At 43.6% G+C, this 288,358-nt stretch overlaps 7 protein-coding genes across 15 annotated transcripts in view; 1 reads left to right on the top strand and 6 right to left on the bottom strand.

Moving 5' to 3' along the window:
- Positions 1–343: 343 nt before the first annotated feature.
- On the top strand, positions 344–89,377 carry obsl1b (obscurin like cytoskeletal adaptor 1b). 8 transcript variants are annotated; one of them, XM_083777056.1, is made up of 37 exons: positions 344–709; positions 4,095–5,426; positions 12,783–13,052; positions 16,920–17,180; positions 22,403–22,714; positions 23,352–23,618; positions 24,196–24,471; positions 24,668–24,943; positions 25,432–25,707; positions 25,996–26,271; positions 26,629–26,910; positions 27,122–27,421; positions 27,566–27,640; positions 28,430–29,641; positions 30,142–30,420; positions 31,531–31,806; positions 33,373–33,651; positions 33,977–34,255; positions 34,538–34,813; positions 36,333–36,608; positions 36,727–36,999; positions 37,840–38,115; positions 38,649–38,924; positions 44,768–45,043; positions 46,656–46,934; positions 48,517–48,789; positions 49,301–49,567; positions 51,594–51,866; positions 54,669–54,935; positions 58,742–59,008; positions 63,434–63,546; positions 65,410–65,563; positions 67,689–67,850; positions 69,186–69,290; positions 72,899–73,165; positions 75,665–75,940; positions 87,148–89,377. In XM_083777056.1, the coding sequence occupies exons 2-37, from the start codon at positions 4,406–4,408 to the stop codon at positions 87,156–87,158; spliced, it is 10,584 nt and encodes a 3,527-aa protein (XP_083633182.1). In that variant the 5' UTR covers positions 344–709; positions 4,095–4,405; the 3' UTR covers positions 87,159–89,377. The 8 variants fall into 8 exon arrangements, with proteins under 8 accessions (XP_083633182.1, XP_083633183.1, XP_083633184.1 ...); XM_083777057.1 differs by lacking the exon at positions 28,430–29,641; XM_083777058.1 differs by lacking the exons at positions 27,122–27,421; positions 27,566–27,640; positions 28,430–29,641.
- A 613-nt stretch (positions 89,378–89,990) lies between these two features.
- On the bottom strand, positions 89,991–109,439 carry LOC310867196 (uncharacterized protein). 2 transcript variants are annotated; one of them, XR_014569985.1, is made up of 7 exons: positions 106,041–109,439; positions 104,132–104,233; positions 99,742–99,798; positions 95,531–95,623; positions 93,239–93,424; positions 90,597–92,361; positions 89,991–90,548 (listed from the first exon to the last, which is right to left on the bottom strand). XR_014569985.1 is itself a non-coding variant. In XM_083777068.1 (6 exons), exons 1-6 carry the CDS (start codon positions 109,269–109,271, stop codon positions 92,230–92,232), a joined length of 3,801 nt encoding a protein of 1,266 aa, XP_083633194.1. In that variant the 5' UTR covers positions 109,272–109,439; the 3' UTR covers positions 89,991–92,229. The 2 variants fall into 2 exon arrangements, 1 of the variants encoding a protein (XP_083633194.1); XM_083777068.1 differs by having other exon boundaries at positions 89,991–92,361.
- Positions 109,440–134,411: 24,972 nt separating this feature from the next.
- LOC310867203 (SPEG neighbor protein-like) lies at positions 134,412–138,307 on the bottom strand (the record flags this gene model as incomplete). Its single annotated transcript, XM_083777080.1, has 5 exons — positions 138,284–138,307; positions 138,027–138,136; positions 136,877–137,130; positions 135,930–136,071; positions 134,412–134,550 (listed from the first exon to the last, which is right to left on the bottom strand). Exons 2-5 carry the CDS (start codon positions 138,134–138,136, stop codon positions 134,412–134,414), a joined length of 645 nt encoding a protein of 214 aa, XP_083633206.1. The 5' UTR covers positions 138,284–138,307.
- Positions 138,308–139,213: 906 nt separating this feature from the next.
- LOC310867192 (striated muscle preferentially expressed protein kinase-like) lies at positions 139,214–258,636 on the bottom strand. The gene is given in 42 exon segments (XM_083777055.1): positions 139,214–143,267; positions 144,537–144,686; positions 148,733–148,808; positions 149,785–150,008; positions 156,125–156,364; positions 158,048–158,270; positions 159,335–160,213; positions 161,287–161,451; positions 162,327–162,449; positions 166,944–167,111; positions 170,042–170,158; positions 171,072–171,227; positions 171,663–174,423; positions 175,840–175,908; positions 176,026–176,068; positions 177,110–177,262; positions 178,598–178,624; positions 178,724–178,896; positions 179,672–179,749; positions 180,154–180,211; positions 180,451–180,651; positions 181,167–181,263; positions 183,148–183,316; positions 184,454–184,566; positions 185,301–185,473; positions 186,682–186,805; positions 189,042–189,248; positions 190,784–190,888; positions 191,575–191,694; positions 212,380–212,428; positions 212,430–212,610; positions 213,167–213,356; positions 214,810–214,968; positions 215,960–216,220; positions 217,108–217,286; positions 219,153–219,241; positions 219,849–220,012; positions 223,280–223,462; positions 224,465–224,608; positions 225,252–226,712; positions 227,209–227,289; positions 257,373–258,636. Coding segments are annotated over 42 exon segments (11,022 nt in total). The 5' UTR covers positions 257,797–258,636; the 3' UTR covers positions 139,214–143,002.
- Positions 258,637–262,001: 3,365 nt separating this feature from the next.
- On the bottom strand, positions 262,002–262,628 carry LOC310867046 (mid1-interacting protein 1-B-like; the record flags this gene model as incomplete). Its single annotated transcript, XM_083776839.1, has 1 exon — positions 262,002–262,628. The coding sequence occupies one exon, from the start codon at positions 262,626–262,628 to the stop codon at positions 262,002–262,004; it is 627 nt and encodes a 208-aa protein (XP_083632965.1).
- Positions 262,629–274,736: 12,108 nt separating this feature from the next.
- On the bottom strand, positions 274,737–277,186 carry LOC310867045 (C-X-C chemokine receptor type 2-like; the record flags this gene model as incomplete). Its single annotated transcript, XM_083776838.1, has 3 exons — positions 274,737–274,781; positions 274,816–275,884; positions 277,180–277,186. The coding sequence occupies 3 exons, from the start codon at positions 277,184–277,186 to the stop codon at positions 274,751–274,753; spliced, it is 1,107 nt and encodes a 368-aa protein (XP_083632964.1). The 3' UTR covers positions 274,737–274,750.
- A 5,595-nt stretch (positions 277,187–282,781) lies between these two features.
- nabp1a (nucleic acid binding protein 1a) overlaps positions 282,782–288,358 on the bottom strand; it is a 6,571-nt gene continuing 994 nt past the window's right edge. The window contains exons 1-6 of the mRNA XM_083776047.1: positions 288,098–288,358; positions 287,665–287,803; positions 287,366–287,437; positions 285,053–285,137; positions 284,832–284,904; positions 282,782–284,090 (exon numbers count right to left, since the gene is read on the bottom strand). The exon at positions 288,098–288,358 is cut by the window's right edge and continues 994 nt beyond it. Coding sequence (XP_083632173.1) covers positions 283,864–284,090; positions 284,832–284,904; positions 285,053–285,137; positions 287,366–287,437; positions 287,665–287,803; positions 288,098–288,194 — 693 coding nt within the window. The 5' untranslated portion in view covers positions 288,195–288,358 and the 3' untranslated portion in view covers positions 282,782–283,863. The remainder of the gene's footprint in view (positions 284,091–284,831; positions 284,905–285,052; positions 285,138–287,365; positions 287,438–287,664; positions 287,804–288,097) is intronic.

Below are 288,358 nucleotides of genomic sequence, written 5' to 3'. Positions count from 1 at the left end.
AACCACTGACATAGAAACATGGGTTTTTCTGAAAACTGTCAGTATTTAGAAAACATTTTTTTTAGAATCGTCCTCAGGACAAAACGGGTTAAGCCATGGTACTTCTGAATAAGAGGGGATTAGTTAAGGAAGGTTTTTATAGATGTTTAGACCAGGCAGAAAGCCTGCTCTTCCTCCTTAGCTTTTTTTTATTGCAAGGTCTCAAGTAAGCTAAGCAGGCTAGCCTGCCCTAGGCCGGCCGTCATCTAAACCTATCTTTAGCCCATGCTAGCAAGTGAATGGAAGCTAGCGCCCGACTTATCTCCGCTGCTGTCATCGAGGCTGCCAGTATTTTTAGGGGACGGCAGCAGCTGCGAAAGCATTTAACGGTTCTTCCACGAACAATGACACTTGGGGTGTCTGAGGCACCGAGCGTTCACAGACTTTGGGGAACCACTGGAAAGTCGTTGAACGAGGAAGCTGGAAGCTGAAAGTGTTTTTTTTTATTTCTGTCTCCTTCCCGTTCCCAGTTGACCGACCCCCCGACTGTGTCAAGATGTCTGGACGAAGCACTCGGGACCTTTGAGGAGAGTGTTTTGGTTGATGTCTGAAAAGTGACTTGGGACATTACTCAGCTTTTCTGGAGATGGTGACTTTGCCTCCTTAGCCTCGAGGGGAGATTGCGAGTGCGGAATGTATGTTGACGATGGTTCCTGGGTACTGAAGCGAGGTAGGTCATGTGAGGGGTATGCCGCACAGCTTCACGGGGGTCAGAGGTCGTTCCAATTAAACCAGATGAGTAAACACAGGGGTTAATCTCCTCGCTTTAAACCTCCAGGGGGAATATTTCAACGCTTTGTCCAAAACAATTTAATACAATGTGTGGCCATGATATGTGAGAAATGGTTTTCACCACTGTGTCCAAATTAAATCTTAGACACTAAAATAGCCTATATGATATCACCGATATCTTATAACCAACTGGAGAGTGAGATGTAAATGCATGTTTGAGTTCATTTTATTGCAATATAAAGCCAACCCAATTTGTTTCAGAAACGATGAACATTGCTGATATTTACAGTAAAACCCATAACAAACTGTGAACATATACTCTTAGGTACAACCTAAAACCTAATGTTTCATTCGAAACACAATAGCTATCAAAGGGCTTACTGGAAAAACAAGAATGCTACGACTGTAAATACTTAGCACTATATTACTTTAAAGCTTTTTGAAAAGCTTTATGAATATATCAGCAGGATAGGAAGACAAACCAAGGGGGTGTTTGTGACACAAACAAGGATCCCAAAGCCATTGAAATAGATGGACAACACAGGTTGAACAACACATATTATATTCCTTGAGACCCACTTCTCATCCGAGGGGACAGGACTTTCTCACTGTATGTGAGCTGTCCCAAAATACATAAACCAGCCTGATGGATGACTTCTGGCGTGGTGGCAATACTTTAGCTGCTACAGCCAAATATGAGACGCAAAACCACAACACAATGTGGACCAATACATGTGGACCAATTAGCCAAATGCTAATATAATTTAAACCGACATGAAAAATAAAACATTAAATAAATAGAGCATATACAGTAGCGCTGGGAACTTTGAATTAAGGGACGACGGCTCGATCCAGCTGCTCTTTTATTTGGAAATCAAAACCCAACAGGAGGAGAAAACCAATTTTAACGTTGACATTTTAAGATGGAATGCTATACCAGGGCTGCCAACAAAGGGTGTGAGGGAGGCATGGCATATTTTGACTGCAAGGTCTCCTGGGTGGGCATGCTGTGGGTTCTGGTCTGTGTGTTTGTGTGTGTGTGAGCACGCGGGTTTCTGGGCGTGCTTTGTGATACCTGACACACACACACACACGCAGTGTTGGGGAGTATAAAGCTACATGTAGCTGAGCTACGTAGCTGAGCTACATTTTGCTGTAGCTTGTGGTATTTTAGCTACATTCATATTTGTGTACCTCGTCAAGTAGCTCAGCTACTTTTTGGGTCATTTTGCGTAGCTTAGCTACTCAAGTTACAAGCTACAATTTTGGGCAATAACATGAAATAAATATATTAATTTTGACCATTGGTTGCTGTGTTAATTATTGTACTAGAACCCCCTTTGAAAAATCAAGGACTGTTCATTTTTCTGATTGCTTTGAGGGCTGCATGTCACTGCAGCACTTGACAAGCCAACAGCTGCCTCTAATAATTGGCCTCTGATTGGCCCTGGTATCACAAATATAGGCCCAACTTTCTTTTACAGTTAAGTTACAGTTTAGGTAACTTGTGTTAAGTTAAGATTTATCATTTATGTATAGGTGTGGGCGTGTGGATATCAAGATACCATTATTATTTTTACAGTTAAGATGTGTTAACATTGACGATCAAATGCCATGTATAACAAACAGCTCCTCTTTTATTTGTGTAAGTCTCTGTAAGTCTTTTTTTTATTTTTTTAAATAAAACTCAGTTGAGAGGCATATTTCAGCTGGCATCGTGGCATGTGACTTTTTTGTAGGATATTATATGTTGTTTCATATACACGCATGTACATTCTCAATTTAACGCTGAAAAATAAAAAGTAGCTGAGCTACTTTGAGCTACGTTTTCCATGTAACTGTAGCTTTACAAGCTACATCTCTCCAGGGGTAGCTATGTAGCTTGATCAAGCTACTGCCATGCTGAGCTACTTGTAGCTTTACAAGCTACGCTTTCAAAGTAACTTGCCCAACACTGCACACACACACACACACACACACACACACACACACACACTCTCTCTCCCTCGCAAGTCTTTATTTAGGGCATACTATATTAAGCTCTTTCCCATTGAAATACAGCACCAGCTGTGTTGGCTGTGGGTCGTACGGCTGCTGTTGCAGGACCGTGTTGCCCCTCCACGGCTAGCCTGTGTGTGGCTCTCTCTCTCTCTCTCTCTCTCTCTCTCTCTCTCTCTCTCTCTCTCTCTCTCCCTCTCTCTCTCTCTCTCACACGCAGCTAGGCTACACGGCTAATTCAATTACAAGCAATGATCATACCGTGTCCATTTGCACCCAGAACATGTGTGGGGGCGTATAGTGGGTGGTAGGGGGAGGTGTACTTAGACATATAGCCTAATACAGTACAGTATATTAGGTGTTAGATAAGATTTACTTTTTGAAGTAATTTATTCAGCTTTCCCCCCCCCCCCCCCCCTCTAATTCCTCAGATAGGAGAGTTTAGAGAAATAGCAGGAAACCAAGGGCAGAGAGAAACTATGACAGGAGTTTGATTTGAAGTCGGGGTCCACTGCACGACTCACCAGGAGCGTGTTGTGGCCTGAGCCACCAGGCGTAGAGAGAAAAGAAAGCATTTTAATTTCTCTGTGGGGAAATTAGTTTGGCCACAGAGCCATGGAGCACACACTGCATCATGAGAAGGAATATTCATTAATCATCTGTGTTGTATGCAAGGGGGATAATCAGTGGGGACTCTGGGAGTGGGTCATTATTGAGAAATAAGCCGGGTGAATCTTATTTATTGATCCATTGATTATCCTACTTATTACACAGCTATTTAACGAATAAATACATTTACCCGAAAGTAAATAACACACGAAGGATTTCATTGCTTTTACGGTAATGAAACTATTCCATTAATTTATGCCAGGTGTGTCCATGTGTCACCTCGGAAAACAACGTATTGATAAAATGAAATGAATGTTGTACTTTTTTACTTGTTTACTGCACTTCCCATTTCTCACCTCAAATGTTTTCAAAAACATTCTTGAGCAATATGGTTACCTGTAAATGGCGTGTGTTTGTTTGTTTACATGGCTGCCATGTTGGAAGACAGCGGTGTGTTACTGAGTTCAGTGGCCATTGGAAGAAAAAAAAAATAACACACCGCTGAATGACCAATTAGAATCAATCATTCAACCAAGGCGTAATAAACATTATGTTATGTTACATGCAAGATAAAGCTTTCAATAAATGATGTCCAGTTTGTCCACATTTAATACATAACCTCTTTTGTGTACTTTCACATCAGATAAAAGATTGAAGCTGCTTGTATATGTTGTACTTTCAAACATATACATTCATCTATTATTTCCTTTGTCCAGGACGTTGCACGGTGCAGAAGTTTGACGGCCTTTTCCCCAGCGTGTGAGAGTGACTGCCTCTGCACCTCCTGGCCTGCCTGAGGGTGAGGTGACTGCCTCTGCTCCTCCTGGCCTGCCTAAAGGGTGAGGTGACTGCCTCTGCTCCTCCTGGCCTGCCTAAAGGGTGAGGTGACTGCCTCTGCTCCTCCTGGCCTGCCTAAAGGGTGAGGTGACTGCCTCTGCTCCTCCTGGCCTGCCTAAAGGGTGAGGTGACTGCCTCTGCTCCTCCTGGCCTGCCTAAAGGGTGAGGTGAGGCTGGCCAAGAAGCAGAGATGGACGTGTTTGGCGGGGCGCCACGTTTCCTGGCCTACCCGCGCACCGTGGTGGTGCAGAGCGGCACCGACGCCGTCCTCAAGTGTCAGATCGGCGGAGACCCGAGGCCCACCGTCATATGGGAGCGCAACAACGAGAAGATCGACCCCGAGGGACGCTACAGGGTCTTCGAGGACGGGAACGTCTACAACCTCATAATCTCGTCGGTGACGACGGAGGACAGCGGCCAGTACATATGCAAGGCCAAGAACAGCATCGGGGAGACCTACGCCGCCGCCACGCTGAAGGTGGAAGGCGAGGCGCAGGAGCTGGAGCTACGGGAGGAGAACAAGCCCCGCTTCCTCATCAAGCCCCTCTCCACCCGCGTGGGCCGCGGCGAAGACGCCGTCTTCTCCTGTAAGCTGTGGGGGAACCCGCGGCCCGAGGTCGTCTGGGAGAAGGACGGCAGGAAGCTCAACGAGATCTTCGAGAGCACGCACTTCAGCGTCAGCTACCAGGACGGCGGGTGGTTCCAGCTCAAGATCTTCAAGACGCGCGCGCCCGACGGCGGCGTGTACACGTGCAAGGCCAGGAATGAATTTGGGGAAGGGCTGGCGGGGGCCGTGTTGCTCGTGGACGCGGGCCCGGGACACGAGAACGACGAGGGGAACCGTAACGGCTACACGAACGGCCACTGGAAGGCCAACCAGGCCAAGCAGAGGAGCGGCAGGCAGATGCTGAACCGCCTCAAGGAAGGCGACACCGTGACCAAATCCACCAAGGTTAAGATGTTCGCGGTGACGGAGGGCAAGCACGCCAAGTTCCGCTGCTTTGTGACCGGGAAACCCAAACCGGAGATCATCTGGAGGAAAGACGGCAGGCTGATTCTGTCCGGGAGGCGTTATTTGTTGTACGAGGACAGGGAAGGCTACTTCACGCTGAAAGTACTGTACTGTAAACAGAAAGACAATGGAGTGTACGTGTGTGCTGCGTCCAACACTGCGGGACAGACCCTCAGTGCTGTACACCTCTCTGTCAAGGGTAAGCTTGCACACATTCTTCTCTGGCATTATTGATAAAAAAGAAATTGATAATTTTATTAGACAATAGAGCGTCGCAGTCCCTCCCCCTTTCAGAACAACGAGTGGCCCAGGAAATAAATCCCAATGCATTTTCCCCATAGGCATTTCTTAAAGTATTTATTTAAAGACGGTTACGCCGCGGACAAAGCCAACTCGGATCGTGAGAAATCATGACAATGAACACAATGTTTTGGGCCGATCAAATAATTTATAAGAAGAAAAACAAAACAAATAGTGTTGTCTCCTGCCTTTATTTTCTTCTTTCTAATGATTTGATCGGCCCAAAATATTGTGTTCATTGTCATGATTTGTCACGATCCGAGTTGGCTTTGTATGCGGCGTAACCGTCTTTAAATAAATACTTTAAGAAATGCCTATGAGGAAAATGAACGGCGATTTCTTTTCCGGGTCTCTCGAGAGGGCGGGACTGCGACGCTCTATAAGATGCAAAACAGTATACCGGATATACAGTCAAGCACAGCATTGGTCCAAAAGGACAGCACCGAAGAAAGACCTTGCTGTCTTGTTTCCATTCGGGTCCCATGCATTCATTCACAATGACAACAGTGACAACAAACACGTTTTCTCAAACACATTAAATCTACATGTACAGGTTGGAGTAGAAATACATAAATAAAACAAAAGGGGGGGGGGGGGGGGGGGTTGGTAAAGAGGTGGGGCAGCCAATCACCTTCTCTTCCTTTGACCTGATGACAGTGACAGGTGACTTTTCAGACCCTTTTTAAAGGAACCCAGTGAACCCTGCTTGTTTTGAGGGAAGGGGGGCTGAAAATGGGTGGCAAGATATACTAAGCCTCACTGAATGATCCATTGAAATTGGTGCTATCCACGGTTTATACATAATCCAGACTAGCTCTGTTCCATAGCCTTCCGCTTCGCAGAAGGCTATGCGACTTACCGGTTTGAATCTCAAATCGAAATCAGACCAGCCTCTCCTCTTTAGTGGAAATCTCACGAACGTTTGACCTACTCACCAATACAAACACGGGTTGTGTCAATAGAAAGACTACTTTCCTTAGTGGACGCACTCTGAGCCCCCCACCACACGTATAAACTGTACTTTTTGGATAAAAAGGGATTTTGTTTTTGTTTTCCACCGGAAAAAAAAAAAAAATTAGTTACTCCGCTGCGCCCTCTACTGATATTGCCCAGAGAACTGCCTCATAGAGAATATTTTTCCTCTGGTGGAAAAAAATCCCTTTCTGGCCAAAAAGTACCGTTTATACGTGTGGTGGGGGGCTCAGAGTGCGTCCACTAAGGAAAGTAGGCTTTCTATTGACACAACCCGTCTTTGTATTGGTGAGTAGGTCAAACGTTCGTGAGATTTCCACTAAAGAGGAGAGGCTGGTCTGATTTCGATTTGAGATTCAAACCGGTAAGTCGCATAGCCTTCTGCGAAGCGGAAGGCTATGGAACAGAGCTAAATCCAGACTATAGCCATTTAACTCTTAAAATGGCTGGGTGAATATAGGGTCAGTTCTTAGAGTATATATACTAATATATATACTCTAAGGGTCAGTTAGGACCTAATGGATTGAAAACAAGCAGTTGAATGTAAAAAGACAAAGACACAATAGTAAGGTCGCAGTGCACTACAGAATAGCAACACAAGACAATTGAAACTGACACACGTGGGAGGCACACGTGGGATATATCACCAATTTCAATGGATCTTTCAGTGAGGCTTAGTATAATATCTTGTGTTAGATTGATTGATTAGGATTTGTTATCACATGTTTTCTCATGGTTACAATGCAAAGTGAAGTTTGTCTGTCCTCGTGGGCCAGTCCTATATACGCACGGATGCCACTGCCTGCCTGACTGACTGACTGACTGACTGACTGACTGACTGACTGACTGACTGACTGACTGACTGACTGCCTGCCTGACTGACTGACTGACTGACTGCCTGACTGACTGACTGACTGACTGACTGACTGACTGACTGAGCAAAGAGATGAGCAATCATCTCTCCGGTATATGGGATGGGGGAAAAAAAGCTTGCCCTAAAAGAACAATGGTGCCTTGTCTGGGAACAATCACTTTTTAATTTTCTGATTACATTTTAACATCAAATAGCCTATAGCAAATAGGCTATATCTATACTGTAGGCATAATAGGTCATACACTGCAACAAATGAAGATGTTGGGGAATAATCATGTAATGGTATTTTATCAACTTTTGGGGATTATTATCACACAGTAAGCCCCATTTCCCCTACAGCAACGTTTCCACCAACCATACAATAATGGATGTCATTGCATATACAAATATTTTTTACAGACAAAACTCGTTTTACACCGTCAATAAGGATTAGTTAAAAATTGCCATGCTAACACGCTAATTAGATGCAAGTGTGTAAACAGCAACCATCTGCTAACTCAAGAGCAGTCTAAGAGAAATCCAATCCCCAGTCCCCACAGGACGATTCATTCTTCTTACATCTTAATTATCTGAAATCTGACCTCGGATATATCCATCCAACTATCTGGCCAACATCAGGCCAAGTTTTTCAGCTGGAGGTGCAACGCCGTGGCCGTACCAACGTCTGCGGAGTCACTCAGCGTGTGAAAGGTCTAGGGGCGCACATGTGATCGATGTCTCTGGGGGATGGGATCAGATTTCTCACATGGCCCATGGGGGAAAAGTCCAAATGCATTTCCCTGATAGCAAGTGTTGTCAGAAATTCAGGAAATCAACACAGTAATGGCTATACATCTCATTAAAACAATCGCTAGCATAATCATCATCATCATCATTTTTTGACCGCGGTCGAGATCATGCCACACCAGACTTCCCGGTCCATCATTGCCATCCCCAGTACCTGCTTACTGATGCATGTGTCCCTAGCGATGACATCAGGGAACGACAGTTTTCTACCTCTGGTCTGCTTTGAGGCAGGACTCCAGAGAAGAAGGGAAGATATAACCTCATTGTCAGCTCTGTAGCAGTGGCCGGCAAACTGTGTTCTTCTGGATCGGACTAGTGAAGAAACACGGAGAAGGTTGCCGTATATTAGATCAGTCGATGGGTGGCTCTTCCAAGAGAGATTTTGCACTCTCATTAGTAGGTGGGTGTAAGCTCCATCCTCTCATTAGAAGGCGGGTGTAAGTGCCATCCAGCCGTTTCACTAATTTCTTTGAAAGTGTCCATGTCTCAGAGCCATAGAGTAGCCATAGAGACGGTTGTCCTAAATATTTTTTACTTTGAACCTTACAGTACCTAAGCTGGGATGACCAGATCTTATGCATGTCATTGCAGGCTGACCAGGCCATATAGCCTACCCTTCCTAGTTTGAAAGTCCTTTTGGGAAGAAGATATTATATATATGAACTCAAACCCGAACCAAAATAGTAGTACGTAGTCATCGACAAAAGGAGTGTTGTTAAGTGTTAATAATAACATGGTTATTGTCTCCACCAGCCGAAGGCATGGGGGAGAGTATGTTTTGCACTCCGTCCGCGTGTCCGTCCGTGTGTCCGTCCGTGAGCAGCTAATCTCGGCCACCGTTAACCCGGTCGATGCCAAATTTTGCACACACACTCCCTGGATGCCAACCATGAACCTCTACCCCAAACTTTCCAGAACGGCCTGTTATAGCGCCACCAGGAGGCCGCTTTGTGAGGCCACTTTGTGCAAAACAAGTTTTTGCACAGTACACCTACAGATTTTGTCCAAACATCACGCAAATTGGTACACCGTCTCTCTAGAGCCATTCAACCAAACCGGTCTTTCAGATTTCTCAGACTCCATCCTGATTGGTTAAGATTGGCTTCCAAAATTCACAGGAGTGCTCAGTTTCAAACAAAATGCTGCAAATCATGAACACATCGCGTGATTTCCGTGAAATTGTGCACCCACATTCCCACTAGGCCCAGGACCAAATGCCACATGAACAATTTCAACTCAGCCTCAAGGTGGCGCTATAACTGGCCGAAAAGTGTTTTACCTCTAACTGCACGGATCTGTGGATAACTTTGTATGCCAACTCCCTAGAGGCCAAGGAAAAACCTTTGCCTGGAATTTTTCACATCTGCTCTTTATAGCGCCACCAGGAGGCCGACATATGTAAAACACATTTTCTATTATTACTCCTTCACATTTTATCCAAATTTCACGCAAATCGGTACACATGATCTCCATAGTCATGTGATCAAGACAGGTTTGTTTGATTTCTCATATTCCATCCTGATTGGCCACGATTGCCTCCTACAGTTTTCAGGAGTAGATTTTTACAAATCGCCACAACGCAGCGTCCGATTGCGATGAAACTGTGCACGCATATTCCCACTAGGCTGAGGAAGAATCCTGGTGGAGACCTGTGCCGATTGGCACTTTATCTAGTCTTATTTTTAATTGAGTTTTTGTCTCGTTGAGATAAAGGCCAGCACAGTTGAAGGCCTGCTCAAGAGACTGAGGGAGAGCCTGAGCATATTCCAATGATTGACTGATAAGCGCGATGTCATCAGCGAAGTCAGTGTCGGTTAGGTATTTAGTAGGATGACGAGAGCTTCTCCTATAGGGTTTATAGTTGATAGCCCTTATCATTGATATAGTATCAACTGACGTACGAAGAACAGAGAAACGAACAGAACAGAGAAACAGAGAAAGTGTGTCGCCTTGGAGTGTGCCAGCAAGGATGGGGAATGATGGTGTTTCTCCGTCAGGAGTGAGGATAGTCGCTGAGGTATTTGTGGCAACTTTTATGGCATCGAGACGATCATTTTGTCGGGGATACCATATAATTTAAGATTTTAGCATAGACAAGTGTTAATATAGTGGACAAAGTACTCAACCCCAGTACTGAGCAAGCACTGAGCAAGTTGCTCAGTCATATTTGTGCAGTATTAAAGTACTAGATCATTCAAAAGTACAAATTATTTATTACATTTATTGGTAACACTTGCTATGCATCCTATGTTTATAACGCATTATGAACACACTTATAAGACATAATATTCTCATAAGCATATATAATTATATTTAGCGCTCATAAATAATCATAATACTTTATAACCTCAATCATAACACATTATAACCTTAATCATAACACAACTTTATTATAATGATATTATATCAAGTATTATAATACTTCATAACTTGCTATGTATTCCATGTTTATAAGGCATTATAAAAAATATTATAAGACAATATAATTTTCTCAAAATACATTTTTATAAATGTTAAATGTTAAATTATTATAAAAAGTTTGTGATTATAAAAATAATCATGAACTTTATCATGACACATTAAAAAGCTTATTTGGGATGCATAGCAATTGTTACCATTATTATTATTTTTGACGGCAGTAACTGCCTTTCATAATTTCACCCCCCTCCGTATCGAAGTATTGGACAGTATTAAGATGGTGTTATTGTCTCCACCAGGCCGAAGGCATGGGGGGAGAGTATGTTTTGCACTCCGTCCGTCCGTCCGTGTGTCCGTCCGTGTGTGTGTCCGTGAGCAGCTAATCTCCGGCACCGTTAACCCGGTCGATGCCAAATTTTGCACACACACTCCCTAGATGCCAACGATGAACCTCTGCCCCAAAATTTCCAGAACGGCCTGTTATAGCGCCACCAGGAGGCCGCTTTGTGCAAAACAAGTTTTTGCACAGTACACCTACAGATTTTGTCCAAACATCGCGCAAATTGGTACACAGTCTCTCTAGTTCACATCTGGCTTTTAGAGCGCCACCAGGAGGCCGACTTTTGTAAAACACATTTTTGGATATTACTCCTCCGGATTGTCAAAAAATCCCGCAAATCGTTACACAGTATCTCCATAGTCATGTGCTCAAGACGGATGTGTCTGATATTTCATATTCCATCCTAATTGGCTAACATTGGCTTTCAAATTTTGCAGGATTGGCCTGTTTTGAACAAAAAGCCTCGAACGCAGCGTGCAATTTGACAGTATTAAGATGTTGATATTGATTTTGTATTCATCTTTTGGGCTCCAATTGCAAGTCATCGGCCCACACTAAAGTTCTGTGGCCGTTTCCAAGTTCTTCCTTCAAGACACACAAGTCATCTCCCCCCCCCCCCCCCCCCGACACTGATCTTCTCAGAACCCTTCAGAACATTTGAGTGCAGCCGGAGAAAGTCAGCTCGACCTGGCAGTCCTACAAGCCGGGACGATTTCATAAATCATATCGCACATGGATAGAACAACAAGCACACATAACTTCACCAGACCAGCTCTGGTCTGTGGTGTACTAGAAGAACACAGTGCAGTGGTCAGGGTTAATAGAATATACATCCATGTATATAGAATGATACGCCCCTATACTGTATGTATGATTCCTCAACAGGGTCCCTGGCATTATCTTTTTCAAATGGGGGTCCGTGGGCTCATTAGTGTCAATTTGGGGGTCCTTGACATGAAAAAGTTTGGGAACCACTGTCCTATAGGGTTTATAGTTGGTAGCCCTTATCATTGATATTGTATCAACTGACGTACGAAGAACAGAGAAACAGAAAAGTGTGTCGCCTTGGAGTGTGCCAGCAAGGATGGGGAATGATGGTGTTTCTCCGTCAGGAGTGAGGATAGTCGCTGAGGTATTTGTGGCAACCTTTATGGCATCGATAATTTCGTCGGGGATACCATATAATTTAAGAATTTAGCATAATCTAGCATAATAAGGACATAGCCAAGTGTTAATATAGTGGACAAAGTAATAAACCCCAGTATTTGTGCAGTATAAAGTACTGCAGTATCATTACCTGGGGGGTCATATTTTCACTCCCCTCCCCATCTAATTATTAATTGGACAGTATTAAGATGTTGATATTCATTTTGTATTCATCCTTATCCCATTCTGACCGGGCACCCATTTTGGTGTCAGCATCATGTCGTGCTTTAGCTATTTAAAAATAGCAGATCTACAAGCTCATATCGCGCCACCGAGTGGCGCGATACGAGCTTGTAGGTCTGCTATTTTTTGAAAAATCGAAGAACGACTGACATTTTTAGAATCTGATCTCGGGTCAGAATGGGTTCATCAGACCAGTGTGTGTCCGGCGGAAACCTCGTATGAATCTGATCTCAGGTCAGAATGGGTTAAAAGGCCCCAAATCACACCTTAGAAAGCATGAGTGTCTATTTCAAACACAAAGTGTTTTTTACTTGGGGGGGGGGTGGGGTCATATTTTGACAGCAGCAACTGCCTGTCATAATTTCACCCACTCCCTATCTAAGTATTGGACAGTATTAAGATGCACCCCAACTAAGAAAATACTAATCGTCAAACCTTATTGACCATACTCTGTACCCCCCCCCCCCTCCCCCCAGAGCCACCGGTGCGGTTCAAACAGCCGCTGATTGACCTGGAGGTCTGGGAACGGGACCTGGCGGTTCTGGAGTGCGAGGTCCCGGAGGACTCGGTCCCCATCACGTGGTATCTGGAGGACCGGCGTCTCCAGCCCGGGGCCAAATACGGAATGGAGGAGTGGGGAACAAAACGACGGCTGACCATCCGAGACATCGGCGTGGACGACGATGGGATTTACCTCTGTGAGATGCCCGACGGGGGGAGGAGCATCGCAGAGGTGGCTGTGAAAGGTACAACTAAGGTTTACTGAGGGGAAAGCAGGGAATCATAGCTTCAAATTGACATATTGGTTGTTCAGTTTGACCCTCCAGTTTTGGAGATATGGCTTATAGAGTAATGTCTTGCAGAGAAACAGCGAGTTCAGAAAACAGGCTTGAAAGGTTCACTTCTGTGGTCTCTAACATTACACCTAGCTAAATGTTTAAGAATTTATTTCATATTTACATGTCTTCTGTGGTCTCTAACGTTACACCTAGCTACATGTTTAAGCATTTATTTCATATTTACATGTCTTCTGTGGTCTCCAACATTACACCTAGCTACATGTTTAAGCATGTATTTAATATTTACATGTCTTCTGTGGTCCCTAACATTACACCTATAGCTACATGTTTAAGCATTTATTTCATATTTACATGTCTTCTGTGGTCTCTAACATTACACCTAGCTACATGTTTAAGCATGTATTTCATATTTACATGTCTTCTGTGGACTCTAACATTACACCTAGCTACATGTTTAAGCATTTATTTCATATTTAGGCCTACATGTCTTCTGTGGTCTCTAACATTACACCTAGCTACATGTTTAAGCATGTATTTAATATTTACATGTCTTCTGTGGTCGCTAACATTACACCTAGATACATGTTTAAGCATTTATTTCATATTTACATGTCTTCTGTGGTCTCTAACATTACACCTAGCTACATGTTTAAGCATTTATTTCATATTTACATGTCGATTTCATCTCTGACACTTATTTCAGACATGCTCTAGTCTAGTATGTGAAGAGCCTGTGCTATAAACTCATTTTGAAAACAAAATATATATAAGTTTTTATCCTCTGGTGAAAAGCTGGAGTTTGCGCGATGGCAGTCTCTCAGTCAAATCTGGTCACATTTAGTATTCGGAGATGGTGAAATTGTCTGGCTACGCGAGACTACCAACACACTCACGTGACGTCGACACCCTTCCCATTCGCACTAGTAGCACATAGCTAGGGCTATAGGCCATAATAGGTCACTGTAGCTAAAATAATAGATCAATAATAATGAGTTATGATATTAACTTAATTCTTGTCAAATTATATAGTAGCACAGCTAGTATACACTCTGACTACCGGGGTCTTGTTGAACAAGATGGGCCAAGAGTGGTGTTGGTGAAGGTGGTCTTGTTGGTGGTGTTGTGGGGGTCTTACAACTGACATCATCTGTACAGAATGTGGGCAGAGGGTTATTATGCAACATGGCCACAGGTGTTTGTTGCGACTGACATGGAGGAGTGGAGGAGGGCCAGCGCAGCGACAGGTGACAGGCAGCGCTGCACCATAACCCAGGCAACAGTCTGAAGGTCATTAACATTTATCCCATTCTGACCTGAGATCAGATTCTAAAAATGTCTATTACATCCTGACAGTTTCATTATTAACCCATTCTGACCTGAGATCAGATTCTAAAAATGTCAGTCGCTCTTCGATTTTTCAAAAATAGCAGACCTACAAGCTCGTATCGCGCCACTCGGTGGCGCGATATGAGCTTGTAGATCTGCTATTTTTAAATAGCTAAAGCACGACACGATGCCGACACCAAAATGGGTGCCCGGTCAGAATGGGATAAATGACCGCAATATGCAGACGACCGTATCACAGGTGTACACAATAACACACAGAGAGTTGCTATGGTGCTTTTCCACTCTGCATGGTCTCGGCTCCATTTGACTCAGTCTGCGCTCCACTCACTTTACTTAGCTTCCCACTGCAGATGGGACCCGAGTCCTGTATGCAGTGTACACATAGAAACCCACATTAGCCGCCGCTATTCATTGGTGCAATGTGTGGATCATGGCGGCTGCCACATTAGCACGGGCAAGCTGTACACGTGCCTCCTAAGTCCTAACGCACGTTTGGTATGCCCCATGTATGTCTATTGTCTATTGAAGCAGGACGTCTTTAACCAAAAAGAAAAAGTCTTCTGAAAGAATATGTATTCAAAGATTTGTGCCACATTTTCACGATTTTTCAAAGATAGCAGACCTACAAGCTCGTAGCGCGCCACTCGGAGGCACGCTATGAGCTTGTAGAGGATATTTTGTTTAATAAAAAACACTTTGAGTTTATATGATTCTTTTATATTTTTGCATTGGTCTCCTATATAAAGCCGTGGACACTGACTAGGCTGTGTCGAGGCTGCATGGGGTGAAGTATTCCTTTAAAGCAGCACCATATGTATGTAGTTTGGGGTATCAGTGGCCACTTTGGACACACACAACATGGCAGCAAACGTCTTTGACTCCATTACCCAGGAGTCTCTGTAAGCTTGTCCACCGAGGACGTGCTGTGTGATTGGCGAGTTGCCTTGGTGCCTTGTGGCAAATGCCAGGATGAAACTCATCGTCTCCCCTATACTGTACATAGTAATACTGTATGGTCAAACCCCTAGCAGGGACCCTCCCTGAGTCTACTCTATGCATTTATGGAAGGATGATTGTTATTGCTTAAACATGTATACCTTTATCATTTTGTGCGACATAATTAAGCAATATTACACGAGAGGGTGTGGTTTAACGTGATTATTGCCACGACAGTGATGCGGTCAGGAACGAGACGTAGTCGAGTTCCGCAAGCGTCACTGAAGTAATCACGTTAAAACCACACCCTCGACTGTAATATTAAGCAATAAGCCACGAGAGGTCTCAGGTTACCGGGTATTTTACACTGCCTGGGAGCGTAGGCAGACCCGACGCGCAGCCGAGGGTCTTCTACCTCCCAGCCAGTGTAAAATACCCGGTAAGCTGGGGCCTCGAGTGGCTTATTGCTTTTCTAAAACGGTTACAAACATATAGCAATATTAAAACTATTAAATTCACAAAAGTATCTACGCTTTGTGCCACCAGAGCAAGCGACCCAGAGCCAAAACACTTCCTTGTTTTGCTCTGCAAGCGCTTGATGTATTTACGGGGCTGCCTGGAGCCACACATTCACAGTCATATGAGCCGGGCGGTGCTTAGACGCCCGCACGGCATGTGTTTGTAAAGCAATCAAGCGCTCCCCTTCCCCAGTTCAGCTACAAGGCTGCAGTTTGATACAAAGTGATTGAAGGAGTGGGTTATCGGTGAAATTTACACCGGTCACGTGACGGTAACCAGCCAATCAGAATGAAGTATTGGGACTACCCGTTTTAGAATTGCAATTATACAACAGTTACCCTTAAAACTAAGAAAACAAAATGACAGATGTAGCCACTACGACCAGAAATGTCCCAAGAAACTATAGCTAGCCACAGAGTTTGCTAGCGCTCTGGGAGAACAGAGCAGCTGAATTCTGTTTTCATTAGGTGTGGAGTGGTGTGTTCGTTTGATCCACGGCTAGAAGGCTGCTTCAACCAATCAGATTGCTTCCTCGAAACGACCTGCGGTATAATATGCTATATATATATATATAGTTGCTTATAGTGCTGCTTTAACTTCTTTATCCCATTCTGACCGGGCACCCATTTTGGTGTCAGCATCATGTCATGCTTTAAGCTATTGAAAAATAGCAGATCTACAAGCTCATATCGCGCCAGCGAGTGGCGCGATACGAGCTTGTAGGTCTGCTATTTTTTGAAAAATCGAAGAACGACTGACATTTTTTTAGAATCTGATCTCAGTTTAAAAATAGCAGATCTACAAGCTCATATCGCGCCACCGAGTGGCGCAATACGAGCTTGTAGGTCTGCTATTTTTGAAAAATCGAAGAGCGACTGACATTTCTAGAATCTGATCTCAGGTCAGAATGGGTTCATCAGACCAATGTGTGTCCGGCGGAAACCTCGTATGAATCTGATCTCAGGTCAGAATGGGTGAATGTCTTTTTTTTCCCCATGGTTTGCTGAACAGGCACGATCATGCGGAAGCTCCCCCGGAAGGTGGACGTGCTGGAGGGGGAGAACGCCGCGTTCTGCGTGGAGGTGGAGGAGGAGGAGATGGACATCCACTGGTACAAGGACGGCGTGGAGCTGCGCGAGACCCACCAGACCATCCTCAAGTCCTTTGGCAGAACGCACATCCTGGTCTTCGTCAACACCATGCCGACGGACGCCGGCCTGGTCACGTTCTTCGTGGGCAGGTCCAAGACCTCGTCTCAGCTCAGGGTGAAAGGTATACAGTATATATGGTGTACTGAGTGTGGTTAAAAGCAGCGTGCCCCTCATGGTCAACGGAGATGCCTGATGGAGGGGGAACGGAACTGGTTGGAATGTCTCTTCCACGCGCTGCGTCCTATACCGGGGAACCTCCCCCCCCCCCCCGTCAGGTGATAAGAAGTGCCCGGCTCTCTCCTCAAGGAAGCATGAGCAATTCGGGGCTGGGGGGGCTCTCCCCAGATTGGCAGCAGGGACAAATTAGCCATTGGGCCAGTGGGGCCGTGGCCCAGGGGCCCTTGACTATCAGGGGCCCTTTGGGGAAATTGGACCGTGAGGTACTATAGGTTTGACGCCCTGAAAAGGGCTCCGGGGGCCCTTCATTGGCTGTTGATTTTGTTACATTTTGGTTAAAAAGATGATAAAAACACGGAAAAACAAGAAAATGTTGCGTGCGCTATGGGGGCCCTGGAAATATTACTGGCCCAGGGGCCCTCATGGGGGTTAATCCGTCCCTAATTGGCAGAAGGAGAGTAGTGCCCAGGATTACAGTTTAGGCATTGGCACCGGCGGAGAGAGAGAGAGAGAGAGAGAGAGAGAGAGAAAAGGCAGCTATGGTCTCTACTGTATGTCCACCTGAAAACTATTACCCAGGGGGCAAAGGGGGTTGACCTGCATTTGCCATGACCTCAAAGGTTGTCCACCAGAAATAGTATCTATGACCCCGTAGGATCACAACCTATATGGACAACCCGGTCAATTTTTTGCTGGAAGTCCAATATGGCCGCCGCAATATTGGCCCCTATTAGTTATAATGGGGGGTGAATAGGGAAAATTTTTAAACCGAAACCAAAATCCACAAAACTTCTCAGGTTGATCAATGATATAAATATGAAAAGAAATTGTATTGAAAGTTTCCATGAAATTCAATATGGCCGCCACAATATGGCCGCCACAATATTGGCACCCAGAAAATAGGTTTGGCTCTAACTTCTGAACCAGATGAGCTAGAAACGCAAACTCAGTGTCTATTTCATGTTTTCTGACCATGAGAGACTCAATGGAATACCTATTTTCATTATTGGGTGTGTCTGGACCCTTATTGTGCATATTTACAAGATGGTGGCTACCCGAAATAGTGCTTTACCATGATTTCTACAATGATTGTTGACTGTTTTAGCAAACACAAGCAATATTAATCCATTGGCTAAGATTTATGACACAGAAGGGACATATATCTTTGACCTTGCATATTGTCATTTCCCCTCAGATCCTATGTAGAGTTGTAGGAATGATTTCAGATAAAATCAGAGACCAAAACAATGTATCTTAGAGATTACTTTACTATGGGACTGATACTATGGGATTGAATGGGACTGAATGGGAGTGACAGTCCCATAGTAACAGTACCTCCCATTAAAGTTCTCAACGGGCCCAAAAAATATGGCCCGGCCCGACCCTACCCTAACTGGGTGGGCCCGAGGCTCGGCCCTACCCTAAAAATTGCCATAATGTTAAGCCCGAAGCCCGACAAAAGCCCAACAGGAAAAAAAGAGAGAGAAAAAAAAGCAGCACTAAATAGCAGCGCATGCAGCGGCGCCGTGTTTCAGTGTGAAAGTGAGAACGGAGATCAACGGATTTATCGAAATAAAGGATGTATGTAACTCACGTTAGAATAGGCTATTAATGTTCCATAACTTCCATTTCCAATCATTCTAATGGATTCCATACAGTGGTGGTGGTGACTGGTGAGTAAACACGAATAGCAGCTGCAGCTCCCTCCCTTAGTTTCCTCTGAAGTGAAGTTGCTTTACGTGGTGTAGCTAAGTTATATAATTATCACTGGATCGTTTGGTGACGTTGATTAATAATTAGGTTTTATTCATCGCAGCCAGCTGGGTTAACGAGACTCGGTGCAACATGACGAAAACCTGACGCTTCTTCAGCTGTGATAATCCGATTGATTTTATGAAATATTTAAGCATATGGCAACTTGGCAAGTTAACTGGTGGTTAGTAGCTCGTTTGGTGCGCAAACCAGAGGGAAACCAGCGGTAGCAAGCAAGTCTCTCACCGTCCACTGTTCTCTACTGCCTGCGTGCGGGGCAGGCTGCAATGCTGCTCTGGCCTCGTACACACATGCTGGACTGACATGATCTGTTCTGTCTGTTTCATGGCCGCCTCATTCTCAATGCTTTTCCAATGGAAGTCACATGGTTTGACATGTGTGTACGAGGCCTCCGAGTCTGAAATGCCAGTGCGATGCGACCCCCGTCTCCAGTCCTCCTGTCACAAGTGAATCCCCTAGCGCAGCCCTCTTCATAATAAATACATACTCATACACGTATACACAATCACATTACACAAATAACAGAATTGCTATTTTTATTATAATAACACTTAAAAAAAAAAAAAAAAAAAAGAATAAAATTGCGGAAAATCACAGAGCCCGAGGCTCGGCCCGGCCCGACTAATTAGCATATTTTTTGGGCCCGGCCCGGCCCTAAAACGTCGGGTCGGGTCGGGCTTGGTCGGGCCTGGTCGGGTTCGGGCAGAGTTTGAGAACTTTACCTCCCATTCACTCCCATTCACTCCCATTCAGTCCCATTCACTCTGAATGGGAGTGACAGTCCCATAGTAACAGTACCTACCATTCACTCCCTTTCACTCTGAATGGGAGTGAATGGGAGTGACAGTCCCATAGTAACAGTACCTCCCATTCACTCCGATTCAGTCCCATTCACTCCCATTCACTTTTATTCACTCCCATGCACTCCCATAGTATCAGTCCCATAGTAACAGTACCTCCCTTTCACTCCCATTCAGTCCCATTCAGTCCCATAGTATCAGTAACTCCCATTCACTCCCATAGTATCAGTCCCATAGTAACAGTACCTCCCTTTCACTCCCATTCAGTCCCATTCACTCCCATAGTATCAGTCCCATACAGTACCTCCCATTCACTCTCATTCAGTCCCATGCACTCCCATAGTATCAGTCCCATAACTTGCATGCATTTGTGGGAGGAGCAGTGCAGCTGCACAAGCAGAATAAGCACTGTTGCATTGGCCATCTTCCATGGCTGAAGAAAGCCACAGACTCAGCTGTGCTGTAACTTGCATGGATGCACCTGGGACATATCCTCAGTGATGTATCCTGAGGTCAACGGGGTTTCGGGTCTCTCAACATCATACCCCTCACTCAGGCGACCCATCCGGGGTTGATCAAGTCCCGACTTACGTCCCAGTAGCTATACCCTCAATCAGTCCCACTAGGGAAAAACCAGGGCCACACAATCCGTTGGAACTACTCCAGAACTACTCTGCCAGGGCTGGGAGGTACACTTCTGGCACATGGAGGGACTAGGCTCTGTGGGTTGTCTCCTGGTCGGGCCCCTCCTACGTCTCACCAGGTCCACTCCTGCTCTCACCAGGAGAGGAGCGAGGACCTGTACGTTGCACCAGAGTCCCAGCACCAGACAGTTCATTCAGGAGTGGTGGGCAATGGTTCCGCAGGGTCATGGTGCTGCGGTTCCGCTTGCTGCTTGCATGGCCCTCCCAAAGGCCTCACCGAGGGTTGTTGGACTTCATCCTCACAGAGGACACAGGCTGGGGCGCTAACCCATACTGCTCACCCGGGTGCCGTCTACATTCCGGCTGTCACCCGTCTCTCCGGTGTCACCAGACTATACCTGGTTGTCACATACTGTAGTCTATTCCTATGAGTCACTATATAAATAGAAGAACTATAACTAAAAAACATTGCATGGATGCACCTGGGACATCCTCAGTGATGTATCCTGAGGTCAACGGTGTTTCGGGTCTCTCAACATCATACCCATCACTTAGGCGACCCAGCCGGGAGTGATCAAGTCCCGACTTACGTCCGCTACCCTCAATCAGTCCCACTAGGGAAAAACCAGGGGCACACAATCTGTTGGAACTACTCCAGAACTACTCTGCCAAGGCTGGGAGGTACACTTCTGGCACATGGAGGGACTAGGCTCTGTGGTTCACTGGGTTGTCTCCTGGCCGGGTACTGTTACCCATAGTAACAGTACCTCCCTTTCACTCCCATAGTATCAGTCCCATAGTAACAGTACCTCCCTTTCACTCCCATTCAGTCCCATTCAGTCCCATTCTATCAGTCCCATAGTAACAGTACCTCCCATTCAGTCCCATTCACTCCCATTTTGAAAGGTGTGTTAAAATGGCCTAAGTCACATTTTATTATGACTTAGGCAAAATAATATGGCCTAAGTCTCCCTCTTGACATAGGCCATTGTTTTAATAGGGTGTAACAGGAAGGCCTTTTACATTAGGGCTCGGGCGATTTTACCAGAGGTGGCCAGCATCACCAGGTGGTGATTTAGGCCAAAAAAAAGATTTGGCAAAAAATGACTTAGGCAATTAGTTTAATAAGGTGACGATATTCAAAACAGTCAACAATCATGGTAGAAATCATGGTAAAGCACTATTTCGGGTAGCCACTAGCCACCATCTTGTAAATATGCACAATAAGGGTCCAGACACACCCAATAATAAAAATAGGTATTCCATTGAGTCTCTCATGGTCAGAAAACATGAAATAGACACTGATTTTGCGTTTCTAGCTCATCTGGTTCAGAAGTTAGAGCCAAACCTATTTTCTGGGTGCTAATATTGTGGCGGCCATATTGTGGCGGCCATATTGAATTTCATGGAAACCTTCAATACAAAAGATGTTCATATTTATATCATTGATCAACCTGAGAAGTTTCGTGGATTTTGGTTTCGGTTTAAAATTTTGCCCTATTCACCCCCCATTATAACTAATAGGGGCCAATATTGCGGCGGCCATATTGGACTTCCAGCTAAAAATTGACCGGGTTGTCCATATAGGTTGTGATCCTACGGGGTCATAGATACTATTTCTGGTGGACAACCTTTGAGGTCATGGCAAATGCAGGTTTCCTAAAAAAAGGGTGCAGGTTTGCCCCCTGGGTATATGGCTTTATAAGCACCATATACCTCGTCGACCGCATCTCCCAGCGTCTTTGCCCTGGCTTTGCCAAAAAATAGCCGATCTACAAGCTTATTACAATCACTATTTTTACTGAATGTTCTCATATTTTTGGCCAAATGTTCATCAAAAAAAGTGGTTAAGTGTTGCCCTATAGATCCATGCCCAAAGTCTTGTTTTAGTTTTCGCATGTGCAACAACATCTGACCATGAGGCATTTTGTCTCCTTCTGCTCCTCCAGCGGCCAGGCATTGTCCGCCCGCCTGCCCAGTGGGCGTCCAGATCAACACGGAGCGCGCCAACGCCGTCCTCTTCTCCTGGGTTCCTGCTCCGGAGTCACGGAAGAACCCCCCGTCCGGATACGTGGTGGAGAGGCAGGAGGTGGGCACCGGCTCACAGGAGTGGCTCCAGTGCCTGACCACGGACTCCGCCACGTCCGTGGAGATCCTGGGCGACAGCGTCCCGTGCGAGGCCGACTATCGCTTTCGCATCTGCAGCGTGAACAAATACGGCAGAAGCAACAACGTCGAGTTCCCGAGAACAGTTCACCTAGGTAAGATACTGTAGCAGGTCCAGTCTTTATTCCATTAACCCATTCTGACCCGAGATCAGATTCATACGAGGTTTCCACTGGACACACACTGGTCTGATGAACCCATTCTGACCTGAGATCAGATTTTTTTTTAATGTCAGTCGTTCTTCGATTTTTCAAAAATAGCAGACCTACAAGCTCATAGCGTGCCACTCGGTGGCGCGCTATGAGCTTGTAGATCTGCAATTTTCAAATAGCTAAAGCATAACATGATGCCGACACCAAAATGGGTTCCCGTTATGCTAGATCCATGCCAATGTTATGCTTTAGCTATTGAAAAATAGCAGATCTACAAGCTCGTAGCGTGGCGCGCTACGAGCTTGTAGGTCTGCTATTTTTTTTTAAATCGAAGAACGACTGACATTTTTTTGTAGAATCTGATCTCAGGTCAGAATGGGTTAATCAGACCAGTGTGTGTCCAGTGGAAACCTCGTTATGAATCTGATCTCAGGTCAGAATGGGTTAATGGATTAAATAGGCCCGGGCCCTCAAGGTGATATATTTCACTGAGATTTTGTTTACAAAACATATTCAAAGTCATCATATTCAACGAAGAGTAACATATGTATGCTCACGGCTTGTGTGACATCTGTTCCAGTCCCGGTTGCCAGAATCCAAGCCCCTCTACAAGACGCCCTGGTGCCAGAGGGACAAGACGCCAGCTTCTCCATCGAGCTGTCGGCGTCTGTGATCGGAACGTGGTTCCTAAACGGCACCCAGCTTCAGGAGGACGACCGCTACTCCATGCGGCGGTCACGAACGCACCAATCCCTTCGCATTCGAGGGGTGCGAGACACGGACAACGGAGCCGAGATTACGTTCATTGCCTACGGCATCCGGGATTCTGCAGCACTGTACATTCAAGGTACAGTGTACATTCCAACCTCTACAAGCTCATGATTATGAGCTTGTAGGTCCTGCTATTTTTGAAAAATCGTGAAAATGTGGCGCAAATCTTTGAATATATACCTGTATATTCTTTCCGAGCGAACGTTAATTTTAAATTGTTTGGGTCCGTGACATGAAATATTGAGAACCAGTGTGATTTTCAAGTTGTGTTCTGTAACAACTTGTGTTGTTACTTACCAGTTACCACTTCATTGCATAAAATGCACAATATGCAACAATGCAGGGGGCGGCGGTGGCTCAGGGGTAGATTGCCTGGATGGTAACCGTAAGGTTGCCAGTTCGAACCCGGGCTCCCCCAGAGTTACTGTCAAAGTGTCCTTGAGCAAGACACTGAACCCCTAATTGCTCCCGATGTGCTAGTTGGTGCCTTGCATGGTTTCCCCTGCCATCGGTGTATGAATGTGTGTGTGAATGGGTGAATGTAATGCACAATCTCGGTAAAGCGCCTTGGATAAAGGCGCTATATAAATGCACCATTTACCATTTACCAATGCAAACAACTCAAAATTAAAATGCACATTATCTTTCCGCAGCTCCTCTCGTGAAATTCTCCTCACTGTCGGAGATGGACCGTAATAAGTTCGTCGAAGTGGGGAACCCCATCGTCCTCTACTGCGAGCTATCGGACCCCGCGGCTCCGGTCCACTGGTACAAGAACGGGGTGGAGCTACAGACGGTGGAGGGTCTTCACATCCAATCGGAAGGCACCATGAGGAGGATCGTCATCCAATCGGCGGAGTTCTCGCACTCGGGGGTGTACTGCTGCGACGCCATCGACGACGTCATCCGATTCAACGTGGAGGTCGAGGGTGAGTGAGTGGGCGGGGCAAGCCCTTTACTTGTACATTTCCGTCACACGTTTTTTTTTTTTGACTCACGATTTGCTTTTCCTGAAACTGATTTCATGTTGTTCAATCTAGTGCTGTCGTAAGACAGTAATAAACCCAGTCACACAACGCAGGCATGAATAATGAGCAAAGTCGTCGTTATCCAAATTATCCATAGCCGCACCTGTAAGATTCTCGGCCCTTCCGGAGGCTGACAGGAACAAGTCGGTCCACACGGGCTGCCTCTTGGTGCTGATCTGTGGGATCTCAGAGGCCTCGGCCCAAGTGCACTGGTACAAGGACGGCTCAAAGCTCCTCCCCCAGAGTGGGCTAGACATGCACTCGGATGGCATGAGGAGGACGCTGGTAGTCCAATCGGCGGAGGCCTTCCACTCTGGGTCGTACAGCTGCAAGACAAAGGGGGACGCCGTCACGTTCACCGTGGACGTCAAAGGTGATTTAAAACGTTTTGGTTTTGAGCAGTTGAGCACATTAATTAACCCCGGCCTGCAGGGCACGCCCTATTTTGGGCATGTCGTCATCTCGGCAACAATTCTCAAACATTAGCCGCTGTAGTCCTATATAGTTATACATTATGGTACACCGGTGTTGCACAGTGAAGATAACCGATGTACAAGCTCACAAAGCGTCGCATTGTGAGCTTGTAGAGTGGTTATTTTCAGCGCGTGACAGTGTTTGGTTTAAGTGGTTATAACCATTCACTCTCAGCATTGCCACTAACGATGATGATATCGAGTGTTGACCTTTTGCCTGTCTTCATAACTGTTTTGTCAACATTGTCATGTTAGCAAAAATTTGCTAAAACAATTTGTGTTCTGCATCCCCAAAGGAATTTAGCTAAACTGTCTCATCAATCTTGACTTCTTGAGGTTTGGCATGTACATTATTGGCTGATCATTTAAGATTTAAACGTATCTATAGCTCCACCTGTGAAGTTCTCAGCAGTCCCAGAAGACATGCGAGCCCAGTCCATCGAGGTGGGACGCCCCGTTGTACTGCGGTGTGTGGTGTCGGAGCCCGAGGCTCAGGTTCGCTGGCACAAGGGAGGGGTACAGCTTCTTTCAGACTTGGGATTAGAAATTGACTCGGAGGGCGACACAAGGACCTTGGTGGTTCAGTCCGCAGAGATGTCCCAATCTGGCCTGTACACTTGCACCACAGAGGACGATACCGTGGAATTTCAAGTGACCATCAAAGGTGACTTTACCACTTTTACTTTGTGCCCTAGTGATGTAACCCCACTTCCTCTTTCTAAATGCCACTAATAAACCCTGCTTTATATGTGGTGTGATGGTTAATAGTGCTAGCGTACATGAGCATTATCTCACAGGACTGTGCAATCTTTACTGTTTGATAATCAATTAATTTGTGCTCATAGCTACCCTTTTAATTATGAGAGCTCTTTAGTGTCCATTGCATACCCCCCCCCCACCTTTCCACAGCTTTGGTTGTATTAAAATCTGTCCTACATTCCCCCACTGCCAGCTCCACCAGTGAAGTTCTCAGATATCTCTGAAGTTGAGAGAACCAAGTCACTGGAAGCGGGCAGACCGTTTGAACTGGAATGTGAGGTTACAGATCCCATTGCTCAGGTCTGCTGGTACAAAGACGGGGTTCGGCTCATTCCGCTACACGGGTGGGATATTCGTTCTGAAGGCACGTTAAGGAGACTCGTTATCGTGTCCGCGGAAGTCTTTCACTCAGGGCTGTATGGCTGTGAGACCTCTGATGACATTATCCAGTTCAGTGTGGATATCAAAGGTGACTGCTTTTTCTTTTCACTTATTTTTTTTGATTAGTTGAATCTTGAACAGTAATCCCCTTTGAAGAGTAGATGCAACTAACTTGTCTTTATATGTCTGTCTATGCTGTAATAACATCCGTGTGTGACGTTGCAAAATGTTTCTTAAATGATGGACATTTCTTGAATGTTGTTGTTTTTTTTTGTAACGTTTGAATTTGTGAAATTTACCTCTTTAAAAAGGATGGTCTGAGAAATGACAGATTAGTCCATTTGGGTACATTGTACTTTTTTACCCCTCCCCCCCCCATCCCCAATCAAAATGCAGTTATCCACTTTTAATAGTCCACAATTATAACATGGATGCTCATCTTTAGCTCCACCGTTGACATTGGCACCCTCACCGGAGGTTGTGAAGAGCCAATCGCTTGAAGCACCCAGCCCAGTTGAGCTGGCGCCCTGTGAGAGCTCAGAGCCTGCGGTCCAGGTGTCCTGGCAGAGGCACGAAGAACCAGAACCCCAATCTATGCGTGATCCCGACTTTGAAATGGGAGCCGCCGGGAGGACCCTTGTTATTGAACCGACTCACCCGTCCAACTCTGGGGCGTACTATTGTGCCACAGCGGACGATGTTGCACAGTTAATTGTACAAAACCAAGGTGATTTTTGTTTTAAAATGTCAAAAAATGCTTGTGGTTCTTTATATGTGTGTCAGTTGCAACTAACTCTCTTCATGTGGCTTTTCTGGATTGGTCTCTTACCTTGTTTTAGTGTACAGAGCTAATACTTATTTCATTTGAAAATGTTCTGAATAATCTATACTAAAAAGATATCCCCCTATATACCCCCCCCCCCCATGATCACCTGTAGCTCCACCTGATTCATATCTCGGCGCTGAAGTCGAGAGGCCCGTAGAAGCACACTGTCCCATTGTCCGGCAGTTTGAGATCTCAGATCCCATTGCCAAAGCATGCTGGTACAAAGACGGAAGGCAGATCTACCCACACAGCGGGCGGGTTGACAGTGAATCAGAGAGCAGCGAATCAGAGAGCAGCGCGCCGACTGCCTTGCCCCGCCCCCTCCAGCCAGACGGCTTATTATCCCATGGCGGGAGGCCGGGCCGCGAGAGAACGGGCGACGACGCACCGTTTAGTGGTCACGTCGTCAAAGGTGGTGTTTCCGCAAAACACGCCCCCCCATCGCATCATCAGCTCAATTCATGAGAATGAGTCATTTAGTTATACAGTACGTACAGTACACGCCTGTGAAGCTATCGCCCGGCTCATTGTTTTCTCTGTGGCTTTGTCCAAACAGCAGAGCAGTGTCACTCGGGTGGCGAGATTGGTGAGATAGCAGATGCAACCACCCACTGCACTTTGGATGTCAAAGGTGATGCAACGATTTCAACATTAGCGTCATCATCTTAACCCATATAGCACATACATACCACTAACTAACGGTGGTCGATGTCAATGTTAGAACCAGTACCTCCCCCTGAGGCATATATACTGTATACTTTGTATAGACTGTATATCCTGTATATATGTGTGTACAGTAGACATCATTCTTATTGTCCAGTATATGATTTGTCATGTTTTCACTCCTGATCTCATGATCTCATTTCCTGCTGGGTGTTGGCTTTTAATCAACCGTGTGGTGGGGTGTCTCTGTGAGCATCTTCTCTTCATACTAACATCCATCTTATGTCTGTCGTCTGTCATGTCATTCTTCATCTTTTAACTGCCATCTTTTGTGTGCTTGTAACAAGCAGCTTTCAACTCCGGAAGCCCATCTTCCATCTTATGTCTTGTTCATCACCAGATCCTCTCATTCACTTTGCTGCACCCCGGCTGTCTCCCCGTTGCAATGACAATGAACTCTTCTCAGAAACTATTTCGATAATGTTTAATTACAAAAACAAAATGGAAATGGAAAATTACTGCACCAGATTTGTCCTCGTTACAGTTTCGGGGGTCTATTTAGTGGTAAAACAAGGAATGATTGTTTTCAATATCAGACCAACCCTGGTCGACCCTCTTAAGTGTTTGTCTTTGCAATGGATTATCCCATAACTCCTTCATGCTAACCCGCAATGATGTGCAGTACTATTTTGAGAAGAACTATTGAGGCAAACAACAATTGAAAAACCTTTTTCTGTGTACATCACAATGCCCATAGCTACGTCGCCATGGCTATCGCCTGACCAAGAGACCGAGCTGCACAGCCCCAAAGAAGAGGTCTACCTCGTCGAAGACGACCATGTCTCGGAGGCAAATTCCCAGACCTTCCGCGGCAAGAGTGGAGATCCTCTTCGGATATTTGACGAACATTCCGGGCAAATGCCAACTCTTCGGACAACTCATGAGCGTGGGCCTGACCGCACGACTGTCTTCCATTCGGAACGTCTCTCCGACGATCAGGAAGGATCGGGCCTAAGTGCTCACACCGAGCAGCTCCGTTACTCTCCGCCAACGGCGGCGTCCCGGTCCGAGGAGCAACGTCACTCTACACGACGTACAGAAACACAGCCTGAGCAAAGCGCTCATTACACACAGCCTGCGTTAGATCAGTGCGAGGTCCTTGATAATTCCCTAAGGGCTGCGACTGACCAATCGGAGGAGCTGTGCAACTCCCTACAGACCGCGGCTGTCCAATCACAGGAGCTTTGTAATTCCCTAGGAAAAGCATTGCAGGAGCCATGCGACTCCCTCAAGCCGGTAACGTCGCATTCGGCAGAGCATTCCAACCCCCTGAGGAGAGTAACCGCACAGTCAGACCAGCTCAATAAATCCATACAGACCGCGACTGTCCAATCAAAAGAGCTTTGTAAGTCATTACAGACGGCGACTATCCAGTCAGAGGAGCTTTATTACTCCCTCAAAAAGACGGTTGTCCAATCGGAGGAGCTCTATAGCTCCTTACGGACCGCATCTGGCCAATCGGAGGAGCTTTGCGACTCTCTCAGGGCAGCGAACGTCCGGCCAGGAGAGCTGTGTGACCCCGGTCAGAAAGCGTCACTTCGCTCAATGGAGTTATGTCGTTCTCTGCAGACCGCGGCTGGTCAGTCGGGCAAGCTCTACCACCTGCTGCAGAGTGCAACCGTGGAATCGGACGGCACCTATTACAGCAGCAGGCCGACGGTACCCGTCCAGTTTGACGAGCTTCAGCGGTCAAGGGAGGCGGCTGGACCCGAAGAGGTGTCTATGATCACGGAGAAGGCGGAAGATACGTTAAACGGCGGCGTTAACTCTATGCAGAGATCGTCTACCCAGGCAGCAGAGGTCTATTATACCAAGCAGACGTCCACTCTGTCAGAAGATATCTATCTGTCAAGGGCATGCGACAGTCACTGGGATGGCGATGTCATTGCAATTAAGGTGGATGTTGAAGGTGATTTAAATGGTTAGCATTATCAAACAAGAAAATGGATGGGCACAATGTTGACATTGTGTAAAATCAAGAGATTGCTTATCGCAATTCTTGACATTTTGGCAATTTCTACATTCACTTAGAGTTTTGGTACTAAATATGTACTTAAGATACTCAATGTGCTAGACTTTGAGCTTGGGTGGTCTGCTACATTTGGAATTATAATGAATAGAGTTAATATTAGAAGCAAATCCTAACTTGAATGCATAATTATCTCAAACCTAACCAAGAAATCCTCTTGTCCAAACACTAATATTACAAGTCTGTGTATCAAGATACATTTGTTTAATGGACATTATTAGTGCTAATTAACTTAACTCTTGAGGGGCTTTGGCATGACTAATCTCCGTAGTGAGATTTTGTTCTTGTTGCCTACTGGAAAGCGTGATTTCTGCCACGTTAGCTAATAACAGTCATACAATTCTCTCTTGATGTCACTTCAAACACCCCCCCCTCCCCAGCTCTGCCCGTGAGAATTACAACACCTTGCGAGGCCGAGAGGAACAAGTCCGTCGAAGTCGGAGATCCCATAGTGCTGCGTTGCGAGATATCGAACCCCAAAGCTCAAGTGGCCTGGTACAAGGACGGTGTCGAGCTGCTCGAAGCGGTCGGCCAACCAGACATATGCTCAGAAGGTTCCATAAGAACGCTGGCCTTCCATTCGGCGATGGCGGCTCACGCCGGGGTTTACAGCTGCAAGACCACCGATGACGCAGCGCAGTTTCATGTGGACGTTAAAGGTGAAAAGCTGTGTTGCACTATTGCAGTAGTTTTCAACCAGTGGTCCAGCCAGGGACCACCAGCTGATCCCTGAGGGGATTCCAGGTGGTCCTCCAGCTAAATTATGGAAACCAAAATGGACCCTTCTAGATCTTTAACTCTTGAGCGTTAACATTTTACGCTCTCAAGAGCAAAATTATTGTTAAACATCTTGCATCTACACAATTAGATAATGTAAGATAATTGTTATTTTGATCGTTTGCCTGTCATCTCTCCTAATGGTACCAACGTACAGTATACAGCGTGGAATTGTGAAAGAAATCTTATCCGACGATAACAAAGTATTCTTTAGTTTTGGGTCTGAGAGGCTAAATCTCATCACATGGTGGTTCCGTGGCTCAAATGGGCCTTGATATGAAAAAGGTTGAAAACCACTGCACTATTGTTTACTTATTGCCAATACTTGTGGATCGGTGCAGTGTTGTACTGTATGCCTTGGTTAAGGTAGGTTCTCAACTCAGCAATGGGGGGGGGGGGGGGAGATTACTTGGGATAACAGAAAATGTAAATAAATAAACTGATTGCTGTCGGTTCTATACATTTCAAAATATATATTTTTTGATCATATCCAAGGAAAATCGATTAATAAAAACATTAATTGAAATTGAATTAAAATGACATCTACCTAGGTCTCAAGGTTCTAGATTAATTCAGGTATTTGCTTTCAGTATTTCCTTATATATTGGCCCTAGAAGAGTACTTTTTCCAAATGATTTAACGTAAATGTGATGTACCATCAGACCGCGTCTTCTAATCTACGGGAATTGCTTAACCCATTTTGGGCGGGAACCCCTTTTGGTGTTAGCATTATGCTATGCTTTAGCTATTGAAAAATAGCAGATATTTTTGAAAAATCAAAGAACGACTGACATAGAAACATAGCTTTTTCAGAAAACCGTCAGGATGTAGAAGACATTTAATAGAATCTGATCTCAGGTCAAAATTGCTTAAAGGCACGTACATAACATCAACCCAAATTGGAGTATAATCGCTTCATCGGGGAACATATAGACCAGCAGCCATCACATTTTAACTGAGTAACCAAATATTCTTTATTTAACCCCGTATAGCTCGACCTCTGAGGTTCTCAGCAGTGTCCGAGGCCGAGCGGAGACAGACCGTCATGGCCGGTTGTCCCGTCGCTCTGCAGTGCGAGCTCTCTGACCCCACTGGCCACGCCCACTGGTACAAGGACGGAGCGCGCCTCCTACCTCAGGGCGGGGTAGACGTCCAGTCAGACGGCGCCCTGAGGCGCGTAGTTGTCCAATCGGCGGGCCCGTCTCACTCTGGAGTGTATCGTTGTGAGACGCAGGATGACAGCGTCCAGTTCACTGTGGACGTAAAAGGTGACGCTCAGAAACGACACGCTACTAGACCAGATATGCTCACGCCGTGGCGGCCATCTTGTTGTCCAGATGGCCCCGCCGTGTGAATTATTGGTCTATAGACTGTGTGCTCTGCATTCATTGGCAACTAACTATACCACAGTTGTTTGGCTGATTATACCTAACTGAAGTTAACCCATTCTGACCTGAGATCAGATTCATACGAGGTTTCCACTGGACACACACTGGTCTGATTAACCCATTCTGACCTGAGATCAGATTCTAAAAATGTCAGTCGTTCTTCGAATTTTTCAAAAAATAGCAGACCTACAAGCTCGTAGCGCGCGCTATGAGCTTGTAAATCTGCTATTTTTCAATAGCTAAAGCATAACATGATGCGGACACCAAAATGGGTGCCCGTTCAGAATGGGTTAATCTCCGCTGCCCTTATTTGTACAATATAAAATCATTTTGTATTGTATACTGTACAAAACAGATTATTTTGGCTTATTAAACTCTTAAACATGGGGATATAAAAGTTAGATCTATACATGTTTAAAATGTGTCAAATCATCATTAACATGCTGCCATTGTCTGGCCCCCCAAGAAACATACTTCCCGTTTTTGAGAGGCGATGGGCCCTCCTGTGTGCAGCTTTTAGTGTGTGTGCAAACACAAACAATGCCGTTGACAATGAATGGACTGCTTGTGTAAACACAAACATTTAGGTAACACCACAAACATTGAAGACGAAGGTGAGGACGCAAATACAGATTAGCCCGGAATGAGATGATTCATTATGATGATGTACGATGATAAGAGCGCCCCTCACTTCACACGGGTGTGATTTAGTTTTTCTCCTAAGATTACGTTTTTTGGAAGAAATAAAATTCAGATCATTGTAGAGAGAGACAGGAAACCAAAGGGAAGAGAGACCGAGGAGAGTCATGTGAGAAATCTCTATCTATCTCTATCTTCTAATTAACCCTATAGGGTGAAGTAGAACCCAGGTCCGCACAGGAGCATACCGTATATAAATATGATTTGAGCACTTTCTGGCCACGTTGACATAAAAGGACATGAGTACTTTTGCATGCCAGAATGTGTTCAGTAGACATCAACACTTGATCTATCTTAATCTTTTTCCAAGAGCACACATTGTCTGTGTGTTAAACACACATTCTTTAGTGGCTAGCCCGTTGAAAACCATTCTTCTTAACGCCATTCTTGTGTCTTGTCCGCAGTGCTATTCATGTCAGCGTGTGGCCACTGTGTGTAAAACTACACCACTTGACTCTTGTTCTTATGCTGCTCTTAATTTTGTATGTTTGCCATGTTAATGTGTTGTGTCTGGTCTCTTGTGTATATGTTATATGTTCAATTCTTTGTCCATCTTCCTGCTTGCTTTAACTTGAGATTATTTGTAATTATATCCGTTGGTTTGATTAGTTAGTCAAATTGTTCATTAAAGTTAGCATTACTGATGCACGGCTAAATCCTGAGTGTAAAAACACTGTTGATGTTTTGGGACTTCCACTGTGTATGATCCTATAAAAACGTTCTTTTTGCACTCAATGAAACCTGTAGATCTCCCCGTGAGGTTCTCAGAGCTTCCGGAGGCAGAGCGACACAAGTCCATCCGGGAAGGCTCTCCCGTTGTCCTCCACTGTGAGCTCTCTCACGATCCTTCGGCTCACGTCCGATGGCACAAGGACGGGGTCGGTCTTCAACCGCAAAGCGGAATAGAGATGCGATCCGAAGGTCTGACAAGGGAGATATTCATCTCTTCTGCCGATCTTACACATGGTGGAACCTATGAGTGTTCGACGGAAGACGATACCGTCACGTTTAAAGTGGACATTGAAGGTGACTTGTGTGTGTCCTGTCCTGTCCCCCGTAGGCTATACTTATCTTCCCGTCCTGTCCTGTCCCTGTAGGCTACTTATCTGTCCCTGTCTTGCAACGTATCTTATTTCTGCATATGAAATAAGCTTGCGCACTACCGCTGTAGTGAATGTAAACGTATATGGCTTTAATACTAACCTTCATTGTTCCTGAATTGCTCTTTTGGTGAGAATGGAGAGTGACAACAATGTGCTTCAGTTTGGCTGGTAAACCTTTTGCTCAGCAGCACTTTTGACCAATTGTCTTTTTCTTCAAACTCTTCCCCTGCATAAAACACCGTTTGTAGGCAGATCGCCACAGAGGATCATGCCCGTTCCAGCGTCCGAAAGTTGTAAATCAATTGTCGTCGGTTCTCCGATTATCCTCCAGTGTGAGCTCTCGGATCCCATTGCCCAGGTCTCCTGGTTTAAGGACGAAGTGGAGCTTTTTTCCAAAACGGGCCTGGACATGAAACGGACTGGATGTTCCAGGAGTCTCGTGATTAACTCTGCCAAGTCGTCTGACGCTGGCCTCTACGGCTGTAGACTCGCTGACGATGTTGTGACATTCCAGGTGGATGTCCAAGGTGATTTCATTGCTTTGATTGCATCTATTAATGATGTTCAAAGGGGTTTTCATGAACGTGACGTTTAATTAACCAGTTGTCCATAAACCTAGTGCATCTTTTCCCCGTCACACTTTCTAGACAGAAACATCTGGAGCGTTAATTTATTGCATGTGTAAAACAAAATATCCGTAAGAGATTTGTAACAACTGATTTGATTTGTTTCAATACACGAACAACAACATAATCTGGCATTAAAACAAAAATGTTTTTAAACCAAAAAAAATAAAAAATAATCCGCAGCCACGCCCACAAGGTTCTCAGCACTTCCAGAAGTCGCCAGAAACAAATTTGTGGAAGCGGGCCGCCCGATTACGCTGCGATGTGAAGTCACAGAACCTACCGCCCACGTCCACTGGTCAAAGGACGGAGTCGATCTGCTCCCGCTGAGCGATATTGACATCCAATCAAAGGGGAGTTTGAGGGCGGTTGTCATCGAGGTGGCGGAAGTGAGACACTCCGGAGTTTACAGCTGTGAAGCTACGGACGACCGTATAGAATTCAAGGTGGATGTTGCAGGTGATCTTGAGTATTTTGAGTTTTGTCACAAATCACTAACTCCCTGTCATATTACGTGTTTGGGCTCCTCGTGCAAACTTTGAGCTGTACGAGTGTCTGCTGGTCAAGCCTCGTTCAAGCTTAGAGCTGTACGTGTGTCTGCTGGTCAAGCCTCGTGCAAGCTTATTCAACTTGCTGCCTTTGGCTGACTCATACTGGCTTACTGTGGTCACTGTGTAATGTTGATACAATAATGTGGCATGAACAAAATGCTGTGGTTATTTGTACTCAATAAGAACAATCGTGACATACTGTAAGTGTAATGTACACAAACTGAATCTGAGGTAGTGAACCACAGATTCACAACACGTGAGCTCTCCGGCGTCCCTATTCTGCATGTCATAATAGGCGAACGTTCAGAGAGAATAGGTTCATTCACAGATAATGTGAACATCGGGTGAAAATACTATATGAATAAACAATCTGCAAGCTCAAAACTCATTGTAACGTGAGCTTGTAGATCGTCCAGTTGTCACTATTTGACGTACAATGACGTGTATAGGGGGTTAAATTGTTGAAAACAATAGCGGCGTCCTACCGTGTGTATTTTACCTAGAGGCACAGCAATTCAGTTGTATATGAATTCCAGCATGTTGAAGGTCACATACTAGATTTGAATACCTTTTGTATTAACATGAAATTAACCCAAGCACCTCATAGCTCCAATTAGGCCACCAGCTGTTTCAGAGACTGCACGGCGGCCCGCGGCCGTTGAAGCTGCAGGCCACCCTGTCACACTCCAGCAGCGCGACCAATCAGAACCGTCGGAACCTACGAGCCACGTCCGTTGGCATACGGACGGAATGAAGCAGCTCCTGCCACAATTTGGAATCAGCACCCAACCAGACGGCAGTGAGAGAACACAGGTTGTCCAATCAGAATCCGGACTGCACGGTTGTAAACAAGACGGCGGTTCAGATCTCAAGGAGTTCTATGTGGAGGTGAAAGGTGACACACAAAGCTTCTCCATAGATGCAAACGTTGTTTGTGACGCCGGCCACTAATATGCCATTTTCAGACTCCATTGATGTGTGATCCTCAAAGCCATCGACATGTTTCATTTCACTTTGCTGCTCTGGGAGCCACAACACCATTCCTCTAATTCATCACGAGGCATTTGTCGTCCTCCACGGAGTTCACTCAGCAGTCATCTTCCCTCTCTTAATACAAATGTGTTTTTCACCTTAACATTTGAATGCCGTTCATTTATATTCTAAACATTTTTAGGCCATCAGCAGGAGAAAAGAAAAGGCATGAGATGACGCTTTATTTTTCCCCACCTCACAAATCTAATGACACTATACTTCCTTATTAACGGTTTCACTTTGCTTCAACAGTGAATGTTGCAGTCCTGTCTAAAGCCACCTATAGACAATGAAAAGGCCTTGAGCTCAGCATGGCTAACCTTTGGAGAAATGATGAGCGTGTGTAAATAAAAATAAGAAATCACTGATTTGTTTTAATGTACTGTTCTTCACAGCACCACCGGTAACGTTCACCGACGTCCCCGAGGAGGAGCTTTTCAAAAGCGTCGTGGAAAACGAACAGCTCGTTTTGTCGTGCAAAGTGTCGAGGACCGACGTCACGGTCCAGTGGTACAGAGACGGCGTTGAGATACAGCCCAGTGACAACATCACAATGCAGGCAGACGACACCGCAAGGATTCTGACTATGCGTTCGGCTCAGCTGTCGGACACGGCCACGTACACGTGTCGCGCCGGAGACAGCGCGTTAATGTTCAAGGTTAACATACGAGGTGAGAAGCGTTCATGGCTATTCGTAAAACAATTATGTACTGAGAATTGTACTGGAATTCAAGTACAGGTGACCTGACCTTTTAAAATGTGCCCCCCACCCCCCTCCACCCCCTAAAGAACCTCCGGTGAAAATAGTGTACCCCAAAGAAGATGTCCACCTGGACCGCCACGTCCCAGAGGAGATCATTCTCAGCTGTGAGCTCTCTCGTCAGAACGGGGTTGTCAACTGGTTCAAGGATGGCCAGAAGCTGCAGGACAGCGAAAACATTAAGCTCAAGGTGGAAGGCCCGTATCGCAGGCTAAAGATCCTCTGCAGCGGCGTGGAGGATTCTGGGGAATATGTCTGTGACACGGCGGACGATTCCATATTCTTTCATCTTGGTATTACAGGTAAATGTACCTGTACATATTGTGGGTGTTTGTTTAGTGTGTCCAAATTGTGGTCCTTTCTTTGAATCAATCAATCCAGACAGAGTTCACCCCCAACTATTGTGAGTCAATCAACAACTATAATTATCTGTTGTGTTCACAATCATAACCATGCATTGTTTATGGCAAGATAGCGATATTGACATCCGAAACAATGACTATGAAAACATTAATCAGGTTTATGTATTGTGTATATCGATTGCCAGGCCAGTGCTCGCCTACTAAATCTATTATGGGAATAGTAGAAACGTGATAGAATATTTGTCTCTGTTAATTGTTGTATTATGACTACAATGGTAGAACTACAGTATAGACAATGTTTCATCAACAATGAACTGAAAGGAAAATGAACAGCATGAGCGTTTCTCTTTAAGGTGCTTAGGGTTAGGGTTTTTGTCTTTTACATATTTCTTTTGCAAAACTATAACCAATATTTTCAATGTCTCACACAAAATGATATTGGCAGGGCGATGCGATATGTAATCAAATCAATGGCGTACATTTCTCCCTGTGTTGTTGACCGGGGGTCCCTCCCTCGGACCGGGGGTCCCTCCCTCAGACCGGGGGTCCCTCCCTCAGACCGGGGGTCCCTCCCTCAGGGGTCCATACTCGTGTTCCCTCTCCTTTTCCCCCTCCAAATCTCTTGGCTGAAAATAGCCGACCTACAAGCCATGTCCGCAGAATGTTCGTCTATATTCTGTCAGAAGGTTCGACCCATTATGACATGCCCAGAACAGGGACGCTGTAGCGTTCATGTGATTAACAACAAGAGGGCTAAACTTGCATTAATGTTTCCTCCAGAACCTCCGGTACGGATCGTGTCTCCCAGCCAGCCTCAGATGGAGCTGTGCCAGCAGACGTCTGAGAGGATGGTTCTGAGCTGTGAGATCTCAAGGCCCAACGCCGTGGTGCGCTGGTACCGAGACGGGCTGGAGGTGGAGGAGAACGCCAACCTCATCCTGGAGGTGGACGGCGTTTACAGGAGGCTCATCATACCCGAGACCACCGTCAAAGACTCGGCGGAATATGTGTGTGACACCGCCGACGACTCCATGACCTTCTTTGTAAACATAGCAGGTATGGACTCTAACGGACGCTATGTGAAATAATCTTACAGTAGGTCTCTACACCACATCTCTTTGCTGAAATAGCCATTTTTGCCAATTATTGCCCCAGAAAAGGGGCACTAATTAAGAGACAGAAACAATTAAGCTGTATCTACAAGGAAGTACTTCGTAAAAAAGCTGTCAAGATAGCAAACAACCCCTCTCATCCACTCTGCAGGGACTTCGAACTACTTCCCTGCATGGTACAAAGTACCAAAAGCTAACCGTAACATTTAAAATAATTCCTTCATCCCAAACGCCATTAACACTACATGACATGTCTTGCTAGATTTGTTGTTTTTCAATGTATTTGCCACTGTTGTCCTGCACTTTTTTGCCATGAGAAAAAAAAGTGTTGGTGTTGTTGTAACAGTTTTTGACCAAAGACAAATTTCCACACGTGGACAATAAATGAAAACTAACTAACTAACTAGGTTTTCATGTGACTAATTAGATCAAAGTAACCCCAGATATAATAATGTCACACTTTCCATTTTCCTTCAGAGCCTCCTGTGCGTTTCGTGCGTCCGAGGAAGATGGCGAGCGGAGTGGAGCAGCTTGTCGGGACGACGTTGGTTCTGGACTGTGAGGTGTCCAGATCTAACGCTGACGTGACCTGGAAGAAGAACGGCGAAGAAGTGGAAGATTCCAGAAAGGTCACCATCCTCGAGGACGGGGTGATGCGCCAACTGACCATTCACTCACTGACAGTAGCGGACGCTGGGAAGTATGTCTGTGATGCAAAGGACGACGTGATGGATTTCCAGGTCAACGTCAAAGGCAAGTCATTTCCATGTTGTTGTTGTTTTTTTGGCATAGCTCTGCAAGAGACTAGCCATCTGTGAGAGGGTCTCTGTGTGTCATATGTCTGTAACTAAAGAGACTAGCCATCTGTGAGAGGGTCTGTGTGTGTGTGTCGTATGTCTGTAACTACAGAGACTAGCCATCTGTGAGAGGGTCTCTGTGTGTGTGTCGTATGTCTGGAACTACAGAGACTAGCCATCTGTGAGAGGGTCTGTGTGTGTGTCGTATGTCTGTAACTACAGAGACTAGCCATCTGTGAGAGGGTCTCTGTGTGTGTGTCGTATGTCTGGAACTACAGAGACTAGCCATCTGTGAGAGGGTCTCTGTGTGTCATATGTCTGGAACTAAAATCACAAAGCCGCTGGACCATTTTTATACATTGAAATATTACATTTTAATATATATTTTTTCTCTCTTTATATAGAAGTCGTAGCACACAGTCATAGAGCGGTTGAGTCACACACCCATAAGACATATAATGGGCCTGAGAAAAGAGATTAGCCATTCGATGTAGAGTACAAGAATAGATTAGCTATTGCATTGGATGGGATGGATGTTGCTACAATATGCAAACTCGCAACCAATGAGAGGACACATGAAAAATCGCAATCAACTACAGGCGAAAGCTATGCTCCTAATTCAAACTCCTTTAAGTAGGGGTGTGCTGTGGATTTTTAAGTGGTGCAAACCACTTCTACATCCAGCTTACAATGTCCGTGTGCCTGTTTGTGTACCTGTGTCTGTGAGCATGAGAGGTGTGCGCATGCGTGAAATTGGAACGAGAGAAGTATGTGACATGGCTGCCACCTGCTGGACGCAAACGATACATGAAGAAATTGAAACGATACAGAGAAGAATTTGGAACGATACAAATTGGAACGATACAGAGAACCAATAGACGGGAGTTGCACCACTTGGTTCACACTGGTGTGATTTTTTTAACTAGTAAGGCAATGTCGTGTGCATGCGAGCGATCACTATTCGAAATAACCTCTTAATTAATGTACTGTAGGCCTAATCATTAACCCAGGGGTTCTCAACCTTTTTGGCCGGGGACCCCCGGACATGCTTTGGCAATGTCTGAAGACCCCCGCCCCGCCCCTTCCCGACCCCCAATATAAATTGACTGCTACAATAACCTTAACACATTGATTGCTAACTGTTGAAATTCTACTCAGGATTGCTTCTGCTAAGCGATTAACATTGGACTTTTGAACTTTTTAGGGGCCCACAGCGAGGGGCCTCTTATAGCACATCGCACATTGCATAAATCAAAAGGAAGCCAAACTAGTCCACTTCAATTAAAAAAAAAAAATATGATTCTACCATCTTCCATTCTGGAGATATTGACCTTTTTCTAAAACCTGCTTTTCACTGCACGCTGCTCTTTTGAAAAAACAGCAGAGATACGGAAGGTTGAAGTTGACAGACATTGACAGACAGATATAAAAATGAACACAAATAATATCATATACATACTACACACTGAATGAAAGCCCTGAATGTCTACTTTTAGGAGGAAAACAAATACACATGGTCCCATGTATAGTTTGTCAGTAATTGGCTGTTGAATGCAGCTTGCGCCCACCAGAGAGGATTTCAGAAAATGCATGGACCTGAAGAACCATTATTCACAAAATAAGGCCTATAGCGACATGTACATACTATATACCGTATGAAACAGAAGACTCTCTGCTTTCATAAGAAAAATACTTCTACTGTAATAATAATACAAATCACACCCCTGTGAAGTGAGCAGTGCAATGTTGCACAACATTGCACTGCTCACTTCACAGGGGTGTGATTTGTATTATGAAAGCAGAGAGCATGAAAGCAGAGAGTCTTCTGTTTCATACGGTATATAGTATGTACATGTCGCTATAGGCCTTATTTTGTGAATAATGGTTCTTCAGGTCCATGCATTTTCTGAAATCCTCAGAGTATTTTAGACAAGACAAGGAACTGACAACTAAATATTCACAAAATAAGGCCTATACATACTATATACCGTATGAAACAGAAGACTCTCTGCTTTCATAAGAAAAATACTTCTACTGTAATAATAATGAAAATCACACCCCTGTGAAGTGAGCAGTGCAATGTTGCACTGCTCACTTCACAACATTGCACTGCTCACTTCACATGGGTGTGATTTTTATTATTATTACAGTATTAGTTTTTTTCTTATGAAAGCAGAGAGTCTTCTGTTTCATACGGTATATAGTATGTACATGTCGCTATATGCCTTATTTTGTGAATAATAGTTCTATAGGTCCATGCTTTCTCTAATCAGACCAGTGTGTGTCCAGTGGAAACCTCGTATGAATCTGATCTCAGGTCAGAATGGGCTAAAGTTCTCTCTGAAAAAGAGAATTTTATAAATGAAATGGATTCAATAGTCTAGTATTGACAAACAGTATATGGGATATGTGTATTTTATTTGTTTTCCTCCTAAAATTAGACATTTAGGGCTTTCATTCAGTGTGTAGTATGTATATGATAATTTATTTATGTTTATATCTGCCTGTCATGATAACGTCATGATGATGATTCTATGCACATAATTATGTGATCATTGTCTCAGTAAACAAAATCAACAGATCGTTTCAGAACGATAGCATAACAGTGACTTGAGAGGTTGACATGTCTGGACATGAACCACAGGAGCGACTCAACTCGCAGTGGGGGGGGGGGGGGGGGGGGGGTTCCACGACATGTCTGGACATGAACCACAGGAGCGATAAGCGTAGCCCGGCTGGCTGTGATTTCGACAAAATGACAGACAACACGATGGCTTCCGCAGCTTAGGATTGTATTAGTTATCCATTACAAACGGGTCGATTACGTCCCAGACGCCTTATCACTGCAATTGGCTGGCGAAGGCGCTATGGCGATTATGGTGATCAACTGCCGAGAATCTTTTTTCCGAGAATGAGAGTAGCATTGCAAACTGCAAAACGATCGATCGCAACTCGCAGTGTGGGGGGGGTTCCACGGTGTGATATCTGCTAGCCTAGTATACTGCTTCTTTGTCCAAACATGGCTGACGCGACGGCGAAAAAAAGACAGTTGGTCAGATGTATACTGCTTCTCCTATGGCGGTCCTTCGAGAATACGTCATTCGTTTCGCGTATACCTGTCCGTGTGCGTGAAATGGCGATCGACCGTTGGAGATTATTCTTGGTTTATATACGGGTTTATATTTCCGAGAATGAGGCGGCAGACCGGTGAGTTGTCGTTGGAAAGAATTAGAGAGGGCTGTGTCGAGTGGATCTGTGTGAATGAGTGGGGGGGGGGGGGGAAGAAACTGTAATGCGATGGAGAGATGCCTCGGGAGAAACCATGTAGAAACAGGAGGGGAAGGGGAATCGAGTGTATTCACAAATTTCACACACACACTAGAAAATGGGTAGCTCCATTTTAGATCCCCTGATCTGCGTTGGTCTATGCCGTGTGCAGGACGGCGATGCCGCCTCCCCAGTACGTCGTAATGGATACGGCATGCCTGGAATGTGGTTAGACCAGGCCTCTTTTCAGGAGGTGGGGGGCTTTTAAACTCCCGGATCTCATAGCGGATCTTTCTGGAGATGATCGGTGTTACATTATGTGTTGTCCGGGCGTCAGAGAAGTTGATGTACAGTATACAGTAAAAACACCAATAAAACGCTTTAGAGCGTGATGCGCAGACGGCGCTCGAGATTAATAAAACGCTTTAGAGCGTTTTGCGCAATCGATGTGTTAACTAGAAAAAGTGCCCTTCTGGGCACAGGTCTCCACCAGGTTATCCACAGATCCGTGCAGTTAGAGGTAAAAACACTTTTCGGCCAGTTATAGCGCCACCTTGAGGCTGAGTTGAAATTGTTCATGTGGCATTTTGTCCTCAGCCTAGTGGGAATGTGGGTGCACAATTTCAGGGAAATCACGCGATGTGTTCATGATTTGCAGCATTTTGTTTGAAACTGAGCACTCCTATGAACTTTGGAAGCCAATCTTAACCAATCAGGATGGAGTGTGAGAAATCTGAAAGACCGGTTTGGTTGAATGGCTCTAGAGAGACTGTGTACCAATTTGCGTGATGTTTGGACAAAATCTGTAGGTGTGCTGTGCAAAAACCTGTTTTGCACAAAGCGGCCTCCTGGTGGCGCTATAACAGGCCGTTCTGGAAAGTTTGGGGCAGAGGTTCATGGTTGGCATCCAGGGAGTGTGTGTGCAAAATTTGGCATCGACCGGGTTAACGGTGGCTGAGATTAGCTGGTCACGGACGGACACACGGACACACGGACACACGGACGGACGGAGTGCAAAACATACTCTCCCCATGCCTTCGGCTGGTGGAGACAATAATACAGGCAGAGACAGAGACAATAGACCATAAATAAATACTGGAACCAGATATAATTAGGGAAGGTGCATGTACTATGTGTACTATATGTAGACTTCATTTCCAGTTTCCAGCCATTCAGTTGCAAAAAAGAAAAGAAAAAAAAGGGGGGGGTGGAGGGTTATAATTTGGGGACCCCCCCAAAATAATTTGGCGACCCCCTGAGGGGTCACGACCCACAGGTTGAGAACCCCTGCATTAACCCACAACATTCTGTACATCCAATCGTATTCCCTTCCTCTTACTTGTATAATGGGGAAACATTTGTGTTAATAATTATGTCACTTCTGTAATTTAATTAGTTCGTGAATCCATCAGCCACTGTTATCCAACTCTTTAGACTACTTCAGACACCTAGAGTAGGCTACTTAGTAGATCGACATAATTGTTGATATGCAAAGGTCGGTCATTCCTGTTATTTCAAGCTGTGACACTCAGCGTCGATCGGCAGGTGTTGTTAGCGAGGTTAGCGAGGGGCGAAAACTGTGACTGCGCTTGGAAACGACGTAGGGCGACGCCCTGGAGAGCACAGCCCTACTGACAACGACCAGGGTGACGCCCTGGAGAGCATAGCCCTACTGACAACGACCAGGGTGACGCCCTGGAGAGCACAGCCCTACTGACAACGACCGGGGTGACGCCCTGGAGAGCACAGCCCTACTGACAACGACCAGGGTGACGCCCTGGAGAGCACAGCCCTACTGACAACGACCAGGGTGACGCCCTGGAGAGCACAGCCCTACTGACAACGACCAGGGTGACGCCCTGGAGAGCACAGCCCTACTGACAACGACCAGGGTGACGCCCTGGAGAGCACAGCCCTACTGACAGTTTACCTTTAACCCTCTAACACCCGCATTAATTTCTACTTGCAAAAAATAGATTTCAACCTTACTACTACTTTGTACTACTAGGACTAAGACTAAAAAATATGTTAAAAAAAATAAAGTTTGATGAAAAATGTATAATAATTATATAATAATATAATAAATTAATAATTTACATTTTGGGGATATCTTTCACAATAATGAATAAAACATGTTATATACATTCTAATGGTCACAAAAAAACATATTACAATTATTTTACCTACTTTTATTAGGGTAGAGGTCAAAAGTCTTCAAAAATGTTCAAAATTGCACAGTCCAGAGTCCAGAAATTTTTTATTTGTGTGAATTTCAGCCTCTGTGGGGGGTATTTATATGCAAATATCATGACCAATGGCATTGAAATGGCATTGCAATGAACATCACTGATGACGTTTAGGTTAAAAAAAAAAAAAAAAAAATTGTAATTAAATAAAATAAAATTGTTGCTAAAAAGCAACGCTGGGTCTTAGAGGGTTAAAGAGTTCCCCCTCATTTAATAGTAGGATTATAAATCTGCCAAAATAAGAACATCACTTTTAACAGAAAAGTTTCCTCGTTTTTTTTCTCAGAGCTGCCTGTGACAATCCTGGGGAAAACGGAGGCCAACACAGAAAAGCAATTCTTGGTATCGGACGACATCATTCTGGTGTGCGAACTGTCGCGGTCGAACGCGTCCGTCTGCTGGTACAAAGACAAGCAGCCCGTCGGCGACAGCGAGCGCTGCTGCAGCGAGGAGCAAGGAGCCTTCCGCTCGCTGGTGGTCCTGAGCGCCGGCCTGGAGGACTCAGGGGAGTACAGCTGTGACGCCGGGGACGACAACATCCTGTTCTACATCACCGTCAAAGGTCATTAACATTACGTCACTCCGTCCATGCGTTGTGTTCAAAATGTCTCGAAGATATACATCCCCATTTTCATCTCTTGATCGATCTATGGAAGCCAAATGTGATGCAGATATCCTGTGTGTCAATCTAACGACTGATCCTAGAGAAGATGGCGGACACATTCTGCGCTGTGATTGGCTGAACATCATATAGCGGCAGAGGGAGAGAGAGAGGGGATAGACAGAGCAGCACGGCACAGCACAGCACAGCACAGCACAGCACAGCACAGCACAGCACAGCACAGCACAGCACAGTACAGTACAGTACAGCACAGCACATTACAGCACAAAACAGCACAGCACAGCACAGCACAGCACAGCACAGCACAGCACAGCACAGCACAGCACAGCACAGTACAGCACAGTACAGTACAGCACATTACAGCACAAAACAGCACAGCACAGCACAGCACAGCACAGCACAGCACAGCACAGCACAGTACAGTACAGTACAGCACAGTACAGTACAGCACATTACAGCACAAAACAGCACAGCACAGCACAGCACAGCACAGTACAGTACAGTACAGTACAGCACAGCACATTACAGCACAAAACAGCACAGCACAGCACAGCACAGCACAGTACAGTACAGCACAGCACAGCACAGCACAGCACAGCACAGCACAGTACAGCACAGCACAGCACAGCACAGCACAGCACAGCACAGCACAGCACAGTACAGTACAGCACAGTACCAGCACAGCACAGTTCAACTGAATGGCTGGAAAATGGCAATTATGAGTTTACATAGTATGCATAAACTTTCCTTAATGATTATATCTGCTTTCAGTATTCATTTATGATATATTTTCTCTATTATTAAAGGTATATTCAGTGATTTCACTTAATTCAAATATCACTTATTTTTTTGTTTTGTTGTGATAATCCTCTACTATAGAGTGTGCTGACCATATAAGGAGTTCCTCCCTGTCCCCAGTTAACCCCTGGGGGTCGTTTTTGACTCTCTATCCTGATTGGACGAAAGGCTGGGTCCCAGGCCAAAAACGAAACCTAAGGTTTTTTGAGTGAAATCACTGAATATACCTTTAAGGTTATGTCAAATTTGCAGTCAATTTGTATTGGTGGTGGGGAGGGGGGGGTGAGGCGGGGGTCGCGAGACATGGCCAAAGCATTTCCGAAAAACGTTGAGAACCACTGCAGTACAGTACAGTACAGCACAGCACAGCACAGTACACTGAGTATACTGTACAGAGTACTGTGAGGCATACAGCCGCCTCACATGCCTACGTGTGTGTGTGTGTGTTAGTTTGGCTGTACTTATGTTAAAATAATAAACCGTTAAAAATAATGACTTATCTCCTGTTTCTGTAGCCATGAGGCCCATAGGGCAGGAGACTAGGGACTAAACCCCCAATCCAACCCTTGATGCTGAGTGTCAAGCAGGGAGGCACTGGGTCCCATTTTTAGAGTCTTTGGTATGACCCGGCCGGGGATCGAACCCCCAACCTCCCAGTCTCAGGGCGGACACTCTAACCACAAGGCCACTTCCGTAAAATAATGACTTAGTATTGCAAAATGATGTAAAACGGTATTGTATCTCCTACCTCCAGAGCCTCCTGTACGCATAGTTGGAAACTCTGGCACCCCGGAGCGTCACATCCTGGTGGCCGGAGACAACCTCCTTCTGGAGGTCGAGGTGTCGCGGCCCGACGCCGCCGTGCGCTGGCTGTTCAACGACACGCTGCTGGAATCGGACGACGATCGCGTTCATATCGAGAGCCACGACGTCGTGCGAAAGCTCGTCCTTTCGGGACTCCAGGCCTCGGACTCGGGAGAGTACATCTGCGACGCCGTCGATGACAAGATGATAACGCTGGTCGAAGTTCAAGGTAGTGTTTTGCTTCTACATCGCTGTGATGCGATGTAGAGCTGAGATTGAAGATGTCACCTTCATTCACAAAATACTAGTGATGTCAGGTTGAAAGTGGTTAGTCTGCCTGTGGGTTTTATAGATATTTAATCAATAAAAGTGTTAAAAAGAGCATGTGAGTAAATACTGTAGGCAGTGTTGTTTTCGCCGACTAAAACTAAGACGAAAAATGTTTGTAGACTGCCTTTTTTCACTGATGAAAACTAAATGGAAACTAAATGAAAACTAAGCCATGATGACTAAATATCATAGACTAAATATACTGACAATTTCGTCAACAAATAAAAACTAGACTAAAATATTAGGAAGGGACTAGTGGACAAGAGATCCAGTGTAAGTCATGTTACACTTGGTTGCATTCTGAAAATAGCAGATCTACAATCTATCTACTGTAGATCATCTATTTTCAGCAAGTGAAAATCAGTCATTACGACGGCATCAAGGCCCGTCAAAATACATTTTGTTCGACTAAATCAACAGTAGATTTAGTCGACTAAAATCTTATGATATTTAGTCGGCTAAAACTAGACTAACACTAAAACATTCCAGGGGACTAAAATGGGACTAAAACTAAATGAAAACTATTCAAAAGACTATGACTAAAATCAAATTTTGCTGACAAAAATACTGACTGATAACTACAATGCCGTACGAAGCCAAAGTGCAGTAACAACGTATGTATGTATGTATGTATGTATGTATGTATGTATGTGGTTAAAATGGGTAGGGTTTAAAAAAAGGCAAAAGCATGCTCTGTTGCACTGGCCTAAAAGTGGGTCCTTAAAAACTGCTTCAACTTCTGAGATGTATGTATGTATGCATGTATGTATTTAAAAGGGGGGCTTTTTTGTAAAATTCCAACCCACAATACCTTCATATATTTAAAAAGAATACCAAAATAGGGTTACCAGTGAAGGGCAACATGCCTATTCACTGGGGACTATGCAAGGCAGAGGCGTCCAAGTTAGACTAGACCGCATATGTATGTATGTATGTATGTATGTATGTATGTATCCCAAAGGTCAAATTAGACCTTTTCATTTTGGGGGATAAACAATTACCTCAAAGAACAAAATTACAAGTAGTGTAATATCACTTATTTATTTGCCAATATCTCATTGGGCTGTCCAGTTGAAGCACTTTTAAACCCATTATCGGCCTTAAATGTCCATTCACGTAGTTTACTGCACTTTGGCTTTGTAGGGCAGTACGTTATACATCATATGCATATATCCATTGGAACTCAAGTTTTTACTTTATTTTATTTTTGGACGTACAAAGTTTAGTCAAAGGGCCTTTTCATACTCCTATTTTACAGCTGTTTCGGCGCTGTAGTGCCGAAATGGTTTCGGCTCGTCAGACATTTTCAGTAGCACCGAAGAGCCAACTTTAGGACGCGAAACCACTTTAGGACCCCCCCCCCCCCCCCAACCTCAAATTACGTCACATTGTAGGCTCTACAGAGACAGTGATGATATATATGTTTCTGCTTTTGCTATGATGCTGATGATTCTTTCTTTCTTTCTTTCCCTCGCCCACAGAGCTACCAGCCCAGTTTGTCAATAAACACACAGACACCGACATCTCTGCCTACGAAAGCGAGAGTGTCACACTGTGTGCGACAGTAAACCAAGAACGGGCCAATAACGTCCGCTGGCTAAAAGATGGCCAGTTGTTGGACGAAGACAACGTTCACATCTCAAGCGAGGGTAAAGACCATCATCTCACCATTAACCCGCTGCGTGTGTCAGACAGTGGAAAATACATCTGTGACGTGAATACAGACGAGATGCATTTCACTGTCTCCGTCAAAGGTAAGGAATCAACCGCCCACACATTTCCATAATCACTGTTCTAATTGCACTGATTTCATGCACTATAAGCAATAATATGTCAAAATGTGAATGACCTTTTAATTATTTTGGTGTTCAGACAACCAGTAATGGGTAAAACGCTCCCAAAAACGGTGTTGTCTCTGTGACACATCCAGGGGCCGCAATCTGCATTCAAAGATGTTCCTAGAAGCTTTGTCATTGGTCGATTTGCCCGTCTGCTTCCTGATTGGTTAGTCATTGCGACCGGATTTCTTTCGACCAAAGAAAAAGCTTCTAGGAACATCTTTTGAATGCAGATTGCGGCCCTATAGATGTGTCACAGAGGCACATTTTTTGGGGCTGTTTGAATACCAAAAAAATCTAAAGGTCATAACAATTTTAACATTTTATTGCTTATAGCAGCTTTAAATAATTAAAAAAATATGTTACAACAAATCCCTGAAACAGTCATATTTTCAATGATCTTCAACACGTTCTATTAAAAAAACAGAAATGCCAGTGAAGTTCACCCAACGCCTGGAGAACGTGGTGGCCATGAAGGGCGGCAGCCTCACGCTACGCTGCGAGGTCAGCAAGCCCAAAGGAGACGTCCAGTGGCTCAAAGGTGGTCGGGAGATCTGCCCCAGCCGGAGGCACACCATACGGGCACAGGGCCGCGAGCGGAGCTTCACCGTCCACACGCTGGAGGACGAGGACGCCGCGGAGTACGCCTGTGAATCCACGGACGACAAGACCTCCGCCACCGTCACGCTAGAAAGTAAAACGTCCATTTACATTTACATTTACTGTATGTACAGTATACTTGTCCCTACTCAGTTTTTTTAAAATATATTTTTTATCCCACGATTTTGTAACCCATTTTTCACCCCTGTGTCAATCATCTAATGTGATCCTGGGCTCTACACACCCTCCACCAACCTATTCCCCATATATGGGGGACAAGGGGAGAGCAACGGACTTGAACTCATGCTTCCTTCATGCCTGAGTGTCCAAGTTGCTCCTTTACACCTGACAGGGGGAGTTTCCCTGGTTGGACGTAGCGCGTGGAAGGAACACGTTATTCCAACCAGTTCCTTTCCCCTCCTTGTCCCTACTCTGGCCATGTTATATAATAGGCGGACTTGTAGATGAGGGGGGGCCAAGGATGGACCCCTGGGGGACCCCGGTCAACAAAGTAACCAAATACAATGAAGTACTGTACAGTACAGTGGTTCCCGAAGTGGGGTCCCAGGGGTCCTTGAGGGAGTTCCAGGGGGTCCCCAGCTAAATAATAGTTTGGAACCAAATGGATATGTAACTCTGAGTGTACAAATGGAACCGAATGGACCCGTTTCTCAAGAGTTAAATTAACATTGATTTTACATTGTAAATTGGGGGTCCCAGAGATAGAAATGCCATTAAATGGGGGGACCGTAGACTAATGCATGTCAAACTGGGGGGGTTCTTGAAATTAAACGGGTTGAGAATCACTGCTAGAGCTGTAACAATCTTCTCATGGGGGTCCCTGGCATCTTTTCAAATGGGGGTCTGCGGGGGAAAAAATAATGTCAATTTGGGGGTCCTTGATATGAAAACGTTTGGGAACCACTGCTGTACACTATACTGTAGGGTTTTAAGTGCTTTACCAGGTACAGTCAATACATACAGTATACAGTATGTAGGCCTACTGTACATTTGCCATAATTCTTCATACCCTGACAGCTACTTTGAAGCGGTTATGGAGGACTTAATTTTTTTAAATCATTTCCATATATTTAGTTTTAAGAAACGGATATTGTTGTATAGATATGGACTAGAATTTGTCTCTTAAATAATAAAAATAACAACATAAATTAAAATATTAGCTCCAGAGTCGGCCGTTTGCAAAAACAGCGAGCTCCCATTTCTAGCATCTTGCTGCGTAACTATTCCAAACATGGTTTAAAATAACTTTTCAATAGACATTTGTAGGCTCCAGAGTGGAGTACATCAATTAAACAAAGCCGTAAATTGATGTCATCGCGCACACATTCATTAAACAATGAATCAAAAAAATGCTTTGGTTGTTGTGCCGAAGCACTGGCGGTGGCAATCAGATCAGATTGCAAAACATTTTTAGGTTTATTATGTTTATACTTTTTGTGATCCATTTTGACAAACCTTTGTTGCTACCCCTGTCTGGAATGCTCATTAGCAGCAACACTCACAAAACGAGATCTCCCCATTTCTACCGACAGCTGACTCTGGAGCTAATGTCCACTGGCATCGCCGGCATGTAATGGGCCATTTATATATAGGCTTAACGCCGCAGAAATCAAAGTCATCAAGCCATGAATATTATTTGTCAGTGATGTGAACCTCTGTCAATCAAGGTGCGGGAACCCCTTTTGGTGTTTTAAGCATTATGTTATAATGCTTTAGCGATTGAAGAACAGCAGATCTACAAGCTCATAGCGTGGCACTCGAGCTTGTAGGTCTGCTATTTTTGAGAAATCGTGAAAATGTAGTGCAAATCTTTGAATATATATTCTTTCAGAGCAAACGTTTTTAACTAAAATCTTTGCTTCCGGGGGTTCATGTAATAACATATTTTCAGACGGGGGGTCGGTGGCCAATTAAATAATAATCTTGTGGGTCCTTGACATGAAAATGTTTGATAACGACTGACATGGAAACATGAGGTTTTTCAGAAAACCGTCAGGATTTAGAAGACATTTTGTAGAATCGTTCCCAGGTCTAAAATGGGTTATTTAAGGAAAAATAACTAACTCAAGGTGATCTAACTAACCCTCCATAACCCTCAGCTCCGCGCATCGTGGAGTTCATCGCCGAGCTGCACAACTTCACGGTGCGCGAGGGGGAGGACGTGACGTTCAAGTGCGTGGTTTCGCCGGAGGACACCCGCCTGGCGTGGCGCCTGAGGGGCGCGCCGCTGCCCCAGAACGACCGGCGCTTCGCCGTGTCCAGCAACGGCCTGTGCCACACGCTGAGGGTCACCGGCTGCCGGGTGGCGGACAGCGGCAGGGTGACGGCCGACGCCGAGGGACTGCTGTCCGAGGCAACCCTCCAGGTACAAGGTGAGTCGTTCACTAAACCTCTAGGTACAAGGTGAGTCGTTCACTAAACCTCCAGGTACAAGGTGAGTCGTTCACTAAACCTCCAGGTACAAGGTGAGTCGTTCACTAAACCTCCAGGTACAAGGTGAGTCGTTCACTATACCTCCAGGTACAAGGTGAGTCGTTCACTAAACCTCCAGGTACAAGGTGAGTCGTTCACTAAACCTCCAGGTACAAGGTGAGTCGTTTTGCTAAACCTCTAGGTACAAGGTGAGTCGTTCGCTAAACCTCCAGGTACAAGGTGAGTCGTTCGCTAAACCTCCAGGTACAAGGTGAGTCATTGGCTAAACCTCCAGGTACAAGGTGAGTCGTTGGCTAAACCTCCAGGTACAAGGTGAGTCGTTCACTAAACCTCCAGGTACAAGGTGAGTCGTTGGCTAAACCTCCAGGTACAAGGTGAGTCGTTCGCTAAACCTCCAGGTACAAGGTGAGTCGTTCACTAAACCTCTAGGTACAAGGTGAGTCGTTCGCTAAACCTCCAGGTACAAGGTGAGTCGTTCGCTAAACCTCCAGGTACAAGGTGAGTCGTTGGCTAAACCTCCAGGTACAAGGTGAGTCGTTGGCTAAACCTCCAGGTACAAGGTGAGTCGTTCACTAAACCTCCAGGTACAAGGTGAGTCGTTGGCTAAACCTCCAGGTACAAGGTGAGTCGTTCGCTAAACCTCCAGGTACAAGGTGAGTCGTTCACTAAACCTCTAGGTACAAGGTGAGTCGTTGGCTGTGCCCCTCCAGGTACAAGGTGAGTCGTTCGCTAAACTTCCAGGTACAAGGTGAGTCGTTCGCTAAACCTCCAGGTACAAGGTGAGTCGTTCGCTAAACCTCCAGGTACAAGGTGAGTCGTTCACTAAACCTCCAGGTACAAGGTGAGTCGTTCGCTAAACCTCCAGGTACAAGGTGAGTCGTTCGCTAAACCTCTAGGTACAAGGAGAGTCGTTCACTAAACCTCTAGGTACAAGGTGAGTCATTCACTAAACCTCTAGGTACAAGGTGAGTCGTTGGCTAAACCTCTAGGTACAAGGTGAGTCGTTGGCTAAACCTCTAGGTACAAGGTGAGTCGTTGGCTAAACCTCCAGGTACAAGGTGAGTCGTTGGCTAAACCTCTAGGTACAAGGTGAGTCGTTGGCTAAACCTCTAGGTACAAGGTGAGTCGTTCACTAAACCTCCAGGTACAAGGTGAGTCGTTGGCTAAACCTCTAGGTACAAGGTGAGTCGTTGGCTAAACCTCCAGGTACAAGGTGAGTCGTTCACTAAACCTCCAGGTACAAGGTGAGTTGTTTCGCTAAACCTCCAGGTACAAGGTGAGTCGTTGGCTAAACCTCCAGGTACAAGGTGAGTCGTTCACTAAACCTCCAGGTACAAGGTGAGTTGTTTCGCTAAACCTCCAGGTACAAGGTGAGTCGTTCGCTAAACCTCTAGGTACAAGGTGAGTCGTTCGCTAAACCTCCAGGTACAAGGTGAGTCGTTCGCTAAACCTCTAGGTACAAGGTGAGTCGTTCGCTAAACCTCTAGGTACAAGGTGAGTCGTTCGCTAAACCTCTAGGTACAAGGTGAGTCGTTCACTAAACCTCTAGGTACTTTAGAGGGACGGGGAATGTGACAGCCGTGTGACGACTGAGGAGAGTCAGCGAGAGGACCAGGAAGTAGGATTATAGCCTGCTTAACCACTCCCCCCTTCAAATCACATTCTATCTATGTGGGCGACTGACTGTGGCTCAGGAGGTAGAGCAGGTCGTCCAATGATCCGTGGGTTGGCGGTTCGAATCCCGGCACCCCCTCCTGTCGACATGTCGAAGTGTCCTTGGGCAAGACACTGAACCCCAAATTGCTCCCGATGTGCTGATGGGTACCTATATGACATATGTATCTATGTAAAGCGCCATGGATAAGGCGCTATATAAATGCACCATTTACCATTATGTGAAGGATAAAATTACCAACTCTCCATTTACCTGGGGACCACCAGGAAACCCCTCAACCCTCAAGGACCACTGGTATAGAGCACCAAAGTCCACAATGCTCATATATGAGACAATTTTAAGATGACCCAATGTTATTACTTCTGTGAACTATAGGCGGTGAACGAGAACTTTGGTGTTTGCAGAGGCCATGAAGGAATCAAATCTGAACAGCAAAGTCGTCCAATAGTATGTGATAAATAATGACCCGGGCCTTTAGACATGTTTAAATTGTTGAAGAGGCGCCTTTGACGGCCGGCGCTTAGCAGCTTCTCCTGTTAGGATTCCTCTGGTAACTGACAGAGACAAGTGGCACAGTGGCTCTTTGTTGGAGGGGAGGGGAGGGGGGTGGGGGGGGGGGGGGAGGTCACTGTCCTACATTACAGGATGCAGGGCTGGTGAGATGTTACTGTACAACTCTGTGGTTGAGTCTAAGTTGAAATGATTTGGTTCGATGACGGTAAAACATACTTTAAACCCATTTTGGACAGGAACCCCTTTTGGTGTTAGCATTATGTTATGATTTAGCCATTGAAAAATAGCAGATCTACAAGCTCATAGCTGTATATGAACCTTTCATTCATTTCCTTGCTGTTATTTCTCTTCTTTTTTTTTTTTTTTTTAACTGTTGTGTTTCTTGGACTGGCTATTTGTAAGGTTTGTAATGTTGGTGCTGCTTTGTACTGAACCTAGATCTTGTACGATTTTGAAAAACAAATACAAATTTCAATTATATATATAAAATAAAGTTCACCGTTGTATTGTCGGCCTGACTAATCTCCTAAATCATGACAATGTCACCGCTCAGAGCAACAGGTGCTGTTCACCCGCTGCATGGCGCCCGTGGTGGCCGAGGAGCTGAGCGACGCCACGCTGGAGGTGGCGGTCAGCCTGGACGGCGGCGAGGTGCGGTGGATGAGGCAGGGCGTGCTGATCCACCCCGGGGCCAAGTTCACCGTGGCGGAGGAGGGCCGCGCGCGCAGCCTCACCGTCCACCGGCTGGCCCTCGCCGACCGCGGCACCTACAGCTGCGAGAGCCTCCACGACCGCACGGCGGCCACGCTCACCGTGGAACGTGAGTCTGTCTCTCTGCTCCGCACGATGTTGTTGTCGTCACTATGCGCCGTTGTTGCCGAACAATCTGCATGTCGGCTTATTTTTATGGCCGTTGGCCACCTAAACACTGCGTCTGCCAGGGTCCTCCAGGGTGGTCCAGGGTGGTCCAGGGTGGTCCAGGGTGGTCCAGAGGGCCCAGGGTGGTCCAGGGTGGTCCATCTCGGCGATGAAAATAGTCGATCTACAAGCTCACAATGCGTCACACAACACATTGTGAGCTAGTACTGTAGGTCGCTGAATGTTCGCCTGTTATGACAATCCCACAGTTGGGGACGCTAGACTAGATGTGTGGATGCTATCCTGTAACGGTCACAAATCTGTTTACGCGTATGCAGAAACACAACCCTATAGCCTCCATGCCGTTCGCTGGTGCTACTGCTTTTGCACTCCATAAAGGACTTACGTTTGGGCATCTTCTGGGGATTAAGACGTACGTACTCTACGTGTTAAGTTTCTCTTTGTGCGTGCTTCGTAGGTGACTTGGTGGCTGGGGGGTGAGTTAGAGGCTGTTCTTTCAACACTGGCGTGGGTGGGGAAGGGAAACAGTCTGGACTTCAGGCTGCTGTTGGCACCTCCTCCCAATTTGGATCTCCTCTCTCATTGCATCTAAATTTACCCACTGGCCTTCAAAACTAAGGTTGTTGTCATCAGGTCTCCAAAATAAACACTCCTTTTTTTTTCCCCACAGGGAATGCCTATCCGTCTTGGTATATAAATGAAAAATGTTGGAAGTTTTGAAGCAGGATTTTGTGTAAAGCCTGGTATTGAAATGACAAAGATATCTGCTCATCCCGGTCTGCTGTTAAATATTTAGTCTGTGGTTATACTGAAGTCTACAGAACATGGGGAAAGCACACTTACAATGTATGCTTTTGGCAGACACACGTAAGCATAGCGAGTGTGAAATCAGAATAAATGGCATGAACTCTAGCCAACAAACAATAGGCTTAATACTACATAGTCTCATAAATAGAGCGAAAAGAAAACAAGTTAGCGCTTAGAAACCAGGATAGGCTACTAGGTAAACATCAAACGGGAACTGCCCATAGATCCGAAGTCCCGTTGGCGAACATGCACTTCTCCCGTGCTTGCGGTTATGTTTAGGTTAGGGTTAGAGATAGGGATAGTAATTTATGTTTAGGTTAGGGTTAGAGATAGGGATAGTAATTTATGTTTAGGTTAGGGTTAGAGATAGGGATAGTAATTTATGTTTAGGTTAGGGTTAGAGATAGGGATAGTAATTTATGTTTAGGTTAGGGTTAGAGATAGGGATAGTAATTTATGTTTAGGTTAGGGTTAGAGATAGGGATAGTAATTTATGTTTAGGTTAGGGTTAGAGATAGGGATAGTAATTTATGTTTAGGTTAGGGTTAGAGATAGGGATAGTAATTTATGTTTAGGTTAGGGTTAGAGATAGGGATAGTAATTTCGGAACAATGAACCTTCTGACTAATCAAACCCATCAAACCTCAGTATCTGTCTAAACGACATGTTTTTAAATCTAGCAAAACATGTAGACAAGTAACCAACATAGACCTGCATATAGTATACCTTCCATCTATCAAAAAAACAAGTGATACAAGAAGAGATCTAGGGGGTGCTAGGGGGTGAGGTGGAGTATGAAGAGGTGAGTGCTAGGGGGTGAGGTGGAGTATGAAGAGGTGAGTTCTTAGTGCTAGGGGGTGAGGTGGAGTATGAAGAGGTGAGTTCTTAGTGCTAGGGGGTGAGGTGGAGTATGAAGAGGTGAGTTCTTAGTGCTAGGGGGTGAGGTGGAGTATGAAGAGGTGAGTTCTTAGTGCTAGGGGGTGAGGTGGAGTATGAAGAGGTGAGTTCTTAGTGCTAGGGGGTGAGGTGGAGTATGAAGAGGTGAGTTCTTAGTGCTAGGGGGTGAGGTGGAGTATGAAGAGGTGTTCTTAGTGCTAGGGGGTGAGGTGGAGTATGAAGAGGTGAGTTCTTAGTGCTAGGGGGTGAGGTGGAGTATGAAGAGGTGAGTTCTTAGTGCTAGGGGGTGAGGTGGAGTATGAAGAGGTGTTCTTAGTGCTAGGGGGTGAGGTGGAGTATGAAGAGGTGAGTTCTTAGTGCTAGGGGGTGAGGTGGAGTATGAAGAGGTGAGTTCTTAGTGCTAGGGGGTGAGGTGGAGTATGAAGAGGTGTTCTTAGTGCTAGGGGGTGAGGTGGAGTATGAAGAGGTGAGTGCTAGGGGGTGAGGTGGAGTATGAAGAGGTGAGTTCTTAGTGCTAGGGGGTGAGGTGGAGTATGAAGAGGTGTTCTTAGTGCTAGGGGGTGAGGTGGAGTATGAAGAGGTGAGTGCTAGGGGGTGAGGTGGAGTATGAAGAGGTGAGTTCTTAGTGCTAGGGGGTGAGATGGAGTACGAAGAGGTGAGTTCTTAGTGCTAGGGGGTGAGGTGGAGTATGAAGAGGTGAGTTCTTAGTGCTAGGGGGTGAGGTGGAGTATGAAGAGGTGAGTTCTTAGTGCTAGGGGGTGAGGTGGAGTATGAAGAGGTGAGTTCTTAGTGCTAGGGGGTGAGGTGGAGTATGAAGAGGTGTTCTTAGTGCTAGGGGGTGAGGTGGAGTATGAAGAGGTGAGTGCTAGGGGGTGAGGTGGAGTATGAAGAGGTGAGTTCTTAGTGCTAGGGGGTGAGATGGAGTACGAAGAGGTGAGTTCTTAGTGCTAGGGGGTGAGGTGGAGTATGAAGAGGTGAGTTCTTAGTGCTAGGGGGTGAGGTGGAGTATGAAGAGGTGAGTTCTTAGTGCTAGGGGGTGAGGTGGAGTATGAAGAGGTGAGTTCTTAGTGCTAGGGGGTGAGGTGGAGTATGAAGAGGTGAGCAGTGAGACTGCAGGCCTGATTGTGAGGGGGGTTTTTCCACAGCTTGGGAGCCAGGAGGGGAAAGAGTCTAGGACATGTGGAGCGTTGCCCAGGGTGTTTTAGGGAAGGTTTACCCTTTTGGTGTTTTAGGCATTATGTTATACTTTAGCTATTGAAATTGAGACCTAGAAGCTCATAGAGCTACGTACGAGCTTGTAGGTCTGCTATTTTTGAAAGATCGTGAAAATGCGGCACAAATCTTTGAATATATTCTTTCAGAGCGAACGTTTTTAACTCAAATCTTTGCTTCGGAGGGGTTCCTTGAACAACATATTTTCAGATGGGGGTCGGTGGCCAATTACATATCATTTTTGGCGTCCTTGACATGAAATATTGAGCACCACTGATACAGAAAACTGTCAGAATTTAGAAGATCTTTTTTTTACATTTCGATGTCAGGCCTGAATGGGTTAAGTTGATGTGAAAGTAGAAGTAATAACGCTAAAAAAGAATATCTGTTATAATTGTTTGAAAGACAGAATCACTTGTTATGTTAAAATCACACCTGTGTGAGTGGTGCAACTCCGGGTGGGGGGGGGGGGCTCCAGAACCACAGGAACGCACCCAGGGTGCCGGCCCGATTCCGGCGAGCCGCCCCGCGACCGAAACGGTTGAGAAATGACAGTTACCATGTGGGGGTCCCTCTACTGTACTAGTGTACTGTACTGTCACTGTACTGTACTGGCACCCCCGAAATCACCATATACAGTTAATATGTGTGTGTTTGTGTGTGTGTTAGGTTGCGCACAGGTGGTGAAAAACAATAATGCTGTTTTCATGCTCAGACGCACCCACCCACCCAGCCAGCCAGCCACACACACACACCCGTGACACCCACACACACAGCTCCGTAAGGGAGTGGTTGCACCACTCAAAAATGTCCTTTCCGTTTCCTTCACAGCGAGGAAAATCACCATAAAGACCGGCCTGGTGGACATCCGAACCACAGAGAGAGAGACGGCGTCGTTCGAGGTGGAACTGTCTCACGCCAACGTCACCGGCTGCTGGATGAAGAACGGAGTCCAGCTGAAGCCCACCAACCACTGGCGGATCAGCGCCACGGGACCGGTCCACAGCCTCACCGTGCCCAACCTGGCCGTGGACGACACCGCCACCTTCATGTTCTGTGTGGAGAACCTGAAGACCACCGCCAGGCTCGTGGTGAAAGGTACGGTACATCAGAACACGTACAGTACGGAGCACATTCGGACAATAATACACACCGTGAAATGTGTTGAAGCAGTGTCGATTTCACTTTTTTTTTCACTGACAGAAACTAAATAGAAACAAAATGAAAACTAAGCTACGATGACTAAAACTAAGACTAAATATATCGACAGTTTCGTCAATAAATAAAAACTAGACTAAAATGTTAGAAAGGGACTAGCGGACAAGAGATCCAGAGTGGGGGGGGGGGGGGGGGGGGGAAGTCCTCGACATGAAATAGTTTGAGAACCACCGACATAGAAACATAGGTTTTTCGAGAAAACTGTCAGGATTTAGAAGACTACTGTATGTGATTTTTTAGAATCAGCGTCAGGTCTAAATGGGTTAAATCTGCAATACAGTATGCAAGCTTCATTTCCTGGGCCCGGGATGTGAACCCAGGTCTCCCCCCACGTGGGAGAAAAACTTCTACCGCTCTTCCATGACGGGATCCCGGCTTGATAATGTTTACAGTGACTATGAGCTTCAAGCTGTCTTACTGTACATGCCAACCAGTAGGTTGTCCTACATCAGTGGTTCCCAAACTTTTTAGCCCGTGACCCAAAAGAGAAATGTAATGCCTCCCCGGAACCCAAACTAGTGAAAATAGGCAACAAAGGAGTGGCTCAAGAAGAAGCACATTAAGGTCATGGAGTGGCCTAGCCAGTCTCCAGACCTTAATCCCATAGAAAATCTGTGGAGGGAGCTAAAGCTTCGAGTTGCCAAGCGACAGCCTCGAAACCTTCAGGATTTGGAGAGGATCTGTAAAAAGGAGTGGACCAAAATTCCTCCTGAGGTGTGTGCAAACCTGGTGACCAAATACAAGAAACGTCTGACTTCTGTGCTTGCCAACAAGGGTTTCTCCACCAAGTATTAAGTCATGATGTGCTGGGGATCAAATACTTATTTCACCTGATAAAATGGAGTTTAATTTATAACCTTTATATAATGTTTTTTTCTGGACTTTTTTGTTGATGTCCTGTCTCTATCTGTTAACATAAAAGTACCATAAAAATTATAGACCGCTCATTTCTTTGTATTAGGGCAAATTTACAAAATTTACAAAAAAAAGCAGGGGATCAAACACTTATTTCCTCCACTGTATATATAGGCTAATTCGGCCCCTGCTCCTTTCGCTATATATCCCCGATACGAGACATTTACATTTAAAATGTCCAACCAAGCAGTATCCATTTTTACTGTGGGGGCATTTGTTTTTGTTTTTCTGGTGGTGGGGCTCAGAGTAGACAGGTGGCCAGACGCTTCCAAACCGAGTAAAGCTGCCGTGCCAAAACAGCAGCATGATAATAGAACCCAGTGACAGCTCCTCTGCTACCGTTCGTTGCTCCAACAGTATATCCAGGCTCACGTTACAGTACGGTACATAATAAAATAGCCCAGCGCGACCCCGGGCCGCGCAGCGGCGTCGTCGTCTTCGCTCTCTCTCTCTCTCTCTCTCTCTCTCTCTCTCCCCCGTCTGTCAGACACCAGTTTATAACCTCGCCGTGCCGTAAGATAATCCGCGCCATGCGGCGGAGTCATTCGGTATGTCTCGTATACCCGTTGAGCCAGGAGTCCAAAAGGACTAGGGGTGAAAATGGCATCACTGTACATTGGGAGTTCCCATAGTGTACTGTATGTATATTTATACTGTAAGCTACGGTGTGTGTGTGTGTGTGTGTGTGTGTGTGTGTGTGTGTGTGTGTGTGTGTGTGTGTGTGTGTGTGTGTGTGTGTGTGTGTGCGAGCGCGCCACAAGTAAAGGTACAACAGTGGTGCAACTGGTGCAACAGTACAACGATTTAAAATGGCCTAGAGCAGTATACAGAATATTTTATACATATTTGTACGGTAGCTACAGGTTATACGGTTGCTACTGTGTAGTTCCTATACTATAGTTATTTTTGGAATTCAGATTACATACATTTTGTTTTTGATTACTTAATAAACCAGGACGCTGTTACAAGGAACACATAATGAACAGGTGCACCGACTCAAAGTTATCGAAGGTCACAGAACTCCAGCCAAACGAAGAGAGATCACAGTTCCTAAAACCACACCTCCCAGTTCCTAAACAACGACCTTATAATAACAACACCAAACCCACCTCCAACACTAAATACCACTTCTGGAAGAAGTACTCCGATTTTATACTACCAAGTAAAAGTAGCAATACCATAATGTACTGTAGAAATACTCTTGTTACAAATAAAAGTCCTGTATTCAAAATTGGCATCCAATATCCTATATTGCAATGAATCCCCGAGTCGTTGGATATAGGGATTTTATATTTGCTATTATGTTCTAATCTATTAATTGACACGTCATGTCCCAAAGATCAATCGTGCCTGTCGCCTGTGGACAGTGTACTTTTAAGCAGTACTTGGGAGTACATTTGTGCACCAACACTGAAACAGAACCGTGTCAGGCTGTGTGTTTGCGCTGTGCTTGATGGTGGCGGTCCTGAAACAGAACCGTGTCAGGCTGTGTGTTTGCGCTGTGCTTCATGATGGTGGCGGTCCTGAAACAGAACCGTGTCAGGCTGTGTGTTTGCGCTGTGCTTGATGGTGGTCGACCTGCAAATAGCTCCATTCTAAGTACTACCAATGCAATGTCAGCGGGCTCCAAACCACACACATTCTAGTAGCTGCCTTTGGCTATATTTACACAATAACAGCACACTGTCAAAACCTTAGCATGCATTTACATGCAACTACAATTAGGTAATACTGCATTTGAATGTAAAAAAAGAAAAACTTGAAAATAGTCAGCGACGTCCCTGCATGGTAAAAGCTAATTTATCGTTTTATTATTTTTTGAAATGCACTTAAAGAAGCAAATTAACATTTCAATGTTTTATTTAGTTCAAACGCTTCTTTTAAAGCCGAAACCCGTGAGTTCCCTAACTTTTGAACAATCTGCAAGATAGAGTATGTTATTACAATTTATTACATTGCATTACATTACATTGTTATTTCTTGATAACAGACCGCTCCGCCTAATCGCACTGCAGCTGTGCCCCGCTTGACTGCTGTTTCCAACATGACAGCCATGTAAACACATGTGTGTGCATTATCTCCCGACAACGACCACCTAGCCAGATATTATCCCTTAAAGGAGAATTCCATACTAAAAGGATTTCTTACCTTTCTTTGTAGTTGTTACGTCCCCACCAAAGAGGTCCAGGTGTTATTTTGTGCAAAAGCTCCTTATTGGCTATTTCCCCTACCATAAGCCCTAAATGAATTGCATTGAATGGGAATTGAATGGGGCTATGGGGTGTTGTGCTAATTCGCTTATTTCCATCGAAATAAGTAGTAAAGTGTGCCGGTTATTATTTACATTATGAAGAGAGGATATATACAAAAAATATATAATTTTGAGCGATGGAAATAAGCGAATTAGCACAACACCCCATAGCCCCATTCAATTCAATGCAATTAATTTAGGGCTTATGGTAGGGGAAATAGCCAATAAGGAGCTTTTGCACAAAATAACACCTGGACCTCTTTGATGGGGACGTAACAACTACAAAGAAAGGTAAGAAAGCCTTTTAGTATGGAATTCTCCTTTAAATAACTAGTATGCATATTAGAGCCATAAAGGACACCTGCTGGCTAACAAATAGAACTGCAAATGTAAAATGAAAATTGAAATGTCATGTAGAAAATGTGGTCTCTCACCTGGTGGGAGATTGGGTTTTCAAGTAATCATTTAAGTAATCTTTGAATGCATTTGCATTACAATTACAATTAAACAGCATTTGCCTCACCAGTGGTGGAAAGTAACCAAGTATACTTTTACTTAAGTAGGAGCCAAAATGTGTACTTTTACTTCAGTACAATCATTTGAAAACTTACTAGTTACTTTGGAGATTTTCATTTTGATTCAGAAAACCACTTCAACCCTATACATTTCGGCCATTTGAAAATAGCCGATCTACAAGATCACAACCCTGCAAGCTTCTCTAAATAAAGCACCGTGTTTGTTTTGCTGCGTCCACGCAGAGCCCCCGGTGACCATGTGTTTGTTTTGGTCCACCCAGAGCCCCCGGTGACCATGTGTTTGTTTTGGTCCACCCAGAGCCCCCGGTGACCATGTGTTTGTTTTGGTCCACCCAGAGCCCCCGGTAACCATGTGTTTGTTTTGGTCCACCCAGAGCCCCCGGTGACCATGTGTTTGTTTTGGTCCACCCAGAGCCCCCGGTGACCATGTGTTTGTTTTTGGTCCACCCAGAGCCCCCGGTGACCATGTGTTTGTTTTGGTCCACCCAGAGCCCCCGGTGACCATGTGTTTGTTTTGGTCCACCCAGAGCCCCCGGTGACCATGTGTTTGTTTTGGTCCACCCAGAGCCCCCGGTGACCATGTGTTTGTTTTGGTCCACCCAGAGCCCCCGGTGACCATCCTCAAGAAGCTGGAGGACCAACGATGTGCTGAAGGATCCGTCGTATCCATTGAATGTGAGCTGTCTCGACACAACGGGGACGTCAAATGGAGCAAGGCGAGTGTCTGCGTTTCTCTTCTCATCTCGTATCCTATCTGCAATTTATGTTTCTGTAAAACGAGAGCAAACTTATGATAATGCGTCGGACCCTGCCATGGGTCCATTTGTAATTGTGTAAAAGTGTACGTCTTAAGAGTAGATATGAATAGAGACGGCGCCCGGAGGCGAAATTTGGTATTGCAGTGCTGGCCCAAAACACATGAACGCGCTGGTCCGTTGACTATCATTGTGCACGTTCATGATGACACGTGAACGCTGTTTCATACGTGAACGCTGTTTCATACGTGAACGTGTGCAATGATAGTCAACGGACCAGCACGTTCATGTGTTTGGGCCCAATCCATCCCAGAATGCTCTCTGTTCCTGTACCCGGAAGGAGGAGTGAAATCGCCTCATGCGCTTTAGAGCAACTTAACTTGCAAAGTGGACGGGAAAGTGGACGGGAGGAGAAATCCGGTGCCGTCTCTATTAACCCATTCTGACCGGGCACCCATTTTGGTGTCAGCATCATGTTATGCTTTAGCTATTGAAAAATAGCAGATCTACAAGCTCATATCGCGCCACGAGTGGCGCGATACGAGCTTGTAGGTCTGCTATTTTTGAAAAAAATCGAAGAACGACTGACATTTTTAGAATCTGATCTCAGGTCAGAATGGGTTCATCAGACCAGTGTGTGTCCGGCGGAAACCTCGTATGAATCTGATCTCAGGTCAGAATGGGTTAATATACTGTATACTCTAAGGTGTACATGCTCAGAGTAAAATTATCGTGTACAGTACTACTGTAGGTCTATTGACTGTTTTGAGTGTCAGGGCATCTCAACACCAAACCACAAGCCATGTTAAGTGAAGAGTTAATTAAGGGAGCGACACTAGAGGCTACGCCCGCACTACGCCCGTGAATAGACGTGATTCTACACAAAAGTTCAGCACAATTCAACTCTTGACACGGGCGAGTATAGAGGGTATGGCGCGTGACATCATCATCATCATACCCGGAGGTTATGCGGTAACGCCTAGTTTTCTGGCCTTGACAGCCCATTCATCCAATCAGAAGAGTCCTATCTGATTGACAGCCCATTCGTCCACACAGAAAAGTCCTTTCCGATTGCATTAAACAACGTTAAACGACATTAAACTCACTTTGCCACGTCGATTTGCCACTCGATTTGCCATTGACTTTATGCATACCCTCTCTTAAAGGAGAATTCCATACTAAAAGGCTTTCTTACCTTTCTTTCTAGTTGTTACGTCCCCACCAAAGAGGTCCAGGTGTTATTTGTAGTTGTTACGTCCCCACCAAAGAGGTCCAGGTGTTATTTGTAGTTGTTACGTCCCCACCAAAGAGGTCCAGGTGTTATTTGTAGTTGTTACGTCCCCACCAAAGAGGTCCAGGTGTTATTTGTAGTTGTTACGTCCCCACCAAAGAGGTCCAGGTGTTTATTTTGTGCAAAAGCTCCTTATCGGCCATTTCCCCTACCATAAGCCCTCAATGAATTACATTGATTGAATGGGAATTGAATGGGGCTATGGGGTGTTCACTTATTTCGATTGCTCAAAATTATAATTATTTGCATCCTCTCTTCATAATGTAAATAATATCCCAAGCGGCACACTTTACTACTTATTTAGATGGAAATAAGTGAAGTAGCACAACACCCCATAGCCCCATTCAATTCCCATTCAATGGAATGCAATTCATTGAGGGCTTATGGTAGGGGAAATAGGCAATAAGGAGTTTTTGCACAAAAAAACACCTTTGGTGGGGACGTAACGACTACAAAGAAAGGTAAGAAAGCCTTCTAGTATGGAAATATCCTTTAACTGGATATAGGGTTAACGCTCCTCTCTTCATCCCCAGGACGGGGCTGAGGTGAAGCCGTGTAAGGACATGCGTATCTACGCTATGGGAAGGAAGCGCTTCCTCCAGATCATGAAATGCGACGTGGCCGACTCTGGCATCTACACCTGTGACTCTGGAGAGGTTTCTACCTACTGTACCGTGGAGGTCTATGGTAACGTTTTTATACAATACGCACGCACGCACGTCGCACGCACGCGCACACGCGCACACACACACACACACACACACACACGTCCTTAATCTAGCATAAAAAGCTGTTTAACCACTTTAAAACCTATATTATGCATTGGCTATTTGAAAATAGCCGATCTACAAGCTCACAACGCTTCATACCGTACGCTTCTGTATCGTAAACTATACAGAGAGTCAGAGACACCTTAGGAGCGATAACAGGCAAACTATATCAAAACAACAATTCCTCTACATCAGTGGTTCCCAAAGTGGGGTCCGGGGACCCCCAGGGGTCCTTGAGGGAGTTCCAGGGGGTCCCCAGCTAAATGATAGTTTGCAACCAAATGGACCATTATGGGTCTGTAACTCAGAGAGTGTACAAATGGGTCCATTTGGTTCCATTTGTACACTCTCAGAGTTAAAATAACATTGATTTTACAATATAAATTGGGGTCCCGGAAATAGAAATGCCATTAAATGGGGGTCCGTAGACTAATGCATGTCAAACTGGGGGTCCTTGAAATTAAACGGGTTGAGAATCACTGCTAGAGCCGTAAAAATCTTCTCTCATGGGCGTCCCTGGCATATCCTTTCAAATGGGGGTCCGCGGGACTAATTAGTGTCAATTTGGGGGTCCTTGCATTATTTAAGTTAATTCTACAATCTACACAATACAAATTGTGTAGATTGTAGAATTAACTTAAGTAATGCAGATGTTTAACAATAATTTAACTCTTGAGAGTGTAAAATGAAATCACCAACTCACTCTCCATCATTTAGCTGGGGAGTCTGGGGACCACTGAATCCCCCTCAGGGACCACTGAAACCCCCTCAGGGACCACTGAAACCCCCTCAGGGACCACTGAAACCCCCTCGGGGACCACTGAAACCCCCTCAGGGACCACTGAAACCCCCTCGGGGACCACTGTAACCCCCTCGGGGACCACTGAAACCCCCTCGGGGACCACTGAAACCCCCTCGGGGACCACTGAAACCCCCTCGGGGACCACTGAAACCCCCTCGGGGACCACTGAAACCCCCTCGGGGACCACTGTAACCCCCTCGGGGACCACTGAAACCCCCTCGGGGACCACTGAAACCCCCTCGGGGACCACTGAAACCCCCTCGGGGACCACTGAAACCCCCTCGGGGACCACTGAAACCCCCTCGGGGACCACTGAAACCCCCTCGGGGACCACTGAAACCCCCTCGGGGACCACTGAAACCCCCTCGGGGACCACTGAAACCCCCTCAGGGACCACTGAAACCCCCTCGGGGACCACTGAAACCCCCTCAGGGACCACTGAAACCCCCTCGGGGACCACTGAAACCCCCTCGGGGACCACTGAAACCCCCTCAGGGACCACTGAAACCCCCTCGGGGACCACTGAAACCCCCTCGGGGACCACTGAAACCCCCTCAGGGACCACTGAAACCCCCACAGGGACCACTGAAACCCCCTCAGGGACCACTGAAACCCCCTCAGGGACCACTGAAACCCCCTCAGGGACCACTGAAACCCCCTCAGGGACCACTGAAACCCCCTCAGGGACCACTGAAACCCCCACAGGGACCACTGAAACCCCCTCAGGGACCACTGAAACCCCCTCAGGGACCACTGAAACCCCCTCGGGGACCACTGAAACCCCCTCGGGGACCACTGAGACCCCCTCAGGGACCACTGAAACCCCCTCAGGGACCACTGAGACCCCCTCAGGGACCACTGAAACCCCCTCAGGGACCACTGAAACCCCCTCGGGGACCACTGAAACCCCCTCGGGGACCACTGAAACCCCCTCAGGGACCACTGAAACCCCCTCAGGGACCACTGAAACCCCCTCGGGGACCACTGAAACCCCCTCGGGGACCACTGAAACCCCCTCGGGGACCACTGAAACCCCCTCGGGGACCACTGAAACCCCCTCGGGGACCACTGAAACCCCCTCAGGGACCACTGTCTGTCTGGGGGTCCCTGCATGGACCACTGGTCTGTGGAATCTGATCTAAGTGTCTGTTGACAGAACCACTGGTCTGTGGAATCTGATCTAAGTGTCTGTTGACAGAACCACTGGTCTGTGGCATCTGATCTAAGTGTTTGTTGACAGAACGCGAGCTGCAGATCCTGCAGGGCTTAGAGGACCTGGACATCCAGGAGGAGCAGAACGCCGTGTTCGTTTGCGAGATCAACATCGAGGACGTCCCGGGGGAGTGGTATCGGAACGGAGAGAAGATCCGACCCACCACCACCGTGAAGATCCGCCAAGAAGGTACAGTACGGAGTACAGTAGCCTATGTACTCTTACTTTATGCAAATATGTGACCAGATTTGACTGACAGCCTTGCCATCGTGCAAAATCCAGCTTTTCACCGGAGAAAAACTTCATGTAAATATGAAATAAATGCCCAAACATGTAGCTAGGTGTAATGTTAGAGACCACAGAAGACATGTAAATATGAAATAAATGCCCAAACATGTAGCTATAGGTGTAATGTTAGAGACCACAGAAGACATGTAAATATGAAATAAATGCTTAAACATGTAGCTATAGGTGTAATGTTAGAGACCACAGAAGACATGTAAATATGAAATAAATGCCCAAACATGTAGCTATAGGTGTAATGTTAGAGACCACAGAAGACATGTAAATATGAAATAAATGCTTAAACATGTAGCTATAGGTGTAATGTTAGAGACCACAGAAGACATGTAAATATGAAATAAATGCCCAAACATGTAGCTAGGTGTAATGTTAGAGACCACAGAAGTGAACCTTTCAGTCCTGTTTTCTCAACTCACCCTATAAGCCATATCTCCAAAACTGGTGGGTCAAACTGAACAACCAATATGTCAATTTGAAGCTATGATTCCCTGCTTTCACATGACATGAAAATTAAAAAAAATAATCCAATGGCAGTCCCTCAGTCAAATGTAGTCACATATGTCCACCAGAGGGTGCTAGAAATGCCAAAAACAATCTTTTGCTAACACAGCAAAAATATATGCATGCATAATATAGCCTGCCCTACAGTATTAGTAGTAGTAGTAGTAGTAGTGTTGGGTCAGCTACATGTAGCTTAACTTGCCCAACACTGGTTTTAATTATTTATTAGATTTTTTTTTACAGTAAGAATTAAGGCTTGAATACCTGCACGTACTAGTGGAGTAAGCAATAGGTCTATTAAAGTTAATGAATAGGCCTATTAGCTATGATTCACTGTTTTTCAGCCACAGCTTAACTTGCTTAACAATGAATCATAGCTAATAGGTCTATTAATTAACTTTAATAGACCTATTGCTTTAAGTAAACTATAAATATTACTACTTATTTGAAAGTGATTTATTTTTTATATATATATATTTTTCCTGGCATGCCCAGAATTGGGATGCCTGCATTACCCCATTTTGGGCAGGAACCCCTTTTGGTGTTAGCATTATGTTATGCTTTAGCTATTGAAAAAAAACTCGAAGAACGACTGACATAGAAACATAGCTTTTTCAGAAAACTGTCAGGATGTAGAAGATATTTTTAGAATCTGATCTCAGGTCAAAATGGGTTTTAAAATGGCTAATAATTAATACATTGTCATTATTATTATTTCAGGGACCAAACATTTTCTTCTCATGTGCAACGTGAGGGGAGAGGATTCTGGAGAGATCAAATTTGTTGCCAGGCATGTTGAGTCTACCGCCTGCCTGGAGGTGGAAGGTATGTTTACCATGTTGAGTCTACCATGTTGAGTTTACCATGTTTACCATGTTGAGTCTACCATGTTGAGTTTACCATGTTTACCATGTTGAGTCTACCATGTTGAGTTTACCATGTTTACCATGTTGAGTTTACCATGTTGAGTCTACCGCCTGCCTGGAGGTGGAAGGTATGTTTACCATGTTGAGTCTACCGCCTGCCTGGAGGTGGAAGGTATGTTTACCATGTTGAGTCTACCGCCTGCCTGGAGGTGGAAGGTATGTTTACCATGTTGAGTCTACCATGTTCATAGTTTACCATGTTGAGTCTACCGCCTGCCTGGAGGTGGAAGGTATGTTTACCATGTTGAGTCTACCATGTTCATAGTTTACCATGTTGAGTCTACCGCCTGCCTGGAGGTGGAAGGTATGTTTACCATGTTGAGTCTACCATGTTCATAGTTTACCATGTTGAGTCTACCGCCTGCCTGGAGGTGGAAGGTATGTTTACCATGTTGAGTCTACCATGTTGAGTTTACCATGTTTACCATGTTGAGTTTACCATGTTTACCATGTTGAGTCTACCATGTTGAGTTTACCATGTTTACCATGTTGAGTTTACCATGTTTACCATGTTGAGTCTACCATGTTGAGTTTACCATGTTGAGTCTACCGCCTGCCTGGAGGTGGAAGGTATGTTTACCATGTTGAGTCTACCATGTTGAGTTTACCATGTTTACCATGTTGAGTTTACCATGTTCGTTAATTTAATCTAAATAATTTACCTACAATATGTTCGTATTCTAGTATTGTAGTAGCATGCAAATATTTGTCCAATCAAGTTCACCAATACCAGCAATAAATGTCAAGGCTTGTAAATAATAATAATTATTATTATTAATATTATTATAATTATTATTATAATGATAAAACATGAATATTATTCTGGCTTGCTGCTTTTGTCAATTATATATTTTTTTGCCACAGACAAAATGAGCAGAGAATAATTTTACAAGAAACACACAAAGAGCCAGCCATAATATGAAAAAAAAATTGTACACTTTCAGAGTTATGAAGGTCCTTGAAAATAAACATTTGGAGAACCATTGCTAATGAATCACACTGTAGTGTCGTAATAAATATTCTGAAGAAAACCTGGAGACCGACCTTCAGTAATAGTGTCACAGTCCCGCCCCCTTTCATGACCACGAGAGACCCGGAAAATAATTCCTCGTTAATTTTCCTCATAGACTTTTCAAAAAGTATTTATTTAAAAAGACGTTAAAGCCGCGGACAAAGACAACTCGAGTTGTTGAGACAAATCATGACAACAAACACAATGTTTTGGGCCAAACAAATAATTTCTAAGAAGAAAAACAAAACTAAAACCGTTTTTGTATTTGTATTTTTGTATTTTTCCAGTTTTTCATGTGTCTATGAGGTCCACATAAAAGCATGATTTTAACAAATACTGTACACTTTTTGGAAAAAGTTCTTCCCTTATATTCTAATAATACCTGATGATCATGTTTTAGGGCGGAAAAAAAAGGTGGCACTTTTTGAAAAGTCTACGAGGAAATAATTGTCTTTGTTTTGATCAGGGTCGTGCAGAAAGTGGGGCAGGCAGGGGCTGAGAAGAGGGCACTTTTGTACAAAAATAGCAGATCTACAAGCTCACAACGCGTCGCAGCGTTTTCGGGGCGCACACCCAGCACTCTTTAGCTAGTGGAGATGCAGGAGTAACGACATCGATTTATAAACACATTTGTTTCAACGCAAAAATGCTGCGTTAAAGTTCAGAGAAATAAACGCAATTCCCGTGAATGCCGCCTTCCAGCAGGGCATGGAAAGGAGTGGCTTTTGCATATTTCTTTTACCACAGTAAAGATCCCTGCACACAGAGCGCGTTTTCGGATTTTAACTGCGTTTTTCCATCAGTTTTCCAAAAAAAAAACGCATCCAGTGTGCAACCAGCTTAAATGCTGCATTCGTGGTCTGGAGAGGGCAACTTTGTTTTACCGACGGGTAAAAGGGCAGGGGCTGAAGCCCCCTTTGATGTCCATGTGGGGGTGCATACTTAGTTTAGACTAGTCATTGGTTAGACATGGGTTAAGGTTAGGTTTAGGTGTGCTGCCCCGTGGGAGGTTAGGGGTGCATACTTAGTTTAGACTAGTCATTGGTTAGACATGGGTTTAGGTGTGCTGCCCCGTGGGAGGTTAGGGGTGCATACTTAGTTTAGACTAGTCATTGGTTAGACATGGGTTAAGGTTAGGTTTAGGTGTGCTGGGGGTGCATACTTAGTTTAGACTAGTCATTGGTTAGACATGGGTTAAGGTTAGGTTTAGGTGTGCTGCCCCGTGGGAGGTTAGGTTTAGGGTGAGGATTTGAGATAGGTTGTAGTTGTAGGACTAATGACTGGTCTAACCAATGACTAGTCTAAACCAGGACTAATGACTGGTCTAACCAAATGACTAGTCTAAACCAGGACTAATGACTGGTCTAACCAATGACTAGTCTAAACCAGGACTAATGACTGGTCTAACCAATGACTAGTCTAAACCAGGACTAATGACTGGTCTAACCAATGACTAGTCTAAACCAGGACTAATGACTGGTCTAACCAATGACTAGTCTAAACCAGGACTAATGACTGGTCTAACCAATGACTAGTCTAAACCAGGACTAATGACTGGTCTAACCAATGACTAGTCTAAACCAGGACTAATGACTGGTCTAACCAATGACTAGTCTAAACCAGGACTAATGACTGGTCTAACCAAATGACTAGTCTAAACCAGGACTAATGACTGGTCTAACCAATGACTAGTCTAAACCAGGACTAATGACTGGTCTAACCAATGACTAGTCTAAACCAGGACTAATGACTGGTCTAACCAAATGACTAGTCTAAACCAGGACTAATGACTGGTCTAACCAATGACTAGTCTAAACCAGGACTAATGACTGGTCTAACCAAATGACTAGTCTAAACCAGGACTAATGACTGGTCTAACCAATGACTAGTCTAAACCAGGACTAATGACTGGTCTAACCAAATGACTAGTCTAAACCAGGACTAATGACTGGTCTAACCAAATGACTAGTCTAAACCAGGACTAATGACTGGTCTAACCAAATGACTAGTCTAAACCAGGACTAATGACTGGTCTAACCAAATGACTAGTCTAAACCAGGACTAATGACTGGTCTAACCAAATGACTAGTCTAAACCAAATACTGTCTAAACTAAGTACTGCACCCGTCTATGTGCACGTCCCTGGACATTTTGACGACCCCTCCCTGTTTGTTCCTTCTCTCTCAGAGCTTCCGGTGAACATTCTGACCCCTCCCTGTTTGTTCCTTCTCTCTCAGAGCTTCCGGTGGACATCCTGACGACGCCTCCCTGTTTGTTCCTTCTCTCTCAGAGCTTCCGTTGAATGTTGACGACCCCTCCCTGTTTGTTCCTTCTCTCTCAGAGCTTCCGGTGAATGTTGACGACCCCTCCCTGTCTGTTCCTTCTCTCTCAGAGCTTCCGGTGGACATCCTGACGACGCCTCCCTGTTTGTTCCTTCTCTCTCAGAGCTTCCGGTGAACATTCTGACCCCTCCCTGTCTGTTCCTTCTCTCTCAGAGCTTCCGGTGAACATCGTGAAGCCTCTGCAGGACCAGACGGTGGTGGAGAAGAGCCGCGTTCTCCTGGACTGCACCGTGTCCAACCCGCGCTGCAGCATCCGCTGGTACAAGGGCCACAACGTGGTGCTGCCCGGCGAGCGCTTCGAGATCTGCAGCGAGGGCGGCTACCGCAAGCTCATCATCCAGCAGGTGGCGCTGGACGACGAGGGCACGTACAGCGTGCAGGTCGGGGAGCACTCGTGCTCCGCCAATCTCACGGTCGAAGGTAGGAGATTTATATCATTTATAGATCGGTGGTAGGAGATTTATATCGTTTATAGATCAGTGGTATGAGATTTATATCATTTATAGATCAGTGGTTCAAATCTCACGGTCGAAGGTATGAGATTTATATCATTTATAGATCAGTGGTTCCCAAACCTTTTCATGTCAAGGACCCCCAAATTGACACTAATTAGCCCACGGACCCCCATTTGAAAAGATGGGGATGATTTTCAACCGTTTAATTTCAAGGACCCCCCAGTTTGACCTGCCATTCATCATGGCATTTCCATCTCTGGGACCCCCAATTTATATTGTAAAATCACTGCTAATGTAACTCTGAGAGTGTACAAATGGAACCAAATGGACCCGTTAGGGTCCAAATGGTTCCATTTGTACACTCTCAGAGTTACAGACCCATAAGAGTACATTTGGTTACAAACTATCATTTAGCTGGGGACCCCCTGGAACTCCCTCAAGGACCCCTGGGGGTCCCCGACCGGGAACCACTGATTTAGATCAGCTTGCAGAGCTGATCTATTGGTTGCCTCTAAGCCAATGGGAGACTTACCCATATAATAAAACCCATAGTCTGAACGGCATTAAAAAAAACACACTCTGAACACGCAACGTGATGGAGGCTGTGTTGGAGTATTGTGAATCAATACTGCCCCCATCTGGCGGAGTGTATTAATTGAGTACCATCCATCTATGCTACCGATAGATGGTATAGCTGATATTATGGGTGCGTTCGGAAATGCGAACGGGGAGCGCACTGGCCTATTAGTTTGCATTGCACAGTGCGCTCAGTGCGCTATTTCCGAACGAGCCCCAAATGTCTTCAGTCATTTGTTGTTTTTTATTTTACTGTACATTTTGATTTTGTTTTATATTCTTCATTCTTCATAGTCTTTTGAAGGAAATGTCATGTAGTTTTAGTCATATTTCAGTCATCTGTAATGGTTTAGTGTTAAGTCTAGTTTTGGTCAACTAAATATCCTAAGATTTTAGTCGACTAAATCTAAAGTTGATTTAGTCGACTAAAATGTATTTTGGCGGGCCTTGATGGTGTCGTAATGGCAGATTTTTTTACACTTGGTTGCATGCTGAAAATAGCCGATCTACAAGCCCACAATGCGCCACAGGCAGCGTGGTCGCGTTGTTCGCTTGTAGATCTGATATCTGCCAACAACACCCGGGTGCAACCAAGCATAAAATCTAATCAAAATCGAATCAAATCAAATCAAGTACAATACAAGACAATACAATACAATACAGTACAATTCAGTGCCGAAGGCGTCAATAATAGAACAGGCAAATAGGACAAAGTAATCTAAAAGGAAAGGTGCAGCAAGATCATGTCGGTGATGCAAAGGCTTGTGAATATAAACATGTTTTAAGTTGTGACTTAAAAGACTCAGCGGAGGGCGCAGACCTAACGGCGAGGGGAATGCTGTTCCACAGAGTGGGGGCTGAGACGACAAAGGCGCGGTCGCCCCTGAGCCTCTTTTTTGAGTGCGGAACCCCTAAGAGACCCCTGTCTGCTGACCTGAGGGTCCTGGTAGAGGGGGGGGGGATAGGATAGGAGGTCGGTGATGTAGGAGGGGGCCAGCCCATTAAAACAGTTTGACTGTTTTACACGCGTAACCCGCATTTTAATCAACCCCCAACTCAGCATACGCTGAATTATTTGGGCTTTTAATCCGCGAAAATCCAGCGAAAAAAGGTCCCTCGGTTTGTTGTGATCCGATCGTACCATCCACCATCTTGGTGCACACCCGGAAGACGCACACAAGACCCGTCTCCATGAGGCGTTGCACCCCATTCATTTGCATTGGCCTCAATTTCCCAGAAGCCCTAGCAGCCCACAGCATGTGACGATTTCCGGTTTCGTCATCAAAACGAAAGCATCTAGTCTCTATCTCCGCGACGAAGACGGAGTTTCTTTTTATTTATTACAATACGGCGGATTAAACACATAAAACAAAAGGCGGGTATGTCGTATATAGCAACGACAGTAACCTGGAGTAAACCATTCCTGGCAGTAAAACTGTACACAAACAGGAGGGTTTTGAACTGGATTCTGAACCGGACCGAACCGGCTTGTCTTTTAGTATGCGAATGCCATGCCAAAGTTCTGTCTTACAAAAACACAGCATTTAGATGAATGTAGGATGATCATAGGTACAAAATTAAGCTTCTATAAAATAAGTGTTTGCCCAAACCAAAAAAACAAGAGTACTCATATCGGTACTCGGTATTGGTGACTGAGTACTCAAGATTCAGAAAAAAATATAATATTTTAATTCTAATTATTTTAACCCATTCTGGACGGGAATGTTTCAAGCATTATGTTATGCTTTAGCTATTGAAAAATAGAAGATCGAGTGCCGCGCTACGAGCTTGTAGGTCTGCTATTTTTTTGTTTATCATGAAAATGCAGCACAAATCTTTGAATATATATATATATATTCTCTCATTTCTCTCACCCGAACAACAACAGCCCAGGCTGCGTTGACGTTGGTCCGGGGGCTGGAGGACGTGTCGGTGGTGGCCGGTGAAGAGGCCTGCTTTGAGTGCGAGGTGTCGGTGCCCATCCTCAAGGGGCCCCTGTGGAGCCTGAACGGGGCCCCGCTGGCGCCCAGCTCCAGGGTCCGCATGGAGAGGCTGGGGACCGTCCACAGACTCACCCTGAGGCACACCTCTCCGGACATGAGCGGCCCCGTGGACTTCAGCTTAGGGAAGGTCTCCAGCAGCTCACAGCTCCATGTCCTCCTGAGTGAGTTAAAAAAAACGCACAATTATTATTGCTTTCTTTTTTATGATCAGTACTTTATTTTAGATTTTTTACAAACACAGAAAACATAATATACAAACACAAGCAACAACAGCAGAATACGTATTCATGTTCATTCATTTTTGATGAATTGAACAATGTGGACCCTGTTGTAAACAAGTGTAATGCTTAATTGGGTCGTCCACTCACAGTTAACAGTCTTTGTATTGAGTTTGTGCTTGAAATGTACTGTAATTCTACAAACTGTTAATAAATATTTAAATCAATCAATCAATGTATGAACACAGAAACATAAGACATAGACAAGATAAACAAATAAAAATAAATCAAATTAGAAGTTTAAATTAGTTTACAGTATTTATACGACCAAACACACAGCATCATCAACCGTGTCATAGTGTGTAGTAATACAATAAACAATCAAGAGGGCATTGCCTGACCATGGATCACACCAAAGGACCTGCAACATGACTGAGGAACACGTCCCACTTCGAATCATATTTATCCAACTGATTATTCAGCTTAAAGGATAACTTCTCCAAAGCAGCCACAACACCAAGCTGAGTGAACCATACATGTGCTGGAGGTAAAACCTCAGACTTCCATTCCTTAACAATTATTATTATTATTGCTTATATTATATATTATATTATTGCTATATATGCTTTCTTGATTTTTTTTTTTTCATGGGTGTTAACCACCAGTGTTGTTTTCGTCGACTAAAACCAAGACGACAAAATGTTCGTCGACTACCTTTTTTCACCAACGAAAACTACACGGAAAATAAATGAAAACTAAGCTATGATGACTAAAACTAAGACTAAATATACTGACAATTTCGTCAGATAAAAAACTAGAGTAAAATGTTAGGAAGGGACTAGTGGACAAGAGATCCAGTATAAGTCATTTTACACTTGGTTACATGCTGAAAATAGCCAATCTACAAGCTCACAACACGTCGCAGCGCAACGTGTTGTGAGCTTGTAGTTCTGCTATTTTCAGCAAGTGTAAAAACAGTTATTACGACGGCATCAAGGCCCGCCAAAATACATTTTGTTTGACTAAATCAACTGTAGAATTAGTCGACTAAAATCTTATGATATTTAGTCGACTAAAACTAAAATGTGACTAAAACTAAATGAAAATCATTGAAGAGACTATGACTAAAACAACACTGTTAACCACTGGGGTCCCTGTTTTTGGTAGAGGTGATCCAGCCAATACGGACCGATCTGTGTATCGGCCAAATTGTGATCGGCAATTTACCCGATCTGGAGAAACCAGAGATACCATTTAAGTGGTATAAAAGTCAGTCAGATGTATAGTACAATATCGTTTTGCATCTAAACATCCTCCCCGCGAGCGCACACACGCACGCACGCGCACGCACGCACGCACAGTTAGTTTTGATATATCAAATTTCCGCACTATGAGCTTGTAGATCTGCTATTTTTCAATAGCTAAAGCTTAACATAATGCTTACAACACCAAAACGGGCCTGCAAATGGGGAGTTTATTCCACAGTTTGGGAGCCAGGAAAAACTGAATCCATTCTTTTTGGATCAAACAGTAATCTCAGCAAGGCTGATGGCTTCTTGGTTAGAGTGGGTGACAATATTATCACACGAAAAGATGCAATTACCTACCTAGGTTTCATTCCATCCTGGAGGCAAATCTTTCCGGTGATAAAATGGCCACCAACGTAATCAAAATAGTCAATATGTGCCTGCACATATGCACACATGGCATCAACGCATGGTGTTGTGTGCAGGCACACTACACTCTGTCTTTCTTTTATCATTCATTTTTTAAGAGCCTGCCCCCAGGGACTACAGATGAAATTTAGCTTTGGCTAACTCTGGCCCATTTACATTGAAGTGAAAACTGACATGTTGATTAATGAGCTTTGTCCCTGTCAAATAAATAAATAAACCAAAGAACAAGATTCCTGTACAGGATCTCCTCACTGGTCAACAAAAACACCTTGAAGACCCATTTGACTGACTAACAGGAGCCCTCGTACAAGGTTTCTTCGACTATGCATGCACCTCTTGGTACCACAGCAACTCAAAGGCCCTTAAAACAAGGCTCCAGACTTCCCAAAACAAACTAGTCAGGCTCCTACTGGGCTTCACCCCCCGAACCCACCTCACCCCTGCCCACTTTGACAGGCTGGAATGGCTTAGGGTTGAGGACAGAGTCTACTTTTTTTTTTTATGTCAGCGAAGTCCACACCCACAACACCAGAGGGAGTTCAACAAACATGTGCAACCCAGATTCGGCACAAACAAGGGACTAAATTAGTTTCGCTCCTATATGCCACCAAAATGTGGAACGCCCTACCAACAGTCATTAAGACATGTGAATCCCTTGACTCCTTCAAAACTGCTCTCAAAGGGCACCTACGGACGGCTGCAATTCAATACTGGCCCCTGTAAAATCTGACTTTTCCCCCTCACTGTATATGTTTTTTAACTCTATGATGATTTCCTGTTTTTGGCTATATAGGCCTATAGAGGTGTATATTTGTACGTCTCTAAATGTTATGATCAATTGAACTTGGTGGACCCTATTGTAAACAAGTGTAATGCTTTATGGTGTCGTCCACAGTTAACAGTTGTGTATTGAGTTGTGCTTGAAATGTACTGTAATTCTCCAATCTGTTAAATACTTCAATCAATCAATCAATACTGGTTGCCTTTTAGTCCAGTGCCAGGGTTCTGTAGGCCTACTGGGTTCTGTAGGCCTACTGGGTTCTGTAGGCCTACTGGGTTCTGTAGGCCTACTGGGCCAAAGGGCTTTGTTTGACAGCCACCATGGTCGCTATGAAGGCAATTGTTTGTGAAACAACAATGATAGAAGGTAACAAAGTGTAACTGGTGTTTTCAGTGTGCTGAAATCCAGCACATCATAATTATGATATACTGTACATATATAGCAGTAAAATCTTAACACGGATACAGACCCCAGATGTGTAGCTGATCCGATTCCCTCTACTCCATATGTCCTGTCACATAGGCCTACAGACTTCCTTCACAGCTGTTAGCAATGAAACACAGATTAATGCCAGGTGTGTGTGTGTGTGTGTGTGTTGGCTCACAGGAAGGGTTCTGCTACATTGGTAACACCAGCTGTCATGAGAGGAAACCCCTCTGAAATAACCATAAAATGCTACATTTAACAGATTGTCTAATAGCCACCGGGTATTTTGAATGTGTGTAAATACAGCCATTGAAAAAGACAAACACATTCTGTCATTATCTGGTTCTGTGCCTATTTTGTCACTCCATTCCTGTAATTCAAACACTCACCACTAGATGGGGGACAATATTAACTTTTACATTAGTCTTGCAGTGGCAAGTCACTATCTCTGCCAGACAGAGTTTAAAACATCACTCTTATCTTAACTTCTTAAGGTCCCTGCACTGTCGATTGATTGAAATATTTATTAACAGTTTGCAGAATTACAGTACATTTCGATCTGTCTGCCTGTCAGATAGTTAGATTGGATTCTAAGATTCCCTTTGTGTGTGTGTATATGGATATTGATATATATATATCGCCTTAGGACAGGTTACATTTAAGAATGTATGATGTCTACAGTGAAGTGATAGTTTCAATAGTTTGAACCTGCAGCGCTGAAAAAGCGTAAAAATGGGTTAAATGACTGTGAAAGTGCCAATTAATCTAAGTGACATTTTAGTACACTTACAAACCCATGGGGTCCATAACAGTTCTCTATATATACTGTGTAGGCCTCTATACAATGCACAGCAGAACATAGGTGAGATTCACCCATCCTATAACAACCAGGAGCAAAGAGAGCAGCCATTCTATAGGAGCTCGGGGAGCATTTCAGGGGTTAAGAGGTGAAGAGAGGCTCAGGGACACATCGCTGACCTGGCCTGGAATCGTACCGGGGACGGGGACGACTACCCCAGGCGGGCTCACTGACCTCTTAGTGAGCCCGCCTGGGACGACCAGTTAAGTTTAGTTTAGTTCATCAATACCTGAGATCAGATTCTAAAAATGTCTTCTACATCCTGACAGTCTTCTGAAAAAGCTATGTTTCTAGGTCAGTGGTTCTTCGATTTTTCAAAAATAGCAGACCTGCAAGCTCTTAGCGCGCCACTCGGTGGCGCGCTATGAGCTTGTAGATCTGCTATTTTTCAATGGCTAAAGTATAACATAGTGCTTAGTTAAAACACCAAAAGGGGTTCCCGTCCAGAATGAGTTAAGGATCCCCATTAGTCTACTCTACACCCTAGTGGAGACTATTCTTCCTGGGGGGTCCAGGCAAAAGAAAACATCACAATACAAATCATAAAATGCAGTACAGGCTTACAGCATGATCCATGTTTGTGAACAAACACACAAACCTAAACGAACAAACTTTATTGTTGTTGTTCAATTATTTGATTGTGTTTTGTTCAATTATTATTATCTACGTTTCATGTGTGCACTTTCAAATGACAGTATGCATTTTAATGTAAATTAAGTTCGATTGAATGATTGATCAGCCATTTGTGATTGATATAAGTCAAAGTCATGGTGGTTAGGGTTATATAACAGAATTCAGTATGGTTGAATTGTGCTATCTGGCACTGACTTATTATATTTGCCACACCACAAAAAACAATTGTCAGTATATTTAGTCTTAGTTTTAGTCATCATAGCTTAGTTTTCATTTTGTTTCCATGTAGTTTTCGTCAGTAGACTGACGAACATTTTTCATCTTAGTTTTAAAGTCGCCGAAATCAACAGTGCTGCACACAGTACACTATAGACCGAAACGGGTCTCATGGTCGCAGGCAACGTATTTCCTGTAGGCGGAGACGACATATCTGCGGTTTAAACCTGCACCTCTTCTACTACAGTGAATTGAAAAGTGACTGATGTTAGTCTGCCTCAAACGTTACTCTTTTACCGGCTTTTTAACACTAACATGCCCAGAACATCGGGATGAACCTGTGTAGTTTATGGCTGCTCCAACAGTAGTGGCAACATTCCAAAGGAAAAAAAAATGTCAAAATATCCACCGCGGTGTCTGAGACCAGAGCCATAGAGTAATGGTTGAGACGAAGCAGTGAAAGGTCCTGAAAGATGCATAACGTCAGTCTTACCCAATCTTTCTGTTTTATGAACACAAGGCTGATGTACTTTATACCTCATAAAATTACAGCAGCCTTGTGTTCATTTTTCATTAATTAATCATGTTTGCCTTCAATTTCCTAAAAAATATTAAGTCAGGTGTCTTAGAGATTGACAGGTGTAATGACAGGCTGCTACAAGACACTTCATCACATCACATTCCCAAATGTAGACTAAGGGCCGATTCATACTCCTATTTTACTGCTGTTTTGGTGCTGTAGTGCCAAAATGATTTTGGCTCGTCAGAAATTTTCAGTAGCACCGAAGAGCCGACTTTAGGACGGTTGTGTTTACACAATGTTTGTGTTTACACAATGTCTGTGTTTACACAATGTTTGTGTTTACTATTTACACAATGTCTGTGTTTACTATTTACACAATGTCTGTGTTTACACAATGTTAGTGTTTACACAATGTCTGTGTTTACACAATGTCTGTGTTTACACAATGTCTGTGTTTACACAATGTCTGTGTTTACACAATGTTTGTGTTTACTGTTTACACAATATCTGTGTTTACACAATGTCTGTGTTTACACAATGTCTGTGTTTACACAATGTTTGTGTTTACACAATGTCTGTGTTTACACAATGTTTGTGTTTACACAATGTCTGTGTTTACACAATGTTTGTGTTTACATAATGTTTGTGTTTACACAATGTTTGTGTTTACACAATGTTTGTGTTTACATAATGTTTGTGTTTACACAATGTTTGTGTTTACACAATGTTTGTGTTTACACAATGTCTGTGTTTACACAATGCCTGTGTTTACACAATGTCTGTGTTTACACAATGTTTGTGTTTACTGTTTACACAATGTTTGTGTTTACACAATGTCTGTGTTTAGACAATGTTTGTGTTTACTGTTTACACAATGTTTGTGTTTACATAAACCCTTAGCCCCTTTCGGGACCCTACATAAAGCTTTTCTGAAATTTTGATGAGTTTTATGTTGGGTCCCTGGTCAGAACTATATTTTCGTATGGGAATTCCAGAACGCGGAAGTAGAAATTCTCTCTAAGATTGAATCTGCGCCGTGTGACGGTCTTTTTTTGCTTGAGTTATTCTGAATTCGGGAACTTTAAGTACCTATACATCCCGCTGCGAATATCTCCTGTGGCGCGGAAGCCGTTAAGTATTTTTAATCTTTGTTTGACCGATTTGGTCGCTTTATTTCTTCTTGTTTGTTTACCGTTTATTGTACCGCCTCCCGGTGTGCGGTTGGCTTGTGCGGCTACGTCCCTGCCTCTGATCTGCTCTGTCATAGCTATAGCGCCACTAGCTAGCCAGATAGGCGGTACAATGAGGTGTCAATAAACAAGGAAGGAAGAGAAGAATCCAAGCTTCCAATTCGGGCAAACATATATTAAAAATACTTAACGGCTTCCGCGCCACAGGAGATATTCGCAGCGGCATGTATGGGTACTTATACTAAACATATTCAGAAACGCTCACAGGCGCTAAACATGTTGTTTATGTTTAAGAATGGCTGTGTACCAGGTGGCATGGTAGTGGTGCAACAGGACCCCATGGACTGGGTCGAACAAAATGTCAGAAACTTCAGTACCATTGGGTTCTGCTTGGAGGGCTAATAAACCCTCAGCTGGACATAAGAGCGCTCCTCAACAACCATAAAACAACAACAGTCAACATGTACTCTCTCCCACACAGCCTAGTATTGAAGTATAAGTAGTGGTGTTGTTGAGTATTGAAGACAGCAGAGTGTAACAAACAGCTAGTTTCTTTCTACTCACTTCCAAATGACAAATTAGCAAGATGGCACCCCATAGCATAGCAGCAGACAGCATGGTTAGCACCCCATAGCATAGCAGCAGACAACATGGGGCACAATCAATGGAAATCCATCAATGAAAATCCATTCAGCAAAAAATTACAATTAAATTAAATTCTGACCTTTGATGTCTTCAATGATGTAGTAATCCATAATCAAGGGCAGATGCTGTTGTGGAGTTGCCCAGTAAAGCTTAAGTCCTCAGGATACAACATGTTGTACAGTAGCCTATAGGCTAGCTCCTCTAGGGACTGCTGACTTCATTTCTTTCCAAAAACTTTGCAATAGACGTTTGACATTGTGAGGCTAACATCTAGGATACTCTCAGAGAGGCCTCTCATTAATATTTAATCATAAACAAAGACACAAGTTTCTGGTGTGAAGACAAACAAATCTGCTGCATTCTAGAAACAAGCACATGATGACAGCCAGGCCTCATGCAGGCAATCTATGCAGGTACAGATGAACAGGCATGACCAATCAATCTATGCAGGTACAGATGAACAGGCATGACCAATCAATCTATGCAGGTACAGATGGACAAACTAGAGGCAGTGCCAGTGGCTGCAGATCCAAATAGGAAAATTAATGAAAATACCTACACCTACTGCCATAAATTGAATGCAGTGATTGCATTCACATTATGTTATGCAATTACGCTACTGTCATCACAATGATATTTTTTTGGCTGAGCCGAGTTCAGAAATACCTGGGCCTAGGCCCAGGTATTTCTGTTTTAATTTAGTTTTAGTCACATTTTAGTCGCCTGGAATGTTTTAGTCTTATAGTTTTAGTCGACTAAATGTCATAAGATTTTAGACCACTAAATCTACAGTTGATTTAGTCGACTAAAATTTATTTTGGCGGGCCTTGATGCCGTCGTAATGACTGATTTTACACTAAAAAATCCCTTTCTGGTTAAAAAGTACCGTTTATACGTGTGGTGGGCCGTGGGGGGCTCAGAGTTATTAGGAGTCCAACTAGTACTAGTGCTTTTCAAATGTTTTATGGACCACCATTGATTGATTGATTGAAATATTTATTAACAGTTTGCAGAATTACAGTACATTTCAAGCACAAACTCAATACAAAGACTGTTAACTGTGAGTGGACGACCCAATTAAGCATTACACTTGTTTACAATAGGGTCATAAACTCTGAGAGTGTAGAAATGTGACAGTCTCAGAGTTACAGACCTGTTATGGTCATTCTTATTCAACACTATCTCTTTGTGCTTCTGGTAATACATTATTATCCCATTCTAGACGGGAACCCCTTTTGGTGTTTATAGCATTATGTTTGCGAACGCAGTGAGAAACTAACTATGAGACCCTGCAGATCATGTCTGTGTGTGTGTCTGTCCCGCTGTGACACCACCCGCCCTCAACCAGAGGGCGCAGCTGTAGCACACACACACACACACACACACACACACACACGCACGCACGCACGCACGCACACACACACACACAGTAGAAAATTTAAAAAAATTACTAACTAAAAAGACAAAAAAGTACGTAATTTATTCTAATTGTTGTTATTGCAATTTACGAGCTGCGTTCGCTTCCCGCGTTTGCGCGTCTTACTTGTATACTTTAGCTATATTGAAAAATAGCAGATCTACAAGCTTGTAGATCTGCTATTTTTCTTAAATCGTGAAGATGTGACGCAAATCTTTGAATATATATTCTTTCAGAGCGAACGTTTTTAACTCAAATCTTCTGGGGGGGGGGGGGGGGGGGGTCCCTGTAACAACATGTTTTCAGATGGGGGGGTCGGCGGCCAATTACATATATTTTTGGGGGTCCTTGACATGAAAATATTTGAGAACAACTGACAAAGAAACATGAGGGTTTTTCAGAAAACTGTCAGGATTTAGAAGACATTTGTAGAATCGTCCTCATGTCCAGGGACAAATTAGCCATTGGGCCAGTGAGGCCGTGGCCCAGGGGCCCTTAACTCTCAGGGGCCCTTCGGGGGAAATTGGACCGTGAGGTACTAGATTTGACGCCCTGAAAAGGGCTCCTGGGGCCCTTCATTGGCTGTTTTTTTGTTAAACTTAATTTTGTTAAACTTAGGTTAAAAAGATGATAAAAACACGGAAAAACACGAAAATGTCACGCGCACGCGCGCTACGGGGGCCCTGCAAATATGACCGCCCCAGGGGCCCTCGTATAGGGGTTAATCCGTCCCTGCTCGTGTCCATTCATTTTGTATGTCCGTGTGGCAAAAGAAATTGGCATTTTGACACAAATGTCATCCACAAACCGACGTGGTGACGATGACCCCTGCCGAGGCAACATATACATTTGCTGGCTCCTGTATGTGCTAAATTCTTCCTTTATGATCCAACCCTATTCATGGGCATAGAGGTCAAGTGATATGGAACCGATATCTGCAGGGATGCGACTAGGCCAGGATAGTAAACTATTTTTAGTTTTATTATGTTGCCAATAGGGGAGTATTAGGTTCATTCGTCTGACTTGGGGGGGGTGGGGTACAGTTGTTGTTGTTGTACAAAAGTAGGCCTGCTTGACTATAACGGAAATATAAACACAACGGAACTGATTAGTGACCAATAAGTGACCAATAAGTGAACCAATAGTGAACTGATTAGTGACCAATAAGTGAACGTTGCAGAGTCAAACGTCAGTGAGTTTAGTCAGGTTAGGGAGGTAGGTATGGTCCGTGGTGCAGAGTTTGTTCTGATTCCTTTCCAAGCGATGAAGTGAGTCTGGACCTTCCGGGCCTTGCAGATCGCTATGCGAGCCATTGGAAAAAAGTATCACAGTACTTGACCCTTCAAGTATTTCTAGAATGGCATTTGTAGAAGCTGAATTCCCACCTATTGACCAAAAATTCCGGTTGAAATCTCTGGAATACTCGACACTTTTTACTCTACACTTTTTCCATTCATCGTCTGTGATGAGTTTTCAAATAAGGCTGTGAAGATCGATTATTTTCCTAGAGATTGTATGAATAACTTTTTCGATTAAGCAAGTAATCGAGAAACCCATTTTTACTGTACATTATATATTATTAAACAATTTGACATGCAAAATGACTACTTCTGTGAAGCTATCATTTATTTTTTCCATCCATAAGTTAGATGTCACCAGACATATCAATAGTCTTATCATATCAGATGTCTGACACAACACTACTTAAGCCTCGTTTTACACTTTGTCAAATTGTCGTACAATACGGCGCTGCACAAAAACAGTGGAAGCAACCAGTTCATGTGGTTAAGCCATTAACCTATTCTATACATGAAACTAGCAAAAACAGTTCATGTGGTTAAGCCATTAACCTATTCTATACATGAAACTAGCAAAAACAGTTCATGTGGTTAAGCCATTAACCTATTCTATACATGAAACTAGCTAAAACAGTTCATGTGGTTAAGCCATTAACCTATTCTATACATGAAACTAGCAAAAACAGTTCATGTGGTTAAGCCATTAACCTATTCTATACATGAAACTAGCTAAAACAGTTCATGTGGTTAAGCCATTAACCTATTCTATACATGAAACTAGCTAAAACAGTTCATGTGGTTAAGCCATTAACCTATTCTATACATGAAACTAGCAAAAACAGTTCATGTGGTTAAGCCATTAATCTATTCTATACATGAAACTAGCTAAAACAGTTCATGTGGTTAAGCCATTAACCTATTCTATACATGAAACTAGCTAAAACAGTTCATGTGGTTAAGCCATTAACCTATTCTATACATGAAACTAGAAGAAACGGTTCATGTGATGCCATTTGTACATTTCTGAAAATGATTTAACATTTTGAAAATGTTTGCCTACACAAAAAGAATGATGTCAGTTTGAATTTGAAAAGGGTTCAGTGGACAACACTACTGTGTTTTTTTTACTATTGTGTAATGTAAACTGAAAACATATCAATAGAGGGTATGCGCGTGACATCATCATCAAACCAGGAAGTTATGCAGGAACGCCTACTGAGTGGCAAAAACGACTTTCTGGCCTCGACAGCCCCAGGCATCCAAACAGAAAAGTCCTATCTGATTGCATTAAACAACATTAAACAATGTTAAACTCACTTTGCCTGTTGCTTTGCCACTCGATGTGCCATTCACTTTAAGCATGCGCATACCCTCTATTGCAGCATAAACAAGTGTGCGTTTTGACAGAATAAGGCCAGGCATACTGTACTTACAGTATGGAAGCTCTCCGGTTCACATGCATGTTTTCTCTGCTCTCATTTCACAGGTGATCCCTAGAAGTGATGGTGTCATCTTCAAAGTGTCGTCACCCCATTAAAAAATGGATTCTTTGTTTTTTTTTACTTTTTCAAGATGTGAAACCGAAGAGGCACCCCCGCTGTGGCTAAAATTAAGATGTTTTCACTGTGGTTGCAGTAGTCGAGAGCAAGGGTGAGAGCAAATGAATCAATGGAAGTTTCTTTCTTTTCTTTTACAACAAGTGGAAATATTGTGCTTATTAAAAGTTCTTACATTCAATCTAAAAACAAATTGACAGTCAGCATACATCAGCTTATAATTTATATTTCACTGACACCTTTCCTGGTTAAAAATGCAAAGTCTAAAGGTATAAACTATATAAAGTATTGAATATAGCCTAGGTTGTGAACTTGAACGGCTTTTGACCTAAGAAGTTCAGAGGCACTTTGGCTATACATTATATACATGGTGGATTTATTCAAGAAGCGAGAATTATTCCTATTCTTTATCATTAATTCTACATCTTTTTTTTCTTCTGTGTGTGTGTGTAAAAGGAACCCATGCAGTCTATCAGTCTGTCATGTTGAAATTAATTCCTAATGCGGTTAAAAAAAAGCCAAGTGAATTCAGACACAGAGCGAAAAGGTTTGCATTAGATGTAGTTTTTAAGAATGATTACAGGGTTTCCGAGGGTACAGGAGCTAAACTTGAGATGTTCTCTCAACTAGAATAATGTGCATATTACTCATTACATATTTATTCACCAGGTTTCTGTCCAAGCAATGTACTTACAATTTTACAATGCATTTCTCCATTCTGTGCAATTTTACCCCATATATCACAGCATGGTTTGTGTGGCTGTTGTGGTGGCTCTCTGATTTATATTATTCATATAACAAGAGAGGATACATTTTTGTGGTTATATTTTACCATATTTAAATACCATGCTAATCTTCTCTAGACAGCAGCCATTACCATTAATAACTTTCAGCCGTTTCCTGCATCTCAAGATTAGATTCCGCTAGGTTTTAAATTGATAGGGGGCTCCAACCACTATGTTTTTTAGAGATTTAATGACCGTTAACCTTTAAAAGTGTCTGTGTATTTTTCATCATTTGTCCATTGTATAGTCATTGTTTTTTACATTTTATTTTTGATGAGTCAGGGTTCAAAGGTTGTGTGAAAGGAAGGTGTTCTGTCTCGTAATAAAAAAAAAGGCTTGAAATGTAAATACATTGGGCCAAAAAATAATTTGATTTACAAAAAGAGATGTGGTTGAATATGACTTCGCAGGAAAATCCTGAGTGTTAATGGGGTCCATTTGGTTCCATTTGTTGCGCTCGAGAGTTGAATTAACACTGGGAATTTTACTGTGTAGTTGTTATAGTTACTTTCGAAGGGTCTTGATATTTCAACTTAAGGGGAACGAAAGATGTTTTCATACGAAGTCTATTCTATATTCCATTTTTCCATTGTACCATGTATTCGTGTTGTCTTGAACATTAGGGTCGTATGGAAAATGTAGTGTACTGAAATTCTCTCCTCTTTCAATAAAACACGCTTTATTGATGCAAAGTACAAATTCGCCTTATAGCCGTCTTTTGTTTTCAAACTTGGAACATTCGCCTGGAGCCACTTAAAAACTCAAAACACATTATCTTAGACCACTTTCTTTACTTACGAGTGTCAAAGTTAATACTCTTTTTTGCATACAGTTAAAAAAAAAAAAAGTTAAATCATTATTTCATAAAAAGCTAGGTTACACTACAGATACGTGTTTTCAAAGTTATATTTCTTGAACCCTTAAGGGAAATACTCACATTGGATGCAGTCCCACAGAAACCTATAGACACTGTCTGGAATCCATCCATTCATACACATATCAACAGACTGGGTGTTCATTTATCCATTTAACTCCAAAAGGTGTATATGGTACAGTTAAATGTGGTGATTCTTTTTATTTTTTTTACATAAATTAAATAAAGTTAGATCTGTAACAGGTATAATCTGATGTTTGTTCAGTAACAGGAGTCTCTCCAGCTCTTCAATAAACAGAACATGTGGCGTGCATTTTTAGTTTAAGGTTAGGTTTAGTTGTGCTGCCCTGTGGGAGGTTAGGTTTAGGGTGAGGGTTTGAGATAGGTTGTAGTTGTAGGACTAATGACTGGTCTAACCAATGACTAGTCTAAACTAAGTATGCACCCCTCGATAGCAAAGCGAGTGAACGGGTGCAGTACTTAGTTTAGACAGTTTTTGGTTTAGACTAGTCATTGGTTAGACCTGTCATTAGTCCTACAACTACAACCTATCTCAAACCCTCACCCTAACCCTAACCTCCCACGGGGCAGCACACCTAAACTTAACCTTAACCCATGTCTAACTAATGACTCGTCTAAACTAAGTATGCACCCCGAGTGAACCCCACAAAGACAATCTGCCAGCCTTGTGCCTGTTGTTCCAGGCTTAGTTTCATCGCTTCCGATTGTTTATCATGTATCCTGTTTCGAGTTCTCTCTCCTGATTGGATAACATTGGTGTCCCGACCTGAATTACTTTACTTTTTTCCCCTGTTTACTAAAGAGCTGTTCCGCCGTTACTGAAGAAACAATATGATCAGAATAAAGAGCTTTTTAAGACTTATTTTAACAAAGAAATATCACTTCCACCAGGTTGAAATGAATCAGTCTGTGGTTCAAATTTTACCCATCAAACTGATGACGAGGCTGTGATTTGAGTAACACTCAGTCACACAGTAACTGTTTTGTTACACAATAGAAGCTCTCACACACACACACACACACACACACACACTTTGCCCGTTATAAACCATTTCTACCTCCCCATGCAGACACAATTGTCATCACTGCATCATCAATGGGTGAATTAACCGCTTTATTCCATTGCTGGCATCATCTGTTCATCTAAAGAACCAACACAAACAAAACAGGAAATATTACATCTTTCATGGCATTCATTTAAATGAAAAGAAGAAAAGAAAAAAAGATTACCTAAAATCCTGATATTATGTACAAAAATAATCTCACCACGTCCAAAAAAAATGGCACTTCGTTTTAGTCACTCAGATATGCTGAGAAGTCCAACAGGGTTCTGGAGAGAGCTGATTTGATTTGAATGTCCAGTCTTTAATTTAACCCATTCTGGACTGAGGTTGATTAAAAAAAAAGGCTTCTAAATCCTAACATCTTTCTGAAAAACCCATTCTTTCCATGTCAGTGGTGCTCAACCTTTTTCATGTCAAGGACCCCCAGAATTATCTCTATTGGGCCACGGACCCCCCCCCCATCTCAAAATATGTAGTTCCAGGGACCCCCCAGAAGCCAATATTTTAGTTAAAAATGTTCGCTCTGAAATATATATTCAATGATTCGCGCCACATTTTAACGATAAAAAAAATAGCAGACCTAAAAGCTCGTATGAGCTTGTAGATCTGCTATTTTTCAATAGCTAAAGCACAACATAATGCTAACACCGAAAGGGGTTCCCGCCCAGAATGGGTTTAATCAGACCAGTGTGTTGTCCAGTGGAACTGGAAACCTCGTATGAATCTGATCTCAGGTCAGAATGGGTTAACGCTGCTTCTCCAAGACGTGTGTCGATAAGTATGTAGTCAACAAGATTAAAAACAACAACAAAAAAGTCTAGTCTAGTATTAAAAAGCGATCAGTCAAGATGATGACCTAATCTGAGTCAAGTCAGACTGGGCATCATAATATAGTCGCTGAAATGGTCATAATACCGTAATATTGTTATTCCAGATTTTCAGGGCTGAGTGATTATGGTAAATAATCTGTATTGTGTAGTTTATAAGAACTACATTCAACCATGGTGTTTTTTTTTTACTGCCTGCTTGCCTTTTTCGTTCATGTCAAAATACCATGAAAGTATTTATTTAATCTTTAAATATGGCATTTCTGTTGATTGCTTGGCACAGCATTCTGCTAAAAGGTGCATATAGTGTTTTTGATGTACATCAACATGTCCATATTTGTAGTGAAGTATAAATCTATATAAAGTGTATCTTTCTAACTATTATTGAACTGTTGATTGTCTGTACAGTAAGTAAAGTACATACTTTTTAGGTATTTCAGGCAAAACATGTCTAAAAGTATGTGAGAAACAGAATTCAGTCCATCACAAGACATTAGTCTTCCAAAACAAAGAAGTGTTCAATAAACTGTTATTTGTCTATGGAAGGACTTGTTCAAATGTTAATTACAACAACAAAAACAACGCGATCACTAGAATGTTCCGTTACTGTACTGGGAGAGAATAAAAAGGATTGCGAGAGTTCAGTTGCACTTAAAGATCGGCACAACAATGCCTTTACACATTCCAGCTTTATATCACCATTTAAAAAGTCCATATTGCCACAAATTCCGCAGAGGGAACAGAATAGTGAATGTTGACCAAGATTCTGCCAGCTTGCATTGCACTGCAAACAGGCGTCATTCTTATAGGAAGTCATTTAACCTCCTCTTCTTCAGTCTTACAATGTTAATAATAATAAAAAAAAGAAAGCAGCCAGAGGGGGAAAAAAGTGAGTTATCTACACAGTATTATAACATTTTTCTAAATGCAGTTTCAGTCAATTGCAAAATTGACCCGAATCAATTAAGGCACATATGAAACCTTATCGTGTTCTTTTCTAGGCCACAAGTACTGTACATCTCACTCCAATTTGAGGAGTCGATTTGGTCAAAAATACAGACATTTTTGACAAAGATTAGAAGTTAGAGTGGAGGGGAAAAACCAGGAGCAGACCTAGTATAGAACACTGACGGGCACGGGTCAACTAAGTATGTGGGCTTTAAGTGGTTAAATGACATTGGTAAGATGCACTTTATTTTCTCCTCCATTGTGGTCCTTGTGGTGGGGAGGGAGCAACGTGGAGCTGCCACTCCTTGTGGTGGGGGGAGCTGCAACTCCTTGTGGTGGGGGGGGGGGGGGGGGGAGCAACGTGGAGCTGCCACTCCTTGTGGTGGGGGGAGCAACGTGGAGCCGCCACTCCCATGGCTGCAGTGGCCCCGTAACGGAGAAGAGTCGCTGGTTGAATATGTTTCGTTTCATTTCTTTTTGCCTCCGCTCTGTGTTAGCTGGAAGTCCTCTGCTGCTGCTTGAGAATATCGTAGATGTCGTCCACTTTGCTTAGTCTCTCAAAGAACGGGATGAGGTCCAGGAGCTCCGTGTCCGACATGTCGTCGAACCAGGAAGCTACGGGAACCTGGAGGGAGAAAGGGAAAACACGGCACGGAAGGGATTAGAAACTACTCCATGGCCCCCTTTTCCACCGGGTTGGTTTTTTGTCTATGAGCCATTTTTAATAATTAGAGTGGAACAAAACCATACCTATATTAGATTGTTATCACCATGAAACTTCCCCAATTTATTACTTACACGAAGACAATGATTTATTGTATTACTAATTTTACATTTTTAAATATGCAAATGAGGCATTATGTAGGAAAATATGCAAAATAATAGAAAATATGAAAAAGCTACTACTGTGGAAGGGTTTTCATGTATTCATTTGCTTATCCTATAAACAATTGAATGTAGGTATAGTTTTTCCCACCAATTTTGGAGCTCTGGCTCTTGGACTAAGAACCAAAAAGAACTGAACCGGTTCCCATTGGGAACCAACCGGTGGAAAGGGGGTTTACTGTACCGTAGCTGCTAAGGTACAGTACACTGTACTGTACCTTAGCACAGTGGTGTTGATTCTGACAGCAACGTTTTCATTTAGTTTTCAGCCAATAGTCTTTTGAATAACATTTTCTGGCTATTTTCCCAAATTATTTTGGGGGGGTCCCCAAATTATTAAAAAAAAATATATATATTTTTTGCAACTGAATGGCTGGAAAATGGAAATGAAGAGTTTACATATAGTACACATAGTACATGCATAAACCTTCCCTAATGATTACAGTACATCTGGTTTCAGTATTTATGGTGTATTGTCTCTATTATTAAGGTTATTGTAGCAGTCCATTTATATTGGGGGTCGGGAGAGGGGGGCGGGGCGGGGGTCCCGAGACATTGCCAAAACAAAACACTTCTGTGTCAAAGTACTGAGGGGGAAATTAAAGATGTGAGCGTACAGCGTTGTCCGGATGGAAGATGTAGGACGCCGGGGAGTTGTCGATGATGATGACCTTGTTGAGGTCTCGGCCCAGCCGGCTCAGGTCCTTCACGTAGTTCCCTCGGTGGAAAACGCACGACTCGCGGAAGAGGCGACTCCGAAACGCTCCCCATTTGTCCAGCAGGTCGGACACCGGATCTGCATACTGCCCCCCGGGGGAAAACAAACACACATGTGAAGCCGCCCCAAAATAGCACCCAGTTTGTATTGCGTCTGCATGTCGGTGTGCGTCTGTGCGTGTGCGTGTGCGTGTGTGTGTGTGTTACATTATATGGTTATATTTAAGTGTGTGTTCAAGCACGTGTGTGTCTGTGTTGTATGACTATATAGATTGCTGAAGCGTAAGAAATGAATCTAAAATGCTGATTGTGCGTGTGAAATGTTAAGAGGATAAAAAAATACAACAACATCATCCATGTAAGCTAAACTAATTTAAAAAAAATCAGAGACCGCAAAGGTCTAAAAAAAAAAGAGAAAGAAATGGGTTGTGAACTTATGAACATTGTTAATGATTGAAATTAGGATTCAGTACGAATGTACTGAAAGACGGATTCAAATAAAAAGCCTTTAAAATTTAGACTAAGCCAGAGTTTGGCATTACACGTGTTAAAGGTTAGGTGTGTGTATGTGTGTGTGTGTGTGTGTGTGTGTGTGTGTGTGTGCGTGTGCGTGTGTATGCAACACCTCTGTCTTGTATGGCTATAATTAGTTTGGTGTTTTAGGGACCGATTGTAAATCACTCCTATATAGAATACTACTAGTGTGTGTGTGTGTGTGTGTGTGTGTGTGTGTGTGTGTGTGTGTGTGTGTGTGTGTGTCTGCATGCGTGCGTGCAAGCCGTGCATGCCTGTGTGAATAGGTCAGTGCTCTTAGTAAATCAAAGCTGGAGGAAAATAGCCTGCCAGTAGACAACAAAAAATATATTTCTTTCCCATGCTCAGTCAGCAGCAGCCAGAGATTATCAACAGCCTGTTTTACAACCTGTCAGTCTGGCTGTGATAATATGCTGGTCACATTTAGATCGGCCAGTCTCACCTTGGACAGGCTAGATATTAGATAATATGCTGGTCACATTTAGACCAGTCTCACCTTGGACAGGCTAGATATTAGATAATATGATAGTCACATTTAGATCTCAGTCTCACCTTGGACAGGCTAGATATTAGATAATATGATAGTCACATTTAGACCAGTCTCACCTTGGACAGGCTAGATATTAGATAATATGATAGTCACATTTAGATCTCAGTCTCACCTTGGACAGGCTAGATATTAGATAATATGATAGTCACATTTAGACCAGTCTCACCTTGAACAGGCTAGATATTAGATAATATGCTGGTCACATTCAGTCTCACCTTGGACAGGCTAGATATTAGATAATATGCTGGTCACATTTAGACCAGTCTCACCTTGGACAGGCTAGATATTAGATAATATGATAGTCACATTTAGATCTCAGTCTCACCTTGGACAGGCTAGATATTAGATAATATGCAGGTCACATTTAGACCAGTCTCACCTTGGACAGGCTAGATATTAGATAATATGCTATAGTCACATTTAGATCTCAGTCTCACCTTGGACAGGCTAGATATTAGATAATATGCTATAGTCACATTTAGATCTCAGTCTCACCTTGGACAGGCTAGATATTAGATAATATGCTGGTCACATTCAGTCTCACCTTGGACAGGCTAGATATTAGATAATATGCTATAGTCACATTTAGATCTCAGTCTCACCTTGGACAGGCTAGATATTAGATAATATGCTGGTCACATTTAGATCGGCCAGTCTCACCTTGGACAGGCTAGATATTAGATAATATGATAGTCACATTTAGATCTCAGTCTCACCTTGGACAGGCTAGATATTAGATAATATGATGGTCACATTTAGACCAGTCTCACCTTGGACAGGCTAGATATTAGATAATATGATAGTCACATTTAGACCAGTCTCACCTTGGACAGGCTAGATATTAGATAATATGATAGTCACATTTAGATCTCAGTCTCACCTTGGACAGGCTAGATATTAGATAATATGCTATAGTCACATTTAGATCTCAGTCTCACCTTGGACAGGCTAGATATTAGATAATATGATAGTCACATTTAGATCTCAGTCTCACCTTGGACAGGCTAGATATTAGATAATATGATGGTCACAATTAGATCTCAGTCTCACCTTGGACAGGCTAGATATTAGATAATATGATAGTCACATTTAGATGGGCCAGTCTCACCTTGGACAGGCTCGCGGTGAATAAAACACACTCAAACAGCTCGCCCATCCGCTTGAGGAACTCATCGACATGGGGTCGCTTCAACACGTAGACCTGGGGGGCAGAACATGGAGGTTGTCAAACGTCAGTAAAATAAATGCCCATTAAAAACGCCCGCTCATCCTAAAGAAACATGCCTGATCATCTCCTTGATATCATCCAACGTCAGTTAGTATGAATCTAGCAATCTTTCAGTTCAAATAATTGACCAAAAACACTATTCATTTCATGGTGATGTTTTATGAATATATATCCACATCCTTTATCCTATTGCCTCTTTTTCCAAGTCATATACTTTTTTTTTTTTGTGGTTATTATTATTTTTGTTTGTTTTTCCTTTATGAAAAATAGCTATAAAACTTAAAACTTTCAATGAAAGGATATATTTCCTGTATTTATTAATCTTAGTCGATGCCGTTGGTCTTGGTTCTGAACCAAGTCATCCGGAATAGGCTTTAACCCCTTTTCAAAAAACAAGCCTATCCTGGATTACTTGAAACAGACCCAAACCCTCCACACAAGGCTCTTTTCTTCTGTCTTCCTGGGAGGTACCGACCGACCAGGACAGACCCCAAACCCTCCACGCAACAAGGCTCTTTCTTCTGTCTTCCTGGGAGGCACCGAGCTGAACGACCGGCCGGACCGGCACACACAACAGGGTCGCAGTTACCATTTAAAGCCAGCTGACCGGGCCGATAGTCACTGCCATCCCCCCCCATCCCCCCCCGGGCGGGGCCACCGAGCCGAGACGTATCATGCAACTACACGGCCTGAGATTGATGGTCGGTGATTTCTGAGAAGGCATCCAGGGTTTCGTCATGTCGTCAGGCCATGGAAATAGTTCTCCCTGCTGCTGGAAGCCGTCAACACTGTCAGGTAAACCGACTAGCATTACTAAGAGCTACCGCTGAGACCGCCGCCATCGTCCTACCGTACAGTCATAGAGATAACGTAACGTACGCAATATGTATTTTGGTTACCAGACATAAGGGGGGGGGGGGGGGTGAGGGATCCATGCCTCAGCTTTTCAGTTGCATTATTATCCCTGCTTCAGGTCAGACTGAGTCTGTCCAATTATGTTTGCACAGCCTTGTTTCAAATTTCAAAATGTGTAAAGATATTTTTATTTTAAATGCAATCTAGAAGCTCACAATGTGCCGCAGCGCGAATGCGTCCTGAGCTTGTAGAATGGGCTATTTCCGCTATAGACCTATTTGTTGTATGAAGTATTATTTTAAAGAACCACACTTCATCCATTTTCAACCTAACTTCAGATATAGAAGGACCATTCTAAGTTAGTTAGTTAGTTAGTGAGTGAGTTTATTTATCTCAGTCATTTTTAAACAATACAGTTGAACATTCAGAATGAGGGTTACAATAAAGTTACAGTTTGACTGAAAAGGTTTGGGCTGATGCCGAAGCTTATAGAGCGTCGCAGTCCCTCCCCCTTTCAGAACAACGAGTGGCCCAGGAAATGAATCCCAAAGCATTTTTCCCATAGGCCTTTCTTATTTAATTTATTTAAAGACCTTTTAAGCGTCATACGAAGCCAACTCTTGTCGTGACAAATCATGACAACACACACAATATTTTGGACCAAACAAATAATTACAAAGAAGAAAAACAACAAAAAAGGTGTTGTAACCTGCCGTTTTTTTCTACTTTCTAATTCTTTGTTTGGCCCGAAACTTTTTGTGTGTTGTCATGATTTGTCACGACAAGAGTTGGCCTCGTACGACGCTTAAAAGGTCTTTAAATAAATACTTTAAGAAATGCCTATGGGAAAAATGAATGAAATGATGAACTGACCACAGGCCTCCTCTAGGACAGGATGAACTGACCACAGGCCTGCTCTAGGACAGGATGAACTGACCACAGGCCTGCTCTAGGACAGGATGAACTGACCACAGGCCTGCTCTAGGACAGGATGAACTGACCACAGGCCTGCTCTAGGACAGGATGAACTGACCACAGGCCTCCTCTAGGACAGGATGAACTGACCACAGGCCTGCTCTAGGACAGGATGAACTGACCACAGGCCTGCTCTAGGACAGGATGAACTGACCACAGGCCTGCTCTAGGACAGGATGAACTGACCACAGGCCTGCTCTAGGACAGGATGAACTGACCACAGGCCTGCTCTAGGACAGGATGAACTGACCACAGGCCTGCTCTAGGACAGGATGAACTGACCACAGGCCTGCTCTAGGACAGGATGAACTGACCACAGGCCTGCTCTAGGACATGATGAACTGACCACAGGCCTCCTCTAGGACAGGATGAACTGACCACAGGCCTGCTCTAGGACATGATGAACTGACCACAGGCCTGCTCTAGGACGGGATGAACTGACCACAGGCCTGCTCTAGGACAGGATGAACTGACCACAGGCCTGCTCTAGGACAGGATGAACTGACCACAGGCCTGCTCTAGGACAGGATGAACTGACCACAGGCCTGCTCTGGGACAGGATGAACTGACCACAGGCCTGCTCTAGGACAGGATGAACTGACCACAGGCCTGCTCTAGGACAGGATGAACTGACCACAGGCCTGCTCTAGGACAGGAATTCTCAACGTCTTTGGCTGGGGACCCCCGGAAATGCTTTGGCCGCCCCTCCCCACCCCCAATACAAATCATAAATGAATACTGAAATCATATATAATCATTAAGGAAAGTTTATGCATGTACTATGTAAACTCTTCATTTCCATTTTCCAGCCATTCATTAAAAAAAATATATATAAAAAATATATATATAAAAATATATATATATATATATATATTTTTTTTTTGAAAATAATTTGGGGACCCCTCAAAATAATTTGGCGACCCCCCCCCCCGAGGGGTCGCGACCCATGGGATGAGAAACCCTGCTCTAGGACACAGAGCGAGTAGACAAAAATGGTGCCATCGTTTAATGAGCATTAGTGAGGCGTCGGACCAAATACTATATATGAATATAAGGTTCAAAATGGGTGAAGATTATGAAAGTGTCTGGAGTCTGGAGTTGTACTGTATGTCAAGTGTTTTTCTTAATACTGTTTTTCTTGTCGTCTTTGATGATTTGTTATTTTATGCTTTGTTATTGTCCGATGCTGTTGAATGATGTTTTGATGTCGTTTTATGATTGTCGTTTTTAAACCTGACCGTAAAGCACTTTGTAACTGTAAGTTTGGAAAGGTGCTCTATAAATAAAATGCATTCATTCCTTCATTCAAGCATAATAAGGTAAGTGTGACTATTTGGGTCGATATATTGCACCCTATTGTTTATCCTGAAGTTATAGGTCGATATATTGCACCATATTGTCTATCCTGAAGTTATAGGTCGATATATTGCACCATATTGTCTATCCTGAAGTTATAGGTCGATATATTGCACCATAATTATTGTTTATCCTGAAGTTATAGGTTGATATATTGCACCATAATTATTGTTTATCCTGAAGTTATAGTTCGATATATTGCACCATATGTGACTAAATTTGACTGAGGGACTGCCATTGGATTTTTTTGAATTTTCGTTTCTTCATGTCATATGATAGCTTCAAATTGACATATTATTTGTTCAGTTTGACCCACCAGGAGATATGGCTTATAGAGTAATGTCTTGCAGAAAACAGCAAGTTGAGAAAACAGGCTTGAAAGGTTCACTTCTGTGGTCTAGCTTACACCTAGCTACATGTTTAAGCATTTATTTCATATTTACATGTCTTCTGTGGTCTCTAACATTACACCTAGACCTAGCTACATGTTTGGGCATTTATTTCCTATTTACATGTCGATTTCAGCTCTGACATTTGTTTCAGACATGATCTAGTATGTGAAGAGTCTGCCTGTGCTATAAACCTTTTTTTTTAATTTGCGCGTTGGCAGTCTCTCAGTCAAATCTGGTCACATATTGTTTATCCTGAAGTTAGAGGTAGATATATTGCACCATATTGTCTATCCTGAAGTTATAGGTAGATATATTGCACCATATTGTCTATCCTGAAGTTATAGGTAGATATATTGCACCATATTGTCTATCCTGAAGTTAGAGGTAGATATATTGCACCATATTGTCTATCCTGAAGTTATAGGTAGATATATTGCACCATATTGTTTATCCTGTTATAGGTAGACAACATGAAGAGGAGCACGTTGATGTGGTGTGTCGTACATTACATACCTGGTGAACTGTTCCATCAATCTCCACCGGAATGATAAAATCTGCATTGTTCACCGGCTGTCAAAATGAGAATCAACCACAGAATTTAAAACATTTATTTTATCCAGTTTAAAATCTAAGATTTTCTTTCTACTGGAGACAGTGAAGCGTTGGCCAAAACAACATGTGGAGCAGTGGAGCCAAAGTAAAGACGCAGGCTCAGCGTCTTGCAAATAACACGACCCTTTGTAATTAATACGGCTCATAATTATAATATATGGTCTGCAGGGTAATGGGGGTATCTTACAACACTCATAAAATGTCACATTTATTTTTGTTAGTGGTAAAATAAGCCTCTTAAAATGTTGAGATCACGAATGAAGACATGCTGACAACACGGCGACATTGCACAGTGACCTACGTCGGCATTATACATTTTCACGATTAAAAAAAAGAAAAAATAGCAGACCTACAAGTTCATAGCGTGGCACTCGGTGCCGCGCTATGAGCTTGTAGATCTGCTATTTTTCAAACAGCTAAAGCATAACGTAATGCTTAAAACACCATAAGGGGTTCCGGCCCCAAAATGGGTTAAAACTGTGCAGTAGTGAAAAAGTGATGGAGCTCGTGCACAAAATGCAGTTGAATATATTGTAAACACTGACATGAATCCCCCCCCCCCCCTTCTACTGTTGCAGTGATCAAACCATTGTTTCCGGGAGAATAACTATACAAAAAGTAATAATGCAACATGTTACCGCACACGCAACCGCCTCAAATGTCTTAAACATTACTGTAATTATTGCCATTGGCTAATGGTCAATAGCCTCAGGAACGTGGAACACAAACTGCTTATGCTTTGTTGCCTTCTAACTGCAGGAGAAGTTCACTGAGCAGACATACTGTACTGTACAGTATGTTTTCCTTTTTTATGAATTAAGTGTCATTTTTTTTGTGCAAGTAAAACTCTGAAAACCACCACCAGAGGGCAACGTAATGACCTTAAAGTAACTTTTCCTGATGATAACTTCATCTCAAAGACACTCAAAATGTCACATTTTCCGACATGCTATTTCAGTTATGTGTGTCAACCTTAAAATTAGTTTTATGGAGGTTCCTTTGTACCAAACATGGAGCTCACAGGGCCTGACCCTGTATACACTTGCCCCGGGCGCGAGATCCAGTGACATCCTCCGAGGGCAGACGGTGACCCGAGCTGTAGGAACTAAAGGTATGGCATCCTTTACAGCCGTTAGCGTGCAGAGGCCCTTCTGGCATCCATGAGTTACTGTTCAACACATTTGCTACCTTAAAAGGTATCAAAGCGATAAACCACATGAAGTCTATATAGTGTCCACGATTCTTTGCATGACATAATAAAGGTGAACATTCAATGAAAATAACCCTTACAAGATCGCAATGGGACGTGTTTAAAAAAAAAAAAATAACGCACACGGATAGTCGCTGAATGTAAACAAACCAGAAATGCCACAGAAGATGGCGGCCGCTACCACGTGAACACATAATTATGTTAACCCATTCTGACCGGGAACCCATTTTGGTGTTAGCATCATGTTATGCTTTAGCTATTGAAAAATAGCAGATCTACAAGCTCATAGCGCGCCACCGAGTGGCGCGCTACGAGCTTGTAGGTCTGCTATTTTTTTTTTTATCGAAGAACGACTGTCATTTTTAGAATCTGATCTCAGGTCAGAATGGGTTAATCAGACCAGTGTGTGTCCAGTGGAAACCTCGTATGAATCTGATCTCAGGTCAGAATGGGTTCTCCGGGAGCTTTTGGTAGGCCCTATAGCAGCCAGGGGTGCCTATACACTTTTTCCACTTGAGATCTACTTTTAAAATGACCAGCTCAACAAGATCTGCCCACCTTTAAAAATGATTATTCTACTGCTGAAAATACTTAAAAGAAAGCCTTTGAAATACGTAGAAAAGTGTGTTCCCACATTTAATTTCTTTGGAATAGCGATGCTGACGCAAAACAAACTTGTAAGTCGCTCTGGATTAAGAGCGTCTGCTAAATGCCTAAATTGTAATTGTAAATTGAAAGTCTTCCTCCCATTCTGTATGGTAGTGGTAGGTTTTCATAGTGAAAGTCTTCCTCCCATTCTGTATGGTAGTGGTAGGTTTTCATAGTGAAAGTCTTCCTCCCATTCTGTGTGGTAGTGGCAGGTTTTCATAGTGAAAGTCTTCCTCCCATTCTGTGTGGTAGTGGCAGGTTTTCATAGTGAAAGTCTTCCTCCCATTCTGTACGGTAGTGGTAGGTTTTCATAGTGAAAGTCTTCCTCCCATTCTGTATGGTAGTGGTAGGTTTTCATAGTGAAAGTCTTCCTCCCATTCTGTGTGGAAGTGGTAGGTTTTCATAGTGAAAGTCTTCCTCCCATTCTGTGTGGAAGTGGTAGGTTCTTGGCTTCTTTGCCACTCACATTTTATGTAACGTTGGAAAATAAAGCATTGCATTGTGGGTTTGCCTACTACAGAAGCATGGTCTAGATCTAGATACTCTATGAGTTTTCAACCAGTGGTAAGAGACCCCTAGGCTGGGGGCCCTCAAGTTTGAATTATTATTATATCACTTGAACCTAATTTGCTGGAAATAGCCGATGTACAATTCACAACGCACCATGTGTAGATCGGCTATTTCCAGCAAAGACGTTTGGTGTAGAGGGGAAAAAAGGGTTCGATCCCCGGCCGAGTCAGAGTGATCGCCCTGGGACTGGGAGGTCGGGGTTCGATCCCCGGCCGAGTCATACCAAAGACTGAAAAATGGGACCCTGCGAGGCATTTGGCAGTAAATCAGCATGTCAAGCTGCCTCACGCTACAGAAACAGGAGATAGGCTCCTGCCCTATGAACCTCATGGCCTCAAGGCTTACTTAAGTACAAAGCCAAAGGTCAAGTTTACTAAGCATTTGAGGGTTTAAGTGGTTAAATGTCTGAAAATACACTAACATGAATCCAACACATAATAATTAGATAGATAATAGAAGATTGTGCTGTCAAACAAGTATATGAAGCTATAGTAAATCTATGAAAAGGTCTGCAACACTTATATGTACACAACAATATGTAGTCGGTCCCTGCTTCAACTACAATATGTAGTGGGTCCCTGCTTCAACTACAATATGTAGTGGGTCCCTGCTTCAACTATAATATGTAGTGGGTCCCTGCTTCAACTACAATATGTAGTGGGTCCCTGCTTCAACTACAATATGTAGTGGGTCCCTGCTTCAACTACAATATGTAGTGGGTCCCTGCTTCAACTACAATATGTAGTGGGTCCCTGCTTCAACTACAATATGTAGTGGGTCCCTGCTTCAGAGCCTATCCTATATAAACTGTACAAATGCCGCTAAAAAGTAACTTATTAGAACTAGCATTGAGTACGTACAGTAGCTCACATACTGTATGATTGCATTTGACTCGCTGGATTGCACAGAATAAATACAATTAGAGAAAATAATACTTTTACTGGAGCTTTGATATTTTTGTCTAATAATTATTTTTTAACCCATTTAGGCCTGACATCGAAATTTAAAACAATTCTTCTAAATCCTCCAAATTTCTGAAATAAATATTTTCACGATTTAAAAAAACATTTAACAACAAACATTGCAATATCCTCAAAGTCCATAGACTTGGCTAACAAACTGTTTATGTCCTAAGTGCTCTAAACAAACATTGTAATATCCTCAAAGTCCCATGGACTTGGCTGCCATATGACGTAATGTTCAAAAGCCATGCAAAGCAGACCAACAAGGAGCGAGTTTCATTGAGAGTCTGAAGGTTAGCTACAGTATGTTCTGCAACAACATTCGTACAACAAACTATAAATCAGGTTCTACATGTTTGTCCCCAAGAAATAATTACCAATTTAAATAAAATATAAGGCCTTACAAAAATAAAAGATGTTTGTGTAATGAATAATCTTGATCTTGTCATGATTCGTGAAAGGTTAAATCAAAGCGAAGAACCTTTACAAATAATATAAATGGTAAAAACAGCGGTACAGTTGAAGAATATGCATGAAGGAATATTAGGTGCATTTTGGAACATTTCAGTGAAACAAAAAGTGCAAATTATTAGACCAACGTAGACGCATACAGTACATTTTCACTCTGAAAAGGGGTGAACATAATGGCATCACACACACAACAGTGAATAGGATGTAAACGCCAAAGATAATTAGAAAGTAGCAGATATCCAAGCTCACAACATGAGGCGACGCGGTGGGGTTGTGAGTTTGTAGATTTGGTATTTTCGGAACATAGGCTTAAGTGGTTTTTATGAGTGGCCATTTGAACAGCAGTGCCAGGCAGTGTGAAATAACACAGGCCAGGGTCGGCTCTGGGTGGGGAGACAGAATATAGGTCATGGCTGCCGGGGGGGCTTACCTTGAATGAACTGTGCACCAGCGTCTCGTCCAGATCGATCACCACACAGATCTTCCCCGCATCCTTTGACTTCATCTGTGGGAGCAGCGGTTTGGCTGGAACCTGAGAGACACAGAACAACCAAAACACACTTTATTATATCAAAACCGGTTACACCGTTAGAACATTAAAAACATGAACTCTCGAAGAGATCATGGCCACAGTGACCCACTTAACCCATTCAGGCCTGAGAACAGATTCTTCAAAATCACGACAGTTTCCGAGAAACCCGTTACTATATCAGTGGTTTTCAAACTATTTCATGACAAGGACGCCCAAAAAATATATGTAATTGGCCGCCGACCCCCCATTTGAAAATATGTTGTTCCAGGGACCCCTCCCCCAGAAGCAAAGATTTGAGTTAAAAACATTCGCCCTGAAAGAATATATATATATATATATATATATATATATATATATATATTCAAAGATTTGAGCCACATTTGCACCATTTTTCAAAAATAGCAGATCTACTGGTTCCCGTCCAGAATGGGTTAAATAAAACACATTTGAACTCTGGGGAGAACAGCCGCCTCACAGTGGCCAAACATACAGCATGACCCGACTTACAAATTGTTTCAGGCCCGCAAGGAATTACCGTCTCAATTTGTAAGCGCCACCGCACGACATGCATTGGGGGCTGTGTTTGTTGTTGCTCGAAAAACAACACACTGGTTGCGATTGTGTGTGGGATCCATGAGGGGGCGCCGGCGCCGCACAGCAGCTGTTGCCCCGTTGATGGAGTGTGTACATGTCGCAGTAGTTGTCAAGGGCCTAACGTAGAGCCCCATCTCTTCCCTCAACAAGTGTTCCGGAGCTCAGTGTTGGTGAAACCCACTCCATTATCCCATTCTGGGCGGGAACCCCCTTTTTTTTTGTTGGTGTTTTGGCATTATGTCATGCTTTAGCTGTTGAAAAATAGCAGATCTACAAGCTCGTAGCGCGCCACTGAGTGGCGCGCTACGAGCTTGTAGGTCTGCTATTTTGGAAAAATCGAAGGACGACTGACATAGAAACATAGCTTTTTTCAGAGAACTGTCAGGATGTAGAAGAGATTTTTAGAATCTGATCTCGGGTCAACATGTGTTATTGAAAGGAGCTGGCATGAATGAACAGGCTAGTGTTACCCACTACACTGGCCTTTTCACGCGTGTGTGTGTGTGTGTGTGTGTGTGTGTGTGTGTGTGTGTGTGTGTGTGTGTGTGTGTGTGTGAGTGTGTGTGTGTGTGTGTGTGTGTGTGTGTGTGTACAACTTGCACTTGTATTACTACACTTGTGAGGCCACAAGTGTAGTAGAATTTAAATGGAGAGGACACTTTTTCCTGGTCTTCTCTTTCACAAGGGAAAGCTTGGAAATGGTTGTCATGGTTATGGTTTAAAAAAAAGAGAGTTTTAGAATGAGGTGCATGTGTGCGTCTGCTATTTTTGGGTGTGTGCAACTCCCGGCACACAGCTACGCATAACTCTTGGCGGCTTTAGAGTTAGGTCGAAAATGGCACGCGTGTAAGTATGTGTTTGTATCCCTGTAGAGCAAATTAGCAGGTCAAGAGAATAGCGGAGATATCTTTTTGAAAGGTTAACAAGAATAGCCGTCCGAGTGCCAGGCGATACATATTTAATGTCACAGTAAGTAGGACAAGATCATCGAGGATGTATTTCACTGAACCACCAGTCTATTGAAGTTTGCTGTTCAAAGTTAAATGCTCGTCTAATAGGCCTATATTTAAATTATAAGTTATTTAGGGGGGGGGGGGGGGGGGGGTAATTATTTTGCGGTGTGGGAAGTTCAAGTCACAGCTGTCCAAACGTGAATCAAAAGAGAGGCCACAAGTGCTTTGCAGCTACGGGGCGCAAAGTCTTTCTGTAATACCTGCTCCGAGGGTGGAACGCAGTACTCGCATTCACAGGCCTCAGTGGACTCGTCTTCACTGAGCTCCTCGTCTGAATCCCTGCCGTGCTCAGAGTCCTCCTGCTGTGAAACGCTGTGGATGATGCCGGCGGCAGGCACCGAGGTAATGGCGCCGACGGCAGGCCTCGCCGTGGGCTGGTCGTTGGGGGTCGTCGGAGTCTTGCTCCGCTCGCCGACTGTCATTTCCCCGTTAGACACCGGGGCTAAACTTTCACTCAGATCAATGACTTTGATAATTCCAAATTTTGACGTTTTGGATGTCTCTGGACACTTGCCTTCCCCATTGTCTTTTCTATGAGCCAATCGGTCGATGGATGACTGAACACTTATCATTTGATAAGCATAGTATTCTTCCACACCTGGCTCATAAGTCTCTCCATCGTCAATGAGTGACCAATAATACGGCTCCCTTTCTGACCACAGCGTGAACACAATGTCGTCGTCGTGTTTCTCCTCCTCCTCACTCGACTCACTCGACGTTTTGATGTCATCGTAGTCATCGTATTGATTTTCATACTCGTAGGCGTCGCCTCCGACAAAGATGGCGTTTGCGCGCGGCGCAGACATACTAGGGGTGTCGACTTCGCGAGCTTCGCCTTCGTCGTCGACTTCACGCTCGGCTTCCTCAACAAAAGTCTCTCTCGGTTCCGACTTGTGTGACGACACCTCTACACAGGTAGTGTCGTCAGAAACACCCGTTTCCACTGGAGGAGACTCCTCGGAGGGACGTCGGCGCGTCTTTCGGCCGCTGGCTTTGACGCGGGGTTTCTGCACCTCCGTTTTCATTCGTTCAACATGCAGGTGTTCGTCCACGTCTCCTCCGTCGAAAATGGAGGCGTAAGGCCGCCTTTGGACAAAATGCTTCCTGCAGTCGTCGGATCGGTCAAAGAAATCAAAGAAATGCTCCACGACGACGACGTCACTGGTGGCGGGTTCACTTCCGTGGCATTCTTCTTCTCCCTCTTCTTCTTCTTCGAAGGACTCCCACTGGGTCTGCTCGTCAGCCGAGTCCTCGTCTGCGGAGTCCTCGTCTGCAGAGTCCTCGTCTGCAGAGTCCTCGTGAGCGGAGTCCTCGTCAGCAGAGTCCTCGTGAGCGGAGTCCTCGTGAGCCCCTTTCTCTGACTCCACTGAGCCCTGGGAACCCCACGGCTCAGAAGGGAAGCTGCCTTCGGGACAGGTCTTGAAGGACTTTGATTCGCTGGAGGAGCATTCCGACGAGTAGACATCCTCCTCAGGGCCGTGGTCCGACGACGTCTCATCCGTCTGCTGGTAACGACCGACGGAGGTCCCATGAGAGTAGCACCGCTCCAAAGTCTCATGCTGTTCACTCGCGTCACGCTGGTGACTCGTCTCAACTTGTTCGGTTGCCTCAAACTGCCCATTTGTCTCAAATTGTTCATTTGGCTCGTATTCAGTCGTCTCAAATTGTTCATTTGGCTCGTATTCAGTCGTCTCAAATTGTTCATTTGGCTCGTATTCAGTCGTCTCAAATTGTTCATTTGGCTCATATTCAGTCGTCTCAAATTGTTCATCCATCTCAACTTGTTCATTTGTCTCAAATTGTTCATCGGTCTCAAATTCATCCCTCTCAACTTGTTCAGTTGTCTCAAATTGTTCATCCATCTCAACTTGTTCATTTGTCTCAAATTGTTCATTTGTCTCAAATTGTTCATTTGTCTCAAATTGTTCATTTGTCTCAAATTGTTCATCCATCTCAACTTCTTGTGCAGTTGTCTCAAATTGTTCATTTGTCTCAAATTGTTCAGTTGTCTCAAATTGTTCATTTGTCTCAAATTGTTCATTTGTCTCAACTTGTTCATCTGTCTCAAATTGTTCAATTGTCTCAAATTGTTCATCCGTCTCATATTGTCCAATTGTCTCCAATTGGTTATTTGTGTCAACTTGCTGATTTGTCTCACACTGCAGAGTAGAGTCAACTTGCTGATTTGTCTCACACTGCAGAGTAGAGTCAACTTGCTGATTTGTCTCACACTGCAGAGTAGAGTCAACTTGCTGATTTGTCTCACACTGCAGAGTAGAGTCAACTTGCTGATTTGTCTCACACTGTACAATTGTTTCACATTGTTGCCTCGTCCCATCAGCTTCATAGAGACCGAGCTCAGCCAGTTCACATAACTGTGCGGACGTGTGGCATTCAGTGACACAGTGAACGGGCTGGCTTTCCTCACACCGCTCAGCCACAGAGGGAGTGAGTGTTCTCTGCTCAGGGTCAACGTCAGTGTCACAATTGGAAGAATTGTTCTCTTCCGATAACATGTCATTATTGTTGTCCTCGGAGCATTCACACATTTCAAATTGCTCGTCCTCCTGTTCAGACGGACAGCTTTCACAGTCATTGATTATTCCCCCTTGGTTTCCATAGTACTCACATAGCCCAGTGTCATAGTCAAACGAATCCGCAATCGATTGGGTGTATTCGGAGATGTCGGGTATAAATTCAGACTTTCGGCGTGGGTCAAAAGCCTCGATGTCTCCCGGCGTCGAGGTCTCTGGCTCGCACTCAAAATATTCAGACTGCTCGTCGCAAGCCTCCCATTGCTTCAACAGCATGAGGGGGTCCGTGTAGCCGGGCTGGAAATCAGACATTTTGCATTGGCCAAAAGCCTCACAGTGCACCGCTAATTTGTCTGGCTCCGGCTCAAACAGCGACTCAAACTGTCGGTCGGAAGGCTCGCATTGCTGAGATAATTGGAGGTGTCCTGCACAGTGTTCACAGCAGGGGCCACGTCCCGCACAATGTTCACAGCAGGGGCCACATTCCGAGGCCAAGCCGCGATTAGCACAGCACCCGGGGGGGTCAAGGCGCTCATTGTGTCGAGCACATTCGCCGAATACTTCGCTCGACTCGGACGCCTCGCACCGATCTAGACTTTGGTCAAACTCGAACGACTCTTCGCTCGTGGAGCACAGCTCAAAGCTCTCCAGGTTCTTATTGTAGCGCGCCGCGCGGGACGCGGCGGTCTCGTGATCCACGCCGTCTCCTCCGCCGTGGCGATCGGCGACGTAGCGGTGCGCCGCCGAAGAAGGGCCCATGATGCCTCCCGTGAGACGCTGCTGCTCTGCGTACTCCACGAGGGCCGTGATCACGGGCTCAGCGTGTCCCTTGGACGGCTTGCTTAAATCCATCCCTTCCATCGGTTCCATTGGGACCTTGCAGTGCTCAGCAGGCATGATTTTTAACCAGATGGCTTCGACTTCAACATACGTTTTTTTTGCAAGAGACTTAAAAATCTTGCTCCGATGCTTTCCAGGCTTTCTTTTTTTTTAATCTTTCAGTTTCTGCGCTGATCCAAACATCCTGCCCAGAGGCCACTCACTGTCTGTCAGTGCTTCCTCCCTCCAGAGTCCAAGTGCATATGGCCAGCAGGTGTCTGTGAGGTCCACTGAGAACAGGGTTCTGACGGGTGCGGGGGGGGGGGGAGTCACAGAGACTCAGCTCGCCTGGGAGAGCAAAGCAGCAAGCAGGAGCGCGCACGTTGACATGACAGGATGAGGGGGGGACGGGAGGGGGGACGGGAGGGGGGGACGGGTTGTCACAACCAAGACTGAGACTAGCATTAACTACACCCCTACCAACCCCCCTCCTTCCCCCCACCCCCCCCCACGGCAGACCCAACCAATTTATTTTGGGAGGCGTGACAAATAACTCCTCCTGGAAGATCAAATCTCTATAAAAAGCTGAAGTAGGGGCATAAATCTGAGACCGACACCTGAGAGCGTCTTGACCACTTGATCTCCCCCCGGCCCGGTGGTGGGACTGTGGCTGCTTGGCCGAGCCAGGTCGTGTAGAATGCGCTCGGCAGAAGCCAACGGGGGGCATTGTCAATTGACCGAGTATGTGTTACCCGTTACGTAGACAAACGGGGTCGTTAATCTGCGACTGAGCAGGCGGCCGGTGTGAAACACCGAATATATCTGACGTTCCAACCGTTCAACTTTACACAGCCATGATATCACTCGCTACACTCAATATCACTGCACACAGTATATGCAGCTACACTCAATATCACTGCACTGATCTATGCAGTGATTTACAACTGGATATTTTTAACCTTCATTTAGCTATGGAAGGTCTCCTAAGCACACATGCTTATTATATTCAGTGCCTTCCCATGTGACACTAACCCCCCCCCGATACCCTGATCAACTCCCTGCTAAAATCTATTACCTTCCACTGTTATTGTGGGCAGAGTGCCCAGATGAAAAGCTACCTTTAAGGGCTGCCAGTCAATGACTGAACAATAATATTGCCAATAACATGCGCAACCACACCACAAAATCAGAATGAGTTTCATTGTCACACAACCGCAAGGTTTTTCCCCTGGAACCTATATCTATGACTCTGTGGCCTATAAAAGCCTGTTGTTCTGGTCATGGGGTAGGGTATAAAAAAAATCACACTCGGCTTGATATACGGCTGGACATTAACCCATTCTGACCGGGCACCCATTTTGGTGTTAGCATCATGTTATGCTTTAGCTATTTAAAAATAGCAGATCTACAAGCTCATATCGCGCCACCGAGTGGCGCGATACGAGCTTGTAGGTCTGCTATTTTTTGAAAAATCGAAGAACGACTGAAATTTTTTAGAATCTGATCTCAGGTCAGAATGGGTTCATCAGACCAGTGTGTGTGTCCGGCGGAAACCTCGTATGAATCTGATCTCAGGTCAGAATGGGTTAAGTTCTTTTCAACAGTGACACGCAATAGTCCCCTGACGACGCTCTTGTAAACATGAACGTGGCTTCATGTGCAGTGAGAGGCATGTGTTGCCCGATCACGTGGCTATCAATCATGCCGTGGCCCCCCCTGCTCCGTACGAAGGACCACGGAGACTCTACATGGCCCTAGAGGGGACGGCCAGAGACAGACGATACGGCCACAAAGGGCAAGAGTGAAGCCTATCATTTATATTTCATAGCGAAGACACTTCGCTTTGCCAAAAAGAAGTTCTTGGCTCAATTAGCTCTTTTTTGGCAAGCGGTCGGCCGGCCGGTCGGTCGGTCGGTCCGTTTGAGCTTTGGGGGACACGGCGGTCTGCCAGGTGGGCTGGGCTGGGCCGCTGGGCGCTCATTTTGGGCACTTACTTTTGAAACGCTCCCGTTTTCCTCCACCAGTAAGGGGGCGTTGTTGTTGACGGGAGGCGGTTCCGTCTCCTTGTTGTGACACAGACAGCACAGCAGGCTGTGGAAGATGCCTCGACCGCCTCGAGGCTTCTTGGACGACGGCGGCGGCGGCGGAGAGACTGCATCGTTGGCACCTGGAGGACAGACAGACAGACAGGAGAGAGCGGGATTAAAATAGGGTGCATTTTGCATTCAAAAACGCAGTTTATAGTTAAGGGACGCAATAAAACGACCTCTGCATCCACGGGATCAGTGTTGTTTTCGTCGACCTTTTTTAAATATACTGATGATCGTCAACAAATAAAAACTAGACTAAAATGCTTGGAAGGGACTAGTGGACAAGAGATCCAGTATAAGTCATTTTACACTTGGTCGCATGCTGAAAATAGCCGATCTACAAGCTCACGAGCTTGTAGAGCTCAAGAGCTTGTAGATCGGCTATTTTGTGAAAAATTACGACGGCATCAAGGCCCGCAAAATAAAATTTGTTCGACTAAATGATATTTAATCGACTAAAACTAGACTAACACTAAAACATTCGAGGTGACTAAAATGTGACTGAAACTAAATGAAAACTATTCAAGTACGACTAAAACTAAAATCTGAATTTGCTGCCAAAAACAACACTGCACAGGATACACTACTGTACTACTGTAGTTTTTTTATTCTAGTTTATTTTTGTTTTCTACATGAATAGAACCACATTATAACCAAATAAAATGAAATGGGAGTTAAATGCTGCAATTTGTAAAAATGGCAAAATATGACCCCTAACGTTGTTGAAGTGGGACTGGGACTCATTTCTAAAAGAGCATCCCTGCATCCTGGGACTCATTACATTGAAAACCTATTTACATCACTGCTCAATCTCACATTGACATTGTTTTGCATTGCAGCAGCAATGTGTAAAAGAAAATGTAAAAAACGTAAATTACGTAACAAAAAGGTGTACATTACGGTTGCAAATAACCTTACTGTACCAAGACGGGGGGGGGGGGGGAGATTTCAATTTCAATATTCATTGACTTTTTACTTAGAGTTGGACACGTAGCATCTGACCGATAATGTGTGCCATTCATTAAAAAGTAGAACCATTTTATTTATTCAAATGCATCTGGGTTTAGCTCTTCACTCTGACCTGTACCTATGAGCTGTGACCCATGACCTGTACCGATCCGCAGTTGCTGCACAGGATCAATATTTCCACAGGATCAATAAATGGTTTATCTTATATTATCTTAACCCAAAATGTCTTCTAAATCCTGAGCGTTTTCTCGAAAAACCCGTGTTTCTATGTCAGTCCTTCTCAATCTATTTCATGTCAAGAACCCAAAGAATTATCTGTAATTGGCCACCGACCCCCATCTGAAAATATGTTGTTCCAGGGACCCCCCAGAAGCAAAGATGAGTTAAAAACATTCGCTCTAAAATAATATATATATATATATAAATATATTCAAATATTTGCGCCACATTTTCAGCAGACCTACGTACGAGCTCATATGAGCTTGTAGATCTGCTATTTTTCAATAGCTAATAAAGTATAACATGATGCTTAAAACACCAAAAGGGGTTCCCGTACTCGAGACAGACTGTTGAAGAGGGTGCCGTTTTCCCTTTTGTTTTGCAAAACGGGTTCCCAGAAATCGATATGATCTTAATAAAATACAATGAGTACTAACGTATACCAACCAATATATGCCACCGTTTCTAATATTAGTTCTACTCTACGCTGCCATTGTGCAATAAACTCGCAAGTTGCGTTTCAATTTGCCTAGGAGACGCCCCATCTTGAAATTATATATTGAAAAACAAAACTCACACCGGTGTCCTTTACGAAAACAGTTATGTGTGAACAGGGAAGCCAGACAAACCACAACATGCTGGACACATGCTCAGTCCATCCAGGTCAGGAATGGACCCATTTAGGACGACCAGCACACCCAATTGACCCCACTGGCTCATCTTTCACTTGAATGTTTGCCAATAATATAATTATAACCCATTTTGACCTGAGATCACATTCTAAAAATGTCTTCTACATCCTGAGAGTTTTCTGAAAAAGCTATGTTTCTATGTCAGTATGTTTCTATGTCAGACCTACATAGCTTGTAGATCTGCTATTTTTCAATAGCAAAAGCATAACATTATGCTAACACCAAAAGGAGTTCCCGTCCAAAATGGTATAATGTATTATAAACTAGGGGGAAAGAAATCGCCCAGAATTGTATTTTTTACCACTTTCAACCCGGCATCCCTATTTTGGGCATGTCTTTATACTGTAAGCAAGCATATGTATTTAAAATTACTTTCAGAAATTGCAGATCTACAAGCTCACAACATGTTCACATCATGACACGTGTTGAGCTTGCAGATTAGCCATGTACACTATTCGTCACGTGGCGAGGTGTGTGGAGTTAAAGTGGCTTTAATATAGACCCCAAGATCAACTATCCAATTAAGGTAACATTTCCTTGGCAACATTCACCGAGGAGGTGAATGTTGTTACAAAATCAGGCGACAGAAGACGACCGAGAAGGTGACGTCGTTTAGCGAGAAAAAGCTTGACAGAAGAACAGAGCTTGACGGATGAGCTGAGGCCGGACGGCCGGTCAGAGCTGTCAGCATGGACGCTTTAGCATGCAGGCCACACAGCCCTGGACCTGTGTGGCAACAGCGGGACACTCATCACAGGCCGACCGGTCGCTGCTTTTGTGCTGCAAACGTGGCATAATGAATTGATGATATGCACACACGGCTGCCATCTTATCGCCAGCAAGGTGATACCTAGGTGACACTTCATCCACAGACAGCGCATTCATCCAGAAACAGAAATGTCATCTCTAATTATATTAAACGACGTCAAAGTCACCAACATTGCAGCTGTAGGGAAAGCTTGAATTATCCTCTTTCAATCTGTAAAGTGTTTGTTTCATAGAAATCCACCGTAGACATCCTATGAGCTACTGTACTTCCTGTCAAGAAATTCGTTGCAGATGATTATTATACTCCAAGTGACAGAGTTTGGAAGCGCTCGTTATCTGTAAAGCAACATCCAGCTGCCTCCTGCATTATGTGCACATTCAAAACAGGTGGTACGCATGGGCTGTTGAGTGATAGTCATCGAGCGCTTCCAAACAAGGAATTTCTGCAAGGAATTTGCAAGGAACTTCTTGACAGGAAGTACAGTAGCTCATAAAATGTCTACGGTGGATTTCTATGAAACAAACACTTTACAGATTGAAAGAGGATAATTCAAGCTTTCCCTACAGCTGCAATGATGGTGATTTTGACGTCGTTTAATATAATTAGAAAATAATGTATTATTGTATTGAGACTGTTCTGTTGTCTGAATAGTGTAGGCCTACAACTGTAGAGATTTTGTTGTTGATAAAAATATATATATTTTTACTCTACGACAATAAAGCGTACTATAGTAATGTCAAAAGATATGGCTTATAATGAAATGCTGACCCACAAATAATCAATACAACATAAATTAGAATAATTTCCTTTGCTACAGAAACCAATCTGATACAATAATTTCCCAGCCATGTTTGGACAACGTAAACTAGGAGTAAAACAAAAAAAAAAAAACTACAGTCCTACACTATATATAAAAAACTAATCTAAAAATAAGGTAGAATAAAACCTTCAGGGGGAAAAAAGAATGCAAAACTATTAAGCAAGCATGTTTAGGTCATAAGTCAATCTAAAAATGGCACACCAGGAAAATGAATTGCATGTTAAAGGAGAATTCCATGCTAGAAGGCTTTCTTACCTTTCTTAGTAGTTGTTACGTCCCCACCAAAGAGGTCCAGGTGTTTTTTTGTGCAAAAACTCCTTATTGCCTAGTTCCCCTATCATAAGCCCTCAATGAATTGCATTGAATTGAATGGGAATTGCATGGGGCTATGGGGTGTTGTGCTACTTCGCTTATTTCCATCTAAAGAAGTAGTAAAGTGTGCCGCTTAGGATATTATTTACATTATGAAGAGAGGATATATACAAAATAATTATAATTTTGAGCGATGGAAATAAGCGATTTAGCACAACACCCCATAGCCCAATTAAATTCCCATTCAATCCAATGCAATTCATTTAGGGCTTATGGTAGGGGAAATAGCCAATAAGGAGCTTTTGCACAAAATAACACCTAGACCTCTTTGGTGGGGACGTAACAACTACAAAGAAAGGTATGAAAGCCTTTTAGTATGGAATTCTCCTTTAAGACGACCAAAGACGACCTACAAGGTGGTGGTAGAATGGTAGAACAGAAGTTTCCTTCTTGTTTAATATCAATTATACATCCTGTAGAATGTTGCCCACAGATGTTTTTAGCCTCAAAGTTAAGCCTGTTAATCTTAAACGCAAATTAGGGTGACAATAAAAATAAACATTTAACTAAATGTTCTTTTTTTTTTACAGATTCGTGCAGCTTTTTACCCTCATCCATGAGGGCTAAACTGATGTTTGAAATTAAAAAAGCAAGAACTAACATTAAAAAAAGATGTCCATCTGTAATGGCAGCAGAGATATGGAAAAGTATAATATGGACAATGACCACAGAAATTGCAATACGATCTATAAATTCAAGAAAATGTTAATATAGTAATATAGTAATATAGTTAATATAGTAGAAAAATATAAAACATCATCATAAACCTCTTATATTGCACCATTTCCATCCATATGATTCCACCAAATGCATGGATGTAAAAAAAATACAAAATAAAAAGGTTTATTTTTATTTTTCCTTATATAAAAATATATGGAAAAATCAATTTTTTGGTGTTCGTCTTTGTTATTATTTTTCATTAAAGTAAGACAAGTAAGTCAAAAAGGATAGGCACTATATAAGCTACGGCGTCAGCCTACACCTTTTTCGGTCCAAACATGTCCTGTAAAATGCTTTTGCTGCTGTAATAATCATGTACATGTTGTTTTAAGACCAAAATAAAACTAAAACTATTCATTCATTCATTCATTCATCCACCAAACAAGTCTGACCCACTTTCAAGCATGTGTCCAATGTGTTGGGTTGGGGGTCAGAATCGGACTCTGACCCCCTGGAGTGGTCATATCACCCCCCGGGGCATGTATGCTTGTCCAGCATACTTGTCTTGGTCCCTACTTGAAAGGTCTGTGTGAAAACCCGTGTGAGGGAAGCGGGCAGGTGAGAAGTACTGGCAGTGTTCAAAAACATCACGCTGCCCCGCGCATCATCTCTTCTGATATTACACATCAAGAGTGCTTAAATTAGCTCGTCACGGCAGCTGCTGACAGCGGTTAAGGATTGGGACCCTGTGGTATTATTTATAGCCCCTGTGCTGCCGTGAACGTGAGCGCGCACAAACACTCGCGCGCACACACACACACACACACACACAGACACACACACACACACACACACACACACACACACACACACACACACACACACACACACACACACACACACACACACACAGACACACTCGTCCATAAACGGAGGCACAAACAAAACCTATTTTTCACCTCTCCAACCCACACAGGAAGGGGATTTGCTTCAGCCTATAAGCGTGTGTTGATCCGATGCACATGTGAACACTGGAGTGTTCAGTGTCAGCAAGTATATTAAAAAAAATGATGTTTTAAGTTGGTGTCTCCCTGCCGGGGAAGCTAGGGGAGGGGGGGGGGGGGATCAAGTGTACATCTGCTTAATGTAAACATAAACACAATCCAGGGTGACCAGACGACACTGGCTCCTGGTACTATGGTACAGGGTGCCCACTAGACGACACTGGCTCCTGGTATAGTACAGGGTGCCCAGACAACACTGGCTCCTGGTACTATGGTACAGGGTGCCCACTAGACGACACTGGCTCCTGGTATAGTACAGGGTGCCCAGACAACACTGGCTCCTGGTACTATGGTACAGGGTGCCCAGACAACACTGGCTCCTGGTACTATGACCGAATTAGAGAGGTCAAAAAGCACAACAGAACACACCGATGCCTGCTTTGTGCTTCGTCGTGCGCCGTGTCGCACACGGAAAACAGCTGATCTACAGGCTCACAAAGTGTCGCACCAGTGTTGATTTCGTCGACTAATACTATGACAAAAAATGTTGGTCGACTACCTTTTTCACTGATGAAAACGAAGCTATGGTGACTAAAACTAAGACTAAATATACGGGCGATTTCGTCAACAAATAAAAACTAGACTAGAAATGTTAGGAAGGGACTAGTGGACAAGAGATCCAGTATAAGTCATCAAGGCCCGCCAAAACACATTTTAGTCGACTAAATCACCTGTATATTTAGTCGACTAAATCACCTGTATATTTAGTCGACTAAATATCATAAGATTTTAGTCGACTAATACTAGACCAACACAAAAAATTTCCAGGTGACTAAAATGTGACTAAAAGTAAATAAACTATTCAAGAGACTAATGACTCAAACTAAAATCAAAATGTGCTGCCAAAAACGAGTCTTTAAGCTGTGTACTGAATACATGATTCCTCTTTCAGTTGGTGTTTTTACTGGAATGCCTACAACCTACAAGCTATGAGCTTGTAGATCTGCTATTTTTCAATAGCTAAAGCATAACATAATGCTAACACCAAAAGGGGTTCCCGACCAAAATGGGTTTTAAACCCTGACGTGTTGAGAGCTTAATTTTGTAGAGCTGCAATTTTTTGCCAAATGTTCACCCCAGATTAGGGATGGTGGTTAAACTGTACACCAAAATTCTGATTTACTCCTTACAGTTATTAAAAGTCTCATCCAATCAAGAATCAAACATTCTATCTTATCTATTACCCATTGGTTTTATACCTGTATATACTGTATGTTGTGTGTATTGCTTTGTACTCAAATTATTATTTTTTTTTTTTATACCTGTGTTTGTATGTTGTTTGTATGTCTGGCCTCGTGGGGAAAGATGGTGGGTGGGTGGGGAGGACTGGGAAAGGAGTTGTGGAAGAAAATGTAAAAGAAACTAAGAGTCGTATTCTCTCTCTGTGAAAACTGCACATGATCCAACTCTTTGAATAAAATTTACTTAAAAAAAAAAAAGAATCAAACATTCTGTCGTTGCAGTTGTCAACTACAATAGAGGGTTATATGCGCATGCTTAAAGTGAATGGCACATCGAGTGGCAAAGCAACATGCAAAGTGAGTTTAACATTGTTTAATGTTGTTTAATGCAATCAGATAGGACTTTTCTGTGTGGATGTATGAGGCTGTCAAGGCCAGGAAAGTAGTTTTTTGCCACTCAGTGGGCTTTCCTGCATAACTTCCTGGTTTGACGATGATGTCACACGCATACCCTCTATACAGAAACCATACAGGGTCCATTTCCCAGACAGCATTGATATGTGCTTGCAGCTGCGTGCGTGCGTGTGTGCATGTGCGTGTGTGTGTATGTGTGCATCTGTGTGTGTGTGTGTGTAAATAAAAGTATGCTGCCCAAACAAGATAAAAAAATGTCAAGGTCACAGTCATGGTGAAAATGCCAATTAGCCATACTGTAGGCCTATAGAGCGTCGCAGTCCCTCCCCCTTTCAGAACGACGAGCGGCCCAGGAAATGAAATGCAATGCATTTCTCCCATAGGATTTTCTTTAAGTATTTATTTTAAAACGGTTACGCCGCGGACAAAGCCAACTCGGATCGTGACAAATCATGACAATGAACACAATGTTTTGGGCCGATCAAATAATTTATAAGAAGAAAAACAAAACAAATAGTGTTGTCTCCTGCCTTTATTTTCTTCTTTCTAATGATTTGATCGGCCCAAAATATTGTGTTCATTGTCATGATTTGTCACGATCCGAGTTGGCTTTGTCCGCGGCGTAACCGTCTTTAAATAAATACTTAAAGAAAATCCTATGGGAGAAATGCATTGCATTTCATTTCCTGGGCCACTCGTCGTTCTGAAAGGGGGAGGGACTGCGACGCTCTATATCCCAGGAATGGAAAGACAGAAGAATTTAACCACGCCTGGCTATATACTATATATTATTATTTTTTCTTCATTTATTGTATTTTTCACATTCAGCCTGGTGAGTGTGATCCAGGCCAAACTGCAGGTTGTGTTTACATTTTATCTAGGCCAGCTCATTTTCCTTATACAGTTAAGACCAACTGCCCTCTTTATGTTTCGGGGCTTTGGTTAAAAATGTCTCACGCCACTTCTCCTAATTAAAGAGTAAGTAAAGATAGTGACAGTGAGGTGACACATTTTCCAGGTCAAAGTGACAATTAATTCTCACCAGATGCACACAGTGCGTTTCAGCCTGCCGCCCGTCTAAAAGCAGGCACATAGCTGGAGATCACTTTCAGGTGTGCGTGATTATGAATCATATACCAATGTTCTAGGGTAGACCCGCCTTACCATGTGTCCGATTGGCTCCCGCCGGGCAGGCATAGTTTTACTTTAGGTTAGGGTCAGGTAAGGTTTAAGCACAGCTTTGTTTTGTTTTTGTTTACCGAGGTTTAGGGTTAGGTTTAGGAGAAGAAGAAATAGTCCACACACCGTTGTGTAGCTCCCACAGGAAATGTATTTAAGGATGATGACAACGTTTCGACCCCTTATGGGTCTTCGTCAGGTATGAGGACAAGAAGAAGGGGTCCAATTTATTCTGTGCTGGTTCTGGACAAGAACATATAGGGATATAGCCTAATACCAGTAAGACGCCTGAGGGCGAGAAGCGTGCATGCATGCGCCTGGGTGACAGCAGACTGCTGGGCGAGCGCTGGCGCTTTGGCATGGGGGGTAAGATGTACATTTTCGGGCCTGTTAAGAACTCTAGTTCTCGCCGGCTGCCGGCCGCACTAATAACTCTGGGGCAGGCCCGTCTAGAGTTTAAATGGACAGGTATCAGTCAACAGGCCCGTCTAGAGTTTAAATGGACAGGTATCAGTCAACAGGCCCGTCTAGAGTTTAAATGGACAGGTATCAGTCAACAGGCCCGTCTAGAGTTTAAATGGACAGGTATCAGTCAACAGGCCCGTCTAGAGTTTAAATGGACAGGTATCAGTCAACAGGCCCGTCTAGAGTTTAAATGGACAGGTATCAGTCAACAGGCCCGTCTAGAGTTTAAATGGACAGGTATCAGTCAACAGGCCCGTCTAGAGTTTAAATGGACAGGTATCAGTCAACAGGCCCGTCTAGAGTTTAAATGGACAGGTATCAGTCAACAGGCCCGTCTAGAGTTTAAATGGACAGGTATCAGTCAACAGGCCCGTCTAGAGTTTAAATGGACAGGTATCAGTCAACAGGCCCGTCTAGAGTTTAAATGGACAGGTATCAGTCAACAGGCCCGTCTATAGAGTTTAAATGGACAGGTATCAGTCAACAGGCCTGTCTAGAGTTTAAATGGACAGGTATCAGTCAACAGGCCCGTCTAGAGTTTAAATGGACAGGTATCAGTCAACAGGCCCGTCTATAGAGTTTAAATGGACAGGTATCAGTCAACAGGCCCGTCTAGAGTTTAAATGGACAGGTATCAGTCAACAGGCCCGTCTAGAGTTTAAATGGACAGGTATCAGTCAACAGGCCCGTCTAGAGTTTAAATGGACAGGTATCAGTCAACAGGCCCGTCTAGAGTTTAAATGGACAGGTATCAGTCAACAGGCCCGTCTAGAGTTTAAATGGACAGGTATCAGTCAACAGGCCCGTCTATAGAGTTTAAATGGACAGGTATCAGTCAACAGGCCTGTCTAGAGTTTAAATGGACAGGTATCAGTCAACAGGCCCGTCTAGAGTTTAAATGGACAGGTATCAGTCAACAGGCCCGTCTATAGAGTTTAAATGGACAGGTATCAGTCAACAGGCCCGTCTAGAGTTTAAATGGACAGGTATCAGTCAACAGGCCCGTCTAGAGTTTAAATGGACAGGTATCAGTCAACAGGCCCGTCTAGAGTTTAAATGGACAGGTATCAGTCAACAGGCCCGTCTAGAGTTTAAATGGACAGGTATCAGTCAACAGGCCCGTCTAGAGTTTAAATGGACAGGTATCAGTCAACAGGCCCGTCTAGAGTTTAAATGGACAGGTATCAGTCAACAGGCCCGTCTAGAGTTTAAATGGACAGGTATCAGTCAACAGGCCCATCTAGAGTTTAAATGGACAGGTATCAGTCAACAGGCCCGTCTAGAGTTTAAATGGACAGGTATCAGTCAACAGGCCCATCTAGAGTTTAAATGGACAGGTATCAGTCAAAAGGCCCGTCTATAGAGTTTAAATGGACAGGTATCAGTCAACAGGCCCGTCTAGAGTTTAAATGGACAGGTATCAGTCAACAGGCCCGTCTAGAGTTTAAATGGACAGGTGTCAGTCAACAGGCCCGTCTAGAGTTTAAATGGACAGGTATCAGTCAAAAGGCAGACCTCAAAGAGGAAGGATGGATGGGGAAGGATCAACATATGGAGTGTCAGAAGAGGTCAGCTCCATATATGGAGATCTAAGGCTTTGAGGTCAGATGTAAAGTTGCTGGCTAATATTGATGACATCAGGGATCTCCATATATGGGCTTAATATTGATGACATCCCTGATGATGTCACGTGCTCTCTCTCTCACCCCGACCACCATATATGGTGGCCGACCACACACCAACCGACGGGAAATGCGCGGTTCCATAGTTAACTGCGGACCTTTCGGTCGCAACTAGCCTCGGAGACTGCAGGCGTTTAGCCTAACACTAACACCAACCATAAACCTAACCCCCTTAAAGCCTTACCCTAAACTGAGGGATTACTAACCTGGCCTCACCAGGCTTTCCACCACCTCGGAGGAAAGCCTGGTCTCTGTTTCAAAAGTCCGTATGATCCTGTCGGGAGCCGATGATATCGTTACGTCATGTTGTAGTATTGTTTTGTAGTCATCAGGATGATATCTTTACGTCATGTTGTAGTATTGTTTTGTAGTCATCAGGATGATATCGTTACGTCATGTTGTAGTCATTGTTTTGTAGTCATCAGGATGATATCGTTATGTCATGTTGTAGTCATTGTTTTGTAGTCATCAGGATGATATCGTTACGTCATGTTGTAGTATTGTTTTGTAGTCATCAGGATGATATCGATACGTCATGTTGTTGTATTGTTTTGTAGTCGACAGGCAGGAACAACAGGTCGGCGGCAACTTCCTTTTCCCTCAAAACCGATGTTTCTCAATAAAAGCTCTCGTAGCCTGTAGCTTTTATTGAGAAAAGTCGGTTTGAGGGAAAAGGAAGTTGCCGTTGCCTGTTGTTCCTGCCTGTCGACTACAAAACAATGCTACAACATGACGTAGCCATATCATCCGCTCCCGACAGGATCATATACCCTAAATGAAATAGGCCCCAGGCTGAGGGAATACAGGCCAAGGCTGACGGGACAGAGACATGACCTCTTTCCGGGGGTATATTTCCGGGGCGATATGCATGCATGGCTCTTTCCTTGCAGGCTGCGTCTATTCCTATCCAGACAGCAGAAAGAATGAGGCCTTCGTCCCACCGCCCACTTTCTGCCACGTTGACACTCGATACGCAGTTACAATCTAACAGAATGCTTCTCGCCCTCCAGGGCCACTTGAGTGACAGGTTCATAGTGTTGGAGATTGATACGGGGGTCTTCAACACCCCGATGCAAAACATTTTGATCATTACTGATAAGAATCCAAATGTTTTGTGCCTGTGTATGTGGGGGAGACATATTGAATATTGAATAATTAAAACTATTGCAATTACCAAATCGTAGAGCCTGAAATTAATTATAGTCAATGTATAACCTATTAAAAAAGGAATTTGTTTTTGCATGTTTCCCTGCCTATAATTGTCATAATCATCTTAACCCATTCTGACCGGGCACCCATTTTGGTGTCAGCATCATGTTATGCTTTAGCTATTGAAAAATAGCAGATCTACAAGCTCATATCGCGCCACCGAGTGGCGCGATACGAGCTTGTAGGTCTGCTATTTTTGAAAAATAGCAGATCTACAAGCTCATATCGCGCCACCGAGTGGCGCGATACGAGCTTGTAGGTCTGCTATTTTTGAAAAATCAAAGAGCGACTGACATTTTTAGAATCTGATCTCAGGTCAGAATGGGTTCATCAGACCAGTGTGTGTCCGGCGGAAACCTCGTATGAATCTGATCTCAGGTCAGAATGGGTTAATTATGATTGTTTTACTGAAAATAGTCCCCGGAGAAAAGCTTGTGCAAATCAGATGTCCATGACGTCATCATGGTGACATGAACATTAGCTGAGGAAGCAGATCAATTTAAGGCATCCTCTGGAAGCCTGAGCGACATCTGTTGCTCAAACTTCTTCCTGTGCTGAAGCTTTGAAACATTGTAGGGTAGTAAATGAAGTTTATGGTTCTGTCCAATGTCCTCCATTTTGCTTGGAGCCTTTCGGTGAAATAAAAGAAGATCCAAACACAGCCTCTCTCAGTCTCTCTGGCTCCTCCGGTCAGGAATGCAGGCATGTCATTGGGCCCGTGACCCTTGGCCAATAGGAATGCAGGCAAGTCATTGGGCCCTGCCGTGACCCTTGGCCAATAGGAAGTGATCCAAGGGCATGCTGGAATTGGCCTCTGTGCATGGTTAGGTTACCTTGACAGTAGTGCCACCTGCTGACCAAAACTATGTACTAGAAAGGAAGCTCTGGAGTTGAATTATACAGTAAGTGGTATAGGGCATTCACTTCTAGTCATTTTTACTAGTTACATTAGTTTACTAGTCGACTAGTTGTTTAACTACCTATTATGTAAAAATAAAAAGAGATTTGTTTTTTAAATACATTTTATTTTATTTTATAAATGTACATTTAATGTACATTGGTGACTATAACTATAATCTACCTGATCTTGAGGCCTACAAAATCGGGGGAAATAAATAAACTTTTGTTTTTTCTTATAAACTAGTCAACTAGTACCAACAAGGTGGACTAGTGGATTTACTAGTCGACTAGTTGCTTAATGCTCTAGTTAGTGGTAGTGTTGTAGTCGAGGCCGAATCAAGACTGAGATTAGATTTGTTATATTTTGTTGTATTATAGAACAACATGGGTTACTCTTTGCCATCTTGGCCCCAGTGAATGGGGGATTGTGTACTGTAATGTACAGTATGTTATAGATTATGCGTGTGTCTGTGCGGGTGGAGATCGAGTTGTTATAAACTCTAGGAAGATGAATGCACCTTAAAATCGTGCAAAACAATTACATATTTTCTAAATGAATTGCCATGTTAGCAGGGCTAGGGCCCGACCCATTCTTTTGTCCAATGAGTCTGAAAATAAAAGCGAACTGAAGTGAACTGCGAGCAGGTACACTCCGTACTGAACAAGATATCAGTCTATGAGCGCCACACAGCTCTCTTATGTTAACCCATTCTGACCTGAGATCAGATTCTAAAAATGTCTTCTACATCCTGACAGTTTTCTGAAAAAGCTATGTTTCTATGTCAGTCGTTCTTTGATTTTTCAAAAATAGCAGACCTACAAGCTCGTAGACTGAGCTATGAGCTCCCTTGAGCTCCCTTGTCCCTGGTAGGTGGGTTCAATTGACAGGTCAGGAAACCAAATGGACCCATGAGGTCTGTTAACTCTGGGGGTCAGCCTATTACAAAACTATAGGAAATAGCAGACACCAGTTGGAACAGTTTTCATGTGCCTTGCTCAAAGACACAATTGGGCCCCATGCAATTTTGGACTAGGACTGCAGTCAAATTCAGCTAAAACGGATTTATTTCTCAAATCCTTTTGATCTTTTGGCAGGACTGTTCTTCACACTGCATTTGCAAGTGACCAGATGGGATCTGTCACAGATCTGTGTTCAGACTGGTTTTTAACAACGTCAACCCATATCTGCCCTGTGTCCACATATCTGCCCTGTGTCCACATATAGTATCTGCCCTGTGTCCACATATCTGCCCTGTGTCCACATATAGTATCTGCCCTGTGTCCACATATCTGCCCTGTGTCCACATATAGTATCTGCCCTGTGTCCACATATCTGCCCTGTGTCCACATATCTGCCCTGTGTCCACATATCTGCCCTGTGTCCACATATCTGCCCTGCGTCCACATATCTGCCCTGCGTCCACATATCTGCCCTGTGTCCACATATCTGCCCTGTGTCCACATATCTGCCCTGCGTCCACATATCTGCCCTGTGTCCACATATCTGCCCTGTGTCCACATATCTTCCCTGCGTCCACATATCTGCCCTGCGTCCACATATCTGCCCTGCGTCCACATATCTGCCCTGTGTCCACATATCTGCCCTGTGTCTACATATCTGCCCTGTGTCCACATATCTGCCCTGTGTCCACATATCTGCCCTGCGTCCACATATCTGCCCTGTGTCCACATATCTGCCCTGTGTCCACATATCTGCCCTGTGTCCACATATCTGCCCTGTGTCCACATATCTGCCCTGTGTCCACATAATCTGCCCTGTGTCCACATATCTGCCCTGTGTCCACATACAGTATCTGCCCTGCGTCCACATATCTGCCCTGCGTCCACATATCTGCCCTGCGTCCACATATCTGCCCTGTGTCCACATATCTGCCCTGTGTCCACATATCTGCCCTGCGTCCACATATCTGCCCTGCGTCCACATATCTGCCCTGTGTCCACATATCTGCCCTGTGTCCACATATCTGCCCTGTGTCCACATATCTGCCCTGTGTCCACATATCTGCCCTGCGTCCACATATCTGCCCTGTGTCCACATATCTGCCCTGTGTCCACATATCTGCCCTGTGTCCACATATCTGCCCTGCGTCCACATATCTGCCCTGCGTCCACATATCTGCCCTGCGTCCACATATCTGCCCTGCGTCCACATATCTGCCCTGCGTCCACATATCTGCCCTGCGTCCACATATCTGCCCTGCGTCCACATATCTGCCCTGTGTCCACATATCTGCCCTGTGTCCACATATCTGCCCTGTGTCCACATATCTGCCCTGTGTCCACATATCTGCCCTGCGTCCACATATCTGCCCTGTGTCCACATATCTGCCCTGTGTCCACATATCTGCCCTGCGTCGACGTCATCTCTGCTTTGGTTACCGCAGATTAGATTAGACGACAGCTGCAAGTGACGTCTTGGAATGTTTGATGCGACTTGGGTGGTTTAGATTAGATTACTGCTGTTTAGATCAGGTTACTGCCGTTCAGACTGAGACGGATCTCCTGGAATCAGATTTGGGTGGTTTAGATCAGGTTACTGCCGTTCAGACTGAGACGGATCTCCTGGAATCGGATTTGAACCCATTTAGACCTGAGAAAAGATTCTACAAATGTCTTCTAAATCATGAGAGTTCTATTTCAGTGGTTCTCAAAACTATTTCACGTCAAAGAGCCCCAGAATTATCTGTTTTTGGCCGCCGACCCCCATCAGAAAATATGTTGCTCCATCTTGTATATTCAAGATTTGCACCACATTTTCATGATTTTTCAAAAATAGCAGACCTACAAGCTCATAGCGCGAGTGCCGTGCTAAAAATCGAATTCCATGTGACCCGTTTGTGTAGATGAGATTTCAATCTGGATATGGCGCAGATCTGATTTAGGCCGGATTTTGGCGGCCAGTCCGTCCTATAATAGGACCCTATAGTGAGTGACAAAAGGCAATTAGCGTATCAGTGTCAGGGATTCAGACCTGCAACTTTACTCACAAGCAGGCTTAACCCATTCAGGCCAGACGTCGAAATTTAAAAACATTGTCTTCTAAATCCTGACAGTTTTCTGAAATACTTCATGTTTCTGTATCAGTGGTGCTCAATATTTCATGTCAAGGACCCCAAAAATGATATGGAATTGGCCACCGACCCTCATCTGAAAATATGTTGTTCCAGGAACCCCTCAAAAGCAAAGATTTTAGCTTAAAATGTTTGCTCTGAAAGAATATATATATATATATATATATATATATATATATATATATTCAAAGATTTGTGACACATTTTCACTATTTTTCAAAAATAGCAGACCTACAAGTTCAGTGCCACACTATGAGCTTGTAGATCTGCTAATTTTCCAACAGCTAAAGCATAACAAAAAAACACCAAAAGGGGTTCCCGCCCAGAATAGGTTAATCCAAGTAAACGTGGCAACCACATATTGCGTCACGCATGCAGGGTTTGTGGATACTGTAGTTATAGATTTGCGCAGGCCGACCTCTCTGTCTGTTTGTCAACAATTTGTGGTCTGCTGACTCCGTTGCACGACTGTACCATTTCACCACAGTGACGATAAGCAATATTTACCCCGTTCAAATCAAACAGCGCCAGCATTCCAGTGGCTGTGAAGACAATACTGTTCAGGATCGTATCTCTAGCTGCTGTTGGGGAGAAACCACCCAACTACTTTTTCAAGGAAATTAAAAATATACATTATTCAGGAAATGAAGAAAACCTTTAACCCATTCGGGGCGGGGCTGGGAACCCCTTTTGATGTTTTAAGCATTATGTTATACTTTAGCTATTGAAAAATAGCAGTTCTACAAGCTCATAGCGCGGCACCGAGTGCCACGCTATGAGGTTGTCGTTCTGCTATTATTTGAAGAATCGCGAAAATGTGCCTAAAATCTTTCAGAGTTTCAGTTTTTAACTCAAATCTTTGCTTCCTGGAACAACATATTCTCAGATGGGGGTCGGCGGCCAATTACATATAATTTTTGGGGTCCTTGACATGAAATATTGAGAACCACTGATATAGAAACATGAGGAAAAAGACATTTTTTAATTTCGACGTCAGGTACAAGTAGTTAAATGAGCACTGAGGATATTTTACTGTGTGGAATAACTGCAAGCTCAGACAAGAAGCACATGACAGATGCTAGTATGCCTGGCTGCTGGTACTCTTTAAAAAAAGGGCATAGTATGTGACTATGTTTACAAAATAAATATTGTTTTCCCCACCATTTCTCACTATATTATCAGCCATTATCAGTCACCGCCGCAGTGTGGTGTGGTGGTGTTTACCTGCAGATCACAAGACCCAATTATTGTCAAGTCTACAGGTTTTACTCAGAATAAGTACGACACTGATTTAGCACACATGAGTGCACTAGTACTAGTGGGTTTTCAAATGATTTCTTTGCAGGGATCCCCCTTATATTCAGGCCCGACGTCGAAATAAATAAAAAGGTCTTCTGAAAGAATATATATTCAAAGATTTGCGCCGCATTTTCACGATTAAAAGAAAATAGCAGATCTACAAGCTCATAACTTGCCTTTCAAATAGCTAAAGTATAACTTAATGCTTAGTTAAAACACCAAAAGGGGTTCCCGTTCAGAATGGGTTAACTATGATGACAAACGAGAGTGTACAACTGGAACCAAATGGACCCGTAAGTAAGGGTCCACTTGGTTCGCGTTTTGGTCGTTCAGTGCTTCATGTGTTTCTGGTACTGAATCTCTCACACTCACACTCACACTCACACTAACACAGCAAAACATACTCTCTCCATATGCCTTCGGCCTGGTGGAGACAATAATCTGCGTTTTGGGATGCAAAATGTACCCCATTAGCATCACTGTTACACGCACTATGCTTTTAACGACTTTCAACATGGCAACTCTGTGTTGTTGCTGGGCATGTGTCACTATAGCAGGGCCGGTCCTGAGCAATCTGGCGCCCCAAGCAGGATTTTCCGCACCACCCCCCCCCCCCCCTGGACACTGGGGAGGTACTGTGGAGGCACTGTGGAGGCACTGTGGAGGCACTGTGGAGGCACTGGGGAGGCACTGGGGAGGCACTGGGGAGGCACTGGGGAGCACTGGGGAGTACTGGGGAGGCACTGGGGAGCACTGGGGAGGCACTGGGGAGTACTGGGGAGGCACTGGGGAGCACTGGGGAGGCACTGGGGAGGCACTGGGGAGTACTGGGGAGGCACTGGGGAGCACTGGGGAGGCACTGGGGAGTACTGGGGAGGCACTGGGGAGTACTGGGGAGGCACTGGGGAGAACTGGGGAGGCACTTGGGAGGCACTGGGGAGGCACTGGGGAGGCACTGGGGAGTACTGGGGAGGCACTGGGGAGGCACTGGGGAGTACTGGGGAGTACTGGGGAGGCACTGGGGAGTACTGGGGAGTACTGGGGAGGCACTGGGCATTGGGGAGACAGAGGCACTGGGGAGGCACTGGGGAGACAGAGGCATTGGGGAGACAGAGACACTGGGGAGGCACTGGGGGGACAGAGGCACTGGGGAGACAGAAACACTGGGGAGACAGAGACACTGGGGAGACAGACACTGGGGAGACAGAGGCACTGGGGAGACAGAGGCACTGGGGAGACAGAGGCACTGGGGAGACAGAGACACTGTTTTGTTTTTCTTGCTGAATTGATGACGCTTAGCCACGCCAGTGACACCACTTCAATTGGCTTAAGAGAGCTGTTTAATTACGACTCAAGATTGTCCCCCAGCCTTATAATTCTAACTTATTTTGCTGATTATACAATATAAAACTTCAATCTCAATTATAGTTACTTATATACTGTATAGGGCTATCTGAAATCTGGATGGATGTAGTTATATCCTAGGGACTGTGGATGGATGGATTTAGTTATATCCTAGGGACTGTACGTGACATCAAGGGCAAATTCCATAAACGGAATAAAGAAGAGTGACTGTTTTGCTGTTCACAGATAGTTGATTCAAAACAATGTCTAGACTGTGATGGTCTGTTTGTGTAGAAAACAACTCAAACAACAGTTCTATATAGGCAGGAAAGTACAGTCCAAAACAAGGTCTGCTAAAAGGATTTATAACCCAAGAAACACTATGGTTTGTTTACATTCCAATGTCCTTCATCTGTCAATATTAAAACAATAACAATAATAATAATAGGATTTGTATAAGATAATAGCTAAACGTCCAAAACATGACTATTAAACTGTCAAAACATAGGCTATAGGCCTCCTAGCTACATACTACATAGTAGCTTTTGACATACTATTACTGTCAAAACATATAGCCAACAACTCGGCCCCAGGTCACCCCTGCATTAGATAAGTTTAATAAGTTATAATAAGTTGAGTTGATGGCCTGTATGTATATATAGGCTACTGTATCATGCTTCATTCTAAGGTTCGTCAAGCTAGTGTTTACATAATCACGTCTGGGGGTCTACACAAAGTGCAGGGTTAGTTACTTCAGTAAAAAAGTTCAGTTTAAAATGTCTCTCTTGATTCTCTTCCTGGGTGTCTCTTGTCGAACAGGGGCTGATCCTATAGTCCTACTAAACCGATCTACAAACTCACTTTACAGATCTTTTCGGCAGGCGACATTAAGGATTAAAAATGACGCATTAAAAGGCGGCTCCCCGCCGTGGATAAAGGCCTCTACAGTCAGTGCTACAGTACAGTACAGTACACCGCCCGGCCGGGGGCTGCTGCAAGTTACAGTAAACTTCAGAAGTCGATTCCACTCAGCGGAAAAGTTGCTCCCGATGCATTGCGAATCAACATCAATGTCGTCAAACGCTTTGATGTCGATCTGACACAATGTTATACTTAGTTTAGTTGCAACCCAAGCAAGCGCTATCTTTGTTGCGACTTTTTTAACAACAGCGTGTCATGCGCAACACGGACAATTCTAAAAGAAGACCGACTTTATTTATTTTTTAAACAAACACACACTTTCTCTCCCAAAACTCACCGCTTTCCTCTCGACGAGCCGCGTTGCTGTTTTCCTCCTCATCATCCCGAGAAACTTGAGTGATTATTGACGACGAATGGTCCATGAAGAGATCCGCTATCCTTTTTATCACAGTTAGCCCCCCGTTGCTGAATGCTCTAAATACGGATAGATCTGGGAAGTTATGGCCCAAAAAGGAAGGGGGAAAAAAAATATTTATATTTTCGCCACTCCCTGTCTACATACGCGCATACTGCTGCGCGTAAAAGCCGAACATTATTCTAATAAAACCCGAGTCCAAAAGCTTTACCCAGAGCGGAACATCTCGGAGCGAGTTTAATAGCGTATATAAAAAAACAATTAAAAAAAACAAACAACGGCTAAAAAGAACCAATACCAAATCGATTACTTTTTTAGTTTCTATATGGGCTTAAGTTCAACAACTTCATCAATTTCACGATACAAACATGGACCTTGACGGTTTCAAGGACGCCCCATTCTTAAAGCCTCAATGCAGGATGTGGGTTTTCTTCATAGTAGCCTAGGCTACAACCATGTGTTTACGGCTGGGTTCATGTTTTAAACTGTACGACATGATGGAATTCAGTGTTTTTAGACATGACATTTTGTCTTGCCTGTTGTTTTATACGTTTAAGATAAACCCCCTGCATCAATATTATTGAGACTGTAAAAAAAAAAAACAGTTATTTCTAATTCATGATTCTGAAGCGAATTAAATTCAAATTTCCCCAGACGTGTCACTATACAGTCAACCGGGAGGTGTGTTAATTGTTTGTACTTTGTATTAAAAGTTTGTGTTCTAAAAGTTTGTGCTCCAACTTTTGAAGGGCAGCGGGGGGGGGGGCCTTGAAACCGACGGGCAGTTTAGGGACGGTCGTCAAAGTGCGCACCCTGAAGTTGAATAAAAAAGTCCAGTTCCTCTCACAGCCACCGGGGGTGCTCTGCAATAAGACACAACACTATAAAACGTAAAATAGTTGCATCTTAAAATGCATGCTGTTGTTAGAATGATGGTTCTGATAAATTGAAAATGGTGGAAAATATTGTAATGCTTTAATAATGTGGTGTTGGAGAACACAGTAACAGGTTTATGTATTGAGTTGTGCTTTCGTTTGTACCCATAATGTGTACCCAGTCCCATTCTGCATAAGTTACTGTGAATAAATACTTCAATCAATCAAGTCAAAATGAATGGAAATACTCAAGTATTTTTATTTATTTATTTTTAGTTTCAAAAGTTATAAGGAAAAAGTCCTTCTGCACAACTACAATGGACAGGTGGGTCCATAACGGATAAGTGGAACTGAGAAGTAGAGAAAAAAGAATCCCCACACACAATTATTTGATTGATTGATTGATTGATTGATTGATTGATTGATTGATTAACAGTTTGCAGAATTACAGTACATTTCAAGCTCAATTCAACTGTCAACTGTGAGTGGACGACACCTTAAAGCATTACACTTGTTTACAATAGGGCCCACCATTTTCAATTCATCAAAACAATTAGAGACGTACGAATAATAAACAACTGTCAAAACAGGAAATCATCATAAAGGAGGTAAAAAGGAAAAATAAACATATACAGTGAGGGGGAAAAGGGGTGGGGGGGGATTCAGATTTTACGGGGGCCAGTTTCTAATTGCAGCCGTCCGTAGGTGCCCTTTGAGGGCGGTTTTGAAGGAGTCAAGGGATTCGCATGTCTTAATGACTGTTGGAAGGGCGTTCCACATTTTGGTGGCGAAATGAATTTAGTCCCTTGTTTGTGTCTTCACTTGAGTTAGATTTATTGAGCAACGTTTCGTTGGTTCAGAGTTCAGAGTTCAAACCTTCATCAGGCATGGTTGTTTCAAAAGTTAACTCAAGTAGGCTACAGGCTACAGCCAGTGCTTCCCAAAGTGTGGTCCGGGGACCCCTAGGGGTCCTTGAGAGAGTTCCAGGGTGTCCCCAGCTAAATGATAGTAAGTAAGTAACCAAAATCTACCCTTATAGGTTTGTAAATCTTTAACAGGTCCATTTGGTTCCATTTGTACACAGTTAAATTAACATTGATTTTACAATATGAATTGGGGTCCCAGAGATAGAAATGCCATTAAGTGTGGGTACTCGGGGTCCGGGGACCCTCCTCAACAACATGCCAGCAAATAGTAATCCAGAAAAAAGTAGCAGTCACGTATACTCCCTGCATCATACAGTTGAACTTATTCTCATACAGTTGTCACACATTATTCTTTTCCATTCTTCTTTTAAAAACCTTGCAATAGGTGACCAATCTCTAACAAAGTCAGCAAGAGTGCCTAGTCTTAATACGAATGATAACCTCTCCATTGACAGCATCGACATGAGATTTTCGTACCATAACTTTATGTTTATTCCTCATCTAACCATTTTTGTAAAATTGTAAGCCGTGCGGCATATAGGGCTATTCGTAAAATGCTATCTAAGTTACATAAGTTGAGCCTTTGTTTGCATACGCCTGTAAGGTCGTCGACCTTATTGTGCTTGTGTTGCTAACTTGCTATGCATGCATGCATAGCATGTGCAAGTGTGTGTGCCTGTATGCATACACGTTGAGGGTCTGTGTGTGTGTGTGCGTGTGTGTGTGTGTGTGTGTGTGTGTGTGTGTGTGTGTGTGTGTGTGTGTGTGTGTGTGTGTGCGTGTGCTTAATCTTGCATGCCTGGAATAGTAGACAACACCCTGTATGAACAGTTAACAATGTTAACTTGATGACTATTTCTATGTATTTGATTTATAATGTGTTGTGTTGCGCTTACTGTAAATCGCTCTGGATTAAGAGCGTCTGTTAAATCTAAAATTGTAAATTGTGGACGGGGATGTTTTCATGGGCTACCAAAACAAACAGTGAAAAACACCTTAATTAAACATATGCTATAATTTAGCTATTGAAAAATGGCAGATCTACAAGCTCATAGCGCGCCACTCGGTGGCGCGCTATGAGCTTGTAGGTCCGCTATTTCTTTTTAAACGTGAACATTTTATGAATTTCGACGTCAGGCCTAATACTGTGAGAGGGCAGTGTGTTTCAGCAGGTATAAACACCACCACAGGCTTGGTAGAATAGAGATGATGGGTAAAACATATACTGTATGTATTGTTTTGTTATGTAAACGACACGTTATGTAAAAAGTTATACACTATTTTTGCCTTAGAATCTAAATTTGTGGTGGGCATGGTATCATGGCCGACTTGGTATAGTATTAAAAAAAGTGCATTTTCTGAATTTCTACTAGCACATTTCCAATCAGGAAGACATAGCAAAACTCACAAAATAGCAAAAAAGGTCTCTTTATTAGAATGTAATGGTTTATTATGTACATACTATTTGAACATATACTATTTGCCTTATATGTTATGTTCGTTAATGCAACAGTGATTTGTCGGTTGCATTCCAGTAAGAACAGAGACATACAGTACAGTAGAACACACTACTGTACTGAGGAGGATGTCGTCAGAGACATACAGTACAGTACAGTACAGAGACATACAGTAGAACACACACTGTACTGAGGAGGATGTCGTCACAGGATGTCCACACGGGCAAAGGACTGGTCAGTCCCGAGCTTGTTTTCCACGAAAACCTCATATTTTCCTGCGTCCGACAGACTGGCGTTTTTGATGGTGAGGATGGAGCTGCTGTCTCCGACGTCATAGAACACCCTGAAACAACACAAGGACTCAAGAATGTCACCCATTCCATATTATTGTCCCCTAGTGTCTCATCACAATGTCACATTATCTCATTAAGAATGTCACCCATTCCATATTATTGTCCCCTAGTGTCTCATCACAATGTCACATTATCTCATTAAGAATGTCACCCATTCCATATTATTGTCCCCTAGTGTCTCATCACAATGTCACATTATCTCATTAAGAATGTCACCCATTCCATATTATTGTCCCCTAGTGTCTCATCACAATGTCACATTATCTCATTAAGAATGTCACCCATTCCATATTATTGTCCCCTAGTGTCTCATCACAATGTCACATTATCTCATTAAGAATGTCACCCATTCCATATTATTGTCCCTAGTTTCTCATCTCAATGTCACATTGTTTTATTGAGCAAAAAAATAAACCATTCATTTATTTGAACATCAAGTTAGTTTTGACAATTAGTTTTCTAATTCAGTTTTTATTAGTTTTAGTGTTAGTTCTTTTCCATACTTTGAGTTGTTTAGAGGTTTGTCAGGTGTAATATTCCAAAAGGTCTGAGTAAAGAGACCTATTGTGTAATAAAAAAAAACTCAACATAACATATATATATAGCCTACCATTTAAAAATATATATATTCAGTTACTGTTGTTAACTAAGGGCATTTTGTCTAGAATCTCAGTTAGTTAGTTTTATAAACAATTAAAGTTTTTGTTATTTAGTTAAAGTTGAACCTCGCCACTTCTACTGCGTTCACACAGGCAGATGCAAAGATGCAGTCCGCCTTTCATTTTCAATGGAAGCCAGCAGCGACATGAACACTTCTACTGCGTTCACACGGGCAGATGCAAAGATGCAGTCCGCCTTTCATTTTCAATGGAAGCCAGCAGCGACATGAACACTTCTACTGCGTTCACACGGGCAGATGCAAAGATGCAGTCCACCTTTCATTTTCAATGGAAGCCAGCAGCGACATCAACATACAAAGATACATTCGTAGTTGCTGCAAAAGCTAGAAAAGCGACCCAGGCCGTAGCGTAACGGTCTGGGCACCGGACTGGTGATCCAGTCGCGGTGTGCCGCGGGTTCGACTCCCGGACCCGACACGGCCTTTACCGCATGTCATCCCCCCATCTCTCTCCCGTTTCCTGTCAGCCTACTTTCTATCCCTTAAAAAATCAATAAAGGCGTAAGCCGCAAAAAATATCTTAAAAAAAAAAAAAAAAAAAGGTAGAAAAGCTACAAAAAGATGCAAAGCTACAAAATACACTGTGTATAGCTTTGCATCTTTTGCATCTGCTGGTGTGAACGCAGCAGCATAACACCTGGCTGAGCGACAGCCTCCACGCCTAACGACTAAATGCAGCTGTTTAGAGACCTTTTATCCTCCTCGATGTCTTCTCCGTCTTTCAGCCAGCCGACGTCTGGAGGAGGCTCTCCGCTGATCTCAGCCCTGAGCGCCACCGTGGTTCCCCTCTTGACCTTCATGTTGGCCGGGCCTTTGGTGACCTTGGCAGGAACTGCAGGGAGAACAAACAACATGGGTTCAAAGGTTATTTTATTGACCTTCATGTTAACACCATCGGGGGCCCATGATGACGTAAATCAAGTTCAAGTGCACGGTCATGTGCCCCGAGACGGAGATTGATAATCTCCGTCAAATTAGTGCTATGAAAACTGATCGCATCGCTCTATACGGCCTAGAGGTCGCTTTGCTGACGATGGGCACATTTTATTAATGGATTAATCAGACCAGTGTGTGTCCAGTGGAAACCTCGTGTGAATCTGATCTCAGGTCAGAATGGGTATGGGCACGGGCCCTCAAGGTGTTCATTGGCGTGGCCTTTGGTGACCTTATAGCAGGAACTGGGGAGTGGGTTCAAGGTTGTTTTATTGTGACGTCTTGTACAGTATACATGTACATAAGAGTCAAAACTCTACTTTAGTTCTGCAGCTCTGCCTGATCATAACCATCCGACCGGCCTTCAGCTGGGTGGGCTGAAAACCCGAATCAATAAGGTATACAAAACTAAATATATTGGGTTGAAAATGGTTAACCCGTTTTGACCTGAGATCAGATTCTAAAAATCTCTTCTACATCCTGACGGTTTTCTGAAAAAGCTATGTTTCTATGTCAGTCGTTCTTCGATTTTTCAAAAATAGCAGACCTACAAGCTCGTAGCGCGCCACTCGGTGGTGCGCTATGAGCTTGTAGATCTGCTATTTTTCAATAGCTAAAACATAACTATAATGCTAACACCAAAAGGGGTTCCCGCCCCAAAATATAAACAAACAAAAACGACATAAGTGCATTACTGTACACACCCTCCACCAGAATACAAGCGGAGCCGGAGGTCTGTCCGAACGGGTTCTTGATGGTGACCGTGTACCTCCCCAGGTCCGCCAGCACCCCGTCCCGGACCACCAGCGCCACGAAGTCGGGGTCCTCGAAGACGTAGCGGTACTTGGGGCCGTCCTTCAGCTCCTTGGCGCCGCTGCCGTCCTTGGACCAGACGATGAACGGGTCGGGGAAGGCGCTGACCCGGGGCGGGCCTTTCTCCCTCAGCTCCTTACGAGACCTGTGGGAGACGGACCGACCGCAAGGATTCAATGATTCACCCATCAATGATTCAATGATTCACCCATCAATGATTCAATGATTCACCCATCAATGATTCAATGATTCACCCATTTAGACCTATAAGTTCAAACGATTTGTCACACACGTTACCGCAGTGAAATTTGTTCTCTGCGTTTGACCCATCTCTCTTGGAGCGGTGAGCCGCAGCCGTGCCTCGCTCGGGAATCATTTGATTAGTAGATTTGACCCCCCAATCCAACCCTTTGAAGCAGGGAGGCATTGGGTCCCATTTTTTACAGTCTTTGGTATGACCCGGCCGGGGATCGAACCCCCGACCTCCCAGTCTCAGGGTGGACACTCTAACCCACAAGGTCACTGTCTGGTAGATTCTACATACTGTATGTCTTCTAAATCCTGACAGTTTTCTGAAAAACCCTATGTTTCTATGTCAGTCGTATTCAACCTTTTTCAAGTCAAGGAGCCCCAAAATTATATGTATTTGGCCGGCGACCCCCAAAATATGTTGTTACAGGGACCCCCCCCCCCCCAGAAGCAAAGATATGAGTTAAAAACGTTGGCTCTGAAAGAATATATATATATATATATATATATATATATATATATATATATATAATATATATATATATATATATTCAAAGATTTGCACTACATTTTCACGATTTTTCAAAAATAGCAGATCTACAAGCTCATAGCGCGCGATTTAAAAAAATCGAAGAACCACTGACATAGAAACATAGCTTTTTCAGAAAACTGTGATTTTCAAACAGACATTTTTAGATTCTGATCTCAGGTATTTTCAAACAGACATTTTTAGATTCTGATCTCAGGTCAAAATGGGTTAAAATAATAAGAAAATAAGGGAATATACGGTACCTGTGACCTCGGAAAGATGCCTGGATGCGAATGGCGGCTTCCTGGATCTGGAGGTCAGTGATGTTCAGAGCGCACCCTGGAGGTGGGCCAGCCATCGTGGCTTTGGACATCTGGCGCGGGTCAGAACAATAATAATAAGTCACCGCTTAGAGAGGGAAACCTGGAAAGAAAGTTCTCCACATGATGAAGCTTCAAAGTTCATGCTCAACTTACACTAGAAATGGTCTTGTCAAAACTCGGTATATATAATGTCTTACCCTGTGGAGAGTGAGATCCTTCCTCTTCACTCCAGAACTGAAGGCACAATGAGGCTAGTCTAGGGCTGTCAGGGTTTATATCTGAGGGTCCAGAGGAGCGAGTCGGGCCCTTCAGGACCAAAGGCAGGAAGAAGAGACATCACAACATTCCTTCTCCTTCTACGGGGCTTCGTATTTTATGAGCCAGGGCCTGTAGGGCCGATTGAAGACACACACCACATGCTGGAGTCGATGTGGCTGCCCATCCTTATATAGTCCTCTACATGAAATACTCCAGAGAATGATTAGAGCAGTTTATAGTTTAGTTAATTGCCTGAAGAATGAGATTGCGATGTGGAGTGCTTCCCTGGTGAAGAAGATGGAGATACACCCTTTATGGGTGCGGTCCTAGCTACAGTTCTGCTTCGTGACAAGTAGTATGAAGTCTATTGACTTTTCAAGATACTTAGATTCACGTTATTCAATTTTGATTGGAAACACTGCCTGGCAACAATGTTTAAGATGTTATCAACAGATGAATATATAGGCTACTGTATGAATATATGATCAATTGAGAAATTAACTTCATAATAATGATAAGCTTAAGGAACACTGAATGAAACAAAGAACTAAAAATAAACCCAAATATCAAATAGGCCTGACGTCGAAATAAAAAAAAACGTTTGCTCTGAAAGAATATATATTCAAAGATACATTTTTAAGATTTTTCAAAAATAGCAGACCTCAAGCTCGTAGTGCGCCACTCGGTGGCGCGCTATGAGCTTGTAGATCTGCTATTTTTCAATAGCTAAAGTATAACATTAGTTAAAACACCAAAAGAGGTTCCCGTCCAGAATGGGTTAAGAATCTTTAGTATACAAGTCGAGGAAATTCGTTTCAGTGATTTCCTGGTTCCATGCTGAAAACAAAAAGTTTGCATCGTACTCATAATATTTATGTGATTTCCTTTATTGTTCACAGCCTTAATCAGCCATGCCAGACTCGTGAGACTTCACAGAACAGAAAAGGAAGAAAAAGAGCAGAAGCCGCACCAGCAAAATACAATCACACCATCAATAAATAAATAATGGCAAACACACAAAAGGCAATCCAGTTAATATAGTGTTAAAAATAAGGACCTGATAAAGTCGGTCATTTAATTAACGAGCTGTTTAGTTTTTTGGGGGTTCAATACCCGTCACATGAGGCACTGCAATACATTCAATTTCCACAAAATACTGTAGATTCATCACCCCCCCCCCCCCCCCCCCCCTCCGTTTTAGTTTGGTACAAAAATGTGGAGCTCTTGCGTTTAAACCCTGCTCTGAATTTACAAACGGTTGCAACTTCATTTCAGATGATTATACAGAGCCAAATTAATACATCGGAGAGGCAATTAAACATTGTCACGCAACGTATTTTCATGCTGAACATCCTTGCTCTTAATTCATCTGAAAATAAACCTTTCCCCCTGTTCCTATTATTAAAATACATTGACTGAACCAGTAAAGACAAATAAAATAATGGCAGTGATTAATGTGGCAATGGCAAAATACTCCACAGTCTATAATGAATGAACCATTTCACGATGTTTTCTGTTAAAACTCCTTCTCAGCCAATGCCAGAATGAAAACGTGTTTCAACTTTATACATAATAGTTTTAATGACATGTCACTGTCATATACTGCCATACTTGCTCTACGAAAGAAACCTACGTATATACCAAACTTTGTTAAAGACCTGAAATTGGTGCAAATGTATAAAGGTTAATTTACTCTGTGGTGGCTAGGTTATGCAAATACAACCATTCGACTTATCAACGATATCTAATCGCTTGAATTCATTTTGTATATGGCCCAAATGACCATTGTATAATATAAGCTAATATAATCTCTAACATGACCCCTTCCTGTGTTTCGGAAAACAAAAAGGTTGGACTCAACTACCTCTTATTCAAAAAACTGTCAGTGTCTACAAAATAAAACGAAAAAAACAAACAAATACAAAACATTTTCCCAAGCTGTTGCTATAAGAATGTAAGTTATAATAACAGAAATCAACGGGCTTGCTTTCAGCAATGTGTTTGAGAATACATCTCATAAATGGCCATCATGCTAGCTAATGCTAGAGCTAACTCTAAAACCACTTCACCCCCAATACTGTACGCAGGGGTCCCCCAGGGGTCACTGGTTCCCAAACCTTTTCATGTCAAGGACCCCCAAATTGACACCAATTAGCCCGCGGACCCCCCATTTGAAGAGACATGCCAGGGACCCCCATAAGAGAAGATTTCTACGGCTCTAGCAGTGATTCTCAACCAGTTTCATTTCAAGGACCCCCAGTTTGACATGCATTAGTCTACTCCATACGGACCCCCATTTAATGGCATTTCCATCTCTGGAACCCCCACATTTTTATTGTAAAATCAATGTTAATTTGAACTCTGAGAGGTTCCATTTGTACGCTCTCAGAGTTACAGACCCATAAGGGTCCATTTGGTTCCTAACTATCATTTAGCTGGGGACCCCCTGGAACTCCCTCAAGGACCCCTGGGGGTCCCCGGACCCCACTTTGGGAACCACTGGTCTAGGGCCCCTCTACACCAAATATATATATTCGGGGGAAAAAATTAACAATCTACAAACTCACAGCGGGTCGCGTTGCAACTTGTTGCGAGCTTCTCCGTTGATTATTCCCTCCGTTCATGTGAATAAGGGCACTTGGGAAGCACCCTTGTGTCTTTTCTTGTGTAACCCATTTTGTATCATTCCTTGTAAACGTTGGGTGAACCCGTGTAATGACGACGGCACGTTTAATCGTCTGCGCGGTGACCGACTGGTCGATTCGGCACGACCGTAAACCTCCTCGTAGTGAAATCACCAGTATGAATGACAAAGCATGCCTAAATCAAAATGACTGTAGTGGCTTTACAGTACATTGGGTTACTATAAAAATGTGTATTCAATAATCTCAGCGGAGTTGGAGCACTAATGTGATGGTTGCTTGTTGGGTTGGCTGCGATATGGTTTCATATCCACTTACATTGTGCTTTAGCAGCTATGTGACCACGGGCGTTTAAACTGGAAGTTAATGATTTCTTTTCCATTCTCTTCGGTTTTTGTCTTTGAAAATGAGAGAATATTAGTCTGGGATTTTTTTTTTTGCATAACTGCCCTGTTCTGATAGCCCTTACAGAGTATCCAATATAACCTCTTCTAGAACCCCATTATAAAAGTTCTTTTTCAAATGATTAAAATCCAAATCTGTTAAAGGTCACTGCTTGAGGTATAGGCCTACACTACGGTAATGGAGGGTAGCAGTGGCTCCTGAAATGGCAGCATCATTCATCATTCATTCATTCAGGTAATTCAGGTAATAATTTGAACGTGTTCCATTATAGATGGTTTAGACGTGGGCTTGGAGGTGGTTAAGGTTTTAAGGTTTTGCCAGTGAGATTGTATGGCCTCAAACTCCTGGGTTCAGAGCTTTGGGTGCCATGCATCACTACAGGTCAGATGCCACTATAATCTCCACAGCGAACAGTAGAGATATTTTATGATAATGATTGTGCGATTTGCACTGCTCTGTATGAGGACTTATAAACGGTTACAAGTCACAGCCCTTACAGCAAAAACACATCACTGCAATAAATACCTCTCTTTGTGTTCCTTATTTAGTTATGTTGCTGCATACGCTGTACATTAAGAAAGTTCTGTTATTTTGTTGTCTTGAACATTAAAGTTCAGTTATTTTGTTGACATTAAAGCTTTACCTAGCTAGACACTCTCTCTCTCTCTCTCTCTCTCTCCCTCTCTCCTCCCTCCCTCTCTCTCTCTCTCTCTGATGCACTTTCACAATAAAACAATGCTCACCAATCTAAACGATGACTAAGTTCTATGGCAGCCATTTTAGGTCTTATTCATTTATGTCTTTTAGGTCGTTATTACCACGGCGCGACAGCAACGGTTCCGCACGATCCATTCAGTAGACGCATTTTCTGTCACTTGATATAGAATGAAAGTCATTTATACAAAATGCAGATTATATATTTCCTTTTGATCATTCAAAAAAATCTCATCTGAAAATATTTTAGGTCAAATATATAAAAATGACAAAAAAGGTACAAACCTTGAGCTGTTTTAACCTAGACAAAAAAACCTAGACAATTTGACACAAAGCCATGCCATCAAGCCCAGGTACCGTTGCTTAATTTCCTCTGGGTCTTATTAGGGCCGGTTCATACTCCTATTTTACTGCTGTAGTGCCCAAATGATTTCGGAAATGTTCAGCAGTACTGGAGCCGACTTTTGGACGGTACCCCCCCCCCCCCCGAACCTCAAATGACGTCACATTGTAGGCTCTACAGAGCCGAACCCACTTTTATGGGGCTCTAAAATAGGAGTATGAATCGCGCCTTATACTCTTGACAGCATTCTTTCACATTTCTCTTCTTCCAGAACCAGAAAACACCTCATATCACCCAGAGCTCTTCAGCTAGATGAGAGAGCCAGTGCTGGTTTCTTTGTGTTTTGTCGTTACCTCTTGGTCAACCAACTCAGCTGTCCCAACAACAACAACAACGACGTATGACCCGGAGACTAGAGGCCTCCTCTAAAACCCTCTCGGCCCCGTGTCTCGTGTCTTGCCTTGTGTGAGGCCGAGCGCACACTCCCCCCTCCCCCCCCCCCCCTCGAGGTCCCGCCCAGCTTCGTCGCGTCGTCGCAGAGGACATCGTCCTCCTCACTGGGCGACGAACGGGACGGGCGAGGTGGGCGGCGGGAAGGGGACGGGCGAGGTGGGACTGGTGGGCGTGTGTGGCGAGCTCTGGTAGGAGCGCAGCAGGACCTTGTGCGAGGTGGCCTCCAGCTCTCGCCTCTGCTGCTGCTCGGCCAGGAACTCCTTGAGGCGCGTGGTGGTGAAGGTCAGCGTCTGCCTCCGGAGGCGCATCAGGTAGGCGTCCTGCAGCCAGGAGTTGTTGTAGCAGTCCTTGACGGTCGGACGGGCCCTGTGGGGTTGGAACGAGACCCGGAACAGTCATACACAGTATGCGTGGCATTGCCATTGTAGGCAAAACAGTTCGAAAACAGCAGATTTTCAAGCTCACAACACGTTGTGCATTGCGACATTGTTAGCTTGTAAATCAACTGTTTTAGCTATTGAGGCCTGCATTTGTGTGTGTCCTGTCTGTCTGTCTGTCTGTCTGTCTGTCTGTCTGTGTCTATGTATGCGGTAAGACTATAAAAGTACCGGTCTGTGACCACTGAGTAGCACTGTTGAGCAGCCATAACTCGCACGCATACTCACGCACAGCACAACTCAGTTCAGACATGATTTTCTTTTAAATTGGAGGTTCTGAAAATAACATGTATTCTAAAATGTACAATATTCCTACCTAGTCTTAATGGCAAAAATATGTTTAATAATTAAGCATCTGTATTAATAATAAGCCATTAACTTTGTTCAGTCCGTTGTTTACCAGGCTGTAGCAAAACCTCATGATAAGCTAATATTATTAAGCACAAACACACAGTAGAGATTTCATGTAAATAAGGGACGTAATAGCAGATCTACAAGCTCATAGCGTTGCCACCGAGTGGCGTGCTACGAGCTTGTAGATCTGCTATCTTTGAAAAATGTTAGGATGTAGAAGACATTTTTAGAATCTGAATGGGTGTTAAGTATTTTTTTATTATTATTATTATTTTTTATCCCACGATTTTGTAACCCATTTTTCACCCCTGTGTCAATCATCTAATGTGATCCTGGGCTCTACACACACCCTCCACCAACCTAGTCCCCATATATGGGGGACAAGGGGAGAGCAACGGACTTGAACTCATGCTTCCTTCATGCCTGAGTGTCCAAGTTGCTCCTTTACACCTGACAGGGGGGAGTTTCCCTGGTTGGACGTAGCGCGTGGAAGGAACACGTTATTCCGACCAGTTCCTTTCCCCTCCATCAGGCGCCCCGGCTGGCCAGGGGGAGGCAGTTTAGTGACCAGGATTACTGCATGTTTTTTGTGAGGGTACCTACCCTAGGGGACACGGGGAGAACATGTGAGGGTACCTACCCTAGGGGACACGGGGAGAACATGTGAGGGTACCTACCCTAGGGGACACGGGGAGAACATGTGAGGGTACCTACCCTAGGGGACACGGGGAGAACATGTGAGGGTACCTACCCTAGGGGACACGGGGAGAACATGCAAACTCCACACAGAAAGGCCCTTTGGGTGTTAAGCATTGAGTGTATATAAGGCTGCAGTGCAGCTTACCAAGGATAGCTACAGAGGATCTTCTTCAGGAACAGAGAGGCGCTTTGGGACACGTTCTGGTACATCTTGGAGAGGTCAAACTTGGCCGCCAGGATCCTGCTCTCGGTCTCCTGGGGGTCGTTGTCCGTAAACGGAGACCTGCCGCTCAGCCTGGAAACCAAACCACAAGAATTGTGAAAAGGAAAGGAAAGGTACTATGTTTACCCAGGGTAACTGGACTAAGGAAAGGAAAGGTACTATGTTTACCCAGGGTAACTGGACTAAGGAAAGGAAAGGTACCATGTTTACCCAGGGTAACTGGACTAAGGAAAGGAAAGGTACTATGTTTACCCAGGGTAACTGGACTAAGCTCAAGAACTTGTTTACAGCCAGGCCCTGCTCATAGAACATTTCATGGTAGGGGTTCAATGCCTTGTCCAATTAAGGGCACTTCAGCGGTGGTAATTTTAACGTGCCGGTCCGGGGATACGAACTAGCGACCTTCCGATATCAAGACCGCTCCGGAAAACCGTTCGGCCAGCGCTGCCTCTAAAAAACTGCCTCTGTGAAACTGCTTGGACCATATAAAATAAAGTCCTCCAGGGCTATATATTATGCCCCCTCTTGTTGCTCTAAACTATTTCTTTTTTGGGAAAACAGCCACTCATTGTGAGCTGATAGATTGACTATTTTTTTAAATGTTGGTATCAGAATATGGATATATATCGACTCGAGCACTGAAGTCTGACGTCACTTTCAGTAGAGGGCGCCAATACACAGGTTCATGTATTTTCTTTTTTTTTAAATTTGCAGTGAAATCTCCATTGGGCGATTTTAGGTCGCTTCATATAAGAACTGTGTTTGAAAAATAAACCGACCACCCCGGCCTTTCTGTCAGGGGAGTGGCTGTGCCTCGTTAATGATGTCCATTCATATTTGATACGGCCAGTTTCTGGAGAAAAATGGAATTCATGTGGCCGCAAAAGCCTTGAAACTATACATATGAAGGCAATGTCGCTGCTAATATACGTCACGCCCAGCTGTCAACACATTATAGCGTTCCTGAGATTCCTTGTTTACCAAGATAAGGAGCTGCCCCCCGGACCCCTGGGGTGCTTGACAGCATTCTAACAAAGGCTTCGTTTTTACAGGCCTAACAGTAAATAACTCAGGCATGTTTCTATTCTAAGCGAGTCACCACAGTATTGCACGTCTTTGTCTCAACTTACACCTCCTGTGTGTCAGTCAGTGTACATTAGCTGAAAATAGGTTGACTGATATGTACATGTGTCCGTCCAGATCTGATCCATCATCTGTCTAAATGGGCTGACAGTCTAACACGGATGTCAAATCTATATCTACATAGAATTCCGTTGTTCACATTTACATGTATTTATTTAAACAAACGCCATTCAGGAAGGTTGTTTTCAGCGCCAGAACTCAAAGGGTTTCATGGTAATATCACTGCCCATTATGAAAAAAAGAGTACCATATCGCTCTTCTATTTTAAGAGGCCTTTACTGGGTGTAAGAAACCCTTGTGTAAGGCCTTTTTAAGAGGCCTTTACTGGGTGGGAAAAACCCTTGTGTTAGGCCTTTTTAAGAGGCCTTTACTGGGGGGAGAAACCCTTGTGTAAGGCCTTTTTAAGAGGCCTTTACTGGGTGGGAGAAACCCTTGTGTAAGGCCTTTTTAAGAGGCCTTTACTGGGTGTAAGAAACCCTTGTGTAAGGCCCTTTTTAAGAGGCCTTTACTGGGTGTAAGAAACCCTTGTGTAAGGCCCTTTTAAGAGGCCTTTACTGGGTGTAAGAAACCCTTGTGTAAGGCCCTTTTAAGAGGCCTTTACTGGGGGGAGAAACCCTTGTGTTAGGCCTTTTTAAGAGGCCTTTACTGGGTGGGAGAAACCCTTGTGTAAGGCCTTTTTAAGAGGCCTTTACTGGGTGGGAGAAACCCTTGTGTAAGGCCTTTTTGAGAGGCCTTTACTGGGGGGAGAAACCCTTGTGTAAGGCCTTTTTAAGAGGCCTTTACTGGGGGGAGAAACCCTTGTGTTAGGCCTTTTTAAGAGGCCTTTACTGGGGGGAGAAACCCTTGTGTTAGGCCTTTTTAAGAGGCCTTTACTGGGTGGGAGAAACCCTTGTGTAAGGCCTTTTTAAGAGGCCTTTACTGGGTGGGAGAAACCCTTGTGTAAGGCCTTTTTGAGAGGCCTTTACTGGGGGGAGAAACCCTTGTGTAAGGCCTTTTTAAGAGGCCTTTACTGGGTGGGAGAAACCCTTGTGTAAGGCCTTTTTAAGAGGCCTTTACTGGGTGTGAGAAACCCTTGTGTAAGGCCTTTTTAAGAGGCCTTTACTGGTGGGAGAAACCCCTGTGTAAGGCCTTTTTAAGAGGCCTTTACTGGTGGGAGAAACCCTTGTGTTAGGCCTTTTTAAGAGGCCTTTACTGGGTGTAAGAAACCCTTGTGTTAGGCCCTTTTAAGAGGCCTTTACTGGGTGGGAGAAACCCTTGTGTAAGGCCTTTTTAAGAGGCCTTTACTGGGTGTGAGAAACCCTTGTGTAAGGCCCTTTTAAGAGGCCTTTACTGGGTGGGAGAAACCCTTGTGTAAGGCCCTTTTAAGAGGCCTTTACTGGGTGGGAGAAACCCTTGTGTAAGGCCTTTTTAAGAGGCCTTTACTGGGTGGGAGAAACCCTTGTGTAAGGCCCTTTTAAGAGGCCTTTACTGGGTGGGAGAAACCCTTGTGTAAGGCCTTTTTAAGAGGCCTTTACTGGGTGTAAGAAACCCTTGTGTAAGGCCTTTTTAAGAGGCCTTTACTGGGTGTAAGAAACCCTTGTGTAAGGCCTTTTTAAGAGGCCTTTACTGGGTGTAAGAAACCCTTGTGTAAGGCCTTTTTAAGAGGCCTTTACTGGGTGTAAGAAACCCTTGTGTTAGGCCTTTTTAAGAGGCCTTTACTGGGTGTAAGAAACCCTTGTGTTAGGCCTTTTTAAGAGGCCTTTACTGGGTGTAAGAAACCCTTGTGTTAGGCCTTTTTAAGAGGCCTTTACTGGGTGTAAGAAACCCTTGTGTAAGGCCTTTTTAAGAGGCCTTTACTGGGTGGGAGAAACCCTTGTGTAAGGCCTTTTTAAGAGGCCTTTACTGGGGGGAGAAACCCTTGTGTAAGGCCTTTTTAAGAGGCCTTTACTGGGGGGAGAAACCCTTGTGTAAGGCCTTTTTAAGAGGCCTTTACTGGGTGTAAGAAACCCTTGTGTAAGGCCTTTTTAAGAGGCCTTTACTGGGTGTAAGAAACCCTTGTGTTAGGCCTTTTTAAGAGGCCTTTACTGGGTGTAAGAAACCCTTGTGTTAGGCCTTTTTAAGAGGCCTTTACTGGGTGTAAGAAACCCTTGTGTAAGGCCTTTTTAAGAGGCCTTTACTGGGTGTAAGAAACCCTTGTGTAAGGCCTTTTTAAGAGGCCTTTACTGGGTGTAAGAAACCCTTGTGTAAGGCCTTTTTAAGAGGCCTTTACTGGGTGTAAGAAACCCTTGTGTTAGGCCTTTTTAAGAGGCCTTTACTGGGTGTGAGAAACCCTTGTGTAAGGCCTTTTTAAGAGGCCTTTACTGGGTGTAAGAAACCCTTGTGTTAGGCCTTTTTAAGAGGCCTTTACTGGGTGTAAGAAACCCTTGTGTAAGGCCTTTTTAAGAGGCCTTTACTGGGTGTAAGAAACCCTTGTGTAAGGCCTTTTTAAGAGGCCTTTACTGGGTGTAAGAAACCCTTGTGTAAGGCCTTTTTAAGAGGCCTTTACTGGGGGGAGAAACCCTTGTGTTAGGCCTTTTTAAGAGGCCTTTACTGGGTGTAAGAAACCCTTGTGTAAGGCCTTTTTAAGAGGCCTTTACTGGGGGGAGAAACCCTTGTGTAAGGCCCTTTTAAGAGGCCTTTACTGGGTGGGAGAAACCCTTGTGTAAGGCCTTTTTAAGAGGCCTTTACTGGTGGGAGAAACCCTTGTGTAAGGCCTTTTTGAGAGGCCTTTACTGGGTGTAAGAAACCCTTGTGTTAGGCCTTTTTAAGAGGCCTTTACTGGGTGTGAGAAACCCTTGTGTAAGGCCTTTTTAAGAGGCCTTTACTGGGTGGGAGAAACCCTTGTGTTAGGCCTTTTTAAGAGGCCTTTACTGGGTGTGAAAAACCCTTGTGTAAGGCCTTTTTAAGAGGCCTTTACTGGGTGTAAGAAACCCTTGTGTTAAAGCCACACTACTCACATGATGAAAGTCAGGACGCCCACGCTCCAGATGTCGGCCGGAGGTCCCACCACGTCCCCTTTCAACATCTCCGGAGCTGGAGAACAACAAGTCAACACACAGTCCTCATCATCATACAGTATGTCCTCCTCATCATACTGTTACTGTATGTCCTGCTTACAGAGCTATCATTATGTTCCCCTATTGTGCCAGCCTAAAGCCTATAGAATGATGGATTTAATACTACATCTGATGTGCATTACTGCACTTACAGCAGGGGTGGAGAAAGTACTCAATTGCTTTACTTAAGTAAAAGTACCAATACTGCAATTTAGAACCACTTCGTTACAAGTAAAAGTACGGAATTGAAAATGTACTTGAGTAAAAGTACAACAGTATCGGCATCGAAATGTACTTAAAGTACTAAAGGTAAAAGTACCCATTGTACACACTACAGCGGTAAAATAGGAGTATGAATCGGCCCCTAACACTACAGCGGTAAAATAGGAGTATGAATCGGCCCCTAACACTACAGCGGTAAAATAGGAGTATGAATCGGCCCCTAACACTACAGCGGTAAAATAGGAGCATGAATCGGCCCCTAACACTACAGCGGTAAAATAGGAGTATGAATCGACCCCCAACACTACAGCGGTAAAATAGGAGTATGAATCGGCCCTTATCACTACAGCGGTAAAATAGGAGTATGAATCGACCCCCAACACTACAGCGGTAAAATAGGAGTATGAATCGCCCCCTAACACTACAGCGGTAAAATAGGAGTATGAATCGGCCCCTAACTCTACAGCGGTAAAATAGGAGTATGAATCGGCCCTTATCACTACAGCGGTAAAATAGGAGTATGAATCGGCCCTTATCACTACAGCGGTAAAATAGGAGCATGAATCGGCCCCTAACACTACAGCGGTAAAATAGGAGTATGAATCGGCCCCTAACTCTACAGCGGTAAAATAGGAGTATGAATCGGCCCCTAACACTACAGCGGTAAAATAGGAGTATGAATCGGCCCCCAACACTACAGCGGTAAAATAGGAGTATGAATCGGCCCTTACACATGTAGTCCAGTGTTCCGATGGCGGGGCTGAACTGCTTGAGGAACAGAGGGTTGAAGGTCTGGGCGGTGCCAAAGTCGATGATCTTGACCACGTTCATGTAGGTGACGATGATGTTGTCGGGCTTGATGTCCAGATGCAGGATGCGCCGGTTGTGCAGGTAGTCCAGACCCTGGAGGACCTGGATGATGTAGGACACCACGTCGTCCTCCGAGTAGCGGAACCTGAGGGCCAAAAAGCACTCGCATGTTATAACCTGCCACGTAACTCCCCTAACCTCATAGTCTTAACCTGCCACGTAACTCCCCTAACCTCATAGTCTTAACCTGCCACGTAACTCCCCTAACCTCAGTCTTAACCTGCCACGTAACTCCCCTAACCTCATAGTCTTAACCTGCCACGTAACTCCCCTAACCTCATAGTCTTAACCTGCCACGTAACTCCCCTAACCTCATAGTCTTAACCTGCCACGTAACTCCCCTAACCTCATAGTCTTAACCTGCCACGTAACTCCCCTAACCTCATAGTCTTAAGTCCATGTAAGTCAGTTTCACGTGGTCTTCGATTCGGTGGCAGTAATTCCACGCCTGCGTTTCCTAACAGCAGCAGCCAGTAAGTATACATGCAGTCGGCTCCAGGCCAGCCTGCTGCCTCCATTGGATTTGAGTGATAAGTAACCTACTATCAGCCAAGGCAAAGTGTAGCCCACCACACACCGGCTGTGTCCCCCGCGCGTCGCCGCGCGGCAGACACAGCCGCCTCCATTATTTTCAACGAACCTATCGCACACCGGCTGCGTCCGACGCGCGCTGGCGCGCGGTCACGCCTCGCCTGCCGCGCCGATGCACCGCTGTTCTATTTTCCAGGCGTTGCCGCGCCGCCTCCACCCGGCTATCCGTGGGCGTGGCAATGGAATATAGTCAACAAAACTCCCCAGCCGCGTGGTAGCGCGCCGCGTCCTGTTGGTGTTGCCGTGCGGCTATGGCGCGCGGCAATACTGTGCCGCGGCGGTACACGCGGCGGTCGCAGACGGTGTGTGTCGGGCTTGACACAACTTTGCAATTCACCCTTTGCAATTTTGCATTTTTTTGCAATTTCTTTTTTGCAATTTTTTTGCAATTTCTTTGCAATTTCTTTGCAATTTTTTGCAATTTTGCAATTTTGCAACTTTGCAATTTTGCAATTCACCCTTTGTCAGCCTTCCCAGCTCAGCCAGGGCAAAGTGACACAACTTTGCAATTCACCCTTTGCAATTTTGCAATTTGACCTGTCTATGAGACTGTGTAGATGGAATGAGTGTTGGAATTCCATGTCAGCTTGGAATCGATCGTTGTACCCTAGTACTTGTATTGCTCCACAATCACTACCCCATCCCCACCAATGACTATTTCCTAGTGTGCATGAGCACCTATAAGGTCAAATATGACCTCCTTAGTTTTTTTGATATTCAGCTGGAGGAAGTTACTCCTGCACCAACCGGCAAACTCGTCCACTGTTCTTTGATAGCTAATCTCATCAGTAGTTAGTTAATAGTTATCTGCACGCTCAGTTAGTAGGACAGAGCCTTATGGATCAGGAGATAATGAAGCCAGTACCAGCCAGTAGACCAACGTGCCTTCTTGTCAATCTGAATAGGCCTACCCACAGTGGCACAAAGGACATTCACTCAAAAAGCAGTTATCAGCACCGCTAGTAGGACAGAGCATGATGAGTCAGGAGATAATTAATTAATCAGTGGAAAGAGTTGTTTTACTTAAGTAAAAGTACCAATAGGCCTACTGCAATTTAGTACGGAATTGAAAATGCACTTTAGTAAAAGTACAAAAGTATCGGCATCAAAATGTATTTAAAGTAGGCCTACTAAAAGTAAAAGTATACTCATATTGCAGAATGTCCCATTTCACAAGTTCAAAATGTGTAGTAAACCTGTTGAAAACAGCCGATCGACAAAGCTCGCAATGCGTAGATCGTAGAGACCTGCGGGTGGAGTTTTTTGTCACCCGCAACCGCAAATTCATTATCCGCCCAACCGCATTAATCATATCCTATTTATATTAATCAAAATTGTACTTAAGTACAGTACTTAAGTAAAAGTACTTAGTTACTTTCCACCACTGGATATAATACAGCACAGTACCAGTCAGGTTAAGCAGACTGTTACTGTAATCAGTAACATAACAGTACTAGCCACGTGTCGTAGTACCACTCTATCATGGCTGTATACTGTAGGTAGATATTATTCAGCTTATTCAGCTTAATATAATATTTACGCTTTTTTAGTTGCCGATGAGACAGGAATACATCGCAACAGTGTGTTTATTCATGTAATTGTGGCATGGCTATTCAAAAGGCATTTGATTGAAACCTTTATTTCAGGGGAATCCAATTGAGACCAAGGTCTCTTTTTCAAAAGGGTTAGGGGTTAACCCCTAACCCTGTATACAAAGAACAATTACAGCAATGATTTTACATACATGGCAAACACTAACACACAAAAGGATTATGGTACAAAAACACACACCAGAAAACAGAATCAGAATCTCAAAAACACATTATTACACGCACGCACGCACGCACACACACACACACACACACACACACACACACACACACACACACACACACACACACACACACACACACACACACACACACACACACACACCCACACACACACACACACACACACCCCCACACAGCTGTTTCACATGGGGTGGACTCTGTTTGGTCAGAGGTAGGAGTGGTTTGCAGGGTATATAAGAAGGAGCGAGCCTCCTATCCTTAGTATCCTCACGTCTCTTCTTGTGACACCACACCGACACCACACGGTAAGTCAAGGAATACTTATAGAATCCATAGATTGCCTATATAGATCTATGGATTTAAAATTTTAATGGATTGTGAATATATATATATATTTCTTTTAATGTTCACTATATTATTTTATTATTTCAGAAGATTTTCTAAAGATTTATTTTTCAGAAAATAAATATTTTCAGACATAACTTTTATGACAGATTGAACATATAGCATAGTTTTTTCATTAACTTTGCTAAAATATTGTCTTTTCTTTTTTTTTCAGCAAACTGAAGCAAATACTGACTATATACGGTAGGCCTATGATATGTCTTAATCATTTCACCATAAATGTATGACTATTGACAAATATTAATATCATTGTCTGACAGTTATGTAACAAGTAAAGGCCAATTCATGTTTTGACAATAGGTGTCACATTAAAGTCACATTAAATGTATAGGGTAGTGATTTTCTTTGTTTAAAATAAGTGCTATTCCTCCATACTTTAACCTATAGAAACTCAATAAACAATAAAAAGACCCGTCCTCTGTCCAACACTCCTAGAAGGAGAGCTCACCCAACCCCACCCCCAACTGCACTGTCTATATCTACACCCCCCTGTTATGGTCAGTGACAGGTCAATTTGCTATAGAAACTGAAATAGTTAATTTGATTTATTTTGAAAAGCCATAGAGCACCGAAGTCTGCCGTCAATATCGGTAGAGGGCACAAATCCACGTGTTCATGTACTTTTTATTGCGAACGCAGTGAGCCACTTACTATGAGACCCTGCTGCTCATGTCTGTGTGTGTGTCTGTGTGTGTGTCTGTGTGTCTGTCCCGCTGTGACACCACCCGCCCGCCACCAGAGGGCGCAGCTGTAGCACACACACACACACAGGGCGCAGCTGTAGCACACACACACACACACACACACACACACACACACACACACACAACCACACACACACACGAGCTGCGTTCGCTTCCCGCGTTTGCGCGTCTTACTTGTTTGCATTGTAATACCCATAGGGGGATTTTAAATCATAATAACTGAGAGAAAACGCTATTGTTACTGCTACTGAATTAGTTTTCACTAGAAACAGTCTGTTCATAGAAGACACAAATGTTGACAAAGGTTGAAATGGTGTCACTGATAATCTCACAGTTCATACAACTGAAATTAATGTGATTATTTAACTAATGATGTTAAAAAAATATAATATATATGTAATCTTGTTGATTGAAATTATTTGTTTGTTTATTTATTTGAACCAACAATTAAACAGCAGCAAGAGTTCCTGACATGTTGGTTGAATCCATCTTTTAGGTCACACTTGAAAATCACTCTCACCGTAGCTGCTGAAGAATTCTGCAAACATGGGGGCTGGACCATCAGAAAACACAGATGAGCTGAAATGCAACAGGTGTTCTAAATCTCTTCCTCGATGCTACTCGTTTGACGATTTTAAAGCAACAACAAAATATGGCCAAGACGTGTATGAGTTTAAAAATGGTGAATTCTACAGACCAATTGGTCTTCCACACTATACGTGTGGAAGTTGCATGGATGAAATAGAGTTGAGAGCAGCGGATCAACGGATTTGGAATCAACAGGGGCCTGGCAACCGCTTTTGACACCGCGTCGACAGCGGGGGATGTGAGAAGTGAAGAGATTTAAAACACAACAAGAGTTCTACCTAATAAGTAAAAAAACAAGCCCAAATTGATTAAATTAATTAATTAACAGGCTGCATTATTGTCATCTGCGGGGGTCCGCTATACTGTAACTGCCTCTGTGTCAGTTTCAGTGCAGTAGTTTAGGTAGGAACCACGATTATGTCTTGTCTAGATACTTCCTTAATGTAAACGAAGCCCACAACACCAGATGGAGTGCAACAAGAAACCATGTACAACCCAGATTCGACACAAACAAGGGACGCTCCTATGCCACCAAAATGTGGAACGCCCTGCCAACAGTCATTAAGACATGTGAATCCCTTGACTCCTTCAAAACCGCTCTCAAAGGGCACCTACGGATGGCTGCAATTCGAAACTGGCCCCTGTAAAATCTGAATCCCCCCCCATTTCCCCTCACTGTATAATGTATCTTTTCCCTTTTGCTTCCTTTATGATGAATTCCTGTTCTGTTCTTTAACTATATAGAAGTGTCTATTTGTATGTCTCTAAATGTTTTGATGAATTGAACAAGATGGACCCTGTTGCAAACAAGTGTAATGCTTAACTGGGTCGTCCACTCACAGTTAACCCATTCTGACCCGAGATCAGATTCATACGAGGTTTCCGCCGGACACGCACTGGTCTGATGAACCCATTCTGACCTGAGATCAGATTCTAAAAATGTCAGTCGCTCTTCGATTTTTCAAAAATAGCAGACCTACAAGCTCGTATCGCGCCACTCGGTGGCGCGATATGAGCTTGTAGATCTGCTATTTTTAAATAGCTAAAGCATAACATGATGCTGACACCAAAATGGGTGCCCGTTCAGAATGGATTAACAGTCTTTGTATTGAGTTTGTGCTTGAAATGTACTGTAATTCTGCAAACTGTTAATAAATATTTCAATCAATTAATCAATCAATTCTCTAAAGCGGAACTATTGTGTTTTCCGAGTCGTTCGTTTCCGCCCGGACATATTTAAGATTATATTTAAGATAATATATTATATTTAAGATTATATTTAAGATTATTTAATTTAAGAGGATGTATAAAATATGACATACTTAACTATTACAGAGTGGAGGATGAGGCACATTGATTGTCTCGGGCTATACTTGATTAACTTAATTATTGTTCTTATATATATGCATGTACGTGTGCATGTATGTATGTATGTATGGATGGATGCAGTAACACTTGGATTATATGTTTATTGTAATTACTTATTGGTGAATGTTTAAGGAAGTATTTAGACAGGTACATGGGTATCTTGGTGGTGTATCGAGTCTTGTGGACCAGACCCATTGCAAGATGCTGTACTCTGTCGTCGACCCTAAGCCATCCCAGCCTGTCAAAGTGGGCAGGGGTGAATTATCTTTGGCCCGCGGAATGATATTTAATTAGTATTAGAACTGGCCCTCTGGTATATTGCACGGACCACCAAAATACTACAAGTCCTGCTTTGTGAGGATCATAGAACAGGAAACTGAGCTTAATAATAATAATGCATTTTCAGTTTGAAATGCATTTACTTTTTTGCTATTTGCCAGGGAGGTCCTCCTGACCGCGGTGCCCGTGTGTTGAAACACAGTCCGGCCCTCGACTTCTACCAATTTCTTTATTTTGGCCCACTGTGTATTTGAGTTTGACATCCCTGCTGTAGAGGATCTACTGACCTGTCTATGAGACTGTAGAGGATCTACTGACCTGTCTATGAGACTGTAGAGGATCTATTGACCTGTCTATGAGACTGTAGAGGATCTATTGACCTGTCTATGAGACTGTAGAGGATCCACTGACCTGTCTATGAGACTGTAGAGGATCTACTGACCTGTCTATGAGACTGTAGAGGATCCACTGACCTGTCTATGAGACTGTAGAGGATCTCCTTGCCACTGCAGCACTCCGAGATGAGCACCAGGTAGCGCGGTGTGACGTAGGCCTCGTGCAGGGCCATGATCTTCTCGTGGTGGAGAGACTTGAGGATGTCGTACTCCTGCAGCACCGTGGGCTTGTTGTCGCCCTCGTACGGGACGATCTTGGCCATGAACAGGTTCCCCGTGGCGTTCTCCCGGCACTCGCGGATCACGCCGAAGCGACCCCTGTGTGTGACGACAAGAAACGAGTCAAGAAACTTCCACCTGCTAAACCGTAAAAACTATTAGACGCAGCAGGAAGAAAGAAAAAACTATGAGGATGTTTTCTATAATAGTGTTATTGTTTTGTCTTTTTAAAATGATTCCAGCTAGATTCCAGTTAGACCAGCTCAGTGGCCTTGTGGTTAGAGTGTCCGACCTGAAACTGGAGAGATCGGGGGTTTGATCCCCGGCCGAGTCATACCAAAGACAATGAGACCCGTCACCCAACGCCTCCCTGCTTGGCACTCGGCATCAATGTGTATAATGTGTAATCCCATAAGTATAGGACTCATGAACAAGCAGGCCCCGTCTCAGTTCCGTGCATAAAGTGTGATGTGATGCCTCTTGGAACTATGACTGGTGGCCTTCTGTTGGCACTGTTTCTTTATTGTCTATGTACCGTGTGATCTGTGTGTTTCCATATGTTTTATGTATATCCTGATGACTGCTGTGCACAATTTTTTTTCCGAAAGGACACAAAGTATCTATCTAATGGTTGGATTGGAGGGTTAGATCAACTACAGGTGATTCAAGGCTGTAGCTCGCCGCTCCAAGAGATGGGTAAAATGTGGAGAACACATTTTAATACAGCAATGTATGTGACAAATAGTAGTCCTACTAGACCCCAAGAAATTACATCTGGCCACAAAAGATCACGGGATCTACTGAATGTGTCAAACTGACATATTGAGCCTATTGTGTGTGTGGCTTCCCCCCAGTAGGCTACCTTCACATTCAGTAGATCCTGTGATATTTTGTGGCCAGATGTAATTTATTGGGGTCTTGTACTATAGTAAATAATGAAAAAATAAATTGCTAATAAAATGTTGTAAACAAATACATTACAGGCTATTTAGCGCCATGCTCAAAACCAGCTAAAACCCCTAAAATGAAAGAAAGCAGCAAATTATCTTTTATCTTTTACTTTCTCTAATAACAACCTAAAACATGAACCTTGGTTGGAAAAAAAAGGAAGTTGTCCTTTTGCCTTAACCATAAGGTCTGTTTCCCATATCCTATACACACACTGCCAAATGACATGATGATTGATGAATACAGTATACAGTAATATACAGTAAAAATATACAGTATACAGGAGCTACAATTTACAATTCAGGCATTTAGCAGACGCTCTTAATCCAGAGCGACTTACATTAAGTTTGTGCGTATGCCCCCATGCGCGCGTATCTATATATCCTCCCGGAAGGTCCCGCACAAATCTGCCGCGCGCCACAGATCTGGTGTAGCCGGGTCATTTCGCACGCATACTTTGTGCGCGCAGTGCGCTTACGTCAAACGCACACATGCCCGGTATAGCTTGGTCGTAAGGGGGTAGGGTAAGTGCTATCTAAGGGGGTAGGGTAAGTGCTATCTAAGGGGGTAGGGTAAGTGCTATCTAAGGGGGTAGGGTAAGTGCTATCTAAGGGGGTAGGGTAAGTGCTATCTAAGGGGGTAGGGTAAGTGCTATCTAAGGGTAAGTGCTATCTAAGGGGGTAGGGTAAGTGCTATCTAAGGGGGTAGGGTAAGTGCTATCTAAGGGGGTAGGGTAAGTGCTATCTAAGGGGGTAGGGTAAGTGCTATCTAAGGGCGTAGGGTAAGTGCTACGGGCCATGATGGAGTGTGAACAGTACTGAGCTAAACGCTGACCTGGCCTTCTCGTCCATGAAGGTGTAGGGCTTCTGGGGCACTCCCTGGCGGAGGGATCCCAGCGGCGTCCTCCGGCCTGTGGGCGTGGCCCGTCCCGACGGCGTGGCCCGTCCGGACGGCGTCGCCACCGGCGTCAGGCTGGACACCAGCACCACGGGAGGGGGGGCGGCGGGGGAGGGGGCCGCGGGGGCAGGGGGAGAGGCCGCTGTAGGTGGCGGGGTCGCTGTGGAGGTTGTTGTAGTTAACGAAAAGTAACGAATTATAATAATAAAATAAATACAAATGGGTGCAGTACTTAGTTTAGACAGTTTTTGGTTTAGACTAGTCATTGGTTAGACCGGTCATTAGTCCTACAACTACAACCTATCTCAAACCCTCACCCTAAACCTAACCTCCCACGGGGCAGCACACCTAAACCTAACCGTAACCCATGTCTAACCAATGACTAGTCTAAACCTAACCTCCCACGGGGCAGCACACCTAAACCTAACCTTAACCCATGTCTAACCAATGACTTGTCTAAACTAAGTATGCACCCTAAACCTAACCTTAACCCATGTCTAACCAATGACTAGTCTAAACCTAACCTCCCACGGGGCAGCACACCTAAACCTAACCTTAACCCGTGTCTAACCAATGACTAGTCTAAACCTAACCTCCCACGGGGCAGCACACCTAAACCTAACCTTAACCCATGTCTAACCAATGACTAGTCTAAACTAAGTATGCACCCTAACCTCCCACGGGGCAGCACACCTAAACCTAACCTTAACCCATGTCTAACCAATGACTAGTCTAAACCTAACCTCCCACGGGGCAGCACACCTAAACCTAACCTTAACCCATGTCTAACCAATGACTAGTCTAAACTAAGTATGCACCCCAATACAAACTACAATAAGAAAATTATTACAAAACTATAATTTACAAAACGAACTAACTAAGACGAACTGAAATTAAAGTCAAAATGGTTTGTGGTTTGATTTGTGGTTAATCTGTAACTGAATACATTTTTAAATGTTATCTTTTGTTAAGTTTTTATTACACACCTATACAAACCTTTTCAATCCTGCACCTGACAAATAACTATTCAAAGTACTCAAAGTGTTAAAACTAACACTAAAACTATTAGCATTTTCAAAAAACTAATAAAAACAAACAAATCCGCTCTCAAAAAAACTAATGAAAACTAACTGAACTAGTAAAGAAACATTCAAAACGAACTAAACACAAAAACAAAAATAAAAAAATCCAAATCTATTATACGGTAATAATAATAATAATAACCTTGTGTGGAGGGCGGGGTGACGCGTGAAGAGGCCGTCGGCGCGTACGTCGGAACGGACGAGATGGGTTTCCCGATGGTGGCGGGGGCGGGGCCGGGGGCGGGGCCGGGGGCGGGGCCCGGGGCGGGGCCCGGGGTGGGCGGAGCCTTGGTGGTCACGGGGCTCTTGGGCTTGGGCGGGACCACGGGGGGCACGGCCAGCTTGACCTGAGGCTTGCTCATGTTGATGCTCAGGGTGGTCTTGGCTTTGGCCGGCGTGGCTTGGGCCACCGCGGGAGGAGGAGGAGGAGGAGGAGGGGAGGAGGAGGAGGAGGAGGATGGGGGGCCGGTGGCAGCGGGTTTGGCGGGAGGCGGAGGAACGGACGCGGCCAACGCAGACGGGGCGGCGGCTGCGTTGGCAGGGTGGGTGGACGCCGCCGCCGCCGGGACCGCTGGGGAGGCCGTGGGCTTGCTAGGGCTGGCTTTAATGGAGGGAATGGTCATCGAAGACTTCATCACGGGCTGGGCAGGGGCAGGGGCAGTAGAGGATGCTGTCTTGGGCGCGGGCTGGACAGGGGCAGTAGAGGCTGCTGTCTTGGGCGCGGGCTGGGCAGGGGCAGTAGAGGCTGTTGTCTTGACCACAGGCTGGACAGGGGCAGTGCTGGGTGCTGTCTTCACCACGGGCTGGACAGGGGCAGTAGAGGGTGCTGTCTTGACCACAGGCTGGGCAGGGGCAGTAGAGGGTGCTGTCTTGACCACAGGCTGGGCAGGGGCAGTAGAGGGTGCTGTCTTGACCACAGGCTGGACAGGGGCAGTAGAGGGTGCTGTCTTGACCACAGGCTGGACAGGGGCAGTAGAGGGTGCTGTCTTCACCACTACGGTTGCACTGGACTTAGCTGGTTCTGTTGCAGGACAGGAGATGAACGAAACAATTAACAGAACATCGATTCTCAATCTTTGGTCTTTGGTCTCTGAGTTACAGAACTGTATGAGTCCATTTGACAAGCCGAGGAGCCTCATGGAGACCCCCTCAATCACCCTTAGGACTACCAGAATAAAAGCTATCTAATATACAGTAGATCTCTGTGTATACCGTATATACTACAAGCTATGTTGTGCGTTTGTCCAGCGGTGTCAAACAATGTTCTGCATGAATATAGACTATGCACAGGCATGGTTTTCCCATCAGGACACCCCCCCCTCATCTAGACTGAGTGGCAGAACATTGAGCAGCATGGAGGGTTGGAGTTTGGAAGCGCTCGTTGTAAATCACTCAACCGTCCTGCCGTACCACCTGTTTCTAAATGTCACATAATGCAGGAGGCAGCAAAATGTTGTGTTGTTGAAAACAAGCACTTCCAAACTCTGACACTTAGAAACATAATCAAATGCAGGGCATTTCTTGACAGAAAGTAGCTCATAACATTTCTATGGTGGGTTTTTATGAAACAAAAACGTTGCAGATAGAAAGAGGATAATTCAAGCTTTTTGTACAACTGCAATGTTGGTGAGTTTAACATTGTTTAATGCAATCAGACAAGACTTTTCTGTTTGGATGAATGGGCTGGCAAGGCCAGAAAGACGTTTTCTGCCACTCAGTGGGCGTTCCCGGTACGATGTTGTCATGTACGTTCCTCAGTACATAGTAGATAACTGTAGTCAGTGTAGTGTAATGCATTCACATTTGATAGAAGATCTACAAGCTCAGTGCCGCGCTACGAGCTTGTAGGTCTGCTATTTTTGAAAGATCGTGACAATGTGGTGCAAATCGAATTCTGGGGGTCCTTGACATGAAAAAGGTTGAGAACCACTGACATATCTACGAGCTTGTAGGTCTGCTATTTTTTAAAGATCGAAGAACGACTGACGTAGAAACATAGCTTTTTCAGAGAACTGTCAGGATATAAAAATATCAAAATGGGCTATTATCATCATTATTATTTATTATTATTATTATCATAATAATAATACACACCTGCAGTGTCCAGGCAGACCGCCTCCGACAGGTTACTGTACGGGCCTTGGCCAGCCTTGTTCACACACGCCACTCTGAACCTGAAGGCGCCCCCTGCTGGCAGGTCCACCACATTGAAATAGCAGTCTGCAACTCCTGTAGCTACAATCAGCCAGTTGGGCTCAGCTGGAGAAAAGAAACGCACAGAACCAGAACCAACGCACAGCCTCCGTTATTCTGGTGCTGCTGAGACAAACTGTGAAACTTAGAACATCTAGATCTAGAACATCGCCACTCACGTTTCAATGCTTTATTTGGCAAAAAATGCAATGTTTCGAGCGTATAAAGGTCTTTATCAAGCGTCAAAGTATATCAAGATAAAGGACCTTATGGTAGAAATGTTATATTCTATTAAAAACGTTATACATGTTATTTTCTATTAACTCATTTTTTGGGGCGGGAACCCCTTTTATTATGTGAATAATTTATGTTATAATTGTATGTTATAATTTAGCTATTGAAAAATAGCAGATATACAAGCTCATAGCGCGCCACTCGGTGGCGTGCTATGAGCTTGTAGGTCTGCTATTTTAGAAAAATCGTGAAAATATTTATTTCAGAAAACTGGAGGATTTAGAAGACATTTTTTAAACGTCGACGTCAGGCCAAAATGGGTTAACATAATCTACTATACAGATTGGTTAAAATAAATTACGGATATCAGCTTTGAAATGATAACTAATCTAATAACATTGAATGATTATTTGTGTTTCAACCCATTTTGGGGCGGGAACCCCTTTTGGTGTTAGCATTACGTTATGCTTTAGCTATTGAAAAATAGCAGATCTACAAGCTCATACGAGCTTGTAGGTCTGCTATTTTTGAAAAATCGACTGACATAGAAACATAGTATTTTAGAAGACATTTTTTTAGAATCTGATCTCAGGTCAAAATGGGTTAACATAAGCTACTATACAGATTGGTTCAAATAAGTTAGGGACAGCAGCTTTGAAATGATAACTAATTGTAATAACATTGAATGGTTGTTTGTGCTGACGGACCCTCAGCCTTCCTCTCCAGAGAGTAGGTGCACGGGGCCATGGTGTCCGAGGGTCTCCACAGAACCAGAGCCGTGTTCTGGTACCGCTGAGGAACCTCGGGGGTCCCGGGACGGTTGGGCAGACCTGCAAGACCCAAAGGGATACCGTATTAGAATCATAATGTAAACCTGATAATCTAAGACCCAAAGGGATACCGTATTAGAATCATAATGTAAACCTGATAATCTAAGACCCAAAGGGATACCGTATTAGAATCATAATGTAAACCTGATAATCTAAGACCCAAAGGGATACCGTATTAGAATCATAATGTAAACCTGATCATCTAAGACCCAAAGGGATACCGTATTAGAATCATAATGTAAACCTGATAATCTAAGACCCAAAGGGATACCGTATTAGACTCATAATGTAAACCTGATAATCTAAGACCCAAAGGGATACCGCATTAGAATCATAATGTAAACCTGATAATCTAAGACCCAAAGGGATACCGTATTAGAATCATAATGTAAAACTGATAATCTAAGACCCAAAGGGATACCGTATTAGACTCATAATGTAAACCTGATAATCTAAGACCCAAAGGGATACCGCATTAGAATCATAATGTAAACCTGATAATCTAAGACCCAAAGGGATACCGTATTAGAATCATAATGTAAACCTGATAATCTAAGACCCAAAGGGATACCGTATTAGAATCATAATGTAAACCTGATCATCTAAGACCCAAAGGGATACCGTATTAGAATCATAATGTAAACCTGATAATCTAAGACCCAAAGGGATACCGTATTAGACTCATAATGTAAACCTGATAATCTAAGACCCAAAGGGATACCGCATTAGAATCATAATGTAAACCTGATAATCTAAGACCCAAAGGGATACCGTATTAGAATCATAATGTAAACCTGATAATCTAAGACCCAAAGGGATACCGTATTAGAATCATAATGTAAACCTGATAATCTAAGACCCAAAGGGATACCGTATTAGAATCATAATGTATACCTGATAATCTAAGACCCAAAGGGATACCGTATTAGAATCATAATGTAAACCTGATAATCTAAGACCCAAAGGGATACCGTATTAGAATCATAATGTAAACCTGATAATCTAAGACCCAAAGGGATACCGTATTAGAATCATAATGTAAACCTGATAATCTCATGTGTACCAGTGTTGTTTTTGTCGACTAAAACTAAGACGAAAAATGAAACTAAATGAAAACTGAGCTATGATGACAAAAACTAAGACTAAATGTGTTGACAATTTTGTCAACAGATAAAAACTAGACTAAAATGTTAGGAAGGGACTAGTGGACAAGAGATCCAGTATAAGACATTTTATACACTTGGTTGCATGCTGAAACTAGCCGATCTACAAGCTCACAATGCGTCGCACTGAGCTTGTAGATCGGCTATTTTCAACAAGTGTAAAATGAGTCATTACAACGGCATCAAGGCCCGCAAAAACACATTTTAGTCGACTAAATCAACTGTAGATTTAGTCAACTAAAATCTTATGACACTTAGTTGACTCTGGGACACTAAAACATTCCAGGTGACTAAAATGTGACTAAAACTAAATGAAAACTATTCACGAGACTATGACTAAAACTAAAATAGAAATTTGCTGCCAAAAACAACACTGGTAGCACAATGTGTTCTCCATAGCAGTGGTTCTAAACCTTTTTCATGTCAAGGACCCCCAAATTGACACTGATGAGCCCGCGGACCCCCATAAGAGAACATTTGTACAGCTCTAGCAGTGATCCTCAACCCGTTTAATTTCAAGGACCCCCAGTTTGACATTCATATTAGTCTACAGACCCCCATTTAATGTCATTTCTATCTCTGGGACCCCCGATTTATATTGTAAAATCAATGTTAATTGATTTATAGACCCAAAAGGGTCCAAACTATCATTTAGCTGGGGACTCCCTGGAACTCCCTCAAGGACCCCACTTTGGGAACCACTGCTCTATAGTGCCATTTAGTCCCACCAACATGATAGAAAGTTGGTAACCAAATGGACCCTTATATACATCTTTAACTCCGAAAGATGTAACTAAAACTAAAATAGAAATTTGCTGCCGAAAGCAAAACAACACGTTTTGTGACCTTTTCGATCTTTGACAAACTATACAGGATTTAAGTGGTTATTATTGACAAACAGGCAGACAGACACAACCGACTGCAATATCCTGCCACACATTTCTACAGGCAGGGTCAAAGTTATGTCATCTGAAACGCTCCTTTAACCCATTCTGAACGGGCACCCATTTTGGTGTTAGCATCATGTTATGCTTTATCTATTGAAAAATAGCAGATCTACAAGCTCATATCGCGCCACCGAGTGGCGCGATACGAGCTTGTAGGTCTGCTATTTTTGAAAAAAATCGAAGAACGACTGACATTTTTTGAATCTGATCTCAGGTCAGAATGGGTTAAACTGTCTAAAACTATTCAGAGCTAATAGTTACAAAGCAAAACGGACAATTTGGTCGGAGACGGGACAGTGGCATATTTATTTCTCTGGTCAATGTGGTAAAAATGATGACTTCTGGGAGAGCCACTACCTACTGTACTGAAGAACCAATGGTGTTTTAGTGTGTACTATTATGTGTAGGCTGTGTTGACTTCATCGACTAGAACTAAGACGAAAGATGTTCGTCGACTACCTTTTTTCACTGATGAAAACTAAATGGAAACTAAATTAAAACTAAGCTATGGTGACTAAAACTAAGACTAAATATATTGACAATTTCGTCAACAAATAAAAACTAGACTAAAATGTTAGGAAGGGACAAAATATCCAGTAATTTTACACTTTTTGAATGCTGAAAATAGCCGATCTACAAGCTTGTAGATCTGCTATTGTGTGATCAGCATTGTGTAAAATCAGTCATTACGATGTCATCAAGGCCCGCCAAAACTCATTTTAGTCGACTAAATCAACTGTAGATTTAGTCGACTAAAATCGTATGGCATTCAGTCAAACAATTTGTCTAAACTAAATGAAAACTATTCAAGGGGACTAAAACTAAAATAGAAAACAACAGTGTGTGTTGTAGTGTAAGTAACTTACGGGCAGGGTTGGGAGGGTTACTTTTAAAAAGGAATCCCCTACAGTTACAAGTTACTTGCTAAAAATGTAGTCAGTAACGTAATCCCGATTACTCCATTTAAAAAGTAACTACAAGTTACTTTCAGTTACTTTTCGATTACTTTTAAGTAAAACTCAATTTAATTAGATAATACAAGTTTTACCATTGATAGACAAGAATGTTGAGCCTATGAAATTAAGATAAGGACAACTGAAATATGGTTACGGTCATTTCATTGTTAAGAATTTGACCTCTCTGAACAGTTACATTACTGTAGAGTCATTGTGTCAACTTATAACAGATCATAAGAAAAATGCATCTTGACCTACAGAACCATTTTGACAACAACCAACAACTTTGACAACCAACAACTTTGACAACCAACAACTTCATCCATGTGTGGTCAAAGTGGCAAATAAAAACTATTTTTGACATTCCTGGCTGACACTCATTTAGATAGACATGGCATGAGTTTAAAACATTGACTAGACAGTAAAGACTAATTTATATAGTCTACAAATAACTCAGCCCTATACAATTATATTTATACCCCGTAGGCTACTCTTTAAATAAAAAGCCTCATTGTATTTGACCTAAAAGAGAAGACTGCGCTACCCATTATTTATCCCTAATCCAATATATCATATGCTCTCCTATCTAGTATCTCTGCAGTGTTGCCTGGTCTGATTATTATAAGCCACATTGGGCTTATTCTTCTGAAGTTGCTTGTAAATAATGGTAGAACGGTTGTGAGCTTGTAGATCGTCTATTTTCAAATAGCCAACATATATAAATATGCACATTGTTTAATGGACGATATATATAGCTTTGAAGTGCTCGTGTGGCCTTTTATAGTCGCTTCTTTTGGGCTTGTTTTCATAGACCTGGTTGCTTATTTCTCTCGCAAATTGGCAACACCGCCAGCAGCAGCCTCCACTGTGAGGATTTTACACAGAGTCAGAGAGGTGCACGCTGCGCTCAACTCCAATCCATTCCGTTTAGTGTTATAATAATTTATAACTTGTTTGTAAGTTTAATGAGGGGAAGGGGAGAATGTAATCCTCATGTAACCCCCGTTACAACACCCCCGTTACTGTAATCCAGATTAAACATTTTAAAATGTACTCTAAGACGTTACAGTTACGTTTTTTTTTTACTCTGATTACAGTAACGGATTACATGTAATCCGTTACTTCCCAACCCTGCTTACGGGCCAGTAAGATGGTGCATTAGGAGGACAGCGCCACCAGGCGGTTGGTGGTGTGTAGTGTAAGTAACTTACGGGCCAGTGAGATGGTGCATTAGGAGGACAGCGCCACCAGGGGGTTGGTGGTGTATAGTGTAAGTTATAACTTACGGGCCAGTGAGATGGTGCATTAGGAGGACAACAGCGCCACCAGGGGGTTGGTGGTGTATAGTGTAAGTTATAACTTACGGGCCAGTGAGATGGTGCATTAGGAGGACAACAGCGCCACCAGGGGGTCGGTGGTGTAACTTACGGGCCAGTGAGATGGTGCAGGAGGAGGAGACCGCCGCCAGCGGGTTGGTGGCCACGCACTCGTAGAGGCCGGCGTCCTTCTTGGTCGTCTGCATGATCATCAGCAGCTGGCGACCGTCGGGGCAGGAGATCATGTTCATCCTGGCGTCGATCTCCATCGGCCTCTTGTCTGTGGAAACCAGAATGACAAACACATAAATAGACTGTAGGAAATGCACCTGGATGTCCAAATCCATCTTTTGTTTTGGATTTGGAAGAGCAACGGACTGACCTCATGCCTCCTTCTATGCATGAGGAGTCCAAGCCGCTCACAGTGGGGGGAGAGTTTCCCCGGTTGGACGTAGTGCGTGGAAGGAGCACGTTATTCCAAGCAGTTCCTTTCACCTCCATCAGGCGCCCCGGCTGGCCAGGGGGAGGCAGTCTAGAGACCAGTTCCTTTCCCCTCCAGCAGGCGCCCCGGCTGGCCAGGGGGAGGCAGTTTAGAGACCAGTTCCTTTCCCCTCCATCAGGCGCCCCGGCCGGCCAGGGGGAGGCAGTATAGAGACCAGTTCCTTTCCCCTCCATCAGGCGCCCCGGCTGGCCAGGGGGAGGCAGTTTAGAGACCAGTTCCTTTCCCCTCCATCAGGCGCCCCGGCTGGCCAGGGGGAGGCAGTATAGAGACCAGGATGTCTGCATGTTTTTTGTGAGGGTACCAACCCTAGGGGACACGGTGAGAACATGCAAACACCACACAGAAAGGCCCTTTTGCCAACCCCGCCTCGGGTATGGGCACTGATGACGCGGAGGAGAGAACACTCCCAGTGTCCCCAGCCGGAAACGAACCCAGGACCTTCTAGCTATGAGGAGACAGCACTACAGACTGTGGGAATGGAACCCAGGACCTTCTAGCTGTGAGGAGACAGCACTACAGACTGTGGGAATGGAACCCAGGACCTTCTAGCTGTGGGGAGACAGCACTACAGACTGTGGGAATGGAACCCAGGACCTTCTAGCTGTGAGGAGACAGCACTACAGACTGTGGGAATGGAACCCAGGACCTTCTAGCTGTGAGGAGACAGCACTACAGACTGTGGGAATGGAACCCAGGACCTTCTAGCTGTGAGGAGACAGCACTACAGACTGTGGGAATGGAACCCAGGACCTTCTAGCTGTGAGGAGACAGCACTACAGACTGTGGGAATGGAACCCAGGACCTTCTAGCTGTGAGGAGACAGCACTACAGACTGTGGGAATGGAACCCAGGACCTTCTAGCTGTGGGGAGACAGCACTACAGACTGTGGGAATGGAACCCAGGACCTTCTAGCTGTGAGGAGACAGCACTACAGACTGTGGGAATCGTGCCGTGCACCCTTCCCTTTTTTTGACCTTGACTCAAAAATGAAGCATTCCTATTTGTTCATGTCATAATAGGTGAACATTTGGCAAAAATAGCAGAACTACAAGCTCACAGCCATGTTGCAACACAACATGTTGTGACCTTTTAGATCTGCTATTTTCACTATTTGACAAACTATACAGGATTTAAGTGGTTCATTGACAAACAGGCAGACAGACAGAACCGCTTGCAATATCCTGCCACACATTTCTACAGGCAGGGTCAAAGTTATGTCATCTGAAACGCTCCTTTAAACTGTCTAAAAACTATTCAGAGCTAGTAGGTGCAAAGCTAAACGGAACAATTTGGTTCGGAGACGGGACAGTGGCATATTTATTTCTCTGGTCAATGTGGTAAAAATGATGAACGGCGATGTAGAAAAGAGGTGCACGGGGTTGGCTTTCACATAAACAGTATAACCCATTTCGACCTGAGGCCGACCTGAGAAAAATAAGTCTTCTAAGTTCTCCGTTTTCAGAAAACGTTAATGGTGCTCTCAACCTTTGCTCAACCTTTTTCATGTCAAGGACCCCCAGAATTATCTCCATTTGGCTGCAGACCCCCATCTGAAGATATGTTGTTCCAGGGACCTCCCAGAAGCTAATATTTGAGTTCAAATCGTTCGCTCCGAAAGCATATACAGTATATTCAAAGATTTGCACAACATTTTCACGATTTTTCTAAAATAGCAGACCTACAAGCTCGTAGCGCGGCACCGAGTGAGCTTGTAGATCTGCTATTTTTCAATAGCTAAAGTATTACATAATGCTTAAAACACCAAAAGGGTTCCCGCCCCCAAAATCGGTTAATATTCAGCAACACATAATACTGAACGTGATGACACAAGTACACTTCTAAGTAAGCTTCTCTACAGAATGTTACGACATGGCGTTCGTTGCAAAATGTTTCCCCTTTCATTGTAATGATGAAATCTGAAAGGATTCCATTTCCCAGTCATGCTATATAGTTTATAGCTTTATAGTTTAACCTCTGACCTGAGATCAGATTCATACGAGGTTTCCACTGGACACACACTGGTCTGATTGACCCATTCTGACCTGAGATCAGATTCTAAAAAATGTCAGTCGTTCTTCGATTTTTTAAAAATAGCAGACCTACAAGCTCGTATCGCACCACTCGGTGGCGCGATATTAGCTTGTAGATCTGCTATTTTTAAATAGCTAAAGCACGACATGAGGCTAACACCAAAATGGGTGCCCGGTCAGAATGGGTTATACTCTCAAAACAAGAGAATGTGAAGCAAAACCACTCCTGTCTCCTGCCATTCATATTATACACTGTATAACGGTGCTTGGCGCAAATCTTTGAATATATTCTTTCACAATGAACGTTTTAACTCATACCTTTGCTTCTGGGGGGGGGGGGGGGGTCCCTGAAACTACATATTTTCAGATGGGGGTCTGCGGCCAAATTCAGATAAATCTGGGGGTCTTCTTTGGCATGAAAAAGTTGACCACAACTGACATAGAAACTTTTGTTTCTATTTTCAGAAAACTGTCAGGATTTAGAAGACATTGAAATCAATCAATTTAACAAAGACGCAGACGATCAGAAATCAGCAGAGAGTGATCGACGTTTGCGCTACTACTCTATGCCGAATTGAAGTGGACTCGAAACCCAGACATTTATTTTCTCCCTGGAAATAACGTCTGGGTTTCCGAGGCTACTAATTCACCTCACTATTGTAAAAGGGCGGTCTTACCCTTTAGCCAGGAGATGTGTGGGTGGGGGCTGCCTGCTGGCAGACAGCTGAGAGTCACTGGGTCTCCTTCCAGAAGGACGTGGTCCCTCAACTTGATGTGGAAAACAGGAGGGAAGTCTAGGAGAAATGGGACACAATCCGGGTGCAGTACTTAGTTTAGACAGTTTTTGGTTTAGACTAGTCAATTCAATTCAATTCAATTCAAAGGGCTTTATTGTCATGAGAAAACCTACGACTAGTCATTGGTTAGACCAGTCATTAGTCCTACAACTACAACCTATCTCAAACCCTCACCCTAATCCTCCCACGGGGCAGCACACCTAAACCTAACCTTAACCCATGTCTAACCAATGACTAGTCTAAACTAAGTATGCACCCTAAACCTAACCTTAACCCATGTCTAACCAATGACTAGTCTAAACTAAGTATGCACCCTAAACCTAACCTTAACCCATGTCTAACCAATGACTAGTCTAAACTAGAGTATGCACCCCCACAATCCATCATCAGAACAAAATCTAAAAGGGTCAAATAAAAATGTACTCTATGATCTAGCTATTGAATTCAAGCATGGTTAAAATTTGTTATGCCTATGTTAGGATTTTATTTTTATTTTTATTGCTTATTGGAAAAATTTTGTTTACAAAAAGGACATGGGAAAGACCTATATTTGTTTTGATTTGATATCCCTTATAGAAAGCATCCATATTAGTCTTACTGGTTGACACAACATTATACTTTTAACCCATTTTGGGGCGGGAACCCCTTTTGGTGTTAGCATTATGTTATATGCTTTAGCAATTGAAAAATAGCAGATCTACAAGCTCATAGCGAGCCACCGAGTGGCGCTCTACGAGCTTGTAGGTCTGCTATTAAAAAAAAAATCAAAGATCGACTGACATAGAAACATAGCTTTTTCTGAAAACTGTCAGGATGTAGAAGACATTTTTTTAGAATCTGATCTCAGGTCAGAATGGGTTCATCTTCAAATGGAGGAACTTCAATTGTACATGCAGGACTAGGAACTGACCAGAAGCCAGCTTGGAGTAAATCCTGGAGCGTAGGGAGGGATCTCTGGCGATGGCCGAGGGGAGGTCGGGCTGCGATATGGTCTTGTCTCTGGTCTTCCCTCCTCTGGTCAGGCCCCAGCGGTCCCAGCGAGACCGTCGCTCCACCTCCGCACCACCTGGTTGTAAAGAGAACATTACACCTAACGCTGAAAGAAATCATAAGTGTTATATTTCTGGAAAAAAGAATATCATGAAAACAATTACTTTAAAAAGTTATTTTAATTTTAATCATATTAACCCATTCTGGGTGGGAACCCCTTTTGTTGTTTTAACTAAAACTAATTATGTTAACAGCACCTTGTTTTAACTAAGCATTATGTTATACTTTGGCTATTGAAAAATAGCAGATCTACAAGCTCATAGCGCGCCACCGAGTGGCGCGCTACGAGCTTGTAGGTCTGCTATTTTTGAAAAATCGTGAAAATGTGGCGCAAATCTTTGAATACATATTCTTTCAGAGCAAACGTCAGGCCTAAATAATAAATCGCCATTTATCTCCAAAGTAGATTTTGAACAAGGCCTAAAGTGAATCAAGGGAAATGGTTTCGTACCCTTGGATGTGTCCGACTTGAGGCTGGACATGGAGTCCAGAGACTCCGACGAGGCTCCTCCGTTGGTGGTGGTCTGCGCCGCCAGCTGGTTCTGGGGAACCTTCATGCCGCGGCTCTCCGACATGGACCGGCGAAGCATCGACAGGATGGGCGTCTTCTTCTGCTCCTTCTCCTCCGACGTCGTCGTCGTCCGCCTCTCCTCCGAGTAGCTGCGGATCCTGGAGGAGATCCCGGCGACCGTCGACTCGATCTTCCTGCGAATGGCCAACACGGGCGACTCGTCGGGTTTCTTGAGGTCCTTGTCGTCTTGTTGTTCGGGCTGGGCGGCGTCGGCTACGCCGGCGTCCACCGTCTGCGTCGCCTCCGTCGCGTCCTTCTTCTCTTGAGATCCTTTTCGGCCGCCGAGGGTCCACGAGAGCCTGCGAGTGGAAGCGGCCGGTTCCTCTTCTTTGGGCTTTTCTTCCTTGACGTCGGCGGTGGACGGCGCCCGCCTCAGGCGCATGGAGAGCCTCTTCATGAAGCCCTGGTCCTTCTGGGCCTCGCGCAGGTCCTGCACCGACTTGGACTTCTCCATCAGGTTCCGCTGCGCGATCTCCAACGGCGCGCCGATGGGCCCGGGCCGGTACATCTCCTCCGGGGACTCCGTGGTGGCGTCCGAGGAGGTCTTCTCCTCGTTCTTCGACCAGGGCAGACGTCTCAGGCTCCTCGTGAGGGACGACTCGCGCTTCTTGAAGCGAGCCTCGAAGACCTCCTCCGACGTGATGTCCTGGAAGTCGCCTCCCGCCGAGGCCTCTCTCTGAGGAGGAGGGGGAGGAGGCGGCGGGCTGGGTTCTTTGGTCATCATCTCGGGCGACGCCACCCGCGAGTAGACGGCCGCGTGCTCGGCGACGACCGGCTTGGACGGGCCGGGGAAGGCGGAGGGAGCGCCGGCAGGGACGTGTGCCGGTGTAGGAGGAGCATATGTTTGGGCCGCCGTGGGAACAGCGACCGGAGTAGAGGGGCCTAAAGGCTGCATGGTCTGCATGATGCTCGCATACGCCGACGTCCTGCCGTCCGGAAGCACCACGCGGGCAGGCTCCGGGAGCACCAACGGGGCTGGGGGGGGTGCGGCCGCAGCCACAGAGGGCTTCGGGTGTTCTTGGGTCGGTGTGACCCTGACCGAGCTCGTGCTGATGACCATCTCAGAGGTTCTAACCGGCATACTTCGTACTTCTTCCTCTTCCACCATTTCCTGGTCCTCGTCCTCTTTGGGCTTCGTCTCGTCCTCCACGTCCTCCATGGCCTCGTCTCTGTCGTCCTCCATCTTGTCCTCCTGCGTAGAGCTCTGGTCCCCGAGGAGGGTCTCCCCTCTCTGGGGAGGGGCCGCGTCCTCCGACTCCATCATGGGCTCCTCCGAGACGCTCATGTCCTTCTCCGAGAAGCCGCTGGTGCTCGACCTCTCGTCGAAGTTGCTGTCCGTGGTCACGCCTTCCATCTTCTCGTCGGCCTTGTTGACCTCTCTCTCGGCCGCCGACTCTTCTTCTTCGCACTCCATCTTGGTCGGACTCTCCTCCCGAACGGCCTCCGGGGTGGGGGGCTTCGGCGAGGGCTCCCTGGGCGTCACGGGGCGAGAGTCCAGCCGGACCTGCTCGGTGAGCGAGGACATGGATATGGCCTCCTTGAGCCTCCGCTGCTCTATCTGCGCCAGCGGGATCTCCAGCGGGGCTCCGCAGCGCCGATGCAGCGGCATGGGCTCCGAGTCGCCCTGGCTGAAGGAGGCGCTCTTGCGGAGGACTTTGGGCTTCGGGGAGGCGTCGTCCCTCTGGGAGGAGGAGGAGGAGTCACAGGTGGCGGCCCGGGTGAGCGGCGGGGGCGGGCCCAGGCGCTGCAGTCCGCGGGCGTGGCGCTCCAGCGACGACGCGCGCTGCTTCTCGTCTCCCATGCCGCCCAGCGTCTCCAGCAGGGGGCCTCGCAGGCCGCTCATCTTCTTGTCCACGGCGGTCCCGCGGAGCAGCCGCTGCCTCATCTGCTCCAGCTTCAGGGCGTAGTCCTCCTGGCTCATGGTGGCGCCGCCGCCGCCGCCGCCCGGACTGGCGCTCCGCCTGGGCAGCTCCATGGACACCGCCTTCTTCAGGACCTTCTTCTTGAAGTCCTCCTCCTCGCCCGCTCCTCCCTCCTCGGGCGTGATGCGCAGCGCCAAGGCGCTGTCGGCCGAGCCGCCCCGCCGTAGCTCCCCTCTGCGGCGAGCCGCCGCCGGCTCCGCCGTGTCCGACTCCACGCTGGAGCCGCGGCGCAGCAGCGGGCGTCTGGAGATCTCCGACCTCTGGGGCAGCGCGGGCGGCGGCTGGTCGTCGTCCGACGACCCCTTGTCGTTTTCCTGGGACGACTTCTTCCCCCGCAGGCGGGCGGCCGCGGCCCGGCCCGAGGGGTCCACCACGCCTTGGTCTTTATTATCGCCTCCTCCCGCCGGGTCGGACGTCGTCGTCGTCTCCTGGACGACGTGACCCGGACTCGAGGTTCCGTTCTGCTTCCCCGGTTCCTTCTCGTCGACGCTCTGGATGTCGGTCAGGGAGACCCGGGAGCCGGAGAACTCCATGCTCAGCGGCATGGGGATGAAGGGCAGCTCGTCGAGGTCCTCGTCGGAGTCGGAGGAGGACGACGGTAACGGCGAGCCCTCCTTCTGGTGTTTGGGGACGGCGATGGAGATGTGGCTGGAGGAGTCGTCCAGCAGCTCCGGGATGGACCTCAGGACCATCTTGGATTTGTAGCTGATTAAAGATCTCTACGAAGGGGCGAATTAACACAACAATACTGATTAAAGATCTCTACGAAGGGGCAAATTAACACAACGATACTGATTAAAGATCTCTACGAAGGGGCAAATTAACACAACAATACTGATTAAAGATCTCTACGAAGGGGCAAATTAACACAACAATACTGATTAAAGATCTCTACGAAGGGGCAAATTAACACAACGATACTGATTAAAGATCTCTACGAAGGGGCAAATTAACACAACAATACTGATTAAAGATCTCTACGAAGGGGCAAATTAACACAACGATACTGATTAAAGATCTCTACGAAAGGGCAAATTAACACAACAATACTGATTAAAGATCTCTACGAAGGGGCGAATTAACACAACAATACTGATTAAAGATCTCTACGAAGGGGGCAAATTAACACAACAATACTGATTAAAGATCTCTACGAAGGGGGCAAATTAACACAACAATACTGATTAAAGATCTCTACGAAGGGGGCAAATTAACACAACAATACTGATTAAAGATCTCTACGAAGGGGCAAATTAACACAACAATACTGATTAAAGATCTCTACGAAGGGGCAAATTAACACAACAATACTGATTAAAGATCTCTACGAAGGGGCAAATTAACACAACAATACTGATTAAAGACCTCTACGAAGGGGGCAAATTAACACTACAATACTGATTAAAGATCTCTACGAAGGGGCAAATTAACACAACAATACTGATTAAAGATCTCTACGAAGAGGCAAATTAACACAACAATACTGATTAAAGATCTCTACGAAGGGGCAAATTAACACAACAATACTGATTAAAGATCTCTACGAAGGGGGCAAATTAACACAACAATACTGATTAAAGATCTCTACGAAGGGGCAAATTAACACAACAATACTGATTAAAGATCTCTACGAAGGGGGCAAATTAACACAACAATACTGATTAAAGATCTCTACGAAGGGGCAAATTAACACAACAATACTGATTAAAGATCTCTACGAAGGGGCAAATTAACACAACAATACTGATTAAAGATCTCTACGAAGGGGGCAAATTAAAACTGTTTAGTAGCCATAAACGTGAAGACGTCTAATTGCCTATTAAGTAATGGATGCCATGGGCGTCAAGACGTCTTCCCTTGGGAATTCAAATTATTTTCATCCATATTTTTGAAAATTCCTCTAATCTGGTATACAGGTGATGACATGCACATTACATGCATAATAGAATTACAAATTCTTTCTTTCTTTATAATGGGAGAATTGGCACTCAAAGCCTAAACTGGTGACCACCAGGTGGCGCTGAAAGAGTTAACACAACAATACTGACGTTAAACTTACAGAAGGAAGTTTAATTTGAAGCAAATCGACACAATAGAATCTTTTAGCAATTTAGTAATTCAGTAAAATAACATACCTGCCATTTTCTGCGAGCTACAAATTTCTTGAGGGCGTCTGTACTTATGGCCTTCCCCTTGGTTAGCGTCTGTACAAAATGAGAACAATTAAGTGACTAATTAATAATCAGAATTGACAACAGCATTAATATTCTTTGCTCATTTCATTACTACCCTAATCATTACAGCAACTCGCCCCATCTCACCTTGAACCACGGATGTCGGAGACACTCCTGAGAATCGGGCCTCCTGCAAGAACATTAGTCAGTATTTAATTAATCCATGAAGTAGTAACGACGACTGTAAACACTGATACAAGTTAAGAAGAATTACACTGTAATGTGACAGTTATATACTTTTATATGATCTTTCTATTGACTTTTCTATCGTTTTAAGCGTGTTTTCTGCTCAGGTAATTCTCCTCTGATTGGTGGACTGACAGGTTCTAGCTCTGGGATTGGTTTAGCTTGCTGTGCTCCTTCCCACTCCCATTTGTTTGCATGATCAATCAATCAATGATTTTTGTATATCTTTTTTCTGGCATTGTAATATTTGCCTGATGAAGACTTGGGGCTCCATTTTCGTCACCGCTAAACACCTGATCACTAAACTTCTTTGCCTTTTTTTTTTTTTACTATTTTGCAAAACATATTTGAATAGTTAAAATGGCCAGTCTACAAGCTCACAAGGTGTCAATGTAGATTGGCTAGTTGAACTATTCAAAAATGTTCTTCAAAATAGTACAATCACACCCGTGTGAACTGAGTGGTGCAATCCCCCCCCCCCCCCCCCCACCTCTCTCTCTCTCTCTCTCTCTCTCTCTCTCTCATATTAGCAGGCAGCAGGCACAGCACTACCCCTCTCTCTGTTTCTGGCGCCCCCTACTGGTACTAATAAGTCACATACTCGTGCTCATGACCACTGATACATAGATACGCACGGACATTGCTGGTTTTAGGACCACTCAAAAAAGAAAAAGACGTTTAGGCATAAGAGGTTTAGCGGTGACGGAAATGGAGCCCTTAACCCATTCTGACCGGGCACCCATTTTGGTGTCGGCATCATGTTATGCTTCAGCTATTGAAAAATAGCAGATCTACAAGCTCATATCGCGCCACCGAGTGGCGCGATACGAGCTTGTAGGTCTGCTATTTTTGAAAAAAATCGAAGAACGACTGACATTTTTAGAATCTGATCTCAGGTCAGAATGGGTTAATCAGACCAGTGTGTGTCCGGCGGAAACCTCGTATGAATCTGATCTCAGGTCAGAATGGGATAATATCCACTTACAGTCTGTCCGCCACCAGAACCTTGATGATGAAGCCTTTGGCCTCTCGGCAGAGCTCAGAGAACATGTTCTCCTCGAAGGCGACGTTGTAGTTCCTGATGTTCAGGACGGAGCTGCGGTCGTTCTCTCCGGCGAACGGAGACACTCCTGTCAGGCTGAACGCACAAACACACACATTATTAACACACACACATTTATTAATACTCCATCTAACACACACACACACACACACACACACACACACATTTATTAATACTCCATCTAACACACACACACACACACACACACACACACACACACACACATTTATTAATACTCCATCTAACACACACACACATTTATTAATACTCCATCTAACACACACACATTTATTAATACTCCATCTAACACACACACACACATTTATTAATACTCCATCTAACACACACACACATTTATTAATACTCCATCTAACACACACACATTTATTAATACTCCATCTAACACACACACACATTTATTAATACTCCATCTAACACACACACACACACACACATTTATTAATACTCCATCTAACACACACACATTTATTAATACTCCATCTAACACACACACACACACACACACACACACATTTATTAATACTCCATCTAACACACACACACATTTATTAATACTCCATCTAACACACACACACATTTATTAATACTCCATCTAACACACACACACATTTATTAATACTCCATCTAACACACACACACACACATTTATTAATACTCCATCTAACACACACACATTTATTAATACTCCATCTAACACACACACATTTATTAATACTCCATCTAACGGAGAGACTCCTGTCACGCACACACGTGTGTGCACGCACGCACGCACGCACGCAAGTAAAATATCCGGAATTAAAAATGTACTTGAGTAGGCCTAAAGGTACAAATGTATTGACATCAAAATGTACTTAATCTACCAAAATGTGTGTCCGAGCACGAAAATAGCATTATAGCATCTGTTCACCACCAAGTGTTGCACAGCCTAACACAGACACACAGACACACACACACACACACACACACACACACACACACACACACACACACACACACACACACACACACACACACACACACACACAGGCCAGGGAGGAGGACATGTACAGTACAGTACAGTACAGTACAGTACAGTACAGTACAGTACAGTACAGTACAGTACAGTACAGTACAGTACAGTACAGTACAGTACAGTACCACTCACCTCAGCATAACATATTTCTGAAAACTTAGTTCAGGATTTAGAAGGCGTTTTTAGAATTGAGCAAGTCCTAAATGGGTAAATACGTTTTTGATTGTCTTGTTGCCTCTGAAGTTCAGAATCTGAACCAGTGCTGAGTTGACCAGGTCATAATCTAAAATTGTTGTTTAGTCTCCCTCCTTGGCCACTAAAATAAACATAACTTAATGCAAAGATAATGTTCACAAAAACAAAATGATTTTACTCACCAAAGATATGCAATTACACCCACTGGCCTATAGGAGAGAGAGAGAGAGAGAGAGATTGGGAGGATTAGATGGATAGTGGAGTGTGGGGAAAAGAAAAAAATAAATAATTGGTGGCTTTTTCTTTACCAGATGTCGGTTGCTTTGGACACAGGAGACTGGTTGACGATTTCTGGGGCGACAAATTCCGGTGTTCCATATTTGCAGTACTGATCGTCTCCAGGAATGATCTCCACAGCGTTGCCAAAGTCACAGATCCGTATCTGGTCCCCGTGGGGGTCGGCCATGAGGATGTTATCAGGCTGAGGATGAAGAAGAAGAGAAAAATATCAACTTGAATTATTCATAATTATTTCATTATTTAAAATTAGTTATCAAATTGAATTCTAATATTTGTTTAGAATATAGGCCCCGGCCCGGCCCAGCCCGGCCTAGCCGTCCGGCCACCGCCGACAGTGTGTCGCGCGTTCCGAGTCCCGATCCCGACTACCTTTTTCTGCCCCATCTCTCTCCCCGTTTCCTGTCAATCTACTATATATCTATCAATAAAGGCAAAAAGCCCCCCAAAAAATATATAGAGAAGGAGACAGAGAAGCAGAAGGTTGAATTGCGATCATGATAGAATGGTGTCTCAATGGTGTCGCACCTTCCTAGTTCCTACCTACAGGTACATGCCTGCCTAAATATGTCCCAAACCGTCCCCTAAGGTCTTCCACTGCTGGCCTGCTGTGCCTAAAAAAATGGCAACTAAAAAATACGGGGAAGCAGCTTTTTGCTTCTAGGGGCCGAAGGCATGGAACAAGCTCCCACTGTACCTTCGTCAGGCAGCCTCTGTAGACATTTTTAAAGCTCAGCTGCAAGACCCACTTCTACACTCTTTCTTTGAATTGATCTTTAAAAAATGTTGTTATTCATGTCCTCACTGTATTGCATTACTGCTATTATTTTTTAATGTTTTATGCCTTGCTTTTCTTTTCTTTCTTTCTCCATTGCTCTGTAAAGCACTTTGAGCTGCATTTCATGTCATGAAAGGTGCTATACAAATAAAGTATTATTGTTATTATTATTAGAAGTTACCTTGATGTCCAGGTGTAAGACGTTCTGATGGTGAAGGTAGTCCACCCCCTCCAGCAGCTGTCTCATACAGGACCGGACCTGGGAGGGAAACACATCATCCGCGTAGAATACATTAATAAAGACATGTTGAACATCGGTAGACCCTTTGGTCACAAAGCTACCTGCCTGGACACTGACAGCAGTGTTGATTTCGTCGACTAAAACTAAGACGAAAAACCTTTTTTGACTGACAAGAACTAAATGAAAACTAAGCTATATGATGACTAAAACTAGAGATAGACTAAATATACTGACAATTTCGTCAACAAATTTAAACTAGACTAAAATATTAGGAAGAGATCCAGTATAAGTCATTTTACACTTTGTTGCATGCTGAAAATAGCCGATCTACAAGCTCACAACGCGTCGCGCTGCGGGCGGCGCGTGGTGAGCTCTGACCTTGTAGATCCACTCATACAGAAGAGAGAGAACCTTCTACTCACGTCAGACTCCATCAGTGTAGATCTCTTGGTAAACCTGTCGAGCATCTCTTCGTTGCAGCTGGATGTCAATTAATTAAGAAACTGTTGTTTGTTTTTTGGCACCTGAGTGTGTGTGTGCGTGTGCACATGTGTGTGTGTGTGTGTGTGCGCGCGCACATGCGTGCGTGTTTTACTGTTTAAAATAAAACTGATTTCTCACAAGAAACGCATGCGTTAGAAAACTGCTCGTTTCTGGAAAACATCCCCCACTGAGTATGACCTATGACCTCTACAAAGATGACCTCTACAAAAGGATACATTTCGGTGACGACGATGACGGCGTTCTTCTTCTCGAAGGCGTCGTGGAAGTAGAGGATCCTCTCGTGGTCCAGTTTGGACAGCAGGTTCATCTCTCTCAGCGCCGACGCCTTCTTCTTGGAACGAGCAGAGATGAACTTGGCAGCGTAGTCCATTTTACCGACCTTCTGGCTGACCCGTTTCACGTAGCAGAACGCACCTCTGGGGAACACACGTTCCAAGTATGATGTTAGTGCAAGAAGCTCGCAACGCAACACATTGTGAGCTTGTAGATCTGCAATTTTCTAAAGATGTTGTACACAGTTTGAACTTGTGAAATGGGACATTCTGAAACGTGAGTACTTTTACTTTTAGTACATTTTAATGCCGATCATTTTGTACTTTTACTCAAGTACACTTTCAATTCCGTACTTTTACTCGTGACGAAGTAGTTCTAAATTGTAGTATTGGTACTTTTACTTAACCCATTCTGGGCAGGAATCCCTTTTGGTGTTAGCATTATGTTATGCTTTAGCTATTGAAAAATAGCAGATCTACAAGCTCTCGCTTGTAGGTCTGCTATTTTTGAAAAATCGAAGAACGACTGACACAGAAACATAGCTTTTTCAGAAAGCCGTCAGGATGTAGAAGACATTTTTTTAGAATCTGATCTCAGGTCAAAATGGGTTAAGTAAAACAATTGAGTACTTTTTCCACCCCTGGGCGGACTGACTCACCTTCCTATTTCCTTGTGGATGTCATAATAGTCGGTCAGCCGGCGACTCCTCCTCAGCTTGGACGCCTCGTCCTCCATGGGATCCTGTCTGCATTTAGCTAAAGGGAAACATGGGAGCTGTTTGACTCAGAACAACACAGTACGTCCTCCATGGGATCCTGTCTGCATTTAGCTAAAGGGAAACATGGGAGCTGTTTGACTCAGAGGAACACAGTACGTCCTCCATGGGATCCTGTTTACATTTAGCTAAAGGGAAACATGGGAGCCGTTTGACTCAGAAGAACACAGTACGTCCTCCATGGGATCCTGTCTGCATTTAGCTAAAGGGAAACATGGGAGCCGTTTGACTCAGAACAACACAGTACGTCCTCCATGGGATCCTGTCTGCATTTAGCTACAGGGAAACATGGGAGCCGTTTGACTCAGAACAACACAGTACGTCCTCCATGGGATCCTGTCTGCATTTAGCTAAAGGGAAACATGGGAGCTGTTTGACTCAGAAGAACACAGTACGTCCTCCATGGGATCCTGTTTACATTTAGCTAAAGGGAAACATGGGAGCTGTTTGACTCAGAACAACACAGTACGTCCTCCATGGGATCCTGTCTGCATTTAGCTAAAGGGAAACATGGGAGCTGTTTGACTCAGAAGAACACAGTACGTCCTCCATGGGATCCTGTCTACATTTAGCTAAAGGGAAACATGGGAGCCGTTTGACTCAGAACAACACAGTACGTCCTCCATGGGATCCTGTCTGCATTTAGCTAAAGGGAAACATGGGAGCTGTTTGACTCAGAAGAACACAGTACGTCCTCCATGGGATCCTGTCTGCATTTAGCTAAAGGGAAACATGGGAGCCGTTTGACTCAGAAGAACACAGTATGGGTACCGTCGCAAAACACCCAAACTTTCAGATGATTTCAGTTGGGAAACTTGACGATTGTTTGTCCACTAAAACTATGCCGAAAAATGTTTGTCGACGACCTTTTTTCCCACTGACGAAAACGAAATAAAAACGAAATAGAAAATTAGCTAAATGTATACTGGCCGTTTTGTTAACAAAATGAAGACTAGTCTAACTAAATGTTAGGGAGGGACTAGTAGAGAAGAGATAATTTGGTTTCGCTCTGGTGTTGCACTATAAAAATAGCAGATCTACAAGCTCACAACGTGTCGATTCGTTGTGAGCTTGTAGATGGGCTATTTTCAGCTTGCAGCCACGTGTAGAATCAGGCATTACGACGCCTTCGAGGCACCGCCAAAATACAATTTTGACGCCAAAATCAACTGTAGATTTCGTCGAATAAAATCTTACGATATAGTCAAATACAACTAGACTAAAATGTGACTTAAACTAACTTGCATTATTCAAGAGACTATGACTAAAACAAAAAAACGAATAGAATACAGCACAACACAGCAGTTCATGGGAACTTGGAAGGAAACAGTGTTGTTTTCGTCGACTAAAACTAAGGCGAAAAATGTTCGTCGACTACCTTTTTTCACTGATGAAAACTAAATTAAAACTAAGCATGGTGACTAAAACTAAGAATACTGACAATGTCGTCAACAAATAAACTAGACTAAAATGTTAGGAAGGGACTAGTGGACGAGAGATCCAGTATAAGTCATTTTACAATTAGTCACATGCTGAAAATAGCAGATCTACAAGCTCACGACGTGTCTCAGCGCGACGCGTTGTGGGCTTGTAGATCAGCTATTTTCGGCAAGTAAAGAAAACAGTCATTGTGACGGCATCAAGGCCCGCCGAAATACATTTTAGTCGACTAAATCAACTGTAGATTTAGTCGACTAAAGCCTTATGACATTTAGTCGACTAAAATTAGACTAACACTAAAACATTTCAGGTGACGAAAATGTGACTAACACTAAATGAAAACTATTCAAGAGACTATGACTAAAACTAAAATCGAAAAAATTAGCTGCCAAAAACAACAGTGGAAGGAAAACAACCCTTCTACCTTCGTGCACGGTGAGCTCAGCCTTGCAGGAGACGGACCCCGCCAGGTTCCGGGCGGTGCAGGTGTAGACCCCCGAGTCCTCCGGCCGGGTGTTCAGGATCACCAGAGAGCACTCGTTGTCGTCGTAGACGAAGGTGTAATGGCTGCTCTCCGAGAGCAAGCTGTCGTTCTGAAAGGTGGGGAGAAGGTGGTGAGAAGGTGTAATGGCTGCTCTCCGACAGCAGGCTGTCGTTCTGAAAGGTGGGGAGAAGGTGGTGAGAAGGTGTAATGGCTGCTCTCCGAGAGCAGGCTGTCGTTCTGAAAGGTGGGGAGAAGGTGGTGAGAAGGTGTAATGGCTGCTCTCCGACAGCAGGCTGTCGTTCTGAAAGGTGGGGAGAAGGTGGTGAGAAGGTGTAATGGCTGCTCTCCGAGAGCAAGCTGTCATTCTGAAAGGTGGGGAGAAGGTGGTGAGAAGGTGTAATGGCTGCTCTCCGAGAGCAAGCTGTCATTCTGAAAGGTGGGGAGAAGGTGGTGAGAAGGTGTAATGGCTGCTCTCCGACAGCAGGCTGTCGTTCTGAAAGGTGGCCAGAAGTTATTGTACGATGAGGAGCATCATGGTTTAATAAGGTTTTATCTTGAACCCAACGCATCTGTGTCACATCATAGCTTTTAACCACTTTAACCATTATTTAAAAAATAGCAGATATACCTGTGCCACGCTACGAGCTTGTAGATCTGCTATTTTTTGAAAAATCGTGAAAACGTGTGCAAATCTTTGAATAGATATTTTTTCATCGCTAATGTTTTTAACTCAACTCAACTCAACTCAAGTTTTTCAGAGAACTGTCATGATTTAGAAGACATTTTGTAGAATCTTGTCTGAGGTCCCATTTAGACCTGACTTAGAAATTTAGAAAATGTCTTCTAAATCCTGACGGGACTGAAATACCTCATGTTTCTATATCAGTGGTTCTCAATATGTCATGTCAAGGACCCCCAGAAACTATATGTAATTGTCCACCGACCACCATCGGAAAATATGTTGTTCCAGGAACCCCTCAGAAGCAAATATTTTAGTTTAAAAACGTTAGCTCTGACAGAATATATATTCAATGTTTTCACGATAAAAAAAATAAAAAAAAGCAGACCTACAAGCTCATAGCGCGGTGCCACGCTGTGAGCTTGTAGATCTGCTATTGTTCAATATCTAAGGTATAACATAATGCTTTAAAACACCAAAAGGGGTTCCCGTTCAGAATGGGTTCATGGGTTCAACCCCGTTATAAGGATCATAAGGATGATTGATTATTGATTGATTGATGATTACCTTGAACCAGAGGATGTCGGGGACCGGCTTGCCCTCCACCACCACGGCGAAGCGGGGCGTCTCCCCGGCGCCCACGTCCAGGTCCTCCATGATGATCTCAAACGTGGGCGGGGCTACGGAGGGAGGGACACGGAATAAAGTCATTTTGGAGTAGAAGTAGCCTTGCCAAGCCATGAAGGCTCATAGGGCAGTGTAATGGGAATTTTAGAATGCCAACTACAGTGCCAGATATATATGCATTATTGTGTATTTATCTTCCTTCCATTAAGTGTCTTTGTTCACCAATGTGTCTAATTCATGCAGCTGTCAATCTAACAGCTGACTTGACTCCTCCACACTGTCAGCAAAGGTATACTTATTTGTGTGTCGCCCTTATCTTTAGAAGAGATCCTTATATGACCAGTTAGTATAGCATCTCTGTTAGGACTGTCTGAGAATGGGGTTGAGGAGGCTTGCGCCCGGAGAGGCTGCTGGAATAGGAAAGGAGGCCTGTTCCTCACTCTCTGTATGTTGTTTCTCTGCTGAATCTTCTTAATAAAGTCTCAACACTTCACTTCGTCATTCCTTCATCTTTGCAAGATTATTTAATCTACAACAGCAGGAGTCTATATACAATCTATATACAATACATTTCAGATGACTAAATCTAAATGGCTGTCCAGAATCGATCCCCACCGGGCCTCACCAGAACCAGATCCCCCCCGGGCCTCACCAGAACCAGATCCCCACTGGGCCTCACCAGAACCAGATCCCCACTGGGCCTCACCAGAACCAGATCCCCCCCGGGCCTCACCAGAACCAGATCCCCCCCGGGCCTCACCAGAACCAGATCCCCCCCGGGCCTCACCTGCCAGCTCGATGCTGAAGGTGCAGGAGTCTTGTCCCTGCTTGTTGGACACCAGGCAGGCCATCTGACCCACGTCGGCGCTCCTCACTTTCAGCAGCGTCAGGGTGTGCTGGTCGTCGTCCGGCATGGTCATCTCATACAGGCCCGGCCGGTTGGACAGGACCACGCCCCTCCTGGGAGAAAGAACCACTATTCAGTATTTCAGCCGTGACGTGAGCGCCCCCTACAGAGATACGTCCGGGTCCTACTTTTGTGTCGCTTTTGTGTCCCCATAGAGTTATACTGTGACGCTCCGTCGGACTAAATCAGAGACGAAAACAACCATGAAAGTCTCATTTTCTCTCTCTCTCATTTTCCTCGCAACAACAAAGCTGTGCTGCTCTCCCAAATCTGGCTGTGACAGGCCGTCAGCCCCACACCGAATACTATCGGCATTTTATTTCACTGTGTCAACTAAATCCTCATTAATGCAAACTAGATTCAACATACTCAACCCTGCACAGATTCTAAATATGCCCCCGAAATATTGTACTGAGCAAATGGACTGTTACCACCTTCAATAATAATGATAATAATAGTCTTTATTGTCTCCACATCATATATTTTATTTGTCATGGACACTTAATAATTCTACTCGAGTTGGAAGCATTAAGACCCATTTTAACCCTCAATGGCTTCCTTTCTGAAAAATAACGTCACTGTAAAAAGATTCACGCGTTTAGATATTCTATTTACAATGAGATGCGGACGGGAGCTGGTGCCATTTGGACCAGGATGTAACGTAGCACTACAAAATGACGTCGGACTTGACAATGACAAAGACGTCGTCCTTTTTTGCCTGCCTGTAAATAAAGTTCGGAGCATCGTTATGTGAGTTGCGAGCCCCTGCTTTTCTTTTCATTGTTCACTCTTTCTACAGTTTGTGCTCAGCACCAAATGGAGGATGTGCGTTGCTTCTCAGAAGAACCCAAGCACAAAGGTTAAAATAGTTTGGGACTTTTCATTATAGTTCAGTTTTTAGTTCGTTTTAGTTTGTGTTTTAGTTGTAATACGTTTTTAGAGAGGATTTGTTAAAATCTTTGTGACGATGCTTAAGTTTTAGTGTTAGTTTCAGTTTTTTATACTTTGGGTTATTTATTTCAACCGACTTCCAAACATCCACAAACAAAAACTAAGGGCATTTTGTCTATGGTTTTATGTCATTTTAGTTTAGTAAACACACAGAGAATTAAAAATGTATAATAAATAGATAATAAATAGATCAACAACGCTGTTGGAGAAAAAACAGAAGAACTTCTTTCTCCTCCAAGCCTCCTGGGTTACAAGATAACTATTTGGTCTGTTCGTTAGGGGAAAAAATAAATGATAGAAAAAGACGCACCTCTTCCACATGATCGTAGCATTGACGTGGTTCAGCGTGACGGTGATGGTGACTGACTGGTTCTCCATCACGTACACCATGTCTGGCTTATCCACAATCACCGGCGCCTCTTGGAGGTAGGGACCTGGAGGGAGCTCACACTTAGACCCAAATACAGTATATGCCCCACAGCCAGACACCTGAGTGCTTAGAGGGAGCTCACACTTAGACCCAAATACAGTATATGCCCCACAGCCAGACACCTGAGTGCTTAGAGGGAGCTCACACTTAGGCCCAAATACAGTATATGCCCCACAGCCAGACACCTGAGTGCTTAGAGGGAGCTCACACTTAGACCCAAATACAGTATATGCCCCACAGCCAGACACCTGAGTGCTTAGAGGGAGCTCACACTTAGACCCAAATACAGTATATGCCCCACAGCCAGACACCTGAGTGCTTAGAGGGAGCTCACATTTAAACCCAAATACAGTATATGCCCATAGACTGTAAAAAATATGGACAAAGCGTTCCCCGGGTTTAACATGGATCTAAAATGAAGCCTGTAATTCCTTGCACTGTAAGTCACCATATTTCTAGATCCGTTTGGGCCCAGCTGGCCATTGGCTGGCTCCGTTTGGGCCCAGCTGGCCATTGGCAGGCCCAGACAACGAGGCGGGACTTCCCCCCTTACTCTTTGTTGGTTTTTATTTTGACTGAACGGGGGGTGGCTCCCGTTCATAGACTGTAACGGTAGCCACGCCCCTCAGAACATACGCGACTTTATGGTCATTTTTTTAATAAATGGGACCATAATTTTCCAAAAAGAATATTATGACATGAGAAATGAGACTTTAAACTAGTGACTGGAAGCAGAAAGTATTCATGACCATGTTTATTAAGGTAATACAGTCTAGGTGAAGTTGGGCCCAAATACATGGACCTCTATGGAGCTATGGGTTTTTTTGGGCCCAATGACAGCGCCACAACAGGCCATTATATGAACTTTCAGGAAGTCCCGATTTCCTTAGTGGCTTCACGAAATATCTGTCTGACTGCCCCCGTGTATATGCCACACAGCCAGACCCCTGAGTTCTTCACCAATTGCTCTATTAGCGGGGGTCGGACTTCAGAAATCAGCAAGATTTGGCTTTTGGTGACTAGTTTCTGAATTTTGGTGTGGTGTGGGTATAAGGATTTCAAAAAGCTGTGTAAACGCGTTGAGAGCGCCCCCTAGTGGACTGTTTGCACAGTCTCAAATATTGAATACATATGGTTGAAAACCAAAATAATTGATAAAAGAGATTTTGTTGGTGTTGGTGCCTTTTAAGTTGTTCGTTTTCTGTAAACTTTTAGTATGTTATTTAGCACACCCAATGGTAACAGAAAAATCTCTTCTATCAATTATTTGGGGTTCCAACCATAATATACTGACATATCTAATAGTGGTTTCATTGTAAACCGACCACTAGGGGGGCGAGCCAAATGAGTTTGCGATGGTTTTTGAAAACCTTATGCCTTATTGTACCTAACACCATCTGATTTATTTGTATATTTAAGTTATTTGTCATATCTGCGCTGTGCAATTTGTGATTACGAAGGCTAAAAGTCAAACACAAATAGTACATATAAAAAAAAACCCCACACAATTAAATAGCGAATCGCTTAAACCCATTTTGGGTTTAAGCGATTCGCTTGACATGTTTTAAACATTGTTATACTTTAGCTATTGACAAATAGCAGATCTACAAACTCATAGCGTGCCACCGAGTGGCGCGCTACGAGCTTGTAGGTCTGCTATTTTTGAAAAAATCGTTCAAATGTGGCGCAAATCATTGAATATATATTTCAGAGCGAACATTTTTAACTAAAATATTTGCTTCTGGGGGGGGTCCCTGGAACTATATATTTTGAGATGGGGGTCCGTGGCCCAATAGAGATAATTCTGGGGGTCCTTGACATGAAAAAGGTTGAGCACCACTGACAGAAAACATTTAGGATTTAGAAGCCTTTTTTTTTTAATCGACCTCAGTCCAAAATCGCTTAATTATTTGCGTGACAATGAATGAGTCAGCGTAAATGTTTGTAACGGTTGCTTTTGGTGTTAGCATTATGTTATGCTTTAGCTATTGAAAATAGCAGATCTACAAGCTCATAGCGCGCCACCGAGTGGCGCGCTATGAGCTTGTAGGTCTGCTATTTTTGAAAAATCGAAGAACCACTGACATAGAAACATAGCTTTTTCAGAAAACTGTCAGGATGTATAGAAGACATTTTTTAGAATCTGATCTCAGGTCAGAATGGGTTAATAATGAAACTGTCAGGATGTAATAGATTTTTTTTAGAATCTGATCTCAGGTCAGAATGGCTTCATTCTGTACCTCTGTCCAGCAGCTGCACGGGCTCCGTGGCGGGGGAGGGCTTGCTGAAGGCCTTGGAGGTGATGGTGAGGATCCTGAAGGCGAAGCGGACCCCCTTACTGAGGGTACTGATGGTGTAGGTGGTCTCCTTCAGGCTGGACGCGATGATGGTCCACTGGATGGAGCCCAGGGCCTGCTGCTGGATGGCGTACATCAGGGAGCTGGGATCTGAACACAAAACCAGTTCAGTTGTTTTTGGCAGCAACATTTCCATTTTAGTTTTAGTAAAACTTTGACAGGAAAAGACTCGCTCACCGTATAGAAAATAGAAGTAAAACCCCTTAGACTGAGACTTGAGAAAATACATTTTCTTTTCTTTTATCATGCTCATAAAGTGCTCTGTGCTCAAAGTGCACTAATGGCTGATAATTCACTTGCTGAAAATAGCCTACTCTCACCTATGGTCAGCGGCCAAAATTAGTTTTCTTCGACGGGCGGCTGGCATCTCCCTTAGGGCCGATTCATACTCCTATTTTAGAGCCGAATAAAAGTGGGTTCGGCTCTGTAGAGCCTACAATTTGGGGGGGGCGGGTACCGTCCTAAAGTCGGCTCTTCGGTGCTACTGAAAATTTCTGACGAGCCGAAATAATTTCGGCACTACAGCGCCGAAACAGCGGTGAAAGTATGAATCGGCCCTTAGAGATAGGGTGAGAAGTTCAGTCACACGAGAGAGACTCGGAGTAGAACCGCTGCTCCTTCGCCTGGAAAGGAGCCAGCTGAGGTGGTTCGGGCATCTGGTTAGGATGCCTCTCGGGCGCCTCCCTAGGGAAGTCCTCGACGCACGTCCCACTGGGAGGAGACCCCGGGGCAGACCAAGGATCACGTCCCACTGGGAGGAGACCCCGGGGAAGTCCAAGGCGCAGTTGGAGGAAACACATCGACTCACTGGCCTTGGAACGTCTCGGAATTCCCCAGGAGGAAGTGTTGTCTTGGAAGTCTGGAGCACTCTGGTGGAGCTGTTGCCCCCGCAACCCGACTACGGATAAGCGGTTGAAGATGGATGGATGAAAATAGCCGATCTACAAAGCTGCTATTTTCAGCATGCAACCGATTATTGTAAAATAACTTATACATGGATCTCTTGTCCACTAGTCCCTTCCTAGCATTTTAGTCTAGTTTTTATTTGTTAACGTACCGATGGAAGGTTCCAGTCTCCTGGGTTTATAAATGAGGTGGTTCTGTTATGGAAGGGTCCAGTCTCCTGGGTTTATAAATGAGGTGGTTCTGTTATGGAAGGGTCCAGTCTCCTGGGTTTATAAATGAGGTGGTTCTGTTATGGAAGGGTCCAGTCTCCTGGGTTTATAAATGAGGTGGTTCTGTTATACGTAGCGATGGATGGGTCCAGTCTCCTGGGTTTATAAATGAGGTGGTTCTGTTATGGAAGGGTCCAGTCTCCTGGGTTTATAAATGAGGTGGTTCTGTTATACGTAGCGATGGATGGGTCCAGTCTCCTGGGTTTATAAATGAGGTGTTTCTGTTATATACGTAGCGATGGAAGGGTCCAGTCTCCTGGGTTTATAAATGAGGTGGTTCTGGTATACGTACCGATGGAAGGGTCCAGTCTCCTGGGTTTATAAATGAGGTGGTTCTGTTATGGAAGGGTCCAGTCTCCTGGGTTTATAAATGAGGTGGTTCTGGTATACGTACCGATGGAAGGGTCCAGTCTCCTGGGTTTATAAATGAGGTGGTTCTGGTATACGTACCGATGGAAGGGTCCAGTCTCCTGGGTTTCTTCCAGCTCAAGGTGATGGTTTTCCCAGAGATGGAGTCCACCAGCGGGGCGCCGTCTGGAGGGTCGGGCAGGATGTCTGAAAATGCAACGACAACAATCAGAACATCGCTGCACACACACTGGCTTATCTCTACACCCTTTCATGTTGTTTTTACACAAGTTTATACATCAATAGAAGTCCAAATTATTTCCCTTTCCCCTTGGCCTGTAGCTCACAGCAGTGTTGTTTTTGGGCAGCAAATTTATATTTTTTGTTTTAGTCATCATAGTCCCTTAAATAGTTTTCACTTAGTTTTAGTCTCATTTTAGTCACCTGGAATGTGTCAGTGTTAGTCTAGTTTTAGTCGACTAAATGTCATATGATTTTAGTCGACAAAATCTACAGTTGATTTAGTCGACTAAAATGTGTTTTGACAGGCCTTGATGTCGTTGTAATGACATATTTTACACTTTGGTTGCATGCTGAAAATACCAGATCTACAATCTCGCAACGCGTCGCAGCGCGACGCGTTGCGAGATAAAACCCAGCATAAAACTGGATCTCTTGTCCACTAGTCCCTTCCTTATCATTTAGTCTAGTTTTTATTTGTTGACGAAATTGTCAGTATATTTAGTCTTAGTTTTAGTCATCATAGATTCGTTTTTAATTAGTTTTTATTTAGTTTAGTTAGTCAGTGAAAAAAGGTAGTCGACGAACATTTTTCGTCTTAGTCTTAGTCGATGAAAACAACACTGGTAGTGAGGTAATGATGTCAGTCATACCTGTGACGTAGAGGTGGGCGTAACAGGTGGCCTTGCCCACTTTGTTGGAGATGACGCTCTTGTAGACGCCGCCGTGGGCGTGGCACACGCTGCGGATGACCAGGCTGTGGACGTCCCGGTCTGCAGAGAGAGAAGAGAACACCCACATCACTTTGAGAACGGCAACAAATCGGCAAAACAAATGAAGGAAACGGTGGTTCCAGACCCACAGGAACCACTGACGACCAGAAGGCCACGGGCCCGCTCTGCACAGGAACCATGCAACACAAGATGACTAGCATTACTGTACACACACACACACACACACACACACACACACACACACACACACACACACACACACACACACACACACACACACACACACACACACACACACACACACACACACACACACACACACACACACACACACACACACACGCCACATAAACATGGTTGTCAATGTCTGATATCTGTTATCAAACTATTTTTATTTCAAGGAACCCCCCCCCACCCCCATAACAAATTTGTATATTCTCAGTTCCAGACGCAAAAAGGTCAATTTGGTTCCATGTGTACACTCTGAGTTACAGACCTGTAATGGTCCATTTGGGTCCATTTGGGTCCATTTGGTTCCATGTGTACACTCTGAGTTACAGACCTGTAATGATCCATTTGGGTCCATTTGGTTCCATGTGTACACTCTGAGTTACAGACCTGTAATGGACCATTTGGGTCCATTTGGTTCCATGTGTACACTCTGAGTTACAGACCTGTAATGGTCCATTTGGGTCCATTTGGTTCCATGTGTACACTCTGAGTTACAGACCTGTAATGGTCCATTTGGGTCCATTTGGTTCCATGTGTACACTCTGAGTTACAGACCTGTAATGGTCCATTTGGGTTCATTTGGTTCCATTTGTACACTCTGAGCTAGACCTGTAATGGACCCATTTGGGTCCATTTGGTTCCATTTGTACACTCTGAGTTACAGACCTGTAGGTTCCGTTTGTACACGTACACTCTCTCAGAGACTTTGTTGATATGAGCAACTTTGGGTCAACAAACCAGTCATGATGTTTAGGTATATTGCATATTATATAAATTAATAGAAGATCAGTCAGTCTATCATATGATTCTAAAGTAAAGGGCACGAAAAGCTACTATAGTGTAACCGCATACGGCCTGTTTTGAAACCGAATATACAAAAGATATTTCGACACAACTTTTGACAACAAACTGATGACAAAACGATACAAAAAGAGAGAACTATGACTCATTTCGACTTCATGTTGACATATCCGTGGTGCAGTAGATCATATCATGGAGATGCATGCGGTCCGGTAACACATTTAGACCTGAAGACATTTCTGCAAATGTCTTCTAAATCCTGACAGTTTTCTGAAAAGCCTATGTTTCTATTTTTCAAGTTTTTCATGTTCAAGGACCCCAAAAATATATGTAATTGGCCGCCGACCCCCCATCTGAAAATATGTTGTTCCAGGGACCCCCCATGAAGCAAAGATTGAGTTAAAAACGATCGCTCTGACAGAATATATATTCAAAGATTTGCACCACATTTTCACGATTTTTCAAAAAATAGCAGACCTACAAGCTCGTAGCGTGGCACTCGGTGCCGCGCTATGAGCTTGTAGATCTGCTATTTTTCAATAGCTAAAGTATAACATAATTCTTAAAATTCCCTCCCGTCACTACACCATTGGTTCTCAAAGTTGGGGTCTCAGCTGGTCCTTAGAAGGGTAGAAACTAAAATCAGCCAAAGAATGTATCATTCATATAATGTACAGTACTATGCTGCGTGAATAAACATACAATTTGATAGCATACAGTAGATCACCCAGGTTTTATGGTTTTTCAATCCCGCACACGTGTGCGTGCGTGTATATGTATATGTAAGTGTTGCAACAATTAAAATGTAGAATATGAAATTTTAGCGGTAATATCGTATATACGTAGTACATGCGTGTGGGTATATGGATAGGGTGGCCTGGCTGGGTGTGACTAACGCGGCCTGAATGATTCCGCCCTGCAGCCCTGGTGTGAGATAATGATCTGGACAACAGATGTCAATATGAAGGTGAGGATAACATTGACCACTTCCTCTAAGTCTCTCCTTTCTTTCGTAATCTTTTTTGTCATCAGACGGACAGCTTGGTCAGATACTTTGTTGACGTTTTGTTAACTCATCCTCCTGCTGTTAACCCAGTGGTGGAAAGTAACTAAGTACAGTACATTTACTCAAATACTGTACTTAAGTACAATTTTGAGGTATTTGCACTTTAATTGATTCCAATTTCCAATACATTTACATCTACTCCACTACATCTCAGAGCCAACATTTGTACTTTTACTCCACTACAATTATTTGAAAACTTTAGTTACTAGTTACTTTGGAGATTTACATTTTGATCAGAAAAACATACATTACTGTAACCACTTCAACCCTATATACATTTCGACCATTTGAAAATAGCTGATCTATAAGCTCACAATGCGTCACGATTAGAGCTGGGACTCGATTAAAAAAATTAATCTAATTAATCAGAGGCTTTGCGATTAATTAATCTAGATTAATCGCATTTTAATCGCATATCAATATTTGACCCGAGAACAGCGAGAAACCTTTTTTTTTATGTTTTTTGGTATCCCAGTGAATCAACGAATAGTGACTACAGGATACCACTCATTTTCAACATTTTACTGTAATATACCTGTTGTGGAAATAATAATAAAAAGTCACCCAATTCTGTGTTGCCTAGAACTGGAGGTCTGAAAAAAAATTAGTAACAGTAACAAGTACATCTCAGTGACATCACAAAGCTGTACTTACTTCATATTGTTACTGTTTTTTGTCAGACCTCCAGTTCTAGGCAACACAAAATGGGGTGACTTTTTATTATTTCCAGTTTTCAGTACTATAGAAAAGCGCCCAGTGAGAAACGTTCCGCGGTGAAAAAAAAGGTGCGATTAATTTATCTGTAGTTAATCGCGATTAATTTTTCTGTAGTTAATTAATCTAAATTAATCGCAATTAGTCCCGGCCCTAGTCACGATGCATTGTGTGCGACCTCTCTTTTCTATTCAAATATTAATATAAACTAGAAAGGTCGCAATTTTGAAGAAATGCAAAGTGTGGTTGCCGCAGTCGCTTACATAGGCCCCTCCCACTCATTTTGCCAGCAAATTACAATGTTACGTCACCCCTGTGATCATGAATATTTATCTCCCAAAAATCATGTTTTTTCGACAAACGGTTACATTTCTCGCATTTGCGGCGCCCCCTATGGATGAAAATGGAATTGCTTTTGGAACTTGGTTGATTGAACCACACGCGACATGCGATTCAAATTTGGAATGGACCGGACATTCCGTTCGTGATTTATGGCTTTTTTATGTAAAATAGGCCCCTCCTACCATCTTCGGACGACGATTACGGCCGCACGATACGCACTACCAAGATTCTGCAGTTGGTGTTTTAATCGGATAGGTCCGGAGATCATGTGTGCCGATTATTTGGACAAAATCTGTAGGAGGAGGAATGGGCGTGAGTAAGGCTATGGACCAGAGCTACATCCCTACCTGCTTTCTCTGCACCATTTAAGGCCGTTTCCAAATGTTAAAATGTAAATGACCAATATTATTATGAAGAAAACAAGACCTCTAAACCAAATAGAATAACGTTTATACGTTGTTTATGGCTTCTGAATGTAGGTCTTTTAACATGTAAAGTCTATGGAGTGACGTCACGTCAACACCACTATAGGTCTAGAAAGGGGGCGTGGAATGGGGGCGGGGAAGGGCTGTGAGATAGGCCTATTAAGGTTGGTGAGGGGTGCGTTAAGGGTTGGGAGAGGGTTAAGGTTGGGTTTAGGTGTGCTGCTGCCCCGTGGGAGGTTAGGGTGAGGGTGAGGGTTTGAGATATCGGACCAATGATATGTCTGGCTTCAAGCACGAGAGAGAGGTGGAAGCAAACGCAGGTGGATGTCGTCACAGCAGGAAGGAGTGAGGACACATATGCTCCCAAAACGATCTATTGCACAAAACATTACAAAATAAAAGTGTCTATAAAGTAATATGTGAGGGATCTTTGGTGGAATGCATTCATTCACTTGTATATCTTATATATACCTGCTATACATCATTTTGACTAAAACCTGTCAGCTCAATAAAATGTGTCCTTATTTGTCTTTGAACTTTTATTTAACATCGTTGGTGTTGGTGTTCTTAAAACTGGACAGTTGTGTGTTGTGTAACTTTAGAGAGATCATGACATGATAGCAGGGAAACTGCATAAGCGCGTGTGTGTGTGCGTGTGTGTGTGTGTGTGTGCGTGTGTGTGTGTGTGTGTGTGTGTGTGTGTGTGTGTGTGTGTGTGTGAGCGTGTGCGTGTGTGTGGGTGGGTGGGTGTGTGGGTGTGTGTGTGAGCGTGTGTGTGTGGGTGGGTGGGTGTGTGTGTGCATACAATGTGAGCTGTCAAAATAACAGCGCTGTCATCGTTTAGGGTAGTGCAGATAGTATATACACTCAGTGTGTTGTGAACAGATCAAAAACCTGCAGGAAGAATATGAACTCATAAAGGTACAGATCGATGGCTGTAGCGAGGCATTCTGAAAACATCGAGGTCCAAGATGGAGACGAAGATGATGCAGACTACGAGAATGACACCATCGTCACTGCAAGAAGAACTACCGAAGAAGGACATTATGAGAGTCTTGATCTGAAGAAGATAGGCGATGCCGTCTATGGTGATCTACGCACCAAGAAGAAGAAGCCGTCTGGTAAGAGATATTACTAAGACTAAAAATCACCAATACAAACACGTTTAAACCTTTTAAAACCATAGGGTCAACCATTTTAAATGATCTCCCTCCCTCCTTCTCCCACAGTATGTATGTGTGTGTGTGTGTGTGTGTGTGTGTGTGTGTGTGTGTGTGCATGTGTGTTGTGTGGGTGTGCAAGAGAGAGAGAGAGAGAGAGAGAGAGAGAGAGAAACTGTAGCAAAGCCCCGAATGCCAAGATAAAAGAGCATTCACGCTCGCTTTACATCTTATGTATATTTGTTAGTTCTCTGACTGAATTAACTAACTAGTACATAATTTACTAAAAATCATGATAAGTGCCATTTTCATTAAACCAATCGAGGACTCTAAGAGTAATAATCAAGATATTTACCATTTGTTAACTTAAAGGTATATTCAGTGATTTCACTCAAAAAACCTTAGGTTTCGTTTTTGGCTGTGGGACCCAGCCGTTCGTCCAATCAGGATAGAGAGTCAAAAACGAAACCTAAGGTTTTTTGACCCCCAGGGGTTAACTGGGGACAGGGAGGAACTCCTTATATGGCCAGCACACTCTATAGTAGGGAGGATTATCACAACAAAACAAAAAAATAAGTGATATTTGAATTAAGTGAAATCACTGAATATACCTTTAATAGTTCAAGCCTCTCATCCTTGAAAGCTGTCTACATATATTTATGCTTTTCCAGTCTTTTTTTCTTTTTACTTAAATTTTTATCCCACGATTTTGTAACCCAGTTTTTCTTTTCACCCAGTGCCAATTATCTAATGTAATCCTGGGCGCTACACTTCCTCTGCCAACCTGGGGGGGCAGCGGACTGACCTCATGCCTCCTTCTATGCATGAGGAGTCCAAGCTGCTTCTTTTCACCTGAGAGAGGGGAATTTCCCCGGCCGGACGTAGCGCGTGGAAGGGACACGTTATTCCGACCAGTTCCTTTCCCCTCCATCAGGCGCCCCGGCTGGCCAGGGGGAGGTAGTTTTAGAGACCAGGATTACGGCATGTTTTTGTGAGGGTATCTACCCTAGGGGACACGGGGAGAACATGCAAACTCCACACAGTCTTGACAAAGAATGTGAGACAGAGGAGAGGAGATTTGAGGCCGAGGACAGTTATAGAAGTGATTCACCTTATGTGAAGTATTTTAGAGGTAATTTCAAAGTACTTTGGTCCGGTTGAGTTTAGCTAACGGCATTTACTCTTATCTTGTTTTTGTCTTAACAGGGAGAAGGCCTTTCAGAGTTGCTGTGGGTGTTGCTGTGTGTCTGGGAACGCTGTGTTTTGTACTGACGGGTGTGACCACAGGCCTGGGCCTGAGCTGTGAGTATTGCATGGAGTTTGTTGCCTGACATTTTCTAGCTGTGACAAATATTAAGGCCTTGTTTAAAAAGCTGAAGTCTTGCGCACATCCAGTTCCTCCGCTGGTGCTGGACAAAGGTAGATGCATACAGGAAACAATTAAGGCCACCACAGCTTTAACCCAAAATGTTGACATTATTATTATTATTATTATTTATTTTTGTAATCAAATTCATCGTTTCTTTTTGTATTACTACATTGCATGATATGCATCTGAAAAGTATGATGAATAAAGTAGTGTTGACAAGTGACAATGCACATGAAAAAAGGATAATTAACTAGAGAAAGTGCCCTTCTGGGCACAGGTCTCCACCAGGATAGGAATGTAGGACATTGATCACATGACTATGGAGATCATGTGTACCGATTTGCGTGAAATTTTGATAAAATAATAATAGAAAATGTGTTTTACATATGTCGGCCTCCTGGTGGCGCTATAAAGAGCAGATGTGAAAAATTCCAGGCAAAGGTTTTTCCTTGGCCTCTAGGGAGTTGGCATACAAAGTTATCCACAGATCCGTGCAGTTAGAGGTAAAAACACTTTTCGGCCAGTTATAGCGCCACCTTGAGGCTGAGTTGAAATTGTTCATGTGGCATTTTGTCCTCGGCCTAGTGGGAATGTGGGTGCACAATTTCACGGAAATCACGCGATGTGTTCATGATTTGCAGCATTTTGTTTGAAACTGAGCACTCCTGTGAATTTTGGAAGCCAATCTTAACCAATCAGGATGGAGTGTGAGAAATCTGAAAGACCGGTTTTGTTGAATGGCTCTAGAGAGACTGTGTACCAATTTGCGTGATGTTTGGACAAAATCTGTAGGTGTACTGTGCAAAAACTTGTTTTGCACAAAGCGGCCTCCTGGTGGCGCTATAACAGGCCGTTCTGGAAAGTTTGGGGCAGAGGTTCATCGTTGGCATCCAGGGAGTGTGTGTGCAAAATTTGGCATCGATGGGGTTAACGGTGGCCGAGATTAGCTGCTCACGGACGGACGGACGGACGGACACACGGACACACGGACGGACGGAGTGCAAAACATACTCTCCCCACATGCCTTCGGCCTGGTGGAGACAACAACGTTGAGATTTTCTTCTCAAATAAAGTGTTCCACCACAGATGCTTGACCTCATCATGAACAGTAGCGATAACTGTCTTTATCATCCATTTCTGTCCTTCGCAGATCGTTCACCCTGGAGTAACATCATGGCCAACGACACCCTGGTACATGATCATAACACGCTGTCCAACAAGTCCAACTGCCATACTCTGATCTTGGAGAATACCAAACTGACGCAGGAGAAAAACCGGCTAAAGTCCGTCCTCACCGACCTGATGCAGGAGAAGAACCAGCTAATGTCCGTCAACACCGACCTGACGCAGGAGAAGAACCAGCTTCAAAGTGAAGTAAACCAGCTGAAGACACAGACAGCAGGTGAGAGAAGATACAAAATAACTTAAATAATATCATTGATATTTTAATTATTAGGTAGAGATTCTGCGATCAGATTCTAAAAATGTCTTCTACATCCTGACAGTTTTCGGAAAAAGCTATGTTTCTATGTCAGTCGCTCTTCGATTTAAATTTTCAATAGCTTAAGCATAACATAACACCAAAAGGGGTTCCCGCCCAAAATGGGTTAATTACAAGTACAAATAAGTACAAATACCAGAAAAGTTTACTTGCGTAAATGTGTGGAGTAGAAAACATTGATATAATAGATGAATAGTTTTGCCTCCACTCCACTACATCTCTGACTACTATTATTATTATGTGTTAGAATTCATTATCAGTACATTGAAAATCCATCAGTAAATACCCTGTTTGATGTTTTTAGACAAGTCGTGTCCCGGTGGATGGGAGAAGTTTGGACGCAGCTGTTACTACAGAACTACTGAATATAAATCATGGCAGGGAGCTAGAGATTACTGTCAGAGTCAAGGAGCTGATCTGGTGGTCATTAACAGTGGAGAAGAACAGGTTAGTTGTGTCCGTGTCCGTGTGTGTGTGTCCCTGTGTGTGTGTGTGTGTGTGTGTGTGTGTGTGTGTGTGTGTGTGTGTGTGTGTGTGTGTGTGTGTGTGTGTGTGTGTGTGTGTGTGTGTGTGTGTGTGTGTGTGTGTGTGTGTGTGTGTGTGTGTCTGTCCCCGTGTGTGAGGGTGTGTGTGTGTGTGTGTGTGTGTGTGTGTGTGTGTGTGTGTGTGTGTGTGTGTGTGTGTGCTGAGTGTGTCCAGGTGTCCATCATCCAGATAGGACTCAAGGAAATAGGGTGCTATTTTTCCATTTTTTTTGACGATGGGTTCTCAGATTGTCCACATAGTTGCATGTGATCTAATTCCATGATTATAGTGAATGTATTGGATACAATTAATGATGATTCAATCATGTACAAATAATCAGGTATTCATCAATGGATTGAGCAGTGGGGGTTTTTCATGGATTGGTCTGACCAGGACTGGGCGCAGCTGGACGTGGCTGGATGGAACACCACTGACAACACAGTGAGACATTTCACATGTTTTCATATTGTAATTCTATCAAAGTCACTGTATGTGAGTACATGTGGGTCAATACATTGTTGTTTATTGTGCAGGTACTGGGCCCGTGGATATCCCCGTGACGCTGAAGACAATGACTGTGCAGGGTACGCTCACAGGACTGACCCTGGAGCATGGTATGATGTGTTATGTTCAAATAAATGGCCCTCAATCTGTGAGAAGTGATGGTTTTCACTTCATTGATCAAACTGCAGCTCAGTGTTTCTGCTCCAGTAGTAATTAGTGAAGATCATATAAATCCAAACATTTAAGTACAAACAGTGTTGGAAAAAGTACTTTCTACTTAAGTAAAAGTATCAATAATGCAGAATTAAAAATACTCTGTTGCAAGTAAAAGACCGGAATTCAAAAGTAGGCCTACAAAAGTTCTGGCATTAAGATTTACTTAAAGTACCAAAAGTAAAAGTACTCATTATGTAGAATGTCTATCATTTCAAGTTTTCAAATGTCTAAAAATCGTTTTGAAAATAGCAGATCTACAAGCTCTCAATGAGTCATAATAATGTTAGCTAGTAAGATCAAATGATCGAAATGTATATTGGGCTGAAGTTACTTGTTACTGTAATAATAATAAAAATTTACAAAGTAACTAGTAACTAAAGTTTTCTAAAAAAAAATGTTGAGTAAAAGTACAATATTAGGATCTGAGATGTAGTGGAGTAGAAATAATTATAGTATTTGAATTGGAAATACTCAGTAAAGTACAAATACAGCAAAATTGTACTTAAGTGAAAGTCTCAATTACTTTAGACCACCGAGTACAAACTGTTGTAGCCATAACCACTTTAACGCATTAACACCAGGAAAGCAGGTGTCATTTTAGATTCAAGCGTTCAAAAATAGAAGATATTCAAGCTGTCACAGCTTGGTGCCATGCACGCTGACACTATGCGAGCTTGTACATCTGCTATACAAGTGAGCTTGTACATCAGTGATTTTCAGTGTTGCCTCTTTCTTATGTTATAGTATGGTTTGTTCAAAAGGAAGGGTTGACCGCACAACTGTACGGACAACCCTTCCTTTTCATTGTACGTATATTTCTTGTTCAGCACCTGTAGAATTTCTGGAGATGTGCGTGCTTCCTGTTGGCTCCTCCTATCTATAGTATAGTTTGTTGCATTAGTTTTGATGTAATAAGTGCTTTTTTGTAATTATTTTATTGGTATTTTATAATTTGCTGTCATCTGCGGCTCGGGCACCTTTGCTCTGGAACTCCCTGGCCTTGGCCCTTAGATTAGCAGAATCAGTGCATTCTTTTAAAAACGCTTTTAAAAACACATCTGTATGCCAAGTGTTTTTCCTAATATGTGACCAAATTTGACTGGGAGACTGCCATTGGATTCTTTTGAATTTTTGTTTTTTTCATATCATATCAAAGCAGGGAATCATAGCTTCAAATTGACATATTGGTTGTTCAGTTTGACCCACCAGTTTTGGAGATATGGCTTATAGAGTAATGTCTTGCAGAGAAACAGCGAGTTGAGAAAACAGGCTTGAAAGGTTCACTTCTGTGGTCTCTAACATTACACCTAGCTACATGTTTAAGCATTTATTTCATATTTACATGTCTTCTGTGGTCTCTAACATTACACCTAGCTACATGTTTAAGCATTTATTTCATATTTACATGTCTTCTGTGGTCTCTAACATTACACCTAGCTACATGTTTAAGCATTTATTTCATATTTACATGTCAATTTCAGCTTTGACACTTATTCCAGACATGCTCTAGTATGTGAAGAGTCTGCCTGTGCTATTAACTCATTTTGGAAAAAAAAGTTTTTCTCCTCTGGTGAAAAGCTGGAATGTGCGCGATGGCAGTCTCTCAGTCAAATCTGGTCACATATTGTTTTTAAATTGTCTTATTGATCTGTTATTTTCTTTTTATGTTTTATTGTCTCTGTTGTTTTGATGTTTGTCGCGTTTATTCCGGGTGGTGGGCTCATTATAATATTAAGTGCCGACCCAGCTTATATTTGTAACTTCATGTTGTGTTGTATATGTATAGATGTTAGTGCTATTAAAGGAGAATTCCATGCTAGAATGCTTTCTTAACTTTTTTACCTTTCTTTGTAGTTGTTACGTCCCCACCAAAGAGGTCCAGGTGTTTTTTTGTGCAAAAACTCCTTATTGGCTATTTCCATTACCATAAGCCCTCAATGAATTGCATTGAATGGGAATTGAATGGGGCTATGGGGTGTTGTGCTAATTCGCTTATTTCCATCTAAATAAGTAGTAAAGTGTGCCGCTTGGGATATTATTTAAATTATGAAGAGAGGATATATACAAAAGAATAATAATTTTGAGCAAAGGAAATAAGCAAATTAGCACAACACCCCATAGCCCCATTCAATTCCCATTCAATTCAATGCAATTCATTGAGGGCTTATGGTAGGGGAAATAGCCAATAAGGAGCTTTTGCACAAAATAACACCTGGACCTCTTTGGTGGGGACGTAACAACTACAAAGAAAGGTAAGAAAGCCTTTTAGTGTGGAATTCTCCTTTAAGGAAGTTCACTGCCTATACAGTAAATACTCTGTGTTATATAAGAACAGAAATCCTCTTATCAACCAATTACAGTATCTCAGGGATGTAGATATTAATACAGTCAGTTGGGGGGTAAAATGTGTTACACTACTACTATTAAGGGAGATGCTTGGTGCGTATACTATGGGATCACAGTGAAGTAGGCAATCTGCAGGAGGAAGTATCAGAGGTCAAGAGGCGTGCTTTCACAGGATATGAGGCAGGATGCGCGCCGGATTCTAGTTCATTCTAAAGCAATGTAGTGAACAGGAGACATGGCGTTTGCATAAGTCTTTATAATGTGTTAATAAGTACAGTTAAATGCTCTGTCATAATGATACGCTTGTGCAGTCGCTAGATCTGTGTGAATTAATAGTATGTGTTGTGTTTCCTTTGCGTTTCAGTTTATTACCTAATGCCACTAATGTCGCGACTAATGCCGCAATCTCTGAATATCTTGTGCTATAATGATTAAGAACAATCAGTTGTGGAAGCTATTGAACTATATCTGATCACGGGCCAGACAAGGCAAATAAGGCTTTTTACTGTATACACAAGTTTAGTAGAAGTGTGTTTGTACGTGTATGAGTGTGTTATGAGATTATAGTAATAAAATGGCCGAAAATAAGTGATTGTTTGCGAGCCTTATTGCAAGTTTGTACATAATGCAATTTTTGATCTTTTTGAACATTTTTATATTTCTGGAGTAATATGTGTTTAGTGTATGAATATTCATGAATATCTCTAGTCAGTCTCTATACTGCCTCCCCCTGGCCAGCCGGGGCGCCTGATGGAGGGGAAAGGAACTGGTCTCTATACTGCCTCCCCCTGGCCAGCCGGGGCGCCTGATGGAGGGGAAAGGAACTGGTCTCTATACTGCCTCCCCCTGGCCAGCCCGGGCGTCTGATGGAGGGGAAAGGAACTGGTCTCTATACTGCCTCCCCCTGGCCAGCCGGGGCGTCTGATGGAGGGGAAAGGAACTGGTCTCTATACTGCCTCCCCCTGGCCAGCCGGGGCGTCTGATGGAGGGGAAAGGAACTGGTCTCTATACTGCCTCCCACTGGCCAGCCGGGGCGTCTGATGGAGGGGAAAGGAACTGGTCTCTATACTGCCTCCCCCTGGCCAGCCGGGGCGTCTGATGGAGGGGAAAGGAACTGGTCTCTATACTGCCTCCCCCTGGCCAGCCGGGGCGCCTGATGGAGGGGAAAGGAACTGGTCTCTATACTGCCTCCCCCTGGCCAGCCAGGGCGCCTGATGGAGGGGAAAGGAACTGGTCTCTATACTGCCTCCCCCTGGCCAGCCGGGGCGCCTGACGGAAGGAACTGGTCTCTATACTGCCTCCCCGTGGCCCCCGTGGCCAGCCGGGGCGCCTGATGGAGGGGAAAGGAACTGGTTGGAAGGAGCAAAGGAGCAACTTGGACACTCATGCATGAAGGAAGCATGAGTTCAAGTCCGTTGATCTCCCCAGGTTGGTGGAGGGTGTGTAGAGCCCAGGATCACATTAGATCATTGACACGGGGGTGAAAAATGGGTTACAAAATCGTGGGATAAAAATAAATAAAAGTATGAATATGCATGAATAATGGTGTTCAGATGTTCATCTAGCAGAGCAGGTTGTAAGATCTTAAAGGGATAGTTCACCCCAAAAAACATCTCTTTAATTAGGGCAGTGATTTTTACTGATTCATTTAGAATTCATTAATTATAGAAAAGAATAACGCAAATGTACACATTATAATCGCGCAGTATTGTGCAGTTTGAAAGTATTGTTTTTTTAATACAGAAGGTCCTTTATCGGCTACATATCCTGAATATATTCCTATAATTGTTGCTACAAAATTGCACTGATCTGTTCAGTACCACCTTGATAAAACAATAAACTATATTTTGTTGCTTAAGCTTATGTATTTATTCACTATTTATTGATTGACTCGTACTCCAAGGACGCCATTTCCTTAACCCATTCAGGCCTGACGTAAAAAAAAAAAAAAAAAATCTAAATCATGACAATTTTCTGAAAGATGAGGCACATTTGAACGATTAAAAAAAAAATAGCAGACCTACAAGCCCATAGCACGCCACCGAGTCGCGCACTATAGCTTGTAGATCTGCTATTTTTCAATAGCAAAATTATAACAATGTTTAAAACACCAAAAGGGGTTCCCAAAATGGTTTAAATTGTGTACATTGCTTTAAAGAAGATGAGTTGTTTGAGAGGTTTCAAGGTTTCAATCTGATCTCAGGTCAGAATGGGTTAAAGAAGATGAGTCGTTTGAGAGGTTTCAAGCCAGCATTTACGTCTAAAAAAAAAATCACACCCGTGTGAAGTGAGGGGCGCTCTTATCAATCAGACATCCTCATGCCGGCCAATCACAATTTGCGTCCTCACTTTTCCGCCTTCGCTTTTCTGCCCTCACTTTTAGCTTCAATATGTACTTTGCTCAGCCAATCAAAGCATTGCTATATATGGGGTGATCAGCCAATCACAAGCCAATGTTTGTGTTCACCCAAACCCGGAAAGCTGGGCATAGGAGGGGCTAGCACCCCTCAAAGACTGTCTCAGAGTGTTCAGTAAGATGCTTTGTCTGCTGAATCTATCGATGTAGAATGATGCACAGAACCAGATGTAATTGTATATTAGTGAAGTATTGAGGTAGATGATGTATATAACCAGATTTACAGTAAGTAGTACAATACTGTACATGTACTTAGTTACTTTCCACAGCTGTATTTAATACCTTGAATATGATTCAGTGTTTCTATACAATTCAAGTAAACAAAAACGTTGAAAATATACAGTAGGCTATATTTTCTAGTGTTTCTGTTTTGGCAATCTGACCATCTGTAATATTCCTCACTGTCACACACTCACTACTGTACATTTGTTGATACTTTAAACTTCTACTCCACTTGTACCTCAGAGGCAAATACTTTTTACTCCACTACAATTATTTGACAACTTTAATTGCAGATTGATTGATTGAATACTTATAGGACCATTCATTTACTACTATGAAAGTGCAGTCTAAGTTGCAGCTGCGTTGCGAAGAACAGATGGCAGCAGTGGCGTGCACAGATAGACACCAGGGGGTGCTAGAGCACCCCCTGCCCTTTTGGCAATGTGCTCTTAAAAAAAACAAAAAAAACGAAAAAATGTTTTATATATTTTCCTAATTTGTAGTGTGTGGACCATGGTGACATTGATCAATTCTTCATAAAAACGCTTCTACTATATTATTTAGGCCCCCCACAATCTAAAGCTATGTTTCTATGTCAGTGGTTCTTCGATACAATAAACAATAGCAGACCTACAAGCTGGGCTCGATTAAAAGAAAACAAATGTTTCAAATGTTGTTGCAAGGTTTTGGGAAACCCTGTAAGGTGTAAGCCCACTGAAGTGCACTAGAACTAACATGACGTTACAATGTTAAAGCCTCAGAACCATGAGGAGATGTTTTGGGAGGTGTCCTGATGTACTTCCAACCCCCCTACCCCATCACACATGAATAAATGCACATGTGCCCGGGGCAGGTTATAATAGTTAACTAAAACTAACTAAAAAACGAAAACTAGAATTAAAAAAACATTTTAGTTAACTGTAACTAAATAAAAAATAAAAATAAATTAAAAACGATAACTAAACTGAAACTGTATTGTGTGTTCACAAAACTAACTAAAACTAACTGAAATTATAGGAAAAATACCCTTAGTTATAGTTTTTATCAATATTTATATGCATTTCGGAAATTAATAATATAAACCTTTTAAATTCATTCGATTAATTTCCTCATTTCTCCAACAAGTTTTAGGGCTGTTTTCAGCACCGTACGGCAGCATGTAGCCACACTTTACATTGCTTGTTTACATTCTGCACTGCCTGAAACTGACATGTTACTTGGAAAATCAAACCCGTCTTAAGTGAGTAGTACTGTACTGTACTGTACTGTACTGTACTGTACTGTACTGTACTGTACTGTACTGTACTGTACTGTACTGTACTGTACTGTACTGTACTGTACTGTACTGTACTGTACTGTACTGTAAGCCCTCCTCCCTGGCCTGTGTGTGTCTGTGTGTTAGGCTGTGCAACAGTGAACAGTGAACAAACGCTATTTTCGTGCTCGGACACTGCCAGGAAAAGTTGGAAGAAAGAGACAGTCCAATATGGGAGAGAGACGCAAGGAAGTGCCTTGTGGAAAAGGATGATAGTAAAATATGCGGAGCACTTCGGAAGGGTATAGGCCTATTATATAAGGATCAGGCATTTGTGGAATGAGCAACACAGCTAAATGTGTGGGTAGCACACATTTGCCAAAACATTTGCCAAAATGGCAAGTGGTTGGTATTTATTCACCCTTGCCACAACAGCTTGGTTTGGTATGGAACAGTATCTCTCTCACGGGCAAGACAGAACTTGTCATCATTAAAGGCAATCTCAATGCAGTGAGATTCTGAAGCCAGTGGTGATCCCATATCTTCAGAATCTTGGACCTAACGCCATCCTCCAGGATGCCAACGCTCGCCCCGTAGAGCCATGCAGGATCACAGAGTACCTCCAAAATGTAGGAGTGGAAATGCTGTGAGTCTAGACCTCAACCCAATTGAACACTTGTGGGATCAGCTTGGGCGTGCTGTACATGCAACCAACAGAACCAAGTGTTGTTTTTTCCTTATTACTGTGGGAGAGTGCAATCATCCAATCCACTAAGCAACTCAAAGCAAGGGTTGGTATACCAACCATTTGCAATTTTGGCACATTTTTGGGGGGCGCTACCCACACGTTTAGCTGTGTTGCTCATTCCACGAATGCCCGATTCTTACAATCTATACAGACTATACCTCGTTGTACAGGTGACAACGATCAACGATTAATATGATATAAAACACAATACCAAATGGTATCATCAAAGAGTTTATATTTTTAAATGGTATATCTTTTAGGTTTTATTACACAATACTTATTGATCTTTTTGAATCCTATACCTGACAAATAAACCAAAGTACGAAAGAAAAACTAAAACTAAACTATAACTAAACTAAAACTAAGCATTTCAACAAAATAAAAACAAAATAAAAACTAGCAAACCAACTAACTAAAACTAACTGAATTAGAAAAAAACAAGTCAAAACTAACTAAAACTAAACTATAATGAAAAAACCAAAACTATTATAACCTCACGCATGCATTCATTCACGCATCGTTTGATTAACCCATTTTGGGCGGGAACCCTTTTGGTGTTTTAAACATTCTGTTAGAATTTAGCTATTGAAAAATAGCAGACCTACAAGCTCATAGCCCGAGTGGCGCGCTACGAGCTTGTAGGCCTGCTATTTTTGAGAAATCGTGAAAATGTGCCTCAAATTTGGAACATTTCTTTTCATAACAAACGTTTTTAACTCAAATCTTTGCCTCTGCGGAGGTCCCTGGAACAACATATTTTCAGATGGCGGTCTCGGAGGCATTTTTGGGGGACCTTGACATGAAATATTGAGTGATATAGGCCTAGAAACATAAACATAGGTTACTTCAGAAAACTGTCAGGATTTAGAAGACATTTTTTTCAGGCCTAAATGGGTTTAAAACTCCTTATTGATTAGCATAATTTCACGTTCATTGTGTAACATTGTAACTTGGTGTTGGTTCTCCATAATGGACATTGGTGTGAGGGTTGTGTAACTTTGGACAGATGTTGAAGATACAGATAAACTGTGGTCACCTCTAGCTTCCCTTTGTACGGGGGGGGGGGGGGGGGGGGGTTGCACAATCTGTGTTTGAGAATTTAGGTTTAGTACATCCTTAATGCCATCTATGAAGGCATTGTGCCAAAACCAGCCACAGGCTGACATGGTGATATTTTTTGCTAAGCTAGTTATGGTTATATATATAGTTCATACAACGTAGTTACTATTTATTTGTACTCATGGCTCAAGGCTCTCATACTGTACTTCTATGGAATCAGATATTTATGCCAAGCCAGACATGGCAAAGAAGGTGAGAAAGAGAGATGGAGACACAGAATCAGATATTTATGCCGAGCCAGACATGGCAAAGAAGGTGAGAAAGAGAGATGGAGACACAGAATCAGATATTTATGCCAAGCCAGACATGGCAATGAAGGTGAGAAAGAGAGATGGAGACACAGAATCAGATATTTATGCCCAGCCAGACATGGCAATGAAGGTGAGAAAGAGAGATGGAGACACAGAATCAGATATTTATGCCAAGCCAGACATGGCAATGAAGGTGAGAAAGAGAGATGGAGACACAGAATCAGATATTTATGCCAAGCCAGACATGACAAAGAACACACCCGTGTGAAGTGACGGGCGCTCTTATCAATCAGACATCCTCATGCCGGCCAATCACAATTTGCGTCCTGCATGGCCAAGCTCGAGCGTTCCGTCCTCGGAGGCCGTGAGCAGCACAGGCTGCTCGGGGTGAAAGGTCACGGCGCGGTGGCTTTGTTATTCTATTAAAGGGACACTTCACCCTTTTTGCAAAAAAATATATGTTAATGAAGTTTAGAAGCTTTCCTGGGGGTCTTTATGTGTGTAATATGTGGTTTTAGATATTTTAGATTGTGAGCCCAGTGTATCTGATGTCATCGACACTGGGCTCACTTCCTTCCTGGACTACAATTCCCATAATACTTTGGTGCACTGCTCCTCCTTGTGGATAGGGCAGGTCTGTCTTACTGAGACCACATGTAGTCCAGGAAGTAAGTGATCCCAGTGTCCATGACATCAGAGACACTGGGCTCACTGATACAATCTAAAATATCTAAAACCACATATTACACACATAAAGACCCCCAGGAAAGTGTTCTAAAGCTCCTAAATGTCATTACCATATATTCTTTTGCAAAAAGGGTGAAGTGTCCCTTTAATCATGAAAAGTAATCAACAGAATAATCACAAAGAAGATCAAATGAACATCTGCAGCTTAACAAAATGTCCGCCCATGGAGAGGTCATTGTTAATGGTTTTAAAGATTTGTTTTGTCTGCCTTTATTGATAATAGTATCCAGTGAAGACAGACAGGAAAGAGGGAGAGAGAGAGAGAAGGAAAGGGAGAGACACGCAGCAAAGGTCGTCATGAACGGGACTCGAACACGCGACGCGCTGTCAGGCAAAGAGCCGATATGTGGCATGCCTGGACCGCAAGGCCAGCGGGCGCCCGGAGAGGTCATCGTCATTCACATCCATGGAGAGGTCATTGTCATCGTTGACGGTGAGGTATGTATGCCAAGTGTTTTTCCTAATATCGTTTTTAAATTGTCTTATTGACCTGTTGTTTTCTTCATGTTTTATTGTCTCTGATGTGTTGATGCTTCGTTGTTTTGATGTTTTTATGATTACTGTTTTATAACCTGTCTGTAAAGCACGTTGTAACTATGTGTTTGGAAAGGTGCTATACAAATAGAATTCATTCATTCATCTGTGGACGGTAGGACCCAGGGGATTCTGACCCACAGGTTGGGAACAACTTTAACTACTATAAAAAAAGAGACGCTCTAAGCTCAGAGAGCGTGTTCTGAGTTTGTACTAGGGCTGACCTCGATTAGTCGAATAGTCGACTAATCGATCGGAACGGGTCTCAGTCGACTGACCACCTCATAGTCGACTAAAAAAATTGTATATAAAAATACAATATTTACAAAAATATACAAAAATATTGTATTATTCCACTAGGTCTGTGGGGGACATAAACACATTTGAACATTCTGACTGTTCAAATCTCCAATGTGCATCTGGAGTGTGTCTGCCTGTGTGGCAATGTGCCACTGCCTGTGACTTGAATTGCACAGTGTGCTGGCCTGATAGACTCCAGAATCTCAATCTCACCTGCTGTGCTCAATCTGGCTAATGACAAGCCTCTCAGTTGTTAAAAAGAAAGATTTGAACAGTCAGAATGTTCAAATGTGTTTATGTCCCCCACAGACCTAGTGGAATAATACAATATTTTTGTATATTTTTGTAAATATTGTATTTTTATATACAATTTTTTTGGGGCAAAAAAAAAAAAAATTATTCATCTATCAGTCGACTATACAAATCCTTAGTCGGGGACAGCCCTAGTTTGTACATAATATGATATTTTTGATCTTTTTGAATTTCTTTATATTTCTGGAGTAATATGTGTTTAGTGTATGAATATTCATGAATATGTTTAAAATGTATGAATATTCATGAGTAATGTTGTTCAGATGTGTTGTTCCAGACCCACAGGAACGCACCCAGGGTGCCGGCCCGGTTCCGAAACGGTTGAGAAATGACAGTTACCGTGTGGGGGTTCCTCTACTGTACCCTCTGTACTGTACTGTACTGTAACTGTACTGTACTGGCACACCCAAAATCACCATATATACAGTTAAAATGTGAGTGTGCGTTTGTGTGTGTGTTTGTTTGCGCGCAAATGGTGAAAAACAACCATGCTGTTTTCGTGCTCAGACCCACCCAGCCACCCAATCACCCACACACACATAGCTCCGTAAGGGAGTGGTTGCACCACTCAAAACAGCACCCTCTTTTCCTTTGTCAACAGTCTACAGTGTAGAGACTACACCCACATAGAGACACACACACACACACACACACACACGGTTCGTGGCTGTGTGTCGAAGAGTTCTTGAGTAAAACACTTTACCCCTTCACCTGCTCCCGAGGAGCGGATTGGTGTCTTGTATTGTTTCTTGCAACGCCACATCGGACCATGGCTGACAACGTCGTCAGTACAGTATGTGTAAATGTCCATACTGTATTACATGCTGTCGATAAGGGCTGATGACGACGGACATTAAAATCATCAGACAACATTGTTGGAGGCTAGATGTAAACAAAGGGTAAGTGTCATGGCCGCCCCAATGCATTTCCAATGGAAGTCACATGGTTTGACATGCACAACATTTTTGTTGTACGGCTTTTTTCGGCTGTGTTTCGACTGCCCCCCCCCCCCCCCCCCCCCCATACAACAACAATGTATGTGTCAAACCATGTGACTCCCATTGGAAATGCATTGCGAGCTTGCATCAGTCAACAAGTCTCATGCATCACAGCTATACAACAGTCTGTTGTGAGCGTGTGAGTGAAGATAGATAGATAGATAAACTATCTATCTATAAGCTATACAACAGTCTGTTGTGAGCGTGTGAGTGAGGCCTTACACTGCGTCATCAGCTATACATCAGCTCTACAACAGTCTGTTGTGACCGTGTGAGTGAAGATAGATAGATAGATAAACTATCTATCTATAAGCTATACAACAGTCTGTTGTTCAGGTGTGAGTGAAGCCTTATACAACAGTCTGTTGTTCAGGTGTGAGTGAAGCCATATACAACAGTCTGTTGTTCAGGTGTGAGTGAAGCCATATACAACAGTCTGTTGTTCAGGTGTGAGTGAAGCCTTATACAACAGTCTGTTGTTCAGGTGTGAGTGAAGCCTTACACTAACCCTAACCCTAACCCTATACAACAGTCTGTTGTTCAGGTGTGAGTGAAGCCTTACACTAACCCTAACCCTAACCCTATACAACAGTCTGCTGTGAGCGTGTGAGTGAGGCCTTACACTGCGTCATCCTCCGGTCCTCCGTGCTCTCGATCCTCTTCCCGTTGTGGGAACCAGACGATGGTGGGGTACGGCAGGCCCGCCACTTTGCACTTCAGCACGGCCTCCTTCCCCTCGATCACGTCCAGGTCGTAGAGCGGCTTCACGAAGTCGGGCATGGTGAAACGCTCCACCTCGTTCTCTGGGACCTCCGGCTCCTCGGGGATGGACGGCATCTTCTCCAGTTTGGCCCTGGAACGGGGGAGAGAGGGGCTAAAATGAGTGACCAGAGAGTGGGGGTATCAAAAGCAAAGTACCCTCCCCGTTGGAATCCCTAACAAACAACCCCCCCCCCCCCCCCTTTTCCACCTGATGGACTGTATAGTGAACGCATAGGTTGCATACAGTAAACATTTAGATTTGAATCATTAGTACTTATAGAACAGATTTTTAATATATTATGCTTTTAAGTAGTTCCTCTTAAAAAGTCGTTTTTATGATCTTTTATATAGTAACTGTGTCTGTGTGTACTGTGATCTCTGTTGTCTTTACCACTGCGCAAAAGAAGTTTCCGAAAGGAAAAATAAAGTTCTTTGAAGTTGAACCTGGGATGGCCCATTATTGGTCTGTAAAGCCCCAAAAATATCTCAAATAAATAAGTTAAATAAAATAGTCGTGGTGAAGCTAAGTGAAGTCTACAGTGGCGTATGTGTACATTTGAGAGGAGATGGCGGGTCGTGCCCCCCCCCCCCCCCCCCCCCCCCTAGCTAAGTGAAGTCTACAGTGGCGTACTGTACAGTATGTGTACATTTGAGAGGAGATGGCGGGTCGAGGCTCCTGAACGTAGAGCTCGGCGGAGCTCTCCGCCTCCCCGTTGTTGTTGCAGGCGGTGACGGTGTAGAAGCCCTCGTCCTCGTTGGTGACGTGGGAGATGATCAGGGAGTGGCGGCCTCCTTCCTTCAGGATGTGGACGTCCTCGCTGCCCACCAGAGGATGGTCTGACCACAGAGAGAGAACAACGTTACACTAAGGATGGTCTGACCACACAGAGAGAGAACAACGTTACACTAAGGATGGTCTGACCACACAGAGAACAACGTTACACTAAGGATGGTCTGACCACAGAGAGAGAACAACGTTACACTAAGGATGGTCTGACCACAGAGAGAGAACAACGTTACACTAAGGATGGTCTGACCACAGAGAGAGAACAACGTTACACTAAGGATGGTCTGACCACAGAGAGAGAACAACGTTACACTAAGGATGGTCTGACCACAGAGAGAGAACAACGTTACACTAAGGATGGTCTGACCACACAGAGAGAGAACAACGTTACACTAAGGATGGTCTGACCACAGAGAGAGAACAACGTTACACTAAGGATGGTCTGACCACAGAGAGAACAACGTTACACTAAGGATGGTCTGACCACAGAGAGAACAACGTTACACTAAGGATGGTCTGACCACAGAGAGAGAACAACGTTACACTAAGGATGGTCTGACCACAGAGAGAACAACGTTACACTAAGGATGGTCTGACCACACAGAGAGAACAACGTTACACTAAGGATGGTCTGACCACAGAGATAACAACGTTACACTAAGGATGGTCTGACCACACAGAGAGAACAACGTTACACTAAGGATGGTCTGACCACAGAGATAACAACGTTACACTAAGGATGGTCTGACCACACAGAGAGAACAACGCTACACTAAGGATGGTCTGACCACAGAGAGAACAACGTTACACTAAGGATGGTCTGACCACAGAGAGAGAACAACGTTACACTAAGGATGGTCTGACCACAGAGAGAACAACGTTACACTAAGGATGGTCTGACCACAGAGAGAGAACAACGTTACACTAAGGATGGTCTGACCACAGAGAGAACAACGTTACACTAAGGATGGTCTGACCACAGAGAGAGAACAACGTTACACTAAGGATGGTCTGACCATACAGAGAGAGAACAACGTTACACTAAGGATGGTCTGACCACAGAGAGAACAACGTTACACTAAGGATGGTCTGACCACACAGAGAGAACAACGTTACACTAAGGATGGTCTGACCACACAGAGAGAGAGAACAACGTTACACTAAGAAGTATACTAAGAATAAATATTATTTCAGAGCGAACGTATATAACTCAAATCTTTGCTTCTGGGTGGAGGGGGTCCCTGTAACAACATGTTTTCAGATGGCGGCCGGTGGCCAAATACATATATTTTTGGGGGGCCTTGACACGAAAATGTTTGAGAACGACTGACATAGAAACATGAGGGGGTTTTTTTCAGAAAACTGTCAGGATTTAGAAGACATTTGTAGAATCGTCCTCAGGTCTAAAATGGGTTAAGCATACAGTACTTAAGTAAATGTACTTAGTTACTTTCCATCACTGGCGGCTGATCTCAGGTCAGCTCTAATAAACTGTGAGCCTACCGAAGTGACTCCAGGTGACTTTGGGAGGCGGCGTGCCGCTGACTTTGCAGTCGAAGCGAGCGTTGCGCCCTTCGATGACCTCCAGCACGTCCAGCATCCGCGTGAAGAGAGGCTCGATGGAGGGCACGACCCGGAGCTTACCACAGGACGTTATCTCCTCTGAAACACGCAGACAGACAGACAGACAGACAGACAGACAGACAGACAAAATATGTGTTATATATAATCCTTTAACCAACACACACATTGATTGCAAATGGTTTTCATGTACAGTACAATGCATCATACGATGCTTTGAAGCACCGTTTGTAATATACGGTCATTGTTGATTCCGTCGACTGCTATCTATGACGAAGAATGTCCGTCGACTACCTTTTTTCCACTGACAAAAACTATTAGCCATCATGATGATTAAAACTAAGACTAAAATACACTTACAATTTCGTTAGCAAATAAAAACTAGACTAAGGCGCGATTCATACTCCTATTTTAGAGCCGAATAAAGGTGGGTTCGGCTCTGTAGAGCCTACAATGTGACGTCATTTGAAAAAGATTCTGACGAGCCGAAATCATTTGGGCACTACAGCAGTAAAATAGGAGTATGAATCGGTTTTTACTCTAAAACATTTCAGACAACATTATGACTAAAACTTAAATCACTCTACATGTGACCACCACCACCGCGCTCTGACAGTAGGTGGCGCTACCCCGTTCAAAACATATCAAAATAACGGTATAGTGGGTCGCACACACCAACAAGACTTCATTTCAAAACATTTATTTCATTTTTTGAACCGGGACAAACGTTTCGGCTGTCATCAGTGAGCTGTTTTTAACAAAGCATTATGTTATACTTTAGCTATTGAAAAATAGCAGATCTACAAGCTCATAGCGCGCCACCGAGTGGCGCGCTACGAGCTTGTAGGTCTGCTATTTTTGAAAAAATCGTGAAAATGAGGCACAAATCTTTGAATATAATATTCTTCCAGAAGACATTTTAGTTATTTCGACGTCGGGCATAACTGGGTTAAAACTTAAATAAAACATGTGCAGTCAAAATTCAACAACACCACACCTGACCTGACCTTTGACCTTATCCTTGGCCGTGCTCAGCTTGCAGGTGTACGTGACCTATGAACTATGACCTTACCCTTGGCGGTGCTCAGTTTGCAGGTGTACGTGCCGCTGTCGTCCTCGTGCACCGAGTTGAGCAGCAGACGGCACTTCTTGCCGTCGAAGTGCATCTTGCAGTTGAGCAGCGCGGGCTGGATCAGCCGGCCGTCCGAGAGCCAGTCCACGTCCGTGTCGGCCGGGCCCAGGACGTGGCACTCCAGCAGGACCGTCTCGCCGGCCCGCGCCGTGATGTCCTTGACGGGCCGGACCACGGCCAGGCCCGGCTCCACCGGAGGCACTGGAGAGGAGGAGGAGGAGACCATCAATGAAGGTGTTGTGCGTCTACACTCTGTCTTTCTTTCATCATTTATTTTTAACCCATTCTGACCTGAGATCAGATTCATACGAGGTTTCCGCCGGACACACACTGGTCTGATGAACCCATTCTGACCTGAGATCAGATTCTAAAAATGTCAGTCGCTCTTCGATTTTTCAAAAATAGCAGACCTACAAGCTCGTATCGCGCCACTCGGTGGCGCGATATGAGCTTGTAGATCTGCTATTTTTAAATAGCTAAAGCATAACGTGATGCCGACACCAAAATGGGTGCCCGGTCAGAATGGGTTAAGGTGAGCGTCTACACTCTGTCTTTCTTTTATCATTCATTTTTTAAGAGCCTGCCCAGGGACTACAGATGACATTTAGCTTTGGCTAACTCTGGCCCATTTACATTGAAGTGAAAACTGACATTAATTAATGAGCTTTGTCCCTGTCAAATAAATAAAATAAAAATCAAGGCCCGCCAAAATACATTTTAGTGTATATTGTAACGATCCCAGGAACCGGAGACAGAGACGTAGATCCAATGATAAAGATCTCTCTTTATTAGTTCAATAATCACCCATATAACGGCAGCATTTGTATGTGTGCCTCCTAGTCAGGTTTGCTCTCTCACACAAACTATACACACAGAGCGTACACATAGGCCCCCCCGTCAATCACTCCCTGCAGTAAGTCCCACCCCCAAGACAGTCCTATTGGCTGCAGCCATAGCTGGCCGCTGCAATATTTAGATTTAGTGGACTAAAATCGTATGATGTTTAGTCGACATTGATAGACTCTCAGAGTCAAATGAACACGTGTACGGTACGGTACGGTACGGTACGGTACGGTACGATGACTCACCTTTGACGTCCAGTCGTCCTTGGCATTGTTTGGTTCCGTACTCGTTGATGATCTTACAGGTGTACACGCCGCTGTCCGCCCGCACCGCGGCCCTGATGGTCATGTCGAACGCTCCCTCCTCCTCCGCCTCGCGCACCACGTGACGCGGCCCCGTTTTCACCGTGACGCGGTCCCTCAGCCTGGGAAAACACACCACGCAGACCAGAGGAAGCATCGCTGATGAGTGAGTGACAGATGTCACAAAGCACAACTTCATTTCCCAGCATAGGCTATACGCACGCACGCACGCACGCACACGAGAAATATGAATTTATGTCCACATAAACAAAAGTACAAGAATGAATATACAAAGGACATAAACACTAGTGCCAGTGCAGTCAGATAATAGGAAAGCATCCAGTTACAAAGTGCCTTAACTTAAGGCATTATTGTTACATACAATAATCAATAATAATGTGTTGGCGTACCGTGTCAGACAGAACAATCATGGTAAAGGAAAATTGAGCGGCTTCCAATAGTAGCTGATACTGAGCAGTACCTTGCTAACTGCTAACACACACGTACACACGCACACACGCACACACAAACAGATAGCTGGGAACTGCTCAGTACAGCAGCTCATTAGAAGTAGTAGTGGGGCTGGGGAATTGGGAATTGGCTTTACTAAATTGGGACTTGAAGGGGGGGAAATGTTTTTCTTTTTGTCTTGAAGGGGCATGTTTTGCACAATAACAGTCTTTTCATTATGTCTGCCCATGATCTCTGTGATTTATACGTTTGTTTACCTCAGTCACTGATACTAAATCATGCGTAAAGCTTTCATGGAACCTCTAATATCTCTATAGTACAGTATGTGTGTTTGTTTGTAAATAGTAAATGGTGCATTTATATAGTGCTTTTATGCAAAGCACTTTACATGTAGATTGTGCATCACATTCACCCATGCATCCATACACCGATGGCGGAGGAAACCATGCAAGGCACCAACCTGCACATCGGGAGCAGTTAGGGGTTCAGCGTCTTGCTCAAGGACAGTGTTCATTTTGTCGTCAAAAACTAAGACGAAACATGTTCGTCGAATACCCTTTTCCACTGACAAAAACGAAATGGAAACTAAATGAAAACTAAGCTATGGTGACTAAAACTAAGACTAAATATACTGACAATTTCGTCAGCAAATTAAAATGTTAGGAAGGGACTAGTGGAAAAGAGAAGTCATTTTACACTTGGTCGCATGCTGAAGATCTACAAGCTCACAACGCGTCGCAGCGGCTATTTCAGCAAGTGTACAATCAGCCATTACGCCGGCATCAAGGCCCACCAAAATACATTTTTAGTCGACTAAATCATCTGTAGATTTAGTCGACTAAAACTAGGCTAACACTAAAACATTCCAGGTGACTAAAATGTGACTGAAACTAAATGAAAACTATTGAAGAGACAATAGGCTGTATTTTGCGTGTTGTATTACTTAACTTAAGACCTGGAGGCGTGGTCAATCAGAATAGCCAAATGGCATTGATCACGCCTCCAGGTCTTAAGTTAAGTAATAAGACCTGGTACTTAAGACACGCAAAATACAGCCCTATATGACTAAAACTAAAATCAAAATTCGCTGCCAAAAACAACACTAACTAACTCGGCAGGGATCGAACTGGGATCCCATCCGGACCACTCTACCCCTGATCCACTGAGCCGCCCCTTGCTGCCGTCTGTTTCATTTATTTGTTTTCAATACATCGACTCTGTATTGAATCTATGCATTTATAATGTGCATACAATGATAATAACGAAACACACACAGCAATGAGATGAGAAAACATACCAATACAGCATTGGTTTGGGTTGTCCACTTATTACAATGAGATGAGAAAACCTACCAATACAGCATTGGTTTGGGTTGTCCACTTATTACAATGAGATGAGAAGACCTACCAATACAGCATTGGTTTGGGTTGTCCACTTATTACAATGAGATGAGAAAACCTACCAATACAGCATTGGTTTGGGTTGTCCACTTATTACAATGAGATGAGAAAACCTACCAATACAGCATTGGTTTGGGTTGTCCACTTATTCGGACAGACAAGGTGACCTCCTGACCCTCGGCGACCGCTTGATCACTCATAGGCACCTGTTAGACATGGAGAGAGACAGTTAGACATGGAGAGACATGGAGAGAGACAGTTAGACATGGAGAGAGACAGTTAGACATGGACAGAGAGACAGTTAGACATGGAGAGAGAGACAGTTAGACATGGAGAGAGAGACAGTTAGACATGGAGAGAGACAGTTAGACATGGAGAGACATGGAGAGAGAGACAGTTAGACATGGAGAGAGAGACAGTTAGACATGGAGAGAGAGACAGTTAGACATGGAGAGAGAGACAGTTAGACATGGAGAGAGAGACAGTTAGACATGGAGAGAGACAGTTAGACATGGAGAGACATGGAGAGAGACAGTTAGACATGGAGAGACATGGAGAGAGACAGTTAGACATGGACAGAGAGACAGTTAGACATGGAGAGAGAGACAGTTAGACATGGAGAGAGAGACAGTTAGACATGGAGAGAGAGACAGTTAGCGCTCTGCTCGCGCAAGTAATGAAAGATCCCAAACTAGTATTGCCTTCAGTCTGAGGAGTACTAATGGTGTACTAATGGTGTATTAATGGTGTTCTAATGGTGGACTAATGGTGTCCTGCTAGTGGAATAAGTCTCAGTTTAGCACCATGTCTCACCAGAAAGGCCGGCGGCTCCTTGAAGCGGGTGTCGATTAGCCTCCTTGGCTCCGGCCCGCCAAAGTCCATGCCTTCCTCCAGGGGACTGAGGTACTCCTCGTCCGATGTGATTGGACTGCTGATGTCCCTGGGCACCAGGTGGCCCCTGGGTTCCTGGGCATACTCTAGCAAGCCAACGTTGTTCAAAGAATTAGTTTGGTATCACACAATATATATAGAGCGTCGCAGTCCCGCTCCCTTTCATGACGACGCCAGGCCCAGTCCCGCCCCCTTTCATGACGACGCCAGGCCCAGTCCCGCCCCCTTTCATGACGACGCCAGGCCCAGCAAATAATTCCCTTTTAAGCGTCGTACAAAGCCAACTCGAGTCGTGACAAATCATGACAACAAACGCAATATTTTCAAAGAAGAAAAACAACAAAAAAAAGTGTTGTAACCAGCCGTTTTTTTCTTCTTTTCTACTTATTTATTCGGCCCAAAATGTTTTGTTTGTTGTCATGATTTGTCACGACTCCAGTTGGCTTCGTACGACACATTGGGAATTATTTCCTGGGCCTGGCATCGTCATGACGACGCTCTATTGACATTGAGAATAATAATAATGTGAAGGGAGGTGATTCCAATGGCATGCAAATGTTTTAACGTTTGATTTGTTTAGTTTATTTTATAGGTATGTCTACCAAAAAAAGAAATAAAACAAATCCCTCTCCTTTTCCTTCTGGCAAAAAGAAACTAGTGTGCCAAGATTGATAATATCAGTAAAATGAAAGAGAAAACAACACTCCTAAAAAATAAGAAAGTAGGTTAACTTTCAAATGCAAAACACAAAGCCAGAGGGAAAGGAAAGGAGAACATAATTTCACAGATCAGTCCACCAGGAGATGAAAAATGGACTTGCCGATGATGTTAGACTGCAAAATCATTAGGCTAATAGCTAGCTTACATTACTGTATAAGCCTATTGAGTGATAACATGGGGTAATCATACAGGCTAACATTTAGCCAGCTGCAATAACAATACAGCTCCATTTGGAGGGGAGTATAATCTAACCACTTAAATTAAAAACAAAATATAGTCATATAATATACTCATTACTTCAGCTGGTCTATTTCTCAAATGGAATGGAATAATGTGACATTAACGATGCCTTTTTGAATGCAGTGTTCCAAGTATTATTATGCAGAATGTTGCACGCATAACTGCACCATATAATACAGTACAGTAGTACTAATGTGTTTCCATGAATTACTGTCAGTAAGATTGAATATCAGTGGACTTCAAGAGAGCTGCAAAACGAAGACATTTTTATTTTATTATTTCTTAATATGAATCCATTTTAGAGGGGACGTGGAGGGGAGAAGTAACTGAAAGTAAGAGGATTATGGACTATTTCTGAATACAAAATAATGTCCTTCATTGACTACAATTGTACAAGATACAGTAGAATATAATAATAATAATAGATTATGCACAACAAACAGAGCAGATCTACAAGCTCGTACGAGCTTGTAGGTCTGCTATTTTTGAAAAAATATTGTCAGAGCGAACGTTTTGAACTCAAATCTTTTTTTGGGGGGGGGGGGGGGGAACTAACCAAATACAGATAATTCTGGGGGTCCTTGACGTGAAATAATTTGAGAACCACTGACATAGAAAGCTGTCAGGATTTAGAAGGCATTTGTAGGTAGTCTTTTCTCAGGTCTAAATGGTTTAAGTGTACATATATCCGCAAACCTATACAAACTCAACTGTGGAATGCACAAACCACACATTAGCGATGGCTTCATTGTGGGGTGCATTGCCGTGCCTCAGCGATTTATAGGTTGGATTTAGCCTCTGCGTTGCTATGGTAACTATATAACGTGAGGTTGTTGAGCTGGGAATATATGGCACAGGGGCTTTCGCCTGAGAGGAGGTTATGAAAGGAATGGAGGAGGAATGCACACGCCACTATAGAACGCCGTTTTAGGATGTTGTGAGACACTGTAGAAAGTGTAGATCCCCAAATTACTCCCACCGCGTTATATTTAATGTGATATTTCAGGAAATTACTTTAGCGTGGCTGTCGGTATGCAGCTAAAATTAGATGTCTCTCTCAGAACGCACCCATGTGGCGCACGCACGTGAGTGGATGTTGCAACACGTCAAATATTAATAATGATAATGACTGACTTTGTTTCACAATTGGATCACAGACAGTCGTGATGTAATTCATGGCAACATACAGTAACTACTGCATCATCATATTGTGCATTCATTATTGCCTCATCGTTTTTGGGGGTCGGAGTTATTTAATGGAGAAAGAATCAATATTTGTATTTATTGGTTACATAATTTGCCTGAAGGAAAAAAAGGCAATGTGTCCGGATTGTCCACACACGATACAGTATGCTCGCTGCCTACTCTCTTTATTTTAACGTTTTATGTTAATTTAGCTATTGAAAAATAGCAGATCTACAAGCTCATAGCGCGGCACTCGGTGCCGCGCTATGAGCTTGTAGGTCTTGTAGGTCTGCTATTTTTGAAAAATCGTGAAAATGCAGCACAAATCTTTCAATATATATATTCTTTCACAGCGAACGTTTTTAACTCAAATCTTTGCTTCTGAGGGGTTCCTGGAACTACATATTTTGAGATGGGGGTCCGTGGCCCAATAGAGATAATTCTGGGGGTCCTTGACATGAAAATGGTTGGGCACCACTGACATAGAAACATAGGTTTTTCAACTTAGAACAATGGGTTAAAATTCCACATACAGCCTATTGGATTATTAACTGATTGAGTGATGACACCTGCACTGTCTCTGACCTGTTTAAGGGTTCCAAAGCCATAATGGGAGAAACGTTGTTGTTTGGTAAAAAAATAAAGAGAGGACTTTTTTTGATCATTTTCTGGTCCAGCACTGTGTCTAAAAACTGTGGGGACGTTCATATCTTTCTCCTTTTTTTTTCTTTCTTTCATTTTTTTACATGCCTTGTTTTCAGAGTTTTGACTACCGGTACTTGAATCTGAATTATATGCTGTTTGGCCAAAAAGCACTTTTAATTATTGATCCGAATATACAATAATGATCCCCTACGTGACATGACGTAAACATACGGCAGCGGTGGCCTAAGGGTTAGAGGAGCGCCCTTGTTGCCGAAAGGTAGCCGGTTCGATTCCCCGGACGGGCAGGAAAAATCTGTGTGGGGAAGTGATTGTCATCACTCACCCAACACCGCTGAAGTGCCCTTGAGCAAGGCACTGAACCCCCAAACTGCTCCCCCTGGAGCTGCTTAGTGGCCAACAGTATCAGACTGTGGTTGTACTGGTCAGCTCCCAGGGTTTAATGCGCGTGTGTGTGTGTGTGTTTCTATGTGCAGGGCGTTGCTGAAAATGAGCACCATGTGCTCAGCTACTTCCCTGGGTAAATACATAATTAAAAAGAATACCTGCTTTAACGATGAGAGTAGCACTGCTGGCCTCTTTGCCCACTTCGTTGACGGCAGTAGCAGAGTATCTCCCTCCGTCGCCTGGCGCGGCTGCCCTGATGAGCAGCGTGTGGCGTTCACCCGCCACTTTGACCACATGGTTCCCTCCGGTAGTCACCTCCACGCTGTCCTTCCTCCAGGTGACTGGATGGAAAAGAGAGTTTATTTTCACCACATAAATGCTGTAAAATGTACAAAAAGGCTCTCTGTGTGCACACACAGAATAAGGCGCGATTCATACTCCTATTTTAGAGGCGAATAAAAGTGGGTTCGGCGCTGTAGAGCCTACAATGTGACGTCATTTGAGGTTTCAAAAGGTTCCAAACCAAACCAAATGTTTTGGTTTGGTTTTGTCAGTTATTTGGAAGTCAGTTAAGAGCTAATGGCACTATATTGAATTAAATGTTTTGGTTTAGAGTCTAAACCAAAACATTTAATTCAATATAGTGCCATTAGCCGCAACAGGCGGCTCTAGAGCCGCATGCGGCTCTAGAGCACACCCCTAGTGGCTCCCTGTAGCATTAAAAGTAGCAATAAATTATTTTTCATTTATGGTTTCTGTAGGAGGCCAAACGTGACAAGCATTCTTAATATTTATTCTACACATTTTTACAAAATTGGAAAACTTAACTAAACTAAAATTTGCGTCATATAGTATGCGACACACTCAGTGCCGTGCCAGCCAGGTGTCTATTATAAACAAACCGGTGGGTGTGTGAGGCTGCTGCCTGCTACGCTATGGCTTCTACAGGGAGAGAAATAAAGATAGCCGACGAAAAACAGAGGATTTAACAGTTCGTGGACAGAGGCTTTTGCCTTCACAGCCAATGCAGATTGACTGCCTGTATGTTTAATCTGCAGTGAGAAGCTATCAAACAACAAAAAAAGTAATGTTGAACGACATTTCCAGGGAAAGCATGCTAAATTCATGCTAAGTTTCGTTGCAACCCGGGAGATAATAAAGCTTGGCAAGCTGCATTATAATGCGTAATTTTCTTTGCGGCTCCAGATAGATTTTGAATTTATTTTTGGTTGAAAATGGCTCTTTCAACATCTTGGGTTGCTGACCCCTGGCTTAGACAGTTAATACTGGCACAAACACATTGTTTCACTGGTGAACAGGCACGGTGCCTACCTAGTACTCACCTTCAGGGATAGGGGTGCCAGCTATGATGCACTTCAGAAGTACGTCTGTACCAGCTACAGCCACAGTGTCCTGAAGCTGAAACTCAAACACAGGCGCCTCCATCGGGTCTTCTCCAGCAGACACATAAGAATCGTCTGAAGAATCTGTTTCCCCAAAGAGACAAGACTGATCGGTTCAATTGGTTCATGATTAACGTGAAGAGAAGAACTGTGATGATCAGGAATACGTCCCTTTAATCAGCGATGAGGAGGGAACATGCTAGGGTTGAGTACCAGTGTCGTTTTCGTCGACTAAAACTAAACGAAAAATGTTCGTCGACTGCCTTTTTTCACTGACAAAAACTAAATAGAAACAAAATGAAAACTAAGCTACGACGACTAAAACTAAGACTAAATATATCGAGAATTTCGTCAATAAAAGAAAAACTAGTCTAAAATGTTAGGAAGGGACTAGTGGACAAGAGATCCAGTAGGAGTAATTTTACTTGGTTGCATGCTGAAAATAGCTGATCTACAAGCTCACATGTGACGCGTTGTGAGCTTGTAGATCAGCTATTTTCAGCAAGTGTAAAATACATTTTAGTCGACTAAATCAACAGTATATTTAATCTCATGACATTTAGTCGACTAAAACTAGACCAAACACTAAAACATTCCGGGTGACTAAAATGTGACTAAAACTAAAGGAAAACTATTCAAGAGACTATGACCAAAACTAAAATAGAAATTTGCTGCCAAAAACAACACTGTTGAGTATGTGTGTGAGAAACATAAATCGACGTCTAACCTTGCTCTGGAGACATGGGTCTAGTGCGACGGTTCTTTCCTTTGGTCTTGGGTTTTTGTGCCTCTATGGCACCGGCGGCGGTCTGCTGTGGCTGGCTGGTCTTCACCGAAACGTCCTCTACCACCGACTCGTCTTCAACGATAATGGTCGGGATGATTAGCTTGGAGGCTGGCTTAGGAGGCCCCACGTCTGTCTTCTCCTCCGATGAAGCGGGCGGCGGGGCTTTCGCTGCAGGCTGACCGGGAAGCTCTTGTAAAATAGCAGCCTTTCGTTGCGCCAGGGGGCTTTCGGGCCTGCTCTCTAGTTTCCGTAATGCTACCTCTATCGGCGTTTTCCTTCCCGAGGACTCGTCCCTCGGTAACGGTCGCGGAGCAGGAGACTCGTGGGCATGCGGTGACTCTTGAATCCGAGATACCCTTTGCACGAGCGGACTCGGCGGCCTTCGTTCGACTTTGCGTAACGTCATGTCCACGATGTTCCTGCTGGGCGACTCTGCTCGTTGCTGGAGGGTTTTTGCTGGTGACGGTGATCTCTGGATGACTTCTCTAACGGGACTGGCTCTGCTTTTCTCTCTCACGGACCGCTGTCCGGGTAGGTCGGACAGTTGCATTGACTCTGGCGTTGTGTTCGTGTGCTGCTGCTGCTGCGTCGGCTGCTGACTTGTGAAACTGGGTGACTTCGGCGGGGAGCCCTCTTTCTGTTGCCCCTTTTCTTTCTGTTCTTTGCCCCACTGGGTACGTTCCCTTTCCTGTAGCTTCTGGAGGACTTGCGCGGGAATGGGCTCCACCTTCCTCAGAGGCTGATGCTGGAGACTCTTCTTGCCTCTCAGAGTGAGCTGCTCCGTCGAGAACGACTTCTTCAGGTGAGGTTTCCCCACGAGCTTTTTAATGCGCTCCAGCTCCTCCGTGAACTTGTTCTCGATGTCCTGGACCTTCTGGGAGTAGTGGGGCTTGTCTTCGAGCGACGCGGCCCGCTGCCTGAACATGGACCTCCTCTCGGCAGCGTCCTCCGTCAGAGCCTCCCTCAGGTCTTCCCTGGAGCTCTCTCTGGAGATGCCCAATCGGCTTCCTCCGTCGTCCGAGTCCACGGACGCGGCCCTGTTGAAACCCGCCCAAGACCGTCCGGAGACGGAGCCTTCCGGCATGTCGAGGCTCCGCCTCCGTTCCTCTAAACCACGGACCTTCTCGAAGACCTTGGAGCTGGCCTTGGTGAGTTTCGGGGAGGGCCTGGTCGTCGTTAAATCTTTGCGTGAGTATTCGCTCACTGGAGTCTGGGGCCGTGAGTCCTGGGCGCTGCTCTGGGACATGGCGGCGGATTTCGGCTGCCTGACCTTTTCCTCGAACTCTCCGGGCACCGTGTCTTGGTAGTCGGTTGGGACGACGCCAGGCTTCTTGCGGGAGCGGTCGAGCATCGGAGAGGTGGAGGGTCGCTTGATGAGTCTCGGGGACGGGGGTGGCAGGACTTAAGGAAGAGTTAGAAGAACATATAAACAGGTGTTTGAATTTCAGCATACTGTATAACTGACATTATGTGACAATATAACAATAAAATTAATTACCAATGACAAAAATACTTCAGGGGCTCCATTTTCGTCACCGCTAAACACCTTATCACTAAACTTCTTTGCCTTTTTTTTTTTTTTTTTACTATTTTGCAAAACATTTTTGAATAGTTAAAATGTCCAGTCTACAAGCTCACAACGTGTCAATGTAGATTGGCTAGTTGAACTATTCAAAAATGTTTTTCAAAATATAAATGAAAAAAGGGGGCCCCAGATGTACTAAACTTTTATTGAAAATATTCCACTGTTCCCACTATTCTTTCATTTACTGGCATAATTTTTAATTTTAATTATGTTTTCAGAATGCTATTTTTTGCCCAGCATTTTCTAAATGTTCCCTGGCTTCAAAGATATACAGTACATGTTTTAATAATAATAAGGACATATGGAGGATACCTGGACCAGGCTGGAACTCAAACTCCCCACAGTCTTCTTTGGTCTCATACTCTTCTGCTTCATCCTCTGAGGTCTCAGAATCTGGAAAGAGACGTTAAAAATGATATTAAACAAGATGCAATGAATGAATGAAACGTTCGTTGAAAAACACATAGAAACTTGAGCTGAGCTGGAGTAGGAGCACGTTTTGTTCTGAAGTTTAGAGGGCAAGTTAAAACCCATTTTGGGGCGGGAACCCCTTTTGGTGTTTACGTTGTGCTTTAGCTATTGAAAAATAGCAGATCTACAAGCTCATAGCGCACCACCGAGTGGCGCGCTATGAGCTTGTGGGTGTGCCATTCTTGAGAAAATCGAAGAACGGCTGACACAGAAACATAGCTTTTTCCTTTTCAAACAGACATTTTTTTAGAATCTGATCTCAGGTCAGAATGAAAACTGTCAGGATGTAGAAGACATTTTTTTTTATCTGATCTCAGGTCAGAGGGTAAGTTAATACAGACAGAATAACATGTAATTACCGTTTGTGATCGTCCTGCACTAGTGGAAAGGAGAGTTTCCATAGTGGCAGCAGGAAAAACAGAGAGAAAACACTATTAATAATAATATTATTATTAATAAATCAAACTTATAGAGCGATGTTTTTTGGGGGTGTATACACTGTCTGTAAGACAGAAACCAATCATCAATCAATCACCAGTCAATGTGTGGCACCCACCAGTCAGTGTGTGGCACCCACCACCCACCAGTCAGTGTGTGGCACCCACCACCCACCAGTCAATGTGTGGCACCCACCACCCACCACCCAATGTGTGGCACCCACCAGTCAATCAAAGCGGGACAGGCAGAAAGGATGATGACACCACTCAGGATATTGCACACAAGTACACAAAGCGTTCAGAGTGTAAAGCAGCAGGGCCAGAAGGCATTCTAGGAAAATATAGGTTTCCAATAATCTCAGCCGAAAACACACACACAAAAAGAAAACAAGATACGCCTCAAAAAGCATGTCAAAGAGCTGATCGACTGCAGGTTGCCACCCTCCAATTTGCATACCGATAAAGCAGATCCACAGACAACACAACAGCAACAACAACACTAGACACTGCCTCTCACCTGGAGAAAGGGAGGATGCTTATAGCTTAGGCTTCACTCACACTGTCACAACAGATTGTTGTATACCTGATGCATGAGACTTGTTGACTGTTGCAAGCTCGCAATTCATTTCCAATGGGAGTCTCAGATTCAGATTCAGATTCAAACAAAAATGTTGTGTCAAACCATGTGACTTCCATTGGAAATGCATTGGGGCGGCCATGACACTTACAACTTGTTTACATCTACCATGCAACATTGTTGTATGCTAGATGTATAGGTGTGAGTGAGGCCTTAGACTCCAGACTTTACACCAAACTTAGACTAACCCGAGCCCGTATGTGCACCCTCCTAGATCCTGCACTTTCTGTCAGAACCAAATGCTAAGAAGGATGGGCTCAAACACCTTGATCTGCCCCCTTATTGGTAATCAATACAGGAACCCCCCCAAGGGATGCGTCTCTACTCTACAAGTCACTGTACTGTAGTAGTCTCAATATGCTTGTCCAGAAAGAGCTGGGGGATGGGGGAGAGGATGAGCAAGCTAACTGTATCCGTACATGTCTGTATTGTCTATTGTGCACTGTCTATTTGTGTAACTGCACCGTACTGTATGTGATGTTTTTCCCCGTGTACGGGACCCCCTCTAAAATGAGATGCTGCATCTCAAGGGGCTATCCTTTCAACAGATTCTGACCAAATTCTGACATAGCTACAACTTTGTAGTCAAGTTCACTGACGAGTGAGTGAGTGAGAGTGACGGGCCTGATCATTGATGATGATGATGATGAGCCTACAGAGAGAGGTAGAGAACATGTTGCCATGAGAACAACCTTGTCCTCGGGTCGATGTCCACACAGAATGTGAAGTGTATCTTGTCATTGGCCGGACCCCCTTGAAAACGAGATGAGATGGAGCATCTCAAGGGGCTTAAACTCCTAATGAAGACTTTCAGACAGAGCCAATGGCAGTAGGTTGCATCAGCTGTGTGAGAGAGGCTGGACGCCTCAAGTTAAATTGACGAGGACGATGGAAGAAAATGTGTGCGCGCGTTTTTTTTTCCCTGTTTTTTTTTTTCCCCACACTTTCTTTTTTGCATAACGCGGGACCGTTCTTCACCAGCAGCACCAATTTATTTATTTTTTTAATTTTTGAGGTTTTTGATTTTATTCCATAAATCAGTGCTATTGAACACCCTTTATGTGTTGTTTCGAAAATATTGAACGAATGGAAAGTAGTAAAAAAAAAAACGCATTGGTCAAAACCTCTTAACCTCTAACTCCACCACCTTCTCATGCAAGTAATTGACAATATCTAAAGTCACAACACCGACTTTGATGAGGCAGTATTGCATCGTTTAAAAAAATAATATATAAGGTTTTATTCATTTCCTTAAAAACTTATATTTTTCATTTCCTGAATTTTGGAGTCATGAGGGTTTCCCCCGGACAGCAGAGATATATATTTTATACTTTTTTTCAAACATCCGAGAGGACGCTTGGATCGGTCTGAATAGTCTGATAGACTTCATGATTGTGGGAGGTCCTTTAGCCCCCCCCCCCCCCCCCCAAACCAACATTATGTGCTATATCATGCCATTTTTTGAGGGGCGCTAGCCCCCCCCCCACCCCAGTGCTTGTATATTTTCCCTTTTTTGCTTCCCATATGATGAATTCCTGTTCTGTTCTTTAGCTACATAGAAATGTCTATTTGTATGTCTCTAAATGGTTGTATGTCCTTAAATGTTTTGATGAATTGAACAATGTGGACCCTGTTGTAAACAAGTGTAATGCTTAATTGGGTCGTCCACTCACAGTTGACAGTCTTTGTATTGAGTTTGTGCTTAAAATGTACTGTAAATTCTACAAACTCTTAATAAATATTTCAATCAATCAAAAAAACTCCTATATTCAGTTACAGTGTAGATTTTCATCATAACACAAACTCCCGTTGACAATGAATGGAGAATTTACGTCATATGTGGACGAGCAAATCGGCAATTGTTGTCCTGCACACAAAGATTCAACTCCATTTCACAATGAATTGATGATGTTACGATGATAAGAGCGACCCCTCACTTCACACGACCCCTCGGAAGCAAAGATTTGAGTTAAAAACGTTCGCTCTGAAAGAATATTATATTCAAAGATCTGTGCCGCATTTTCACAATTATGAGCTTGTAGATCTGATATTTTCCAATAGCTAAAGTATAACATAATGATTAAAACACCAAAAGAGGTTCCCGGCCCAGAATGGGTTTTTATTGCAGCCTGGGAAAGGGAAGCCTTCTCCCAGGGTTGTGGATGGAGTTGTACTATACTGTACTAGAATAGACATATTATATATGAACAGCTATTTCCATAAGAATAGAGCACTCCCCCTCCCAATAACACCGGTTGCTCCGAACTTCCAAAGGTGTTCAAACTGCACAGTCAAAAGTCAAAAGTCGTACGATTTGTCACACACGTAACCGCAGTGAAATTTGTTCTCCGCATTTGACCCATCTCTTGGAGCAGTGAGCTGCAGCCAAGGAGCGGTGAGCCGCAGCCGTGCCGCGCTCGGGAATCATTTGATTAGTAGATTTGACCCCCAATCCAACCCTTTGATGCTGAGTGCCAAGCAGGGAGGCATTGGGTCCCATTTTTACAGTCTTTGGTATGACCCGGCCGGGGATCGAACCCCCGACCTCCCAGTTCCAGGGCGGACACTCTAACCACAGGGCCAAGCTATTGCTCAAAATGAAGGAGAAATAAAGTTTGTGATCGACCCATCCCGCCAATTCATTGGTGGAGCTCTGAATCTTAGCATTGCTGAGTCATCATATTATCCCAGCAGAGCTCTCATGGGATATTATTAGTCACACTGTAGGAGAGCTAACATTTACAGCTTGGAATTAAAGTAAAAGAAAAATGAGGCCACCTTTTCAAATAATAAAGGGACATGAATAGTCACTGAATTGATTTCATGCAGATCAGAGGATCTGTGGCGGGGAAGAAGAGGAAGATGGATGGAGAATTGAATGTGTGTTGATAGGATGAGAAAAAAGGATGAGAAAAAGAAAAATTATATATACATAGATATTAGAGATGTCCCGATACTGTATCGGTATCGGGAAAAGTATCAGATCGGCCCTTTTTTGTCATATCGGGTCATATCGGTATCGGTGAATATGCCACCGATCCGACACAGGGGTAAGGGGTTGACACTATGGCAGGTAAATAAAATGTTGCTTTGGAGTTGCTCAAACTGCAAACTGCACATTTGAGTGAGGAGTCTGCTATAAACACAACACCAGTTATATAGCTAGATAACTATAAACAACATGAGATCACAACACTGGTATCTGTATTGGCTAACACAGAAATTGAGGTATCGGGATCGGATCGGAAGCGAAAAAAGTGACACCCCATCGGGACACCCCTAATAAATATTAGATAAGACAAAATTAATCAAAGTAAACGTAATTCATGAGTCATAAGTAATTCATACATGTTCTGCCATATGATCATGGTCTTCCTTGCATGTTTGTAAAAGGCCCATGGAATGGTTCATGAGACATTACATAATGCATTCAGTATTTATGAAGCATGTTTTAATTTTTATCCTACGAACGCCATGAAAACTGCATAAAAATGGGATAAAAACGGCATAAAAACGGGATAAAAACGGCATGAAACAGGGAAAAAACTGCATAAAAATTGCATAAAACGGCATGAAAACGGCATGAAAACGGCATAAAAACGGCATAAAACGGCATAAAAATGACATAAAACGGCATGAAAACGGCATAAAAATTACATAAAACGGCATGAAAACGGCATAAAAATGACATAAAACGGCATGAAAACGGTATAAAACGCCATGAAAATGGCATAAAGACTGCATAAAACACCATGAAAATGGTATAAAACGCCATGAAAATGGCATAAAGACTGCATAAAACGCCATGAAAATGGTATAAAACGCCATGAAAATGGCATAAAGACTGCATAAAACACCATGAAAACGGTATAAAACGCCATGAAAAAAGCATAAAGACGGCATAAAACGCCATGAAAATGGCATAAAACGCCATGAAAATGGCATAAAACGCCATGAAAATGGCATAAAACGCCATGAAAAATGGCATAAAACGCCATGAAAATGGCATAAAACACCATGAAAATGGCATAAAACGCCATGAAAATGGCATAAAACGCCATGAAAATGGCATAAAACGCCATGAAAAATGGCATAAAACGCCATGAAAATGGCATAAAACGCCATGAAAATGGCATAAAGACGGCATAAAAATGGCATAACACGGCATAAAAGTATTTATCAAGCATGTGTATGTAGCAAAATACATTTTTCATTAAACCACCAATGGAATGCAATGCAGCCATGCTCAAAGAACGTTTTGGGAATAATATTTCAAGTAATCCACATAAAAAGGGAATTTCTACATTTGCGCATTGATGCACAGGTGCGGAAAAAAGCATTCATAAATGCCTGCATTTCATAAACATCCATAAGACGCAGCGATTATTGCACATAATTATTTTATTTAAGAGATATCAATCTGCTTACAAAGACACAAATCACATGACGACACAGAAAAAGCAGAAAATCAATCATTTGACCTGCTGTTCTTACGTCCAGAGGCATGGCCTGGGGAGGATTGTCCACATGGTTTATGGGACACTCCAATTTTCTGCCAGGAGACAAAAGGGTAAAAATAATATATATTAAAAGACCATAAATGTACGATTAAAAACCAAGACTACTACACGTTTGGGCATGTTATGAAACAGGTACTGTTATGTAGTTAGTTACTGAGAAAGTTGAACAAAGTTCTCAGTAACTACGTTTTTCCGACCCGTGGGGCTCCATTTTCGTCACCGCTAAAGCCCTTATCCCTAAACTAATTTGCCTTTATTTTTTTTACTATTTTGAAAAACATTTTTGAATAGTTCAACTAGCCAATCTACATTGACACGTTGTGAGCTTGTAGACTGGACATTTCAACTATTCAAAGATGTTTAGCTACCCCCTGCCTGGTTGCTAGGGTTTTTTTTAGCAACTCTCAGAGTTAAAATAACATTGATTTTACAATATAAATTGGGGGTCCCAGAGACATTAAATGGGGGTCCATTGCCTAATGCATGTCAAACTGGGGGTCCTGAAACGGCTTGAGAATCACTGCTAGAGCCGCGGGGCTAAAGCCAAAGAAGTTTAGAGATTATAATAGGGCTGTATTTTGCGTGTCTTAAGTACCAGGTCTTATTACCTATAACTTGAGTAAACTAAAGACCTGGAGGTGTGATCAATGCCATTTGGCTATTCTGAGTGGCCAAAGAGCATTGATCACGCCTCCAGGTCTTTAGTTTACTCAAGTTAGGGAATAAGACCTGGTACTTAAGACACGCAAAATACAGCCCAAGGGGTTTAGCGGTGACGAAAATGGAGCCCCTCCAGATACATTCACACACAGCTCGGTCGGTGAGGCTGCACGGACCCTGCAGAGTTGTGACGACAGTAGCAGCATGCGTGTGATCTGATGGCATGGGGAGGGGAGGGTGGCATGTCATGTCCCGTCCCGGGACACTGTGAACCACTCCGGTTACAGTTTCCAAAATGAGATTCATACATCGTTACCTACTGTACTAGCTGTCATTTGAAACGTTGCCCCCCCCCCCCCCCCCCGTGCATGTTGTCTCGTGACAAGAAAGACGTCGCTGTAGAGAAGTGGTTTTCAACCCGTTTCACATCAACGTCCAACATTATTTATTTACTCTGCATTTGAGCCATGGATGGATCACCATTTGAGCCATGGATGGATCACCATTTGAGCCATGGGTGGATCACCATTTGAGCCATGGATGGATCACCATTTGAGCCATGGGTGGATCACCATTTGAGCCATGGATGGATCACCATTTGAGCCATGGATGGATCACCATTTGATGCCATTTAGCCTCTCAGAACCCAAAACGTATTGTTATTGACGTTGGATAAGATTTTGTTCACAATTCCATGCTGTGTCGATGTGGCACCATAGGAGAGACAACAGGCAAACCTTATTCAAAATAACAAATGTTTACAACATTCTCTCTTTTTGTGAATTAAGTAATGTTGATGTTAAACAATAATAAATGTAACTCTTGAGAACGTAAAATTAACAAATGGACCCGCTATACTTACAGGTAAACCCATTTTAGACCCGAGTTAATAACATTCACTTTGAAAGAATTTGTATATATATTCAAAGATTTGTGCCACATTTTTACGATTTTTCAAAAATAGCAGACCTACAAGCTCGTAGCGCGCCACTCGGTGGCGCGCTATGAGCTTGCAGATCTGTTATTTTTCAATAGCTACATTTTATAACATAATGTTTAAAACACCAAAAAGGGTTAACCAAAGGGTTAACCAGTGGTGGACAGAGTACCCGACCCCCAGTTACTCCAAATATTATTACTCAACTGCAAGTGAAGGTCACTCAGTCAGATTTGTACTTGAGGTGATATAGTCCACTTGCCAGAATGTGAACCCAGGCATCTTGAGCACAGCAAGGTTTTATGTTAGAAATGTTGAGTGTGGATCCCCAGGCATGTAGAAACGGCCAGATGCTAACTCGCATACAGTATGTCGAGCAGTTTTTCCTAATTGGCATATTATGTGACCATACCTTTAGAAGGCAAAATATTCAAAATGTCATCATGCTTTATGTAGCATGTGACATGTCAAACTAGGGGGTTTTCATGATGCTGAATCCATTCCAAGCATTAGTTAAAAAAAACAAAACACACACAACAGCCCAATGAGTGTTTGTTTTTTTTGCAAATCTATATACATTTCGGCCATTTAGAAATAGCGCCTATCTGCTATTTTCTAAATATTCTTTTCTTTTGGTTCTTTAATTTAGGCCCGACGTAGAAATAAAAAATAACGTTCGCTCTGAAAGAATATATATTGAAAGATTCGTGCCGCATTTTTACGATTTTTCAAAAAATAGCAGATCTACAAGCTCATAGCGCGCTCTACGAGCTTGTAGATCTGCTCATTTTTCAATATAGCTAAAGTATAACGTAATGCTTAAAACACCAAAAGGGGTTCCCCGCCCCAAAATGGGTTAACTACATCTTGATGCCAATACTTTTGTACTTTTACTCAAGTGCATTTTGAATTCCGGGACTTTTACTTGCAGTATTGATACATTTACTAAAAGTAAAAAAACAACAAATGTGAGTACTTTTTTCCACCACCGCTGGGGGGGGGGGGGGGGGACGACGACGACGACAGATGTACGTACGTTCCGGTTCATGCACATACCTGTAGGTTGTCTGAACCTGGCAGCTGTCAAAATAAAACATAACATAGTACGTACGTACGCATGCACACAGTATACTGTACATCATCTGCCCACCCGACTGCCATGCATGCTTGAAATATTATATCGTACGACTGTAATTGCAGTCTTAAATGCAGCATTGCTTAAAAAGAATGATTCACAATTGACTATAAATGGTAGCACTTACTTGCTTTTTTCTCTTTGGTCTGGTTTTCTTCATGGTTCCTGCGGTGGGTATTTCCTCCACCATTCTCTTTGGCAGCGTTTGCCTCGCCGGGTGCCTCCGTGGAGGAGCGGGGGGGGGGGGGGGGGGGGGGTTTCCTGGTTACGCTGGATGGGAGTCCCAGCGCATAATTAGTAGCCTTTTGCAATAAAGTATAATTTGCTGTCGCGAAAAATCTGCAAAATGTCTCACTCGGATGTACAACTTGTAACTTGCTGCACAACGTAGCTGGCTGCTCCATAATGGCATATCTTTTTCATATGTAGGTGAATCCCACACTCCCACACACACGCAGATGCACGCACGCACACACACAACACGCGCGTGCGTGCGTGCTCGCGCACACACACACACACACACACACACACACACACACACACACAAAGTGCACTGCTTAAAAATGGCAGAGAGGAGAGGCACTATACTTGAGGTCTGTTGTTACATAACAAGTTCAGATTTCCACGCTCAGATTCTCAGCGAGCAGACACACTGAACCGTGTGGTGGAATCCGGCTTTGAGACGCATCCATCCATCGCTGCAAAAGGTGCAGATCGTGGTTGAATTGGAACGAAAGCAACAAAACATGGTCAGCTGCTTGAGAGAGAGAGAGAGAGAGAGGAGACCCCCGTTCGAAACCACACTGGGCAGGAGAAAAAAAAGCAAGCGCGAGTGTCTTCCCCCACTATGATGGAATGGAAACCATGGGTAGCACACATGCAGCGCACACAGCGGCACTCAGCGAGCAAAACGCTTGGAGTGAAACAACCCTCTTGAGATGTGAAGGCTGACATTTCTTTCCTACACACACCCCTCTCTCTCTCTCTCTCTCTCACCATCTCTGTCTCTCTGCCTTTGTCTCTCTCCCCATCTCTGTCTCTATCTATCTATCCATCCATCCCTTTCTATCGGTCTCTCTCTCTCTCTGCCCCCTCTCTCTGTCTTTGTCTCTCTCTGTCTGTCCATCCGTCTGTCCCTATCTCTCCTATCACTCCTCATTTTTATTATCTTCAGGTGGTGTAAAGAGCTGGTGTTGTTTAGTGGCGAGCGGAGAGGGAGGGGGTTGACTGGCTGACTGCAACAGCATAACCCATTCTGGGCTGGAACCCCTTTTGGTGTTTTAACTAAGCATTATGTTATACTTTAGAGCGCTATTGAAAAATAGCAGATCTACAAGCTCATATAGCGCACCACCGAGTGGCGCGCTACGAGCTTGTAGGTCTGCTATTTTTGAAAAATCGTGAAAATGTGCACATTTTCACGGTTTTTCAGAAGACTTTTTATTTATTTCGACGTCAGGCCTAGGAACCTCCTCTCTCTCTCCTCCGCAACTCCGGTACAAATTTCCCTCTGTTGAATACATGGAACTGTGACATTGATTTGCACGGCCAGTCGGCCACCATAACATCACAACAACACTCACACCGCGTCAAGTGCACCTCAGCGTTAACTCTGCTCTGCAGTGCACCCAATGGAACCAAATGGACCCACAAAGGTCAATTTGGTTCCGTTTTGTACACTCTCAGAACTACACATGGATGAGGGTCCATTTGGGTCCATTTTGTACAGAGTAAAACGAACACAGGATTTTACTCTGTAGAATTCAGAAACAGTAGAATAGGAATTATTTTTGTTGACAGTTATACGTTTGCATGGGGTGCATACTTAGTTTAGACTAGTCATTGGTTAGACATAAGGTTGGTGAGGGGTGCGTTAAGACGACCGGATTAAGGTTGGTGAGGGGTGCGTTAAAACGACCGGATTAAGGTTGGTGAGGGGTGCGTTACAACGACCGGATTAAGGTTGGTGAGGGGTGCGTTAAAACGACCGGATTAAGGTTGGTGAGGGGTGCGTTAAAACGACCGGATTAAGGTTGGGAGGGGTGCGTTAAAAGACCGGATTAAGGTTGGTGAGGGGTGCGTTAAAACGACCAGATTAACATTGGTGAGGGGTGCGTTAAAACGACCAGATTAACATTGGTGAGGGGTGCGTTAAGGGTTGGAATCGCTATTCATCACTATATCACCGCACACAATAAACAACCTATTTCTAGGCTATTGTAGGCTTTTAATTACAGAAGTTGTTATCCTAATCTAGAATGATCATTTGTGGATCTTGATTTTTCCATTTACCCGGTGGCTCATTCAACAACGCTCGAACATGTTAATTTCATTGCGATGTAAATCCCTTCACATCACCGTATATTACATGTGAATTATTCAGGTCGAATGAAGTGACTTGCTTCCCACAGGGTGATAGAAAACCGCTGCCAAAGCCTGCTCATTTCACCTCTAAGCTAGCTTGTTCTTTCTGCCGGCCACGTGAATCAATACATCGAGCCGCCTATAGCTTACAAAGAACATGTCAATTAAAACAGTGGTGTGGTGTCCCCAGGTCTCAGTGCATGGTAACAGTGGTGTGGTGTCCCCAGGTCTCAGTGCATGGCGACAGTGGTGTGGTGTCCCCAGGTCTCAGTGCATGGTGACAGTGGTTTGGTGTCCCCAGGTCTCAGTGCATGGTGACAGTGGTGTGGTGTCCCCAGGTCTCAGTGCATGGTGACAGTGGTGTGGTGTCCCCAGGTCTCAGTGCATGGTGACAGTGGTGTGGTGTCCCCAGGTCTCAGTGCATGGTGCTCCAGAGGTGATGGAGAGCTCTGTTCACACACACGATGATGACGACAGCTAGGTATGTGAGGAGGCTTATTTACAGCCTTCGGCACACTGGACATATTGATTGAATTTGACTGCACATTTTTGCCCCGTGGGAGGTTAGGTTTAGGGTGAGGGTTTGAGATAGGTTGTAGTTGTAGGACTAATGACTGGTCTAACCCAATGACTAGTCTAAACCAAAAACTGTCTAAACTAAGTACTGCACCCACATTTTCAGAAACTTTACAAAATAGAGAAAATAGCAGCCTAGCTTGTAGATCGGGCCATTTTCAATATATTTGAAATGGGGCTTCAGCGGTTAATTCATCATAATATTGTTTGTTTGGGTCAAAAGAGTTCCTTCCTATAGACACAGGTCAGGTATTGTAATTTTTCTGTAAATATTATTAGAATGTATCATTTTTTTGTTTTTTTAAACTATAGTGTCACTGTATTTTTTAGAAAAGTCTCCAAGTGGTGAAAACTAGCACATGTGCTAACACACTGTAAACGATGCATCTACAATCTGTACAACTGTGCAATGAGCAATGTAACGGTTATGTCCATATCAAATAAATAAACATAGACAGTGATGGAAATAGGGTTTCAATGTAATGGGTCCCGGGAGGACCCAGGGGTGATCTTTTAGACGGGTCCAATGCAGGGACATTTTATGACTGAGTCCTACTTCAATGACGTTTATAGAGTACAGTATTACCGAGTACAGTATTGCATCCCAGGACCTCCGGAGGGAGGGTGACACGATTAGGGTCCTTTCTCAATTTAGTGAGAAGCAGGGAGGAGGTGCAGGGCTATTTGCATCACGGTGGACATACAGTAGTGGTGTCAAATTACAATCTGAAATGTTACGGAGTGAGAGTCATGATCTTGCAACAACTCAAAACTTAAATAGGACTACATTACACACAAGTAAATGTACCTAGTAGTTATACTGTGCTGTCCACCACTGGTTACAGCTGCAATTTCAGGGTTTTCACTTTCATATTAGGAACGCCCACAGTTTTAGTTTAGTTTAGTTTATTTTTATATGCAACAGGAGCGACGTGCGCATCACCTCACACTAAGTTATCATAAGATTATTATTATTATCATTATTAAACATTAACGTGAGATTGTTAGCATAAGTTCTAAGGTTCTAGGTCTGCTATTTATTTATTTTTTAATCGAAGAGCGACTGGCATAGAAGACATTTTTAGAATCCGATCTCAGGTCAGAATGAAAACTGTCAGGATGTAGAAGACATTTTTAGAATCTGATCTCAGGTCAGAATGGGTGGAGGTGTCTCTTTCCCTCCCCCATGACATGTCGTTTGGTAAACGCAGTCACACCTTCACGGGGACATTCAAATGCTAATATGGTGGCATTTGTTTGAAACCATTCTGGTCGGGAACCCCTTTTGGTGTTTTAGAGCATTATGTTAAACTTTAGCTATTGAAAAATAGCAGATCTACAAGCTCATCTACAAGACCTATACGAGCTTGTAGGTCTGCTAATTTTTTTTTTTACAGCAAACGTTTTTAACTCAAATCTTTACTTCTGGGGGGGGGGGGCGGGGGGGGGGGGATCCCCCTGGAACAACATATTTCCAGATGGGGGGTCGGCGGCCAATTAAAATACATTTTTGGGGGTCCTTGACATGACAATGTTTGAGAACCACCGATATAGAAACATGGGTTTTTCAGAAAACTGTAGAATCGACGTCAGGTCAAAATGTTTTAACCTAGGAGGAAAACTTGACAGAAAAAGACTCACTCACTGTATAAAGAATGAAGGAAAACTCCCTCAGACCGAGACTCATAAAGTGCTCTGTCCTCAAAGTGCAATAAAAAAGAAAACATTTCGCTCCAAAGACCTTCGTCAGTGCTATATTTATGTATTTTTCTGTCAAGTTTTCCTCTATGTTTTTGAGACCACCACTCCTGTAGTCAAGTTTGGAAAAAAGGACGAGTGCTTTTGTTTTAACCTGCCAGGTAGTCAACGAAAAAAATATATATGTTGTTCCATGGGACCAGCAGAAGCAAACGTTTGAGTTAAAACGTTCGCTGTGAAAGAATATATATTCAAAGATTTGCGCCACATTTTCACGATTTTTCAAAAATAGCAGACCTACAAGTGAGCTTGTAGATCTGAGCTTGTAGATCTGCTATTTTTCAATAGCTAAATTATAACATAATGTTTAAAACACCAAAAGGGGTTCGCGCCCAAAATAGGTTAATGCCAGGCTAATGCAGTGCAGTGACTCTAAACAGGACAATCCCACCAGCCTCTTTCCTGGCAGCACCACCACCGGTCCTCCTCCTCATGAATTGTTCCTCATCTCATATTATGTTCAAAGCGCTGTTAGCAGTGGGCTGGAAATCCCCTCCATGTACCCACTGCACTGCCTGCCACTAGCTGCTGGAATGGAGCCACTATGTGTGTGGCACAGAGGCAATGGTTTTATTAAAGCATCATGTTGTTTATTACAACACACTGATGTTTCAACGGAAGATTACGCAATGTTCGTGTTTGCACAAACACTCAAAACTGGCCATTCGTTGTCAATGGCATTCAATGTTTGTATTAGGACAAACACTCAAAAAACTGGCCATTAATGGCATTTAATGTTTGTATTAGGACAAACACTCAAAACTGGCCATAAATGGCATTTAATGTTTGTATTAGGACAAACACTCAAAACTGGCCATTCATTGTCAATGGCATTTAATGTTTGTGTTAGGACAATGTTTGGGTTTACACAAACCTTCAAAGCTGGACATAGGAGAGGCTAGCGCCCCCTAAAAAAATATATATATATATATATATATATCACACTCGTGTGAAGTGAGGGGCGCCCACTGTATTTATATCGGCCACATAATGTCGCTACGTCATCATTTATTTCCCTGGCATTCAATACGCCATGTGTACCGTGAACATGTTTTTGAGTGCCAGGGGAAATAAATAGTTCTTATACCTTTCTCAGAAGAGAGAGAGGCCCTTCTATACAAACCCTGCACTCACTTTGATAAGACTCGGTAAGCATGCATTAAGGCGCCACGTGCAAAACAGCGATGGACCCCCTGACGCGTGAGCTTTATTTAACAGTGATATGATGGCGTAATGCGTGTGGCCGCAGCTCTTCTGAACGACAAGCCTTGCTCGGCTTCCACAATCTTTGTAGAGGCATTAAAATGCCTGAAGCAAGTTGGCTTCATCGACAGATTTATATCTCTGACATATTGAGGTTAGGAGATTTAAAGCTGTGTAACTCTCATCTGCTTACCCTGAATTTGAACCCGGTTTATTTTTTTCATGGTTTTCTTTTTTTTTTAAACAAGACAAGTATTGTACACAACACCACTTGACACACGTCAACTCGGATAAATAAATACAAATAACAATATAAATAAAACTAAAGCTAAATCAACCCAGAGGAGATATTGAAGGTAGAACCTCAAAGAACCTATATACCCCATATCTTTTCAAAAGTAGCAGGCTCTCTCCTTACATTGTACAGTATCTTTTCAGGGGTACAGTATGATGAAAGCTCATTCAGCCAGAAGTGCTGTCTTTTTTTTTTACCACTGAGGTAATAGAGCCGCTGCCTGTTTGCTTCAGGTCAAAATGTGTGTTATATCCTGTGTCTACGGGTGAGACGGGACCTTAGGCATCATCTAAATGTCACCATAGAAGAGCAGGGAGACAAAATACAACTAAACCAATATTGTATTAACGTACTTCACCATACAGATTGGACAAAATTATATGTTGTTCTTACAATTTTCACAGATAAGCTGCGACTGTGACTATTGAACAAGTGTATTAATCGAACAGCATTTTGTACTTATTCAGGAAATACTGAGTAGAAGATAGAGAACTGTTCATCAACATCAACAATAAGAAACCAGGCACAAACTACCAATAATACTGACAAAGACCAGTTCACAAATTCTCAAATATGTGACAAGACAACCATCCACAAACATCCGTAGTAAGGGATTGCATCAAAAGGATCACGTGCTAATAACAAATCACGCTCTCAAACATTTGTACGGTAGCACTTATTGGTTGCATGTGAAAGAACATGTTGGGCTTAGTGAAAATAAATGTACTAGGTGTAACCTTTCCAAAATAAGACAAGATAAGATAAATAGATTTCGTCAACCCACTGAATGCATATCATCATGTGATGAAATGAACATGGCGACACACGGGGGGGGTTTCCACAGAGTTATTTTGGTTCGACACGTTCCCTGAGACCCCGTGGTCACAGAGGAGGACAACATGGACCCCGTGGTCACAGAGGAGGACAACATGGACCCCGTGGGTCACAGAGGAGGACAACATGGACCCCGTGGGTCACAGAGGAGGACAACATGGACCCCGTGAGTCACAGAGGAGGACAACATGGACCCCGTGGGTCACAGAGGAGGACAACATGGACCCCGTGAGTCACAGAGGAGGACAACATGGACCCCGTGGGTCACAGAGGAGGACAACATGGACCCCGTGGGTCACAGAGGAGGACAACATGGACCCCGTGAGTCACAGAGGAGGACAACATGGACCCCGTGGGTCACAGAGGAGGACAACATGGACCCCGTGAGTCACAGAGGAGGACAACATGGACCCCGTGGGTCACAGAGGAGGACAACATGGACCCCGTGGGTCACAGAGGAGGACAACATGGACCCCGTGGGTCACAGAGGAGGACAACATGGACCCCGTGGGTCACAGAGGAGGACAACATGGACCCCGTGGGTCACAGAGGAGGACAACATGGCGCTCGCTTGGGAAAATATCTGAGCCGTCTTGTTGGTATGAAGTGTCGTTCAGCGGCAAACATCTAACATCCAACACTCCGAGTGTTAGATGCCTCTGAGGAGCACAGATACTCCGTGCTACCATTTAAATGGGTGATGTGGCTTAGTTGACAGCATTTCAAAACAAGAGCACAGTTCCCAGCTCGTGGATGGAGAGACCCAAAAGTGAAAAAAATCTTTTTTCTTTTTTTCTTTTCATTGGTCATTTTGTCGTACAACGGCGTAGCAAAGTAGCCAATCTATAAGGTCACAACGTGTCGCCACAAAATTGACAAATTGTGAGCGTGTATTTATCGGTTCAGTCAGACGACTCTTAGAATGAATTTAGCATATATTTATTGAGCAAAGTTGAGCATGGATATATGAAGCATAGATTGGCATCCTCAGGCTCTGTCCCCATCATTCATTCCCTGAATATGAATATACATTTTGATGAGATATTAAGACAAATAGAATTACGCTACAGGGAACGAATTAACCCATTCTGAACGGGAACCCATTTTGGTGTTAGCATCATGTTATGCTTTAGCTATTGAAAAATAGCAGATCTACAAGCTCATAGCGCGCCACCGAGTGGCGCGCTATGAGCTTGTAGGTCTGCTATTTTTAGAAAAATCGAAGAACGACTGACATTTTCAGAATCTGATCTCAGGTCAGAATGGGTTAATCAGACCAGTGTGTGTCCAGTGGAAACCTCGTATGAATCTGATCTCAGGTCTGAATGGGTTAAGAGCCCCCCCCCCCATGCAGGGGGACCTATAGAAACAGAGCCTACAGGTGGATGCTGGGGAGGCGGTCACCTGACCAGATAGAGTGCACGAGACTAGTCACCTGACCAGGTAAGAGAGTGCACGAGACTAGTCACCTGACCAGGTAAGAGAGTGCACGAGACTAGTCACCTGACCAGGTAAGAGAGTGCACGAGACTAGTCACCTGACCAGGTAGGCGCATTCACAAGTCGTCTGCCTGAACTAGCTACGCAGGCTTTCGCATAATTTATTTATTTTGGCTATTTTTCATGAATTGCTTCTGACAAAATAAGGACGCTATAGGTTGAAAGTGGTCAGTCTGTCTCGTGTGATTTATAAATACTACAGCGCTGCCCGTGGAACGATGCAAGTTGTAAATGCATGCCCCCACCCAGATATTATGCGTTGGAGCCTCTACATCGGTGCCCGTGGGGCACTGGCCTACTTGGAACGATGCAAGTTGAAAATTAATGCCCCCCCCACCCAGGTATTATGTCTCTGTCCTTTTTATGCCCATATATGGAGGTCTTTGTCAGGCATGCCCAAATATGGAGTCTACTGTATGCAGACGTCGAGTTACGTGGATTACACACAGACAGACAGCGACTTGGTGCATTTATAGATAGATGGATTGAATCAATGAAAAGTATTGACAAGAGCCTCTGACTAATAATTAACTACAGTGTTGGGCAAGTTACTTTGAAAGCGTAGCTTGTAAAGCTACAAGTAGCTCGGCATGGCAGTAGCTTGATCAAGCTACATAGCTACCCCTGGAGAGATGTAGCTTGTAAAGCTACAGTTACATGGAAAAAGTAGCTCAAAGTAGCTCAGCTACTTTTTATTTTTCAGCGTTAAATTGAGAATGTACATGCGTGTATATGAAACAAAATATAATATCCTACAAAAAAGTCACATGCCACGATGCCAGCTGAAATATGCCTCTCAACTGAGTTTTATTAAAAAAAAAAAAAAAAAAAGACTTACAGAGACTTACACAAATAAAAGAGGAGCTGTTTGTTATACATGGCATTTGATCGTCAATGTTAACACATCTTAACTGTAAAAATAATAATAGTCTCTTGATAGCCACACGCCCACACCTATACATAAATGATAAATCTTAACTTAACACAAGTTACCTAAACTGTAACTTAACTGTAAAAGAAAGTTGGGCCTATATTTTTTAGGCTTATACAAATAAAAGAGGAGCTGTTTGTTATACATGGCATTTGATCGTCAATGTTAACACATCTTAACTGTAAAAATAATAATGGTCTCTTGATAGCCACACGCCCACACCTATACATAAATGATAAATCTTAACTTAACACAAGTAACCTTGCAGAGCTCACATGTAAAAACTAAAGTTTTTTCTGTGGAGGCACCCACGTCCAACTTCATGAATTTACTCATGTGTGGCCATGGTTGGGCTGGTTCTTCCGGGGTGGCACTGGCAGGATCATCCATGATGTTACTAGTTCTTTACTTATAGTGTGTTGTGTGTCACACTGCTTTCTGTGCACTGCAGCATTGGAGTGAATCATGTGATACCAGGGCCAATCAGAGGCCAATTATTAGAGGCAGCTGTTGGCTTGTCAAGTGCTGCAGTGACATGCAGCCCTCAAAGCAATCAGAAAAAGGAACAGTCCTTGATTTTTCAAAGGGGGTTCTAGTACAATAATTAACACAGCAACCAATGGTCAAAATTAATATATTTATTTCATGTTATTGCCCAAAATTGTAGCTTGTAACTTGAGTAGCTAAGCTACACAAAATGACCCAAAAAGTAGCTGAGCTACTTGACGAGGTACACAAATATGAATGTAGCTAAAATACCACAAGCTACAGCAAAATGTAGCTCAGCTACGTAGCTCAGCTACATGTAGCTTTATACTCCCCAACACTGATTAACTATACACTGAATCCATTTCAATGGTTTTGGACATACAAGGTTTCCACCCGTCGGTGACTATGATGACGAGATGCGGTGGTTCCACACAGTTCGTTTGGTGATCTCACTGTAATGTCTCATTGTATTAGGAGTATTAGTACAGTGGAACCTACTGTTTGGGCACCGTCCATGTAGTGTGTGTGCTGGTTGCAGTGTTGTTTTTGGCAGCAATTTTCTATTTTAGTTTTAGTCATAGTCTCCGGAATAGTTTTCACTTAGTCTTAGTCACATTTTAGTCACCTGGAATGTATTAGTGTTAGTCTAGTTTTAGTCGACTAAATGTTATAAGATTTTAGTCGACTAAATCTACAGGTGATTTAGTCGACTAAAATGTATTTTTGCGGGCCTTGTTGCCGTCATAATGACTTTTTTTTACACTTGCTGAAAATAGCCGATCTACAAGCTCACAACGTGTCGCAGCGCGACGCGTTGTGAGCTTGTAGATCTGATATTTTCAGCATGCAACCAAGTGTAAAATGACTTATACTGGATCTGTTGTCCACTAGTCCCTTCCTAACATTTTAGTCTATTTTTTATTTGTTGACAAAATTGTCAGTATATTTAGTCTTAGTTTTAGTCACCATAGCATAGTTTTAATTTAGTTTCCATTTAGTTTTCCTCAGTGGAAAAAGGTAGTCGACGAACATTTTTCGTCTTAGTTTTAGTCGACGAAAACAACACTGGCTGGTTGGTGCTTATTTTTAACCAATAGGGCCTAGGCCAGGGGTATTCAACTAGATTAGGTCGGGGGGCCACGACTGTAGAATGATTGTGTGTGTGGAGGGCCGCACATAAGCGTGCGTGCGAAGCGTGACATTTTCGGGTTCTACAAAATGCATTTTGTGTTCAAACACAAAGGTTTATGTAGGCTATAATACATTTGTGCACAGTATGAGCACAGGGTGATATATGTCTATACAAGTATACGCTATACCTTAGAATAGACCTATTTGACAGAATGAGCGTTAACGAGCACTATAGCTGAAAACACACACACACACAGTCACACACACACACACACACACACACACACACTGCAGGAAGTCTGTCTAATTTCTCTCCAAAAGCCCTTGAATATGATAGAATATAATTTAGGATTACTGTCATTATGATAATCTAGCACTTTATATCGCACACATAATATACCTGTAACTTTCATAAACTCTCTTAAAAAGAGAGGGCCACTAGGGGGCGCTCCGCCAGTTGAATACTCCTGGCCTATAGGCCTTGTAGTGATAATGATCTGTCTCTTGTTGCATATGATGATAATAACGCTCCATCCAACCTTTCTTCAATCCGCGCTGCAGTCTGAACTGTTTCAATATGCTGAACAGACAGAGAAATGATTCATTATAAAACCACGCGAAGGAACAGACTGATTCTGTGGCCTCTAGATGTGAGAGAGGAGATTCTAGTTCATCGTCCCAGAAAGATTGCTATATCTTTAGCCGTGCTATAGTGGTGAAGCTCTAAGGATGACTATGTTGGTTGGTTAGTCAGTAGTCATGTAGTCCCAAGCTAGAACTATACTAGAAATATATTGATTTAGTGATCCCTAGGCCTTTCCTTTCATGTCATGACCTTCAGGTCATCATGTTCTACTGCAAGCAACCGAGATATCCATCCATCCATCTTATGTCAACACGTCAACTTTGCACACTAAATAGCTATGAATCACTACTATACCTGCTGACGAGGCTTTTAGACTACTGTTGTTGCTTAGTGTTCAAGTTGTCAGATTACAAGCATTCTACTCCCGAATGACTGCAACTCAAACCAACTTCTAGTGACTTTTCAGTATCTCTGCCAGGGCCGGAAATTATCTTATCGACCCTGTGTGTGTGCATGTGTGTGCATGTGCATGCGCGTGCGCGTGCGTGTGTGGGTGCGTGTGTGCGTGTCTGTTTGTTTGTGTGTGAACAGCTCTGGCACCACATGGCCGATCAGTGTGAAACTTTGCACACTTCCAGCAGGCCAAGGAAGAAACTCGACCCTCTACCGAAATGTTACCCGGCCTCATGGTGGCATATAACTGAACTGTAGGTCATATACTGTCAAAATATATTTCTCCCTTGATTTCTTGGCTCCTAGCTGCCGCAATAACTCCCAATATACAGTAGGCCCTGCCCATTTCCACCTGACAAGATTTTCAGTCAATTTGTGTTTTCTCCAAAACACAGTATTTGTTACTACTCCTACATATTGTGTCAATAAATTCACACATACAGTACACCTCATCTCTGTAGTCATGACTCATGGGATCAAGTCTTGGATCATGCCCGCACTCTTTTGCACCTGACGACATTTTCCGCCATTCAGCATTTTCTTCAAAAAACACTTTTTGCTATACTATACTTGTCCAAAAAAGATCACACAAATCATTCAGTACACATTATCTCTGGAGCCATCATGTCATATTCCATCATCCATTTCGATTGCCTATGATTGATTCCCAAACATTGTGGGCATGCAGCCAACCCAGCCTGGCGGAGCTCTGCATAATGATGATTATGATACCATAATCATACTGGAAGAAAACTGTGTTTCCAATGATGCTACCAACACACAACACATGAGCATTTGTGCCTGTAGTAGACATGCGCAGAGCAAGTTCAGTCAGGACACCTCAGTGCAGTCGCTGCCGGCCGTTAATTGGGCCGCCTCAGCATCACGCTCTCAGTCACATGATTCACTCAGCCAATCACACACTCACTCCATCTTCATACCGGCTACTTTAACCGGAGGTTTTCATTTCTCCTCCTGCTTCCTTGCTCGCTGCTGCTGTATCAGCACGCCACTGTATACAAACCTGCTGCTCACCCTCCTCCACCCCAGCTACCACCTGTCGTTTTGGATCTACTGTTTAGGTACGGGGGGATTCGGAGTCCCTATGGCCGGGACTGATGCACTTGATCTGAGTACCTAAAAAGCAGATTCAATACCAGATTCAAATCGCCAAACCATAATAAATATACTGCGTTGCTCTATACAGTATATTCAATAAATATGCATATTACATCCTTCTTGAGTTGTCTGACTGAACCTAGCTTGATGGGGTGCAGTACTTTAGTTAGACTAGTCATTGGTCCGAAAAACGACAACCCACCTCAAACCCTAACCTAACCATAACCAACCCACCTCAAACCCTAACCTAACCATAACCAACCCACCTCAAACCCTAACCTAACCATAACCAACCCACCTCAAACCCTAACCTAACCATAAACGCAAGCACGGGAGCAGGCGCTAGTCCGACATGCGCCCCATGTCGAACTAATGCTCCGTCGGATTATAGTACGCCTCCCAGCTTGATGCTACCAACACACAACACCCTAGCTTGCCTAGTATACACCTCCCTTCAGTCAATAATATTGAACTGATGTTATTATTATTTATAAACCAGAACACAATCGATTGATTGTTCATCAAAATAAACATGCCAAGTGGTCAGATGGGTGGGCTGCAAATGCTTTTGTCATTTTGGGCTTCAGAAAGGCTGAGATGACCACTGCTCAGTGTGTTGCCATGCCATTTTGTCAAAAAATAAATAAAGAATGTATCAAGATTTGTTTTGAAATGAACAGATCTACACGCTCACAGTATAGCCACAATAGCCAATGTAGTCGCTTCTTTTGGGCTTGTTTTCATAGACCTAGTTGCTTATTTAAGTTACTTCTCTCGCAACATCTGGCAACACTGCCACTAGCTGCTCCACATACATGTACATGCACTGTATATAATTTTAGTTTATTGTAATTTTTAAGAATTTGAAAACATTTCAAAACTTTTCTTCTTTTAAATAGCAGATCTACAAGCTCATATAGCTTGTAGATTTGCACAATTTGCACAAGAATTGGTAATGCTGGATCGTTAAGTGGAAAAGGTATTATGTTTCACTGCATGTTGACTGCTAGGGGGCCACCGTTTTAATAGGACACACAGAATGTGGATTCAAGTGAAAGTAGAAATTGCTTTAGTGTTTCAGGGTATACATTATACAGCCCCTTGCTCAACGAGCCAAAAAACCAAAGGCGACCTAAGGGGCCTTCTCAGTAATTGCCCCCAAACCCTGGACTATAGTCTCACACTACAGTTCAAATCCAGCCCAACCATCGACAGTTTTAAATCCTCCCTAAAAACTCACCTTTTCTCCATTGCCTTCAGCTCCTATAGTCCTGTGAATGTTTTAAACCTTTTTTGTAATTAGTAGGCTATTTTGTAATGTTTCATGTTGTTATATTGCATTTTTCTTATATGAAGTATTGCTAAACGTTTATTTTAATTTTGTATTTTATGATGTAATCTTTATAATTATGGAAAGCACTTTGGGTCAACTTCTGTTGTTTTTAAATGTGCTATATAAATAAAGGTGACTTGACTTGACATATAAAGCCCACTAGTGTAGAATAAGCTATAGCTATAGCGAGCTAGCTGTGCTATTATAAACTGTCAGCATTCTAAACGCTGTTACTGACAATGCATTTAAATAGCAGGAAAGTACATTCACGTAAGAAAGAAATTAACCCCAATTAGAAACCTTTTGCCCAAATGCCTGAGCTTAGAAACCTTCTAGGCCTAAACGAGGATGAATAATCGTCTGGGTGAGTCGGGGGTGACTGTAGCAAGCTTCTACTGCTGCCAGAGAAGATGTCTGACCACATGTGACCAGATTTGACTGAGAGACTGACATCGCGCAAACTCCAGCTCACCAGAGGAGAAAAACTTATTTTTTTAATGAGTCAATATAGCACAGGCAGACTATTCAGACTAGAGCATGTCTGAAATAAGTGTCAGAGCTGAAATTGACATGTAAATATGAAATAAATGCATAAACATGTAGCTAGGTGTAATGTTAGAGACCACAGGAGACATGTAAATATGAAATAAATGCTTAAACATGTAGCTAGGTGTAATGTTAGAGACCACAGAAGACATGTAAATATGAAATAAATGCTTAAACATGTAGCTAGGTGTAATGTTAGAGATATGAAATAAATGCTTAAACATGTAGCTATAGGTTTAATGTTAGAGACCACAGAAGACATGTAAATATGAAATAAATGCATAAACATGTACAGTAGCCAGGTGTAATGTTAGAGTCCACAGAAGACATGTAAATATGAAATAAATGCATAAACATGTAGCTAGGTCTAATGTTAGAGACCACAGAAGTGAACCTTTCAAGCCTGTTTTCTCAACTCACTGTTTCTCTGCAAGACAAACTGCAAGACATTACTCTATAAAACTGGTGGGTCAAACTGAACAACCAATATGTCAATTTGAAGCTATGATTCCCTGCTTTCACATGACATGAAAGAAATCATGGCAATGGCAGTCCCTCAGTCAAATTTAGTCACATATTTCAAGAGGGAGAAATGTTTAATGCCCACCAGTGTTGTTTTTTACTTTTGTCGACTAAATCTACAGTTGATTTAGTCGACTAAAATGTATATTCTGGCGGGCCTCGATGCCGTCGTAATGGCTGATTTTACACTTGCTTAAAATATCTGATCTACAAGCTGAAAACGCGTCGCAGCGCGACACGTTGTGAGCTTGTAGATCTGCTATTTTCAGCATGCAACCAAGTGTAAAATGACTTATACTGGATCTCTTGTCCACTAGTCCCTTCCTAGCATTTTAGTCTAGTTTTTATTTGTTGACAAAATCGACATTTTTAGTCATAATTTTTGTCACCATAGCTTATCTAGTTTCCATGTCGTTTTCGTCGACGGAAACAACACAGCCCACACTATACAGTCGATGAAGAACTGTAAAATAAATCTGTCTCTTTTTACCCTGACTTTTGACTCCTCCTGATAACATAGCTTCTACCACACACAGAATAAACTCATAGGTTCAGTCTAAAATCTGTCTCTCTCTACCCATATGTTGAGTCCTCCTGATAACATAGCTTCTACCACACACAAACTCATAGGTTCAGTCTAAAATTAGACGGTGATGTCTTCCTATGTAACAGGAGAAACTTGTGGTCTATTAAAACATCACAAAAATCTAAGGCCCTGCACATTCCACTTTATAAATAACTGGGATGAGGGGGGGTCTGGAGGGGGGTCTGGAGGGGATGAGGGGGGTCTGGAGAGGAGTGAAACAGACAGAAAGAGGAGGGGGGGGGGGGGTGATAGAGGGAGAGAGAGAGAGCTCTTGGCTGCATTGAGTGAATCGGACAGCTGTTAGTCTGTTGTGAGTCTGCAGGAACTGCAATGGCAAACAGAAGCTAACTGAACGAAACCGGAGGTGAAAATGGACGAGAAATGATCTCTTTATAATCCAATCCAACACGTCGTCACCGCGGCTTTGAACGTGACACGTCTAGTGTGACTGACGTGGACGTTGTCACCGGTTTCCCACATGGTTGGCAATTATTTTACATAAACCACAGGAGAGCTCTACCATTTAAGCCTACCATTTAGGCATTCATTTATCAGATAATCTTATAATATAAGATCACAAGATCACAAAAGATCACAAGCATGAGCTCACGTTGTCAAGAAACAGTCACGTACAGTATAAATAACAATGTACAGTAGGCTACTACTGTAGCTGGCTCAAAGAAACTGTAAGGGACCAGGATAAACAATGAACAGATCGACTGGCATCTGTCTACTCTAAACAACTACATAATCTACATAACAGCTGTCTAAATAAATAGCCATGTGTTGTCAAGAAAAACAGGTCTGAGTAACAAAAACAGTATACTATTGCTTTGTGTATCTACTATCTAACAACACCACAAAATAAATGGAACTTAGCATCGGTGACCTAATAATTGAACTCTGCATGCATCCACCCCACATTGTGGTCAGTCAGTGTATCATGGAAAAATGGATAGTGGAAGTTAAATCCATTCTGGGCGGAAACCCCTTTTGGTGTTTTAAGCATTATGTTATACTTTAGCTGTTGAAATATAGCAGATCTACAAGCTCATATCGCGCCACCGCGTGGGGCGTGCTACGAGCATGTAGGTCTGCAATTTTTGAGAAATCGTGAAAATGTGGCACAAATCTTTGAATATATATTCTTTCCAAGTGAACGTTTTTAACTAAAATCTTTGCTTCTGAGGGGTTCCTGGAATAACATTTTCAGATGGGGGTCGACGGCCAATTAGCAATTACATATCATATTTGGGGTCCTTGACATAAAATATGGAGCACCACTGATACAGAAACACGAGATATTTCAGAAAACTGTCAGAATTTAGAAGACATTTTTTAAATTTCGACGTCAGGCCAAATTGTTGTTCATCCCCATGCACATGTAGGCTTTACAGCTTGAATGTAATTAAGTGATAAAAGCAAACAGTTCTCTTTATATGGAAAAAGAAAGCCTCGCCATAGTAATGTCTATGGTTATCAGAGGGAATACATGCTAATGCTACCATAGAGCTAACCGGTCCTGCTGGTCAACCTGCCTGACCGGTTCTCAAATGGAGCTCCAAAGATCACTTCAGTCTAATTCAGTATTTTGGCCTGTATGGTCATCGATTATTGATTCATTTAGTACCACAGTATGTAGCTGCTCTAGCCTCTAGTCTAACTCATCAATGAGAAGAAAAACTAAACAAAAACATTCACTTAAACAAGGATGTTTTCTTTTAAAGACGTTATCATGTTAACATTTCGATCCATTCTATCTGTTTATCCCATTTTGGAACGAGTTTTCTGAAAAACCCATGTTTCTATGTCAGTGGTGCTCAACCTTTTTCATGTCAAGGACCCCAAGATTTATCTCTATTGGGCCACGGACCCCCATCTCAAAATGTTAGCTCTGAAATATATATTCAAAGATTTGCGCCACATTTCAACGATTTTTCAACCTACTTTCAAGCACTATGAGCTTGTAGATCTGCTATTTTTCAATAGCTAAAGTATAACATAATGCTTAAAACACCAACAGGGGTTCCCGCCCAAAATAGGTTATAGGGCTGTGGACAGTTCTGGAAGCCCAACAGTGACAACATACTGTAGGTAGGCAAGTTTGGTCAATTCAAACTAAATTATGTATTCATTATAATGAGCATTATAGTGAGCAACAAATCGTATGACATTAAGGTTTAAAACAGGTGATGTGCTACTTAAACACTGAGGAAGGGAGGAAGGGAGAGCTTATATAATGCAGACAATAAGCAATATAGTTCATATTAATCATTAATCTATTCTAAACTATACGCCAAATAACCTGAATGATATGGTTCCATAAAAAACTGAAATGGAGACAAAAATGCATCAATGAAGTATAGTTTATGGATTTGTTTTAACAAAAGTAATGTAAATGTAAAAGTAAAACAAACATGTTCTGGTAAACATGCAGGGTCCTCTAAACCTGGGGTCCTCAACCAGGGGGCCACCAAATTAGTTTGGGGGGGGTCCCTCTGTCACAGATTAGTTTGGGGGGGTCCCTCTGTCACAGATTAGTTTGGGGGGGTCCCTCTGTCACAGATTAGTTTGGGGGGGTCCCTCTGTCACAGATTAGTTTGGGGGGGTCCCTCTGTCACAGATTAGTTTGGGGGGGTCCCTCTGTCACAGATTAGTTTGGGGGGGTCCCTCTGTCACAGATTAGTTTGGGGGGGTCCCTCTGTCACAGATTAGTTTGGGGGGGTCCCTCTGTCACAGATTAGTTTGGGGGGGGTCCCTCTGTCACAGATTAGTTTGGGGGGGTCCCTCTGTCACAGATTAGTTTGGGGGGGTCCCTCTGTCACAGATTAGTTTGGGGGGGGTCCCTCTGTCACAGATTAGTTTGGGGGGGTCCCTCTGTCACAGATTAGTTTGGGGGGGTCCCTCTGTCACAGATTAGTTTGGGGGGGTCCCTCTGTCACAGATTAGTTTGGGGGGGTCCCTCTGTCACAGATTAGTTTGGGGGGGTCCATCTGTCACAGATGTTGTGCCAGGGGGGGGTCCCTCTGTCACAGATGTTGTGCCAGGGGGGGTCCCTCTGTCACAGATGTTGTGCCAGGGGGGGGTCCCTCTGTCACAGATGTTGTGCCAGGGGGGGTCCCTCTGTCACAGATGTTGTGCCAGGGGGACCTACAGTACATGACAGAAGAGTTGTCCAAGATTCGTCTACAATATTATTCGGAAAAATAGCAGCTCTACAAGTGCGTTGCGTCGCGACACATTGTGAGCTTGAAGGGCTGCTATTTTTGAATAGCTGAAAAATCAACTTTCAAAGTGTTGACACTGTTCCTCATTTTGCTGCGGGACCCCTCGGACCCCCCTTCGTATACTTCCTTAAAGTAAACGAAGTCCACGCCCACAACACCAGAGGGAGTGCAACGAACCATGTACAACCCAGATTCGGCACAAACAAGGGACTCAATTCTTTTCGCTCCTATGCCACCAAAATGTGGAACGCCCTACCAGTCATTAAGACATGTGAATCCCTTGACTCCTTCAAAACCGCTCTCAAAGGGCACCTACGGACGGCTGCAATTCGAAACTGGCCCCCATAAAATCTGAATCCCCCCCCACCGCCCCCCCCCCCCCCTTTTCCCCTCACTGTATATGAATCTTTTCCCTCTTTGCTTCCTTTATGATGAATTCCTGTTCTGTAACTATATAGAAGTGTCTATTTGTACGTCTCTAAATGTTTTGATGAATTGAACATGGTGGACCCTGTTGTAAACAAGTGTAATGCTTAATTGGGTCGTCCACTCACAGTTAACAGTGTTTGTATTGAGTTTGTGCTTGAAATGTACTGTAATTCTGCAAACTGTTAATACATATTTAAATCAATCAATCAAACCCTTTGACAACCAGTGCTTTAAGCCACCCAAGTCTAGGCCCCCCCGTTACAACTTAAAGACGTTGATATCACTTTGTACCCTCTTTCTGCATATGGGCCTTCAAAAGCAACACAAAGCAATCCATTATTGAAACCAATAAACCCATCATCCTTCACCATCAATAACATGTTGTTGCAACCAAAAGCCTCCGTCTCTAAACCAGCATGAATGAAAACATGTAGTACTTCCAGTTCAGATATACTGTCATTGTCAGCAGGAAATGGTAGAGCTATTCCTTTTTCTTATTTCAAGACTGTAGATACCAGAGGCGTATCTACAATAAGGCGAGGACAGGCGTCTGCGTGTCCAGATCCATTTCTGCCTGTTGGCCAAAACCCATACATTACACTGAGGACAAAAACAAGACCTGAGAACTATTAGTGCACAGCAGCAGAGTGGCCGTTGCACGTATAGAGCGACCCTCAATCACCCATTCGAATGGAAATGCAGCCTTTCAGCCTTTGAATTGCATCCTGCTCGTTTGGCAGGTATATCTCTTTATATCCTACTTTCTGGCAGGTAATAATAATAATCTTTATTGTCCCGAAGGATATTCATCTTCACAGGTCTGTTCAACACCAACAACAAAAGCAGCACATAGTACAGAAACAACATAACACCAAGACAATACAAAAAAAACATGAGTTCCCCTGCACTGTGTACAGAAACCCTCCCATCGGCGGGGCAGTTTGTTTAATGCCGCGATGGCTGAGGGGACAAAACTCCTACTGAAACGAACCTTTTTCCAGGGTAAGGTTCTGTATCTTTGTCCAGATGGCATGAGGTTGAAGAAGCGATACAGGTGTCACATGATATTGAGAGTGCTAGCCATGTGATGGCATTATTGTTCATATCAGAAAGTGTTGGTGTGGGAAGTCCGATAATCTTGGAAGCAATACGGGTAATACTATCGGGTATATCTCTTTATATCCTACTGTCTGGCAGGTATATATCTTTGTATCCTACTGTCTGGCAGGTATATCTCTTTGTATCCTACTGTCTGGCAGGTATATCTCTTTGTATCCTACTGTCTGGCAGGTATATCTCTGTGTATCCTACTGTCTGGCAGGTATATCTCTTTGTATCCTACTGTCTGGCAGGTATATCTCTTTGTATCCTACTGTCTGGCAGGTATATCTCTTTGTATCCTACTGTCTGGCAGGTATATCTCTGTGTATCCTACTGTCTGGCAGGTATATCTCTTTGTATCCTACTGTCTGGCAGGTATATCTCTTTGTATCCTACTGTCTGGCAGGTATATCTCTTTGTATCCTACTGTCTGGCAGGTATATCTCTGTATCCTACTGTCTGGCAGGTATATCTCTTGTAATTCCTGGAAACGCCACTGCGGTAAACTCATTAGCATTCATTTAACTCTTGAGATTGTGCAGCACAAATTAAACCACATGGATCCTCCAGGGGGTCCCCAGGATGTCCTCAGGGGTCAAGTGGAACCAAACTAAACTAAATGAAGCCATAGTGGGGGGTCCATTAGATTTAATTTGCTGCAACTCTCCCAAGTTAAATTAGAAAAAAAAAACCTTACCTTCCCCGAGGTCCAGGACGGCCAGCACGGCGCTGCTCCGCGCGTCCCCCTGGTGGTTGTTGGCGATGCAGGTGTAGAGTCCGGCGTCGCTGGGCTTACAGTCCCTAATCCACAGGCCGCCGTACTCCTGGTTGTCCATGTTGAGGAGGTCCTCGTTGTGGTACCAGTACAGCGAGGGCTGGGGCTCCCCCGTCACGCTCACCTTCAGGCGGATGTCGCAGCCCGTCCCCACGGCCGCGTTCCTCATCTTGCGCGCGAACACGGGCGGGGCGGTGGCCTGGGCGCCGGGCGCCGCCGCCGCCGGGACCACCTGGTCGGGACCGCTGGCCTTGGACCGCTTCGGCGGGATGATGGGACTCGGCGGAGCGGCCCCGCCCTCGTCGGCGCCTTTCTTGAGGGTCATTTGCACCTCGGCCTTCCTCATGGTCGCAGCGGGTTCGAGTTCTTCTGGCTTACGGACCGGTACCCGAGGGAACAGTGACTGTGGAGCGGGTCAGTACGGTACCCGAGGGACAGTGACTGGACCGGGTCAGCGCTCTGCGTTCCGAGCAGGTGTTCAACAGCATGCAACAAGGCTCTGGACCGTTCTATTCGTAAAGCGTACAAAAGTATCCCATCTAGACATGACTATTATAGTTAACATGATTAGAATTGTTGTTTAATTTATTTATTTTTTCAATGTAACATCTTTGCCAGGAATTATTCCAGAAATGTATTTTTTTTACAAGCAGCAGTTTTTCTTTTTAAATTAAACAATACTTTTTTTCACTAGGCCCACATTCAAATCAAACTGCTGTTTTCTGGCATCGACCTCCCTGTGGTAATAGGGGGAATAAACAGTCTATTAGCTATAGTAATTAAGGAGATAGAGATGGCGTTCCCGTCTCCTGCTCAGGGGGGGTATTTTTAGGCCAAGACCTGCAGGATCATGTTGCGTTCACGCCACGGCTCCCCAAACCTCTCTCTCTCTCTCTCTCTCCTGACGGTGGCCTCCTCTTTAAACGCTTCCCAGGGTTCCAGCGGCCGAAGAAGGCCCGAGTTTAACTCCCAGTTGATCCTGGAAAAGTCTCCTTAATACTGGGTTTTCTGGTTGAACGAGTGCATCAGGTCACACACACGGTAGCCCTCCTCCTCCTCCTCCTCCGCTGGCCCTGAGAGCTGAGCTTAAGCCTTCCCCGTCATGATCTGATCTCCCCCTTCCCGTCCGTCCGTCCCCTCGTACCTTTCCAGAGAAGACCCTGAGGGGGAAATGACCGACACAGAGCCCAGCAAGCCACCCGGTTAGAATGACAGCTGCATGTTGATCCATCAGCCCAGTCATCCCCGACAACGCTCCCGCCCCCCGGTGTCATTTTTAGCCAACCCCCATGTGGTCAGTTGAGCACGTGTGACGTAGCCTCACTGGGGGGTGGGGGGGGGGGTCTGTGGGGGGGGGGGGTTCTGAGGCAGGCAGGAGATATGATTTGTAGGTCAAATGTTTTAGAGGCTGCAGTTTGGGGTCACTGAAAGCACTGGGGTGGGCCGGACACTTTACTGACTTATAGCCTTACAGGTCATAAGGGCCAGTTAAGAAGTTCCTTTTGTACACTTAGTAGTAGTAACACTAATTAATTGATTTTACCTTTTACCTTGTTTAAAAACTGATGTATATTTTGTGGAACTACTGTGTGTGGTATAACAAAAAATGACACCAATTTATCTGAAAAACCTTTGGGCGGGCCGCGGGAACCCCTTTTGATGTTAGCATTATGTTATGCTTTAGCTATTGAAAAATAGCAGATCTACAAGCTCATGAGCTTGTAGATCTGCTATTTTTGAAAAATCGAAGAACGACTGACATAGAAACATAGCTTTTTCAGAAAACCGTCAGGACGTAGAAGACATTTTTAGAATCTGATCTCAGGTCTAAATGGGTTAAGTTCAGTTGAAAGATTATCTTTCATGTACAGCACAGTCGCTGAAGTATGAATTAGCCTTTAGCCTTTGATACCTCAGAGTGGGCTACTGTATATATATGCAGACATTTACAGAACAAGTAGTGAAACAATGTGGTTGAAACACCAACACACTGTATTATATGAATGGATACTGTAGATAGCATCGTTGCAGCTCTCCGAGCCGATCAAAACAAAGCTCTGGAGAAACAGAAACCTTCTGGAATCCCGGGACATTCATGCACAGGGCCAATTAGTGTCTTCGACTTAACACCTGGCTAATATATATGGTTTTCAGGGTTGCTTCAGAGAAATTCGTCAATATTGCTATGCTGCATGCGTGCGTGCGTGCGTGTGTGCGTGCGTGCGTGCGTGTGCATCTGTGCATGCACACTGTTTTTAGTTTTTCATTCAAGGCATGACTATTTGAAAAAATAACTGCCTGAAAACAGTGAGTTATCAGAGGAAAATATAAAACGGACATACACATTTAAACCATTTGTGGTATGAAACAATAAGAAATGCATAGAACAAAGATGAAGTTTGTATAAAAAAAATTATTTGAATATATTTACAACGTTTCAGTACAAAATCACAAACCACACATATACAGTATAAAATTGCTTTTGCTCATATTAATAATTGAATTTGGAGGACATCACAATATAATATCTTGAAAACAAAACACCATAGAAACATGCATCTCTAGACTGCGCTTCAATGTACATTATTGAACGGTAGTGAATAACAAAGACTCTGGTAATGTACTGTAATGTACAATCATGTCAAGACTGTGGTGTACTCGTTTTGTCTTTTTTGTCTGTGAATTGTAATGTCCGTATTGTGGTACTAGTTATTTTCCTATGTTGTGTTGGAAAAAGAGAAATGTGTGGTTCTATATACATTGAATTGCGATTGAACAGTTGATGAAAAGTTCAGAGCCTCAATAAAAATACATTAAAAAAAAGAAAACATGCATCTCGTACAAAAAGAATCATTCTCCTTGATGAAATATCAGTTGATAACAGTTAATTCGACATAAAGGATATGAAATATCAGTTGATAACAGTTCATTCGACATAAAGGATATGAAATATGAGTTGATAACAGTTCATTCGACATAAAGGATATGAAATATGAGTTGATAACAGTTCATTCGACATAAAGGATATGAAATATGAGTTGATAACAGTTCATTCGACATAAAGGATATGAAATATGAGTTGATAACAGTTCATTCGACATAAAGGATATGAAATATCAGTTGATAACAGTTCATTCGACATAAAGGATATGAAATATGAGTTGATAACAGTTCATTCGACATAAAGGATATGAAGCTAATAAGCTTTGAGGAATCATCTGTCTCCCTCCAGCCAGTGTTGTTTTCGTCTACTAAAACTAAGACGAAAAACGTTCGTCGACTACCTTTTTCCACTGAGGAAAACTAAATAGAAACGTAATAAAAACTAAGCTATGATGACTAAAACTAAGACTAAATATATTGTCAATTTCGTCAACAAATAAAAACTAGAGTAAAATGTTAGGAAGGGACCAGTGGACAAGAGATCCATGTATAAGTCAGTTAGCAGTCTTAGCACTTGGTTGCATGCTGAAAATAGCCGATCTACAAGCTCACAGCGCATCGCGCTGCGACGCGTTGTGAGCTTGTAGATCGGCTATTTACAGCAAGTGTAAAAACAGTCATTACGACGGCATCAAGGCCCCCACAAAATACATTTTAGTCGACTAAATCAACTGTAGATTTAGTCGACTAAAATAGTATGATATTTAGTCGACTGAAACTAGACTAACACTAAAACATTCCCCGTGACTAAAATGTGACTAAAACTAAATGAAAACTAGTCAAGAGACTGTGACTAAAACATGTCATGTTAGAAGAACATTGACATCATTAGCATCACCTGTCCTGCAGGTGTGTCAATATGCCCCTACTGCGGCGTTCGAAATGTCTTGTCAGGTTCATGAAAACTACTTTAAAATAAAATAAAACACATTTTGTGAGGTAAGAATAAGTTATGCATCTTTAAATAAATGTATAAATAAGTTATGCATCTTTACATAAATGTATAAATAAGTTATGCTTGAAATAAATAGGTTTTATATGTGTATCACACAAGCTTAACCCATTTAGGGTCTGACCGATAAAAAACAACGCCTTCTAAAAGCCAACCTATGGTTTCTGAAAACCTTCAAATTGGTATTAAAATAAATAAATAAATAATAATGAATTAGTTGATACGTGTATAGGAAGGTAGCTATAATCCTGGAGATATAGCTCACGGATTCAAAGGTATACACGTACGGGTCTGAATGGATTCACCCATTCTGACCTGAGATCAGATTCATACAAGGTTTCCACTGGACACACACTGGTCTGATTAACCCATTCTGACCTGAGATCAGATTAAAAAAATGTCAGTCGCTCTTCGATTTTTCAAAAATAGCAGACCTAGCTCGTATCAGACCAAGCTCGTATCGCGCCACTCAGTGGCGCGATATGAGCTTGTAGATCTGCTATTTTTAAATAGCTGAAGCATAACATGATGCTGACACCAAAATGGGTGCCCGTTCAGAATGGGTTAAAGCATAGCGTTTGACAGGGTCGCGTATATAAAATACATTAAGAGTACAAAAACATTGCAAAAAGAAAATGGAACCAAACTAAAAATCATCACCACAAACAGCTGGACGAGGGCGTCCTGCCCCACTCTCCGATACCGAGCTCCTGCTTGTAGCGGTCGGTCAGAACCACGGCCTGTCGGGTCAGCTTGGAGAGGACCCCCTGGAGGCCCGTCAGGTGGTACTGGAACCGCTTCTCCAGGTCCTCGTCCTCCTCGTCCTCCTCGTCCGACTCCTCGGACGCCAGCGACGACGCCGACGACAAGGACGACAAGGACGCCGACGAATCCTTACGAGTGAGCCTGCCCCTCACACGGCGACGCTCGCACGACGTGGCGGGTGTCCCCCCCGGGGCGGTGGCGGTGGTGGTGGTGGTGGTGCGCCACCCGCCACCGACACCCCATTCCATGTCCCGCCGCATGGACTTCAGCAGCTGGTAGGAGCTGTACATGTCGCCGTCGCCGCCGTTGCCGTCCACGACGTCCACGTTGGGTTTGGGAGCATGGTGTCCCGTGGCGTCCGACGCGTCACTGCAGTCCTCGTCCATGGGCAGGAGGTCCCGCAGCATGCTGGGCAGCATGACCGTCTGGTCCATGTCGTTGACGGCGCCCATGAAGCGCTCCATGGCGCTGGAGAGGTTGTTCTTCTGGATGCGGCTTTCTGCCATTTGCATCATCATCACGAGGGCGTGTTGGTGGTGGTGGTGGTGACAACGGGCTGCTGGCTCCTTCACGCAGAAACAGGATCCTTTATAGAAGTGAATGAAGGAGATCGCGCCTTCCTTGCTTGTCAAAATGTTCTCTTCACAGTGTTTTCGGACGCTCTAAATCAGCTAATAGTTAGAGATTCCTTGCTTGGCTATTTGTAAGCTTAGAAGGTGAACTGAGTCGATAGTGCTGTGCAGAAGATATGTTGTTGTCCCTTGGTTAGTGCAGTCCCTACTTGCCTTCTGACCGGTTGCGTTCTGAATGAGGTTCTTATACAGGAGGTGGTTTTTCGACTCAAGGGGCGGACCCGCCTGGACCACTGAGCTCAGAACGGGTTATGGGCATAGAGCTAGAGTGTATATAAGGATTGAAAAGAGGCAGAAAATCCCCACCCACTCATTTCAATGGAACTTGGCTGCTCACTTTAATGCGCACTCCCAAAGAAGTATCTCTCTCCTTCCAGGTGTGGTCAGTGTTGCCAGTTTTTTTGCAAGAAAAACAAGCAACCAGGTCTATGAAAAACATGCCCAAAAGAAGCGACTATACTTGGCTACACAGAAATAGCCGATCTTCAAGCTCACAAGGTGTTTCAAAGAAAATCTTGAAGAAAAAGATTTTAACAACGGAAATCTTGTATGGGGTCCATGGCATGGATGACATATTTTCAGATGCGTGTACGCAGACAAATATCATAATTCTGAGGGTTCTTGGCATGAAAATGTTTGGGAACCACATCTTTAAACCATGTTTAAACCATGTTTAAAACCCATTTAGGCCTGAAAGAATATATATTCAAAGATTTGTGCCGCATTTTCACGATTTTTCAAAAAGAACAGACCTACAAGCTCGTAGCACGCCACCATTGTAGGTCTGCTATTTGTCAATAGCTAAAGTATAACATAATGCTTAGTTAAAACACCAAAAGGGGTTCCCGTACACTAGAATGGGTTAAACAATATTAGGAAGTCAGCCCAAATAAACAACTCCACTTTAGAAACAAGCCCAAATAATTGCTGCAGGTGGCATCCAAAAAAGCCTTAACTAAAAAGTGGCTTGTACCAACTACAAATTAATGGATTGATTTAATTTATAGTATATTTATTATGGAGAGAATTACATTCAGCTTTAGAGGTAAAATTGAAGTGTTCACGGACAATTCTTCATGTCTCTACCATAAGACCTAATTTAGTGTAAATTCAGTTAAATCTGTTATACATTAATGGACTTTGTTTGGATGCCCCAGGCCTGTTCGAGGGGGTATCGGGGGGTAGAGGGACCGGATGGCAACCGCAAGGTTCCCAGTTCGAACCCTGTGGGCTCCCCCAGAGATAGTGCCTAAGTGTCCTTGAGCAAGACTCTGAACCCCTAATTGCTCCCAATGTGCCTTGCATGGTTTTCTCCGGGCATCAGTGTGTGTGAATGGGTGAATGTAATGCACAATCTCTGTAAAACGCCTTGGATAAAGGCGCTATATAAATGCACCATTTACCATTTATGTAGTCAATAGAGTAGAGAGGCAGAAATCTCCCCTGTTTATTAATGTTTGTTTGTGTGTATTATCTTTTCATTTCCATTGTATGTTTGATTAAAATAAAAGAAAAAGTAAATGAGAAAAGAAAAAGAAAACAAGGCCAAATAAGCAACTCCACTTTAGAAACAAGCCCCCAAAAAATGCACCCTGCAACTAACAATATATATAAAGCAACTTTGGAGAGAAAGTCGCTTATAACAAGCAGACATGGCAACACTGGGTGTGGCGGATGTGGCCCCATGCGCATTAGTGTCCTTTTTTGTGTCCTACAAGTACTTTTACTTAAGTACTGTACTTAAGTACAATTTTGAGGTATTTGTACTTGAGCATTTCCAATTTCCAGTACTTTTACTTCTACTCCACTACATCTCAGAGCTAAAATTTTTACTTTTACTTCACTACAATTATTTGGAAAAATGTAGTTACTAGTTACTTTGGCGATTTTAATTTTGATTAGAAAACATACATTAACCACTTCAACCCTATACATTTCGGCCATTTGAAAATAGCCGATCTACAAGCTCACAATGCGTCGCATTGTGAGCTTGTAGATCGGCTATTTTCAATAGATTTTCTACACATTTTGAACTTGTGAAATGTGACATTCTGCAATATGAATACTTTTACTTTTAGTACTTTAAGTACATTTTGATGCCGATACTTTTGTACTTTTACAGTAGATTTTCAATTCCATACTTTTACACACCTTTTAATGTCCTATTATGTCCTCTGATGTCAGTCCAAGGTAGAAACTACGGTTCTGGTGAATACAGTCCCAAAATGCCTGCTTCTACCTTCTTCTCACACAGCCCAAATACAACCCATTCTGACCTGAGATCAGATTCATACGAGGTTTCCGCCGGACACACACTGGTCTGATGAACCCATTCTGACCTGAGATCAGATTCTAAAAAATGTCAGTCGTTCTTCGATTTTTCAAAAAATAGCAGACCTACAAGCTCGTATCGCGCCACTCGGTGGCGCGATATGAGCTTGTAGATCTGCTATTTTTAAATAGCTAAAGCATAACATGATGCTGACACCAAAATGGGTGCCCGGTCAGAATGGGATATGGGAGTGATTGGCACTCCAACACCCACACTGTCTCCAGCAATATTGCTGCTCTCCCATTTGTTTGCTTTTTATTATTGGTGTAATAAAGAAACGTATCAAATTCTTCCACCCAAAATTCCCTCCAACTCTTATGGCCGATTCATACTCCTATTTTAGAGCCGAATAAAAGTGGGTTCGGCTCTGTAGAGCCTACAATGTGACGTCATTTGAGGTTCGGGGGGGGGGGGGTGGGTACCGTCCTAAAGTCGGCTCTTCGGTGCTACTGAACATTTCTGACGAGCCGAAATCATTTCGGCACTACAGCGCCGAAACAGCGGTAAAACAGGAGTATGAATCGGCCCTTAGAGCTTGTTGAATAATGTTGTGTTTTACAGAATATGGAATGCCAATCACTCTCAGACAATTCAATGTTAAGTTCAGATTCCCACTTCAATTTGACATAGAGCGTATTCCTTCCATGTTGCATACCTCGATATACAGTCTGGAGACAACCCGTGAAGGTGTTCGTTTGTATGCACCCGTCAATACACCAATTACTTCATTACCTTCCACTGAAATTCCTTCTTTGATTTCAGTATCATAGAAATGTCTTAATTGTAAATATCTGAAGAAAAAAAATCACTGTTTTCCAAATCAAATTCCCTCTTAAAGGACAACTTTAGTTTTTTTCAACCACGGTTCATGTTTTAGAGGTTGTTATTAGAGAAAGTAAAAGATGAGTGTTACTTTGCTGCTTCCTTTCGTTTTAGGGATTTTAGCTCTTTTTGACAGGGGGGCGGGGGCATTTGAGCATGGGGCTAAATATGCATTTCTTTTACAGCATTTTATGGCGATTTACTTTTTGTATTATTTACTATAGTCCTACTAGACCCCAATAAATTACATCTGACCACAGAAGATCACAGGATCTACTGAATGTGAAGGTAGCCTACTGGGGGAAGGCTTATACTGTGTGTATAGGCTCAATATGTCAGTTTGTCACATTCAGTAGATCCTGTGATCTTTTGTGGTCAGATGTAATTTCTTGGGGTCTAGTAGGACTATAGTAAATAATAAAATAATAAATTGCCATAATATTTTGTAAAGAAATACATATTCATCCCCATGCTCGAATGCCCCCGTCCCCCTGTTAAAAACATAGCTAAAATCCCTAAAACGAAAGAAAGCAGCAAAGAAATAACACTCATCTTTTACTTTCTCTAATAACAACCTAAAACATGAACCTTGGTTGAAAAAGACACACCTGGGACCCCAAGGGGTCCACAGACAGACCCCACACACACCTGGGACCCCCAGGGGTCCACAGACAGACCCCACTTTGAGAACCATATGGACCTTAGTTCACCTCCTTCTACACCAAAGTTCTTTGGTGTGTGTGTGTGTGTGTGTGTGTGTGTGTGTGTGTGTGTGTGTGTGTGTGTGTGTGTGTGTGTGTGTGTGTGTGTGTGTGTGTGTGTGCGTGCGTGCGTGTGTGAGGGTGTGTGTGTGTGTGTGTGTGTGTGTGTGTGTGTGTGTGTGTGTGTGTGTGTGTGTGTGTGTTAGATACTGCACAAACACAAACAGTGGGTGTGTGTAACATTAACATAACAGCTGCACCCATTGCTTTCAAGCAACGAGTTAAACAATAAACATTGTCATGTTGTCACTGAGTGAGTGCGTGACAGACAGTCACTCTCACTTCCTTGGAGTAGGGAGTCGGGACCACGCATGGCACGCAATGAAACAAGTTCAAAACACACACACACACACACACACACACACACACACACACACACACACACACACACACACACTTCAGGGGTCCATGTCCATGCTTAATACAGTGCATGTCCTATAGTGCAAAACTAATCTGGTGCAGGCAGGGAGCCGCAACATGGAACAACGTACGCGGGACAGCCACAATATTCGTTTTTCATGCTATCCTTGATTCCTTCACATAATAGGCTGTGATTACTAACACCTTTCAGCCCCGTGCCTTAGGCTACTGACTGACGACCTAATCGGTCTTTGGACAAACATCAAGTGTTCCATGTGCCATATTATGGACTAATGGACCCCATAAAGAGACTAGTAGTGTTGTTTTGATTTCATAATTAAAACAGCACCTACCTACATTTCATTCGCCATAACCATGCAGTGACGTGGTGGAGGTGGCGCTTTTCTTCTTGAGAAGAGTGGGGGACAAGTCCAGGGCCAGCTGACAAGATGCAAAGTTGATTGATCCATCAGTGATTCATTGACACGTCATGGGAGGGGGGAGGGGAATGGGGACCTAGGACTACTTGCCCAGGGGTTCTCAAAGTGGGGTCCTGGGACCCCCAGTGGTCGTTGAAGGGTTTACACTTTCCAGGGGTCTAAAGCAAAAATATTTATCTACAAGTTCACAACCCATTGCAAGCTTCTGAAAGACTGAATAATAATGTTGAAATTATATTTTTTATTATTTTGAATAATAATAAGATAGATAGATAGATAGATAGATAGATAGATAGATAGATAGATAGATAGATAGATAGATAGATAGATAGATAGATAGATAGATAGATAGATAGATAGATAGATAGATAGATGCTTTAATGATCCCGAAGGATATTTGTTTTGTCAAACAGCTCCAGTGCAAAACATACATACAGGATAAAAAGAGCATGATGAACATATACAAATACATTACATCAGTAAATGCAGAAGAAAATGGCAATAGCTATAAGTTGCTTTAGAGCGGTTGGAAAGGCAGCCTGCAGGTGCCTGTCGAGATAATAATAATTTTAACACAATCTTCTCTTCAGAGGTTCCCTGGCACCAAATATTAGGTTGAAGCCTGACTGCTTCAATGCAGAAGATACACCACACATAAACCTATCCTATTCTGGGAGGACATCTTGGTGAAAATAGGGACGTGTTGTGAGCTTGTCTTTAGGCGAAGACATTTGAAAACAGGATCAAGGGGCTGGGAAATGGATCCCCGGGTCAACTAGAAGTGTGTGTTTTCTTTGACAGTATACAGTCAAGAGAAACAGAGATGTAGACAGGCGATATAGCATAACCATATCTCACTCAAGATGGATCATCTGAACACCATAATAATATTCAGATCAGGTTTCTCTGCTCTATGTGATAACCATACAAATTGCTCTTTTTAGACCACTAGACCAGTACCGGCCTATATACTCAAGCAAAGTTGGGATGCAAATTGGGATTAAAGCATGCCCCACCCACCCGCCTCTGCTTTGCAATACTTGTTTTACCCGTCCCAAACCCAGTGGCTCTGCCCGGACCCAATGGCACCGGTCTGTCTGCCTGTGTCTGCCTGTCTGCCCATATAATATGATCATGAGCTGTATCTGTCAGTCCAGAAATGGAGATCCTGATGTCATCAGTATAGGCATATTATCGGTCGGATTTGGTGATTAACAACCCATTCTGGCCGGGAACCCCTTTTGGTGTTTTAACTATATAAGCATTATGTTATACTTCAAAGCTATTGAAAAATAGCAGATCCTACAAGCTCGTAGCGCGCCAGCGAGTGGCGCGCTACGAGCTTGTAGGTCTGCTATTTTTGAAAAATCTTAAAAACGCGGCACAAATCTTTGAATATATATTCTTTCAGAGCGAACGTTTTTTTCTATTTCGATGTCAGGCCTAAATGGGATAAATTAAGTGGTTAAATGGAAATTCCACTTTCACTGCATGCCACATTCCAACATGTGAAAGATTACCAAGATTACCAAAGACACTTCAATGATTTGAGTCTGGACTGATAATAAGTTTAATACAAAAATCAATCCGTTTTTTATTGGCCGTTTGCCTTATCCACTTTAGAGCAGAAATTATAAAGCAGTCTTGGAAATAAACAACTGTTGTTTATAAAGACATATTTTTTTTAATCTATAAATATAACACAGTTATTCTAGAATTTCATTTTATATTCGGTAATGAACATGCAGTTGCTTGGATACCACTGTTCTATATTTCTGCCCACAGGGACATACTCTGGTGTGGGCTGAGAACGAACAGGTCTGAACGATAGAAACATATTTTCAACCAAATCTCCCAGGTGAATACAACGTATGATTTTATAACAAAATGTCTTTATATTCTATAATAAACATATGATGCTATGATGAGTCACAATTGTATGAATGTTAGGCTACTGTTTGCATTTCTTGAAATTTGCTCACCATATAAACACAAGAAAATATTAGATTAATGTAAAAGTTATAAAGATTACTGAAATGTATATTCAGTGATTTCACTTAATTCAAATATCACTTATTTTTTTGTTTTGTTGTGATAATCCTCCCTACTATAGAGTGTGCTGGCCATATAAGGAGTTCCTCCCTGTCCCCAGTTAACCCCTGGGGGTCAAAAATCCTTAGGTTTCGTTTTTGACTCTCTATCCTGATTGGACGAAAGGCTGGGTCCCACAGCCAAAAACGAAACCTAAGGTTTTTTGAGTGAAATCACTGAATATACCTTTAAATGAACAAAAGGTGTATATATAAAAAAATAAACATTAGCAACAATATTTTAAGTGAATCGTTCTAGGAGCTGCTGCGGTCATATTAAGCCATTCTGGGCGGGAACCCCTGATGGTGTTTCAAGCATTATGTTATACTTTAGCTATTGAAAAATAGCAGATCTACAAGCTCATAGCGCGCCACAGAGTGGCGCGCTATGATCTTGTAGGTCTGCTATTTATTTTTATCGTTAAAATGTGACGCAAATCATTGAATATATATTTCAGAGCGAACATTTTTAACTAAACTATTTGCTTCTGGGGGGTCCCTGGAACTACATATTTTGAGATGGGGGTCCGTGGCCCAATAGAGATAATTCTGGGGGTCCTTGACATGAAAAAGGTTGAGCACCACTGACATAGAAACATGGGTTTTTCAGAAAGATGTTAGGATTTAGAAGCCTTTTTTAAATCAAACTCAGTCCAAAATGGGTTAATTGCGTACCGTAGTTCTTAATCATGCTTTGGGGTTCACTGCATGTCAGATCAAGATTATTGGATTATTGTACAGTTTAGTTAATTGGATCCAGGCAATTAAGGGGCAAAAATAGCCCCTTAACTGTACTTGTACAGATTTACTGTTAATGCACATTTTCAATTGCTACCTATAACTCACAGGAATACGAGACTGCTCGCCACTTTATCAACTCGCCCCCGCGATTTTTTTAATGTAGTTAACAGTTAATTTAGTATTTCCCTCCCTCTCTGAAACAGATTTATTTGATTGCATAGTAGTCGATCTCTATATAATAATTAAGTTAATTTAGGATTTAGCAGTTAATTTCGTTTTATTAAACACATTTCTTCCATATGTAGCCCATGTTTTGGAATGGCATCATCATGCTATTATGCCCGTGGATATACAGAGTGAACTTAACAATGATAAATTAATATGATAATACCTTTTAAATAATCACAAACATGAATTATGTTTGTTATTTACAGCTGGGTAGAGTAGTGGGGCGAGATGGAAAAGGGGCGAGCGTACCTGTTATTTACAGCTGGGTAGAGTAGTGGGGCGAGATGGAAAAGGGGCGACCGTACCCGGTTACCACTCACAGTACAGACTAGAGAGAGTTAACCCATTCTGGGCGGGAACCCCTTTTGGTGTTTTAAGCATTATGTTATGGTTTAGCTATTGAAAAATAGCAGATCTACAAGCTCATAGCGCGCCACCGAGTGCACGCTACGAGCTTGTAGGTCTACTATTTTTGAAAAATCGAAGAATACCTGACATAGAAACATAGCTTTTTCAGAAAACTGTCAGGATGTAGAAGACATTTTTAGAATCTGATCTCAGGTCAAATTAAAGCGTCATTCAGTAATGAAGCTGCATCCTAAACATACTCTAGGTCAGTTGTTGGATGAAGTGCTTGAGAGTCTGAGAAAGAGCCTTTATATCGCTTGAAAGAAACACAAATACATCTTTGCCAATATGGGACACATGATGTGTGTAGAGACTTTCTGTTTTTTATGAATCGTGTTATGTGGCTTCAGATTCAGCTATTGTCATCTTTCGTTCATCATTCATAATTATACAGTATTTACATCTCTCTCTCTCCACAGCGCAAGTAAGTGAGCCTTGCCGAGCCATGAGGCCCATAGGGGCAGGAGCCTATCTCCTGTTTCTGTAGCCATGAGGCCCATAGGGCAGGAGCCTATCTCCTGTTTCTGTAGCCATGAGGCCCATAGGGGCAGGAGCCTATCTCCTGTTTCTGTAGCCATGATGCCCATAGGGCAGGAGCCTATCTCCTGTTTCTGTAGCCATGAGGCACATAGGGCAGGAGCCTATCTCCTGTTTCTGTAGCCATGAGGCCCATAGGGCAGGAGCCTATCTCCTGTTTCTGTAGCCATGAGGCCCATAGGGGCAGGAGCCTATCTCCTGTTTCTGTAGCCATGAGGCCCATAGGGGCAGGAGCCTATCTCCTGTTTCTGTAGCCATGAGGCCCATAGGGCAGGAGCCTATCTCCTGTTTCTGTAGCCATGAGGCCCATAGGGGCAGGAGCCTATCTCCTGTTTCTGTAGCCATGAGGCCCATAGGGGCAGGAGCCTATCTCCTGTTTCTGTAGCGTGAGGCCCATAGGGGCAGGATCCTATCTCCTGTTTCTGTAGCGTGAGGCAGCTTGATGTACAAGTACACCCCCTGGACATGACGCTAGTCTGTCGCAGGGACTTATACCCCCAATCCAACCCTTGATGCTGAGTGTCAAGCAGGGAGGCACTGGGTCCCATTTTTACAGTCTTTGGTATGATCGGACCCCGACCTCCCAGTCTCAGGGCGGACACTCGAACCACAAGGCCACTGAGCTGGTCTCTCCACAGCATAGTGATCAACTATACGGTATGTGGTGAACTTGCTGACGAGCTCCCCTTTCACCATGCTCCATTGATAACTGTGTCTTCTCTCTCTAACAGAGAGCTCAAAGTGGACATGCAGTTCCCCTGTGATATTGTGCATGAGAGGTACAGCATTAGTAATATGATGATGATCACATCTTCTGTCTGTCTGCCCCGAATGTTCACCTATTTTCCCTGCAGGTGTTTTCCTATTACTGCATGACATTCACAGAATAAGGACGCTATAGGTTAGAATTCACAAACTGCCTTTTATACAAGATGGTGACACTCACACATAAACAACATCAACAACAACAAAGAATCTACATGATGCGGAACGTCTTCAACAAAGTGATACCGAACACAAAAAACTGCCGACTCCTATTAGGTCTATTAGGTGTTATTTTTGTCGACTATACTATAGCGGTGAGTCTTATGACTACACATACGTCATGTCACGTCAAGTCACAACTGCTGCAACAACTGAACATTTGTTCAAAGATCGTCGGACAACAACTTCAGATACTTTATACATCCACCGTATGATAACAGCATCCTAAGGTTAGCAAGGAATATCACCTCTAATACTAAGCATGATGTGTTGTATGGAGAATATAGGTTGCTGCCTTCAGGAAGGAGATATGGTGTACCAGCATACAATAAGGTCAGACTAAAGAGGTCCTTTGTCCACCAGTCGGCCTTGAGGCTTAATCAGGAGTTGTAGTAGCCACGGGGTAATCTTTTGTCTTCATGTCTTTATGTATGTAAATTGTCTTGTTCTTTGTGTTATGTCAAATGTGTGTATGTGTGTTCTGCATACTTGGCTGCTGTGTCGCAAGACACATTTCAGTGTGAACTGACAATAAAGTACTATTATATCATATCATGTCCTAGTATGTATGCGAATAGGGGAATGGGATCAAAAGGTCACATAATTCTTTGTTTTGACACACGCACAAAACTCGGATGTGTGTCTCAAAGAATATGATTATTGGCAAAGTTTAGAATATTTTGGCGGTCCCATTTTCACTCTTCTCAGCGTCGGTGGTTTGTTGCAATGACGACACCTCGCCATATGCTGCGCTTATGATGACATAAACCCATAACATGTAACAACACGTTGGTTCCCCAATGCAATTCCATTATGGTTACGCTGTGTTGTTTTCACCCTATGAAGGAATGTTTGGATTCGGCCACGCTTCCCAAATACCTGTAGGTGTATTTGTTTGTTTGTTTATTTGGATCCCCATTAGCTACTACCTTAACCCATTCTGACCCGAGATCAGATTCATACGAGGTTTCCACTGGACACACACTGGGTCTGATCAACCCATTCTGACCTGAGATCAGATTCTAAAAATGTCAGTCGTTCTTCGATTTTTCAAAAAAATAGCAGACCTACAAGCTCGTATTGCGCCACTCGGTGGCGCGATATGAGCTTGTAGATCTGCTATTTTTCAATAGCTAAAGCATAACATGGTGCCAACACCAAAATGGGTGCCTGGTCAGAATGGGTTAAGTAGCAGCTAATACATTTTACAAGACTGTAAGAAAAACAGTTAAAAAATAAAAATACAACTAAATATAAAAAAAAGTGATTAATGAATCACAACCATGAATACAATTTCAGTTTGAGTAGCCTACCGTTACAGTATGAAAGTGTGTGGAGTTTGCATGGTCTCCCCGTGTCCCCTAGGGTAGGTACCCTCACAAAAAAATGCAGTAATCCTGGTCTCTAAACTGCCTCCCCCTGGCCAGCCGGGGTGCCTGATGGAGGGGAAAGGAACTGGTTGGAATAACGTGTTCCTTCCACACGCTACGTCCAACCAGGGAAACTCCCCCCTGTCAGGTGTAAAGGAGCAACTTGGACACTCAGGCATGAAAGGAAGCATGAGTTCAAGTCCGTTGCTCTCCCCAGGTTGGCGGAGGGTGTGTAGAGCCCAGGATCACATTAGATAAGACACAGGGGTGAAAATGGGTTACAAAATAAAAATAAATAATTATATAAAAAAAAACAGTGTTCAATGACAGGTGTGTCTCAAAGTGTGGCCGATAGTGATCTCAGTTGCATTTGACCGAATCAGCAGAGGCAGGGCATGACACTTTAAAAGTATAGCAACTCTAAAAGACAAAGAAATGCCAAAATAAAAACTGAGATAAAAAAAAAAAAAGAAGAAGCGCTACGTGGGTCCTTTATGTAGAGAGAACTGTAGACAGGTGCTCTTTATTAATTTTATAAAGCAAAGCACAATGGGCTGTATTTTGCGTGTCTTAAGTACCAGGTCTCATTCCTTAACTTGAGTAAACTAAAGACCTGGAGGCGTGATCAATGCCATTTGGCCACTCAGAATAGCCCAAATGGCATTGATCACACCTCCAGGTCTTTAGTTTACTCAAGTTAGGGAATAAGACCTGGTACTTAAGACACGCAAAATACAGCCCAGTGTGGAATAGTTCTTAAAAGGTTCTATACCTTGAGTCAATGTCACTGTGGACTGAGATATAAGGTGGCGAACTTTAAAAGAGGGTCCAAAGGCAGCTCTGTCCTGTACGTTGAAGTAGAAAAAACCCTTTATTTCATATTAAAAGGGTTAAAAACACGACCATAAAAACTGAGACACTCCTGTGTGTGCCTCTCACATAACTGTGAGTGTGATTTCTGTGTGCCTCTCACATAACTGTGAGTGTGATCTCTGAGGACATGATGGAGGACCGGTTGGCCCTGCTGAAGGAGGAGGCCGAAGCCCTCTTCATCACCCCGGTCTTCCTCAGCGTCTGCACCAACCTCCTCCGGAACTTCTTCCCCACGAAGGCGTACAGCACGGGGTTGACGCAGCTGTGCAGCAGGCCCAGGCTCTGCGTGGCCAACATGGCCCTGTCCACCGCGCCCCGCGCCGCGCAGTCGAACGCCACCACCCTGGCCCGGAGGAAGGTGTCCGCCATCACCGCCAGGTGGTACGGCGTCCAGCAGAGGAGGAAGGCCGCCACCACCGCCACCACCACCCGCATGGCGCGCTGCCGCTGGAAGCCGTCGCGCGTGCGGAGGAGGCGCCTGACGGTCACGCCGTAGCAGGCCGCCATGACGGCCAGCGGCAGGACGAAGCCCAGCGTGTGGCGCAGGCCCCTGGTGGCCAGCCGCCACGCGTCGGCGCTGCCGGGGTCGAAGAGGTCGGCGCAGACGGCGTGCCGGGCGCCGCCGGGGACGAAGGAGGAGTTGAAGAGCCCCGCCGGCAGGGACAGCAGCCCCCCCGTGAGCCACACCGAGACGCACACCGCCGTGCTGGCGTGGCGGCGGCTCGTCTTGCGCGCCTCCATGCCCCGCACGATCACCAGGTAGCGGTCCACGCTGATGCACGCCAGGAAGAGGATGCTGGCGTAGAAGCTGAGCTCCTGCAGGACGCTGGCCACCTTGCACACGGCGTCTCCGAACACCCAGCCCAGCGCGGTGACGGACGTGGCCCAGAAGGGCAGCGTGACGGCCAGCAGGAGGTCCGCCACGGCCAGGTGGAGGAGGTAGAGGTCGGAGGAGGAGAGGGCGTACTCGGTGAAGCCGATCACCAGCGCCACCACCAGGTTCCCGGGGATGGCGAGCAGGAAGACGAGCACGTAGAAGGCGCAGAGGGCGGCCATGACGGCGTCGGAGACGGGCGCGGCCTCGCAGGGCGCGGTGAAGAGGTCGGGCAGGAAGGTGTCGTTGCTGTTGTAGGTGATGTTGAGGTCGTAGTAGACGCTGCCGAAGTCCTCGATGATGAAGTCTGATGTGTTGGGGTCTGAAAAGGAGAGAAAAAACAGTACATTTTTAGTGAAAAGTATTATTCAACTCTCGCAAAATGTCTTTAATAAACAGACCCGATTTTACATTTGGGCCTGACCTTGAAAAAAAAAAAAAAGTTTGCTCTGAAAGAATATATATTCAAAGATTTGTGCCGCATTTTTACGATTTAATTTTTTTTAGCAGATCTACAAGCTCATAGCGCGCCACCGAGTGGCGCGCTATGAGCTTGTAGGTCTGCTATTTTTCAATAGCTAAAGTATAACATAGTGCTTAGTTAAAACTCCAAAAGGGGTTCCCGCCCAAAATGGGTTAAAATGTTACAATTATTACACAGCTTTTGGTTGAATTCTCGTTTGATTCTGATTGGTCAATCGCCAAATTCAGCGGTCTGTTATTTCTGGATAATGACCGCGCTCCGCTCTATAACAGACCGATGCCTAATCAATAACCTCCGCTCTATAACAGACCGATGCCTAATCAATAACCTCCGCTCTATAACAGACCGATGCCTAATCAATAACCTCGGAGTCTCGGACCTGCTGTGCCCCGCTGATTTACTGCTGTTTTCAACATGACACAATAATTATGTAAAAACACACAATGTCATTTACAGCTAAACATTGCTCTCAAAAATGTTTTTGAAAACATTTGAGAGAGGAATGGATGATGCAGTTACCCGAAAATGGATTCTATTTGATCAACTCACTTGTTTTCCGACTGTGCTGCAGCTATAACGTTATGAAGTACATCTCAGTGACATCACAAAGATATACTTCATAATGTTACAGATTTTTTTTACTTTAGCTATTGAAAAATAGCAGATCTACAAGCTCATTTATTTCCACACAACTCTTAAGGTATATTAATTAATGTCACAGTAAAATGTTGAAAATGAGCGGTATTCTTTTAAATATTATTTAAATGAAAAACCTATTCCATGAGAAGATAGTTATTAGTTATTTTCTTTAAATATTTAGATTTCTGATATAATTCCTAAGGACCTTAATGTTTTTTTTTGTTTTTTTAGAAACTTATCATAACAAATTATCATAATCATAAAACATATTTTGAGATAAATAAATAGATAGAACAATAAATAAATGTACTAATAAATAATAAAACAGCACAGTTGAAGAAATTACATTATTGTGCAAAAATACTGTGTATATTTACAGTACATGATCGAGGTATAAAGACATACACTCTCATGAAAATAACAATAGTAATAATAATAAAATAAAATCATAGTCTCTAATAAAACCTTAAAACTGATGAATTAAAAATTCTCACCCGTCATTGTGGAGTCCTCTTTACAAACAGCAGCATGTGTGTGTCTGTCACAAGCAGACAGATATTCACAGGGAACAACCACACGTACAGTACAGTATAGTACAGTATACACCCCTCCTGACACCAGCCAGATTTCCACATTTGCATAATATGTACACACACTTTAACCAGATGGACCATAAGGTCCCTATTCCGGGGGCAAACATTTGGCGAAAACTTTAACCCATTCTGACCTGAGATCAGATTCTAAAAATGTCTTCTACTGTACATCCTGACAGTTTTCTGAAAAAGCTATGTTTGTATGTCAGTCGTTCTTCTAAAATAGCAGACCTACAAGCTCGTAGCGCGCCACCTCGGTGGCGCGCTACGAGCTTGTAGATCTGCTATTTTTCAATAGCTAAAGCATAGCATAATGCTAACACCAAAAGGGGTTCACGTAAATGACCAAAATAATGCAGATTGGTTATTTTTGGTGACGAGATTTGTTGTAGAAGGAAGCTGGCCTAGTATAGAGACCTGGGGTACCCCCCCCCCCCTCCCGGTCAACTATACGTTTAAATAGAGCTTAAACTTTAAGTATATTTGTACTGTCAATAACCAAAGCATTATTAGAATTACGCATCACAACACACTGCAAACACATTTTAGGCGGAAACCCCTTTTGGTGTTAGCATTACGTTATGCTTTAGCTATTGAAAAATAGCAGATCTACAAGCTCATAGCGCGCCACCGAGTGGCGCGCTACGAGCTTGCAGGTCTGCTATTTTTGAAAAGTCGAAGAGCGACTGACATAGAAGACATTTTTTTAATCTGATCTCAGGTCAGAATGAAAACTGTCAGGATGCAGAAGACATTTTTAGAATCTGATCTCAGGTCAGAATGGGTTAAATATATTAACAAGTCTTTGATCCTCGTTTATTTAGGGCTCTACCACTATCTTTCATTTGGTTAGCCCCGATTCAATATTTTAGAACATTTTATGTTTAGGTTTTTAACTTTTTTTTCCTTCTTCTCTTAAACAATTCCATGCAGATCGAACACCTAATAATTATGTTTAACGGATATCTTAAGTGAGTTGGAAAACGGTCACTGACAAGTATGAACATTTTGAGAGTACGCAAAAATAGCATTTCTGGTTCAGTTGATTGTTATTATGGTCAGGATTGGAAGAAAAAAAAAAAACAATCCAACCACTATGTTTCCGTATGAAGAAAACAAAGCACTATATATTTCCAAGTGAAAGTACCCTCATATTGCCTCTGTCATGGCAGAGGCATGGAAGAGAAACTGATAAAACTATAATAAAAAATACACTCAGCCACATCAAAAGATCCTGTTTCTGGTATGCTGCCCATTTTCTAGGATATGTCTTCCGATCACATAAGACTTTTTAATCATTGTTTCATTGTGATCAAATCAGAATTCAACAAACGTCAGCAGTGGGCCTATACAGCCTAATCAATGTGGATGCACTTCTCTTTATGCTATGCTGATCTCGTGAATATGAAGTCAAAATAGTAAAAAGAGAAAATAAATTGTTTTAGGGGAAGTTCTTTGGTCACGATGACTTGCATCTCTGTTGCCACCACGAGTCTCCACCATCACACTTCCTTCCAATGTCACAAGCATGGTACGCACATGAGAAGGTTACAGGGTTTATAAGAGGTTTACTGGGAAGGGACTCATAAACAATTAGCTGTTGTGATTGAGAATCATGTGATTTGAGGGGAATTGTAGTTTTGACTCAGTTCAGTGATTCAGTTTGTGAATGAACTGTTGCAGTGCTATTACTGTATGTGTTGTTTAGTAAAATGGTAAATGGTTCATTTATATAGCGCCTTTATCCAAGGCGCTTTACATAGATTGTGCATTACATTCACACACACATTCACACACCGATGCCGGAGGAAACCATGCAAGGCACCAACCAGCACATCAGGAGCAATTAGGAGGTTCAGTGTCTTGCTCAAGGACACTTCGACACCAACTCTGGGGGAGCCCACAGGGGTCGAACTGGCAACCTTGCAGTTCCCATCCAGCCACTCTACCCCTGAGCCACCCCCCCCCCCCCCCCCCCGACCGGCTGGCATTATAAACAGCAGTAAATTCAGTTTATTGAGGGAATTGTGGTTTTGTAATAAGAAGAGTTGTCGACAGCAGGCAAAACTAGATAAAATAAATACAGTAAGGTGTAACATGCAAATGATCCGCCTCTCACACACACACACACACACACACACACACACACACACACACACACACACACACAAGTAAGGAGGGGCCATTACGTTACACACGTTGTGTCATTCTGTGCAGCCATATAAATACAGGTGTACAGTACGGTAAGGTGTTTCTTCTAGTTCAGTCTACTGTATGTATTCAACAATAATACACTAGTGACTGAGGCAGCATATACAGTAGCCAATAAGCTTACAGACATCTACAGTGCAAATGGTTATATGCCCCCCCGTTGCAGGACAGATATAGACTGAACACACACCCACACACCTGTGTGTTGCCTGAAGTATTGTTGTACATGTACATGTACATGTACATGTACATGTACATGTACACAGGACTTGAAACACAGGACTCGAAAGCTGAAAAGGAAAACTCCTTATCGTTCATCTGTATTTAACCCATTTTGACCTGAGATCAGATTCTAAAAGTTTCTTCTACATCCTGACAGTTTTCTGAAAAAGCTATGTTTCTATGTGAGTCGTTCGATTTTTCAAAAGTAGCAGACCTTCAAGCTGCTATGTAGCTTGTAGATCTGCTATTTTTCAATAGCTAAAGCATAACATAATGCCAACACCAAAAAGGGGTTCCCGCCCAAAATGGGTTGAATGGCTGAATAACAATAAAACTATAACTATTCTTGCCATAGTACAAAGCATTGCTTAATTAATATAATCAACATGCTAATTTCATCATGGGACACAATATTATACAGAAGATACAGTGAATAAGACAGTCTCTGACATGTCTTACTATAACCACCCACACACGCACAGGAAAATCGTCATGTCATAACATGGAAGACCACTAATACAATATACTGAGAAGCAAAGTCGAAGACGATGGGAACTGGTCAACACATTTTGGGCAGGCACCCCTTTTGGTGTTTTAAGCATTCTGTTGTACTTTAGCTATTGAAAAATAGCAGATCTACAAGCTCATAGCTACGAGCTTGTAGGTCTGCTATTTTTGAAAAGTCGTGAAAATGTGGCACAAATCTTTGAATACCGGTATATATTTCAGAGCGAACATTTTAAACTAAAGTATTGGCTTCTGGGGGGTACCTGGAACTACATATTTTGAGATGGGGGTTCCGTGGCCCAATAGAGATAATTCTGGGGGTCATAGAAACATGGGAATTTCTGAAAAACGTTAGGATTAAGAAGACTTTTTTTTAATCGAACTCAGTCCAAAAGGGTTAAATCAAAATGTTGCTGTTTGGGCTTTTCACTAGTGTAGGCTTGCTTTGGACATTATTTCCTTCCTTGTTCATGTTCCCGTGCCATTATAGGCTAAATGTTTCAGTGTTATTTCAATCATTTGATTCTGTACATAAGTTGTTGGGGGGGGCAGGAGGGGGGGTACTCCTTTTATTAACCCATTCTGGATGGGAACACCTTTTGGCGTTTTAAACATTGTTATAATTTAGCTATTGAAAAATAGCAGATCTACAAGCTACGAGCTTGTAGGTCTGCCATTTTTGAAAAACACGAAAATGTGGAATATATATATTTTTTCAGAACGAACGTTTTTAACTCAAATCTTTGCTTCTGGGGGGTCCCTGGAACAACATATTTTTAGATGGGGTTCAGCAGCCTCTTACATAAAAAAATGTGGGTTCCTTACATGAAATATTGAGCACCACTGATACAGAAACATGGGTTTTATTTTCAGAAAATCTGAATTTTGAATACATTTGTAGAATCGTTCCCAGGCCTAAATGGGTTAATTCATTTATTTTGGGGTCTGTTTTTCAAGTTTAGGTGCTTGGTGATAATCCACTATTTCCAGAGAAGACATTTGGGCAAGTATATAGGGCTTAAGTCATTAATATGTATAAACTATGAATTTCATACTACATGCCATTTTGATGTATGCATTGGTACATTACTTGGTCCAATTCCATGTTGTGTTATGTATGGGAACATCAGACTGTACTGGGTACAGTAGAACTGCATCTGCCCATATCATGGATACACTACAGTGAGGTAACAGCTTGGTCAGAAATAAGGCAACATGTTCATATACACCATAATGTCTTGGTGCAACAAGGAAGGGATATGGGCCAATGTGGGTTCTATGGGACGTCTGCAAGAGTTTCAAAATGGGGACTGTTATAATCATGAGTTGCCCACGTCTGTGTACTTGATATGTATTGTGTACTGCCTGTACTGTAGCATACTTTATAGATAGGCTACGAGAGACATCTCGGTGACAGCAAGGTCAGCCTTGCTGCAGTAGGCACGTTATTTTGTCTCATATCTTGTCACGTCATTATGATCCAGCACTATATATGTTCCTGTTTGTGTAATAAACTTGGTGAACCTTTAGCGTGATACTGTCTCGTGTCCCGTTATTAGTTCTCCCGGGCCCGCCAGCCGCAGTAGTCGTACCGAAGGAATACTTTAACTGGATTACCACACACCACCCAGAACCACACACCACCCAGCCTGCACACAGTACCCGTCTGTCAGAACCACACACCACCCAGCCTGCAGACACTACCCGTCTGTCAGAACCACACACCACCCAGCCTGCAGACACTACCTGTCTGTCAGAACCACACACCACCCAGCCTGCAGACACTACCTGTCTGTCAGAACCAGACGAGGGTCCAATTTGAGTTTACAACAGGCACCACAAATCTAACAAATAATCCAGTCACTCGATGGATGCTTTCAAATAGGCTAGCTACACTAATATGCACTGTAGTTCTTCCATATTCAGTATATATGCTGTTGTGGGAAGGTTAGCACTCAGTCAGGATCTTTGTAACCATGTTCTACATCTGATAATACTGTATATTTGCAAAATAATGTACATTCAACATCGGCAGTAACACATGCAATAAAACATCATCTGTGGGTGTTGTTGTAGCTCATCAAAAGGTCTACAACGTATGCTAGTGTAGTTCACTTTTATTAAACTAGATGGCAGTGTGCAATGAAATATCACAGGACTTATTGTTCCCTCCTGGGACAAACTGAACCAGTGTCTGTACGTACGGTATCTGTGTGTGGGTGCTTGTGCTTCAAAACATTACAAAGCAGTTGCACCTAAAAGGCCCAACCACTTGAAGGACTCTATTCTGGGACAACACTGTGTCGCCTCCACAAGTATGCCCTTGCTCTGTGCAGAATACGGCAGAAAACACCTTCCCATATTATGAACCAATATGTTTACGTCACCACAAAGGTTTTAACTGTGGACAACAGTGTGCTCGCATCCCTTTGTTTTGGCGCGCCATCAAAAAGGTATGCCATTTTGGCTCCAGTCTGTTACGAAGTCAGCTGCTAAGACTCCGGTTCAGTCGAGGTAAAATACAATGTGACCACCATGTCAAACAAACTACAGAAAACCCACGTTGGCAGAATTATTGTAAAATTTATTTGGTGAACCCCTTTTTGCCAGTAGATAGAGTAAGTGGTCCCAGCTTCATGAAGGCTATCATTCACAACTGAAGGCAAATGGGGGGGGGGGGGGGAAACGAAATGGAGAACAAACAAAAAAAGAAAAAACTATGAAAACCGTTGAACCTAATTCTAAAGCTACATATCAGTTAAAAATTCAAAACTATCACCTTTCCTTTCACAGAGTCACTTTCTGATACGATTTGGTTCAAAGAGGAAAGACCCTTTACAAGAGTTCTGCTTGTGCATTCAGTCCAAGAGCTTATCTTCACCTCTACTTAAGGCCTTGTTTTCCACGACAACAAAAAAGCAGAACTGTATTTCCTGAATCAAATGACAGCGAAGGTTTGTGTCGTTTCTCCGCTATAAATTAAGAGAAGAAAAGTGCATCAAGTGTTCAAGTAGGGTGTATAGTTTCAGAGAATAAAAACGGGGATGGGGTGATACTGTAACGACGTTTCATTTGGTTGCACGCCACCGGAAACAGCTGCATCTACACACCTACAACACCATGCAAGGTGTTGTGAGCTTTTAGAGCAGCCATTTTCTGTGTGCGACACGCTGTGCAACCAAGTATAAACTGGGCATAACACTGGCACAGAACTGACAATTTGCAGTGGGGAAATTGGGAGAGGAGGTCGGCTTGCAGCGGGCTGGGAGATGGCTGGCCATAAGACATAAAAAGACAATGCCAGAAAACATTTGGACAGTTCCAACAAAGTTCCATGAGCGTGTCAGGTCGGTGGTACTGTATATCAGAGTTACTCACACTGTGTGGCTACCCGGCTAGCCCTGCTATAGCACTATACTCAACGAAATGACACATTTAACTACGGTTAGATTGTATTAAAAAAAAAAGAAATACTCATACTAGGAGCCTATTCGGTTTATTTAATTGTTGGTGAAAGCCGGTCTTGGCTGTGAGAGTAGTAGTGAGGTCTGGAGGGCTATATACGAAGAGGAAGGGAGGAATATAATATGGGAGAAGTTCATTCTCTCCCTCCCCCCCCCCCCCCCCCAAAAAAAAAACCCAGTTTTATCTCTTGGCACGCCGTGGGTCCCGGCCGTTGCTAATGGTAACCGAGGGTTTCGTCGCTGTAGTGGGGGGTCCGGTAGCCGTTACCGAAGGGGGTGCACCGTTGCCCGGCGAGCGGCCGTTGGATCGCCCTACGCCCCCGAAGGAGGAGGAGGAGTCCCGGGGCGCTCCGGACGACGGGGTGCTGTTGTTGTTGTTGTTGGCGAATGGCTGCATGGCACCGTTACCTGTGGAGACGCAATATGGAGAAAAAAGGGACAGTGGCAGTTGATCTACCTCGTTATTATTGACTGTATATTATTATTATGACTGTAAATATCTATTGTTGGCAGTTATACTATAGATTACTTTAACCCATTTTGGGCGGGAACCCCTTTTGGTGTTTTAAACATTATGTTATAATTTAGCTATTGAAAAATAATACGTTTTATGAAAAAGCTGTTTCTATGTCAGTGGTTCATTGATTTTTCAAAAATAGCAGACCTACAAGCTCGTAGCACGCCACTTGGTGGCGCGCTACGAGCTTGTAGGTCTGCTATTTTTGAAAAATCGTGAAAATATTTATTTCAAGAAAACAGGAGGATTTAGAAGATTTTTTTTTAATTTCGACGTTAAATCACACCGAATGACATGTGTGTGTGTGTGTGTGGGGGGGGGGGGGGAGAACCCCATGTTAGATGGAAAATAGGTGTTTTCGTTCAGGCAGAGACTGCCAGGAAAATAATAAATGTGTAGGCCAATTTATTTAATTTAAAATAAATGTGTAGGCCAATTTATTTAATTTAAAATAATAAATGTGTAGGCCAATTTATTTTTATGATGTTCATGAAGTAGACTAAATCCAGAACCATTTCACAGCACTTTCAAGTTTCACAGTTAATACCAGCTGCTGCCCAAAACGCAAGTAATCGGTACCGTATAGCCAAGCAGCTGAATTTGTGTACACTCAATTGGTCTCAACAACTTACCTGGCGGGGCAGGTGTACCTGAATTCTGAGGCGGAGAGTTTCCCCTCTGATTCTGGTCTGGCTTATTACCCCCCTGTCGGTCAGATAGACAGAAGAAATTGTCACAGGATAATAATGTCTAGTTGTCAACTAGGGGTGTGTGTGTGTGTGAGTGTGTGTGTGAGTGTGAGTGTGAGTGAGTGTGAGTGAGAGAGAGAGAGAGATTATTTGGAGGTACTCACAGATTTGTTTTGCTGATTGGACTGGTTTAGCAGATCTGGGTTTGGTTCACTGAAGTTTGGCACTTCTGAATACACCATGCAGAACCTGGGAAGAAAAAGGAGGGGGAGCACGTTGACATAGAGGAGAAATTATTTATTGAATAATTGTTTGACGGGAAATGAGGAAATGTATTAAAATATTTCAGATGACGTCCCATTTATACTCGATTCCATTTATACTCGATTCCATCGATTTTATAAACTTGAGCAGATCTACAAGCTCCTAGCGCGCCACCGAGTGGCGCGCTAGGAGCTTGTAGGTCTGCTATTTTTAATAGCACATCGTTAAAATTTGGCGCAATAAAATGTGGCGCAAATCATTGAATATGTATATTTCAGAGCAAACATTTTTAACTAAAATATTTGCTTCTGTGGGGTCCCTGGAACTACATATTTTGAGATGGGGGGTCCGTGGCCCAATAGAAAAAATTCTGGGGGTCCTTGACACGAAAAAGGTTGAGCACCACTGACATAGAAACATGGGGTTTTCAGAAAAATGTTAGGATTTAGAAGCCTTTTTTTGTAATCGACCTCAGTCCAAGATGGGTTAATGAAATGTGCTTCTTGAGGTCACAGTGGACCACCTGTTGTCTATTAATCAGTTCATCCATGACTTCAAACGGACTGTTGTCTAATCATAATCATGCCATGAGGGATCTGCGATGAGTATTCTCATGTGGCCCTTCATTCACTTATTGCTCCGTCATTGTATGGTCTAAAATTAATCAGAGACGACTCGATGAAAATAGTTCAAGTTGGAGGCAGCCCAAAATTGAAACGGAGTCAGGCCATGATGATCACTGCATGTTCACTGTGATCGTCAGGTCATGTTACACTAAAGTCATGTCTCAAGGAATGACATCTTTTGTCCAAGACTTTCACGAACCCGACCCATTTGTTCCCCATGAACCATTACTACAACCTGTCACAGTAATTCATAAGTGGGTGTGTATATACACGAAGTGCTACAAATTGAATGTGTTTTCCCTGAAAGGAAACCTAGCTGTCACTTTATACTCGTCTTTAGCATTTAATGGTTAACAACTTGGCTGCTTTGAACAGTGAAAACAACACATTTTCATTATTTACTGTATGTATAAACAGTAAACACTACACTGGGTTGGGTCATAATGAGAGCATCTTTACACCTGGGAAAAACTGAATGCATTCTTTTTGGATCAAATTGTAATTTCAGCGAGGCTGGTGGCTTCTTGGTTAGAGTGGGTGACAATATTATCACACGAAAAGATGAAATTACCTACCTAGGTTGCCATCCTGGAGGCAAATCTTTCCAGTGATAAAATGGCCACCAAAGTAAAAAGTCAACCAAAGAACAAGATTCCTATACAGGATCTCCTCACTGGTCAACAAAAACACCTTGAAGACCCTAACAGGAGCCCTCGTACAAGGTTTCTTTGACTATGCATGCACCTCTTGGTACCACAGCACCTCAAAGGCCCTTAAAACAAGGCTCCAAACTTCCCAAAACAAACTGGTCAGGCTAGTCACCCGGGCCCTGCCCACTTTGACAGGCTGGAATGGCTTAGGGTTGATGACAGAGTACAGCATCTTGCAATGGGTCTGGTCCACAAGATTCGATACACCACCAAGATACCCACCATGTACCTGTCTAAATACTTCCTTAGTGTCAATGAAGACCAGACCCACACCACCAGAGGGAGTTCAACAAACCATGTGCAACCCAGATTCGGCACAAACAAGGAATTAAATTAATTTCTCTCGCCCTACCAACAGTCATTAAGACATGTGAATCCCTTGACTCCTTCAAAACCGCTCTCAAAGGGCACTACAGTACGGACGGCTGCCATTTGAAACTGGCCCGCGCAAAATATTAATCCCCCCCACCGCCAATCCCTTTCCCCCCTCACTGTATATGTTTATTCAACCTTTATGATGATTTCCTGTTTTTGGCTAAGTGTATATTTTGTACGTCTCTAAATGTTATGATGAATTGAAAACGGTGGACCGTAAAGTAAACAAGTGTAATGCTCATGGTGTCGTCCACTCACAGTTAACAGTTTTTGTATCGAGTTGTGCTTAATGAAATGTACTGTAATTCTGCAAACTGTTCATAAATACTTCAATCAATCGATCATCATGGATCAATATTTCAGGATCATTGCTGAAAAGGTTTGTGCAACCATTACAGCAAGTTTGTGTGCAGTGTGCACTGCACACGATTCCCAACATCAACGGACACAGGGACTTCCTACAAATATAAATAGACCATGTTGTTGTTGCTCGGCTACTCACTCGCCTATCTTCTGCAGGTCTCCACCTCTCCCAGTGTAGAGGGTCAGACAGCCCTTCCAAATGGACGCATACCTATGGGGGGGGGGGGCAGACAACAAAAACCTGTTATCCGTGTTATCATGTACTATTTGAATTTGCAAACAAGCATTCATCAGCCAATAGTATCTGAATACTGCTGGACTTGCCCCTGTGAATGACAGAAAGCATGCCTGTGTGTGTGTGTGTGTGTGTGTGTGTGTGTGTGTGTGTGTGTGTGTGTATGTGCATGCGTGTGTGTGTGTGTGTGTGCCACCCTCTACCCTCTTGTCAGCCGGATAATGTCCCCTGCCTGGATGAGACTGCCAAGCTCGTCCCAAACGGAGATGGCAATGCTCCCGCTCTTGTCCGCCACCTTGCAGGAACGCACCTCATGGCCATCCTTGGTTTTAGTCACTCGCCCTGACAAGAGGAGAGAGAACCACAAGTTAACAAGATTAGTCTAAACTAAAGAACCACAAGTCTTCAAGCGAAACAATGTCAAGTGGCTTGTATAAGTCTGTGTGTGTGACTGTGTGTGTGTGTGTGTGTGTGTGTGTGTGTGTGTGTGTGTGTGTGTGTGGGGGGGGGGGGTGCACGTGCGTGCGTGATAGACATACGTTGTCCCTTTAAGAAAACTGCCAACGAGGAGGAGGAGGAGGAGGTGAAGATAAAGGCATGCAGAGCAGAGTGACATGTCCGAGATAGAAAACTCACCTATTTCCAAAACGATGAATACGATGTTCAGATTCTTCAGTCCGGGCTTCACGTCCTTGATCAAGAACAGGGCCTCGCTTGTTGTGGGGTTTGACATCGTCGTTACAATATATATATATATTAAAGTGTATAAATGAATAAACCAAAAGCTGGCAAACGTCAACTTCCCTCCTCCAACCCCCCTCTCTCTCTCTCTCCTGCCCCCTGTCACATAAACCTGCTGGCTTCAGGCATCTAAGCGAACTAGCATGCTAGCTAACG

The sequence above is a fragment of the Protomyctophum parallelum genome (assembly GCF_964188405.1).
Source record: "Protomyctophum parallelum genome assembly, chromosome: 11".
NCBI classification, from domain to species: domain Eukaryota; kingdom Metazoa; phylum Chordata; class Actinopteri; order Myctophiformes; family Myctophidae; genus Protomyctophum; species Protomyctophum parallelum.
The sequence above is the reverse complement of the archived record's forward strand: the minus strand, read 5'-3'. Positions and strand labels throughout refer to the sequence as shown.

What these genes read in the sequence shown, in the direction of transcription:
- obsl1b (XM_083777056.1), top strand. Translation starts at nt 4,406, where the DNA reads ATGGACGTGTTTGGCGGGGCGCCACGTTTCCTGGCCTACCCGCGCACC. An exon ending in GTTAATTGTACAAAACCAAG is followed by an intron (nt 26,911 to 27,121) that starts GTGATTTTTGTT and finishes GATCACCTGTAG; the next exon opens with CTCCACCTGATTCATATCTC. An exon ending in GTTTCATGTGGACGTTAAAG is followed by an intron (nt 30,421 to 31,530) that starts GTGAAAAGCTGT and finishes AACCCCGTATAG; the next exon opens with CTCGACCTCTGAGGTTCTCA.
- LOC310867196 (XM_083777068.1), bottom strand. Translation starts at nt 109,271, where the DNA reads ATGCCTGCTGAGCACTGCAAGGTCCCAATGGAACCGATGGAAGGGATG. An exon ending in TCACCGCGAGCCTGTCCAAG is followed by an intron (nt 93,425 to 95,530) that starts GTGAGACTGGCC and finishes CCCGGGGGGCAG; the next exon opens with TATGCAGATCCGGTGTCCGA. An exon ending in TCTTCCATCCGGACAACGCT is followed by an intron (nt 92,362 to 93,238) that starts GTACGCTCACAT and finishes TTCTCCCTCCAG; the next exon opens with GTTCCCGTAGCTTCCTGGTT.